Raw genomic sequence first — 288,358 nt, 5'->3', positions numbered from 1 at the left:
ACAGCATTTGCTCCCTTTCATTTTATTTATTTATTTATTTATTTTTGAGACTAGGTTTCTCTGTGTAGCCCTGGCTGTCCTGGAACTTGATCTATAAACCAGTCTGGCCTCAAACTCAAAGGTCCACCTGACTCTGCCTCCCAAGTGCTGGGATTAAAGGCGTGTGCCACCACCACCATGGCCAGCTCAAGTCCATTAATTTTGTCTCTTTAGGAAGCAAACACATACCTGGTTGGGCGTTCTCATTAAAAACAATGATAAAACCTTGACAGTTCTGAGGACAGAGATGTTTTCAAGAAGTTACTAAAGGTAAAATGAAAACTGTGAAGATTTGTCAGGCCATTCTTAGTGAAGAGAAAATATCTGAGATGAAACTACTTTCACCGAACTGCAGAGATATTTGCCAAACTGCCAAACCCAGGTAAACAAAGTTCCAAGTCAGCCAGGAGTACACAGAGAAACCCCATCTTGAAAAAAACAAACAACCAAACAAACAAAGGTTCTGTAAAGAGCATGGAGGTGTAATGCTTTATAGACGGCGCTGACGCGCTGACTAGATAATGTAAAAGCACTCATAGGAACAGAAAATCATTTTCCTTCAACACATAGACCACAGTCACCAATGAGTGGGGGGGGGGGGGGGACTGGGGAAGATGGCACTTACACCCTTACCACAGAGCTCTTATTAATGCAGAGGAGAGTAAGACAATGACAAGTCCCAATGCATACTCAGCCGTAGGGTCAGACGCACCACCAGTAACTGCCCACTGAGCATCGTGTGTTCTTGATGGTAAAAAACGGGAAGGACACAACAGCCTATATGAATTAATTTGAACTATTTGAAAATTTTGATCTACAGAAATAGCAATTTCATGCGAGCCAGTGTAACACTATTTCTGTTGCTTAATGTGAATGTGAAAGTGAGAGTGTTCTGCTAAACAGCTGACCTGGCATTTCAAACAGAAGTGAAGGGGGCAGGGGACCTAGTGGGGACAAGGGTAGCAGAGTTTATCTAAAGGGCCATAAGAACCAACTACAAACTGGGCAGTGGTGGCGCACACCTTTAATCCCAGCACTCGGGAGGTCTAGGATAGCCAGGGACACACAAAGAAACCCTGCCTCATAAAACCAACCCCCCTCCTCCTAAAGAGAAAGTAAAACAAAAACAAAACACCACAAGTCTCATTTATGAATTTTACCAACATGACAATCTCACTGTGGTTAGCAAAGAACATGTCTTTATTTTAAGGAACTCAAGTATGGAGAGAGGTTGTAATATCTGTAGACATCTCTCTATGGGTTCAAGAGTTTGGCAAAGAATGAGGATGTGTGTGTCACATGCAGTGGATGGAGCTGTGGCAGACTATCACCCTAGTCTATCTCGGTGGAAGGTGTATGGATATTCTTTTCTCTCCTCTTGCAACCTGTCAGCAGATTTGAATAATTTCAAAATATCCACAGGGAGGAAGAATAAATTGTCCTTATTTTGACTCAGGGTCTGAATGCTGGGCTGTGGGGTGTTTCCTGAATAGAATCTTTTACTCTAAGACCAGCTGTGTAATGACTGGGGTGATTAAACAAAACAAAACAAAACAAAACAAAAAAAAACAAAACAAAAAAACCCTCCAGATGAAACAGAGATTCTGTCCCCTACCACAGAGACACAAACGGGCTCTACTCTATAGCTAATGGAACTACCCAGCGACGTGCCCAGCATCAGTGCCCGTGAAGAGGACCCTGCTCTATGCCAGGCAGCTCTCCAGAGGCACCTGAGAAGCATCTTCATCTTTGCATTAGGATACAGCTCCCCCAGGATTGGCAGAAATTTTTAAAATATTGAATTTTAGTAGGATCCTAGAGCGATTGAGAAATTAAGATTCTGTAGAACAACTGCACTTACTAAAAATAGAGATGAGTTTAGTCTTCCATAGCGCAAGTATCGAGTTGGGTTTACTTGGTGACTGGAGGCTCCGGGTAAGCAAAGGTGCTGACGAGCCTTTGTGTTTCTCTGTTTCTGTGTCTCTGTGTGTCTGTCTCTTTGTGTCTCTCTTCTCTGTGTCTCTCTCTTTTCAGTGTCTCTCTTCTCTGTGTCTCTCTCTTCTCTGTGTCTCTCTCTTTTCAGTGTCTCTCTTTTCTGTGTCTCTCTCTTCTCTGTGTTTCTCTCTTCTCTGTGTCTCTGTCTTCTCTGTGTCTCTTCTCTTTGTCTCTCTCTATGTCTCTGTCTGTCCTTGTCTCTCCCTCTCCCTCTGTCTCTCCTCTCTCACTGCCCCCCTCCCAGCTTCCTTCCCTCAAAACCTTGCCTCTCTCTGAGCATAGTGCTATGGTGGCTCTTGCCACTTCTCAGGCCAGGCTTCCTGCCAAGATCCTCTTTGTTTTTCCCTGGCCCTCACTCAAGTTCCGAGCTCTTTGTGAGAGCCCTTTCCTGTCTGTGCTCCCATCCCTCACTCTTTTCCTTCTGTCCTGTCAGCCTTGCCTTTGTCCTCTGGCTTTCCTGTGAGCTCTTCCAGCCAGCCAGTCTCTACAGTCCCCCTCCCGCCCCCCAGCTTGCTCTCATTTTCCCCGGGAGGTAGGAAGAGATGAAAGTGAGTCACCCTGACCACACACAGATGAACAGGACAGACGGGAGCCTTGTCAGCGCGAGGAAAGGGCTCTCTGGAGTTATAATTTCCCTGAAAGACTTCAACAGTCCATTTCTAAACAAACAAGTTAACCTTCACTACAGGCTGTAATGCGGAGCGAATAGATCTGGGTTTTGAACCCAGCCTCATCACTCCCAGTGTAGACGGGGATAAGTGTAACATCCGATCAGGGGAGCCCGGGCTCACGTGTGGATGCGGATGAGTGTTGGGCATCAGATCAGGGGAGCCCTGGGCTCACGCACCCTTTGAGCTCTGCGCAGCAGTGCACGCAGGGCTTTTGGGAAGTGAGTGGATCCTGAAGGCTGTGACGTCATCAGTGGATCAGTTCATTCATGAGCTCATAATTTAATGGGATATTGAGTTCTTAATTGGGTGGGAAACATATCACTTAGCGGGTGAGGCCTACTTGGAGGGAATTGTACTTGGGAGTGTGCCCTGAGGACTAAATCTTGTTCCTTGGCTCCTCCTGCCACTGCCTCTGCCTCCCGGCCTCTGTGAGGCGAGCTGCTTCGCTTCATCGTACCCTCTTGCCGGCCGTTACTCTTTTCTTGTTGTTGGCCCTTATTCTACGCTTTGCTTTTTTGGAGGGGCCTTACTCTTTCTTCTTTGTTTCTGTTGTGGGGCGCTCAACACCTAACTCCCAAATAAACACATGGAGGCTTGTTCTTTCTCATGGATGCTCAGCCTTATCTTGGCTTGTTTCTTGTCAGCTCTTTTTAACCTAGATTTTCCCATCCACCTTTTTCTAGACTTTCACCTTTTTCTAGACTTTCACCTTTTTCTATTCCTGTCTATCTTTTCTTTCCTCCTTATTCTGTGTCTGTCTGTGTGGTTGGGTGGCTGGCCCCTTCTTTTCTTCCTCCTCCATCTCCTCTTCTCAGATTTCTTCTTCCATCTAATCTCTCTGCCTGCCAGCCCCGCCCATCCTTGCTCCTGCCTTGCTATTGGCCGTTCAGTTTTCTATTAGAGCAATCAGGTATTTTAGACAGGCAAAATAACAAAGCTTCACTGAGTTAAACAAATGAAATATAAAAGGGTGCAACACATCTTTTCATCATTAAACAAATATTCCACAGCATAAACAAATGTAGCACATCGTCAATGAATATTCTATAACATTTCCCCCATTTCTGTCTAAACAAAAAGGAAGGTTTTAACTTTAACATAGTAAAACTATATACAACAGAAACAAATATATATATATATATATATATATATATATATATATATGTGTGTGTGTATATATATAAATATATATGTATATATATATACATAGGATTTCTGGCAGACTTTTCAGTGAAGCAGGAAATTTGAAGGACTTTCCTACCTCATATTGGCAAAGTTGGCCAGTCATTTCCCTCTGTGTCCTGCAGAATATCTGGCAGATTCTTCTGTGAAGCACGAGCTGAAAGAGCTGTCCTGCCTTGTTTTGGTGAAGTTCAGCAGTTTTTGTTCCTGTGTCCATGCTTGTCCAGTCTGTACAGCATATTGTCAGCAGTCAAAAGAAAGAGAAGTTTCTCTGACCAGTGGATAATAACCTTGTCACAATGAAAGCAGACTCTATAAGGAGTTTCTTCAATGCCCATTATCTTCCCTGAAGTAAACTGGTGTTGCTAGGAGCAGATGTGTCTCATTGTCATGAAAAACCCTATATTAACAAAACATTTTAAATGCCATGTTCTATAGGTCTTTGAAGTGTTTGGAGACCATCTATCTATCTAAAATATGATCTTGAAAACATACCTATCACATCTATAAATTTGATTGTTATAAATGACTAACTACTTGCCTGTGTTTCTTGATTATCCTAAATAGTTCATAATAATTGCTTTCAAAAACTAGAACTTTACCTTACATTTTTTAAATGAACCATATAGGTGCAATACCATAAACAAGGGGGTAGAAACATATACAGAGTTTAACAAAAATAACTTTAAATTTGCATTGGTATGTTATATTCCCCTAAATGATAGCAAACTCATAACCCACCAAATAACCAAAACTACTCACCCCATCTTTTGGGAATGTGAACACCATCTTATCTTCATTGCTTTCTGTTGTCTGTGGGTGAAGGCATCTTTAGGGGTCCCTGAGAAAAACTGGTAATGGCCAAGTCCTGGGAAGACCAGCTATAATCTTTGTTGATAGGTATCACCTGCCAGGTTTCAGGAGGCCTCCCTTAGTCAATCCTGATCTCTATTAACCAAGAGGAAATACACAGCCTGTTGTTTCCTGTGGAAACAAAAGCAAAACCCCTTCTGCAAAGCATTTTTGACTTCCATATGACAAAGACATTTCTATTTCTTTTTTAAAGTTAAATAAGTAGCCCCGAAACTCCTAGGTGAGTTAAATATTTCAGTCCTACGCATAACCCCATGTCTCTCAGCAGCTATCTTTTGTTTATCAGCAATCAAAAAATTCAAGGTCAATACAGCCACATATAGGATCCAGATTCCCTGTGTATTTTCCATTTATTATTATCATTATTTTATTTAAAGGAAACCAAAGGCAGAGCCTAGAACATTTTTTAAAAATATAATTTATTTAACCTTTATTTTATATGCATTGGAGTGAATGTATCAGATCCCCTGGAACTAGAGTTACAGACAGTTATAATCTGCCATGTGAGTGGGGGGTATTGAACCCTGGTCCTCCGGAAGAACAGTCAGTGTGCTCTTAACTGCTGAGCCATCTCTCCAGCCCTCATTGTTTTTAAAATATTCATTTTTTTTCTATGACTATATCCCCTTTCTTTCCTAGGCACATCGTTAGACATACTCTAACCCATTTAGAGATTTTTCCATTTGGATCTGTCTTTATTGCCTATCTCTTAGATTGTTTTGACTGTATGAGCCAACTTTAAACTGCTAAGCTACAACTGGGTTCTCTGCTTGGCTCCATCAACTGGCTCTGCCTCTCTCTCCAGGGCTGAAAGCCAATCCTAAAGCTTGCATCCTGGTGGGAGGTGTGTGACCAGGAACTACATTCAACCCCCACCATGATCTAGAACACCCACCATGGTGCTCTGTCATATCACAGGCCAAAAACAACAAAAAGGTGACCATGGAATGAAACCCATAGCCCAAGAAACCTATCCGACTGAAGGTTGATATTCTTAGGTACTTTGTAGCAATGACAGAGAGCTGACTAACCAGATACTACATTTATCGGTGTTTCTGTTTTTCTGTTTCTCATCTGAGAAATGAAAATGTTGATGGTTCCTTCCTCAAAGTGTTAACTATTAAGAACAAGTGAAACCAACTTTTAAAAACATAGAAGAGCACTCTTGTTTTCTAACACTTTCCCCCCAACTTGGAAGCATTGCATCCTGCAGGGAAGCTCTTTAAACTGAAGGCAAGCAACTCAAGATAGTTTCAGGAAGTCCCTGAAACTGATTTAATTCTCTAGGCCCCTCCCTGCCATGGTAATCAGAGCCACTCTGCAAAGAAGACTCTCACTCAGGTCAGCAAAGTTGCACCCAAGAGTTTGAGACCACACCAGCGGAGCAGAAGAGGGTTAGACCAACTGAAGCACCTGGGAAGGACACTTTCCAACCTGTGGAGATGCCTGAAGGCTGTGCAGTGTGCCCCAGGTCCCCAGCTTTGTGAGCTGCCACCATGATGGGGTGGGCTTATAGCTGTCTTTGAGTTATTTCTGCTCCTGCAAATAACCCCTCGTCTATATTCCTTTAAGTAAGACCAATAAAACTCATTGCTTCATCAAGTTGGACCCAGTTGGTATCCATGCTTTGGTCTGTTGTGGGCTCCCTGTCTGGGGTGAGTAGATGTGTATAGGTCTCCCTAGTTAAAGGTTTGTCAGACAGCAACCCTCCCACACACATACCACATATACATGTGGGCAATGTGAAAGGCCTCATTATTATTTGGGGCCTCTTTAACTCTTCACTGGCTGGCCAAGTCAGACACAAAGTGATCAGTCCTTCCCCAACATGTTCTGTAGCTCAGGATTTTGTAGCCTGTTTTTAGGCTGTTCCTTATTGTATGTTTACATGACCCCTCTTTTATTTCCTTCCACATCCTTCTATTTCTTCTTCCTTGTTATACTTCATGTATTATTTAATTTTTCTTGTTGCTATAACCAAATACTTGGCAGGATGAAACTTAGGGAGGAGGGGTTTATTTTGGCTGCATGCACACACACACACACACACACACACACACACACACACACACACACACTCACATCTGACTTGGAAAGTTAAAGTTTTATAGTTAAGGAGAGATTGAAGGTAGCGCTACCATATTGCAGGCTTAGGGAGAAATTACAAATGCATACTATGGTCAGGTATAGTCAATACTACAACTTTACTGAGTTTCCTAGCAGCCAAAGGAGAGATGCAAACAAATAATTAAGAGTAGTGCAGTCCTTGTGATTAAGGACATATGTAAAGATTGTAATTTGTTCCTTGACCATTTTTGTGGATTTTCACAAGTAGCAAGGGATGTCTAGCACAATTATGCATATTCACAAATATGCAGATACATTTATAATAGACATGACAGGCAGCTTCAGGGAGCTGCCCTTACGATGCCCTTTATATAGGCTGGTGATCTGCAGCCGCTGTGAAATCTTGGTTAAGCATCTTCATGAGAAGCTAACGTAGCACAACATCTGTATACGGTTCTTCTAAGTCTTACATTCTGCATAGATTTTAGAGCTCGGTACACACAGACTCATGCCCTGCAGGCAGTGTGATACTCTACAGATCTTATCCCGAAGGTCTCTTTGGAGAACTGCAATAAAGTATATGCTCTGCTGCGGGTGAAGGGCAAAGAGCTAGGACTGGAAGTCGGCTACAAGGAGAACTAAAGTCCTTTTAACTAAGTAAACACACCTTGTTGAACAAAGCCATCCCATCTCTGAATGAGGAGTGTTGCTGGAGATTTGTTTGTATTGTAGCTCTGAGACTGCCAATGGAGTTAAACCTTGATTCATAGGGTGGGGTTGGCATTTGGTTGGCCAGAATGAACCATAGAAATTTCTGGAGGACTCAGATGAAGACAGAGAGACACAAAGAGGAAGACGGGTGTGGGGAGGCTTGAAAAGATTCTCTGGCCTTTTCCATCTGAGAAGGGGGGGAGGGTAGCTGATCTTTTTCTCCGTTGCTCTGTGGATCTATTGGGTTTATACCCTAATATCTGACTCCCAACCTTTATTTATTAATAAAACAATAAAAGAAGCTGCTATTCTGGGGGGGGGGTAGCTGAGAGACTACAGCAACAGCCAAAATGATTGACAATTCTGATACTAGACGACTCTTTTTTTTCCTGATGTTTATTATTGATTTAAAAATTGGCTTCCATCTTGGGGGCGATGAAAAGAACACAAACAGGAGCCTCAGGAAGGAAACACCAACACATTGGCAGGGCATCGCTGAGAAGTGGGATTTGGAGCGATGCTTCCTTCTTTCTTGTATTTACAATGTTCTTTGTGGTGAACAGATGTCACTTTGGTGGTAAGGAAAGAGTAAAGCAACAAAGTGCTTCCACAGAGTCAGAACGGAACGGTGGCCACACCTGACCTGCTGCACTTTAGAAAATTTAAGGGAACTTTCAATTTCAGGATGCTCTGGCTCCATCCCCAGTTAAATAAGGTAGGATGTCTGAGACAAGGTTTTGGCACTTAAATAACCTCCCATGTGGTGCTAGTGTGCAGCTGGTTGCAAACTACCCCAGACATGGCTGGGATCATTTGGCCATAGTGTTGGTCTAAGCAGGCACTCTTTTTAAGGGTTTTGTATCTCTTTGTGTTCTGGTCTTTGCTACATTGTTCAACATGAGCTTTTTTGTGCTGTGGGTCCTGTGGACTTACGTGTAGGTGTGCTATGGTGTGGTGTGATGTGAGTGAGTGTGTGTGTGTGTGTGTGTGTGTGTGTGTGTGATTATGTTCTTACAAGCTTGTTCCTAGATATACCACAGAATGACGTGGCTAGATTGTCAAAGGAATACATCCATCAATAGAGCTGTCTCCTGGGTTCCCCTCCAAATGCCTGTGTGCTCAAGGGAAAGAATTACAGCTTATTCACAAATTGTGTTATCTTTCCACAAGATTTTCATTGTTTTGAAAACAGGAGAAAACCTCAACAGCTCTGCAGCATATAATTATGCTTTCTCATTACCCAACAGGAATGTTCCCTAGTGCTGTGATGATCTCAGGGGGAGAACCGAGAACCGGAGGTCTGGAGCAGAGCAGCTGGCCCCTCCCACCCCTTGCCACATTCCATCTTTTTTTTGCCTAAGGATTCTCACAGATTGGTGAGAGCGTAGGTAGAACTTTGGTTGTGCGTTCCCAGGCTTCCTCTCTCACCCCCTCCCCAACTATCAGTGATTTCAGAGTATTAAAGCAAATTCCGCCACTGCTGAATCATACACAGACCCAAGGCCAAACGGTGACATCAGGAACATATGTGTTAGTCTGAAGGCAAAACTTGGCTTTAGAAATGAGAACAAGATCTCCAGTGGGAAGCCAGGAATGCAAAGCCTAGGAAAAACTCCAAGAGGAAGACTCTATGCTTTATCTCCATTCAAGAAGTTACTGGAAAAGACCCCCCTGAGACGTTTGTGCAGTTCTTAGGCAGGCCTAGGAAGCTAGGATGTGTGTGTTGGACAAACAAGGCAGACTGTGTGCAGGGATGAATTCTGCTGGCTGCAACTCTTGCAGAGATGATTTTACAAGCCTGGAATTTCCCAAGCAAGCTTTATTTTCATTCAGAATGGTATCTGTGAGATGTTAATTCATTAATCACACATGCCTGTCCCCATATCCACCCTTGCCAAAGAAGACACATTTGTGATATGTGTTTATCTCAGCACATTGCAACATCGGGATGTGGTCATTTCTCCTTGTGTTCTTCTGAAGCTATGGGACAAAGTCAAATTACTTCACACTTTATGCATATCCTTTTGTTTCCATAGTAACAAAATCACTTAGCAGTATAAGGGACACGGGGAACAATATAGGAACAAGAGGGAATCTGAATGGAACGAGAGAGGAATGAAGGTCAAAATTTCTTGGGCTCTATAAATGTTTTATTACTATTTTATTTATCTCCAAAGATTAAGCCAAACCTCTTTGATGCCACTAGATATAAAATGTGTTAGTTTTCTCATCCCCTTCCAGGGTTTGAGGGTCATTTTACTCCAAGCTTCCATTCTGCCGGTGCCTACATGTCTCACGTGGACATGAGTATGTGTGTCCATGCTGAAGTGTGTGCACACACATGCTGAAGATCCGTGGTCTCCTGAAGTCTATTTTCCTCGTCTTAGATCGTCAGATGACATTCCAAAAGGTCATCTTCTCAGATGCACACGCACTAGGACAAGCTGGATTCTCATCGAAGTAGACAGTACCTGTGACCCGACAACATACTCACCTATGCATCTAGGAAGCAAAGAGTGTGTCAAGGTCTGGGGTCTCACTGTCCCCTTCTTGGGTACACCCCTACTGACACAGTTCCTTCTACTGGGCCCACCTCGTAAAGGTTCCTTTGCCATCGGGTTGCACCATAGCCTGGGGACCAAGCCTTTAACACATCCTTGAATGACATTTAAGACCCAAACCATAACAGTAGTTGACAAATAAGTAAGCCTCCCCTCCCCCCCCTGCATGTTACTGCCCTTGACACAGGGTTTCAATGTAAACGTGAAGCATGGAAGGATGCTCATCTGAGGATGTGACACCGTTTCTCCTTAGAGTACCAGCTGTCAGCAACCGATGCTCTAGGGAGGGAAGAGGGGGCTGTAGAGAGTCCAGGAGAAACCGAATGGACCAAACACCAGGCTTGTGTGTGCATGGCAGATCTGCCCGGATTGCCTGCCTCTGCCCAGCACACCGTCTACCACTCCCCGGCCTGTTTGGACGGTGCCTAATTATTTGTACTTCCCTGCGTACAATACGTTCTTCTTTGTCTGTTCCCTTTTGATCATGCTGTTCCCCTTGCCTAGAATCCTCCTTCAGATTCTCATGTGCATTTGGATGGGTGACTCCCTGCTTAGGCTCAGTTGAGACATTCTCCCCTTTAAGGAAAGGAGACCCCACCTTTAGCCTCCCGACTCGTGGTAGATGCTATAACCCCCCCATGCTGTTGTGTAAGGTTGTACAGGTTTGTCGTGTCCGTTCTGTTATGATTTTTGGCAGCACTTGGCATTGGGCTAGGGCCTCGTGAGTGCTAGACAAGGGCTCTACCCCCGAGACCCAGCTCCATCCCTTGTGCAGTCCACGTTTTATTGTATAAAATCAGCTTGACAAGAGAATGAATTCCTGTCCAGGCTCTACTCCTTGCCGAGTGCCCCAGACTGGAATTCTTGGTATCTTAGCTCCTCAGATGGTCTCCAATTCAAGTGTTCAAACCGACCCTTTAGCGTCTTCTCCTTCTGCTAGACTATGATAGCCTTGATAGCCATAGCACAGACATGAAACCATAGAGAAGGCACTGAGCTGGAGTCGCCACTTTCAAATAAGAAACTCTCCTGCAGTGGTATGAGGGCAAGGCATTCAGTAGTCAGGAGCTCAGACTGGCTCTCACACTGACTCAGCCTGTGGCCGGTGGGTGACTCTTAAACCTTAATGCAGGCATAATGACACTGGCCGCTTTGTGAGGGGCTATTAAAGTTAGCAACTGCGTGCCAATGCAGGGATGAAAGGGTTAAAAACTGTAATTTGTGAGGCCTGCTGAGTTGTGTGTTGGGCTTAGAAGTGAAGCAGATAATTCTTGGCCTTAATGCCACCTTCCTAGAAAATGTTGAGTGCCAAGAGGAAAAAGAAGCATCGTGCCCCTGCCGTGCAGAGGGGGAGAGGTTGGCAGGGGTCCCGAGCAGCCGGCTTCCCAGTGCCTCCTGAAGGCAAATGTAGAGAAATGAGAGCTCTGGGAGACTTGCTGGGCTACACACTGCAGTCTAGAATTTTATCGCTTCACTCCTGGCCAGCTGCTGGGACCACCCCGTGGGGGGCCCACTTTGAGCAGACACAACTGCTGACCTGTGTTGGCTGTTTGTCCTGTGACATTCAGGGCTAGTTCTGTCCTCGGTTGTGACTGAATACTAGTACTGGTTCTGTAAACCTGCTGTCTTACATGTGGGAGGTGTGTTTTGTTTTGTTTTGTTTAAGAATTGAAGCAGAAAGAATTCATCGTAGGAACTGGGCTCTGAGGCAAAGGGTGCTCCCTTTAAAACCTACGCTGGAAGCCACACTCCTCCTGTCCCTACATTCATTGCTTTGGCCTTTCTGTGACAAGACAGTGGACAGAGGTGATTTAGGAAGGAAAGGTTTGTGTGGCTCACAGTTGGGAGGGTAACAGTCCATTTTGGCAAGGAAGGGATCCCGGGTTAACACAGAGCCCTTGTGTAGCTTAGGGCAGCAAGGGAGACCTCAGGAGTTAGAGCTGACGGCTGGCCCGCCGTTCCTTCCTTCTTCCTCCAGCCAGCTCCCATCTCCTGTGGACTTCACAGCCTCCAAACCAGGACCACAAGGTGGGAAGCAACTTCTGAAAACGTGAGCCTGGGTGAGACATTTCAGATTGAAGCCATAACAACCCCCAACTAAAGTCCCCTGGGACCTGGTCACAGGCTGGTGCTTCCTGGAGAGAAAGGTGATTTTCAGATGTCACCAATTGCAAGTCGTCCTTTGGAGACTTCATGTCTCTTTACTATCTCTCCATAGTGACGGGAAGCAATGCCTCTTGAACGAATGAAGCATAGTAGAGGGACACACATGCCCCCCCTTGGCCTTTCTGCTCACTCTGATCCTTAAAGGCCTGCGGCCAGGGCCTCTCCCTGGTCCCTGACCAAGTCTGTGACCCTGGAACATCTCCAAAGTGTTGCCACATGCACTGGGGCTGATGGTGCCACAGCTTCAGAGTGTCACTGTGATGGAGCTGAGTCTTCAGATTGTCACAGTTGCCAAAAGTGACAGAGTTGTGACGTCAGGCCCAGCTGAAATCCTCAAGAGAATTCTGAATTAGTCAAAATGATATGATGGGTGACCCAGGAATGAAAATCACAGGTCCCTGGGGTTGGCTACAAGGGTCACTTATGGCCCCTGTTGGGGACTTGAGCAGCACTGGGCATGGTGGATAGGGATTAGTGTGTCAGGAAACTCCAGTCTTCCTGTTTTGTCATCTCGGTTGACACCTGGGTTTCGAGCACTTCCCATACTCTGCTGGAGCACTTTGCTGGGAGCTGGAGCACTTTGCTGGGAGCTGGAGCATTTTGCTGGGAGCTGATACAGCTGTAGAGGAAGCACATAGCAGCCCTATCCTTGCCTATCTTTCTGGGGGAGAGATGTCCGAAGTAGGAGAAAACATAGCATCACTGACAGAACAATCTACGATGCATGCTCTTTCCAGCCACCCTACACCCACGTGGCGTTGGGATCTTGGCCCTATTCCCACCTCAATAAATCTTTCTCCACATCAGGGGAAGCCAACAGGGCTAACATAAGGAGCAGCTGTGGTTGGTTTTAACATAGGTGCAGGAGGGACATTTACAACACTTAGCAGCACCCAGTATAGCCCAGGTGCTGGAGAGTCAGGTGGACATCTGTGACTGTGGTGTCAGAGTCAAACCCTTCCTTTCAGGGATCTCAGGAGAAAGCCTGGAGTAGCTGAGGTGATCTGCCTTCCCAGAGAAGATGTCTGTGGCGTTGACTATGAGAGAGTACAGAAGTAGCCATGGAATGACTAGATCAGGTGAAAAACAGACAAAGTATCAATTCTGCCCCCCAAAAAATTCTAGAAAAACGGTATGCTCTTGTGAGGTCTCAGTTGGTGCTAACTGTTCAAAAGTCCCAGTGTTAACTTCTTTTTTTTTTTTTTAACTTTGACATTTATTTATGAATGTATGAGAGTTTTTCCTGAATGCATGTGTGTGCCCCTCGTGTTCGGGTCCACAGAAGCCAGAAAATGGTGTCGGTTCCTCTCCAACTGGAGTTATAGATGGTTGTGAACCTTCCTGTGGGAACTGGGAATCGAACCCAGGTCCTGGGCAAGAATAAATGCTCTCTCTTAACTGCTGAGCCATCTCTCCAGGCCCCTACTGTTAACTTTAAAGTTGAGATCTGGATTAGCACTCATAGCTACTGAGTACTTATAAGCTCAAAATCTCATAAGAGGATGTTGAAATGAACCTTAAAGATCATCACACGTGGCATCCAGGTGGGACACCAGCTGTCGGGCCCTGGCCTCTTGGAAATGAAGCCTTCGCTGGGAAGAGCGGCAACCCTGCTTTGATGTGGTGGCCTTTTCCTTTGGATCTGCTTTTGCCCAGCTGTGACCTGCTTTACACAAGAATGCTAGGACCCAGAGCCTCTCCTCTTTGACAGGGAGATGCGTCACACTGTTTGGAGGGAGTGGCAGTTGCCCAGCAGTCCTAGCTGTGGTTGTTGGGGAGCAAGCTAGCACATTACTGGTCCTGCAGGTTCCTAGCTTGTCATGGTGGCAGGCAACATCCCTGGCTTTTATTGAAGACTTAATTGAAGAGTATCCGATGCCCGTATGCTTTTGCTGCCTGACAACTTTGAAAATGGAGGAAGAAAGAAATAACAGGGTGCCCTGTGAGTTCTTTCCTTCCTCAGGGGGAACCTGGCATGAGCTATCTTTTCTATGGTGTGCATGCTAACTCGAGGATGGCTAGCCTGATCAGAGGCTGCCTGGAGAGTCACCCGCCCATTTAAAAGGACGAGGTGTCAATCATCTATATTCCTTAATAAGGGAACTGCTCCGTGCATGGCCCTGGCGGTTGCCCACTTCTGTATCATGTGATCAGTGATGGTCAGAAGACTCCGGGTGAGTTCATTCACGGTCTTGCCAGGGTTCTGTGACACGGCACACAAAGAGGATGGGACCCATTTAGTTCAGCCTCTTGGGATTATGACCCAGGAACTTGGGAGTCTGGGAGAGGTGCAGTGACTTGACAGCCGTTGAGTGGAGTCGGGGGGGGGGGGTGTCAGGTGGAGTCAGAGGGGGTGCTTAGGTGCATTCATGGCAGTCCAGGTCAGGCGGTGAGGAAGGATGTAGGAAGGAAATTGGTGCCATGGTGATAGGATTGCTTCACCCAACTCTTATTAATGGGCATCTATGATGTGTCAGTCACTCATCTGGGTAGAAGGGTTTCATCAGTGGACAAAGCTGACAAAACCTAACTCTCATAGAGCTGATGTTCTAGTAGGGAGACAAAACAATCGGGAAGTCAAATGAAATGATCAAGAGTAGGACTTCTGATTGATTGGTAATGGATAAATACGATTCCTTATACTACTTTTAGTATGTTTAAACTTTTTTCATAATAAAAAATGTTTTAAAGGGACCAGGAGGCCCTGGAGGAAGGGCGAGGTCACACGGGGCCGTGGGCGATAAGAACTTTGCATCTTGCTGTGAGTGAGATGGGGCCTTCAGAGCATTTTGAGCAGAGGAGGGAGATTGATTAGACAGGGCGTTTGCACATCTGAGAGCTGTGGGCATGAGGACCACTGCCTGCCTGGACATCTATGACCGTCCTGGGAATATGTCCACTACAGTGTCTCTTTTTTTGATAGAGCTAAAATGCTATTTTGTTGTTCTTGTTCTCCTGTGTATTTCCACAACAAATTGCCTTTCAGCTATCTTCAGGAGTCTCTGTCCACCCGATAGGAGCAACCTGTGACAACAGTTGCCCTTTCTCGTGTTTGGCTGGCACTCTTGGGCATCGGGCAAGGTGCACAGCATGAATACCCAGACTGCTCGCCCCCTCAGCTCAGGAGGTCAGAGAGAACCTCACAAAGTGTGCAAGTGGTACTTCATAGAGCCCTTAGGTGGCCTAAGACTTTTCATTCGATTTGGAAAGCTTAGGACAAAAAGTACATTTGGATCAAGAGCAAATGGAGGTCTGGTAATTTATTTTAAAAATCTCATATTATCGGAAATGAAATTATGGGAGCAGGAGCTGGGGAGGTGGCTCGGTACTTAAGAGTGCTTACTGGTCTTATAGAAGACACTGGCTTGGTTCCTGGTGGCCCAATGGGTGGCTCACGGTCACCTGTAGCTCCCTCTTCTGGCTTCCACAGGCACCTGCACTCATGTGTACATACAAACAGACACATAATTACAAATTTATAAAAAGGAAAAAAAAAAAAAAAGGCATTCCCTGTGTTCCTCAAGCATGGGGAGGTGGACTGCTCCTAAAAGTTACCAGGTACACCTGACAGAGGATGGCAGCCACTGAGGTGACACACCCCCTCCCCCTTAGCTGTTATCTGCTGCTGTATTCCACGGACCAGCCAGGCCTCTTCCATTGGGGTCCTGTATAACTTGGCATTTGTCATGTCAATGAGATTGAAGTAATATTGCCTAAAAACAGAGCCGAATCTGTCCCTGAAGCCAACTTTACTCCTATTTCAACCTCAAAAATCGCCATTCTTTCTTCAGGCTTTGCCCACAAATAACACCCGGGAAGCCAGGATTCACGCTTGTGGATGAGCGGCTGGTGCCCCTGTCTGTGACTTCCTCATTATAGAATGTCACAGAACCAGTTTGCCAGTGAGCACTCAAGCTCTCACTAATGAATGAGCAAGTACGAACTGGATAGCACCTAATAACATTATTTTGCTGGTAGATTCCTTTTGTAATACTTGAGCCAAATGCTACATCTAATTTTTCCCAAGGAAGGGAAATTTTGAGAAGATATGTTGGTTTAAATCCTTTGGATTTCTTAAACCTCGTGGGAAGAAATATCGTAACATCAAGGCTAATTAGCGTGCACACGGTGTTTATCTATAGTGCTCTGGTCTTTCTGTTTATAGCTCATTATCATCCAACACCTGTAAGCTACACCTCCCCCATGACCTTGGCCAGTGCCATCAGTCCTGTCTTACAGAAAATGGTGGAGGAGGCAGAGAAGTTGGTTTTTGATGCTGTGATGCAGATAAGATTGTTGAGTGATACCTGAAGCCGGCACACACGCTGGTCAGGACTGATGTCTTAGAGAAGCCTCACTCGAAAGCAGCATGACCAAGCCTTCGCAGAGCTGTGCAGAATGCAGACTGACCCCTGAAGTCAGGCCTCCTGGTTAGTTCCAGTATTCATTCTCCCAGGCCTGTGGGGATGTCTCTAGAAAAGCTCTGGAAGAGAACTTTCATCTGCTGCTGCTGGGAACCCAGCTGTGGCTTAAATGACCTGTTTATGGAGGCAATTCTAGCTGGAATGTGGTTTGGGCCCTGTCTTTCTTTCCACCGGAGGCATGTAAAGCAGGATCATCCCAGTGGTCAACCGTGAGCACAGGAACTATGAAAGCCTACCTGCCTCTCAACAGCTGCCAAAACCTCTCCTAAGATGCAAGCTGCTTCACAAAGAGATACCAGCTAACAGTAGCCTAAAATGCCTGGTTCTTTATTGACGTGCTTCCCATCAAGATCACCCACAGTCACCCAAAGCCGGAGCCTGGTGTTTCTCTGGGGCCTGGCTCTTCAGATTGACGGCAGCATTTTCTTAGGATTTCACTTTTCACTTCTTTGGGTAGCAGCTGAAACACACAGAGCAAATGTTTTTCATGGTTAACGTAATAGAGGCATGTGCTTTCCCCTGCTTGGTGTCCTTCAGTGTTCTGGCTAGTTTTGTGTCAGCTCGACACAGATAGAGTCATCTGAGAGGGGAGAACCTCCACTGAGAAAATGCATCCATAAAATAGATGGATGCGGGAGTGTCCAGCCCGCTGTGGGTGGAGCTATGGCCAGGCTGAGCAGGGCAGGGAGCAGCATTCTTCTAAAGCTCCTGCCTCCAAGTTCCTGCCCTGACTTCCTCAATGATAGACTATGAGATGAAATACAACCCTTTCCTCCCCAAGTTGCTTTGGTCATGGTGTTTTAGCACAATAGCACCCCCAAGACACTGATAATCAGACTCGCTTTTATCTCCCCTGCTGTCCGCTGAGTCTTTCATGCATGGAGCTGGCAGAATGAAGAAGAGAACACCACGCTGACCTATTAAGGCCAGATGTCACGTCTGTTTGTTACTCCCTAGTGAGACCCAGCCACACAGGAGTAAGCGAAGCTGGGAAACTCGGTCCCCTGGCTGGCCAGCCCACTTTAGCAAGAATGTTACGTTGCAAAAGAGGGCATGAAAATGTTGGGTATCTCTCATCTCTGCTGCTTCCTGTAATAATGAGAGTAATGGAGGAGGGATACTTCCCAAGGTGCTCTGACATGTGGCACCACTTTAGAAAGTACCAGAATTACTCAATTCTCTTTCTTGTCAAATTACCAGCAACAGCTCCAGCGCTAGCAAGGACCATATCACATAGTTTCTGTGTGTGGGTTCTGGCATGCCTGACCTGTCTGGAGGGCTGGAAGGGATTCTGTTCGAATAAAATCCCGATGAGCTTCAAGGAGAGGCTTGGGAATGGGAACTTTCTAGGTGGTGGCAGAAGTGGGGACAGAGTAGCCGTGGGAGGTCTACAGCGCGTCAGCAGGGCAGGTGGCTCCCTGGGATCAGAATGGAGAGATACAATCGAGGACAGTAAAGCTGGCATTATTGGATTGATACTATGGAGAACCAAACCTCTCCATTGCAATGTGTACATATAACTTTTCTATTCTACCATTTTTGTTTATATAACTTTGTTACCCAGAAAACTCCTCAGGAGATAATGATATAATACATCATTATGGACACCTCCTGAAACAACCGTCCCTTAAGAAAATCCATCAAACAATAGTTTGCATCTTACAATTCTTAGAAAACTTGACTTCAAACCGTGCTTTCTTTTGTCCTCCAATCCTGAACTATGATGGTATTTCCCTCCATCAGCCCTGACCACGCTCCCACACTGACAGACTACAACACCTCCACATGTCTGCAACTGGATCTTGCCATCCCCACATCTGCAGGGCATGCTACTGAAGCAGGGAATTGTCTTGTTTACTGCTCTGAGTAAACAAACTGGACTCTTTCCAATCAACAGTGTGTGTGTGCACATGCGCGCACGTGTGAAGCCAGCATTCCTCTGCATCTCTTAGTGCAGAGGATGTGTGCCAACTTCCATTATTGCAGGGAGACTGCAATAATGTTATAAATAATCTAATCAAAATGTTACTCAGAGTGACAGAGTGGCTCTTCTGGCTACTGAGATAAGCCCACTCATTCTTTAGTTAAGTCAGTGGTTCTCAACCTTCCTAATGCTGTGACCCTTTAATACAGTTCCTCGTGTTGTGGTGACCCCCAAACATACAATTATGTCATTGCTGCTACTTCATAGTAATTTTGCTACTGTTATGAGTCATAATATAAGTGTCTTATATGCTATCCTGGAACTCCCTTTGTAGACCAGTCTGGCCTCGAACTCACAAGATCCCCTTGCCTCTGCCCTCGAGTGCTGGGATTAAAAGCAAGCGCCACCACTGCCTGGCTAATGAAGAGACTGCTAGCACTCCAGTCGCGAGCAGCCTTGTGCAGGCAGCAGTGGCGGCTTCTTGAACTCTTAGCCTGACTCCCAGGTGCTTATCTTTGTAACCTGCGAGCATGCTCATACATGCTTTTGCCTAGAGGACTGGCATCAGAGATCCTACGACCTTGAGAAGCAAGTATCTCAGTCTTCATTCCAGACCACTGAGCAGCGGCTGTCTGCCAAGCAGAAAGCCTGCGCAGTGGGGTGGAATAGAAGCTTCAGTCTTCCCGGTACGCCCACACCCTCGGGCCTCCAGGCTCTGCCCATGGTAGGTAGGTCAGTGGGTCACAGGTTAACATCTAATCTGGGTTCGGGGAGGGAGGAAAGAGAAAGGAGACACAGAGAACTCGGAGTCCCAGCGGTAACAAATGTGCACAGCTCACTTCTGCTCACCATCACTTTCCCTGAGAAATCCCCAAGGCTATGCAGTCATTATAAACTCTGTAAGCGAGGCCGCTTACCTTGCTTTTTTTTAACAGTTTCTAGGGGCAGGGGAAGTCTGGATTGTGTGAGGGACCTCTGAGAGATGCTGGGGTGTTGGAGGAAGGGAGGGAGTTCTGTGGCGTTTGGCACACTTCAGAAGAAATCAGGTGTGGCAGGATGTCATATGGGGCCCTGCAGATGGAGGAAGTAACATGACATTTGATGTGTGCATGTGTGGGCTGCTCACAGGTAAGGAGCGGGAAGACAGTCCTGCTTACAAATTCCTTTCCTACCCCACAAATCTGGCACATTTGGATTATTAACATTGGCTCGACGTTCTGGAGAATTTAATCTGTGTAATGAACACATCTGGTTGGTATCTGTCTAAAGGATAAGTATTTCATAGTAAAAATATCGAGGGCAAGCAATATTAAGAAGAAAAGAGAAACACATCAGTGATTTGAGTTTTCTCTGTAAGGAGAGCAGCACCCTCTGTAACGGAGGGTGAACCTGAGCGATGTGCGGTGAGGACTGGAGAGGCGTCATTCTCTGCTGCCAGGTGGAGAAGGGAGGCAAGCATCAGAGGGCTGTCTCCACTGATCATCTAGAAGGCTCAGCTGATTCAGGCGGAATGAGTGCAGAGTGGGCAAGAGGCAATCCCGGGAAGAGCGGGGGGAGGGCTTCCTGTGGAGAGCTGCCCAGGATGCCAGAAGGGTTTCCCGCCTTCATCTGCCTTGCCACAATCAATACACGTGTGTTTAACAATAAATACACAGAGTAGGAAATACTCTTGACAGGCACTGAAGCACATGCCTGTAATCCCGGCACTCGGGAGGCAGAAGCAGGAGTTCAAGGCCTTCTGGGTCTACCTAGAGTCCAGGCTAGTCTGTGCTACATAGCGAGCTGCTAGACACCTAGGCTAGGATGAGACCTTGTCTGAAAACAAAACAAAACAAAAAAACAAATACAATGAGAGTACTTATTGAACTTACTGACGGGACCAGACCCTCACCCAGGCCCCTTTGGCAGCCATGACAGATTGCAGAAAAGACCCAGAAGGTATAGGCCTCTGACTCAGCAACATGTGCTGGGCTTCCAACCTTTCCTGACCTGACCTTGCTCTAGTCACTAGGAAGCCAGATACCCATCATGTGTCAAGTAAGCAGCCAGAAGTTAGGTGGCGGGTTCTGGATGTGCTTTATTGTAACAGCGGCAAGCAGAGCATAGCAACCGCCTTTGGAGGGCCTCTGAGCATAGCAACCATTCCTGCAGCTACGGCTGACCAATCAACACAGGACAGGTTGCCCAAGCCCGAAAGTGCACCAATCCCGAGTTTGTTGCGGACTCCAGACACACCCCTTGCTCTGTCCCAATAAATTCCCTGCCCTACAGTTCTTCCAGGTCCTTCTTGCTCCACCCACTGCATCAGATGGGTGGAGGAACGGAGTTAATACAGTTAACTCGTTAAAATGAAAGACTCTTTGCTTTTGCATGGGATTTTGGGGTTCAGAATTTCGGCGCAACACTTACCATTATTAAAAAGAACTATAAAGCGGCACACTCACTTTTGTTAAACTGATCAGCACACGCATCCATATTTAAAGAATGCAAATGCACAGAGGAGTATAAGCCATACTTTGTTCAGTTCTGGGTTGATGGACACCCCTGTCCTCTCTTAGTGTCGCAGGCCTTGCTGCAGCCAATACCCCCGTAGGAGGAACATGCTGCTGAACCTTTGCTCATATATCCACCCACAAGCTAGGTCGGAGCAGTGGGCTGGCTGAGCTAATAGGTGTATACATAAAAATTATGGTAGTTATAACTGCCCGTTGAGGAACAGCTACTTGGGGCCATGGAACAATTTATTCATTATTTCAGTCCTTACAATATGCGTGCAAGGGTATTCATATTATCAGTGATCACAGATGAGGGCAGAAGAGAAATGTGCCCAGATATACAGCTGAGTGGTCGAGCTGGGATTCATCAATGCAGGGTTACATTCACCGGACAAGGGTTACAAGAGAAGGTGCTAGAAGTGGGCAGGCCTTGGCTGTGCCCCGTGTGAGGCAGGGAGACCCTGGGAAGCTCCATTTCTTGCCAACAGCTGTGGAGCTAGGCTTGGGATGCAGCTGCTACCCTGGGAGGCAAACTTTGTGTACTCTTGTGGGTTTGCATGTATAGGCCACAGAAGCCTTTCTTCCCAAGAAACACTGCTCCGCCTCAATCATGGGAGGTGGCTCTGAAGCCCTGACCTAGCCTGTTCTTCACAAGGCTCATGTGAGGGTCAAAGAGGGGAGATTATCTTTTACACTGCCATCCTTTCCTGTTGTGATGGGCAGCGCTGGTACCCGGAGCTGTTGAGCTTTCACGTTCATTAATTACACTGTCAGGAAAGGCTTCAGGAGCCCACGATAACCAGTCTCAGAAGGCTCGGGGAACGCATACAGAAGAGACATCATCAGCTCCTCAGATGATGTGAAGCTTGAGAGATGATGCCTTCTGCTTGAGGCGGCTTTAGTAGACAACCATGAGCAGCCAGCTTGAGCCGGATCTGCACGAGTGGCTGCTGCCTGAGGGGTGGGTTCAAGCATCAGGAAACCAAACAGGAAACTCAGTATGACTCATCAGACGGCAGAGCAGACAGTGTAGAGAAGGACCACACGGCTTAGTCAGATGAAGTGCCCCTGCATTATGTAGGATGGAGGGCAGAAGTCGTATGAGCAAAACCTAAGATTCAGATGCAGTACTAAGGTTGTATAAGGCTCACAGGATAGGAATCTGCTGCTCCAGAAAGGACAGCGTAAGACACTGGACATGAACCTCAGCTCCAGGCTCCATGAGAAGAGGTGTTATTGACCCGTCAGCCAGCTAAGCCGGGTGTTCTGGTTCTGAGGGGCTGTAGAAAACCTTATGTGTTCCTGTGGAGTATCTTCTGCTCCTTTGTCTACTTCTTCCTGTGACACCCATACTGTGGAGACTGGGAGACACCGTTAGTATGTATACTGGAGACAGACAGTATAGACACTGGAAACAGACAGCAGCAGAGTGTGTACCAGAGTCAGCATCAGGGTGTGTACTGGAGACAGCATCAGGGTGTGTACTGGAGACAGCAGCAGAGTGTGTACCAGAGACAGCAGCAGAGTGTGTACTGGAGACAGCATCAGGGTGTGTATTGGAGACAGCATCAGGGTGTGTACTGGAGACAGCATCAGGGTGTGTACTGGAGACAGCAGCAGAGTGTGTACTGGAGACAGCATCAGGGTGTGTACTGGAGACAGCATCAGGGTGTGTACTGGAGACAGCATCAGGGTGTGTACCGGAGACAGCAGCAGAGTGTGTACCGGACACAGCAGCAGAGTGTGTACCAGAGTCAGCATCAGGGTGTGCACTAGAGACAGCAGCAGAGTGTGTACCAGAGTCAGCATCAGGGTGTGTACCGGAGACAGCAGCAGGGTGTGTACCGGAGACAGCAGCAGGGTGTGTACCGGAGACAGCATCAGGGTGTGCACTAGAGACAGCATCAGGGTGTGTACTGGAGACAGCATCAGGGTGTGTACTGGAGACAGCAGCAGGGTGTGTACCGGAGACAGCAGCAGAGTGTGTACCAGAGACAGCATCAGGGTATGTACTGGAGACAGCAGCAGAGTGTGTACCGGAGACAGCAGCAGAGTGTGTACCAGAGACAGCATCAGGGTGTGTATTGGAGATAGCATCAGGGTGTGTATTGGAGACAGCATCAGGGTGTGTATTGGAGACAGCATCAGGGTGTGTATTGGAGACAGCATCAGGGTGTGTATTGGAGACAGCATCAGGGTGTGTACTGGAGACAGAATCAAGGTGTGTACTGGAGACAGCAGCAGGGTGTGTACTAGCAGGCACATAATAAGCTGAGCTGCACAGAGGTAAGTTCTATTCAGGAAGAATGTTGTCTGGAGTGAATGAGGCTGCCTGCACTCTGAAGGACTTTGTACAGGTGTCAAGCGACGTCTCTGTGAGACAAGGCTTGGAGTCATAAGTTTCTGCAAGAATTGGTTTCTTCCACATGTGTGGGACCTAAGGGGGGGGGGAGATGCAAACAGGCCACGCGAGCTTAAAAACAGGAGAGTGACAGGCTGAGTAAAGCCTGGGCCTTCTTTGTCTTAGGGTAGTCTTAAAGTGGCCTTGCCCCCCTTCACCACCTCCCAGCTTTCAGAACTGACTTTCCCGGGCCATCGTCACAGGCTTGTGATTCTATACAGGCCGTCTCACTTCTACTCTGTGAGGGCATTAACACAGCACTGAAGTCTTACATGGAGAGAAAGATGTAGTGTGGCCCAGATAGCTCTGGGCTCAGACTGGAGACGTGGTTTCTAAAAACTGCACACTTGGGCGGGCCTTTCTCCTGCCTCCCTTCCTTGTGTGTGATGGGCAGGTTCTTTCCCAGGTTGAGGGACAGCAGGAAATAGTACCCTGACTGTTTCCTTCATCCAGTCTCTCCCATGTCCAGGCCAACTTGAGCAGAAATAAAATTAAAAGTTATAGAAGGTCTATTGAAATGCAATGCAAAGTGCTTTGCATACATACCCTTACTTAATTCTTATGTAATTCCTTAAAGATAGGTAATTGGTTTTTAAAATGTTCATTAGTTCTCTGAGAATTTTGTGCATGTTTTAAGCACATACATCCCACTTGTCTGACTCTCCTCCCTTCCAACCCCATGCACCAATTTTTTTTTCTTTTTAAAACTATATATCAAGATATATTTGTGCTGCCCAAATATGTTTGGAGATGTAGGCATGACCACTAGAGAGTGGTCAAATTGCCAGGGGCTACACTCATAGAAACTGTCTCTCCCTCTCCCAGCAGCTAAAAGTTGCCAATAACTCCATGCCTAGGGATGAGCTCTGTGCCCAACCTTGCTCATACTGGGGTTTGGTCTGGCTTGGGCTTGTACAGGTCTTGTGCATGGTGTCACCACCACTGTGAGGTCATATGTGTGTCTCCCCTGCTGTGTCCCAACGGTTCTGTTTCCTAGGTCATTACCTGCCTCTGGCTTTTGCAATTGTTCCCACCCATCCCCTCTTCCATGATGATCCCCGAGTCTTGTGAGGATAGTGTGTAGTATGTATGTTCCATTTAAGTTTGAACATTCCTTGTTTTCTGCACCTTCGCCAGTTGTGAGTCTCTGTGTTAATCACTATCTGCTGTAGATAGAAGCTTCTCTTATGCAGTCATCTATATAGATGAACAATAAGACACTAGGAACCAGCTTAATACCAAGCCCATCTAGGAAATAATAGTAAGGTTCTCTCCTTGGGCCTTTGCCCTGTCTAGCCATAGATAGGTTTCTGGCCAGATAATGGCACCAGGCATGAGTTTCATCTTGTGGGGTGGGGCTTAAATTCAGTGGGAAAGTGGTTGGTGTCTCTCACTGTATGATAGCCACTATTGCATCAATGGGCACAAGCCAGTCATTACTATAACCCACATGGGTTCATAGCTGGGTAAGATTGATGCTTACTTTCTCCTTCAGTGGTATTTATAGAACTTCCAGCACAGTGAAAGCCAGCCAAGATGGATGAAGCTCCTAGGTCAATACCAGCTTGATTTCTCCATATGCTATGACTCAAATGTGTGGTGTCTTTAGCAATAAGGTCTTGCTGTTAAGTGCTAGCAAGTTTGGCAACAGCCTGCATTGTTTGGAGGACCTCATTAACCAACAACTCTAAAAGAACCCATTCCGGGCACTGAGATTTTCTTCCTTGTTAGTTGCTGGTATCTAACAGGGGCATTGTCTCCGTTACCTTTATATTGCTGTGATAGAACTCCATGAGCAGGGCAGCTTGTAAAAGAAGGTGTTTCATTATCTTATGGTTGCAGAAGGTTAGTGTCCTTGTGTCAGAACAAAGTTATGGCCACAGCAACAGAGGAGAGCTCACATCTTAATCCACAAGCATGAGACAGAAAATGCTACCTGGATAAGGAATGGACTTTTGAAATCAAGTATTGAGAGCTTGTATGGAGGTTCTAGCAGGGGAGCACAGCTACTCTTGACCAAAGACCTGTCCTCCTCTAGTCGGGGAAAGTCTTCCTGGAGGGACACTCATGGAGTGGTAAGGGAGGAAAGGGACACCCACCTAGCCAGCCAGATCAGCTGAATGGACCCTGGTGATCAATGGGGTGACAGATGTTGCAGCCAGATGGTCCTCACATCCAGGGAGGCCATTCTTATTCAAGCCACGACAGTTATTTAGTTATTGTTGCCCTGTTGTGGTCAACCCTGTTTTAATCTCTCTCTCTCTCTCTCTCTCTCTCTCTCTCTCTCTCTCTCTCTCTCTCTCTCTCTGTGTGTGTGTGTGTGTGTGTGTGTGTGAATTTCTACAGTAGCATGAACATTTTTCCAAAGAAGATATATAAATGTCCAATGAACACAAAAGAGGTTTCAGTATCACTAATTTTTAGGGAAAAACAAATTAAATCACATGAGAAGCTATATCATACCCATTGGAAAGGTCATTCTCTCTCTCTCTCTCTCTCTCTCTCTCATGAAAATAGCAAGTGTTGTCAAGAAGTGAAGAAATTAGAGTTCTTTTACATTGCTGTGGGAAACAGCTGGGTAGCCCCTCAACAAATTCATCATTTCCCACAGCAATGCTGACTCTTGTGTATGATTCCATTTATGTGGGACAACTGGAATGGGTTTCCGAGGGTTCTCCAAAGGAACAGAGGCAATAGAGTGAGTATATATTCCACAGGATTTATTAGGCTGGCCTGTATGGTTTGAGTGGGGTGATCCAGCAATTGCCATGTACACACTGGAGAGGCTGCTCAGGCCAGGATACCTCAACAGTCCCAGTATGGCTCTGGAAGCTGAGGATTCTTAGAACCACAGTCTTCAGTCTATGGTGGAAAGCCAAAGCAGCTGTGTGGTGACATGACCGAAGGACGCATCAACAGTAACAGCAAAGTAGATGTACTCACAAGCCAGCAGTGAGGACAGACAGACAGACAGACAGACAAAAGCAGTGGCTGTACCCTTGGACCTCTTCATATCAGGGCTGTTTCTGGAAGGAAGGTGCAGCCCACTCTTGGGGAGGGCTCTCCCTCAGTTAATCCTTCCAGTAAAATACCTTCCCAGAACCACCTGCCCATTAGTTGATTCCAGATCCGGTCAAGCTGACGATGGAGATTAACATCAAATGCAAGATACCTAGCATGGGCAAATTCACAGAGGGAAGGTGATGGGGTTAGCAGAGAAGGGAGACCAAAGAGTTACTATGTAATGTCTGTGGAGCTTCAGGTAGGGATGCAAATGAGAATGCACTTTACATCACTGAACAGTCTATTTAGAGGTAATCAAATTGTAAACTTTGTATTTTGTGTCTGTCAGTTTGAGTTGCTGTAAGAACATACTTCAGGCTGGATTCCGCTTTAAAAACAGTAAAATACGTTGCTCATGGCTCTGAAAGCTGGGTGTTTCAGGGCTCCTTCTGTGTGACCCTGGGTGTCCTCTATTTTATTCTGAGGCAGAGTCTCACTTTGTAGCTCTGGCTGGCCTGGAACTCACTACATAGAGTTCTCTGGCCTTTAACTCACGGAGACCCACCTGCTTCTGCCTCTGGGCGCTTCCAGACTTGTGTCACTAGGCCCAGTCTCCTGGGTCTCCTTAAAGGAGAGTTAATCCTGCTCATGGGAGCCTGATTTAGTCACCTCCCCAGGGATCCCGTCTCTTAGCAGTATGGCATTGGAGATTAGGCCCCAGTGTATGATGGGAGTAGGAAGGGGCAGGACACACACACAGACAGTGGATTTTCTGCCATGGTTTTTAAAAAGCGTTCCTTGAGGCCCCTCCTCCCTGGGCCTCCTGCACCTTAGTTACCCCTTCTTCTCCAGCGCAGCAATGAATGGGACCACGGAGTAGACAACCCCGCGTCTTTGTTCGCTCTTGTGCCTTTCCCCTGCCTGTTCAGTTCCTGGTTGCTGCTACAAAGTCCCTGATGTGAACCAGAAATCTTAACCCAGTGAACATCACTGCACCCTGCTCTGCTAGCTGAGACCATGGAACACTGGAGTCGTGAACTGTCCGCATGTGCTGCCTCACCCATCATCCTCGCCACCTTCCTCGGATCTAAAGGACAGTAGTATAGTCAGCAAACTCAGCAAACGAGCCTGGCTCTTGCTCTGCTGCCTGCTGCGTGCGCCATGGCTTGTATGCCACCTCTCAGAATGGTCTGTGCTGAAGTCAGCCTGCAGAGTTGGGACCAAAGAAAGGGCAGGGGACAGTTAGGAGGCAGCTGGGCAGCCCTCTGCTTCACTGATGATAGCTTCGGTTACAGCCGCGTTCTTCCAGTAGCATCCTTAGCGCTCTCACCGTGGAGAGAAGCTGCAGCTGCTCGGTGTCTTTAGGTCTGCCTCCTCCTCAGGCTTCTTAGCTATTTTATATTCTGGGCATGGCGGGAGCTGAAAAGGAAACGGTTGTGGCTAGCTACAGGTATATAGTCTGTATTTCAGCTTGGCTCTTCTGAAAGTCTGATTGCTTCACAGTCGGGGGGGGGGGATGAAACAGTGGGGTGGGGCTGGGGGCTGCAAGGGACCAGCTGAAAAGTCAAGTTGTGCAGTTTTTGAAGAAAATTCTTTGATGATTTGCTGTATCTTCTTTTGACTTCTGCAGTGATTAGCAGTGGCCTTGCAGGCAGCACGTACACACCCTGAGTGTGACAGAGCTGATTTGTCTTCCCTGAAGCCTGCTGGTCGCTCTGCAGTGAAGACAAGAGGCTCGGGCTTCCCCGCCCAACAAGGGAGCCGGGTTTGATTGTAACAAACAGCGGCCTCTAGTGGGTAACTCAGAATTTGCATTTGGCAAAGACTACACCAGGAAATGGGAATCCTCATCAAACTCCAAAGGAACAAAGGCAAGGCACTTTCCCATTGTTTACTCTGAAGCCCAGGACCCAGGTCTGAAGAATTCATCTCATTTGCATCACTCGCTCCTGGAGATGATATTTAAAGCATCGTCTTTTTTCGTTTTCCTTCAAGCCTCATTTTTGGAGGCTCTCCTGCTTGACTCACATTTAACCCTGAGGATTCCCATAGATATCCACTGCTATTACTGTTCTTGTGTGTTCATGCTATGTGCAATGTGTGTGCACGTGTGTGTGTGCGCGCGCGCAGTGTGTACGCGCGTGCACCACCTTGAGGCTGGAAGATAATAAATCAGAAAACTACACAGGGAGCTGTAGAGAAGGCCGTGTGCCTGCTCACCCTTACCGTTTCTTCCTGGGCTTCCAGACCTTTGTTCCCACGCGCGTGCCTGTGTGTTGCCTCTGTAAACAACCCCCCCCCTTTCTCCTTGACCCTGCTCCTCCACCAAGCAGCATTTGGCTGGCATATGCTCCTCCCTGTTCTCTGGCTCTGGTCTTGGTCTCACCCACACCTCAGATTCCAATGCCTGGTCTCCAGGGTGATGTCCAGGCAGAGTTAGCGCCGTCGATGGTGTTCATGCCCAAGAAAAAATGGGGTCAGACATCAGTGATCTCTGACTCTGTCAGGAGCCAGGAGACTTCTGCTGGAGAAAGGCCAAAATCACAGCTCTGACCTGTGACCTTGAAGATTTGTGATGGGAAGAGGAGTCTGGGGAATGCGAGACTACATTTTCTTTTAATTTCAGAAAATATAAAACCGGTATAGTCTTGGTCTGTGTATGCTGTGATATCTGGGCTGGGCCTTTTAACCAAGTTTCAAAATGGGAGTTCTGCGTGCCTTGTTGTGGCCTTAAGCTGTGAGTGACACTCGTAGAGTGTCACCTGCACTTCCCCCATAATTTGACCAAGGGTTAAGCATCAGCTCAAAGATATCACTCCCGGGGCCAACCTGCCCACACCACCACTGTACGTATAGTCGCAAAGTGTGGCCACCACTTAGCCTGCTAGGAATAGAAATTCAAATGGTGTGGACGATGCGTCCACTCTCTTCTCAGCAGCAACTGTGTTCTGACAAGGATTCTTGGCTATCCTCCAGGCAGGCCCTCTGAGCCCTCAACCTTGACCTACAAAGACTTGGACAAACAGGAATGTAGTTTCTAAAGTTTAAGTCACACCCCCTGCCTGGCTGGCCCCAGGCTCCCCAAACACACTGACTTTAGAAAACTCAAAGCTGTCAAAAGAATTTGTTGCTTATCCCAGTCTGTACCTGAAGACTGCCCCCCCCCCAATCTCAGTGTCTGTGGATAGGAAGAGCCGAGTGTCAGTAAATGCCACTTACCGAATTCAAGTGGATTTTAGATAGACCCGCCTCCTCCTGCCAGAACTATTTAAAAATGCATATAGGCCTGAGCTCAGTTCATGGCACGTACATACAACTCCAAAGCTAGGCAAGGCGGTACACACCTGCAATCCCAGCACAGGGCAGGCAGGAAAGACCAGAGGGTGAAAGGGTTAGAACAGGGTGGTGGATTCCTAGGTCCAATGAGAGACCTTGCCTCAAAAAATAAGGTGGTGAGAGATTGAGGAGGATCCCCCAAATGTCCATCTTTGGCCAACACACACACACACACACACACACACACACAGTTAAGAATGCAATTTTATAGGTTTTTTTTTTTTTCCAGGGGAGGGAGGGACTGGTTTGAGGCAGGGTTTCTTTGTGTAGTCTTGGCTGTCTTGGAAGTCACTCTGTAGACCAGGCTGGCCTTGAACTCACAGAGATCCACCCGCCTCTACCTCCCAAGTGCTGGGATTAAAGGTGTGCACCGCCACAACTCCTTGGCAATTTTATAGTCTTGAAGTAACTTTGTAGTGACTATGGCTTTCATTTCTCTTAAATCTACTTTGTCCGCATTCACTTTCCCATTGATATTCTTCCATTCTCTCTTTAAAATTCCCATTAAAGTGTCTATGCAGTCAACATTGTTCTTACCGCTCTAACGCCAAGCTTTGTTTACCTCTGACAGTCCATTCAATGAACGATGCCACTGTGGGCCCTGATTGTACACATTTACCACAAACATAACACTGAATATACAAAGAAAAAGACGATAACCACAAAGTGGTCATGAAAACAAAGATTTAAGCCCGGACGTGGGTCTTCCCTAAGCCCTTGTGCATAGAGAATTACAAGACACAACTGAAGTCCAGCTGGGGAAACCAATAAGGCACAGAGAACTTTGGAAGATTTGATCACTCCATACTTAGCCTGGAGTGCACAGTCACTGGTGGAAATGTATACACGAACACCACAGCAAAACAGCAGTGCAAGCTGGGAAATGCGTGACAGGAAGGTCTCCGGTTCTAATGGGCATATTCATCAAAATTGCTCACATCATGGCTGACGGTGTGACGTAGCTCAGGAATAGGTTGTGGCCAGGTGTGGGGCAAATTCAGAAAGCCAAAGGAGAGGGACTCAGGAGAGATTAAGACAGACAGAACTCCACAGTCGTTGGTTTTTCTACTATTAATGTAAGCCATAAATCCAAGTATTTTTCACTGTTTCCTTTTTAAAACTGTCACCAAATCAGCACCAAGTCTTAAGGGTTCTTCTTCATAATTTTATTTATTTTTCTGTTGTGTGTGTGGAAAGGGGTAGCCAGTGTGTGCGTGCGCAGATATGTTCACCTGTGCACGCGTATGCGGAGGCCGGAGGTCAGCTTCCGGTGTCTGCCTCTCCTGCTTCCGGAATCTTACTTTTCCTGAGGCAGGGTCTCTTAGGGAACCAGGGCTTGCCTCTTTGGACGCACTGCCGGGGCAGCTAGCCGCCAAGGATCTGCTCTGTCTCTGAGCACTGTTATGGATCAGCCACCATTGCCATGTCTTACTTGAGTGTTGGGGATCCAAACTCAGGGTCTCAAGCCTGTACAGCAAAATGAGCCAAGTCCCCACCCCCATTTGTTTACTTAAACATCTAAGTTTCTGTCATTTATGGGGCGGGGTGCATATGTAAGATGGTTCACAGGGGTCAGCTCTCGACTTCTGCCGTGTCAGTTCTGGGGGTGTGGACGAGGGCCATCAGGCTGGTGGCAAGCACCATGACCCACCGAGCCATTTTGCTGATCCTTACTTTTTAAGACAGGGTCATGGGTCAGCCTGGGCTGACTGTGCAGCTGATAACCCTCTTTGCCTCCACCTGCTGGAGCTGGCATGACACATGTCTGTGCCACGGTGCCCACTTGTCCACGGGATGGAGATTAGGCTCAGCTCAGGGCTCCGTGCATCCCAGGAGAGCACTGTACCAGCTGAGCCGAATGCCCAACCCCCTCGAAACTGTTAATTAAAGAACTATTTGCTTATTGCCTAATACATGCAAAACACTCTGCTAAGAGCTCTGCAGGGGGGAGTGGCATAAATAATTCTATTGTTTTTTGTGACGAGTTTTGTAATTTTGGCTGAGGAATAAAATTTGAAGGAACTATAATTTAAGGTAAAAAATATTGAGTCACATGTTATGAGTCACATGTTTATGAGAATCCAGATGAAGGGGGCGGGGAAATCCTTTCTGTTTGCATTAGGAAAGATCAGAAAGGTGGGCCATTTGGAATGGGCCTTAAAACTCGGGTAGTATTTGAACATACAGATCTCAGGGGAGGGAATATTATGGGCAAAGTACCAGAGGCAAAACGACTGTGAGTCTGCATGAGAAGACTCAGCGGAGGGCAGGGGGAAGAAGCCTGGGAAGTTCAGTCGGATGAGGAAGAGCAGCGGGGGGGGGGGGGGGCTCTTAAGTTCATTTGAAAGGCACTAGGAGGAGAATCCTGAGCTGATAAATGATGCCTCTGAGCTGCAGGTCAGGAATGCTAATCAAGTTGCAGCCTCTAAAATGCATTATAGATGAGAAATGCAAAGCAGGGGTAATTATCTAGGGTAGAGGACATCGCATAAAGGGGCAGTAGAAATGCAGTCTCAGGAAGATGGAAGAGAGGACAGGGTGGGGTGAGCAGAGCTGCATGCCCTTGGATGTGGAGGGCCACAAGGAATCAGTAGCAGAGGGATGCTGAGATGCTGGATCCCTGCAGAGACGGGGGACAGCCGAGGATCCTGAAACTCACAGTTGGGTAGTTTAGTAGCTGTTTGGGGGCCATTCTCCCCTCAGTCACCATGAGCACTAAGGCTAAGGAACCACTGGCCATTACCAGGTATGGCTGCGAGGAGAAGGTGGCCACACGTCTGTCTAAAGGAGGAGGCATTGAGAGGAGAGGCATGGACAGGTGAAGAGGAAACAGTGTGAGAGGAGATGCCGAGTATGGTCCCAGAAGGAGTCCCTGCACTGCCAAATGTGCTAAGACCAGGAAAGGTGGAGAGGATGCTGGGTTCATATGGCCGCGTCTCCTCTCTTCAGCATACCCTTCTTTTCATTTCCTCCTAACATGTGTGTCTTCTCTGTGCAGAGAGAGTGCTGTTCCCGGAACACCATTAGATCATGTTTCCCTGGCTTGCCGCTAATTTACCAAGGGTGCCTGGGCAACTCCGACATTCTTTTAGACCACTTCTCTCTGAAGTCCAGGCCTCTCCTTACCACACTGAGCCTATGCACCCATTCTAGAATTCTTGTTGCTCTGAACTCGAACCTCGGCCTCCAACCTTGATTCCCAAGTGATCCAGATCTACTCAGGCTTAGTCAGACTGTCGCCCTCTGGTCCTGTGGCCAGATCATTTGCTTTTGACGGTCTGGTTAATGCCTTGTGAGTCCACTGTGCCTGACAAACCTCAGCTCCCCCAGGGACAGTTCAGCACTCAGTCTTCCAATGGAATGTCCATTGACCTCTCCAGCTCTTGCTGATGCTTTCTTTTGCCCAACCTCTGGGCAAACCTATAGGGAACACTTATAGGGAACATCTAAGTTCTGCTTTTCACTGTTCTTATTTTTAAGAACTTGTTGTTTCAGGCACAGTTCATTTCAGTTCTCCTGGGAGCAGCCAGCTCTTTGTGGGAACCCAAGCACGTGGTATGTGGCCTTCCTGTTGCACATGAGATAGTGCCTAATGTGCTACTGAGCGCTGTGCTCCCCATGTACTAGCCAAGGTTCTTCTAACACACACGCATTCACACACACATGCACGCAGACACACCACACACACACACATGACACACACACAGTCACACACACCACACATGCATGCATGCACACACACATACACCACACACACACAGACACACACGCACGCGCACGCACACAAATAAGCTCTCACACATATATGTTTATAGGGGAGAGGCAGAAAGGAAGGAAATTATTTTAGTGAACTCTTTGTTGTTATTCTAATGATGGAGGCCTAGAAAGTGCAAAGCTGTAGGGCAGTAGCAAACTGAAGACTGAGGTAGGGTTGGTAGTGTTTCCATGTTAAACACAACTGCTTTGAGGAGCCTGGGTTTCCATTCTGATTGCATGAGGTCTGCCCAGTGTTATTGTTGCAAGCCTTTGCCCTTAATGTCCTTTCTGCCTTTCCATGTTAAACACATGTACAACTCAACATTCACAGGAACACTTAGATTAGCGTCCAACTAAATAGCAGTAGTATAGGCTACCCAAGTTGACAGAGCCGTCCATCACAGTACAATTTCCAGTGGGATAACAGAGGGTATAACTCAGTGTACAGATTTACCAAGATAAAATTCTCAGAAGAGCAAAGGACCACTTGGGAGACCCCGGCAGAAGCAGCAAGTTCCCTGGTATACAAAGGTGAAGTCGATGGGTGCTACTGGGTGAGTGAGGTTCAAAGGACCCAGAAACTTAGTGTGGAAATCTAGATGCTAAAAGAAAGAGAAGCAGTTGTCATTGGTGGGAGGCCCAGGAATGTTCGCAGATAAAGGCTGTGGGGATGGTAGAGAGGGAAGGGAGTTTGAACATCCCAAGTCATCATCGTGTGTGGCTGGGTTAGCTGAGGTGAATTTAAGGGCTTCAACATTAGAAAGGAAGTTTGTGGCTGCTCAAGCAATAGACAAGAATTGATACAGTTTGCCAATAGCAACCTAAATAAGGCTAAGTGGATTCTTCTAGTGACAAGAGAGAGAGTTCTTGACAGATTTTTTTTTCACATGACAAAAGACTAATTTTTTTTTATCTGGAAGTTGGTTTATTTCAAAAAGAAAATTTGGAGATAAAGCCTTATCTCTCTCTCTCTCTCTCTCTCTCTCTCTCTCTCTCTCTCACACACACACACACACACACACACACACACACCAAACAAACAACAAAACAGCTTATAGCACAGATGCAGATATTATGTAGAGCAACTGGAATCAGCATCGTTGAGAAATTCCAGAAAGTGATGCCTTTCATGGTTACCTTCTGCACATCCAAGCAAGGAGGCATCATTACACAAACTGCAAGCCTGGAGAGAGGGCTTCTCAGGGGGTGAACTTGGGAGAACAGTTAAAGCAAAAGCAATTTCGCCTGTCTGCAGTTTGCTCTATTCCCCTCGCTATCGTTGGAGATATTTATGCTTGAGCAGAATTCTCACTCCCAATCTGATTTCTCCTTTTTCTCAATCCAGCCATGAAGTCATGAGGTTTTCTGTTTGGGACAATATGATTTGCTGCCATGGAAACAATTAAGATATCATAAATTTATCTTGCCCCATGAGATCAAAGAGGAAAAGCAATACTACTAACATTTTGCAGCTCAATAATGCCATTCGCCAAGCGGTCACTGCCTAGTAAATACCATCGATCTACAGATGGAGAAAAATGAAGCGCAATCTTCCGTGTCTTGGTCTAAAGCTCTTGAATTATAGACTGTGCCAAGAATGCCCAGAGAGTTCTAATCCCCCCCCCCCAGAGCAGCTGCTCAGGAGTCAACTTTGGGTCTCTTTCTGAATGAGGATGAAGAGTTGGGCCCGCCTACACTTCACCAGCTGCTCCTCATTACAAGAGGAGTCAGTGGAACCTGGTTTGATAAAACAGAAAAACAAAAGGCCCCTGGCAACTGTCACAGGGTGAAAATATTTATAGAGCAGGCAGAAAAGAGGCTCTGGTGGTAGCGTGTCAACGCAGGGCTTTCCTGACCAGCTGCCTCCTTTAGTGTCCCCTCCACGTCCATTCTCTGGCTCCCAGCTCTGGGTGAATTGCTCTAGAAGTTAGTGGGCCTTACTTAATGGACCTCTCAGTTGTACAGACCCCCCAGAGGCCAGGAGAGACCTTAGTGATGTGTTCTTTTGAATAGACTAAAAAACATTTTGTTTTTGTTGTTTTTGTACATCCTCTTGTGTTAGAGGATGCAGCCGCTTTTGGGAGATCCTAATGGGGAAGTGAATTAGGGAGGCGTTTGGGTTAGACAGTTTGTATTTCTATTAAACTTAGATTATTGGCAGTTATTTCTGAGTGTTAGTGGCTTTCAGGAATATTCTTAATGGACACTGCCTGCTAACCCCTTACCCCATGAGTAGGGAGAAGTTTGAGTGTGTCTTGGGTACTGGAATATGAACTTCTAAACTTCATGAGTGGAACATGAAAGATGCAGTAATTTATCTCTTATTTTGGAGTGAACGCCTTAGCAGTCTTTGGAACACTGATTCTGATGATGAAGTTGTTGAATCTCCATTGAGTTTGCTCCTTTCTTTCTTAGTACATATGGCCTTGGACTTAGGTATGAGGTATAGTTTAACGGGTTTCTCCATTGTCCATAGCCATTGCCCAAGGAATCAATCTGCATCTGTAGGTATCCAGTTTGCATCTGGAGAACAGAAGTCCATTGACTCAATGGCCCCACTATGAATGAGACCGGTGTAACCCAGGTCACCTTCATGGTTACCTGGGATTCTTGTTCCCTTGCTCTGGTGGGAGGGTCGTGATGATGCTCTGGCGATGCAGTTATCTATTCAAAGACTGACAGATGTGTTCCTGAGGCTCGTAGAGGACAGACTGGAAGCATCTCAAATGTGTGCACTCTCTACAGTGTCTCAGGTGTATTTTCTAAGGACCCGGCCTCCCTGTCAGTTACATTTCCATGTCCACAAACTGGCTCACACATGGGGATTTGGCAAGGGATTAAAACATTTGACTATGGCCATAGCCTTCAGACTTCTGAGTTTTCATCTTTGATTTCTTTTTGTTACTAACTGTGATGGTGATTCTTGTCACCTCAGTTACATCTGAACTAAGTAAAACTGGGCACACCTATGGTGTGGTTTTTTTTTTTTTTTTTTCTTAATTAGAGGAACCACTTCTAATATAGATCTTTGAGGTGGGAAGACCCACCTGTAATCTGGACCATGCCTCCTTCTGGCAGCCTATGTAAGAGACATGGGAGAAGGAAGCTGGCTGTTTTTGCGTACATGCTCTCACTATTGCTGGCAAGTCTATTCCTTCACTGGCATTAGAGCATGTTTCTTCAGAATTCTGGCATATACTGAAGAGCAGCTGAGATTTCCTGCCTCGTGGACTGAACAGCCAGTGGGTACTTGGGCCTTGCATTGTAGATAGTCATTGTTGACTAGCTAGAGCACAGCCTGTAAGTCATTCTAATAAACCCCCTTTATATATGACATGAAAACTATATATGTGTGTGTGTGTGTGTGTGTGTGTGTGTGTGTGTGTGTGTGTGTTCATTCTATAAGCCCTATTCCCCTAGAGAATCCTGACTAATCCACTAAGTAGTATCCTTGCTGGGTGGCCATTTCTATCCTTGGAAGACTATTTGCTAATAGTACAGTTCTTCTCCTTAAAGGGCTCACAGTATCCCAGGAATTCACAGCCCTTACTTAGGACTAGATAACTTCCCAGACAAATTCAGCCACAGGCATCCCTTAGGAGTGACCTTGTAGGGCCAATGCTCACATTCCCCTAAGAGTCAGCAGAATGCAAGCTCCTGGGACAGACCACAGAGGCTCTACACCTTCCTAACTAGGGCCTTCGGCGTTCACACCAATGCGGGCACACTTTGGCACCGTTACCCAATAGCAACTTCATTCAGCCTCACCCACTCGCCTTCACCCATTTCCAGATGCAGCCTGTGGTTTCTGCCACGTCTCTGCTCTTGCAGTAGGCTGTGACGATCTGCACTGCCTGCCATGCTCTTCACACTGTGGAGGTTCATGCCTGCCTGTTCTTCCTGGCTGGCTTTGTGCTTTCTCAGGTCCCAGCTCTTGACACAGTGCAACTGTTTAAAAAAAAAAAAAAAAAAGTAATGGATAAGTGATCTTGAAGCACAGGAACGTGTTCATCTCAGGCTGGATTCTGGAGTGATTTTACAACCAGCCATTTCTTTGCCAGCTGTGAGTAAGTACTGGGTGGACGCATCTGCATCCCTGGGTCTGAGACTCCTTGCTAACCAGGGTCAATAAACCACACTCCCCAACTTATGATCATCTACTATGGTAGTTCTGCTTAGGCTTGTTTGGACTCTGGACCCTTGCCTTGGGTGCCGATGAGTTGGCTCCTTTCTGGTTTCTAGGTTCTTAGCTCCTGAACTCCAGGACATATACTGCTCCATTCTGCTTGGACCTCCAGGTTCCTATGCTGGTATTCTCTTGTAGGAAAGTTGCACCAGATCACTTGCTTCTGATGCTTCTTCCTAGCTCTAAGATTTTAACATCCCCAGAACTCCCAAGACCCCTGTTATCTCCTAATCTCATGCAGAGTGTGAGTCAGAGCAAGGGCTCCCCCCCCCCCCCCCGGTTTAGGAATAGTTGGGATTAAGCCACTTCCCCTTTCGGCTCCATGCAGCCTCATGCAGGAGAAGTTTAGCTGAGGAGGAGGCCAGGGTCTGGAGAGCTAACTCGAGATCATAGAGAAAAGCCCCCAGGAAGTCTGTAGAGTGCTGATGGCGTTGTCTGCATTGTGAGCACTGAAGGCGCAGGGTCCATAAGAAGGCCATGCGTCCTAGCTTAGGTGATGAAATACCATGAGCAAAAGCAACTTGGCGAGAAAAGGGTGTATTTGGCTCACACTTCCACATCACTGTTTATCATCAAAGGAAGTCAGGACAGGCATTCAAACGGGGCAGGAACCTGGAGGCAGGAGCTGATGCAGAGGCCATGGAGGGTGCTGCTTACTGGCTTGCTCCTCATGGCTTGTCCCGCCTGCTCTCTTATAGATCAACAGACCAGGGTAGGATCACCTGGGCTGGGCCCTCCCCCGTCAATCACTAATTAAGGAAGTATTCTACAAGCTTGCCTACAACTCAATCTTACAAGAGGCATCTTCTCAATCGAGGCTAATCCTCTAAGATGACTATGGGTTATATCAAAATGACATAAAACCAGCCAGTACACCATATTATCTTGCATAATATAAAAGATCCCAAGATCCTGGAACCATGCAAAAGATTCCAGGCCTACACTGGGATGTATTAACCAAGTAAAAGTATGCACAGGAGATAGACACCTCTGCTTATAACACCCCACCCCTACCCCCCCCCCCCCGCCCCACCAATCCAGCCACACATGAATAGCCAGGAACCAAGATGGTAGTAATAGCACATACCTCCCCAATCCTATTCTTTCTTTCTAAGACATCATCTTTGTGAGAGGACATGGCATTTCCCTCTCCTTTCATGGTTTCTGTGGGTAGTTCTCATTTATGTTGGTGGTGGGGTAGACAGGGCCTTTAAGTAATGCATTGAATCAAGGCCAGACTCAGCACAAGGTGGAACTGTCTGTCTGTGCCAATGACTGCCCCAATTGCCCGGAACACAGATTTATCAGTACTCATGAAACAAGGCCACTGCCATGCCGCTGTTATTTTAACTCTTCTGGGTATGCGGGGCGTAAGTCATTTTTGTCCTCTTTGTAACATAACTTTGTATAATCAAAGGCTTATTGCTCTTCATGGTCTCCTTCTTACAAACAGACTATCTTCAGTGTATTTTTTTCTCTTGACTGATTTTTTCAAATTTTTAATAGTTCTCTCTCTCTCTCTCTCTCTCTCTCTCTCTCTCTCTCTCTCTCTCTCTCTGTCTGTCTCAAGCTCTGAAACTTCTTTGATTAGTTTGCATTGATTTTGAAATCTGGAACTTGAAGAGGAATATGCTTAGTATCCCCCCTAGGTTTGAACTTGGCAAAGGCCAGGTCAAGAGGAATAAACACATTCCTCTTGGCTGAAGAGTAAGATCTCTACATGCCCAGCCCAGCATGCCATGCTTTGCTATTGCGGTGGAACCCTCTGTGGACTTCCAAACCATTGCTTATTCTGTGCTCAGCCAGCCTCCAAACCCCAATTCTCGGCTCGATACATATGGAAACCATTTGTTTTCCTGTGCTGAGTCTTATTTTATCGATTGGAGCACAGCCTCTAATTCTGGCACACACATATTTTATCATCCCCCCCCACTCTCTGTGGTACTTTCTCAGCATCCTAGCACGCCAGCATGCACTTTCTGTCCAATAAGGCTCACATCTTTTGAGCACATACTAAGTGAGCTAAAGAGAACACTTGCTAACTTACTTTTCAATAATGGCTGTGATTCTGGGATATGGAAGGATGTGGAGAATGTCTGTGATAAATCTGTATTTGTTCTTTCTTGGACATAGTTCTGATTCAGAGTTTATGCTCACTAAAGGGATTTTCTTTGTGACTAAGTATAGTCTAACTTCTTGTGGCTGCCTCCTTACCCTCTCTTCAATACACACACACACACACACACACACACACACACACTGACTATGTTGGCTTCTAGTTGAACTCATGGAAGTTTTAATTCTGTAGCCTGAAGCAAGTAGAGAAAACAAAGGAATTACACAGGAGACTGTAATGCAACATCTCGTCCACCTGGCCATGAGAAACAGTCTCCTGGAGGGGCTATGAAGTGCATGCCAAGAGCTGATGGAGCTGTTTACACTGTGAGAATAAACCCAGGTTACAAAGTCAAGAGGTAAGAGTGAGAGTCATTATCCCTGCCACATCTAGAGGCCTATTGTTCGGGGACTCTGATTGCCAGACATGTTGAGCCTGTTGCAAATAGTCCTCTTGACAGGAGTCTTCCAATAAGTGGGTATCTACAGTGTATGTAGGAGAGGTCCATGATGCTAAACTGGCTCCTCTCATGGGAATTGCTAAGAAACATAGGAATTGGGAGTGTGACAACTAGCTTGGAAAGTAATGTGTAGTATGTAAGATCATAAATCAAACACTTGACCATGGCAGGCAATGTAGGGGAAAGGAAAAGTTAATATTGTCTTGTGTTTTTATTATGTGTCATATTATATTGTATACTGGTATAGTTGGGCTTGCATTTCCATGCGTTTACCTTCTCAGACAGACAGCATCATCCCTTTTTTTTCTCCAGATAATTAAAATAATAGTAATAGGGCTAAGTAACTCAGCCAAATCAGGATTTGGCTATAATTCTGCTTGGCTCAGAGACTACGTTTTACATGACATCATGTTACTGTTTATCATGAATGAGACTCATTTCATATTGTCAATTGCCTTGTCATGTATGCTAGTTGTGTAAACTCAGTGTCCCGTGGGACAGAGACTTCACTCTCACTATTTTAGGGTGATAATATGACTCATCATAGAATCCCTCAGGGGACAATAGGAAGGAGGATAAGGCACCTCCTTCCTCTAATAAAACTCACAGATTGGTCTGGTGTAAACTTTTCTTCTGTAGCATAAACATTTATCACTTTCTTTTGGAAGAAAGGATACACATGCTAAAGTTTGTGTTGAATTTTAATGATCTTGCTGTTATCATCGGGTGTGGGAATCAGAGACTCGCCCTGCTGACTCAGATGGCTGTCAGGGAAGTTCAGAGACTTTGAGCCAGTAGTTCACAGTTTTCAATCTGCTCTTAGGACGATGTCCAGTATTCTCGCTTCCTTTGACTCTGCATATGTGAAAAGTTTGATGAGAATGTCCCACATAGGCTCAGATATTTGAATACTTGGCCCCTCGTTGGTAGTTTTATTTGGGGGAGGCTTAGGAGGTGTGGCTTTGCTGAAGGAGTGCTTTCAGATTCCAAACCATCTGCCATGCCCAGTTAGCACTCTGTTTTGTGCTGGGGTTCAGGATATGAGCTCCAGCTATCAGGTCCACCACTTGCTACTATGCTATTATGGACCCTAATCCTTGGGGACTATAACCCCTCCCCCATAGAAGCTCTTTCTTTTATAAGCTGCCTTGGTCACTGTGCTGTATGCAGCCATAGAAAAGTAACTAAGGCAGCTCAGTACAAGCCTTTCCCCTTGCATTGTGTTAGTGAGAGTAATGTGTTGACAATTGCTCCAACTAGATTATCTTAACACTTTTCCTTTATCAACCATGAATGATAACCAAATCCTTGAAATTCACTGAACTCCCACCATGCAGGATGCAGCTGTGCTTATGGATCCAGCCTGGTTCCAGGGTCGTCCCCCTGCCGCCATACTGGACGCCCCCTCCGTCGTGTCCCAAGGCTGCTCTCTTCTGTTTCCAAAGTCTTGACGGCTTTCTCGTTCACAATGACTTGAATATCAAGGTAGTTGTATCCCTGTTGTATTTTTTAATTTAGTCTAGAAAGAGAGAGCCTAAACAGTCACCCCCTGTGTGTGTGGTGTGTGTGTGTGTAAGAGAGAGAGAGAGAGAGAGAGAGAGAGAGAGAGAGAGAGAGAGAGTGTGTCCAGTTTGAAATGTGCTGTAGGATCTGACCGAAGCAAATGTGGCTGACTTTAAGACAAGACTTTATGAAACGCTTCAGTAACAAAGTCTGAGAAACAGCTCAACACCAAGGCCTGCTATATTTGAGAGAGTGAGTTTATAGCCAATTTAAAAAGAAAGTAGGGCGATACAATCTGTCTGTTATCAATACCCATACAGTAGTGTTTCACAAAGCAAATTCAGCCATGTGTTGACTCTATTATACTTTCACGTTTTGTTTCTATTCGTGGGTCAGCCACCAATCCTGGGTGCACAATGGTGTTGATAGAATATTTTATAAGACCCTGACTACCCTCTGACTCTCAAGGGAAATGACTTTAATTAGCAAGGACACAGGTGTTTTGTCAGCTTGTGAAAACTGAAGAATAATCCTCAGAACTGAAGGTGTGCTTGTGTGCAAGTGTAAGGACCCACGTTCAGATCTCCAGCACCCATGGGAGAGCCAGGTGTGCTGGCAGACAGGTATCTGTACTTCCAGTGCTGGAGGGACACAGACAGTTGAATTCTGGGAGCTCACTAGATAGCCAGTCTAGCTGAAGCAGGAACTCCAGGTTCACTGAGAGACCCTGTCTAAAACAACTGAAGCTGAGAGAGATAGGGAGGATCCAGCATCAACACTGGCCTATGTACACACCTGCCCTTTGCCATGTGTGCACGTGTACAGACACACACACACACACACACACACACACACACACACACACACGAATGTAATTGTTATGAGTAGTGTATTCCCCACCAGCCTGGTCCCTCTGCCACACCAGCCCCAAATAACACACAGAAACGCTGTGTTAGATATAATTCTGTTAGCCTGCTACTAGCATTTCTGACTGGCTAACTCTGTCTTAAATATTAACCCATTTCTATTAATCTCAGTATTTCTATGTAAGCTTATCTTACAGGAGAGAGGGGTGAGGGGCAGGTATTCTGCTCTCTTGGTCCTACATGTTGAATCTCCTCCCTACTATTTCCTGAATCCTCCTTGTCTCCTAGTCCCGCCTATCTTGCTTTCCTATGGGCCAACAGAGCTTTATTCATTAACCATTAAGAGAAACATATTTACAGAATGACACCTCCCATCATATAATGATGTGGGGGGGGGAGTTACAAATGTGTTACCCTTTGGAACATGAACTGCCCTTGTACCTAATTTATAATCTTATATCCTTCCTCCCGCCATGGACCAACTACATATAAACCTGTATTTTGATGTTCTTTGAATCAGCTCTATCTTCCTCACTAAATAAGTGGCCTGAAAAAATTATCCCATGATCAGAATACATTTTGAGAACATGATGAGTACAATGGGGGAAGTTAAGCAGGAAGAAGATGGCGATCTAGTGAGTGGGCAGAGCTTATGACATCTAGTAGATTGGTCTTAGGAGGCTTTGTGACATTGGAGCTCAGCCCTCAGAGGTGACAGATGTGGCCTGCAGGCACCCTGGGGAAGACTGTTGTAATAAGGAATGATGGGGACCCAAGGTGGTTCTGGGGCCAGAACACCCCCACATCTGCTCGGGACCCCTACGCCCACCCTCCCTCCACCCTTCCCCCTCTTTCTCCTTCTCCCCTGGATCTCTCCCCCTCTCCCTTCCTCTCCCCCTCCCTCTCCCTCTCCTTCCCCTCTCCCCTCTCCCTCCTCCCTCTTCCCCTCCTTCTCCCTCTCTCCCCCGTCCCTCTTTGTGGGACTGGGGAGCCAACCCAAGCCCATGCGCATGCTCAGCAGGTTCTCCACTGCCGGCTACAGTCCAATTTTCTTTTTGCTTTTGCTTTTGAGACACGGTGTCACTAAGTTACCCAAGCTGTCCTTGAACTCACCTGTGCCTCAAACATGACTTACAAGTTGTGATCTTCCTGCCTCCGCCTCTTGAGTAGCTGCGATTAAAGGCCTTAGCTATCAGCCCAGAGGAGCATGGCATTTCCAAGGTACAGTAACGAGTTCCAGAACATGTGGGAAGTCCAGGAAGGCTGACAGTGAGGGGGTGGGTATGGGCAGCTGAGCTCGGAGACACAGATCGTGGAGCCGAGACCCAAGGAGCCAAAGGTTCCTGTGGCCTTGGTAAGACCACCTTTTCCTTAGATTTTGATCTGAGGAGTAACACGATCTGACAGATCTTCAAAGATTCACTCTGATCTACAGAAGAGCGGGGGGGGGGGGGGGGGTGGCGGGCAACCGGGAGAGATCACAAGCCGCATGAGAGCTGATGCTGCCCTAGACCCAAACCTGAGAACTGCTCTGTCTGTGTATACATGCTGAAGGCAAAAGGTCTAGGTTGGCCGTGGAATAAGGACAGAAGCAGGCTGACCGGCGCCTCACGTAGCTCCCTCCAGTGGGAAGGAGGTGGGCAGCAGAACTTCCGGAAGCACTGAGGGACCCTACCCTTCCTCCCAGTCGTGGCGCAGAATTTCCTTGGTCCTGTGGGGCTTTTCTAACCGCTGATCCAGAAGACACATGTTCATGATTCAAGCTAGCCAGGGTTCATATCTCCCCTAACGAGCAGTTTGTAGGCGCGCCCTTCTCATTACCCACTTTCCAAGCTGTAGTTCTTATAATGTCGTTTTTTATTTGATTATCACTTTTATTTTAACTTTCATATCTAAAATTGCCTTTGCCAGAGCTGGCGAGATGGCTCAATTGGTAAAGTACCTGGCATGAACGTGAACGTGAAGACGTCTGTTCAGATCCCCAGTAAGCAAATAGATAAATAAATAAGCAGGGCTAAGTGGCAGGAATCAGTAACCCCAGTGCTGCTGCTGCTGGTGCCGTTGGGGCGGGGGTGAGGGGAAGAGGTAGCTCAGGTCTCTGAAGCCCATGGACCAGCCAGTTTAGCTGAACTTGTGAGCTTGTCTCAAAAGTTAAAGATGGACAGGGAGAAAGAGATGCCTGGCACTGACTCCCGATTTCCACATGCGTGGGCACAGACCTCTACAACATACACACACATATACAGCATTCCTCTCGTGCACACACAATTGCATTTTCCATGTTGTGGCAAATTCCTTTTGAGGTGTTTGGCAGCCTGTAATTCTCACTTTTGGAGTGAATCATTTCCCTACATCTCATGTCTGTTAGGTAATTCTTGATAGATGCCTGTGTGATCCTTAACAAATAAATGGCCATTCTGTAACTTATCAGTGTAAACGGAGTTCTTAATTGGTCTAGATAAGAAAAACCTGGAGTCAGATATAGAGGAAAATGCTGAGAGATCAGAGAGAAGAAGAAGCCACAGCCACACCTTACCGCCTTAGCATTTCAGTAGACAAGAGTTCCTGTTTCTCTCTGCTTATATCCTGTTTCTGCCCAGCTGTTTTCCTGTCTGGCTGTACAGACCTCCAGACCTCTATGGTTAGCTAGTGGCAAGCTCCATTCTCTGACCTACAGATATCAATCACCACGTAAAAACCTTCTTTTCCTTTGGGAAGCTTTGGCTGTCAGTAAGATACATCTCACAGACATCCACAGAAAATGTCATTCAAATGGCTAAAGCACACACATGTATCCATGTATGGTCATAGATTGTACTTGTTTGTTCACGTGTATCCATGTATGGTCATAGATTGTACTTGTTTGTTATGGTTTGAATGTAAAATATTCCCCACAGGTTCACGTTTTGGACAACTGGCCCTCAGCTTTTCGTGCTGCTTTGAGATGTTCTGGAACTTTTTTAGGTGGGACATAGCTGGAGGACCCGGCCTTGAGGGTTATAGTCCCCCTCTGCAGTGCAGTCTGCACTTGCTGGGCCACAGAAGTAAGGAGTCCTGATGGTGCGCTTCCAACACGGTGCATGCAGCTCTGCCTTCCTCGACACAGTGGACCAAACCCTCTCAAAGTGTGAGTCAAAATAACTCCTTCTTCCCGTAAGTTGCTTCTCTCAAGCGTTTTTGTTTGCTTGTGGTTGTTTTTTTGTTTGTTTGTTTTTGCCAGTGATGGAAACAGTATCTAGTCCGTATTCACACATATCGGTGTCCTAAGGCTGTCAGCATCTAAAGGGTGGGCTCCCTAGACACCCTTTAGAGTTTGTCAAGCTCTTACTGTAGAATCAGAGAAAGATGGGGCCCAGGTACCCAGCAGCCTGGGCTCTGACTACCCCCCCCCCCAGCGGTAAGGTGGTTATGTCTTCATTCCATTTCCCTGTGAATTCAAATTCAGGTATGAAGTGATGCCGCCCAAGCTGTTTTAGTGGCAGCCACAGGTGCTCCTTGCCGACTGCTTGGGTGCAAGTGACAGAAACCCAGATGGAACTGGCTTTATGCACAACATGAGTTTGCTGGGTAGCTGTGGTGGTTTGCATGAGAATGTCCCCCTTAGGCTTGGATGTTTGAACACTTGTCCTCAGTTGGCAATGCTGTTTGAGGTGTGGCCTTGTTGGAGGAAGTGTGTCACTTGGGGTGGGCTTTGAAAATGAAAAGACTTAACCCATTTCTAGTCTTTTCTCTGTTTCCTGCTTGTTCAAGATGTGAGCCCTCATTTTCTGAGCCTTGATGCTTTACACTGCCATTGTGGATTCTAACTGTCTGGAGCGGCAAGCCCAAGTAAACCCTTTGATGCGTAAGTTACCATGACGATGATGCTTTTCTCGGGCAGTAGACAAATAACTAAGACAGTAATGAAGATAAGGGCGGGTCCAGGGCAGTCTAGCTTCAGGAATGGATGGATCCAGGCGCTCATAGGACCAGGTCAGGAATCTGTAGCTCTTCATTTCCTGATTTGCTTGGGTCCTCAGCAGGTGAGCCATGAGTCCCTACCCACTGGCAGGCAGCCCCAGCTTAATTCTCACAGGCTTGTGACCGATGAAAGGGGAACGAAGTCTAACAGCTCCATCTCATGATTTAGTTCATGCCCCAAAGACGGCCCCACCACCAGAGATGATGCTCCGTGTGGAATAATGGGTTAGACTCTGGAGTGAGAGTAGGGGATGATAGAAAACTGAAAACTGCCAGAGGAAGAGATACTAAGCTGACCTGCCATCCGGGGACCTCCCTTCCAGACCTGAGTCACTTTTCTGGCCCCTCCCCCCTTGAACTCTGTTTAGTGACCTAGCATCCTCCACTGGGGCCAGAGTGCTGCCCCTGAATTCCAAGCTCAAGACAGAAATTGTCCTTTTAAAGTGAAACAATGGAGTTTTAAGAAAAAAAAAATCCTCTCCCACTCCTTGCTTGAATTTAATCTCTTATATTTCCATCAGACACAATTTCTACTGTTCTTTCATTTGCAAATAAATGCTGTTGTTTTTGTCACATGTTTTATTTATCATCCAACTCATGGTGAGCCTCCCTCCCCTCCTGGATCGCCTGTGGGTGTGTGTGCTTGAATTTAGATGGGGGGGGGGAGTTGGGATGGTCAGAAAGCCATTTAGGATATCATCTCTGGGAGGAGGCTGGGAGAGCAGCGACTTGTGCTGGTGGCTGAGGCAGGGAGCCTGCTAAGCGCACAGAGCTCTGGGGTCGAAGATTGCCCAGGAAATGGATCTGCATGCACTAGAACACGTCCCAGATGGACCCCAGCCCTTTTCAGACACAGTTGTGTGCAGCTGAGTGCCAATCACACAGAATGGAGGTCAGCTGTATCACACCCCATTCTTCTTTGTAACTTACAATTCTCCCCAAAGAGAAAAACGCCACACTACAGAGCCAAAGTATGCTTCTTCTGTTCCTTTCTACTCTTAGTTGGGAATAGGTGTTCTGGGTTGTTGGCTGAAACTGTAGCTGCTGTTTGAAAAACAACAACAAAAGCAATGCTTCTCTACTTGCAGCCAGGAATGGGTTTAACAGTTCTCTCTGCCAGAGGGCTTCTGGCCCCTTAGCAACAGGAATACTCTCAGAAGCTGGGAGACAAACACCCTCGGGCCCTTTGCTCACTCTGTGAACCCTGGGCTTGGTTTTGTCCATCCTGGCTCAGAGGTTTTGTTGGCTGAGTCAGCGGCTGGTGTCGCTGGCCTTTTGGAGCCAGCTCCAAGCCCCAGAGTATAGATCCCAAGGTCCTCTGGTTGTTTGATGGGATTTTAATGAAACTGGATGCTTTTTCAAAGAATTGTAAAGTTGGAATTTTTTTCTTTAGAGTTCCTAACACTCACACACACACACACACACACACACACACACACACCTCCTTAAAGGTTTCCCTCTTTCCTTCCTCAAATGCTAGTGAAACACGAGTCAGACTGGAGAGACAAGACTGAGACACACACGCTCACTGCCCATCACTGCCCATCACGCAGTGACCACGCCCGTCATCGCAGTCTCATAAACACAAAGCAATGTCAGACAACAGTCGTTTCTTTTGTGACTCTTACTCAAGAAAACATTTCAACATCAAACAAGTCCTCAGAGCATCGTGCATCATTCCTGAGAGTAGACAAGCTCTCCCTGCTGCTGCCAACACCGAGACTGCATTTGTTAGGACTCTGGGAATGTGATGGCGGCCGCTGCCTCCCTTTGTTTCTTTCTCGATCTGGCTCACCTTCCTCCACCTGCACCGTTTTGCACAGCATCTCTTCTGCATCGAGTTCAAGACGGCATTCAGTCATACTTGGTGGAGGAACATCTTCCCCTCAAAGCTTCCCTTTGAGACAGTCCACAGCCATAAAGCTAAGCGCACAGATGTCAGATCCATTCGCCACCAGCTGCCCATGCCTGGCTCCATTCTCCTAAAGGCAGCCCTCTCCAGCACCCTAAGTCTGCACATATCGTGTAAAACAGTGATTTCTCAGCCTGTGCCTCGCCCTGAGGGATTCCAGTTTACAATGGTTCCATTTTGACTCTGCATCTCAGGAGCAGTGTAAACAGAAACTTCAGTCTCTCACTACCCACAAGGTACAGCAGAATGATAAATAACTTATTTCTAAAAAGTAGAAAGGTCCCCCTACAAATTTATCTAGGTAAGTGGGGACTGTAGGAAGACATGAGCGTATTAAGGTTATACGAGGAAAACCAGGCCCAAACACAGTCCCTGTTACTGACACAGACTACTCAGATTGCCATCTGTTCATTTTTCCAGTGGTCCACAGGGACCTGCTATCCATCTGTCCCTCCATTTGTCCATGAGGATCCTATCCTGACCTTTACCGCTACTGCCTCCTCTCATTCCGAACCTTCAGTTTAACTCTGGCCCTGCATCCCAGCTACAGAGGAGCAGCAGCAGCAGCAGCAATGTGTGCACTGGGTCTTTCTGCATCCATCAGTTTCCCCGTTTCAGTAGCTCAGAACTGATGGAAATTCCCTTGAACTCAACTGCAGCCCCTTTAGCCCTTTGTAGCCATCCTCTAACCTACATTGCATGCATACACCCATACAGGGAAAGGGCAGAAGGGGAACAGGAAGAGGGAAATACGTGTGATGTGTAATGCTTGACCAGAGAGTTAATGATTAAAACCGAAATTAGCCAGGTGGTGGTGGCACACAAAATAAATAAGTAGATTGGTGGGGGAAGTCTTTTGTACGTATGTTTCTCTTTTATTGGTTGACGAATAAAACACCTTTAATTCCAGCACTCGGGAGGCAGAGGCAGGAGGACCTCTGTGAGTTCGAGGCCAGCCTGAACAATTTCACAGAGAAACGCTGTCTCAAAAAACAAACCAATCAAAAAAGAAGAACCAGTATTGGCTCTCAAGAAAAGTGAGACCAGTTGACAAGTTACTGCACCTTGTGAATTGTTGGTTAGTCAATAAATGCTGACTGTGGAAAGACACAAGTGTGTTCATCTGTGCTTCTGACATAGCCGGCTCATAACATTTATTATCCTTATTCTTCTAGGGACAGAGCCCAGGCATGGCATCTTCTTTGCCCCAACCAATGGGACTTTTCTTGTTCTAAGTCAGGGCCCAGCCTGCCGTGAATCACAGAACCTCCATAAAAGTCACTGACTGAACGTGATGGTTATGGTGAGAGGTGCAGCAATCGCTGCTCCTCTCCTCAAGTCTGTGCGGTGGTCACTTTCTATATGACCTTAGCAAGACATTTGGCCCTCCTGTGCTTTCATTGGCCTGGAAGGGACACCCAGTGCCCCCGTCTGGAGGTCCTGGGTGCTGTTCTGAGAAATCCAGTAAGCACTACTGTCCCTGCCACCAAGCCCCTGCTCTGAGTTCCTGTCACGATTTCCTTCAATGATGAACGATGAACGGGAAGTGTAACCGAAATAAACACTTTCCTCCCCAAGTTGCTTTTGTGGGTTGGGTTTCATCACAGCGATAGCAACCCTAACTAAGATAGTATTTTAGCTGACACAAGCCCTCGGAACAGTGCTCGGCCCTGCGTCAGCGACCGTTCATATTTTTTAGGATGAGTCACTGTGTGGGCTGCCTTCCAAGGGCCTCCAGGATGGTGTAATCAGCACACCAACACGGAAGACTCTGGGTGCTCTTTGCCAGATTTCTTCAGCTCTGGTTTGCCAGGTCTCCGTTTATGAATGCCAGGCATTGTTGTGGAAATCAATTATGTAAAGACGTGCTACATTTGTTTATGCTGTGGAATATTACCTTAAGTGTGTAAAGGTGTGTTACATTTGTTTATGCTGTGGAATATCACCTTAACTGTGTAAAGGTGTGTTACATTTGTTTATGCTGTGGAATATCATTTTAACTGTGTAAAGGTGTGTTACATTTGTTTACGCTGTGGAATATCATTTTAACTGTGTAAAGGTGTGTTTCATTTGTTTATGCTGTGGAATATTACCTTAACTGTGTAAAGGTGTGTTACATTTGTTTATGCTGTGGAATATCATTTTAACTGTGTAAAGGTGTTACATTTGTTTATGCTGTGGAATATCATTTTAACCGTGTAAAGGTGTGTTACATTTGTGTGTGTTGCATTATGAAAGATGTGTTGCATTTATTTGACCTTGCCTGCCTAAGGCACCTGCTTGGTTTAATAAAGAGCAGGATGTCCAATAGCTAGTCTAGGAGGGGTGGGGCTGGCAGAGAGAATAAGTAGGAGGAGAAATACAGGCTTGAGAGAGAAGGAAGAGGAGGAGAGAATGAGGGAGACTGTGCCAGCCAGCAGACACAGAGTAGGGCACACAGAAAGGAAGGTAAAAAGCCCTGAGGAAAAGGGCAGATAAAGAGAAACAGGTTAACTTAAGTCAAAAGAGCTAGCCAGAAACAAGCCTCAGCTAGGCTGAGCATTCAAAACTAATAACTCTCCAAGTCATAATTTGGGAGCTGGTTGGTGGCCCAAAAGAAAAAGCATGCTACAATGCATCCTTTGGAGGGATTAAACCTTGGCAACGTTAAATTCAGCTTGTTAAAAGCATCACCATTATGTGTTTTTTAAGAAGACCTCTTCTGATGGGGTAGTTTGAAAAGGAATAACCTCCACAGGCCGGTAGAGTTAATGCCTGGTCATCAGAATGGTGCTACTACTAGTCAGTGGCCTTGTGGGAGGGAGTGTCTCCCTGGGGTGGGCGTTGGGGTCTCTCCTGCTGCCTACAGATCCAGACGCTAAAATCCCAGCCACCTCTCCAGAGCCAGGTCTGCCTGTGCAGCATTCAGCATGTTAGCCTGATTCGTTGCCCTACTTCTAGAAGTGTCAGTGCCTTCAAAACTCTCTCTTAAAGGTGATAAAGAGATGACGTATGAGTTAAGAGTACTTGCTGTTCTTGCAGAGGATTGTGAGTTCGATTCCCAGCACCCACCTTGGGCTGTTCACAACTGCTTGTAACTCCTGCTCCAAGAGATTGACAGGTGTGTGGTCCACATATAGGCAACTGAACACACACAGATACACATAAAAATAAGTAAAAATATTTTTAAACATACTTCAAAATCATGTTTATTAAAAAAATCTCCATTTATTAAGATGAAATATAGCCAAGCAGTGGTGGTATGTGCCTTTAATCCCAGCATTCAGGAGGCAGAGGCAAGCAGATCTCTGGTCTAGAGAGAGTTCCAGGACAGCTAGGGCCACCCTGTCTTAGAAAACAAACAAGCAAAATAAATAAATAGATGGATGGGGGAAGTATTCTGTACATATGTTTCTCTTTTATTGGTTAATGAATAAAACACTGATTGGCCAGGCAGGAAGTAAGGTAGCATGGCGGATACTGCCACTAGCTAACCATAGAGGTCTGGGGGTCTGTACAGACTGGCAGGAAATGAGATAGCTGTGCAGAATCAGAATATAAGCAGGGACAAACAGGAAATTGCTCTCTTGTCTGTGGAGACGCTTAGGCTTTCTTTAGCAGACTTCTTACTAGCTATTTCTAATTCTATGCCTCTTCCCATTAGCACTGAAGGAATGCCTCACAATTTCTCAAACCTGGAATTAGAACAGTCATTGCCCTGAGTTGTGCTAGTCATAAAAACTTCCCTGGGAGAGTTGGAAACTTGCCTAGTTTGAAGATAATTAGCTCTAATTCTCTGGAGTCGGTATATAAACTTGCATCGGCTCCCACCAACTCAGTCTCATAGTGTTTGGGAGCTGGCTGTGCAGCGCCTACCTAAGGGCCAAGGCATCCCTGTTTGTGTTTGGGACTTGCATTGGGGTGTGGTCAGCTTCTGTCATGAAGGAGGGGTTCACTTTAAAGGACACATTTTTTACTTTTTGTTAGAAGTTGATTATAAGGACTCACAAATAAAGAGCAAAATGTTGTTGCGCTGCTTTTCAAGAGAGGGTTTCTTTGTGTAGCCCTGGCTGTTCCAGAACTCTGTGGACTAGGCTGGCCTCAAATTCACAAAGATCCACCTGCCTCTGACTGCAGTGATGGAATTAAAGGTGTGCACCACCACCCGGGGTAGCTCCTAGAATTTGAGCTAGATCAGCTACAGCTGGTCTTTCGAGTTGAGGCAGGAAAAGGAATTCTGCCCAGCAGTGTCCTTCTGGACAATACACCTTGAAAAGCTCTTGGAAGTTCAGAGAAATGACTCCATTTTTACTTTCAACCTGGTCTGGTAAAGCCCAGTACAGAGCATGTCTTGTCTGTTGTGAACAACATAGCAATGGACATGGAAATGACATTTCTTTGTGATCTTTGGGTATATATCCGTAAGAGGAATAGTGGATCTACCGATACGCCTGTTTTTAACCATTTGAAGGGGTTTCCATATTGGAAATCTTGTTTGCCCTCACTCCCAGGCTGCTCCAGGCCTGAGAACACTACTGACCACCCAAGTCCTTAGGGTGTGCAGAGTCACATGTCTGTCTTCTTTGCTCCCCTGAAGGCAACATTTTTATCTGGATGTCTGCAGTGAGCTGAGGAACAGCACCCTGAACACACCCCCAGTTGAGCTGCTCCTTGTGTGGACCTTAAACAGCAATGACTTGGCGTGCGTGCTGCGTTAAGGGTCTCGAGGCAGAGAGAATCCTGTCTTGTCTAAGTGGATCATAAAAGCAATCGCATGTGTCCTTATAAGAGGGGAAGGTCCGGAGATGGGACACTTAGGAGAAGATGTGGCAGTTTGAAGATGGAGAGGCAGTTTGAGATGAAGTAGTTCCAAGTCTAGAGGCTAGAGACAGCAGAGAGTCGATTTTACCAGGCTTTTTCTTTTGAGCCACCAACCAGCTCCCAAATCACAACAGTGACTTATTACTAGTTTTGAATGCTTGGCCTTATCTTAGCTCTTATTTTAATCTGTTTCTCTTTATATTTTGCCTCGGGGCTTTTTTCTTTCCTTCAGTATATCTGACTTTCACTGCTTCTTGTGTGTGACTAGCTGGCTGCTTTGGCTTCTGGTCCTGGGCGTGTCCCTCTATCTCTCCCTTGTTTTCTTTTGTTTCTGAGCCTAGATTCCTCCTCCTATTTATTCCCTCTGCCTGCCAGCTCTGCCTGTCCCTTCTGCCTAGCTATTGGCCAATCAGAATGTTATTAGATCAATCAGCTCCCTCAGGCAGGCAAGGCGAAACAGCAACACATCTTTACATAGTTAAACAAAATGCAGCATAAACAAATCTAACACACCTTTACATAGTTAAACAAAATGCAGCATGAACAAATCTAACACACCTTTACATAGTTATCATAATTTCCACAACATGAATTTCTCCCTCCAAAGTTCATGACAGTACATCCCTTCTAATACCTTAATTTCTGTTCAGAGAGACTGATTTTGGACTTCCGGCTTTTAGAATTGCTTGGGAAGTTGATGTTATTTTAAGCCGCGGTGTTCCTGTAATGTGTCAGTTGTGAAAATGAACAGTACATGCACTCCGCATCTCACCCTTTATCACCCAGTCCTTAGCTATCTGCATGGGCTTCCCATCGGCCTCCCTGTCTCAGACGGTGACAATGCTGCCCTTCTGGTCGCTCCGGTCAAGTTCTCCAGAGTCACCCAGAAGTCCTTGGCTGGCACTTCACACCCCAGAAAATCCCACTTGCTTTACGTTGCGCACAGGTCCAGAGTCACCCCTCTGCCACTGTCCTGGCTGAATCACCTTCTTTCCGTCACCAAACCGGCCTCCCGGCTCACCTCTGTGCACCTCGCTGCTCCGCAGGACCACACTGCACACATGTGCCCATGGCTTCTGGCACACTCGGTGCTGAGCTTGTGCTTTTGTGATGACTTCAGACCCCTCTAAGGCTGGACCCCTGTTACTCCACCGTTCATCTTCATCTCCTCCTCATCCTCTGTCTTTCCTCTCTGGCCACCCTGCCCTCCTCCTCGTTCTTGAGGCCCTAAGCAGACTCTTGCTTGTTATTCCCTCTCCTCTGGGATGTTACACAGTTCACACCTTCAGCGTCTCAGTGAGGTCTGTCTGCCTTATCTCAGACTGTACCTTGGGTCTGTACTCTCTCTCTCCCCCCATAATCTACTCCTGCTTCAGTTTTCTCGCTAGGATTTGTAGCCATGGACTTTACTTCTTTACTGTGTTGGTTCCCTTTCTCTGACACGTCTCCGAAGATGTGGACTTTTACTATTTTGATCTATTACCAGATACCCAACACCTGTAACAGTACCCAGCATGTAGTAACTGCTCAAGACAAACCCTGTTTAATGACTGCTCAGGCAAACCCTGTTTAATGACTGCCAGCATGTACTTCCTAGTGGCATTTTAGGGTAAGAAGGATAATGAAATTCACACCACTTTCCCCAGAAACCTATGTAGCTCACATACACTTTAATTAAGAGTTACAAATGCTGAGTGTGGTGGCTCGTGCCCATAATCCCAAGACTTGAGAGCCTGAACCGGGAGGATTGTGGAGAATGTCAGGTTGGCCTGATGTGGGGCTTTGAGTGAGAATGACCCCCATCAACTCCTATGATGGAACACATGGACCCGTCTGGGAAGGGTTGGGAGGTGAGGTGTGGCCTTGTTGCAGGTGGCATGTCACTGGGGTGGACTTTGGGGGTTTCAAAGCCTCCTGCCATTCCTAGTGTGCCCTCTGCCGCTGCTGGCAGTTTCGAGATATGAGACTGTCCCTGCCAACATGCCTTCACTCTGCTTTAGTTTATAACTTGCCTTGGCCACGGTATTTTATCCCAGCAAGAGAAAAGTAGCTAAGACACCTGAGCTACATAACCAAACCCTGTCTCAAAAATAAAATAAAATCACTGATCATTGATAGTCTGTAGCTTAAGAGGGGATGTTGGATAGTGTTGGTTCAGCAGAAGAGCCTGTGGAGCAAAAGAGAAATTGAAATTTGGCTGAACATGATTCCACATATAGACCCCCCCCCCTTTACTGTATTCCCCATAGCAGATACTAAGTGGCAGAGGAAGGACTTGAACCTGGCTCTGCCCTCTTGGCAGCAGACTGAGCTCTGTCCTAAGCATGCTCAGAGTAGGGTGGGGAGGGTGTTTAATCTTTGGCTGGAATAACTATTATGGTTATGTGATGCCCAGAAGATTTCACCGCTTTTCCTTTCCTACCTCCATGGAAGAGTGTGGAGCAGATGCTTTGCTGTTTTTATAATGAATTTTATGGACTGTTCAGTTGTATTTCTGATGGCTTGAAGGCTTTCCTTTAGGAATTTAGGATTTATATTCAGGTATTATGGGGTAAATTACTGAGGGGTGAGCATGAACGCCCTCATCTTGAGATGAACTGGAAACTTAACGGCTTATTTTTGTGTTTTGTGCAATCAATAAAAGATGGTTGAGCCTCTCAGCTCAGAGACAGCAAAGAGTCGCACCGTGGGCGATGCTGCCCAGCCCCAGCCTCAGAACTCAGCCGTCTTCACACTGGTCTCCAGAGGAGTCTGAGTGACAATGTGGTTGACTCATTTCTCCGAACCCAGGACATCCCGTTCAGATTTGTGTGCTTAGAGACCTCTATGTGAGTTGTTCACCAATGGGCACTTTGTTCTGGTGGAAGCTCCGTCTCAACACCCCTCCCCCACTCCCTCTCCCCTAACCCTGCCCTATCCCAGAAAGCCCGCCAAACAGGGCTCCTTCTCCAGAGATGCTCAAGACCACTTCCACGGGGATTTAAATTGCCCCCTAGAAGACACACATGTGGTTTTTCAGTCTCTCTTTCTGGTCTCCTCTGGGCGGGAGAAGGATCATCTGGGAGAGTTTTCCCATTAAACGGGGGCCTTTTCTAATTCAGTTTGATTTGGAGAGGCTCTCGGGGGTGGGGAGAATGGGGTGGTGGTGCAGAAGCTTTCACGCATAGTTTTTTCTGGGGTACCATTTGGTCCAGTCTTTTCCCAGCACATGCTTGGTTTAAGAACCCTCCGAGGTTACTGCTTTAGGTGGCCAGATGGAAGTGAATGAAGCCTCCCTAATATTTCAAATCCATTCATCTGTCAGAGAGTGAAAAGCACAGTCCTTCCAGTATGGAGCTTAGACGGGGTTTATGTCAGTCTCAGTCCGTAAGGCGACACACCTTCCCAGCAAGCAGCTGCCACCTGGGTGCACCTAGCACAGTATCTCACACGGGGTAGTCAATAACTAAATATGTTTTCAATTAAACTGAATTTCCTAACATTGTCAAGAAACCATTGCCCAACAGGGCTCCCCAGATCTCCAAGTTTCAACTGCCTAACGGCATCCTGTTGTGCTCCGTGGCTCATAGCCAAGGCCCCGCAAAAGCAGGTGACTGTGCTCAAGCCTGTACTACAGTGGTGAAAGGTTACCGTGATAACCTTCTACAGTTGCCTCCTCAGCATGAGAGTTACATTGTTCCTGCTGTTTGCAAGTTAGAATCGAGATGGGGTCTCTTTCAAAGCTGTGGGAGGAAACAGATCCCCTAAATGGCATTTGTTTAAAAAAAAGGTATCAAATTCAAAATGGTCTCTCATTTTGAGGCAAGATATTTGGCATGTAAGAGTGTTTCAATTATGGACCGGGGATAGAGTTTTAGGTGGTACAGTACCTGTCTAGTATGTATGAAGTCCTGGGCACCAAGTAAAACCAGATTACTATTGCAGCATACCTCAAATCCCACTATAGGAAATAGGGACCTGGGGTTCATGAGTTAGAGGTCATCCTCAGCTGTGTAGACAGTTCAAGGCCAGTCTGAGCTATGTGAGACCCTGCCTCATAACAAAGTGTGATAATTAGTTCTATTGTCAACTTGACACAATCTAGAATCCCCTGAGAAGAGACTGAGTGAGGGGTTGTCTACATTGTGTTGACCTGTGACCATGTCTTGGAGATTATCATAATTAATAGAGGCGAGCAGACCCGCCCACTGACGGTGGTCCCACCCTCAACTGTAGGAGTGGGGGAAGGGAGCTGAGCACAAGCGTGCATGCATGAATCCGTTCCTCTCGGCTCCTGACTGTAGATCTTACGTGATTCGCTGCCTTAAGTCCCTGCTGTCTTGAGTTCCCCATAGCGATGAACCTGCAACCTGGAATGGTGGGCAGAAATAAACCATTTTCCCTCAAGTTGCTTTTGTCGGGTTATTTCATCACTTCAATAGAAAACGAAGACACAAACAAACACAGAGCTCACATACGGGAAAGTAAATGAACACAGTCTGGGGTCAAGGGAGGTCACCTTGTGAAATGATGGGCGCTTGCTGTCCTCCAAGAGGCACAGCTAGCTTCAGCTTGCCTTTGCTTTTCCTTCCCTCTTTTCCTTAGTCCTCCTCCAGTCCAGCCAGCCTTCCAGGCTCACTTTAGACTGCGTGGGTTTGTGAGGTCGGTGGCCTCTGGTGAAAGCGGCAGAGTAATGGCTTTGGGTTTGCACTTGGTGAGCTCCTCTGGCAGATCCTTCCTTTGGTTTAGCCTAAGAAAATGCAAAGGAAGTGTGGAGCTCAGAGGGGCAGCAGGCTCCCACCTGAGTTAAATGATAGCTTAGGCAAAGGGCACAGAGAAAGCACAAGGTGTGGTCCCCGAAAAGGCCCGCCTTTCTCCTCCCATCACAGGCAATGGGCAGGGAAGGAATGTCTTCAGCCATGTCCCGATAGGGCTGAGAAATGGCCCAGCAGTTAAGAACACCCAGTGCTCTTGCTGATGGCCTGGCATGAGGTCCTAGCGTGGCAGCTCACAACCATGTAACTCCAGCTCCAGGGGATCGGACACCATCTTCTGGTCTCTCCCGGCACGCTGCCCACATGGTGTACTTACATACATGCAGGCAAAACACTCAGAAACATAAAGTAAAAACAAATTTAAAAATACTCTAGATCTTCTTACCTGCTCTGAGGTCAAGGGCAATGTGGGCCAGTTTAATGGGGAGGAGACTGAAGGGATGGATTGTGAGTGGTATTCTACCTCCTGGGTGAGGCTTGCCTCATTCACCACATTCCTTTTAGACAACGCCCCCTTTTGGTACTTGTCACAAATTGCTTGGTCCTTAAGATGGCACTGACTTTGCCAGCAAGTTCTTTCTTATGCTTAGATGACTGAGGTTGGACACATACAAGTGAAGGTGTGGTTGCCCTAGGCTGGTCTAAGGTGAGCACACGTACACACACACACTGATTTGTGTCTGCAAAGCTTCTGGAGGGATTGCTTCTGCCAAAGCCTTCCGGAGCTTCCTCCACGGAGCAGCAAGTGCTTTACTCTTTAAGATCCAGAAACTGGAGCTGGAGAGATGGCTCAGCGTTTAAGAGCTGCTCTGCCTAGAGGTCCTGAGCTCAATTCCCAGCAACCACAAGGTGGTTCACAACCATCTTTAGTGGGATCTGATGCCCTCTTCTGGCTTGTAGGGGCACATGCAGATAGAACGCTCATACATAAAACAAATAACGAAATTAAAAAAAAAAAAAAGATCCAGAAACTGATTCATTTACTTCCCATACAGGTGTCCTATGGGTTAGCTGTCATGGACATTGTCCAGGTAAACAAAACATGTTAGAAGGAATTTTAGGACTTAAGGTTCAGTATGGGCTGTTCTTGCAGAAGAGGCCTGTGTCCAGGGTCACAGCCTTGTGGGGGCAGCTGTTCCCGTGACCTTTGTCCCAGCGGCAGCATTCCCAGATGGTAGAAGAATCACCCCAGTGACACAGTGACACAGTGACTCACTGTCTCTCTGCTATCCAGAACTCAGGACAGTGCCACGGCTGACTCCCACTCTGTCTGAATGGTCCAACCGATGTGGGCGGGAGTCCAAAGTCATGAAAAGCATGGACTTCTACCGTCAGTCATCTCAGAACAGCGCCACAGAGATGCAAACGTGACCTTGTTGTTTTGGAGCAGCGTGACAACCAGAAGCTGTGACTTAGAGAAGATGGCGTTCTGGGTCTGGAGCAGTTTGCTCATTTTAAATCAAGCATGAGTTCCACAAATCGTGTTTGGACCCTGTGCTCTGAGACTTGAATTAAAAGCTTTAGTGCTAATCTATCTCTCCCTCAGGCGTTTGGTGATAGGCCTCGCCCTGCTGAGTCAATCTGACTTTCCTCTCAGGCACAGCCTGTTTTCCCTGGGCATCTCTCTGGGCAGATGTAAAGCTCAGGATTTACTGGTAGCCGAGCTCAGCCTCCTGCATGTCACCCTCCTTCCTCATACTGCCATTTGAAGAGCAGCTCGGCCATAAACGTTTGGTCTCCTGATGAGATTGTGAGGTTATCGTCTTTAAGCACCCAGGGGGAACAAGGATAAGGAGTGTTTTGAGTCTCTTGATGCAACGGGGCGGGGGGGGGGGGGTCATTTGGAAAAACAGGAATCCAGAACAGTTTCTGCCTTGTGTTGGAACCGAAGCCGGTGTAAAAGGTTGCCAGAAATCTGGAACCATTTTGCTGGCTGCAAGTTTTTATTTAGTGAAAGCAGGAACACACATGTGTCCTTTTCCTTCAGGCCAGTTCATAACACCCTGGAAACTGTCCTTGGCTCTGTGGCCTCCACGCTGCCCTCCCCCGTCCTTTTGGTTGGCTTATCCTTCCCTCTAGAATGAAATAACCCTTATTTTATTTCCTTCCTTCCTCGTGTTTGCCCAGGGGATCTTTGAACCTCTCCTTCCTTTGGGTCCCAGAGCTCATTGTCATCCTTTGCCTTTTTCTCAGAGGCAGTTTGAATGTCACCAATGTCTAAGTGACCTTCTGAAGGGTTTAGTAAGTGACTTTCCACTTTCGGAGCTGAGACGGACAAACACCAGACAGACCATAACACAATCTCAGCAGTTGTTAAGGCTGCTGTCCGCATGCAGACACTTACATGCATGGACATTAAGGACTTGCACCAACTGATAGGAACTTCCTGCCTTCCCCCTTCTCTCCCTTTCCCAGGATCCCTTTCACTGTAACACAGAAAGAAGACAGCCTGCATCGCCAATTAGATAATTTACCCCAACATGTTTTAATAACTCTAAAATCCCCCATAGACATTCTTGGTGTTACTTCTGCCACCCAGCACCATGCCCAACATGCCATGCCTCTTGCTTGGTAATTTTTGTTGTTAGGAAAATGAACAACACAGGAAAGCTTTATGTTTGCACGCATTAGAAACCGGCTGGAAGCATGGACACACAATGCTGACAGCCAGGCACAACTTTACTTTTGCTCTTGGTAATTTGAAAAGAAGATTTATGTATTTTTATTTTATGAGCATGAGTGTTTGCTGGCACATATGTGTGCACCACATGAGTGCAATGTCTGAAGAGGCCAGAACAGGCATAGGTGCTGGGAAATGAAGGGTCCTCTGCAAGAGTAGCAAGTGCTCTTAGCCTCGCAGCCATCTCTCTAGCCCTGGGTATGGCGATCATCCGGACCACAACTGATCATCAGTGTCCCTAGAACAGCCAGGAAAAGTGTCCCTCAATGACTACCTACACTGCATTTGCTTCACTGACACCCTCTGACCCTATGTCTAAATGGGTCTAAATGGCCTGCTGGCATTTCTAAAGCAAGTCTGACCTACTTGCTTGGGCTGCACACAAGTGTGAGCCTGTTTACAAAAGCCTTCTTCCTGGACACAAGGCTACTCACGTGGGAATCCAACATGGAAGGCGGGCCTTCTCTACTGAGGGCCCTACCTTAGGCTCCTTGAAATCTGACAGTTCAGGTCAGCAAATATACATTTAACGTACATTTTTTGAAATGGCAGAGAGGAAATTTGTTTTGAAAGGAGGGAAGGAAAACAAAGCTCGTCTCCCGTGGGTCTGCGGCTGACAGGCTTGGCTTGGGCTCTGTTTTCATTCCAGTGGGTATGCCGTGAGTGAGTTGGCACCGTACTCAGTGTGTGAATGGCGTGGGAGTTGACAAAGTTGCATCGCTCCTTCTCTTTTTAAATTAACAGTAACCCTTATGAGAGCTGTGTAGGCTGGGGAATGCACCACACACCGTTCTCTGGCTGCATAATCAGGGAGGTCTCCATAACAAAGTAGTCCACATTCTTGCCCAAATTGATGCCCCTTCTCCATGCCCTCCTCCCGGGAGGCAGCGGACTGACAGTTGCTTTGCTGGCTTCCCTACATCTTCTAGTTCACTCCCAGCCTAGCAAATGCCCTGGTAATGAGGGTTTTCAAGGCTGAGAGTGCAGTTCTCTGCTCTGAAGCCAGGCACCTTAACCTTCCTGGCTCTTCCCAGCCCACAGTGGGTGACTCACGCTATACTGTGAACAGGGGTGCTCCCTGGGTGCTCCCACGAGGTCAATTCCTAGGATTCTAAGTAGACGTGGCATTTCTTGCATACTTGAGCTTCAGAATGAGTTGCTGCAGTTATGTATGCTAGGGTTGGAGACAAAGCTTTGAGAATCTACGGATGCGTCTGGCACACAAACAACATTTTAGTGGCAGCATCCAGGACTGACTGCAGCATTGCTTTCCACAGGGACTCGTTTGGGGGATCTTTTGTGGGCGGCTCTGTCAACTGACAGCCCAATAGTGTACAGGGACGAGCTCAGTTAAGATCCCCTTCAAAGCCAAGGAAGAAAGTCTGTGCAATGCTTTGGAAGACTCAAGGGAGAGAAGTCATGGGAAGATGGCGAGTTATATTTAAAAGCTGTAAGTGCAGAAACGCTAGGATTTTGTTGAGTTGCTCTGCACTGCATTTAAATGCTTATTTCACTTAAGGAACAGTCCAGACGAGACAACATAAAGACGCCTCCTACGCCTGACCTCAAAGAAAAGAGAACAATGCGGCATTCTAATCTGCAAATCCATAGTCGAAGAAAACACTGACCAGATAAAAGGAATGCTGAAATGTAGAGTGTTTGTATTGTCTGAGATTCCCACTTGATTGATCGCCCTCTACTGGTCAGAAGCCGAGGTACCAATGCGGGGACCACGTGGCCACCCCACCCACGGCTGAAAGTCTGTCTGCCCAATTGTGCAAATTCCCGGAGTCAATGAATGGTGAGCACATGGCGGTGGTTAAAATCGACACAGCGAGACCGCTTTATGTGAGGAGTACTTTCGTCTGTCTGGATAAGCATGTTTTGTGATTGGAAAACCAAAAGGAGCGATGAGCATCCCGCCCCGCCCAAGTCATTGTCTTTCTCTTGCTGGTTTGTATGCATCACTCCTCGGTAGCATATCAAAACCGACGCAGATTTAAAGGGTTTCGGAAGCTACAGCTGCCGTTCAGAGTGAAGTGTGAAATAGAAATGATTCTCACTACGGAGAGATCTGATCTTGCCGTGGAATGAAAAGGCCGAATGTCTGCGATCACTCTGGTAGTAGTGATGGGGAAAGCCTCCTGCAGCCACCATCCTAGCGCTACTGCAGGAGATTTGGAGAGATGGCGGCGGGCTCCTCCCACCTCTGCGGCAGCCGAGATCAATAATGCAAGGCTCTGCGGCAAACACGCGCCTCCTTTCTTCCCTTGCAGCGGCCATCAAAGCCTGCGGCTGGAGCATCGATCCGTCGCGCCATCTAGTGTCCTTTAGGGTCCAGTGCAGCTTTGAGCTGGCAAGTCCGGAAACAGCTTGAATGCTGCATGGGGTGGGGGTGGGGTAGGAGGACGAGAGTGTTCAACAGCTGATCGCATTTAAAAGGACAAAGAGGGGTAGGGATAAGTAGCGCGTCCATTTCCCTGTGAAGCTAAACGTGAAGGCTAGAACTGCTAGTGTCAGTCACCACACGGGATAAAGACCTGTTACATTTTATTCCCTTTGTCTTAGGTCACTGTTGCTGTGATGAAACACCGAGATCAAAGCAACCTGGGGAGGAGAGGGTTTACTTCCATATCACTGTCCATCATCGAAGGAAATCAGGACAAAAAATCGAGCAGAGCAGAAACCTGGGAGGCCGTGGAGGGGCACTGATCGCCGGCTTGCTCCCCATCAGCCTTGCTTTCTTACAGAACCCAGAGCGCCGGCCGAGGGATGGCCCCGCCCACAGTGGGTTGGACCCTCACCTGGTCAATCACTAATTAGGAAAATGCCCTACAGGCTTGTTAACAGCTGGATCCTATAGAGCCAGGCTTTCGATTGAAGCTGCATTTAAATCTTGTGTCTAAATGACTCTAGCTTGCATCATGTTGACTTAAAACTAGCCATTACACCCGTTATTTTTTAAGTAGTCTGTTTCCTACATGATCCATGCTAATGGGAAAACCCTATACAAGCACATCTGGCTAAATCTGAATTTCAGGTTAAAAACCAATAATTATTTAGTATAAGCATGTCATGTGTGCATTAAAACATTTCACGGCATCCTGTCTTGATCATTATCTTTGGTTTTATTGGCCAAGGTTGACAGCCCTCCTATAAACGGATTGTAGTAGTACAGGTTTTACTAGGGCCAGCAGCCAGGCTTGGACTGCTTAAGGCATTTTGCCATGGGCTCCCTCTTCCGGCCTCTAGTGGTACTGCACTCACCTGCTCCCTCCCATCAATAGACTTATTATTAAAACACTAAAAGTTAGAAAGAAAACTAGGAGCCAGGTGGTGGCACACGCCTTTATTCCCAGCACTCAGGAGGCAGAGATAGGTGGATCTCTGTGAGTTCGAGGCCAGTCTTCACTACAGAGTGAATTTCAGGACAGCTACAGTTGTCACACAGTGAAACTCTGTCGAAAAACCAAAAGAAGGAAAGAAAGAAAAGCAGGTACAGCACACCACATTTGCATGCTTTTCTTTCCCAGAGATATTGGCTCCATCCACCGTCAGGAGCACAGATAATACTTGGTCCTGTGTCTAATTAACTCAGCCGCCTTTCCCACTCAGTGTGCCCTCTGCAAACTAGAGGAGCAAGGCATTGCACTTACACGTGGCCTTGTTTTTCTTCTGCCCTTGGAATGGGCCCAGGGTCCACACGGGTGGCAGGGCAGGACATTTTGTAGCTCGAGTGCTGCTAGGGACCTGGTTCACTAAAAGCCTAGAAGAATGTGGTAACCCCTCCACTCCCCATGCGGGGAGGATGACACTGCAGGCCCTGGGCCCTCTCTTCATGCTGTGGTTCATCGGGGCTGCGCACAGGTTAGTGAGGGATGAGAGGAAGAGGGTGCTTCCCTCACTAATGAGTTGCTGCAGTCATGTTGGAATCTTGAAGCTAGAGTGTGGTAGATTTGGGGATAGATTTAACAGAAGGGCTCGATAATCAGTGTCAGCAAATCGGCACAGATGTAAACTATGGGCAGATGTAATCGAAGCACATGCTTCACTTTGGTGGCTAAAACATTATTGTAAAAAGAACTGTTTCCAACTCCCAGAAAGTTTCTACTGTGCACCTGCTATGTGAATGCCCTTCAACACCTTTGGGCCTTGCACGGACCTAGCTGGAAGACTCGCCAGGTTGTGTATGCTGCTGGCTGCATGAGCTCGTTTTCTTGTTGCTGTGATAAAATGAACCGGCAGAAAAAATGTTGCCCTGGCTTGCAGTCCGAGTGTACAGTCCAGTATGTTGTGATGGAGAGCCGTGGCTTGCAGTCCGAGTGTACAGTCCAGTATGTTGTGATGGAGAGCCGTGGGGCACGAGCTGGGCTTCTGTCTACGGTCTCAGAGCGAGGACAGTGGATGCCAGTACTCGATTCATTTTCTCCTTTTCATTTTTTCATTTGTCTAAGGCAGATGCTCCGGCACTGGTTTTAATCGTAAACCCTGAAGATTTTCAAATTAAGGAACATGCTAATATGCGTGTTCTCAGGATTTACAGCAAACATGAATATGTCTCCGCAAGCTCACTTTCTCTGGCTCTAACCCTTGTCCTCACCCCTACCTGAAGATGGACTTTTCCCTAATGGATCTGTGGTGTACCTTTCCTCCTCACCTGTAACCCGATAAATAAAAGACTCAGAGACAGGTATGGGGGTCCAAGCTGCAAGCTGAAGATCAGAAAAGCAAAGCAGTCTGCCACTAGCTCTTACCTCTACCTCAGCTCAGACCAAAGGGGCGATCCTCAGACTTCTCCCAACGTCACTGCTCCTCAGATTCACTCAGACTGACATGCTCTCTTCAGGATGGCTAGAGACTAATCCTCAGACTGAATGCCTCTGCCTTTTATACCTCTCACATCCTGGGGTTAACGCCATGAGCTCTGATTCACTCTCTGGTAGCCCAGGGTGATCTTGGACTCAGGCTCCATCTACCTGTGTCCCGAGTCCTCAGATTAAAGGTGTGTGCCACCACTGCCAGATCTCTTTCTGTTTGGGGCACGGATTGGTGGGAAATCGCGCTTCCCTCACGTCATGAAATCTAGGAGGAAAGCAAGAGAATACTGAAAATGCAAGGCAAATTAACATGCTCCGTGGTGAGGCTGTGTGGGGGACAAGACGAGGTGAGGGACAGCTCGGGGCCCTGGCCCTACCTTTAACTTTCCATGGAACCTCACCTAGCTTCCTGGTAAATGAAACAAAGGAGCCGGAGGTGCTATCCATCTCATGCCATGGCTGTGAGAATCAAGTGATTCATAGCTACCGTTAATGCCCGCTGGAGACCCAGGGAGGCTCATCAGATGTTAGCTGTTATTACTGTTCAGTCTACCTTCCCTGAGGGGAACACCGAGCCCCCTGACAGTGCCTCCTTTCCAGTAGGGTACTACACAGCAATCATTGTCTCTTTCTCAGACCTAGCTATCTGCAACCCTTTCTATAACCAAAGAGATTGGGAAAGAAGGGACGAGGAGAGGAGCTCATGCTGTGCAAAGCTTGCTGACCTAGAGTGTGGGTTCTGACTTTTGTTTGCCCAAGAAGGCAACCAGTCCTGGAGAAGGGATTAGACCCGCTGTAATGACACCCTTAACAACAGCTAGTGTTGTCCTTTGCCAATGGGGCTCTCTCATCATGAGGCATGCAGCCTGGATGAGCACTGGGGCAGAAGTCCTCTCTTCATCTTTTAAAGCCTCTTGCAATGTAAATTAGCTCGGATCTGTCATTCTTCCCGAGTTTCTCTTCTGTTATTAGTCTTTATTCAATTTTTAATGATGGATATTGTGTGTGTTTATTTATTCAAGGTCTACTCTGCCGGTAGATTGCATAGCTCTTGAGGGCAAGGATTAAGAGTGTTTTATTGACCAAGCACAATGACTTAGCTTTAACTTTTTAATCTGTTAAATGAGGATGGTAACACTGCTTTTGTCCACCTCACTGAGCTGTGAAATTAAAAGAGATAATACATGGGAAATGTCCTTGTAAGTCATGAGTGCGCTTTACATATTAGTTATGCTTAGGGCTGTGTCTGTTTGAGGGGCCCTCACAGGCTGAGTACTTGGGATAATAGTGAGAGAGATGAGATGGTAGGAGAAAGTCCTTGCAAGAGAATACCCTGAGGCAGCTTTTACTGCATGAAGCTGAGCACAGCAGTTCCCACCTCTAAAAACATCCAATTCACACAGTTCACTCAGTCATGATTGAAAAAGTTAAATAGCAGTGAAGTGTGGGTGGCAGCCAGTAACCCAGAGCTGACGGTTTTTGCTAGCTGGTTCTTCCAGCTAGCGTGGACAGACAGTATGACGCCTTCTCTGTTCCACAACTGTGAGAGTGCGGAGTGAAGGAAGATGTTTCCAGAAAAATGGCTGCTGCTGCAAGCTTTTCACGGAGAGCACATGGGAGAAGCGTGGATCCCTGCAATCCTGAAGCTGCAGATACATAGAGCTTCGCTTTGACACGGGAGAGTTGGACATTTTTCATAATCAATTCCAGAGCTGGTCAAGTTGATAATCAAGATTGACCGTCACTGGAGTACCCTGCTCCTGGATAATTAAGACAAAATCCAGAAAGGCTCACTGAAAGAAATTATGTCTCCTTTGGATCTAGTCTAATCTTTCTCTTTTTATTGTCCTGGTTTAGTGATCACTTGGTGATCCAACTGGGGAGGGTGTCATACTGTCTGATCCGAGGCCTCAGAGCTGCAACCGCATGGGTGTCATCTGGGAGGTCCAGTGTACACATAGCTGAGGGCTGTCTGTGATTGTGTGCATGCCTATGGCACTGAAGGTCTGTGGGAACTTCAGACTCCCAGTGGCTGCCATGGGAGACCTTAGCAATGTGCTACTTTCATGTTCACAGAGCCTAGCAATGAGTTCAGGATAAGAAAGACGCCAGGACACCGTAGGCTAGGTGACAGTCAAAAGGAGAAAAAAAGGTATGGGAAAGAATTTTTGCCTGCTGGATCCTCAGGAAGACAAGACTCTGATAGAGAGAGAAGAGGGGTAGGTCCTGGTGACAGCACAGGAGAGGACAGGCTGGTGGCCGGCCACACGTGGGGATGGATGGGTGAGGAGAAATGGCACCAACTCATAAAACCTTCTCTTTTTAGAATTTTAAAGATTGCTTTAACTGATACATAAAACATAAAAATATACATATTTGCATCTTGTAATGTTCCATAAGCTTTTTTTTTTTTTTCCCTCCTCAGACAGGGTTTCTCTGTGTAACAGTTCTTGCTGTCCAGTAACTAACTCACTTTGTAGACCAGGGTGACCTTGAACTCACTGAGCTCCACCTGCCTCTGCCTCCCAAGGGCTGGGATTAAAGTCGTGAACCACTACCGATGGACTCCATAAATTTAAATAAGTTTTAAAAATCCTATTATTCCTATGAATGTCCTAGGCTTGGAAAAATCTGGGGCTAACTTTTCTGTCCTCTCCCAAGGTACTGTGACCACACTAAGTCTACCCACACCATCTGGGTTTACTGGTTACGGTTCCCCAGGGGTGAGGCATGTTGGAGTAGAGGACAGGGCTGGGATGGGGGGCAGCTCAGAGACAGTGGGCTGGGAGCTACTAGCTCAGGAAGCGGCCTCTGGAACCCGTTGTTAGTAGAACATAAAACTTGCTAGCACCTAAAGGGGCGAGGCCAGACCAGCACCCAGAGAGAAATTACAGAGGCCAAGGCAGGGAGGGGACGATGTCTAACACCACCAGGCTCTGACCTCAAGAACAGGGTGCCAGCATTCCCTCAAAAAGAAGCCTTCGCGTGATCCTGCAGAATTCCCGTGGGAAGGGGCTGGCCTCCTGTGACACAAACGGTGCACACTGAAGGTGCGTCTAGAAGTCACATGAAATAATCAGGACACTGGAACGGGTCCTCAGACGGAAAGTGCAGCCTGGGAGTCAGAAGCCTGGGAGGTGGAGACGTGGTTCCCTATGCAGGACACAGGGGAGCTTTGTCCTCTAAGCAAGGACTCGCCAGCCAGCGCTCCTCCACCTCTCCATCCTCCCAACATGCATGGGCTCCTCTTTTGCGTTCTGCTCCTTATGGGACAGGTAAGTCTTTCTTTCAACCCAGGCTTCAGCTGTAATCCTTCAGTGAAAAACAGCAAGGTAGAGATGAGGAAAGATGCGGGTAATTATTTCGGGAGAAATGGGAGCCATTTTTCCTTTCCAGAAAGTTCTGTTTTAGTTCGGGAGAGATGCATTTCCCTCTTTGAGGTGTACCCTCTGAAGTTTGCACAAACGTTGCTTTGTATCTATTTAGAGGGTGGCCCCAGCTCTTGGATGGGTAGTGATGGCAGGCAAAGCAGTAAACACCACCCTGTATTCCGGGTACAGGCGCGGGGCTCATCATTCTGTTTGCACACAGCTTGCAGTGTGCAAAGAGCTCCTGGAAAAAAGGGTTTGGGGCAATGAACCCCCCTCCTCCCGCCCCCCAGCTAAGCCTGTCCTTGTTTGAAAGAGCCACTTAGGAAAGGACATTTAGTTAGTTAGTTTGTTTTAGTTGTATTATTACTTTGTCTTTTTTCAAGCTTAGGGTCTCTTACTTTCTGCAGTGACTTTGTCCATGGAAGGTCGAAATGTTTCAGAGGGCAGATCAAAGGAAGCTTAATTCAATAAGAGCAATTCATTGCCTTAGTGTTTTTTAATGAGGTGATTAAGGTAGGGTGACTTATTTATTGATTTATTTACACGGTGAAGACCATTGCTGGCATGGAGGACAGAGCTCTGACCTTTTTCAGGTCACTTAGAAAACACACACAGATGTGGTGTGAAGAGCCGATTCAGGCCGGAGTAGCTGAGGAGTAGCTGAGGTATTTTAGACAAGAAGGGAAATTGTTACTTTGTTTCAAAGCAGTCTGGGGAAATTGTTACTTCGTTTCAAAGCAGTCTGGGGAAATTGCTACTTTGTTTCAAAGCAGTCTGGTCTGGGGAAATTGTTACTTTGTTTCAAAGCGGTCAGGGGAAAGTGTTACTTTGTTTCAAAGCGGTCAGGGGAAAGTGTTACTTTGTTTCAAAGCTGTCCCAGGTGCGGTTCCTCTTGCTCTCACAGTTGGAATACATTTCTTCAGTAGCTGTGCAACCCACTCACTCCTGTTCCGCATTCTGAGAGGAGGCAGGTGGTTATTGTCAACTGAGAGATAGGACATGCTCTTAAACAGTAAATATTCCAAAACAGCGAAATATGTACAGAATAGGAAACAAGTGCAAACATAAAAAGATATTGTGCTTAGAGCAGGAAATACAATTTTGTGCTTATTTTTGCCTGAATGATTTTTTCCCCTTCTGGTCACTGGGATAAAATACCTAAGAAAACATCTGAAGGAAGGGAAGGTTGACTTTGGCTCTCAGTTTCAGAGGTTTGGGTCCATGGTTGATGGGGGCCTCATTTCAGCCTCTGGTGACACACCACCTTGCAGCAGAAGTATGCCATGGAGGAGGCAACTTAGGTCTTAAGCAGAGAGGAAAACCCAAGGAAGAGGCAGGAGAAAAGAAGAAATGACCTCACCCCCATGACACAGTTCAGTAAGGTACCACCCTCTAGTTGTCCATTCACCTGAAAATCCACAAATGTGTGGATCCGTGGACCAGGTCATCATACTCGTGATACAGAACTACTTTCTGAACAATGGTGACCAGGCTTGTGTGTGTACATGTGGCAAACGTGTGTGCACGTGTTCATGTCTATGTGTCCGAGTGTTGATCAAAGTTCAGCATCAAGTGCCTGTCTGTGAATCTCCATCTCACTGTTTTGAGCCAGGGTTTCTCGCTGAAACCTGAGCTTGTAGTTTCTAGACTGGCTGTCAGCAAGTCTGAGGGACTGTTTCTTCCATGTCTACCCCTAGACCAAGCTTTCCTAAGTCGCTTTTCCAAACACAACCAAGGTTTTGATGTCAAACACTGTGGAAGACATTTAGTCAATATCTTAATCACCCTAACCCTCAAAACAATTGTGCCAAGTGTGTATTAGCCCCATTTCACAGAGGATTACTACTCAAAGACCAAATAATAGGAAATTATTCAAGATCACAGATCTATCCCAAAGCTCAGATCTGTTTTTAGAACATTATAGTGCATCATTCTTGTGGTCTCAAGACTTTGCTTTTGAAACAAATGTCTGAAAAGAAAAAAATATTATGTAAAATTCCTTATATTCTCAACATATCTTCTTTTTGTCAATCCTACTTTTTGTACTTTTACATTACAATTTATTATAATTTCCTTGTCTCCCCCCCCTTTGGTGCAGTGAGTCTGCTAACAAAAACAAAACGAACAACAAAAAACTCCACCTCCCTAAAAGAACCCCCCCAAAACACAACAAACTGACAAACAAATCAAACCTCAGTTTTACCTAGAAATTTTTATTCCACCTTCATTTAAAAAAAAAAAAAAGTCTTTGTGCATGTCGTGTGTGTCACTTTGGGTGTCTTCCTCACCCTCCACCTTCGCCAGGACAGTTCCCCTGTTTACTGATGCTGAAGATAGGTCGGGCAGTCCATTGCTTCTGGGGACTGTCCTGTCATCTCCTCCCATCTGGCATGCTGGGAGTACAGATGCCTGCTCTGCATCACCCTGGTTCTATTGGGCTCTGAACCCCTGTCCTCATGTTTGCAATAAAATCAGTCCATTGAGCCATCTCCTCAGCCCCGTTTGCTTTCATCTGGGCCAGTTTCACTGGATACAGAATTCTAGGTTGACAGTTTGGGTTTTCTTTCCTCTTTTAACATCATCTCTGGGCACCTTCACCCTTCCCTCTCGCTTCTTCTGCTAAGTTACTTCTCTTCTGCGCACCGTTTCCTTCTCTCAGGCTACAAGCATGAACTTCTCTTTTATTCATGGATTTCCCCCTGTGTTACCCTTTCATTTCTGAGACGGATTAAAAATATTTCAAGACTGGGAAAACAAACATCTCCATGTGGGCAGTCTGGAGCGTGGACATTACAAAAGGGAGTGTGTTTGCCTCTCCGTTGCTATGATGGCCAACATGCCTGGCAGAAACAGTCTGACTCCAGATTTCAGAGAATCTGCCCTTCGTGGCGGTAAAACAGTTCATATCATGACAGCAGAGGCTGCCCACATTACAGTGGACCAAGAGGCAGGAAGCAGATGGCAAGCAGACTGGGATGAGGGAATAAATATGCCCATACTCCCCAGTGCTATATTTTCCTCAGTAGACCTTCCCACCTCCCAAATTCTTCACAACCTCCCAACATAACGTCACAAGCTGAAGGCCAAGTTTACAAAACAGTCCGGGGTTGACATTTCAAATTCCAAGCCTAACAGGGACTAACAAGAGAAGGCCGTGGCATGGTGTCTCATGCACAGCAGGTCAGAAGGAGACTGCTGGGACATAGGCATGGCAGGGACAGACAAGGCTTGAAAGCCCAGTGCTCAGAAGTTTACACAGTAGGCTGCAGATAGCGGGGACCTTTAAGGGGTAATGCAAGCATACAGAATGGCATTTAGTACCTGTGAAATAAGAAAGTCCTAGGAGCATAAGGACAACACAGTAAGCAGGATTGGCCATGGCATAACTGTGGCGTGACGGAGAGGGGCTTGGCCCGATGAATCCAAATACTGGCTAGGTGAAAGACGAATTTCAAAACCCCGTTTTTCCTAGAGGACATTTGGGTATCCACGCCCACTGGGCAGTCAGCTGTGTGGGCCAATAGGTCAGTGGAGAAGTCTTGCCTGGGGATTCGGTGTTGAAGGTGTGTAGCATAGAGAGACCACTGAAGATGAGGTGAGGGACGAGACTGCCAGGTGGTTGGGTGTAGAGATGAGCAATGGTCAAGGAGACAGCGGTGTGTCTACGGTACAGTCCGGCAGAGGCCAGCAGGCAGGGAGACCTGGGGTTGTCAGGTTGTAAGGAAACCCAGGGAAAGGGTTTCACCCGGAAGCACGAGGCACTGTGTCTGCTGAGGGTGGAGAGACGTGAACCGATCGATGTAAAAAGTCATGTGGGTGCTGAGTAGAGGGGACTGCATAGGAGGCTCTTCTGAGCATCCAAGTGAAAACTGATGGTGGACTGGATCACGGTGGTAGGAGAAAGGACATGGAGGCCAGCCGGTAGTGGTGCTGATGGTGGACTGGATCACGGTGGTAGGAGAAAGGACATGGAGGCCAGCCGGTAGTGGTGCTGATGGTGGACTGGATCACGGTGGTAGGAGAAAGGACATGGAGGCCAGCCGGTAGTGGTGCTGATGTTTTAAGGGAGTAATTGACAAGATTTGTCAATGAGATTAGAGGTTAAAATGTGGAGCCCAGCATGACCCAGTGCCCAGGGTGTTTTGGAACTCTGCAATGGGCGTTTGCTCAAATAGGGAAATGTACGGATGGAAAGATGACTGGAAGAGAATGGAATGCTCTGGCCCTGTACCATCTAAGCCGGGCACTTTTAGCGAGTTCGGAAGTGTGAGCTGGAGTGAGGGGACAGAGAGACCTTATCCAAGCAGAGCTCAGGGGGATGGAAACCAAGCAGCTCAGGAGCTGGAGGAGGGAGGGGGAGGAAGAGAAAGAGACGTCTTGGAAACCCAGCAAGGAGTCAGGGAATGGCCACGTCAAACACGGACATTGTAACTCACCACCTGTTCGGCACACATCTCCTACAGCCCTGGGTGCAGTCTTGGGAACCTTTTCTAACATCACCTTTATCATCAAATGAAGCTCTGCTGCAGGGCGCAGAGCACTGTGCCATCAGACACGACCCCTGAACACGTGCGGAAACAAGTCTGTCACTGGCCCTGCAGATGTCCTCCTCAGAAGCCCACGTGTCCCCCTGGGGTGAGCTTGGTGAGGGATGGCTGTGGATGCTGCAAAGTCTGTGCCAAACAACGAGGAGACACGTGTAATGAAGCCGACCTCTGCGACCCACACAAAGGGCTGTACTGTGACTACTCGGCCGACAAGCCTAGGTACGAGTCGGGAGTGTGTGCATGTAAGTGTCTTCTGGGCTCACTGGAAAAGGCTGAACTGAGACACATTTCCATGCCCAACTGCTAATTTAGAGTGTGGGTTTAGTTTAGCTAAATACTAGAAAGATGCAGTCGTGCACCAGTGGGCTGGCTCAATTGCACTGAAATTCAGAGACACGCTTTGGAAAGCCTCCATAGTTAGCATGCAACTCTTAGGTTGCTGGTTTTGTTGATTTGTTTTTGAGACAGGATCTCTCTACATAGCCCTAGCTGTCCTGGAACTCACTCTGGAGACCAAGCTGGTCAAGAACTCATAGAGACCCACCTGCCTCTGCCTTGAGTGCTGGGATTAAAGGTGTGTACCACTAAGCCTGGCTCAGGTAGATGCTTTTCGAGATAGAATATAGGAAAAATCATGTGACTGGGGTCTGACTTCAAAATGTCAGCTGTTGTTAATACTGTCTAAAATTAATCTGAGCACAGTTCAGTTGTTTGCAGTCTATGCCTGTGCACAGAGAAAACCAGTAGACACCACAGCCTGGAACGACTAAGCCATTCCGTCTTTTATGGATAGAACACCGACTATCAAACTTCTGGTTTAAAGTCTGAGATCTCTTACAGTCCTAGCAATCCTCCAGGACTAAAGCTTCCACGAATGCAGGCTTTTGTCAGCTGGCATTAGTGAATTTGTAATTTTAAAGTTCATGTAAATGAAATGCTAATAGTAATAATACATTTCCTAAAAAAAAAAAAAAAAAAAAAAATGCTGTTACTGCCAGCAAGAAGATTTTAGTAAGGAGAATGCAGTTTTACGTTTTTGTAGACTTCCCTGATGTCTAGCTCCTCACATTTGCCTCCTTTGCCAAGCTGTTAGTTTTTCTGGATGAAATCTGAGGACAGTTTGGCTTCACACAGATACACAATTAGAAGAGGATGGGCCACAGTAATATCTCTACAGACACTCATGCACACACTTAAATGCAAATGTGACAAGTGGTAGCACCTTAGAAATTAGCTGTATTATGGGCTCTGAGACTAAGTCAACAAGCTTTTGTCTCTAACAAAATACCCCACGCTCACTGGGCTGGCTCACACATGCTTCTAGTACTGAGGAGGCTGAGGCAGGGGGTTTGGGAGTCTGAGGCTAGCCCGGGCACTTGGGAAGACTCCCTTCTTTTAATTTTTTTTTCATGTGTTTGGTTGTTCATGTATGTCTGTGTTTCATGTATGTCACATGTGCAGCTGGCCCCTCTCAGAGGTCAGAAGAGGGCCCTGGATCCCTCAGAACCAGAGTTAGAGATGCTGGGTGTTGGGAATGGGACCCAGATCTTAAAAACCCAAAAACAAATACAAAACCCACTTGTACTTGGTCTTTGACTCATGCATGGTTTTGTCATTTTCTGTTCCGGGTATTTAGAAAGCACCAGTTTCCTGACTACCTAAGTAATACTTTGTTTTGAACCATAACTCTCAGCAGAAAGCAATAAATAATAAATATGCGTTTTAAAGAATCACTCTCAGCAGAAAGTTGGTAGGTAGAGAGATCTCAGGGGTGGATGAGAGTTTTCCAAAATTCTTTTATTTGAAAGTGTGACTTACGTCACTGGCAACAAACACTTTGTTTTCTTAGCATTGACAACTAGTGACAAACTTCTGTCCATTTTGAAGAAGACATCTCCACAGTACTCGTCAGAAGACCCAGTTTATTGAACAGCTGTTTAAGGAAAGTTCCACTGAAAACTTAATTCCGTTGTCTTCTGACACTATTTTTTTATGAGCTCTATTGTACCTGGCTCACTGAATTATGTATTTACTTTGTCATACAGAATGTAAGTGAACAGAAGAGGGTAGGGCTTAAATAGGTTAGCATACTTTACTGTGCCACCAAGAGCACGGTTAAGCCAGTTTTATCTTCCTAAGTACCAGTGCACAAGAGGCAGAGAGCAGCCACTGCCTTTACCACCCAAGTCATGATAACGCGTCAGCCCCAGCCACTGCTGACCGTCCGCCCCACTGACGTCACACCCCAGTGACAGAGTCTACTGCATCCCAGCATCTCAGAGAGTCCTGACTTTTCAGATCCTTTGAAAACACGCCAGCTATTGCTAAGGAGTTGGCAGGATGCAGGATGCTGATCCTGAAAGGGAAGAGAGTCCTTGGAGGATGCTGAAGTCTTCTCCAGTTTTCAGTTACCCTGCAGTACTATGGTTAAACTCTGCTTTTCCAGACCGCCAATGGGTACATTGTGGCTTGTGTTTGTGCATCAGGGTAGAAGAGTCTCACCAGGCATCAACCATTTATTTATAACTATCTCACTGCCAAGCTTAGGACTTTTAACAGCTGCCTTTACTCCAAGCAGAGCTTCTGGGTTTTTTTGGAAGTGACCATTTGGGGTTAATTGCCTATACAGAAATACAAACACCCCATTTTAGCCTTTCTATAGATGCTCCATGATGGAGATTACAAAGTTGCTTAAGGAATTATGAACCAACCACATTCCTAAGAGACAGCTATTACTGGAGTAAGTTTATCTAGCCAAGCTATATTTATTTATTTTTGACAATCTGCTGCTTTTTTTTTTTTTTTTCCAGATCTTGTGGCTGTCGGATGTGAGTTCAACAGGGTCCATTATCAGAATGGCCAAGTATTTCAGCCCCACCCACTGTTCAGCTGCCTGTGTGTGGGTGGGGCCATTGGATGCACACCCCTTTTCATCTCCCGGATGGCTGGCAGCAACTGTTCTGCAGCTGATGGTGTGAGATCTGGTACAACCAACTGTGGCCTGAGACCTCTGCAACAGAGGCTCTCAGCAGGCTACAGAGCATCCCCAGGTGATCCTCAAAGCTCTAGCTCAGGGTCCTGCAACAGGGGCTCTCAGCAGGCTACAGAGCATCCCCAGGTGATCCTCAAAGCTCTAGCTCAGGGTCCTGCAACAGAGGCTCTCAGCAGGCTACAGAGCATCCCCAGGTGATCCCTAGCAGGGACGCTGCCATGGATGACTTCCTGTGGCTCTTTCTAGATTCCTTTTATGCACCACAGGCAGTAAGAACTCACTGGCTGCTGCTTTATAGCACTATAAAGTATTTGCCTCAGGCAGGTATATTCCAAGTGTCTGAAAACTTTATGTTTTGGTTTTGAGGATAACATAGTCTGAGTTTTAAATCCTACTAGGTCAAGAAACTTCTAAAATCTTACACCTCTGCTAATCCCCACCCACTTCTTAAGAAAACTGAACAAATATTGTTCATATATACCCTAAAAACCTTTCATTAGTAATCTATTATGGGTGAGTTTGACCACCCAGTTCCTGCATTCAGTTTTGTATATGGTCTAGCAGAAATGGAAAGTTGATTTGAAAACTTTTTTTTTTTTTGAGGACTAACACATTTTGAAGTTCAAAATATTATTTTAAAAACTAGTAAAAATAACATTTTGAACATATCATTTTCAAAAAAAAGTTCCAGTTTTCTTGTTCACTTTAAAGCAGGCCACTGTGTCTTGGTGAGGATGCAAAGCAAGACTCCCACGTGCTCACAGAGAGCAGGAGGTGCTGCAGGCGTAAATATGTCCTACTTACACACTGGAGAGTTTTCCAGACCGGAGTTCCTCTAGGCTCACCTTCATTATGTTGTTATCAGCGAAATGAGTTTTAGATATTCAAAAACACAATAAATACATCCTCAGGGACTCTGTTATGACAATTTACCAAGTTGTGTGTGTGATCACTCAGCTAACAGCATGACATTACTAATGTTCCTAAGAACTCTGAAATGGTAAGTTCAGGGAAGTGAGACTATCTCCCAACTCTGGTATTTGAGATGGAGGCTTCAGTGTTTCAAGGTATGCTAAGTCTACTGCGACCACGTGGGAATTTGGCTTTCACAGCGAATGTCAGTGAAAGCATACGTCTTTGAAATTTATGCGTGATAACTAATGCGGCCTATTGCTGGAATCTAGCTTTTGTTGGGTCAGTGCAAAGCAATCAATGGCTTTTATTAATCCCACACTTTCTTTGCTTTTTAAGGAAGGTTGAACAAATTCCTGAAGTGCAGGCCTGGTTTATTTGTAAGAAGGGGTTATCAGCGATGCAACAATCTAAGCCACCTTTATCTATTGCAGATTTACGCCCGGCTTCTAACCTGCTTCCTGCAGCACTGTCTTTAACTGTTGTCTGCCTCCAGGTATCTTTATGTTTCCACTTCCTGTTGCTCCGCCACTTGCAAGTACAAGCCCTCACTGTCACAGGAAGGCAACGCCCTGATGCCACTTTCTTCAGACAGGGCTTCTCTATTGAGGGGGCTGTTGATGACTTTCTGGCTTTAAGTTGATACTCTCGATGTAGAACTGTGCTGTTAACTCAGGACATGCAGTAACTTTAGAGAAATGCCTTGAAGGAACAAACCTATTCCGTTTACTTTCTACGAACCAAGGGGTCTGTTCCACTGGAGTGCAGTGCCACTATGTTTTTCATGGGATGATCAGGGAAGGGTTACTACCTTTTTCCCTGTTTCTCCTAAGCAGCAGGCAGTGGAATGATTTCTCCACTCATCACTCAGCCACGATTACATTGCTCGCTAAGTATTTCATAGGTGATTTTAAGTGGCTGGCTCACAAAGTACCTGTGGGCCTGACAAGAGCGATCGAGACAAGCTGGGTGAGACAGGCATTTGCAGTGACTTAGTATATAAAACTAATTTAGTGCAGTGCAGTATTAATTCCGTTTGTTACACATTTGCAGGATGGACAGCTGAGACTCGCTGTTCAAGCCTGGTGACCTGAATTTGTCCTGACCTCCACAGGCACGCTGAGCCCGTGAGCCGCACCCTGATTAAAACTTTCTAAGACTAGGTTTTAAAGTGGAAGAGAACTGATTTCATTGTCTCATCCTTAAATGACTTTGTTTTAGACTTTTTTTTTTTTTTTTTTTAACATAGCATGACATTTAAATACTAAGATCATACTAATGCTTGGAAGGTAGAAGGATTGCAAGTTAGTGGGCAGTCTGAGCTACACAGCAAAACCATGTCTCAAGGAAGGAAATAAAAAGACACACCACTCTGCTTAACATCCTGAATTCCCTAACCCTACCAACGTCTCTGCTGTTGCTATCAGGCGAAAGTAAACAAAAGATGGGCCCTGACCGGAAGTAGTATGATACTGGAGAGCAGATGAGGCAGAATGACGGCAGCGGGTGAAGATGAGTCTTCATTCCCTGGGAAACTTGACTGAAAGGAAACTTAGGTACCGGGAAGGGAGGATCACTTAGGATATAATCATTTACCCTTTCATGCAAAAAGCCTTAGAACTTTTAAATACCGACTTTATGTTTCAAAATTAAATCCAGGTTATGTAGGTATGGGCACACATATGCACTCCCCCCCGTTTATGTTAGCTTACAGGAACCTCCCGCTTACGTGGAAAAAAAAATGCCTTGTGCAAGCAACGAAGTGGAGTCCTTGCTCCAGAACGTGTGGCATGGGGATTTCTACCAGGGTAACCAATGGAAACAGCAAGTGTGAGATGAGAAGAGAGAAGAGGCTCTGCTACATTCAGCCCTGCAGCAGGAATGCATCGAAGGCAGTGGAGGTAAACCACAGCCACATTTAACTGAATTATGCTTCCACCTTGAGAAGTTTCTGAAAAGCAAGTACGTGCGTATATTCTGGAGGGAGGGATGGATAGTATTTGGATCTCATCAAACAAAACCACCCCACGGTGACTGACTCTTAAAGTCAAATTATCTCAGAGGACAACGGGGGGGGGGGGGGATTGATCTAGCTCATCTCTGCAGGGAAAATTTCATACAGTAGTGATGTTGGCCTGTTGATTGTAGGTGTTCTGCCAGTTTAATGTGGGTCTTGCTGGGTTGTGGAGGTGCACACCTTTAATCCCGGCACTCGGGAGGCAGAGACAGGCAGATCTCTGAGTTGAGGTCAGACTGGTTTACAGAGTGAGTTCTAGGCCAGCCAGGGACACACAGAATCCAAGAGATATCTAATCTGAAGGAACGATATGCATAGGGGTTACAGGAGACTGGGCTGCTCAAGACCCATATTGTTTGTTTGGCTTTTGGTTTTTTTGGGACAGGGTTTCTCTAACTTTCTTCTTGCTCATACTAACTGCAGAAATGGAACCACACTATGGGACATAAAATTCCAGTTGTTAACTGTAAGTATGAAAACAGAAGCTCTGTTCAGTTAGATATGACTGCTTATCTTGGAGGACACACCAGAACGTTCTGTGCATGTCAGAGTAAACTTGCCAACGACATGTTATCCTACAACCGACTTAAATTTTACAGCCGGTCCTCCTTCATCAAGGCAAGAGAATTATCTTTTATTTATTTATTTAGAGACAAAGGTCTGGAACTCACTATGTAGTCTAGGCTGGCCTTAAGCTCAGAGATCCACATAGCTCCTGAAATGTAACAAACAAGTAAGTTTCCATTTATTGTAGACCTGAATAAAAGATGGAATGAGACGCACCAGACAGAGAGTATGATAGGGCAAGGGTATTTTACAGAGAGGAGGGTCCTAGATGTCACAAACAACTACTGTTAGTGCCCAAAATAACTATAATCTGGTGCCTGTTATACATTCTTAAGTTAGTGTAAACAAATTTAAAGAATGACTTTTTAACTTTACTCATCTTTTCAGATCCCCAGAGAAAAAACATGTCAACCCACTTTCCAACTCTCCAAAGCTGAAAAATTCGTTTTCTCTGGATGCTCAAGTACTCAGAGTTACAGACCCACCTTCTGTGGAATGTGCCTGGATAGGAGGTGCTGTGTCCCCAGCAAGTCTAAAATGATCACCGTTCAGTTTGACTGTCCCAGTGAGGGGTCATTTCAGTGGCGGATGCTCTGGGTCACATCTTGTGTGTGTCAGCGAGACTGCAGAGAGCCAGGAGATATGTTTTCTGAGCTCAGGCTTCTATAGAGCCAAACACACACGAGGGAAGTTTAAGACGAAGTCATTCACATCACAGAATGAAAAAACTAAAGTAGCTGTAAAAGGGTGGAGATTTATTTAATGGGTTTAAAACAGAAAGAACCACTCATCATTCTTTGGTGGCTTTATTTCTGAAATCACAAGTTTCTAAAAAGTATTCTAGTAAAACAAAAAGGAATGCCCGAAAAAATCTAAATATAACTCATTTCTTGAGTACATCCTATAATTACATAATATATACATACATGGTACCATATAAAGATTTTATATATAGTAAAAAATATAATTTATAAGAAAACATTTTATACAGATGTAAAGACATAATTTAAAATGTTATTCTGTAATTGGCAATACAGTCTATCAGATCCTATTACACAATAATCAGGGTGAAAGCAAGGGTTTTAGAAATAAGATACTATAACTGTATCTATAATTTTCATCGCCACGTTCTGAATATCAGTTAAGATTCTTCTAGGAAGGAGAAAACGGAATGTCTGGGACTACTGTTAATAACTGTAATATTGCAGTTTTTATACCAAATACTATAAAAATCCTAAACTATCAATATAAAAACCAAAAAAGAGAACAATTACTTAGCGAAAGAAAGATAAATATTAATAAACAAAGCATAACAGATCATTTTTTTCTCAAAAAGAATTTCCCCCCCAAAAATTATTTACTGGAAGGATAAACCAACCAATGAACCTGAAATATAAATAGTGACTAAAAACAACATTAAAGATTCAAAAGATTATGGTGACTGAAATAATGTCTGTAGATAATAACCACTTACTACAAAATTCAGATGATGACACCAAGCTTAGCAATGTTCTGTTCACTGTGCAAACGCTGACATGATGGACCCTGATGAGTAGCGTGGTTTAAACTATTTATTTTAAAAGTGACTGGGTGTCTACGCTGTGATTGTATTGAGTATAAACATGTTATCACTCAAAGAACAAGTCTATCAGTTTTAATAAAAACTACCTTCCAGAAAGCCCACAGACATCACACACACTGCGTTCGTCCATCCCTAGGAGCTGCTTTTCAGCATTTACAGAGTATGAACATACAGTATAAATATAAAAAAGGTGTGTACAGTCTTTCCTGAGCCGTTCACCAGTGTGAAACGGTCTGCAAAAGGAAGCTACGAATAAAGCAAAGCGCTGAAAAACCACTCCTTCACTCTACATCGACTCTCACTGCATAGCCCGGGCTGGCCCTGAATAGTCAGACACACTGGAATTACATGTATGAACCCCCATGCCAGGCCCTCTCATAATTTTGACAAATCGTTAGAAGTGACCGCACACACTGGTACAGAAAAGGTCCAACAAAATAGAAACCACTGTTTCATAGCATGGAGAATAAATTAGGCTTTCTCAATCACAGGAGATGCTGAAAGACAAAGGGGAAAACCAGTGATCCAGAAAATAACAAAGCATTTTTAGTGTCTTCCCTCACATGGCCACGCTTAGCCTTGGCACGTCCTGCACAGGCATGCTCTTGGTGGCATCAAGTTCATTATACTCCTGTATGAGTACTGACAGAGAGGACACAGCTTCTGCAAAAGCGCCCTCCTCCATCCCGTCAACTTGCAGATAGTGATGGAGGTGAGCCTGTAATTCAAACATTCCAACATTAGCACCTCACGAACTTAAGACACACAACTACCTCATAGAGCAATACTGTTAAAGTACAGGTCGTTCACCCATCCCTGGGAGCTATAAGCAGTTAATGACTGCTGGCGAAGGGGCGAGTAAGTCCTCCGTGGAAGGAGCCTCCCACCCACACTCACTCAAGGAACCCCAGTTTAATGACAGTGAGGAAAACACAGGCAGACACGCGCACACAAGTGCACACACATGCGCACATGCACGCGTGCACACACAGGCGCACATGCACGCGTGCACACACAGGCGCACATGCACGCGTGCACACACGCGCGCACACACACAAGAAGATAGGGAAGACTAAGAAGCAGAAGGGTTCGGCTGGAGGGGGATAGGAGAGAATAATGGGGAAATATGATCAAAGTAGGTACTATGTGTGTAGGAAATAGCGAAAGATTAAATAAAATTTTAAAAAAGCATAAAGCATTAAGCTCTAAATGGGAAACAGGAACTGAGTAAATATGACTGAGGATGCGTCCACTAGTACTAGACTGGCGTGACTGACTTAGTGGATTTGAGGCTCCCTACACTGGAGCTGCAACCCAGGCCAAAAGCCCAAGACTCAGGAGATCACAGGATGTAAGGGACCATCTTTGCCATTGCTTTGCTAACTGAACACGTTCTAAACTGTCCATCTATATCTCTATCCACAGAATATGCTGCTTTCAATACTGGTCACAACGGTTTCTGTTTCTCCTCCCAGTGGACAGTGCAGATACGCATAACTAGTCCAAACAGGAGAATGACTGACTATTGAGTACTCATCTGTAGAATCACCCCAGCACACACCCCCGGCCTCACCAAGGCTCCGGGCACACTGCAAGCCAGAATCTGGGAAAGAGTGAGGCGAGCGTGCATGGCCTCTGTGCTCATGGGCTCACGGCGGGCGCTGTTACGTTACCTGCCTAGGAGGAAGTCTGCCAACAGAGTGAAGCTGGCTGGGAGGGGCTCATGAGGCCCCACCCCCAACGCAGGGCTACAGGGAGTTAACGTTTGCTGGGGGGAGGGGGTCATTCTTGCTCAGTGAGGTAGGCACTGATCCGCTGCCCACGCACCAGCAAAACTCCACACTCGTGTTCCTGCAAGCAACCCTCGTCAAACTCAGTGTCACTAGGAAACGAAAGGAAACCAGGGGACTTGTTGGGAAGCAGCCGTCCGGAGGGAGAGGGCTGGGGAGAGGGCAGTGTGGGGGATATAATCAGAATACATTATACACATTTTAAACAAAGTTAGCATATTGCGTAAATCCCATGGATTCACAGAGTGTCTCATTTAGGTATAAAATAGCACAGGTGAACTTCTCTTTGCTTGCCCCTAGTGAGGCAGATATGCTGCCCACTCCAGCCCCGACTTCCAGCACAGCTCACAAAGCAGGTGCAGTCACAGAGGCCTGCAAGTACCTTTTTCTTGTAGAGCCTCAGGAACCTCTCTCTCAGCTCCACGAAGGTGGGCTTCACACACGTGTTGTTTGCTAACGCTAACAGTGAATGGGGGTGACCCACAGGCGGCACTGAACACAGGCTCGTCTTCCAGCCTTCTTGATTCCAGGAGACAAACTGCAGAGCAGGTTTTAATCTGAGATACAAACACCCTAAGGTAAGAACGAAGGAACTAAACATGCCACGTTACAGCGGCTCAGCCCCCGTAAGGAAAACAAGGACATCAGCAGAAGCATCGGTGGAATCTGCCATCTGTCTTTAACACTGGCAGCATCCCATGACAGTATGATGAAGCCTCTTACATTTCACCTAGTGCTTACAAAAACAAGGCTTTGTGCTGAAGCAGCCACTCACCTACCGTCACATTTTACTATAATTTGAACAAAGGCTTTCTTAACTACCATGCACTATAATGTCCCAGACTGTACATGTGAATTATCTTAAAAAATAAAGGCAAACCTTTCAATATTTCTGCGAAGATCAGAAATCTGCACATCTCCTCTAACAATGAGGGCACAGGCGAGGTAGAGACTGTGTCTGGGGTCTGCTTGAATGAGTTGGTGATCTTTACTGAAGGCATCGGAAAACATCTGGTCCAATCTACAACAGGAAAGGGCCACTGCTTACACAACATGTTCTCTTCTAACATAATTATATAATGAAAATATTCTCAGTGCTCAGGAGGCAGAGGCAGGCGGACTCATGAGTTCGAGGCCAGCCTGGTCTACAGAGCGAGTTCCAAGGCAGCCAGGGCCTCAAAGAGGATCCTGTCTCAAAAGGATGGGGGGAAATGTTTACTACCAGTTTACATTTGGTGAGTTCACATTGGTAAGTGCTGATGGCTCAGTGAACGTCAGGGATGGATCATGACCCATCCATCGCTTCCCTTGAGGTCATTATAGGATCCCTGGGAGATAAAGAGTCCTAGCTACTGGCTGGCACAACTTTATTCGCTCAAATAAGGTTTATTAACATCACTTGTAATATTCCTGAACTATAGAACTGTTACTTTACCAAAACTTTAACTGTAAAAAAGTATTTTTGAGGGCCACTGAGATGGCTCTGTGGTTTGAGCATGTTTGAGTTCAGTTCCCAGTACCCACGTAGAGCAGCTTACACACACCTCCGGGGGGAATCTGTTGCCTCTGCCCTCTGCAGACACCTGTACTCATGCTCATATACACACCCACAACATACACGTAATTAAAACAAAATCTTAAAACAACAACAAAGCCCTTTGGAAACACAAGATGACTCAGCAGATTAAGGTGCTTGCTATCAAGCCTGGCAACCAGGGTGCATTCAATCCCTGGGACCCCATGATGCAGACGAGAATTCCACAGGTGTTCTCTGCTCTTCAAACACTCCACAGCACAAACACACACAATAAACATTTAAAGACGTGATCAGGGTAGTAATATGTGTGTTTGTCTGTGCACCACAACATGCAAACCTGGTGATCCCAGAGGCCAGAAGAGGGCCCCAGAGCCCCTGGAACCAGGGTTACAGTGAGTTGTGAGCCATCATGTGGGTTCTGGGGGTTTCCCAGGGCTTATTGAATGCTAGGCACATTCCACCGACCAGGCAACAACCTAGCCAGCTTTCTTGGTTTCTGTATTTTTGAGACTGTCTCACTGTGCATCCCAGACTGACCTGGAACCCATGAATGTCCTTCCTCTGGTCCCCAAGTGCTGGTATTACAGGTGTGTGACACCATAACCAGCCTAAAAAACATTTTTCCCTCTCTTTTAAAATTTTTTTTTTTTAGGGGGACAGGATCTTACCATGTAGACCGCCAGGGTCTATACAGACCAGGCTGGCCTCAAACTCAGAGTCTGAGAGTCTCTACCTTCCGAGATCTGGTGTTAAAGGCAAGTGTTACCATGTCTGGCCCTAAAAGTATCTTCAAGGTGGTCTGAAATAGCTACCACGTAAGAGCCTTCTATGGTGCTTGGCTGTGGTAAGAACTTCAGAACATCATTTCATGTATCCACCAACAGTAAGAGAATATAAGACATTTACCCAAGATCCTACAGCTGGCAACAGAATCAGGATTCAAGCCTGCCAGATTCTATTAATTTTCAAAAGTCTAGAAATTTAGTTACCAGGTTCAATTTCAGTGTAATACTGACATTTTAAAACTACTTACCGTCTAAATAAGTATTTGCCTGATGAAAAATGGCTTTCGTTAATTAAATTTTACATGATTCTCAGCAATAAAATGATATAAATAACCCGAGTTAATATAAAGTCTTTTCACTGAAATTTCACTTCAAGTTCTCAGGAAAATGGGGCCCAGTTCTATCTTACCTTCGGGGGGGAATATGGACATCTGCCAGAGTGTACAGTGGTGTAAGGCTCGACACAAGATAGTGAAGTTGAGGGAAAGGAACCAGGTTCATGCTGATCTCATTCAAGTCCATATTCAGGGACCCCTCAAACCTCGCAGAGCTAAAAGGTCAACATTCCAACAATGAGAAACCTTTTCATTTAGAACAGTAGTTCAGCAGGCCATTTTCTCAGATTCTTTATACACTAATCAGAGCAGAATGGACCCTTTGTTTCTGAATCACTGAAATTGATTATCATGAATAGAAGGCTAAAATACAACAATGCCTAGCAATTCTTATTTCTAGATTTCTAATGTGCAAGCAACCTCTATTATATTTGTTCATTATACATGTAAAAGTACCCTATTTAAACAGACTTTATATTGAGTTACACACATAGAGGTGAATTGTGGAAATGTTATTAAATTTATCAAGGGTCTGACTAATACACTCAGAATCATAATCTTAAATACTTGGGAGATCTGAGACCCACGCCATGGAATCGTTTTGGATCCGATGACAACGATGTACAGATTAACTGGTTTCCAGCAGTGGCGGTATGAGACTGCTGATCACAGAACCCACACTCGTGTTCTGAGTAGCACACTTGGAGAAAGGCTGGCTTATCACGCCAACACATGAAAACACAACACAGAGTGAGGATTTGGGCAGCACAAATTGGCCTGATGGGAACAAAAACCAGGCACGAAGTTGGGTAGAAGAAGGGGCCGTAAGGGTAAGAGTATGACCAAACTATGTTGTAAGAAATTTTCAAAGAACTAATAGAAAGGTGTCAGACAAATATATGGACAGAGAAACAATAGAAGCTCCTACAACTCAGAACAATGGACTGGGCTGGGTCTGTAGCCCAGTGGTCCAGTGCTTGTTTCAACATCTTCAAGAGCTGGGTCTAGCAGTGCCCCCAAATCAAACAAAGGAACAAAACAACACTAGATGTAAACATCACATGGGCTACCTGGTCAGGCTGAGGAGGAGATTGGCCACAATGTTGTTCATTGCATCAAAAGGCTTCTTGTGGCGCTTTGTAACGGCCCCCATATTCGACGTAACTAGACTCTTAGGCTTCACAGTTGTACCTAACTTTCCGGAATTTACCACAAGATCAATTTTGCTAATGATGTCAAATAAAGACTTGAGGGAAACAAAACAAAACAAAACATTGGGTAAGAAACTATTAGTGAACAACTTAGATGACATTTTGCAAGGCAAGAAAAGAAAAACAATCCGAAGTTATTCTTTCCCTTACATGGAGACGGTTAGGAACGGAAGAGGACACTGAACAAAAGGAAGGCACGTGACCCACAATTACATGTATATAAGATGTGTCTTACTTGATTGTCAACGGGCAGTACGCAGTCTGCATGTTCACTCAGTTCCTTCATGGCCAGCACACTGTTATAAGGGGAGGTGATAACATCGTCCTCGCTGGAAGGGTATACCGCTGTCACAAATCTGTACACTTCTGGGAATTCATCTTCAAGCATCTTTAACAGAAAAGTGCCAAGTCCAGACCCTGTTCCTGAGGATTAAAAATTCAGTGTGACTACAACACAGATAGTTCAGAGTGTAACCCTGAAGAACCCAGAGTGTTTTATGTGTAGGCATAATTTTCAGCTCAGAGCACAGGCTGTCAGGGCTTCAGGTGGAGAATCCCATCTCAGGTTCTGAGCATGAGCCTAGGATGGCTTTCTCTAATCATTTTTTTTTTTTTTTTTTTTTTTTGTATTTAAGTCATTAGATAACAAACTGAATATGAAAAATTCGACTAAGACAGCATCCAGTATTCCTGATAATAAGCAACCTAAAAAAACAAAACAAAAACCCATTTTGACAGTTTTGTTCTCAAGATATGCACTGTGATACAGAAAACTATCATGTCCTCAAGCAACTTCAAACACCCAATAAAATACATTCACTTTGTTTACAAAGTTTCAAACACAACACGCTATCGTTACTTATTTAAAAGCAGAAACTAGGAAATCTCATTAATAACTTTGTTTACACAAATGTAGAAAAATTTGACTTAAAGGAGAAAAGTGGATCCTTTGACTTAGCTTTTCTTCCAAACCTTGTTAATATTACCATTTTAAAATTAGCACATTGTCATGTTTCTGCTTTATAGACAGGAGAGCAAGACACTTCCATTGCAAATTACAGGCTCATCTGGGTAAACAAAGCAATGCAGGCATGCTTCAAGCTCATGATTAAGTACTGTGACATGAGTGGCTGTTAAGGAACTAACTGAAATCAGTTTTCTTACTGGAGGGAGGTGTGGGGAGGTCTGAAGGTGGTTAATAAAAGAGTATCAGCATCCTCATAACGGCAAGCCAAAAAGACGATGCCAGAAGAACTCAATTCCACTTGGGACATAGGAACTAACAAGCATTTCTCAAAAGTGCACACATACTGGAGTGTGTTTGAAATATTACAAGAGAGTCTAGAAGTGAAAACAAAATCCAAAGTTGAAAACAGCAAGACTGGCTAACAGTGAGTCTCAGTTTTTTATGTGTGTGCTTGTGCACTGCACAAGCATGTGAAGACAAAGGCAATGTCAGCTGTTATTCAAATGTGTCCACTGCTTTGTTTGACAGCCCCACTGGCCTGGAGCTGGTCGTCCAGTGAGCCTCATGCCAGCTGTCTCTTATCTATCTGCCTCGTCCTCCCTAGTTCTGGAATTACAAGCAATGTGCCACCACACCCGGCTTTTTTATGTGGCTCAAACTCAGATACTCAGGCTTGTAGCATAAACACTGCACCCAGTAAGCTAGCTTAGCCACGACTTCACACATTTTTAAGGTGAAAAGCTGAAATACACAAACAATGCAGTACACCTATACTCTGTCAGGTATATCCAACCCACGTCATGGTTCGTATGTGCTCTTGGCTAGTCATGAATGTGGCCCAGCACAATACGTAAAGCATCGTGAGCTTGTTTTTCTGTGCGTGGTTCTTTAGCAGGAACCTTTGGTTGACACTGTGTCTCAGTGTGAAGAGGACGGACATGTCTGCTAGGTCGGTGTAGCAGGTATCACGTCTGAAAATAAGCCTTGTGTTTGCAAACCGAATTCCCAATCACATGTAACTCCATTCCAGGCAAATGAGTGAGTGTTACCTCCTCCCATGGAGTGTATGATAAAGAAACTCTGCAGGCAATCACAGTGCTCGGCTGACTTCCGGAGTTTCTCTAAAATCTGTTCCCGGTAAAGACTTCCGAAAACTTTGTGACCCACGGCCCTGAAAGCAAGAACACAGATTAAGTTATTTTCAATTTTTCCATAGATAAATTATAAACAAAATAAGAATTCAGTTATAATTTTTTTGTTTCCATTTAAACGAAACTCTGAACTACAGCGAATTTACATATTAAAAAGCAGAATGAGGTTAACTCAACAGACAATGAAATGCAAAATTTCAAACTAATTTATGTTGTTTAACAATGGGAAAAACTGGCCACATCACGTTACTAGATGAAATGGCAATGGTTGAAAATGATGTGAAAGGTCTAAGTTGTCTTTGCTTATCAAATCTTGGAGGATCACTATGACACAAGATAAAAATGGTGTCCCATTACATGAGCTTAGTGCACGCAAGCATTACACAACAAGTTATATACAACCAGAGGAAGGCTAGGCGGCTGGTCGGGAAGACTGGTAAGTGACTGGCTGTCCCTGGTCTCCTGACACACGGAATTCAAACTACGCTTTAAGACTGTACATCTGAACAAACGGCGTGAAGCAAACTTAATTTTTAAGCAAGAACAACAACAAATCAGTGTGAATTCTTTAACTGTTGGACCAGGTTTTCTCCATTAAAGAGATTATATAGTTAAGACAGCCTGTGTCAGCTCGGATAGGAGAATCCTGGTTTGGCTTATATCCTTCTGTTAATTCTATTGATTTAGACAAACAGGAGAAATTGAAGAATCAAAGAACATCAGAAAATAGTTTTTAAAAGTACTTAAAACTTAAGAATTTAGCATATCGATTTCTCAGGATTAATTTTCTACTAAAAACAAAAGCAGGAGTAAAAGTAGATCCCGGCAGCTTCCGAGCATCATAAAGCAGCAGCATCAGTTAGTTACTAACAGATGAGGCAGAAAGGCCGATACTTCTGTGTGGCAAACCGTGCTTTGATTTCATTACAGCGGGATCTGTGAGGGTGAGGCAATGGACACTCAGCCTTTTAAAGGGCATTCAGTATGCTCTTACCAATTATTTCCTGAGCCAGAGATATCAGTGATGAGCTGCTTGTTATCAAACACATCTCTCAGTGGCCCCTGGAGAATTCCATTCACTACTCCTTCTTCCATGTCAATCAAAACAGCCTGAAAAGAGAATTTATACTGAGCATATTTATTTTCTCTAGTAATGTATAAATTCAAGAATCCATGAGCTATAAGTTATAGTGTTCTTTTTCATAATCTGAGGTTAACTGAATTTTTCCTTTATGTAATCTATTGTAAGAATTAAAAAAATTTTTTTTTTTTTTTAAACCAGCTTAGAAAGATGGAACCCTAGCCGGGTTGGTGGAGTACACCTTTAGTCCCAGCATTCATGAGGCAGAGGCAGGCAGATCTCTGTGAGTTCGAAGCCAGCCTGGTCTACAGAGCTAATTCCAGGACAGGTTCCAAAACAATACAGAGAAACCCTGTCTCGAAAAACAAAAACAAAAAAGCAAAAAGAAGAAAGTGCTCAACATCCTTTAGCCATCAGGGAAATGCAAATCAAAAATAACTCTGAGATACCATCCTACTCCTGTCTGAATGGCTAAAATAAAAAAAAAAAAACACCAAAGACAGTTTATGCTGGAGAGGATATGGAGAGAGGGGAACACTCCTCCACTGCTGGTGGGAGTACAAACCCATACAGAGCCACTTTAGAAGTCAGTATGGTGGTTTCTCAGGAAAATGGGAATCAGTCTACTACAAGATCCAGTAATTCTACTCTTAGGCACATACCCAAAAGATGCACATTCATACAACAAGGACATCTGTTCAACTATGTTCATAGCATTATTTGTAATAGCTAGAACCTGGAAGCAACCTAAATGCCCCTCAACTGAAGAATGGATGGAGAAAATGTGGTACATTTACACAATGGAGTACTACTCAGTGGGGGGGGGGGGAGAACAATGGAATCTTGAAATCTGCAGGCAAATGGATAGAACTAGAAGAAACCATCCTGAGTGAGGTAATATAGTCACAGAAAGACACACATAGTATGTACTCACTCATATATGGATTTTAGACATAGAGCAAAGGCTCACCAGCCTACAATCCACATTGCCAGAGAAGCTAGGAAACAAGGAGGACACTAAGAGAGATATAATGGTCCCCTGGAGAAGGGGAAAGGGACAAGATCTCCCGAGCAAATTGGGAGCATGGAGGGGGGGGAGAGGGAGTTAGGACAATATGTAATTTTTACCTTAAATGCAGACATTGCACCAACAAGAGAGTCTTGACTGAACAAATTACATGTAGGATTATAAATTGTAAAAGATTATGAGACAATTATATTGGTCTTGTTCCACAGCAGACCGGATATGGTGCATGGAAGTTTACAGCTGAGTAAGCCACACCACCTGACTGCCTTGCCGATGGGGGAGACAAGAGGCAGCATTTGCTGTGATTTGGCCCCAGCTGAGGTGGCATTTGCACAATCATTAGTCCTAGTAACTGACTTAGCTCTCCTGATCTTCCCTTAGACACGCCAGGCCCCTGGTTTCCTCTACCTTCGAGAGCTAACTAAACGTTGAGAGTATTTTTGAGTCTTCGCTTAGGCATCCCCAGGCTTCAGTCAACACTGTTCCAGGAATATAGAAGTCTTTATTCGCTTCCAGAGCTATATGGCAGTAAGCAGAATACGGATTCACAGCGTTCTGTGTGCCTGCAGCCTAAGACACCATGTGTAATTAGTGGTCTAGATGTCGCAGTTTCTTTCTGGCTCGACTCTGGGATGCCAGTTCTCCTCACATAACTGAGCTTTCTCACCACCTTATCAGTGAGCAGGGGAAGGCACCGGGCACCACTAGGAAAGGATAAATGAGCACATTCCTGCAGCCTCTGGCTGCCACCGAGAAAGCACTTCCTAGGAAGCTTCCTCCGCGAGAACGCTTGGTGCTGTGCGGCTGTGGTCGCTGCTGAGTCCGCCACAGCCTGGTGCTTGGCTTCCCCAGTGTTCGCTGCGTTCATCAGCCGTGCTGACTGGCACGCACTTTTGCTTTCCATCAGAGATCACGCGGGGTCTTCAGGTGCCACTCTGCTGCTGGCTGGTCTCTCAGCCTCTACTACCAGGTCTGACCCCAGCACCTTGGTTCCTTACAAAGTATTTAAACTTTTCTTTTTTCTTTCTTTCTTTCTTTCTTTTTTTTTTTTTTTTTTTTTTTTTTTTTGGTTTTTCAAGGCAGGGTTTCTCTGTGTAGCCCCAACTGTCCTGGAACTCACAGAGATCTGCCTGCCTCTGCCTCCCAAGTGCTGGGACTAAAGGCTTGCGCCACCAACGCCTGGCTAACCTTTCTTTTTCTTACAGTCAAAGACTACTGACCAACAACTGGAAGGGAAAAGCAAACTTGCAGAGAAACAATGAACTCGAATTGCACAGCCATGTTACGAATTGCACAGCCATGTTACGAGAATCCCAGAATATATCTTACTCGGGCTTTCAAAGAAGATATTCTTCCTTTGGAAATACTGACACCATCACCGGCCACTCTAAAACAAAGGAATTGGAATGGGTCACAGATTTTCCAGGGCTGGTAGTGCTCACTTTCGTTTACACAGTAATCAGCAAAACAATCTGTCACCCCCCACCCCCACTGACACATGACATGGTACCCTTTGGGAAAACTGCAGGTTTCTCTTCCTGAAGCTTCATTTCAAAGTACAGGCTTGCAAACAGAAGTGCAGACAGCAGGGGTTGCTTCCGGGACCCTTTGGGCTGACTCTGAGACCCTTACCTGGTATCCACATTCCTGAAGAAGCTGCTTATTGCGTCGTCATAAATTCCTTTCTAGAAGCAAAGCAAACAGAGCATTTAAGTTCATTTTCCCCAAAGTCCTTCAATTTTAGTAATTCTACAAGAAAAAGCAACCTAGATGAGTTCTTCCAATTGCGTTTAAAGAGTAAAATACCAACAGAACTCCCGATTAAATGTGTGAGGGAACGAAGGAAACGTAAGCTCTATAGCATCACAGAGCCGGCACACCAAGGGAGAATGTCTTGCGATTCCTGATCGTTTGATGTGTTCTCTATTTTCACCTACAGCGCCTGCTGCCTTCCAAAACCAACTTAAAAAGGAAAGAAAGGGAGGCTGCTGAGAATTGGGGAAACTTAAGGCCAAACTCTTCTGCCTGTGTCTTACAGCAAGATGGGTTTAAAAATAAAGCAGCTACAATCCACAAGAGAAGATCCTACGCAACGTACGGTGCAGATAAAAAGTGCAACTTATGGTGCAGATAAAAATGCAAGTACGGTGCAGATAAGCTCGCCCAAGAGGGCTGGGCATGGCAGTGGCACTACTAGGCAAGCAGAGGCAGAGGGGTCACTCCAAGCTGGAGACCAGCACGGTCCACACAGCGAGCTCGGTTCTTGTCTGCGGGCTGGCGGGGGGCCCTGTGACGGGCTCGGGCTCGGGCTCGGGGCGGGCGGGCACCTGGTTGACCGCGGCGTGCTCCCTCAGCGCCAGATCCCAGAAGCAGCAGCCCACCTGGTTTCCGCACTGCCCGACTGCGGGGAAGAGACGGGACGTTAGGAGGCGCCCCGGGGCCGGGGGCGTGGCCGGGGCGACGGGGCGGGGCCGGGATGGGCGTGGCCGGGGCGACGGGGGCGGGGCCGGTGCACGGAGGGGCGGGGCTCACCCTGTACGACCACAGACTGCGTCATCCCGGGAGGACCGGCGGCGGCAGCAGCACTCCCGCCCGCTCTCCTCCTCCTCCCGCCCGCTCGCCCTCCTCCTCCTCCCGCCCGCTCTCCTCCTCCTCCTCCTCCCGCTCTCCTCCTCCCGCCCGCCCTCCTCCTCCTCCCGCCCGCCCTCCTCCTCCCCCCGCTCTCCTCCTCCTCCTCCCGCCCGCTCTCCTCCTCCTCCCGCCCGCTCTCCTCCTCCTCCTCCCGCTCTCCTCCTCCTCCTCCCGCCCGCTCTCCTCCCTCCTCCTCCCGCCCGCTCTCCTCCTCCTCCTCCCGCCCGCTCTCCTCCTCCTCCCCCGCCCGCTCTCCTCCTCCCTCCTCCCGCTCTCCTCCTCCTCCTCCTCCCGCTCTCCTCCTCCTCCCGCCCGCTCTCCCTCCCTCCCTCCTCCCGCTCTCCCTCCTCCTCCCGCCCGCTCTCCTCCTCCTCCTCCCGCCCGCTCTCCTCCCTCCTCCTCCCGCCCGCTCTCCTCCTCCTCCCGCTCTCCTCCTCCTCCTCCCGCCCGCTCTCCTCCTCCTCCCGCTCTCCTCCTCCTCCTCCCGCCCGCTCTCCTCCCTCCTCCCGCCCGCTCTCCCTCCCTCCTCCCGCCCGCTCTCCTCCTCCTCCTCCCGCTCTCCTCCTCCTCCCGCCCGCTCTCCTCCTCCTCCTCCCGCCCGCTCTCCTCCTCCTCCTCCCGCCCGCTCTCCTCCTCCCTCCTCCCGCTCTCCTCCTCCTCCCGCCCGCTCTCCTCCTCCTCCCGCCCGCTCTCCTCCTCCCTCCTCCCGCTCTCCTCCTCCTCCTCCTCCCGCTCTCCTCCTCCTCCTCCTCCCGCTCTCCTCCTCCTCCTCCCGCCCGCTCTCCTCCTCCTCCCGCCCGCTCGCCCTCCTCCTCCTCCTCCTCGCTCTCGCCCTCCTCCCGCGCTGCCGGGAGCGGCCGGAAGTCACCGCCCCTACTTCCGCCAGACGCGGGGTTTGCGCGCAAGCGCCTTTGCGGCTGGCCGTTACCATAGCGACTGGCCAGCGGCAGGTAAATCCTAGCTGCCTTGTCAACACCCCTGGGCGTCCGCAGCCCCGAGGCCCTGGTAACGGCGGGTGACGTGGTTTCCCAGAGGACTTTACACAGGGTCTTCAGTGATCCCGGGCTGGGGCGGGCTCACACGGTCACACAGGGTCACACACGGTCACACAGGGTCACACACGGTCACACACGGTCACACAGGGTCACACACAATCACAGGCTCACACGCTCACACACAATCACAGGCTCACACGCTCACACACAATCACAGGCTCACACGCTCACACACAATCACAGGTTCACATGCTCACAAACAATCACAGGTTCACACGCTCACACACAATAACAGGTTCACACGCTCACACGCTCACACACAATCACAGGCTCACACGCTCACACACAATCACAGGCTCACAGGCTCACACGCTCACACACAATCACAGGCTCACAGGCTCACACGCTCACACACACTCACAGGCTCACACGCTCACACACAATCACAGGCTCACTCACATGCACACACAGTCACACACGCTCACAGGCTCACACGCTCACACACAATCACAGGTTCACACGCTCACACACAATAACAGGTTCACACGCTCACACACAATAACAGGTTCACACGCTCACACACAATCACAGGCTCACACGCTCACACAATCACAGGTTCACATGCTCAAACACAATCACAGGCTCACACGCTCACACACAATCATAGGCTCACACGCTCACACACAATCACAGGCTCACACGCTCACACACAATCACAGGTTCACATGCTCACAAACAATCACAGGTTCACATGCTCAAACACAATCACAGGTTCACACACACAATCACAGGCTCACAGGTTCACACATAATCACACGCTCACAGGCAAATAGGCTTTTCCGGGCACGGCCTGAGCTAGGTATACCTGACCAGACAGATGGCACAGCCTTTAGAGACCAACCGCAGAGTAGCTCCAAGGTTTCTGGAGAATCCAAAAGCAATTAAGACATGGACCCAGCCTCAGACAGCGGGCACTGTAACTGAACACACATTCACGATGTGCTCAAAAAGATAAGACCTAACGTATAATGTGGCACAGAGAAGGAGAGCAGGAATAGTCAGTGAACTAGGGTGTAAGATGAAATGGATGGGGTCGGAGTTGTGGCATTTGATGTATGTACGATGTAGACGGGACTAAAAAAAAAAAAAAAGGGAGGATTGCAAAGTTTGAAAAAAAATCAGTTATTTCCAGAAACTGATTTTTTACTGAGTAAATTAAACAACATTTAAATTAAGAACTAAATTAAGAATTTAGGCTGGAGAGATGGCCCGGTTAATAAAATGCCTGCCACAGAAGCGTGGGGGCCTAAATGCACATCCTCCGCACTTAGAAAGAAACCCAGAGCCTGGGTGTCCCGGCTTGGAAGGGTGGAGTGGGAGGATCCTGGAGTATAGCTGAATCTGTGAACTCCAGGTTCAACTGAAACAATGTCTTTAAAAAACAAGATGAAGAATGATTAAGGAAAACACATCATGTTACTTCATGGTCACATCTTGCTTCCACACACTTAACAGATACACAAATCCTCAGGAACTCTAGTACTGTAGTGAAATGAATATTTTTCCCACAAAATTTCTGAGAAGCTACAAAACCCTTAGTCTCGATTTAACAAGAGTTAAACTATACTTGCCCTTAGTGTGTTGTGATATGAACCATGGCATTGGATTGGTTAGAACACCATATTCTGCCACCAAGATAGATAGTAATTGTTATTAGACATTTTTGAAAAATGTGACATTTGAAGTTATAGTGGGCTGTTGATGTCGCTGAGCCCTTTCCATATTTTTGTTTGGCTGTTTTACACCTTTGTTCAATCTCTTGTAATTAAGGGGAAGATTTTAGTCAAGAAAAATTTGAAATTGCTGGATTCACTGTTGCCTGCTTATTGGGAGTCAGTCACACAGTCAGTAGTGAAGGTACCCTGAGACTCTGGGTCTTACTGTTGAAATCCTCAAATCTGGGGCTCCCAAAAGTCGCAAAGCTTAGACAGATGTGTACGTTTTGCTGTGATTAGGTTGAATCAGTAGATTTGGATGCCAACTAGCTCGGTATTCTGGCCCTTGCAGAGCTCTGCCCACGCTGTAGCTCCCGTCATTCTCCAGAAGTCACACAACAGCAAGTCCTTCCGAATTCTGCCAGTAACTTCAGTCTGGAGTGAATCAGATGTGTCTGCTTAATTGCCAGGTGAGGAAGAACCTTCTACACCAGTCACACCAGGACTTTAGGGCAGGCACATTTAGGTTAGCCAAGATGGAAACAGCTCAATGGCAGGTTGTCTCCAGTCACACAAGCAAGATTTTTTTTTAAATGAAGTCATTGAGATTTTGGGGGTCCAATTGTGTCAATGTAATTAATAACTGATTAATACATAGGAGAAATGCATTCAACAAGATTTTACATGTTAAATGTCAGCAGAAGAGGGCCATGCATAGCCATGTAGACGGGTAATGGAAAAGGAAGGAGGGGGGAAATGGAAAAGGAGGAAGGAAGATGGCATGAGATAAAGTCTAACCCAAGGAAGAGAAAAGAGCCTGCTAAGTGCTGTGGAACAGCGCAAGAGTACAGTAGCCGATACTAAAACAATGTGTTGGGAAAGGAAATACAGGCAGAATTGAGATAAAAGAAACAAGGAAACCAATTAAAGACAAAACTGCTTTTAAGGGTTAATGAACACGTTTTTACATCATGGAAAAAGCAGATTGGAGAATGAAATCAAGTTACTGATACAGAGAAAAGGCTTGACGTAGTCACAGAGAATGCTGAGGGAAAGGCGACATTTTTGAAGCTATTAAAAATAATACTCATGGGGGAGGCAAAACAGCTCTGCAGCATAAGATGAATAAATGCCCCTGAAGCAGATAACACACAATACACCAGGACAGATACACTTAGTAATGTAAAACAATGGAAAATGGATGACTCTTGCCAGCCACTCCCATGAGTGGTTGTAGTAGTACCCAAGTTTGGACCTGAGTCTGTACAAACCAAGATAAACTCTGTAATACTGGATCTGTAATACTGGAGACACAATCAGCCTTAAATGTTCATCTTCTGCATAAGACAGATGTCGCTCAGGGCTGTCGAGGGTGGTACCTAGGTGGATGGGCTGCCATTATTGGGTCCATTGCTGGCTTATTTTAAATAGATGAATAATAATTGTACACATTTACTGGATACAGCTGGTACATGTTTAAACTATGGGATGATAAAATTCACACACTTTACCTCATATACTTACCCTTTTTATAGTGAGAATACTTAAAATTTATTGTCACTTGGAAGTTAGAACATATTAACTATAATCATCATGCTATTCAATAGATTTCTAAAATCTCTTTTTCAACCTACTAAAACTTTGTGCCCTTTGAAGATCTCTTTACTTCCCTTCTGATAACCATCATTTCATTCTCCTCCTTAACCCATTAGCTCTCAAACAGGAGTGATGCCTCACTGTGCCTGGTGTGTTTCATTTAACAGGGTGTCTTTCAGAGGCTCCTTCGTGTGGTGAATGACAGGGTTTTCTTTTTTCCTTCTTGCAGTACTGGAGTTAAGCTCATGGCCTTGTACATGCCAGGCAAATGCTCTACCACCAAGCTACATCCCCAACTCAGGATGCCTTCTGTTTTTAAAATGCCAATTAGTATTCCATGTAGCAGGTTAATTCACATGGTCATGGCCTGTCCAATTCACACCCACAACATCCTGAGCAAAGACTCCTTATAATCCACATATTTAGGTAGCAGAGATAGGTAGCTTAAGGAAACATAAAACTGATTTTCCAGAAACTGTGTTTCCGTGTTCCAGACCCAAATCTAAAAGGACTTAGAAGACTAGTAAAATTCTTCAGCAATGTAAAATTCTCATTGTCTGGTAATACTTTCCAGTATGCAAACATGATGTCTGTAACTAGGAAAATATTCAGATAAAATAGATCAAGGAAGGGCCACAAATAAAAAATTAGTAAACAAGAACATCAGTAAACAAGAGATAAAAAGAATAATATCTGAGTTCCTCCTCCTTTAGAGATGGTCTGATTATACAGCCCTGGCTGTCCTGGAACTCATTATGTAGATCAGACTGGCCCTGAACTCATGAGATCTGCCTTTCCCTCCTAATGTGCTGGGATTAAAGGTACGTGCCAGCACATCTGGTCATATCAGACTTCTTACTGTAAAAATGAAAGCCAGGAAATAGTGGAGCAAAACCTGGAAGAAAATAAAAATTGCCAAATTTGGAGCAAGTCTGTTGTCTGATTTCATTAGTCCACCTGCACAGGAGATGACAAAATCTGTGACAAATAAACCACTAAAATATTACTAAAAGGACTTAAAGAATAGTAGTAGCCTTGAAGATAATTTTACTTTGTAGTTTTAATGCCATTTCACATATAAACTTTTGGTAATCTGCTTAGAATTTCAGTGCTAACATCTTGTCAAAATTCATGGCCATCATCTTTCCACTGTTCCCTTGTCTCAAAAACACCAACTTAAACTTTTTCTTGCCATCTTAACTGGCTAGATGTTAGTCATGTATTAGCTAACAATGGGCAGCAATTATTTCAATGTGTGACTGTGACACAGTAAGTTAAACTTAGTTTTCTCTAAAATGAAATTGTGATCAATATATTTACAGATAACCCTCAAAAGAGAAAGAAGATAGAGGTAAGATTTTTATCCAACATAAACTTCATTCCTAGATAAGATGCCAGTTTTCTTTAACTTAAGGTCTGGAGCACAATGATGGAGACAGAGTATAAGATGTAGTTACCACATGTAGACAGGTAGATTACTGTCTGGCTTGAGGGTTAAACTAAAGCACTCCAAAGTAGGATGTAGAATGGAGTAGCTGTGACCGCCGAAGCCCAGAACTGGGGGTAAGAAGGACAGCATTAGCAGAGAAGGAACTAGAAGAACAGGAGTGTACACATTCCCTCCATTTGGGGGATGAAACAGGAAAAAGAGGTTGGCCAGGCACGATAAGAAATGGCCCAGGATGTGAAGAAGTCAGAATTTAGTGTGACCAAGGGCAGAGGCACAGAGAGCCTGGCTCGGAGTTTCACTATCCTGAGGTGGGAGAATGGTGAAGGCAGACTGAATGAGCTGCTGTTGATCGTCACAGGAAGTCTGGAAGGTAATGGGAAAGAGGAAACGGTGTACAAAGTGGGAAGAAGCAGGGGCATGAGTTTATGCAGAGGTTAGTTACATGTCTTCGTAGATAAGATACGTAACATTGAGACTCTAAAGCGATTCGTTTTTATTGAACATTCATCTTGTCAGCAAAGCCGTGAGCCAGTCAATATGTCGCATTCATCAGCAGGCAGGAAGTAATGTGAAAGAATCTTCTGACGTCATAATTCCTGCTGTCACTGGAGCACTGATCAACATTCCTTTGGCAAGTCAGGCCTTCTATGGAAAGTCAGCAGAAGCAATTGATTTATTCACCTCTACAGGAATCAGACTTGGCCTATTTTGGTAAGTCTATGTTTCCTTGAGCATGGTAGCCAAAGATTAATGTTATCTAAATTACACAGTTATATTAAACCACAGGTGACTGTGTTTATTCAAGATCATCAGTGAATAAAATCCCCTTTCTTGATAATGGCCTCAGTCTACCAATCAAATTCTTAGAACTTAATAGTTTAGTCTTATTATTAATTCTAGTAAATATTTATTATTAATAGAATACTGGCACAAGAAATACTTTAAAGACATTTCTTGGTTCCTATTCCTTGTATATAATAGTTGAAGATATGTAAACTTATTCAAGATAGAGTTATTAAATGTCCATTGTGTGCCCAAACTCTTCTAACTATAAAGGATTAAATAGTGACAAAGATGGACAAAGAATGGTTGAAGACATTTAGACCATTTATTAAAACAATTAGGGAAGTGCTTCTCAATAGGGAGAATTTTTGCTTCTCTCTCCACCAAGAGATACTTGGCAATGTCTCTCTCTTTCTCTCCCCTTGGTAATATATGTAAGTGTTTTCACTAAGATCATGATGTTGGGATGACTCATTGTAATGTTAACTCATTAACCCAGCTCTCCCAAGGCCAGTTGCTTAGCTAACACACTGTAACACGGGATGGGTGGACTAAATGACTACAGGAACAAAAGGGTTATCTAAGGTGCCTTGACGGCATGAAAGTCTACCCAGAGAGCGCCTACAAAGCGGAGAGGCATGGAAGGGCAGAGAATGAGGACTCAAGCTCGCTGATTTCAGTAAGCATGGGGAGGGGATTTGATCTTTTCTTGCCCCCCAGTAAAGATACCACTATCAACACAGGCTAACCACAACTTGGCATATTTGCTTATTATACTACTTGGAGTTATTTTGATTTGTCACAAGACTTTAAATTGTTTATAAGGGCTATTTGTATAATAAAGTATCTCATAGATTTTTTTTTCGGGTATCACCTTATGAATGGTTTTGTACACATATAACAAAATTATAGCATTAAAATGTCAACTTGTCTTTGAAGATAAGTGCCATCTTTATTTTAACTTTGTACCCTAGGATTTCAGTGAATTATGCCTTTTCGGTTTGGGACCCAGCCAAGGAGGTTTCCAGTGGAAGGAGGAGATTCTTCGATTGGGCTAGAATCAGGCCTGAGCTCCAGTGCTGCCTGTAATGGGAAAGAGGCGTCACCCAATAGGTGAGGTTTACTTGCCTTGACAGTCGAGGTTATGGGTATTGGCTATCATCAATATGAGCAAGAAAAATTAAACCTGGGGATCAAACCCTGCTATAATTAAATTAGTACTAAGAGAACCCAGATTCAGCAGTCTATATTTTATAACTTTGTAAGTCTAGACCCATCCTTCCCTATACCTATACATTTTTATCTACATTGTGTCTGTATTCTCAAGAGCAACATCAAATTGCCAGGATAACTATGTGAAGGGTATTGTTCTAGGTATAAGACTACAAATGTAAAAAAGAGATAGTGTCACTCGGATTAGACCATTAGCTGAAAGTACAGTAGAGTGTGAAAGTACTATGAGAGAAATCACTTTTACAAAATTGTAGCAAACGATTCTAAATAGGGTTTGTCTCACTCTTCTACTATTTAACATAGCAAAACTACAAAGAATTCACTGCTAATTCTCTTAGTGGATTAGAGTTTGGGGGACATCACAGAGTCAAGCTTAGTAAGGTAAATTCATTAAGAAAGAGCTAGAGTTACTTATGGATGAAATTGCCTAAAATATACAAGGTTGATTATTTGGTGGGAGTGTCAGAAAAGTTACTCGGTTACTAGATGCATTTTGAACTCATGTCATTTAAGGGTTATTTTAACTGTGAGATTCTATCAACATTTGAACATTAGTCTGCTAACTTTCACCCTACAAATGTCCTAGTTTTGAAATTATTCAGCCAAAGTGATTGAAGGTTCATGTCTGAATTAATTTCTATACTATAATCATTTATGTATTCTTGCTATTTAGTAATTACTGCACACCCTTGAAAATGAATTACTAGAGCATTAATTTTGTTTTTATGAATTTCCTATAATTAAATATATGGCAACAGGCATGTTTTCTTTGCTATGTAAGCATAGGATCTCTTCAGGACTTCTGTGTTAACAACTTTTATGACATCCAGAGGGCTCAGAGAGATTTGAAGCAGTTGAAAAGATATTAATTTTTTTTGCTTGGAAAATAACTCCCCATTTAGTATCTTAACTGCATATCACTTGCCCTTTCATTCAGGCAACTGCGAAGATGCCCTGGAAGTCATTGCCTGACAATAACGGATGTTCCCATCACTGTCTACGCAACAATGAGAAAGCCACCTGTGCCAAGCAGCAAGGAAATGCATCCCAAATAGCATCATTAAGTCTTCTGTCGAGGGTTGGCTAGGTCAAGGGTAATGGGCCAGTATCATCTTATGGTCTGTCTCGTAAACAAATAAAGGTGGTGGCACAACTTGAGTGATGCCAATAGGCGAGTATTTGATTTCAATAGAAACAAGAAATGGTCAGCAGAACACACACAGTGGTGAGCCACTGGTTACATCTGAAAAGGCGGACTACTTCACACTTAGAAAGCACCGTAGAGATGCTTACTAGTTACTAGTTCAAGATAAAGCTGATCCATGCTGGCCATAAGGCCAGATGCTCAGAGCTTATACAGAGCTGAGACATTTGAATTTTCATTAGTTAAAGAGAAGAGGCCATGCATACGTTGGGCTCTGAGTCTTGCCTCTGTAGGTCTAAACTCTCTCTACAAAGAGATGCAGTGTAACTCTACCAAAGCTTGAAAATAAGTTGAGACTAAAGGTGAACCCTAATGAACATAGTTGTCTATCAAGTAAAAATGCAATACTCCATAAAGAAGAAAACTAAATCTAGACTGACAATTGCCTAACAACAGGATGGATCTGAATAAGCCAACTCCTAATTTGAAAACATGTATCATCAGGTAAGCCGTTTAAAGAGAAAACAGCAATGGTAAGGAGTAAAAGAACAACATATGGAGAGAAGAGCAGAAAAGGCAGCAGATGCTCAGGGAGAAAGTTGCTTCTCCCACAAGGCTGACCTGAGTTTGACCCCAGAACCTCGTGCAAGGATGGGAGGAGGGGCCAACTCCATGACAAGGTCTCTGACCTCTGACCTCCACACGTGCACCATGGCATGCATGTGCCTCTAGCCATGCGACACACACACACACAATTTCCTTTTAAAGGCAATGGAGGGGGAGAAAGAGTTTGAGTTGGTAAATAACCTTAAAACTGTATGACTGGGGGACAGGCGCGAGTCTGAGCGCCGGGGAGCCTTGATCTCTGGGCCCCTTGTCCCGGCTCCTCACCCGCCCGTGGCATCCCCAGCGACCAGGCAGCAGCGCCACTCGGCCAACCATCCCCACATGCCCCGCCCTCCTCCCCACCAGCCACCTGGAAGGGCAGGTGAGTGACTGAGATCCGGGCTGGAGAGCACTGTTCTCTAGAGCCAATCCCCACCCCCTTTCCCCACTCATGGCGCCCAGCGACCAGGCAGCAGTACCCCCTCCCACCAACCATCCTCCACCCCACACCGTCAGCCACCGGAGCTACAGGCCCCACCTGTCCTGATTGGAGGGAGGGATGGGCAGACACAGAGTAAGGACACACTCAACAACACAAAGAGCAATCCGGCCCCACAGGAAAGCAGTGGTGTTACAACAGCAAGACCTGAACATTCCAACACAGATGAGCAGGGGAAAGCCATCTTAAAAATACCTTTACAAACATGATAGAGGGCCTTAAAGAGGAAATGAAAATTCCCTTAAGAAATAGAAAAAAAGACAGGTACCACAAACCATAATTCAATCAGGGAACACAGGGGGAGACTCTGATAAGAGTGAGCTATTATGGGTTAGGAAGAAACTTGGTGTAGAGAAGTGCTCAGGAATCCACAAGGATGACACCTGCTAAGACTCCTAGCAATAGAAGAGAGGGAGGTGTCTGAATGGGCTGTTCCCTCTAATCAGATCAGTGACTACCCTAATTGTTATCATAGAACCTACATCCAGTAACTGATGGAAACAGATGCAGTGACCCACAGCCAAGCACTGGGCTGAGCTCCTGGAGTTTGTCTGAAGAAAGGTGGCCTCCTTTCAGTCCAGAAAATATTAAATTATACGTAATTTCCTTTAAAAAATATGTGTGAATGTATGTGTGCATACTTACACGTGCCCTGTGAATGCTGATGCACACATGGCATTTGTTGGGAAGCTATAGGTAACTCTCCTGAAACTGTGTGTGTGTGTGTGTGTGGAGGATCTAACTCAATTAGGCTTGAGCTCAAGCACCTCTATGTACACTCGGAGTCATCTCCCCGGCCCCATAAAAGCATACTCCATTAGAGCTGTTACTAAACCAGGTACCCCTGCTGCAGACTGAAAACACTCCTCTAAAGGTGAAAACCGTCATCTAATTTTAGGTTGTGAACAAGTCAGGAAATCTAAGAGAAAGCAGTAGGGAATAAGTTGAACGATCTCCCCTGAGAGATGGCTCACCGGGAACACAGTGACACCTGGCTTGCGTACCAGGGCTGGTTTGGAAGCCCTTCTACTTTATTAGAGACAGGAGCAGTAACTTTGCCAGCTGAAGAACATGCTCTCTCATTAGAAGGAATTCTGCCGCCTTTTCATCATTTGCTGTCCACCGCAGATATTTTTGGCTTGCCATGTAAATTCAAATAAGAAATAGGAAGTGGCCTGTCTCTGATTTATTGAAATCCCCTTCAACCAGGTAAGAGCTGCGATGGGGAGGTAGTCCCGCCCCCTCCCCCAATGGCTCTGTGTTTATTTCAGTGCTAGAAGAGCTCTTGTAGGCAGGCAGTCCGTCGGGCCAGGTCAGGCTGTGGGGCACGAGTTGATGCTCACAGCTCCGCTGACCAGGGCTGCTTTACTGAAGTTCACTGGGCGCCCATCAATCACAAAGTGGCGGATGCAGCCTGTGAAGGGTTTGCTGGGAGCCAAACGCGGTGTCAGTAGAGACTCTGAAAAAGAGAAACACAAAAAGGAAGAATGTCAGCGGGAGGCTTCCAAGCTCCAGTATTACCTCCTGGTAAAAACCGGAAAATTGTGCAGGCTGTCAAAATGATTTCCACATCACTGAGAGCACGGGATCTCTAGCGGCCTCCCGGGACCAGCCCTTGCTCTTGAAGAATGAGAACACAGGGGGATTTTAATGTTTGCCACGCATTCTCTGATCACATTTCTGTGCATGCTGTGGCTGTCTTCCAGGCATGAAGCTTGCTGCTGCCTCGTGAAGCCTCAGCAGTGAGTTTTCATGATCTACCTGTGCTGTCCAGAGTTCATTTCCACGAGACCTCATTTGCTTGCTGTGTTTTGCCGAGAAGGGGAGAGGAATGTGAGCTCTCAAGTTACTTTTTGGACAGAGTTAATGTTTCTGCTTAATTCCTATCTCCATTACCCTTTGCCCTTAAGCCTCTACATGTTTGCCAATCGTATAGAAATAGCGGGAAAATGATTAATTCAAATGAGGTGAAATGTAATTGTCCCTAGCTCAGTGCTTAAGAACTATAAATAGGGAAGTTGAAGACAGCATGGATTTGGTGTGGACACAGGTGTCTTGTGGTATGTCAGGGAATCTTCTCATCACTGTAATAAGGCATCTAGAAGAACTGGTGCTTATTAATGATACAGATACAATTAGGCGTGTTGGGAAGAGAGAAGCAATATAATTTAGAGCAACTTAGAGAGCTCATAAATATTGTAAAATTAAAAACCATTTAGTCAAAGCTCATTCTTATAAACACACAGCTATGTGAGTAGTGGCAGACAAAAGAAAAAAAAAACCAAAAAATAAAAAACATACTTGGGGATCTGACTCAGGAAGGGACATAAAATGAAATAGGACACCAGGCAAACAGCACCAAGCAGCTATCATTAAGCATCCTGTGTGCAGTGTAGGACCAGTATGATTAAGCATCTTGTGTGCAGTGTAGGGCCAGTATGATTAAGCATCCTGTGTGCAGTGTAGGGCCAGTATGATTAAGCATCTTGTGTGCAGTGTAGGGCCAGTATGATTAAGCATCCTGTGTGCAGTGTAGGACCAGTATGATTAAGCATCTTGTGTGCAGTGTAGGGCCAGTATGATTAAGCATCCTGTGTGCAGTGTAGGGCCAGTATGATTAAGCATCCTGTGTGCAGTGTAGGGCCAGTATGCAGGGAAGCTGTGCACTGAAAATAAAGTGTGGAAAGAGCACCTGTCTTTAGAATGGCAATCATAAAGCCTTAGATGTGAAAGCGGCACCAGAGAGCCCTTCCTTTTATCTGTATCTAATTCCCAGTGGCTGCATGTTTGCAGGCTGCTCCGTGTACGTCATCCTCAGAGTACAAACTGACTGAAAGCGTGAGAGGAACCTTCTAAGGCCTCCACCACCCTGTGCACAGCGGAACACGGCTTCCATTCTGCCTGAGCTGTCTACTCTTGGTTCGTGCAGACAATCATCTGAGGGAAATAATTAATATAGCAATTCTAGTCTGCATGATTTGCCATAAAGTCTTTTGAATCACAAGGTGAACAGTTCAGGTACAGGGAAGAACAAGTGTTGTAACGCACACATGGGACAGACAGCTGTCGCTGTCACACGGGACAGACACGCTGTCACACGGGACAGACAGCCGTCACTTTCACACAGGAGAGATATGCTAGCTTAGACAGGTGATTCACAGCGAGTGCTGGATGGGATGAGGCCTTTTCCCTGCCAGCAGGCAGTGTACCATCCAGCATCAACAGTGTTCTATGGTAACTGGTGACTGTTCGAATGAGAAATGTCTCCCAGGCTCGGGTATTTCAGGATGTGGTTCCCAGCTGGCGCTGTTTGGGGGCTTGGTTGGAGGAAGTGTGGCTCTGAAGGCAGGCATTGGGACTTTAAAGACACTATTTTGAATTTGCTCTCTCTGCCCTGTGCTTTGTTAATGAGATGTGATCATCATGGATTGTAGCCCTCTGCCTTGGCCATTGTGTTTTTTCATGGTATTAGGATAGTAACTGACACAGTTTCACAACAGTGGTACTGTGTGTACAGTGTGGTACTGTGTGTACAGTGGTACTGTGTGTACAGTGTGGTACTGTGTGTACAGTGTGGTACTGTGTGTACAGTGGTACTGTGTGTACTGTGGTACTGTGTGTACAGTGTGGTACTGTGTGTACTGTGGTACTGTGTGTACAGTGTGGTACTGTGTGTACAGTGTGGTACTGTGTGTACAGTGTGGTACTGTGTGTACAGTGTGTACTGTGTGTACAGTGTGGTACTGTGTGTACAGTGTGGTACTGTGTGTACAGTGGTACTGTGTGTACAGTGTGTACTGTGTGTACAGTGGTACTGTGTGTACAGTGGTACTGTGTGTACAGCGGTACTGTGTGTACAGTGTGGTACTGTGTGTACAGTGTGGTACTGTGTGTACAGTGTGTACTGTGTGTACAGTGTGTACTGTGTGTACAGTGGTACTGTGTGTACAGTGTGTACTGTGTGTACAGTGGTACTGTGTGTACAGTGTGGTACTGTGTGTACAGTGTGGTACTGTGTGTACAGTGTGGTACTGTGTGTACAGTGTGGTACTGTGTGTACAGTGTGGTACTGTGTGTACAGTGTGGTACTGTGTGTACTGTGGTACTGTGTGTACTGTGGTACTGTGTGTACAGTGTGGTACTGTGTGTACAGTGGTGCTGTGTGTACAGTGTGGTACTGTGTGTACAGTGTGGTACTGTGTGTACAGTGTGGTACTGTGTGTACAGTGTGTACTGTGTGTACAGTGTGGTACTGTGTGTACAGTGTGTACTGTGTGTACAGTGGTGCTGTGTGTACAGTGTGTACTGTGTGTACACTGTGGTACTGTGTGTACAGTGGTACTGTGTGTACTGTGGTACTGTGTGTACAGTGGTACTGTGTGTACAGTGTGGTACTGTGTGTACAGTGTGTACTGTGTGTACAGTGGTACTGTGTGTACAGTGTGTACTGTGTGTACAGTGTGGTACTGTGTGTACAGTGTGGTACTGTGTGTACAGTGGTACTGTGTGTACTGTGGTACTGTGTGTACAGTGTGGTACTGTGTGTACAGTGTGGTACTGTGTGTACAGTGTGGTACTGTGTGTACAGTGTGTACTGTGTGTACAGTGTGGTACTGTGTGTACTGTGGTACTGTGTGTACAGTGTGGTACTGTGTGTACAGTGTGGTACTGTGTGTACAGTGTGGTACTGTGTGTACAGTGTGTACTGTGTGTACAGTGTGGTACTGTGTGTACAGTGTGTACTGTGTGTACAGTGGTACTGTGTGTACAGTGTGTACTGTGTGTACAGTGTGTACTGTGTGTACAGTGGTACTGTGTGTACAGTGTGGTACTGTGTGTACAGTGGTACTGTGTGTACAGTGTGTACTGTGTGTACAGTGTGGTACTGTGTGTACAGTGTGTACTGTGTGTACAGTGGTACTGTGTGTACAGTGTGGTACTGTGTGTACAGTGGTACTGTGTGTACAGTGTGTACTGTGTGTACAGTGGTACTGTGTGTACAGTGTGGTACTGTGTGTACAGTGGTACTGTGTGTACAGTGGTACTGTGTGTACAGTGTGGTACTGTGTGTACAGTGTGGTACTGTGTGTACAGTGGTACTGTGTGTACAGTGTGGTACTGTGTGTACAGTGGTACTGTGTGTACAGTGGTACTGTGTGTACAGTGTGGTACTGTGTGTACAGTGGTACTGTGTGTACAGTGTGGTACTGTGTGTACAGTGGTACTGTGTGTACAGTGGTACTGTGTGTACAGTGTGGTACTGTGTGTACAGTGGTACTGTGTGTACAGTGTGTACTGTGTGTACAGTGTGGTACTGTGTGTACAGTGGTACTGTGTGTACAGTGGTACTGTGTGTACAGTGTGGTACTGTGTGTACAGTGTGGTACTGTGTGTACAGTGGTACTGTGTGTACAGTGTGGTACTGTGTGTACAGTGGTACTGTGTGTACAGTGGTACTGTGTGTACAGTGTGGTACTGTGTGTACAGTGGTACTGTGTGTACAGTGTGGTACTGTGTGTACAGTGTGGTACTGTGTGTACAGTGTGGTACTGTGTGTACAGTGGTACTGTGTGTACAGTGGTACTGTGTGTACAGTGTGGTACTGTGTGTACAGTGGTACTGTGTGTACAGTGTGTACTGTGTGTACAGTGTGTACTGTGTGTACAGTGGTACTGTGTGTACAGTGTGGTACTGTGTGTACAGTGTGGTACTGTGTGTACAGTGTGGTACTGTGTGTACAGTGTGTACTGTGTGTACAGTGTGTACTGTGTGTACAGTGTGGTACTGTGTGTACAGTGTGTACTGTGTGTACAGTGTGGTACTGTGTGTACAGTGGTACTGTGTGTACAGTGTGGTACTGTGTGTACAGTGTGGTACTGTGTGTACAGTGTGGTACTGTGTGTACAGTGTGTACTGTGTGTACAGTGTGGTACTGTGTGTACAGTGTGTACTGTGTGTACAGTGGTACTGTGTGTACTGTGGTACTGTGTGTACAGTGTGGTACTGTGTGTACTGTGGTACTGTGTGTACAGTGTGTACTGTGTGTACAGTGGTACTGTGTATACAGTGGTACTGTGTGTACAGTGTGGTACTGTGTGTACTGTGGTACTGTGTGTACTGTGGTACTGTGTGTACAGTGGTACTGTGTGTACAGTGGTACTGTGTGTACAGTGTGTACTGTGTGTACAGTGTGGTACTGTGTGTACAGTGTGTACTGTGTGTACAGTGGTACTGTGTGTACAGTGGTACTGTGTGTACAGTGGTACTGTGTGTACAGTGTGGTACTGTGTGTACAGTGGTACTGTGTGTACAGTGGTACTGTGTGTACAGTGTGTACTGTGTGTACAGTGTGGTACTGTGTGTACTGTGGTACTGTGTGTACAGTGGTACTGTGTGTACTGTGGTACTGTGTGTACAGTGTGGTACTGTGTGTACAGTGGTACTGTGTGTACAGTGTGTACTGTGTGTACAGTGGTACTGTGTGTACAGTGTGGTACTGTGTGTACAGTGTGGTACTGTGTGTACAGTGTGGTACTGTGTGTACAGTGGTACTGTGTGTACAGTGTGGTACTGTGTATACAGTGGTACTGTGTGTACAGTGTGGTACTGTGTGTACTGTGGTACTGTGTGTACAGTGGTACTGTGTGTACAGTGGTACTGTGTGTACAGTGGTACTGTGTGTACAGTGTGGTACTGTGTGTACAGTGGTACTGTGTGTACAGTGGTACTGTGTGTACAGTGTGGTACTGTGTGTACAGTGTGGTACTGTGTGTACAGTGGTACTGTGTGTACAGTGTGTACTGTGTGTACAGTGTGGTACTGTGTGTACAGTGTGGTACTGTGTGTACAGTGTGGTACTGTGTGTACAGCGGTACTGTGTGTACAGTGTGTACTGTGTGTACAGTGGTACTGTGTGTACAGTGGTACTGTGTGTACAGTGGTACTGTGTGTACAGTGTGGTACTGTGTGTACAGTGTGGTACTGTGTGTACAGTGGTACTGTGTGTACAGTGGTGCTGTGTGTACAGTGTGTACTGTGTGTACAGTGTGGTACTGTGTGTACAGTGTGTACTGTGTGTACAGTGGTACTGTGTGTACAGTGTGGTACTGTGTGTACAGTGGTACTGTGTGTACAGTGGTACTGTGTGTACAGTGTGGTACTGTGTGTACAGTGTGGTACTGTGTGTACAGTGTGGTACTGTGTGTACAGTGTGGTACTGTGTGTACAGTGGTACTGTGTGTACAGTGTGGTACTGTGTGTACAGTGTGTACTGTGTGTACAGTGTGGTACTGTGTGTACAGTGTGTACTGTGTGTACAGTGGTACTGTGTGTACAGTGTGGTACTGTGTGTACAGTGTGGTACTGTGTGTACAGTGTGGTACTGTGTGTACAGTGGTACTGTGTGTACAGTGTGGTACTGTGTGTACAGTGTGTACTGTGTGTACAGTGTGGTACTGTGTGTACAGTGTGTACTGTGTGTACAGTGGTACTGTGTGTACAGTGTGGTACTGTGTGTACAGTGTGGTACTGTGTGTACAGTGTGGTACTGTGTGTACAGTGTGTACTGTGTGTACAGTGTGTACTGTGTGTACAGTGTGGTACTGTGTGTACAGTGGTACTGTGTGTACAGTGTGGTACTGTGTGTACAGTGTGGTACTGTGTGTACAGTGTGTACTGTGTGTACAGTGTGGTACTGTGTGTACAGTGGTACTGTGTGTACAGTGTGTACTGTGTGTACAGTGTGGTACTGTGTGTACAGTGTGTACTGTGTGTACAGTGTGGTACTGTGTGTACAGTGGTACTGTGTGTACAGTGTGTACTGTGTGTACAGTGTGTACTGTGTGTACAGTGGTACTGTGTGTACAGCGGTACTGTGTGTACAGTGTGTACTGTGTGTACAGTGTGGTACTGTGTGTACAGTGTGGTACTGTGTGTACAGTGTGGTACTGTGTGTACAGTGTGTACTGTGTGTACAGTGTGGTACTGTGTGTACAGTGGTACTGTGTGTACAGTGTGTACTGTGTGTACAGTGTGTACTGTGTGTACAGTGGTACTGTGTGTACAGCGGTACTGTGTGTACAGTGTGTACTGTGTGTACAGTGTGTACTGTGTGTACAGTGTGTACTGTGTGTACAGTGGTACTGTGTGTACTGTGGTACTGTGTGTACAGTGTGGTACTGTGTGTACAGTGGTACTGTGTGTACAGTGTGGTACTGTGTGTACAGTGTGGTACTGTGTGTACAGTGGTACTGTGTGTACAGTGGTACTGTGTGTACAGTGGTACTGTGTGTACAGTGTGGTACTGTGTGTACAGTGTGTACTGTGTGTACAGTGGTACTGTGTGTACAGTGGTACTGTGTGTACAGTGGTACTGTGTATACAGTGGTACTGTGTGTACAGTGGTGCTGTGTGTACAGTGTGGTACTGTGTGTACAGTGTGGTACTGTGTGTACAGTGTGGTACTGTGTGTACAGTGTGTACTGTGTGTACAGTGTGTACTGTGTGTACAGTGTGGTACTGTGTGTACTGTGGTACTGTGTGTACAGTGGTACTGTGTGTACAGTGGTACTGTGTGTACAGTGGTACTGTGTGTACAGTGTGGTACTGTGTGTACAGTGTGTACTGTGTGTACAGTGTGGTACTGTGTGTACAGTGTGTACTGTGTGTACTGTGGTACTGTGTGTACAGTGTGTACTGTGTGTACAGTGTGTACTGTGTGTACAGTGGTACTGTGTGTACAGTGTGGTACTGTGTGTACAGTGTGTACTGTGTGTACAGTGTGTACTGTGTGTACAGTGTGGTACTGTGTGTACAGTGTGTACTGTGTGTACTGTGGTACTGTGTGTACAGTGTGGTACTGTGTGTACAGTGTGTACTGTGTGTACAGTGTGTACTGTGTGTACAGTGTGTACTGTGTATACAGTGGTACTGTGTGTACAGTGTGGTACTGTGTGTACAGTGTGGTACTGTGTGTACAGTGGTACTGTGTGTACAGTGTGGTACTGTGTGTACAGTGTGGTACTGTGTGTACAGCGGTACTGTGTGTACAGTGTGGTACTGTGTGTACAGTGTGGTACTGTGTGTACAGTGGTACTGTGTGTACAGTGGTACTGTGTGTACAGTGTGGTACTGTGTGTACAGTGTGGTACTGTGTGTACAGTGTGGTACTGTGTGTACAGTGGTACTGTGTGTACAGTGTGGTACTGTGTGTACAGTGTGGTACTGTGTGTACAGTGTGGTACTGTGTGTACAGTGTGTACTGTGTGTACAGTGTGTACTGTGTGTACAGTGTGGTACTGTGTGTACAGTGGTACTGTGTGTACAGTGTGTACTGTGTGTACAGTGTGGTACTGTGTGTACAGTGGTACTGTGTGTACAGTGTGGTACTGTGTGTACAGTGTGGTACTGTGTGTACAGTGGTACTGTGTGTACAGTGTGGTACTGTGTGTACAGTGTGTACTGTGTGTACAGTGGTACTGTGTGTACAGTGTGGTACTGTGTGTACAGTGTGGTACAGTGTGTACAGTGGTACTGTGTGTACAGTGTGGTACTGTGTGTACAGTGGTACTGTGTGTACAGTGGTACTGTGTGTACAGTGTGGTACTGTGTGTACAGTGTGTACTGTGTGTACAGTGTGGTACTGTGTGTACAGTGGTACTGTGTGTACAGTGGTACTGTGTGTACAGTGTGGTACTGTGTGTACAGTGTGGTACTGTGTGTACAGTGTGGTACTGTGTGTACTGTGGTACTGTGTGTACAGTGTGGTACTGTGTGTACAGTGGTACTGTGTGTACAGTGTGGTACTGTGTGTACAGTGTGGTACTGTGTGTACTGTGGTACTGTGTGTACTGTGGTACTGTGTGTACAGTGTGGTACTGTGTGTACAGTGGTACTGTGTGTACAGTGGTACTGTGTGTACAGTGTGTACTGTGTGTACAGTGTGTACTGTGTGTACAGTGTGGTACTGTGTATACAGTGGTACTGTGTGTACAGTGTGGTACTGTGTATACAGTGGTACTGTGTGTACAGTGTGGTACTGTGTGTACAGTGTGTACTGTGTGTACAGTGTGGTACTGTGTGTACAGTGGTACTGTGTGTACAGTGTGGTACTGTGTGTACAGTGGTACTGTGTGTACAGTGGTACTGTGTGTACAGTGTGTACTGTGTGTACAGTGTGGTACTGTGTGTACAGTGGTGCTGTGTGTACAGTGTGGTACTGTGTGTACAGCGGTACTGTGTGTACAGTGTGGTACTGTGTACAGTGTGGTACTGTGTGTACAGTGGTACTGTGTGTACAGTGGTATTGTATGTAGGGATGAAAGATGGAAGGAAAAGCCAAGTCCAGATGATCAATAAGGAACTAGGGTGGACGGGCAGGAGAAATTGTTACTTGGAAAGGTACTAGAGGAAAAAGGAAGGGCAACCTTCACTAGAAATTCATTTCCTGGGGGCTTGTGGGAAAGCCTGGGGCAAAGACAGCATCCCTGAATGTTAAAGAACGTCAGTCTCAGATGGCACAGGGAGACCAGGGGCAAGGGCACAGAGGGGACAGGCACATGCTTTGTTAATTTAATCCTGTGTGCTGGAAACCTGCACACTCGTTAAAGTTATACCGATTTCTAGGAAGGAAGCGATGAGGAGAAATAGAACTGACATGAGACACCACCTTTCAGAATCAAGGCCAGGACAGAGAACGGAGGAATAGTGGGCTTTCCTCGTTGGAAGCCTGTCCCTTCTGGGAAATGCTTACCTGGAACACCTCCAACAAACACAGGCTCCCTGTGATCAGCTGCCTTTGGATTCAATGGTCCGACCACGTGGTTCACTTCGGAATCCACGTCCAACTGAACCACGTTTGAATCTCTAATAACTGAGAGACAGGAGAAAGACTGGTCATCTTGGTCCTGGGGTATTCTCACAACACCAGTACATTCCAGAATAAAAAAAGAAAATCCTGTACTTCTCCATCATTGGAAACAGCAACAATGTCTAAGCATATCTAATCGAGTCACTGTGGTGACATTTCCTTAGCAAGGGGGAGTATTAGAATACACCTCTACTTGGCTTTTGCTCCAAAATTTCCATGTCTTGTATTCTAGCAGCATTCATATTCATGCACTAGTCTGGTGACACCACTCTCCTTTCTTGCCATCTTTTAGGTGTCGTAGAAGGCCGCATCCACCCCCATGTGCTGTGTGGTCTCAGGCTTGCACTCACCTGTGACTCGGTGCCATCTGCCGTCACAGAGATTCTGCTTGGGAGTCACTGAGGTAGAGAAGTCTCTGACGCCGCTGTTGACTTTCACTATGACCTGTGCAGAGGGGGCACGTGATAGATAGCTAAGTTTCTCGTTATCCTGGTAAAGCTGAACTTCATAACTAACTCCACAGAGAAGCAGTACTCTGAGAAAATACCCATGCACGATTACATTTGCAATGTGAACACAAGGGGTCACTCTTTTACAGGTGATAGAAAGAGTCCGAGTTAAAATAGTTCAAATCTTTGGAGAGAGAACAAAATTATCCTACTGGGGATAACATAGAGGAATGGAAAAAACTGTAATAGAACAATTTTACCGAGTTAATAGAGCATGCTCTGTGTGTACAAAGCAGGAGTGCAAAACAAACTCAGTGTACTTTGTGGATAATCTCTCTCAATTTTTTTTTTGTCTCTGTGATCTTTTGTTTGCTTGTTTTTTTTTTTCTTCATGTTTTAATAGGGAGAACAACACAAAATTGGGTGTAGGAAGAATCTGGGAGAAGCTGAGGGAAAACATCATGATCAAAACACAGTGAATGAATTTTTTTCAATCAGAGATGGAAAAATAAAAGATACTGTCGAAAAGAATGGACTTTCAAGCCAAATGGCATAGCTTCTGTTTATCTAATCCCTGCCACTTTTTTCTCAAACATAAAATAAGAGTGATAATAACTATATACAACCTTGATATGATAGGAGGCCTGAGTCAATTCACTCAGAAATCTTTTAGAGTAACTAAAATGTACAACATATGTGGTATATATAATATACTAATATATAACACTAATATATAATGCATATAATACAACATGCACATGTAATATATGATATATAACTATAACAACACACAACACACATAACACATAATACATTACATATGCATACAATATATCATTACATATACATATTACATACACATATTGTATTATATACACATATATTATATATATATATATATGTATATATACACACACACAAATATGTTGGGGATTCATTTCAGGACCCTATGAAAATTTTTTTACTTTTTATGCCTTAATTGAATACATTAGCACCCAAAGAAAACTTAGTTATTTTAAATTTGAGGCATAGTGGTAAACATTCTTTTCCTTTAAACTTATTTGAACATCTTCCTGAATTCTTTAGTAATATCTTAGGGTGGAATGTGGTGTTTAACTATAATTAATACAAACTTCTAGTAACTGAGAACAATATGTATGTATGTATGTATGTATACACACATCTGTGATAAATATTTAAGTATTTAAAAAGATGCTTTCACATCTGTGGATGCTAGAAAGTGGATGTACTTTGACCTATTTCCTGAAAAGTCTTCTTGTAATTTTTTTATTAAAATGTCAAGCTGTTACTGGTAATGTTTTGATAGCTTTGACATGTTTTCATGTGTCTGTTCTAATCAGCTCCCAGTGCATGAGTGTGAACACATGCATCACACACACTTAAATCTCATGTTGAATTTCCTCTTTCTCCCATTAGAAAGGTTGATGGAACAAATCTGTGAATTTGCTGATTTACATCAGCGCTCAAGGCTAGACGGGATAGACCGGCGATTCTCGGGACACTACCTGCCCATTTTTAATGTGCACATTCAGGTATTCTCCATTGACACTGTGGCCGTGGACAAGGGTTCCAGAACTGCTCCGGGGACGGATTTCAAATGCTATTTCAAACTTTAATCCAATATTGAAAGACTCATCTGCAGAGAGGAATAGAAATTACCAAGAAGAGAAAAAAAAAAAATAAATGTTCTAGCTATGGCGTGATTCTGTGAGGACAACACACTAAACGTTCAGCACAGTGGCATTCCAGCTAGCAGAACCATTTATTGTTTTAAGATAGCGCAGAAGCTGGTAGGATGGCTAGTAGGTAGAGTACTTGCTGTACAAGCCAGCCAATCTGACACATGTAAAGGTGTGAGGGAAGGACCAAGTGCAATCTCACACATGTCACGTGCCCCCCACACATAGTAGTACATCTAACACACACACACACACACACACACACACACAGACACACACACACACAGTGATAAATAAAAGTGAGAAGGGCAGGACAATGTGGGCAAAGGATGGAATCTGAAGACACATATCACACATACAAAATTAAAAAAAACGGGAGGGCAGGAAAGTCTGGGCAGAGACTATAATTTGAAGCCTTGCACAGAGGCTGAAAAACTTGGAGAGCCCAATGAAGTGTCTCTGGATGGTGCTATGGGTATGCCTAACTGGTTCCACATGGAAAGCAGGGAGCCCTGCCTAGAAGGGCCCCAGGATGCAAATATGGAGGATAGATGTTATATTGCAGCCATTGAAGAGGTCTGATGAACTGTATTTTAAAAACAATTTTAGCCCCCAAATTAACTGGTGCTAGTGTTCATAAACTGTTACTGTGGTGACCTAAGGCATTGCTTATTAAGAATAGTCGGGTAGGGCTGGAGGAGAGAGGTTTCAGTGATTAAGAGCAATGGCTGCTCTTTCAGAAGATCTGGGTTCAATTCCCAGCATGCACTTAGCACTCACAATCATCTAATCCCAAGGGACCCAGCACCTTTTCTGGAATCTGCGGACACCAGGCATGCATCTGGTGCACACTCAGACACATAAAATAAATCTTGAAAAAAGAAAAAGGGAAAAGAATAGCTGTGGGGAGGGAGAGATGCGCTACCCTTCAGAGGGTCTGAGTTCAGCTCTGGCACCAGCACTGGGCAGCTCGGACCATCTGTAACTCTTCTGCACTCATGTGCACCCCCAAGACCCCCATACATATACAGGAATTAAAGGCTCATTGCAAACCTAGGCATTTTAATAGCGTCGACCTGATGTATTTCTTCATAAAAATCTCAAAATTTTATTTTCCCAATACATTTTTTTCTTTCTTCTTGTTTTTAGTCAGGGTCTCTCTGTGTAGCCCTAGCTGGCCCGGAACTTGCTGCAGACCAGGCTGGCCTCTAACTCATGGAGATCCTGAGAAGGCTGGCGTTAAAGGTGTGCACCATCATGCCCAGCCCTCCAAGGAACAGGGCATAAACTATACATTTCAAATTGTCCAACCTTCAGAATTCTTTAAAGACCAAGAAACTCAAGTCTGTGTTTTAGTAGGAGTAAATGGGAATGGGCAGGGAGGGAAAGCAAATCCTGAGGCAGACAGGGGCAACTGCCTCTAGTCACATCCCACAAAACTCGAGTGGTTGTTTAAGAAAGTGTTTCTTTATCAGAGGTTGTGCAAAATCCCTAGTGGTTGTTTTCTCAAATCCATTAAGGGATCAGATCATTAAGAAGGGTTAATCCCTTATATGTGGAGCATGCTTATTGCTGTGGGTTAGACGGAGGCTGGGTATAGTCTCCTTTTGTTTTTGGAACTGTTACAATCCATCACCCACACCTAGACTGCCCTACAGGTGCTGTGTAGTAAAAGCTGCTGAGTGCATGAGAAAATCTTCAGAATAAGATCTCTGAAGGACAGTGTTGTACCAGGGTTTCAGAGCAGGGGGAGGCAGAGTAATTTCTCTCAGTGGGGGACAATAGTTCACACTGACAAACAAGAAAACTAAGAGGAAGAAGGTGGCCAAGAGCTGATGTAGACCAGGTCACAGGACAGTGCAGAAAGTTCTGTGTCAAGATGGGCTGCACTCAGAAGTTTGGCTGATGAAAGCAACAAGGGTTGGTTTGAAACAGTAAATGGGATAACACTGGTCCCTGAGAAAGAGGGACCATGCAGGGATGAGGGACATTACAGGGATAAGGTTGGCATTATTAAATTTTAACTTTGGCTTAAAATTCCCTGTCAAGATCTCTGGGAAGAAAGCATTTCAGGATTCATGCTGTCTGCAGACATCGTTGTCTTCATCTGTTACGTGGCTCTAATAGGGTACCTGCCATTGGTTGGCTTATAAAGAAAGGAGGTTTGTTTAGCTCACAGTCCCAGAGGCTGGGAAGTAAAGGAGTATGGCGGCAGCATCTGTCGAGGCTTTTGCTGCAGAAGTGAAAGTGTGTGTGGATGTGCGCACAGGGAAAGGGAGGAGAGGGACCAGGCTTTCTTTATAACAGCTCAGTCAGAAGGTGAACAATGCAGTCTTCAGAGAGTGAGAACTCCCACACGGAAGAGCACGCACCTCTCTAATGACTGAATTACCTCTCACGCGCCCCCATTCTGGATGTGTTGCACTGTGGAGCTAGCTTTAGCTCGGGTTTAGGCGGGGCCAACTGTAATCACACCAGAGCAGTCACATTACCTAGAACCACATAGCCTCCTTCTGTTGAAAAGTAGGTTCCTGTTTCCATCGGCCCTTCAAAGCACGGGGTCACACTAAATGTTTGGGAGGCAGAGGTGATAGAGGCGCCATTGAGCTGCAGATTGCCAAGGCAGCCGCTGAAACTGTACACCGAGTTAATCTGAAAGAAGACGAGGTCATTTAAAATCCCCTCAGCCAGCACTAGATGCCCCATGGGAAAGCAAACCCCTGAGTCTTGAGAGGGAGAGACACCCCTTGTTCATTTTACCTTCCCCAGTGATCGATATTGCTCCAGGTAATTAACTTTTAGCTAATTCACCGAAGCTAGAATTTTGTATGTTGTGTGTAGCAATTAAGCAATGGAAATGTTTCCATAGGCTTCGATAAAATAATCAAATCTAACTCTTTTGATACATCCCTTTCACTGAAAATCATTTTTAAAACGTGTAATGGTTACAATTCAGTTCACAAAAAATATTTCTTGTAGCCTCAATTCTTCCACTTATGCCCACATTCTTTGTATATTTAAAAATTGTATGAGAAAGAAAAAAAAAAAAAAAAAAGGAAATGGATTTAGATGAGCTGAAGGTTTTTGTTTTGTTTTGTTTTTCCCACTCTGTAATCTAATGGGATCATTTTTTCTCTGGTCTTGGCGTAGCTTTACATTAAAACTATAGGTACTTGCAGAACTAACGAGACGCCCTAGAGACTAAGTTTCATGTCCTGCCAGGACTCTTTCATCTCACTTATAGTTTAAAATCAAAAGGTGACAGCTGACTTTGTGATGCCCAGGGCAGACAGGAAGCCCGTGGGACAGCCTAGGATGCTTCTGCAAAACCCCCTTCATTTTTGCTAGCTTCCTGCTCTCTGAAATGAGGACTCCGGTTCAAGGGTCAGCCACTCAGTCTCGCCTCAGCTGGCTTACCTGGATGTTTTTCACAGCCCTTCCAGGAGCCACTCCTCCCAAATAAATGGGACCCTTGATTTTCCAAGCAGCCCCACTTGGAGGAAGGCTTTCTTCTAGGACTCGTAGACCATCAATGACCAGTCGGCCGCTGCTCCTTTCCCGAATAAATATCACCTGGATAGAGAGGAGAATAGCCCGGCTTAGCGATGAGGGAAGGTTGTTTTGTCTACTCTCCTAACCCTGGTATTGCAGTGCTGCTGGAAGGTACAGAAAGTTCTTAAAAAAGTGAACACATCTCTGAAGGTCTCAGCCTTCTTAATTCTTCTTGGTAGGCTTTTGGATATCTTGTTTGTGGAGTGTCAGAAACTTTATTCCTTGATTCTTTGTCACAGAGCAGGCACCTTTATTATCAACTGTCTCTAGGTCTCCTTATGTATTCTGGTATTTTTTTCCCCCTGGCTCTCCTTGGGTTTAACACTTCAAGAATTAGAGTAAGTGTTCACCTGTTTTCTTATCTCTAGATTGAATGACTTCAAGCTGTAGGTTTCATCTCTGAGTACAGGCTTTATTTTTGGCAGGGTTCTTTAGGAAGCTCCGCCTAACTAACCAGCTGCTGTGGGATACTTGTACGCTGTGTAAAGGTGTATTGCTGTGATCCGTGTGATGAAATGCCTAACAGCCAATAGCTAGGCAGGAGAGATAGGCGGGACTTCCGGGCAGAGAGAGATCTTGGGAGGAAGAAAGAGGAGACTCCGGCCAGCTCATAGGAAGCAGGATGGGCCGTATTGAGAGATGAGGTGACGAGCCACCCAACAGAGCATAGATTTAAAAAAGATGAGTTAATTTAAGTTATAAAAACTAGTTAGGGGCAAGCCTAAGCTAAGGCCAGACTTTTATAATTAATAGTAAGTCTCCTTGTCGTTATTTGTGAGTTGGTGGTCCAAAGAAAAAATCCTTCTTCAGCCAGCCACATTCTACAGTTAACGCTACAGTGTACTCTTGTGGGTTTACAAGAGTAAATACCTCCAGTATTTAGTACTCCCCCACTGGAAGAACCTGTCCTCCAAGTGGTTTACTCACTTCATATCTCCCGTAGATTACTTTTTGAAAGAAATACAGTGGTATTTGCTAAAATTATGAACCTAGTCTACTGGTGAGAGGTGAAAAAGGAAAAAAATCATTAGAAACCGAACTTTAGCCCATGCTGATTACTGGGACTCTGGTTAAAATAGTCACAGTTAGCTTGCGATTATTTAAATATATGCTTCAAGACTTTTTAAAATAAGCAACCAATAAATTCTTAAAATTGAACTCTGCACAGCCTGAGAATTTGAACAGGGTTATTTCTATCAGGCCAGTCATGTGGAATCAGCCCTAATTTCCCAGCAGTGACTGACATTTGCTGATGGTGCTGTTCTCTGCACTCAACTTACATCATGCCATAGTCCATCATTGTATTTCTCCTGGCTCCTAATCTTCAGTTTCTTGTGGCCAACATTAAACATGAAGACCAAGCGGCCATGAGCCAAGAATAGAGTCATGAAATTATTCTCTTCCTGGTCCGAGACGTAGAATATCATCCCGTGTGAGGAACGGGTTTTCAGACGAATGGCAAACTGAGCTCTGTAAAGGAAAAGAGAAGCCGCCATGTGTAAAAAGTGAGACTCAGAACAATATTTCAAATGAAATTTCAAGGCAGGATGGGCATTCTGTCCAGTCCCAAACAGCTTCACTCTAATGAAATCATCCCTGACTGACTACAAGTTGATGAATTTTATCAGGTAGGCATGGTTACTTCAAAAATGCAAACTCTTCTCTAGATCTATTTTAGAAGCTTCAGGCCCAGGGGACTCCATGCATGTGCATCTTTACCTTTCTCTAGAGGTCTGTTACACATCTAACAAAGTCTTGTTTTGTTTATGGACATTATGGTGTCTTGGCTAGCCTTGGTTGTCAATTTGACTATGTCTGGAATGAACTAAAACCCAAGCAGCTGGGCACACCTGTGAGGGATTTTTCTTATTTGTATTATTTGAGATGGGAAGACCCACCCTAAGTCTGGATCTTTTGAGGTCAGAAAAACCATAAATCTGGGTCACACCTTCTGGAGCCGGCTGCTACAATGGAAGAAGGAAGCTTCTGTTTGTTCGCTTGCCCTCAGTCTGGCTGGCAAGTGCATCTACCCTGCTGCTGAGGTATTCCTTTGTTGATATTGGAACCTGCTTCTTTGGGACTGTGGCATAAATCAAAGACCAGCGGAGACAACTAGCCTCATGGGCGGAAGGATTAATTACTGGGTTCTATGCCTTTCTGTTGGGAGACCGCCATTGTTTCACTAGCCAGACCACAACCTGTAAGTCACTCTAACAAATTCTCTTTTTATCTATATATATTTATTCTATCAATTCTGTTCCTTTAAATCAGTGGTTCTCAACCATCCTAATGCTGTGACCCTAATGCTGTGACCCCAATACAGGTCTTCATTGTGATGGATAACCTCCAACCATAAAATTATTTTTGCTGCTCCTTCATAACTGTAATTTTGCTACCATTATGAATCATAACATAAACATCTGCTTTTTGGTGGTGTTAGGTGACCCCTGTGAAAGGGTCTTTTGACCCTTAAGGGGATCTTGACCCCATGGGTTGAGAACCACTGCTCTAGAGAATCCTATCTAATAAAATTAGTAAACACCAAAAAAGAACATGTTAATTTATCTCTGTGAATAAATAGCAATGAGTAATAAACATGCATAGAGAAAATTTCACAGAAATATTGTTTATATATTGCATAACTCACAGACTAAGGTCCCTCCCAGTGGCAGGGTATAGAGTCTATATTATAGACAAATATCACACATATCAAGAACAGCCACAGGGGGGTGTTGTAGAAATGTGTGTTTGTGAAGAAACCTGCTTAGAACTTCAGCTCCAAGTGTGGCTAAGACATGCTTATTAACTGTCCTTGGTGAAGAATAAGAAACACTAGTTCTTTGTGCTGGGTGCATAAACACTATGAAAATGAATCCCGAATAACATGGAGTCATTAGAGATTTGTGAAGAAGTAACGGGGTGTAAGGCAACTGGAGGACCGAAGATGTACAAGAACAGTGTATTTCCTGTGTCTCCTCAGCTCTAGAAGTTTGGGCGCATTCTCATTCATAATCTGAATGCAATTTATGTGGGGGAGGGCAGGTGGTATCAAGTCAGCTGGTGGGCGATTCAGAGCTGTCCCTGATTAAGATGCCCCTTCTTCGGGCATCCTTGGTAAATTCCAGAGTGCTGTTTTATGAAGAGAAAGTGTGAGTACAGTTTCTTGGAAGGCAGGAATCATGTGTTGTTTAGTACATACTTACACTCTCTCTCTCTCTCTCTCTCTCTCTCTCTCTCTCTCTCTCTCACACACACACACACACACACACACACATTAAGAAGACAGAAAGGAAAGGTAGGAGAAAGGTGCCCTGTGACAAACAAGGATGGAGCATGGCATGAAGCTTCTAGAAGGACAGTGCACTCCTTTACTTTTCCCCAAAATCTCCTTGCACGTGTTCAAACTCTTGGCGGCTGTTGGCCGTGCCCCCGTATTGATAGGCATGTTCTATCGCTCTGGGGCTGCTGGAGAGGTGGCAGTGAGAATCTCTTTGAGCCTTCCGTTCTAGAAACTTCAAACCAACAGGATCCCATGAAGAAGGTTCATCCTTATTTTTCTCTCCCTGTAGGGAACAAATGAAATGGAGAGATGAAAGTTGCGACTGGTAACAAAATTAAAGTGCAATGTCTTTATCCTGAATAGGAATACAAAAATCAGCCAAGCGGCTATTACTTGTGAGTTTTCTCTTCGGAAATAGCCGCTACTTTCCCTTCTAGCACCATACACAATTGACAGCAGCAGTAACCACACAGCAAGTCAGCAGACCCAGCGTTCTAGTCTGCGTTTGTAAAACAGCAAGCACAGCACAGCTTTAGCGACAACTGCCCTATCACTCAAACTAAACATATCACATCTTAAATAACAGTGACCAATGGGAAAGTTGGCAATAAAATGACCTTGAGAGAATCAATCAATAAAATCTTCACATAGCCGCAACATCACATTAATACAGTATTACTTATATATGCTGTGTAAAAAGTTAAGGCGTTGGGGCTGGAGATATGGCTTGGTGGGTAAAGAGCACTGGCTTCACTTCCAGAGGCCCTGGGTTTGAGTCCCAGCTCATAGCCATCATCAGGTCCACCTCCAAGAGATCCGATGACCTCTTCTGATCTCCTTGGGTATGTACATGGAGCTGATGGGAGATGCCAAGTCTGTAAATATGTTTCTCATACTGGTTAATGAATAAAGCACTGTTGACCAATAGGAGGATTCGAGGAAGTAGTAGGGAGGAGTCAGCATGGAGAGACTGGAGAACAAAGGTCCGGGCCCACTCTCTGGTAAGATGAGACCACGTGGAAATACTTAGATTAACAGAAATGGGTTAATAATTAAGACAGAGCTAGCAGATGAGAAACTAGTACCTGGCCAACAGCATTATATCAAATACAGAGTCTCTGTGTATTAATTGGGGCTGGCGCCATAGTGGGCCCAGGCCAGTGGGGAAAAGCTACACCTTACATGGAGCACAGACATGCGGGTGAGTCAGAACACTCGTCCATATAAAATGAATGAATCTTTTAAAAGCTTGAAATTTTAATATATAGTCCTTTACTTTGGTGATTTGTTGTGTCATTCAAATTGCACCACTGGTGCTACAATGCAGTGTTGTGAAACTACTGGCTAATACTTAATGATTATTTAGTGTTTATTTCTGAGGCAAAACAAAAGTATAAAGCCAAGTATGTAATAATTTATTCACTACTCAAGCAAATATTTATTGGATAGGTAGAGGTAGAGATGAAAGAAATCAATGTGGGTACCGTGTAGTGGGTATTCTGTGGGTGCCGTGTGGTGGGTATTCTGTAGGTGCCGTGTGGTGGGTGCTCTGTGGGTGCCGTGTGGTGAGTATTCTGTGGGTGCCGTGTGGTGGATATTCTGTGGGTGCCGTGTGGTGGGTATTCTGTGGGTGCTGTGTGGTGGGTATTCTGTGGGTGCCGTGTGGTGGATATTCTGTGGGTGCCGTGTGGTGCTCATTCTGTGGGTGCTGTGTGGTGGGTATTCTGTGGGTGCTGTGTGGTGGGCATTCTGTGGGTGCTGTGTGGTGGGTGCTCTGTGGTGGGTATTCTGTGGGTGCCGTGTGGTGGGTATTCTATGGGTGCCGTGTGGTGGGTATTCTATGGGTACCGTGTAGTGGGTATTCTGTGGGTACTGTGTGGTGGTCATTCTGTGGGTGCTGTGTGGTGGTCATTCTGTGGGTGCCGTGTGGTGGGTATTCTGTGGGTGCCGTGTGGTGGGTATTCTGTGGGTGCCATGTGGTGGGTATTTTGTGGGTGCCGTGTGGTGGGTATTCTGTGGGTGCCGTGTGGTGGGTATTTTGTGGGTGCCGTGTGGTGGGTATTCTATGGGTACCGTGTAGTGGGTATTCTGTGGGTACTGTGTGGTGGTCATTCTGTGGGTGCTGTGTGGTGGTCATTCTGTGGGTGCCGTGTGGTGGGTATTCTGTGGGTGCCGTGTGGTGGGTATTCTGTGGGTGCCATGTGGTGGGTATTTTGTGGGTGCCGTGTGGTGGGTATTCTGTGGGTGCCGTGTGGTGGGTATTTTGTGGGTGCCGTGTGGTGGGTATTCTGTGGGTGCCGTGTGGTGAGCATTCTATGAGTCCTATGTAATGAACACTAGAAAAGCGAGAGATGACTGTTGGGTTTTAAGAACTGATAGTTTGGAGAAACAGGTCTATAAGAAGAAACTAGGCATCGGCTTGGTGACAGAGAGAAAGGTCTTTAAAATGAGCTGGAGGTAGAGTTTTGCTTTTAGACAGTGAGGAGCCACACAGGGAGTGGCTGGGTCTGATCCACTCAGGAAGCTGATAGGAGAAATGTTTGGCTGCAGGCAGGGCTGGAGAGCCTGGCAAGATGTTCAGTATTATTGAGTGTGCTCGTTTCCCCTCTCCAGAACTTCTGCTGCTGAAGTGTAAGACCTACACACATTTATACAAACAAACAAACAAACAAACATACAAAACTTCTACCGTTGTTCTGGGAATCTAAAGAGGTTTCCTACCAGCAGAACAAAGTGGTGCAGGGTTTCTGGAAACTCCACGCCGATTAGAAAGAATGGCATACAACTCTTAATCTCATATGAGCAAAGAAACTTCTAAGAAACTCAGTGCTGTTTCTGCAACTACCCTTGGAATCCAGATGTGGTGCGTGGCTAATTGAGGGCAGATGTGCTGTGCCAGGGCTGGTCCCAGGGCAGCCGCTCTTCCAAGGAGTCTGGCAGTGGGGAGTCTCCCAGTGGGGGCTGAGTTGGAGCAAGGGAGAAGGGGGCTCAAAGACAAACAGTGTCCTAAAGGGAAGCCTACCCTCCCCTCCCTCACAAAGAGTTCACAGGATGCAGAGACTCACACTAGAGGATAGGCTTCCCTTCTGATGGAGGAAATGCACATAAGTATCTTCAGCTTGGGGTCCACACTCGGACCTACAGATAATTACCTAGAATGACCAGAAGTGGGGCTGTTGAGAGTCTCTGATGCTGATAAAGAGGTTCTCCCAAGTCCTCACTATATTCTAGTCTTGTCTGGACCTTAGCATGCTTGTTTCATGGAGGGCGCCCCCAAGAGACACACTTCACATTGGAAAATGAGGGGTTAGGAGATAGGGATTTCCCCCAATTCTGGCTCCTCCACCCTCCTGTTTTAGTGGACGGGATCTCACTCCTTCTCTGTCAGTTAAAGAACTAAACTGGAAGTATAGGGCTGCATGGACCATGACTGCATCAACTGGACCAGCCTTTCTCTGTGCCAGGGTGGGGCTTTGTAGAATGGGTAGAAGAGCTTGCTGTTTCTTCTCTGCTGCAAAATTGAATGCCCTCTGATATCTTTCTGTCTGACACCCAAATACCCTGAATTTTCTGGGCTATATGTTCTTGATAATGATGAAGTGACCAGTTAAAACCGAATTACTTACTGCTGCTATACAATGAAGACATTCAGCTCTCTGTCTCAATCGGCACATGTGTGGGAATTCTCAGGGAACCCCACGAGACTTTGTCTTTGCCAGGGTGATTTCTGTCTTTGAGAGCATGAGTCACAACCCTACTAGTGGTATCAACTTTAATTCATCACCATTTTATGTGAGTTAGGTAATAGCAAAGAAAAAGGAGGCAATTGTGATAAGAACAAGGGAATTTCTCATGCTGTCCAAGAGAGGGCATAGCAGAGTGGGGCCCAAACAGGAAGTTGGGGACTGGACAGAATCTAGGTGCTTCCTTTGCTGGGGCTTCTGGTATCTTTCTCTCTCTCTCTCTCTCTCTCTCTCTCTCTCTCTCTCTCTCTCCCTCTCTCCCTCTCTCCTTGGCAGAGGCTTTAATTCTTTCTAGAAAGCTCCTTCCTGTGGACACAACTGACGCTGTGCTCAAAGAGTGGTAGACCAGATACCCACAGGGACCCTATCAGTGAACAAACTATCAAACTGATTACTATTATGTTATAATCGAGAATGTCCCAGTTCATCTCAAAGCATATCTTAAAACTCTGAGAAGACTTTAAGTCAGAAACATAGTTTTTTTTTTAAGACACGTATTCTCAAGGACCTATGGAGAAATACAAAATCAGTTCTGCCTCTTTAGGAACATGATTTGCCTTGATCCAGTTATTGTATCTCTAGAATCTGTTCTAAAAATTTATCCAACTATGCATTCAGAGGAAGTGACTGTGGAAATAAATTATTATAATCCAAACCCTTTAATGCAGCCTTGATAAAAATTCAGACCAGGGCTGGGTGTGGTGGCACACGCCTTTAATCTCAGAGCGTTTGGTAGGAAGAGGCAGGTAGATCTCTGAGAGTTAAAGGTTACCCAGGGCTACATGGAGAAACCCTGCCTCAAACAAACAAACAAACATACATTCATTCATTTAAAACAGAGGTGGCAAGTTTTTCTTGGTAGCTATTGAAGATACATCTTCATAAGCTACATGAAGCTTGGTAGTCACACTTTATCCCTATGGGAAAAGAACAACCAGAAAATGGCAAAAATAGGAATAGTATTTAGTACTGAGTAGGCAGCCAAGGTGGGTCTCACTGGGTAGATGACAGGTTTCTACGGGAACTGCAAGTATCTGACAGATGAGTGAAAGTGAAGACAGGACAGACTGAATGGAAATTCTGAGGCGGGGCTGACGCCGCCAGTGTTGGTAGTGGGTTGTGGGGGAGAAGAGTCAGTGAGGCAAGCACGTGAAAGATATGAGCAAAAGGGGTGTTGGTCAGGCAGGACCTGTCTGGGATGGGGGGACTCGGGCTTCTGAGTGCGCTGGGGGTCGGGGTACTGGTTAGAGGAGTGCCTAGTATGGTTTTACATGCATGAGAGTCTGGATGCCATGTGGAGAACAGATGTTAAGGGGACAAAGCAGAAGCAAGGAGTCCTGTTTGGGAGCCCATGCAGTAGCAGGAGCATTGATGGATTACTGCTCAAACTGCACCAAGAAGGAGCCGGGGGTATTGGACTGAGAGAATGGGGAGGGCCTGGGGCTTGCATTTGTCACAGAACCAAATACCATGCAGAAGTAAATAAGGAAGAGCAGTGGTCAGAGATGAAATTTTACAGCTCAGTGTTTATCAAAGAAGCAGTTCATATCCACCTGTGCACGGGATTCCTGAGTCTAATACACTGATGCTGTAGGTAGCTACCCCAGTAGAGAAGGGGCAAGAGGGAAAACTCACACAATTGAAGCCACCTCCACAAGAGCAGGCCTTGGGCTAAAGAGGCTGAGAGAGCCTCACATTCTGAGAGATGAGTGCAGTCCTGATGTGGGCATTGAATGTCTAGGGTTCTCCTCTGTTCCGGGAACAAACTTTAATGATTTTCATGACTGTGACAAAGGCTTAAAATTATTCCTGAAAGTAGATTATAGTAGATAACTGTAGTGCTACACACACACACACACACACACACACACACACACACACACACACACAAACACCTGCCTCAGCTCCTCTGAGAGCAACCCTGTGCAGGAGCTGTTAAGCAGAGCGACTGATGCAAGCAAGAACCCTCTTCCACCAGGTCTCACTGGTCAGCAAGGGCGGGTTCTTCAAAGCAACAATGTCTCAGTTGCAAATGCAGAGCACAGGACAACTGTGAATTCCGCCGGGTATTAGCCATTACCTGTTTATTTGTTTTAGGCTTGGGGGAATTTTTCCCTTTCTTGTGATGGAGGAACAATGGCCCCGACTCAATGGGGCACTCATAAAGTGACGTGTGGACCTTTTCGGAATACCGCTGGAAATCTTCTACGTCCACATCTCTGTCCAACCTGTGTGTAAGAGGGAAAGTCACTCTAAACATGCTTGTCCATACTTATACAATGAAAATTATGGCGAAAATCTGTGGCAGTGAAAGTGTGTGTGTGTGTGTGTGTGTGTACATCATCTTGACTTTGTGTGCTAGATCCTTGCCTATCTTAACACAAATCCTACAGTTATCGTTGGGTCAGCTCACACAGCTTTCTGGCATTCTACATTCTGACCGACACATCTTTTCCTCTATTCTCTGGGTGACTAGGGCCATGCCTGTGTTTCTTGGCCTGTGTTTAGCTTCTCCCTTGCTTGTTCATGTGTCCCCAGAGCCTCCCTGAAGGACCTAGATCAGAGGCTTTGCTTAAAGTCAGGCATTGAATTAAGAAGGCCTTACCCTTTGAACAAGGATTTTGGTATGATTGTATCATATTTATATAGCTTGTTATATACCAGGTATCTTACAGGTATATACAAAGTATCTTAATAAGTATTGTCTCTTAAGTTTCTGTGACAAACCTACCTGGCAGGCACCCTTGCTATCTGGGTTTTGCAGATGAAGAAGTGAAGGCTTGCTTAGCACAGGAATACAGGAATTAAAGGGCAAGAGACTTACAATCCCAAGTCTGTCAGTTGCTCAAGCACACGAATTTTAATTACCATCTGCTAAGGACTGTAAATTTAATCGTTATCAACTTTACTAATGTAAACATTTCCCTACTGTATTGATCGTTATCCATCAGGCACATTCGCCAATGAAAAACACGATACCTGGTGAAGTAGGCATTGCTTATGCATCCGGTGAAATTAGCATACTGGGGACTGATGGGTGAGCCACCAAAATAGAACTTCTTCTCACTCGTTTGAGCCGGTTCTGCTTTTGCTTTTGTAGGATTCTTACTCCCAAGTCGGCTTTTGTCTACCACCAGTTCATATCTGCAAGGGAAAGAGTCTTTACACACAGCACTGCTTTTCACCAGACAGGCAGGGTTTCTCACAGGGCAGAAATGGAGCCTCTCCTTAATGAAAAGACGATTCCTCAGAAGGCCCGGGAGGAAATGGCTAAATACACTTGTGTGCAAGACGGGCTCTCCAAACAGAGGTTGGAATTTAAATCTCCATGCTGAGAGTTTTAGGGAGAACCAGAGCACACCACTGGCAGCCATCAGATTTATTCAAGGCCAGTTTCATTGTACAGCACACTGGGGCTAATGGTTAGAAACAGAGTCTGCCAAAAACACACTTCTGTTTATTTTTGGTGGGGATGATCTACACAGGGAGACAGGGCAGCAGTAGTCTTCAACGGAGGTTTATGTCTTATTTCAAACATTTGGTTTTACGGAAAAGAAATTCAGTGTGTGTGTGTGTGTGTGTGTGTGTGTGTGTGTGTGTGTGTATATATATATACACATAAAAGATGAAGTTAGAGCTTTTAAAATGCAGTCATAAATGTAATATCCGTTACTGTTTAGATTCAAAATCTAAACACAACTAGAATTTGCTGAACCCCTTCCTTGTGCAACGAACCACACTCTGTTCACCAAGTGGCATAAGTACATGCCGCCAGTGTGTACTGCTGGTACAGAGATCCAAAAACTGATATTTTTATTGACCCCCCCCACCACCAAAGAGTCTGCATTTGTTAAGCAAGTTTCTGATGGTTTCTTTGGCATTTCTTGAAAATGAATAGCATCTTTTTGGGAAGAAGGCAAGCTGTTCCTTCCTTCACCTTTTGGAACACTTCCTTCACCTAGAAGCCACAGCGGTTTTGACAGAAGCACACCCTGCAAATGAAGATCCTGAAGGGACGCACAGGAAGCCACGAGCTATACCTTGCGGGTGAGATGGAGGTAATGACAAAGTGGGAAAGACCATCATGGTACTGCTTGTCTGCCGACTTAATCTTGATGCCCTTTACATCCATGACGACAGTCCCATTATCCAGTGAAATGGAAAACACATCAGCCTGAAATACAAGCACATGTATCGAAGTAGGAATCTCAGGATAAAAACCAGACATGTTTTCAAAATGTACTTGATGGTATTCCTTAAAGGACCTCAGGGCATGCAGAAAATTTGCCAGTAGGATAATTTCTGTGAAAAGCAACGCCTAAACACGTTTTCCTATTTAATGCAGCTCATGAAAGTAGACATGGTTCCACAAACCAGTCTGCAGATTCTTTCAGTTCTATCCATAAACTCTTTAGGGGCAGGGCTGAGTTCCAGGCTAAGATATGTGTATGTTGCAATAGTGGCATGGATGTTATGGAGGTAATCAACTGCTTTCTGGTGGAATTAATGCCTGCTCTATAGAAGGAAACACATGCCCAGTACTGTCAACCTGACCAAGAACCTCTGGTTGTGTAGCTCGCAGGTCCCGGGGTGAACGTACTGCTAAACAGACACAGTATTTAACTGCCCTCTGAGTTCTTATCTCACTATCCATCAATTAGTATGGTTCTCAGACATCATCAGAGAAGTTTCTTTGTGCAGTGGATGGCAGTCAACTCAAACTCACAACTGGTCATAGTGTTCAGAGTCTAAGTTCATGGCACATTTGTGTCATTCCCCTCCCCATGAGGCTCATGGGCCATCAAGGGAGAGTATAAAAACTGTCTGGAGCCAAAGTGTCATCTACACGCATGAGCTCATGGCACCTGTGATTGTACAACAGGACCTGTAAAACATCAAGCCCGTCAACATTCTAGTATGAGAGGAAGAGGTCTGTGAACCCTACCCCAACTGAGGAGGGGTGGTCTGCTGATGGCTTCTCCAGGAGGAAGTCAGTTTTCTTCAAGGGTATGGCCCCTGGTAAGTCAACAATGCTTCAGTGATGGCCTCATACCCTGGAGTCCATGGGCAGCACGAAATGGCCTTGGACTTGAAGGGTCGGGGGTGGGGAGGGAGTTGGGATGAAGCAGGAAGGGACGTGTGTGTGTGTGTGTGTGTGTGTGTGTGTCTATGACCAAATACTTTGTAGAACATTCTCAGAGAATTAATAAGACATTATAATTAAAATATATGCATTGCATATTTAGCATCTGATAGTCTCTGTGTATTTGTGAGTCAAAATCTGAATCAAAATTCCCTTTTAACATAAACAAAACTTGTTTCTGATAGACAAAACAGCCACACAAAGTATCCTCAGAGGAAAACAAGTACTTACCCCTGAAGCATAGTAGAACAGTAACCCATTTGGCTGTAACGTTCGGAAATTGAAACCTCCTTCAAAGCCATCAAAGAAGGATATTTTCTGAGTTGAAGCAATAAAACTCTGCCCACTGAAGTATGCTCTGCGAGATATCTACATGACAAATGATAAGCATAGTGGTTTTGATAATCATGGAACATTTATGCCAGCTTTCATATGCAAAGTGTCTTGCCTGCTGTGTAAGCAGTTTGTGTTTCAGTTTTGTGTTTTGCTGGAATTCAGGCACTCCAGCTTTCTTTCTGTGTTCCTATAGCAGCTGGGTTTCAGCTTTCCCCATTTCTTACACCCGAGTGACCAATACCATTTGAGCAGCCTCTCCGGGCTTTGGATGCCCCATCCACTGGAAACTGGAGCAGCTGCACAGGTGACTGGAGAGTCCCACAAGCCTGTCTAGCTTAATGAGTTTTCTTTCTCCTGGCAGCAGAGAGGAGCCTGGAGAAGCAGCAAAGGATCGATCTAGCTGCAGAAAGCCCTATGTTTACCCATGAAAAAGCTCTCCACTGAATGGTACTCACCAGGGAGTCCTCTGGGCATCCATAACCAATGCCTAGGGTTTCTGTCTGCTCCAGTAAATTAAAATCTTTCTTTTGGAACTGGAAGCCCTTCATGCATCCCCTGAAGTTGATATCTAGGGGAAGATGTGCTCTTAGGGTCCTGGAAAAGGAAAACAGTCTTCACTGGCTGCACACACACACACACACACACACACACACACACACACACACACACACACACCCCTCTCAGAGCTCTGCTTACTTACAAGCATAGTTGCTTTAAAAACCATTCATTGTCTCCTCATGCTTTTTCTGATAAGCACACAGCTGTGTCAACCTTTGAGTATAGTAGACTTTGCTCCCAGTCAAGACAACTCTCTTACTTCTCTATAGTTTTTAAAGATTTTTAACTTAGATTATCAATTACTATCTGTATAACAATCAAGTGATATAGACAGAAATGCTAGTATTTTTTAAGAGTCTTCAGATTGAATTGATGTGTTATAGATAAAAAGTACCCCGCTATAGGAAATTTTATAGAAATTAGAAAAGCAAGTTATTTTCGTACATTGTAAATGCCAAGTTAGGATTTGAACTTGGGGGTTTCAGACATCAACTAATTTGTGGCATGTTTTAATGGAGGAAAGCCAGATGTGGGTCTTAGAGAATGTCAGACTGCTCTCATTTGATTTGGGGATTAGTTTCCCCTTTTAACACTGGGGTCTGACTTCAGAGCAGTCAGAACTTTAGGAAAGCAAGTGGCTTTGGGTATGAGGCTCCCAGGTTACACTAACAAGAGCCACTATACAGGGTCATCCCAAAGTTGCTTTTAAGCGTCAAGGATCTCTGTTTCTATGAATTTATTTGAGATTTATTTATTTTAGTTTTATATGTATGGGTATTTTGCCTGTGTGTATGACTATGCACCATGTATGTGGCCCATGGAGGCCCGAAGAGGGAGTTGGATCCCCTTGGAACTGGAGTTATGGATGGCTGTGAGCAGCCATGTGTGTGTGGGGGAATCCAATCCAGGCCTTCTGAAGAGCAGCCAGTGCTCTTAGCCACCGAGCCACCTCTCCAGCTTCTGTTTCTATGAATTTAATGCACAGTAAGAGTTGACTTTTCGAATACACCAGGACAATGTGAAGTGTCAGTTCACACAAACCACGACCTCTTGTATACCCTCAAGAATGTACATACGTTCAGATCCTATTGAAGAGTCAAGGTAAGTTCAAAGATTAAATGAAAAGTAAACATGTACATGCTGTTTAATTTTCACATGATATGTTACTCTCTTCCTGAAAAACACTGCAGAAGACAGTGTTCTAAAAGTAATGTTATATTAATGAAACATGTAAACTACACAATGCGATGCTGATTTAAGGAGGTCAAAGGGCTGGCTGTAAGGGTCTGCAGGTCCATGGATATGTTCGTCTATACCTGTGCAGGTGTGTAAAAGTGGTGTGCAAGGATGCTTAAGCCTGTCATCAGACCCCTCCTGGGTATTGAGTCCTCGTTAGTATTGGTTAGCAGTGGAAAGCTATGTAACAAAGGACTTTCACCTGGAGTGCAACACTTCCTGGGGAGCTCCTCCAATGTAGATGTCTGTGAAAGGTATTTTCTTCTTTTCATTGTCCATGCTCTTGACATGTCGCCTGTCAACCACCAAAATCATTTTCTTGTCATTGTGGTAAATGATTGAGATCTGGAAGAAAGAATGTATTGTAAGCCTGTTTAACAATGAGGTTTTTTGAAGACAATTTTTATGTATTTTAACTATCCTGGTTGTAACCATTTGTGTTCTTGTTTGTTTATAAAATAGAGAACACATCTGCCCTCTTACTCACAGATATAAGACTATGGCTTTTATGTAATATAAATGAGCTGTTTATATTTCCTGGGGGAAGATCTCCTTTTTGGGAAAGGAACTGGCCCAGGCTAAATTTTTCTATGAGTTTTGTTATTTTTTTTTTTTTAAATTTGCTTTCTGCTGCTTCTCCTGAAGGATAAAGAATTTATAAGCATCTATCTTTAAAAAAAAAAAAAAAAAAAAAACAACTAAAAAAAGCTTGGTTAAGGCATCATTGATTACAAAACTGTACATATTTAAAAAGATTTTACAATTTGTTAAGTTTGGACATATGTGGGCCTGGGAACAGAACCCGGGTCTCATGTGGGTGTATGAATGTGTATGATTATGCCTGCACAAGCGTTTACAATAGCAAGCTTGTCACTGCTAGGACAGTGCTCCGCCACTGAACTACGTGTCCAGTAACAGATTCTAATAATTGGTATTTATAATAGCATCATGTCATTTAGCAGATTGTTAAAATTTATTCATCTACCATAATAAAAACTTCCTGCACATTGGGCAACTCCTCAATTTCCATTCCCTCTAGCCCTGGGCAGCATCATTAGATGTTTAAGCAGCTGTTTTCTGAATTGCTACAAAGGTGTCAGTTTGGGTACCATCTCTGTATTATTTTGAATTACTAGATTTGCATAAATAAATATGGAATTATTGTTTAAAAGACAGTGCAGTTCTAGTGAATCTACAAAAATGCCAGTTAGACAAACAGTTGAGTTCTTCTGTTGAAACCCATCCTTCGGCAGCTTCTGGACATTGAATTGGAAAGGAAAATTAGGTAGCCAGCAACTGTATTTGGGTTCAACTTAAAAGACATTACATCTTTTATATGACTTATTAAATTACATAATTAAAGCAGCTGAAGATGTAGATGAAGAGTATTTTCAACAGATTATAAATGTAGTTTAAGACTAATGAACATACTTTTGGGATCTTCATGAGAAAAATCACTACTATTTCTAATTCTAGAGCACAAATTCATGAGAAAATTCTTTACTTATTTATATAACGTCCTTACCATAAATTTAATGAGGCTCGATAAGTAATAAGGGCTCTCTATCTGTAGTCTAACATGTTCAACACACAAGTGCACACACACAGAATTTTGTTGGTCACTATTGTAATCGAGACATTTAAGGTTAACAAGAGGCTTTTGGTCATTGAACCCCTTTTAATGAAAAGGGAACTTCCAGTGACTCTTTTTAGAAATTTCAATGTGTGTTTTCCTGTGGTGGAGTAGATGAGGGCACATCAATTGCTCTTCAGATATGAATGTATTAATTTACTGTCTCTCCTACTGCATTTGGCCGCGTGGTCTACGTGTCAAAACCGAAACCCACCCAAAGTACAATGACTGTACCTCATGGTATTTTGCATCATTAATCTTGGCTCTTTTCAATGTGTCTTCAAGATGCACAGGGCCATTGCTGAATCCAAAGTCATAGAACACATGTAGGTAGCCATTGCGCATTTCTAGGCTGAAAAACATGCTCTGTAGGGAGAAAGAAACTGTAAGATAGGGTCATCCACTGCTATGCAAGCAGAGTCAGATATTAGCTGAATTTGAGAAATGATATTTACATTCTTTATCAATGGAGTTCCTTGGAGATTAGTCTCATGAAATTCTTTCAATAAGTAAAATGACAATTATGTTCCCATCAGTACTTATTTCTTACATATTACTAAAAGCACTAATACTTAATATTTTTATGAAACGTAAAATACCTATCTCCTTTTGTTTTTATGTTACCTACAAAGCACTGCATGGAAAAATAAGTCACATTATTGACCTTAAATTAGCCAAGACAAATACCACATTTTTTTAACTGCCTTGCTGTTAAGCAACTCTTGAAGACAAAGGTGCAATTGTATTCATTTAAGGATAAAAATTGGTAATACTGGAAAATCATTAGAAGGTAGGCTAAAGGGTCCCTCTAAAGTGCCGACACTTATGGATATAAGACAAAGAAGGTCATCTCTGTATTGTTTTGAGCCACTGGATTTGCATATGTGAAGAGGGTTGTGGAGCATACTTGGGTCAGATGATGTTAGAGAATAGAAATAATTTAGCAGTTGTCAGATAACTTGCTGGCTGGGTTTTCTCATTTCAGAAGATGGTTCGTAGGTACAAGAATCGAATGAATTTGAAGAATGAAGTATCATGGCAAACTCTTCTTTCTACACAAGGTGATCTCTTGACTGGAGTTAGTATATTTCTTGACATGGGAAATGCTGGGGTTGGTAAATAAGTTTTTAACTTTTGTTTATGTTCATTAAAAAATCTGAAATAGCAGTGTTGGCTCATGTCTTCATTCTCAGCACTTGGAGGGCAGAGACAGGTGGATTTTTGAGTTTGAGCCAACCTGTTCTACAAAGTGAGTTCCAGGAAAGCCAGGGCTATAGAAAGAAACCCTGCCTTGAAAAACAAAAATCAAACTAAACCAAACCTACCAGAAAAAAGCCAAACTCAAAATTTAACTGAAATATAGAAAGTGATCTTAAATATAGACAATTTACCCTGGGACTTCATTCCATGGCTGTACCAGATTTTCATAGGTTTCACATAGCTGGTGAGGCATCCTGAATTGAAGGACTCAAAGTGTCCTCTTTGGACCTATTTTTGGGGTTTTTGGTGATATGACTTAAAAAATAAATTTGTGACAATCATTTTGTACTGAGATGTGGAGTGATATGAAAATATTTTGGGACAGGTGGGTGTCTACTGGTTGCATCCTATGAAGTTTTGACAATACTGTAAACTTAAAAGGCATTTTCTTTGTTATGAAATGTATTGTTTTAAATTGTTGAACTTTATGTGTGATGACAAATATCTAAGTAGCATAAACCTGGCTGTGTCAAGAAACACAATTGATATTTCAACTCAAGATGAAGGGAACTGTAGCAGTGGATGAGAAAGTAGCATGCTCTCCCTCCCTCCCTCCCTCCCTCCCTCCCTCCCTCCCTCCCTTCCTCCCTTTTCCCCTTTCATTTCTTTCAGAAAGTACGGCTGTTTTAAAACATTGGGGGGGGGGGACATTTTTCAGTTGTTAAATCATTTTGGTGCTGAGTTTTTTCAAAGATATTTTTTATTAGGAAAGTGTATATTTAATATATATTAAAATCGAAGCTGGGCGTTGGTGACAAACACCTTTGATCCCAGCACTCGGGAGGCAGAGGCATGGTGATCTCTGTGAGTACGAGGCCAGCCTGGTCTACAGAGCTAGATACACACACACACACACACACACACACACACACACACACACACTGAAATCGAAGTGTGGGGAAGAGCATCTCAGGACTGTTTTTATTTAATGCTGTCATAACTTTCCTGGAAAAAAATAAATCCGATTTCCTTTCTAAACTAGATACTCATTTTGATGGCATGGCACATCCAACCTGGGAGGGGGCGGTTCCTAGAAAGTGAATAGCAGAGAGCAAAGGAAATAAAGGGGAATAAGTAGGACTTCCGCTTTTACTCACCCCGTTGACCATTAGAAGCACAAGGCCATTGTCAGCTGGTGTTCGGACTTCTATGTCGAAGCGAGTCACCTGACCAAATTTCCCTCTCCTTGTGATGTCCCTCACCACAGCATAACTGGAGCCGTCGAAGAAGTAGCTGGCAGCCCGACTCTGAGTGAAGGCCAGCTTATCCCTAAAGTGGAACAGACACACACGCATGTTACAGGTTCGATTACACGTCTCAGTCTCAAGTGAGACCCTTTAACCCGTTTTCAGAACACCTTCCATTGTCCTGATGGTGTGGAAGTGAAGGCCTGTTGCCCACAGAAAGAGATAAAGTATTTATAAATGAATGAGATGAACTGCTTTAAATGAGTTTCTTCTCCAGCCTTCACACTAGGACAATTGAAGTTTTCAGGGAAACTTCTGACCTTAGAATCCTAAATCAAACACACACACACACACACACACACACACACACACACACACACACACACACATTTTATATATATATATATATATATATATATATATATATATATATATCTGTGACAGAGGAAAACGGAAGCATGTTTTGCAAGCCTGGCACTTACACAGCTTCACACATACTTTTCCCAAAGAAAAGTTTAAGAAGCTGTGCCTCGACTCACGCTTGTGCCTCCATCAAAGGCATTTGGGCTCTTAGCGGTCTCTTACCTGGCACAGGGCACCGACTTGGACGGATCCATATTATAGATGTTCCTGAAGTTGTACAGACTGATCACATCGTTATTCAGAGTGGCCAGCTCCAGGCAGCCTGAGTAGCTGGGCAGGTTTAAGCTGGCGGGGAGCTGTGTGACAGAGAAATAAATCAGTTACTGTGGTGATACATTATTTATGATTTATTAAAGCTTGCCTGAGGATTCAGAAAGCAAAGTCAGCCACAGGCCTAGAAGCCAGGCACACATCTTCAATCCCAGGACTCAGGATTAAGAGGTAGATGGATCTCTGTTAGTTCTAGGCCACACTGGCTACATGAATTTGATCCAGTGCTAAGAGAAACAGCTCACTCGAAGGTGATTTTAGCACTTGGTGTCACAGGCCTTTAATCCCAGCACCACAGAGGTATAAAAGATAAGAAACAGGGTCTTTAGTAGTCAGTCTCAGGATGTTCTCCAGCCACGCTGAGCGGAGGCAGCAGCCTGGGACTGGGTAAAGCTGGTGAACCAGCCCTTCCAGCCTGGGCTACAGGTGAGGGCTAGTGGCTTGATGCTTTTTCTGATCATAGGTTTGAAGCTTGTACCCCAACATCTGTCTCTGCGTCTTTTATTTTTCATGCTGCAAGTTGCCATCGTCATGTTTCATGTAGACACCATGGAAGAGGGAATCAGAGGACCCACCCATTGGCACGAGCATCTCTCTGGACCAGAGTTCACATCAGTATGCCAGATACACAGTGACTTGTCAGCTTCACATATCCTAGTGGAGAACTGGAGTGTGTTGGGTATGGACATACCCTTAACAACGAATTCACAATGAAAACCAACTGCCACACCAATTCTGTGAGGTGGGTGTTCCTGGTCTCATACAATGATGGGAGAATTCTCAAGAGAGGGTCGACAATGTGCAACAGCCCTTGAATGGAAGACCCGATATCGATTCTCATCTTTACTGGGCTTTCCTTCATCTGCTCTTCATCAGGTCTCACATTCTCCCTTAGGTCTTACTTTTTCTCATATATGTTTTATGTTGTGCTTGCATATTTCAGGTTGCATAATTTGAAAATGCCATGTGCAATGCTGAAACCTAGACCTGAGCTAGTGGCATTCTAAGGAACAAACATTCCAGTAGCAGATAATACTAATTTTTACCTGGGAGTAATATTTGTTACCTTTACAAAATGACATCACAAAATGTATTTTTTGGTAATGGCATCAGTTACAAAATGGCACTAGTTAATCTTCCAGTGTTAGCTATAACTTGAAAGTATCAGACATTGAAAATGGGTAGTAGAGACCAGATTGAGACACCAGACTTATAGGTTCTGGCCTAGAATTCTATCACCTATTGAATCCAGCTCTTAAAGTGGTATCCAACCCCCCCTATCATTTAGATTTATAGATTTATAAAAGAAACACAGCAGATTTGCACTGAGCCAGCTGCACAGCTTACCTTGAAGTTGGGAGGCACTCCACCAACATAAAACACAGTGTCCTCGGGGACCAGATCCAGCAAGGAGTCGTCACCTGCAAACTCCCCCTTCTTAATAAACTTCTCTTCAGCTGTGCTGCTGAGACTGGGTACTGTCAAGAACACCTTTCCGTGTTTCCCTACCCTGGTGAGAGAAAGGGTTGTCACTCACTTCAGCTGGCAATTTGTAGAAAATACTGTCATTATGTCAAAATGTTAATGTCACTTCATTAAAAAAACAGAACAAAACAGGTGTTTGATTGTATAATATTGCTGTACAGAATATCTACTACTGAAGTAGGAAAACAGACATCTTAATTTTAAAATTTAACTTACAGCAAGGTAGATAATCAGGTTGCTATTCAGAAGTAACTTTTTTTTCTAGTATTTACATTTCACTCAGGTGTTTGGGAAGGAATGTAGGACTAGTAGAAGAAAAGGAGTAAGATGAAAAAGAAAAAATAAACATGACATCTACAAGAAGACTCGTGTGTGTGTGTTTGTGTGTGTGTGTTCAATAGATTTCTTAGGAAATGTGCATGCAAGCCACTTGTCACAGAGTCACCTGCTGTGTGATATTTTGATCACATTCTGACCATAAAGCTCGCTTGGAGTCAGTGGGTGGAGTTAGCCACTAGCTGCCCAAAATTACCCACAAAGGTTTTGGAGGACTAAGGACAGATAGGAGACTGGGCTGAGGGAGGATCTTAGCCCTTTTGGATAGAGGGACAGAAGAGAGCAGAGGTGACTGGAGGCTTCTCCGATGCTTTGCTGGTCATTCAGTACCAATATCGTTATCCCAATCACTGACTACCGGTTTGATAAAAGAATAGTTGATAAAGAATAAATCTGGTAATTTGATAAAGAGTTGATAGTTTGACAAAGAATAATTAGATAAATGCATCATCCGCCTTACCTCTCAATCTTAACAATGCTAAAGTAAGCAGGCCAGGAGCTGACAGGCTTGGAATCCAGGGGAATTTCCACGTCTTTGGTCCCCAGATTATAAACATATACCAGGTTATCATTTTTGATTGCGAGACCCATGTACTCTTTTTTGGCCTGAAATATCAAGATCTCACTTAATAAAATTGATAACTATAATCCACACAAATGACGTCATGTGCTTCGTTTCTGCAAAACACAGTCAACTTCTGACCCGAATTACCTCTCCAAGTTGCTGCTAGACCGGCGTGTGCTCTTATTTTCTACACTCCCAGGGCCTACATCAGAGCAGGCTATCTCTAGGTGCTTGCTACATTGGCGGAGGGTGAGGAGAGCAGAGAACTATGGAAGGCTCATGGGAATGTGATGGCAGCCAGAAGTATTCCAGCACCGTCAGGTTAGCGTAGGGATCATGCACCTTGACAGTCCTTATGCACCTTCAAACAGGATTCAGCATTGACAAAAGCTATAGTTACTCAAAGGCCTTTCAAATGCTTTGTTCAGATTCACTCAAGTTAGTGATGGGATCCTGCCAAGAAGCAATCCCCCAAAATGTGGCTCCTGCCCCTGGGATCTACTGCCTGTCAATCACAGCTTGAATCCTGCCATTAACATTATTTCCACTCCTTACTCTGGCAAGGGAAATGTGTTTGCTTTTTTTCAACAGCTTTGTTCAAAGCAGAGGACCACACCATCCATCTCCTTCAAGCCCTCTGCAGTGCCCTTACATTTTTGCTTCCGAGGTAGAGGACGAACTGATCTGCCGTCCAGCCCCCAGCCTGATCTGGCTGCTTTGCAGGAGGCCGCATGTACAAGCTGATGGATGTGAAGGCCTTCAGATCGTCCACGCTGACTTTGGGGTGCACTTCAACAGCCGATTGGCCATCAAACATCATGGAAACCTGGATCTGGGATGATAAAGGTGTTCCATTGAAAGTGTTCTGAAGAAAGGGGCAGAACGTTCTCCCACAGTCTCTGGAGGGATCTCTACTTGCCTCCATCCCTTTATCTTACTTAGTTACAGAAAGAATTTGGGGCCAATTACAACAAATAGTTTTAGACTACAATGGGAAGAGAGCGCGAGAGCAAACAGTGACCAAGTAGATCCAAGGATGAGGATAGACATGACGCCCACAGTGAACTGTACACTCGTGTTGGTGACCTAAACAAGATGAAGGGACACTTGGCTGGTCTTACACTTCACAGTGACTCTACAATACACCGGGGTAGTGTAACTCATCTTGGGTAATAAAGCTGCGGAAACCCCTTCCCCAAGGTCACCAGAGCAGCATGGAATAGAGCTGTGCTCAACATCCTGAACTACACCCACACAGTCAGGGTCTAGACACAGCCTGACTGCCACAGCTGCCATTTCACTTAATAACGCGGCCACTCAGTATTCGCGGGTACTGGGACACAATAAACAGGCTGTGAGAAATAAGGTGGTAGCTGTAAAACACTTTCCGGCCCCTGGCTCTCTCCCTGCAATAGCGGTAATGAGAACTTCCTTGAGCCATTTCCTGTGATGTTTATCAGAAAGGTGAAGCATGATTTCAGCATATTTCTTAGAGGACCACGATAACACTAAGAGCTGACTGGATTTTCGAGAGCCCTTTGAGGCATTTGACAATGTGTATATCCACACTGTCTGTACAAACCTCTCTGAATAATAAGATGTAATTATACCAGTTAGTATTGATTGGGCTGATGCTGATAGGCAGCTAGCTTGAGAGTCTATTCCCCAGCGCCTGGAGCACAGCTGTCTCCCGTTGTTGACTAAGTAGAGATCAATACATCTCAACAGACAAGTAGTGTGTGGGCCTGAAGTCTCCCCAGGAGTCTGAGAAAGCTGCACAAGATGTGTAGTGTGCATGAAAAGCATCTCACTTTGGAGCTGGGTACCCAGCTGCCAGGCAGGCACAGTCTTTCTTTAGAACACTACCGTTTTATTTTTGTGTGTGTGTGTGTTTGTTTGTTTCTGGTGATCAGGACCTCAGGACTATATTCCATATAAGTAATGTTGGATAATATCATCAAGAAAACACCAACACAAACTGTTTTGAAAATGATCCCCTCTTTTTTGGTCTTTGAGACACTTCACTGAGACTGTCTTGTCCTGGAAACTTCTTATGAGTTCAGGATGGCTTTAAACCCACAATCGTGTCTTACTTAGCCTCCCAAATTCTGGGCTTACAGGCATGCGCCACCACACCCAGTTTAAAATTCCGTGTCTTGATATATGCTTAAGGTGAGCTATCATGAAATATTCATGAAGGTATCCACATATGATACTTTGTAGGGCAGGGCCCTCTCTGATGGGAGATATCATTCTGTAAATATGTTTCTCATACTGGTTAAAGAATAAAGCACTGATGGCCAATAGGAAAGGAAGATAGGAGGGACTAGGAGACAAGGAGGAAAGAGGAAGGAGTAAGGAGGAGTCAGCATGGAGAGACTGGAGAGGACAGAGGTCCGGGCCCACTCTCTGGTAAGATGCGACCATGTGGAAATACTTAGATTAATAGAAATGGGTTAATACTTAAGACAGAGCTAGCCAATAAGAAACTAGTACCTGGCCAACAGCATTATATTTAATACAGAGTCTCTGTGTATTATTTGGGGCTGGCGCCGGCAGGAGAAAACCTTACTCGTAACACCTCTCTTACAGGGTAGTTGGCAGTTGTATGTATTTACCAAGAATGATCCACAGCACTATAAAATAATGAATTTCTTAGTCTTGTTTCTACTAGTCCTTGGGTGAATATTCTTTGGATGCAATTTTTAATTGAGAAAATAAAATCACATAATTTGGTTGTAAAAAATGAGGCTAATCTACAAATCAATTAAATTTTAGAGAGGCCCAAGCCCAAGTCCTCTTCTGGCACGGACAAATGTTAGTTGTGTGGGCATCCACGCTGACAGTGTTGGCTCTAGGTTTCCCGTGGCTCGGTTGCCTCTGTAACAGAACCTCAGATGTGTGCCTTCCTTCAGTTTCTTTCACTCATTCCCCAGTTAAGCCTGCGGGATGGCCAACGAAACCGTCACATAACAGGTGTTGAACCAGAGAAGTTCTGCAGAGGTGGGACAGATGGGCAAGACTATTCCACTAACATAGCTGTTAAAAATGAATAATTGGAACATTGATTTGAGTCTTTTTACTGAAGTTTAACTCGATTTCTTTTGCTTATGAGTTTTGCTGTTAATTCTGGCTTCACATTAGGAGAGTCAGGTATCTAGAAAGGTAACAAGTGCTGAGCCTTCCTTGCCCTGAGGTTGGAACTAGGAATTGATTTACTTGAAGAAGTGATTTCTTTATTTGTATGTTTCCTGAGATGTGAACTTGCTCTGGAGTTCCAGAGGCAGGGGATTTTCTCTGTATACACGGCTGGCCTGGAACTTGCTGTGACCCTCTTCCCTCTGCCTCCACGAGCTTGAACTATAGTCGTTTGCTACCATACCCCGCAGGCTACTTTCCGAAGCTTCTCATGTGACTCTAATGAATGACACAGTAGGAAGGTGCTAGGCCTCAGGAGCTGCCGAGGAGTTGGAGCGCAATGTCATGTCCCCCCATCATTCCCAGTTAACTGATGGCACCACTCAGATGTCACACACCTTGCTGGCGACACTCCTAGTCTGAGCAATGAGCTCTCGGATCCTCTGGATGCTGGCAGAAACATTGCTTGCTGGCCGCTTCTGCTCAACGGTACGAAGCTGATCCAGGAGCTGGGGGACGACCTCTGTGAGGTTTCTTACTGCAGTAAGGAACATGAGTCTTTTGAATTAATTTTATTTTAAGAATCGAGTGAGAGACAGAGACATATTGCCTCTGGTAGATCTATTGGGCCCAGTCTTCAACTTTACAAAATTAACAGTGGAGCTCAAAGCATAATCCATCCTGTTTTTGTGACATTTAGAGCGCATATTGATTTATAAATGGAATGTGGTGCGTGCTGACTTCCAATGTACATCCTAAAGGGCAGGCCCCACGGCCAACATACAGATCCCTTTTAACAGAGAGCAAAGGCTGCACACGTCTGCGGTACAGACCGACAGACAACAGGTGAAAAGGCTTTTACTGATGAAAGGCAAGAAGGCCGTTTTCCCGGAGGGCTGTGTGTGTTTCACACGCTGCAGCTGCTGTTACAGCAGAGGCGGAGTTAGAGGGAGGAAAGTTGGAGCATGCAGGCATGCAAGCTGTCTTCACCACTGCGACAGAGGGCAGCTTTGCAGCCTGACACAAGGGGCCAGACAAGGGGACTGCAAGCAGACTGCATGGACTTTTCTCTCTACCCATTCCTCGTCCTTTCCCTCCTCCCCTCCTCCCTGTCTCCCTGTCTTTTCCTCTCTCCTTTTTTTTTGGTTCTAGACTGCCTTCTATGAACACAACTCCTGGTCGTTAGGGGACAACTAAGGGGGCATTAAAGGAAGAAGTGGCTAGGGTGGGCACACACTCCCTTCATGTAGCCTGGTATAGCGCTGACTCCAGTATCCACTTTATACTAGAGTGATCTACAAAGTGGGAAAACACTATGTAAACGGTTACATTAAATTTTTCCTTATGAAAAGGCATATAAGGGACAGACTTCTGACCCTCTTCTTACAGACTCTTTCTAAAGTCTCTTGCATTATGGTATATTATTCAGTTTACTTTGTTTCAAACTGCAAAGCACTATTTGAGGAAAAACAAAGTAGCTTGAGACAATTTCAGCTGGTGCTAGCTTTGTACTATGATAGGACAAATGAAAAAGGTGATGATAAATTTAATACAGATACAGAAGACACTCCCAAGGCGATGTTTTGATAAATGAAAATATTGAATAACACATAGACACCCCTAACCTCATGCTGGAGATCAAACTAGGGCTTTAGGAATTCTAGTAAAGTCTCCACTATTGAACTAGACAAATCTTTTAAAGGTTAAAAATTAAAACGTGATTAGATAAATGATTACATGGGCGAGTTTATGAATACATATGGGACAATAATATAAAAGGATTACATTCCTGTTATGGTAACGGGCCTTTGTAAGTTGTGGTAGAATTGCTAGTGACCCACAGATCAGGTTGGACTCATGACTTTTTCATTCTGATGTAGTCTGTAAAGCTATTCTGGAGATTGGTTTATAGGGAAGACTACCATTGACTACTAGTCATGATTTGTTATGACACTCATAAATCTAAGGGATTTATGAAGAAAGTGAATAAAAAGTGAGAATGGAAACAAGTGCTTTCTGTTATTGTGTGATTTTTAACTATGTATGCAGTTACATTAGGTAGACATTAGTATAGTTCCTGTTCATTGCTATGAAATTGTGTATGTGAATTGGCCAACACACAGTGTTGGCATTTGTTGGTAATAATCAGAGCCACTCTGGTAGAACACAGATGGTAGTTAGTAAAATCAACACCACCACCTATTTTTCCCTCTAAAGTAAGAAAGACAGTACTTTTCTGAAATGATTTCGCTAAACTTTTATGCTAAAGGATTAGTCTTACATTGATAGAGATAATTGCTATCATTATAATTGCTGCCACATAATATAAACTACTTCATTAACTACTCTATTACTTTTACCAATGTATCTGTCTATAGGTACTTTATATAGGTCCACACCTGTCTAGAATCTAGATAAATCTAGACTCTAGATAAATACATAGATGAACCGAGTAAAATGTTTCTCTTATTCTAAATTAATTTCTTTAAGTTAATTTAGGCTGCATTCCAACCTAAAATGCAAATGGGACGCACTGCCCCTTATCAAAAGTTGTGTAGAGTTTAATGGCGGATTCTTCAGGTCGGCAAGCCTGTGATGCTTGTAAGAGATACCTACCTGCATCCCGAGCAGAGGCCACTGCAGTGTTGTACGCAGAAGAGTCAAATGTCTGAAGGTTCTGGGACCAGCTGCTGAGGTTGTTGGCCATTGGCGTGGTGACCTGCTGGACAGCTGTCGTCGTCTTGTTAACTTCCTCGATGACCAGCTTGGACTGGCCCAGGCGTTGTTGGGCATCCCCTGCACACAGAGCAGACAGACATTCCCTTCACTGGGGAGCAGTGACATCATTTCAAACACTGGAGTGAAAGGGAACTCAAATTTGTGGCTGTGAAAGATGACTCTGACTTTTAAATCCATGACAACTGTGTTGCAAGTTAAATGAACTAAGATGATAAGCAGCATCGATACATGAATCTGTAAGACTCTGCAGTCTCGATAGTACAAGATGTTTACTCAAAATGTTTCTAAATTAAGAGGTAAGTTACAAAAAAACCAAAAAAAAAAAAAAAAAAAAAAAAAAAAAACAAAACAACAACAACAATGAAAAACCAAACCAAACCAAAACTAAAACTGAGTATGCCCTTAGGTTAGCAGGCTGGTTAGGAAGTGACAGGAAATAAACTTGAATCATCACTTTCTGTGATGTTCACATCTGAACACCATCATAAAAACCTCTTCCTTTTATGGAAAAAAAATTCTTGTGGAGGAGTCCTGCATACAAAGGTTGCTACATTTAGTTCAGGAGTAAAATTAATGAGAAAAAGCCTTTTTTTTTTTTTTTGGTACTTTATTTATTTATTTATTTTTCCAAAAGAAAAACACGTTTTCATAAAAGCTTTGATGTTAAAATCCAATTTTCATTAAAAAATGATTACATATCTGGTCTGGGATTCCCCAGAACCCACAAGAAGTCAGATGGAATAGCACACAGATGTAATCCCAGTTCTGCTAAGGCAAGATGGCGAGCCGAGAGGGGAATCCCTAGAAGCTTGAGGACCAGCTGGCAGCAAGGACTGCCACAAGTTTAAAGCCAGTCTGGCTAGGTATATATGAAGTTCTAGGCCACCCATGGCTACATAATGAGACCCTACCTCACAGAAACTGCAACAGGCAGGTATAGTGAGACACGTCTGTAATCTCAGCCATCTGGAGGTAGAGGCAGGAGGATGAAGTCAAGTTCAAGGCCAACCCCATTCACAGGGTGAGTTCCAGGGGCTAGGGACCTTGTTTCAAACCAGGTAGATGATGAAGTTTTCCTTTGACTTTCACAGTGCACATGTGCTCGTGTTACCTCTCTCTCTCTCTCACACACACACACACACACCACACACACATCACACACACTCATGCACACACATACATTACACACACACAATCACACCACACACACATCACACCCCCCCACACCCCCACACCACACCACACACACTCATGCACACACATACATTACACACACACACACACACACAGATAACATAAATTTACAAATTTTGTTTAGGTGACGGGATTATAGGCATTTTTTCCCTCTTTCCCATCTAATTTGTGTTTTCACATTTTTTTCATAAAGGTAACATGTCACTTTTGCAATAAAAATCCTTAGAAATCACTTTGCTGTTGTAACTTCAAGTCTTTAAAGTGAAGAAACATTTTGTTTAACCTTTTATGCTCTGGATCCTGCTGTGCATTGGTTTGAGTCCTGGCTCTCCCTCCTAGTGGCTGTACCCACGCCCTGACAAACCTCAAGATTCTCTCAGCTGGAAGGTAAATTAGTAGCTCTCATCTCCACAGCACAGAGCCCGGGAAGCATCAGTCAGCAGCAGCTCTACTAAGGCTTCCCCTGTGACAGCACGCACTCTCTTGGCCAGAGCTCCTGGGCTCCAAGGCCAGCTCGTTTTAGCAAAACACCCATGTCCAACAACAGTAACTTTTGCTCTCCTAGGAAGGCATGTCTGCTCCCAATCACAGCTTTTCAAGACGCCACTAGAGTCCCAGATTACTGGAGGGAAGCACCCATTTCTCTTTTTGGAGTGTCGATCTCCCTGCTTGTTTGGTAAGAATAACTTGACACATAACAGAAGGATGCTGTCTCTGTACAGCGGAGGCCAGAGAAATTCAATAGCCAAATTAGGGCATACTGTTAGCAAGGGTGGATGTTCACAGCAGAGGGAGCAAGCAGGAGAGACAGCACAATCCTATTTAAGTACAAGTGGACCTGTGCATGTAGGCAGAGTAAGCCTGGAAGAAGACACTTTTGAGTTAATGCTCATCTCTGGGCAATATGGTTACAGCTTTATTTTTAAGGATAGTTTTTGTTGTTGTTAAAAAGAAAACAAAAACCCTACTGTACGAAAGGATTGATGAATAAGGAGTCACCTCAAGTTTCCTTGCAAGGTTGTTTTACACCAGTGGACAAACACATGTGACTTTGGAGCTCTGGATCCTTACCTCTCTCTGCTGCCTGCAGTCGCTTAACAGCATCACTCAGTCTGTCTCTGAGGGTTCCCTTCCTCCACAGGGCTCCCCCCACCCGCCTGCTGGTGTCCGCCACTGCTTCACTGTTGCCTGTGGAGAAGAAGCAGAGGGAAGGATCAGGAGGCCCACGATGCCTGGAACAAGTCTCCCTCTCAATGGCCTAAGTTCTGACTGTGTCACGGATGTGTGTGCGATAACCCAGTGTTCTAGAAACAGCCAGTCAGTTCCGGAAAATGGCATTTAGAATCAGGGGTACAAGACAGCAGAAAACTGTGACACTAGTTGGGAGTGACTTAGGATGCCACACAGCTCATGTTTTGGAGAGCAAGGCCATGGCTGATAAAATCCGGCAGCGGAAATGATGAAGTCAAGAGGAAATTTATCTTTCTGTTTGATGGTGTCTGGTTATGAGAGAATCCATGGCCCCCCCTCCCCCAGTTCTCTCAATAAAAATCTTTACAAATATGTGTCCTGGACCTGAGAAACGTTATATGTGCACAGCTTGATGAACTTTCACACAGTGAGCACAAACATAGCTGCAGGGAGATCATCAAGGTGGAATGTTATGAGCACTCACCAAGCTTTTCTTATTATCTAATTTCAAAGATTTACTTTATTTTCATTTATGTGCATACGTTTGTGTCTGTGTGGGATGCATGTATGTGCGTGTATGTGCCCACAGAGGCCAGAAGAGGGCGTTGGCTACCCTGGTTGTGGGCCACCAGAGGTTAAGTACTGGGAGCCAAGTTTGGGTCCTCTGCAAGACAGTTATGTCGTCTTACCTGCTCACCTGTCTTCCTCGTCCCTATGCTTTGTAAAGATTTACTTTTAATTGTGTGTGTGTGTGTGTGTGTGTGTGTTTGTGGAGGGGTATTTGAGTGTGGCTGAAGATATCATCTGGTTGTAAATCCCCCCAAATATGGGAAAGTACTATAGTCTTTTATATGTTTGTTTTGGTATCTATAACGTTGTAAGTCTTGATATGTTTCCCCATGTTCGTTAGCATTTACCAACTGCATGAAACAATGGGTTTCATTATGACATTTCACACCTGTACATAATTCAGTGCCTTATTATTATGTCCTGGGTCTCCTCACTGCTCCCCTTCCTCGAAACTCTTCTTCTTTCACGCATTATCTCTGTCGCTTTCTTTTTCCTTTGATTTTGTTGTTACGTGTTTATACACATATAAATATATACATGCAACCATTTAGTGTAGCTATTGTTTAGCTATCTTCTTCTTACTTGTAAGATCGGCTACTGGCATTTTCTCTCTCTTCTCAAGGAAATTCCAGAATTAGTCTTTCTGTATATCTAGTGTCTCAACCATCATTGTTTTGCATGTGGTAGAATTGTCCATTTTTACAAAGTTGAGTCTTTCCCTTAGTGAATATGGTATCTATTAATTTTTAAACTTTTTCTTAAATATTTTATCTAGAATTGGTAGTGTGGATATTCTCACTTTGTTTGCAGTCTCATTGGAAAGGTCTTTTAATAATTTATAATGAATATGTTTGCTGAATATTATTTTATTATTCTTTATTAGATTATGGAAATTTCCTTCTGTTCTTTGTTTGCTAAGAGTTTAAAACACATTGGATGGGTGCTGCTTTATTAATGAAGTGAAATGGGTAGGTGGGATGATCTGGGGGGACTTGGAGGAGGGGGAGAATATGACTAAGATATATATGAAAAATTAAAAAAAATTAAAATTAAAGATTTCCTGAGAATCACTGTGAGATGATCATTTGAATTTTCTCCTAGTCTGTAAATGTGATAAGCTATACTAATCTAAATGTTATACTACTTTTGAGATCCTATAATAAATTTATGTTGCTTACCATATGCTACTATTTCTATACATGGTAGATTTGTCATGCTAATATCTTTTATTGCTTTTTGAATTAGGGTCTTATTGTCTAGCCTAAACCGGCCTTGACCTTGTAGCCAGCCTCCTGCCTTAGCAGCCTCTGGAATGCTGGGATTACAGGCATGAGCCACCACACCTGGCTGATTAGGAGTTTTGTATCCATAAGAGAATCTGGCTTGCATCTCTCCCTTTCTATGTCCTCCTGAGGTTTGGTATTTACATTTTGCCGGCTTTTATAGAAATATTCTTTTGCTGTTATTTGGAAGTGTTTGTATGAAAGTGCTGCTGTTCTTCTCGAAAACTTGGAAAGAATTCACTGGAAGCCTGGAGACTTCATGGGAGAATTTAATTTCTGAGTTAACGGATAGCGTTAACTGTATTCATGTATAGTTCTACTGAGTCGTCTACTGTCTGCAATTCATTTGTGATACTTTTCTTTTTTTCCCTTGAAAATATGCCCTGGCCATGGTTCCCAAAGAGGGGTTACTCTTGGGCAAATCCCAGCAGGTCATGAAGTTGTGTATCTTTATCTGATCGGAAGACCGGCTTTCCCTGTATCTACTGGTTTGTGTTTGTGTTTGGCTTACTGTGCAGCAGCAGGAAATTTATACTTCTTGACAAATAGCAAACCAGTTACCTTGTTTCTTCTTTGCTTCTGTTTCTCCTTCACTGAGCTTCTAAAACAGGCACACCCCTGCAGGGCTTTTGCTTCTAGCTTGATCTTTGAGTATTCTGTTACTACATAGTGGATATTTACAAGGCGGGGCTTCAGTGGCTCACTGCCGCCAAGCGTAACCAGGAACAAACACTTATTTCCTCTAGGTTTCTGATAATTTCCCAGCATCCCAAGAGTGGCTTAACACATTTTTTGATGACAGGGAACCGCCCTTTCCATTTTTTTTTTTTTAATTTCTGGTTTCAAATATGGAGATACAAAAGCCCTTTCAGCTTTTGGTTTTGGGCCTGTGATTGTGTTAAATGCTGCTTTATTCAACTCTATATTTGGGGCTTGATAAAAATAAGAGGAGAATCTACTTGGGGCTGGATATCTATAAAAAGAAATGTTTTGCTGAAAGTGTTTCCTGATGGAAGAGGCTTTTGTCCTTTCAGAAGATTTGGGCAATGGCATTTTTTAAATGTTTATTACGTATTGTTAGATCTTTGTTACAGACAACAAATAAGAAAGAAAGCCGAGGAGCAGACTACTCATCACAGAAAGATATTTGAAAATGGAGAAACACCAACCTGGAATTAGAATGTAACTGAGTAGATGAAACCTGAATTTATATTACAAACATGCTTATTGCCCAAAGGGAGAGTTCTATCAACGTTAGGATCACATGTTCCTAACTCCTTTATGTTGTCCCTTGTACAAGGGAAAGAATTTAACCAAAACAAACAGATCATGAAATATATGACAAGATCTGCCAAACAGTCAAAGAAGCTGATGCAAGAGATTTATTGGATATAAAATGCGGGCCTCTGAGGATATGTTATTTGCAGACAGGAAGGGTGTTTTCAGGGGGCTCAGTGGCTCTATGATGGTGGGATTCATTGAGAGCACTGTGCAGATTGCCAAGCAGAATACAATGCTTAAGAGACTGGATCACAAGGATCGCTATATGCTGGTCTTCCCCACGCAAGAAACAGAGCAGTTCACAGATTTGGCAACACTTAGTTTTTAAAATTGCTGATACCATCCTGATTCTTGTCAGGTGGTGGTGGCCCACACTTTAGTCTCAGCACTCAGAAAGCAGAGGCAGGTAGGTCTCTGTGAGTTCAAGGCCAGCCTAGTCTACAGAATGAGTTCCAGGACAGTCAGAACTGATATACAAAGAAACCCTGTCTCAAAAGACCAAATAACTAAATAAATAAATAGAAAATCCTAATTCTTTACTGCCTGTGTTCTTACTAATTTCCAAAAAGCATTTCAGAATTAGTTTTATAAGACATTAATATGAATTACCTGATAAATTAGGACAGAGAAAATTAATAGTGTTCTTGTTACCTTTGTTTACCTAGAAAGCACAAAACAGCCATTGCCTTGTGGTACTCAGCATTCAGAATACAAAAATCAAAGTGTGCTCAGTTTTTTTTTTTTTTTTCCCAGAACAGGACACAAAGATAGCACATGGTTGACTTGAGATTAATTGCTTTGATAAAATTTCATGATAAAATTTCTGTTTCAAAGTTGGCTTATTTTCAGTGAGAGTTATATGTCATATATATATATGTCAGATACATAATGGCTTTGCAGCTCAAATATCCTTGGGAGTGGGGACCTTTAACAACACTCTCGGTCCATTCAGGAATGGCTTAGGAGGTTTGAAGGACTATGTGTTCTCGGTCCCAGTCTCAGCTTTCACAGCGGTGGGGAAAGCTTCTATCCTGGGTCTTTTAGGGCTGACCACACCCACTGGCTGCGGCAAACAAGCTGTAGCCGAGCCGACCAACCTGATGGCTTGTGGAATCCCATCATCCCAATCGATACTCATGAGATTGATATTTCCCATCATCCCAATCGACTCTTACTGGGATGACGTATTATGTCTCTCAAGAAGATGATGCCTCCCTTCCCTGTAAAAATATGAAGGTTCTTCTGGATGTGTAACTAGGTTTAGTGTTAAGTCTATTTTATGGTTTTATCTCCTTGAATATTAGCAATATGATGTTTCTATCAGCCAGCCCATTTGGTTAGTATGAATTTCCATTATATGTTGGGTACATATATGTTTCCTCACAGTTTTCCTACGTGGAAGAGGTTTTTTTATTCATAATTTTCTTTGAAATATCAAGTCTGCTGTTTTGTGATTCGATTCTAAAGCACTGATACATTATTTAGTGAAATATTACTTACTCCATAAGCCTGGGTTTTAGAAATTGGTCTACATTTGTAAAAGGTGGCTATCAATCAGAGGGAGGAGAAAATGAGGTATTTACTAGAATCTGCCTTTGCTTGCAGCTCTCTGGCTTGATTGAGAAGATTGTCACTTTCATCCTTATGGTAAATGATCTGAGTGCCAATTCCACTCACAGCCTACAAAACAAGCAGTCAGAGACAGTCAGAACAGCTGGAGAAATGACAACTTTTCATGGTTTTTGGATTTATATGATGTCATTTATCTGCTAAATGCCAAGCAAAATTCATACAGCTCAGAATCAAAATCGAACAGAGAGGAGAAACCAATATCTTGGCATTTCCAAAGTAAATCCTCGCCGCCACCCAAGGAGGACTCAGCAAACCAGGAGAACGCGTTGGCCGAGGCTTGAGCTAAGTACTCTCATAAAGAAACCACTGGATAAATGATTTTGAATTGAGAAAGAAAATAAAAAAGGAGGAATCCATCCTAAGACATCTTCTCTATTAGGAGATACTAGCCTAAGAAAAAGACACGCTGAACAAAATTGCACGAGCAAAGGAACCCTCATTTGCTAACAGCACCCATCCTGATGAACTTGCAAACCCAAATCCTTGTGGTAAAGCCTTCCTGACATTTTCATTTTTCATTAAAAGGCCAAGGGTTAAGGGATGGAAACAAAGATATCACACACACACACGCGCGCACACACGCGCGCGCACACACACACAGTTTATCTATATCACACTATTTACAATGTACTGTGTGTGTAAGTCCTAACACTCACAAAAGCAGAAGGGAACCAGGGAAAAGAAAACTAGTGAGTGGGGGAGGAAGCGCAGCAGCAAGTAAGAGCAAGACATAATGAGGCTTTCGTGTTAAAACAACAACAACAAGGGCTGGAGAGATGGCTCAGAGGTTAAGAGCCCTGGCTGCTCTTCCACAGATCCTGAGTTCAATGCCCGGCACCCACGTGGGGACTCACAACCATCCATAATGAGATCTGGTGCCCTCCTCTGGCCTTCATACATACATGCAGGCAGAATAGTGTGTACATAATAAATGATTAAATCTTAAAAATAAAAGAAAACAAGACACTAGGACCTGATGATGGTGATGATAATAATAACAACAACAAAATATTACTAATAATACGGGAGACGAGAGTGAGATGAAATATACCAGCAATCCCTGAGGTATAGGAATACTTACATCGTAAATCCGGTCAGTGATATTCAGAGCAAATTCTGCTGTTTCATTGGCTTCGCTGACATAATTGGCAATATTTTCATAGACATTCGATGCATCCAAAGCTTTCTGCACCAGCCCGTTCATGTCTGAGCTGTGCAAATTTCTGTTAATAAACGAATTTGTCAGTTTTCCTTCTTCCTTCCATAGGAAATGGGGTCACGCTTGGGTCCTTTTTTTTTTTTTTTTTGAGACAGGCTCTCTTTACATACTCCTGGCTATTCTGGGACTTACAATGTAGATAAGGCTGGTCTTGAACTCAGCTAGGATTAAAGGCCTGCACCGTCAGCTCTTTCCTGGCCTCCTCCATCTGGCCCAGGCCCAGGTTGCTCTCAGGCTGAGCAACTTCTCCTGTGCTTTCTCAGCCACTTCTCCCTGTTTGTCCCCATCATCCTTGTAGGAGGGCATCTCCCTACCTCCACGGGGACAGTAGGGACACACAAAAATGTTTCATCTGAATATTTTTCAAATCAGCAAGAAAAAAATGAAGAAAATAAAAAGATTTTGTCTTCATTCTATTGTGATCACGACACAGAGTTTAATTTTGATGGGGACAATGATCAGCCACGGTAAAGAGTCATGTTACATGGAGGTGATTCCCTCCCAAATGCTCTCCACTGTTCCTCCCCGGGGTCCTTAGAAATGGCTCCAAGAGTAAAATATGAAGAAAGCAGGAAAATTTCCAAGAGGTTATAAGCCAGTCTAGGCTCCAGAGTGAGACTTGTCTGCTGTTATGGAGTATTTGTTTAACTATGTAAAGATGTGTTACATTTGTTTATGCTGCATTTGCTTAGCAATGTAAGGATGTGTGCTTAGTTGTGTAAAGATGTGTTGCATTTGCTCCCCCTTGACTGCCTAAGGCACCTGATTGGACTAATGAAAAGCTGAATGGCCAATAGCTAGGCAGAGAGAGGGCTAGATGGGGCTGGCAGGCAGAGAGAATAAATAGGAGAAATTTAGGCTGAAGAAAAAAGGAAAAAGAAAAAGGAAGAAGGGAGGAGAGAGTGAGAAAGAAGAACATGCCTGGGGCCAGCCGACAGCCGGCAGACGGAGAAGCAGTGAAAGTTGAGACCCACAGAAGGAAAGAAACAAAACTCCCTGAGACAAAGGTAGATAAAGAGAAACAGGTTCATATAAGTTAAAAAACGCTAGCCAGAAATGAGCCCAAGCTAGGCCGAGCATTCAAATCTACTAATAAGTCTCTGTGTCATGGTTGGTGGTCCAAAACAAACAAACAAAAAATCCAGGGACACTTGTCCAAGAAATCAAAGCAAACAAATAGCACCTAGAATGCACAAAACCCTGGATTTGATCCCCAGCAGTGCATAAAAGACCAGACGGCACACACCTGTAACCCCAGCCCTTGGGAGGGAGAGACAGGAGGATCAGAAGTCTAAGGTCATCTTGGAAGCCAGTCTGGGTTACAAGATACTTTGTAACAAAACAACACAAGCTCAGTAACAGGCAACAAGAGATAAAGGAAAACAGCTGATTCGCCATACAGATGTTGAGGAATTTTTCAGTCTTTACATTTTGAGGGGGAAAGGTCTATACATTTTGAATGTGTCTGTGAATAGATTGGGTCAGAACAAGACTGTCAGGGTGGTGGATATTTGTGACCACCATGCAAGTGAAACAAACGTACGGTAGCTTCCATGGAACCCTGCTGGAACGCCACTGCAGAGTGACATTTAGAGAAGGGTGCTGTGTGCACCTGCCAGAGGGACACGGCCACTGTGAAGATGACATGATGAGTGAGCCAGAGGATGGCTCAAAACTGATAATCACCTGATATGCGACCATCTAAACTGGCGTTTTATCTAAGTCCCCTTTATTGCTTTCACAGAAAGCACATTTCCCGAGGACACGGCACCAGACTAAGTGCCTGTGCCAATTCTCAAGTTTCCTGTTACGCCTCCTCTCTCCATTCTGCCTTCTCTTTTCCTTTCTTCCCCCTCTCTCCTCTTCCCTTTACCTTCCCCACCCTCTCTTTCTCCCTTCCTCTCTCTTCTCCCTTAAGTTCCCTCACTCAGTCAGGAAGGACCCTTGAAAACTTTGGTGTAGAGGAGTAAAAGGAGTAGATGTTAATCTCCGCTGTTCTTTACCCCTGACCTTTCCAGACACTTGTTCTCTATACGGGTCTCATTATTTACCTATTCCAGGGCCATGAATCCAATTCCAATCTTTCAGTCCATATCAATTAGCATTAATTGAGTGCCCAAAGGGTGTGTGACTCTTTTCTAGGTGCTGTGAGGGAAACCATCATCAGTTGATTTTTCTCTTAACTGGCATTAGGTCATACATTTCCTGCTGGGCACTGCAGAAAGTTGAATATTTACTAGATGTATTGCTAACTTCCAACCAGTGTGGCTTATGATGTTTGGATATGGAAGGGGAAGCTGTCAATGATGGTAGAATTAGACATTCTTGCTGTAAGTCATATACTGATTGGGAAACAGACCTCACTTGCACCCTTGCCTAGAGTACACATTTCTAGTCTCAAAGACTTAAACAAAACATGTGTCCCAGCCCCCCCACCCCACCCCAAAATGGCTCTGAGGGAACAATTAACAAATAAATCCGCAATCAACTGATCTACCCCATCCTACATGCTTTATCCTAGGGACTTCGGTGTAGACCTGAATACAAGGGTCTCATTCAGCCTATGTAAGTATTTGCATGTCTAAAACTGTGATGTTACCTGCTCAGCTCATCAGCTTCTTGTTGAAGGTTGGATGCATGGTCCGCAGCTTCTTGGACTAAATCATGACTGAGGTTACTTAGGTTGGATAGTTTTCCTTGCAGCTCATTTTTGGCTCCATCTATTTCTGCATAAATTCCAGATGCGTTCTAAAGAAAAACAAATTAAGTGATGAGTTTAGAGAAACATAGAACAGTTTCTCCAGATAATGATGGAATCGATCATTTTCCTTCTTGTCAATTTCAGAGCTAAATTACTGTAAGGGGGGTTTGTGTACCCCTGCATGCTCACCCCCTTCTCTATGGAGTGTTTCCTCGTCATTCAGACATGTTTGACTTCCTTCCTAAAACAAAAACTGCACACAGCTTTCATCACCCATACATCCCATGAGTGCTCCACCTTTCAATTCCCTTCATAGTAAATCTTTATGGGGAAATCTACCAGTAGGGAACCTTGCTTTCCAGTGCCCAATTTTATACAAATTTGGAAATAAATGCATACAGAGACCAAGCATGTTGCCTTATTTCTGTGCAGCCGATGTGAAACATGTCCTCAGATCTCAGACAGCTGGTAACTGGTACTCAAAGAGCACAGTTAGTCTCCCTGGTCAGGCAGTGTTGCCTTCAGGGGCCCTTATGCATGAAGAGCTTCCTTACAGAACACAGGAAAATGGGCCTTCTGCCCGAAGCTTCCATCCAAGGAGTAGGGGAGTTGAGCAGGGCCTGTACAGTTCTTCTTCCTAAATTTATCAGTAAAGCAAATCTTCCCCTCTGACAGGGTACAGTGAGGAGAGGGGCTGGCAAGGTTTGTGGGGTGGCCAGTATTCCCGTGAGCTGAGTCTGGCTTTTTATCAGCCTCCTCTACCTTGATTTCCCGTTGCTTTTTCCCTTGTAGCTGCCTTCTTGTCTGGGTCGTCTTTCTCTGCTTATTTCATCATTCTCCCCGACTAGATCTCATAGATCAACTGTGCAATGTGTTGTCTTAATGCTCTCTCTCTCTCTCTCTCTCTCTCTCTCTCTCTCTCTCTCTGTGTGTGTGTGTGTGTGTGTGTGTGTGTATATATATATATATACGTATATATGTGTATATATATATAATTAATTAATTTTTCTCTGGCCACTGTTCATGCTGTTTCTCTCTCTCTCTCTCTCTCTCTCTCTCTCTCTCTCTCTCTCTCTCTCTTTCTCAGAGACTGGAAAACAAAAACCCTACACCCATGTTTCCAGGATATGGGAGGACGGGATTCTGGCTGCAGGGGGAGCATCACTCGGGAGGAAGGAGGAGTGTAGATGTAGAAGCAGGTGGGCTGAAGGAGGAGAGGGGAGGGGAGTTCTGTTTGTTTTCAGTTTTCCCGTGATTTACAAAGCAAAGCCACTAGCCAGAGCCCATGGGGGAGAGGCAGTGAAAGGTCCCAGCTGCCCGAGCATGGCAAACTTGGCGCCTACAGGTTTTGCCTTTTTCTCTTCTCTCCCTTGCTAAAAGCAGTTCGATTACATTCCTAATGCCAACCCCCAATGTCCACGCCACTGACTCATTCCTGAAACAAAACACCAAGTTCTAAGGATCAAAATTCATCATTTGGTTAGTATGTCCAATCAGGTATTACCAGCTCACCCTAGCACAGATTCCCTGTTTTTCTCCTTAAAAACCCAGTCCTACAAAAATTGCTTGGAGCTTGCTCCTTGCTACTGTTGCTCCTTGCTGTCTGCCTTTGCAGTTGCAGACCTTCCCTCCCCCCCCACCGGGGAGGGGGGCCTAATAAATCTCCTTTGTGCTGAGAATTTGGTGTCTGGGTTTGTTCTGTATCAACTCCTAGGGAGCAACTTCCCTTACAGACAGGTTTCTTATCAGTCACATTCAGCTGCTTGGGTGCTGGGGACCCAGGGTTAGAATCTGTATGCAAATAAACAGGAACAGGTGTACTTGGAAGTTCAAGGTATTTTCCAGGAATAATTAGACTCATAGTTTCAGCTGGTAAAGAAGAAAAGAAAGGAGGTAGGGTATGGGATAAATGAGGACAGTGGATGACGTGGTTGGACAATTGTTGGCCTGGGGGTTCTAGATTAAGGGAGGTAGAGTACTTAGCAAGGGAGGGTTTGAGATAGATTCAGGAGAAGGCGGGATCGGGGATGGCAAAGATCTGGGTGTGGCCCTACTCTAAAAGGGACAATAGAGGTGTGCTGGAGGAAAAGGTTGGAGAGAAGTTAAACATTTCGGGGACAGAGTGGGCGGGCTCATCCTCATGGATTTTGGCATCACAAGGAATAGTGACAGGAGCTAGGTTGGAGAAGGCAGGGACTTAGGGACGTAAGTAGCTGGAGAAGAACGACATGGTGGGCAGATTGCTGTAGTCTGATGTTCTTCAAAGGTAAACAAGCAACAAGTGGAGTGATTTATTTCAAGGTCGTTTCATTCATTGCATTTCATTGGAATTTTCTATTTAAAAAATACATGCCTTTCTATATAGGCTTTTGAATGATGGCTTAAAAAAATCAATCTTCAGGTTGGCAAACAAAGTAATTGGCTCAGCGATGGCATTTTCACACATATATGCTGTCAGATTCTCTTCTTATTTATTGCCCTCCCCTACTTTGTGACCTTGTCTGTCTGTGGCTGGTTCCTTCCTCCCCTTCTTACCGCCACAGCTCTCATCCCTCCTTCCTTTCAGAGCTCCTCCTCTCATAATCCCCTTTCCAGTTCCACAACCTATATACACATGTACACACACACACACACACACACACACACACACACACACACACACAGAATTTTAAATCTAGGTCCCACAAATAAAACATCTGGCATTTGTCTCTTGAGTCTAGATTATTCCATTTAACACAATAGTCTCCAGTTCTAGACATTCTCTTGCAAACATCATGATCTCATTTTTCCTTATTTCTTTACCTAGTCATCTATTGATGGACATCTAGGTTGGTTTCATTTCCTACCTATTACAAATAATTTGGGATGCAAGGATCTCTGGGTTACATTGACTTAGGATATAAGTGACTATGCCGGAGAATGGCACAGCTGGGTCATACGGTAGTTCTGTTCCATAGTGGCTGCACAAGCTAACATTCCCAATCGGCAGTGCATAAAGGTTCCTCTTTCCTTATGTCTGGCCAGCATTTGTTTTCTTGGTGATAGACATTTTGATTGGCATGAGATGGATTCTCAAAGTGGCTTCAATTTGCATTCCCTGATAGTTAAGAATATTGGACACCCTTTTCCAAGTATTTATTGGCTGTGTGTATTTCTTCTTTTGGGGATTGTTTATTTAGTTCATTTATTGGTTGGATCGGTTTGTTAAATAACTTTCTAGGTAGAGTGAATAAGATAGAACTACATCGGTACTTTTAATAGGTTTTACTGTGACCATATCTATACTATCAGAGCTGCCACATGTGGATCTTGAGAGTGTGAAATGCAGCAGATTCAAATGGAGTTGAATTTCTGAACTGAAATTTAAGTAGCTGTGTGTGTTAGTAGCTGCTGTTGTAATACGAGAAACTAGAGGGCTGCTGTTCAAAATTGTTATAAAGGCCAGTCTGAGCAATCCAATATCCTCACCTTTATTATCTCATCAAGTTCCTCAAGAGTCAGCCGGGGTATCATGAGAGAGCCTGCAGACATGCTCAGAGAGGTGCTTACAACTTCCATCTGCTCCTTTACTCTCTCGCGTTGTTTCTGAGGGAAGGAAAGACAAAAGAGAGAGGATGTGATTGTACACCACACAAACAAACTGAAGGACAAAAACTACACAGTCCTATCACTGGATGTAGAAAAGGCCTTTGACAAAATCCAACACCCATTCATGATAAAAGTCCTGGAGAGATTAGGACTACAGGGGACATATCTCAACATAATGGAGGCAGTTTACAGCAAGCCAGGAGCCAACATTAACTTAAATGGAAGCTCAAATTCCATTAAAATCAGGAATACAATAAGGTTGTCCAATATCTCCACACACACAGTCAATATGGTACTTGAAATCTTAGCTAGAGCAATAAGAACTGAAGGAGATTAAGGGGATAAAATTGGAAAGGAAGAAGTCAAAGTATCTTTATTTGCAGATGGTCTGATAGTATACACAAGTGACCCTAAACATTCAATTGGGGAACTCCCACAGCTGATAAGCACTTTTAGCAAAGTAGCTGTGTAAAAATTTAGCTCATAAAAATCAATAGCCCTCCTGTACATAAATGATAATAGGCTGAGAATGGGGTCAGAGAAACAACTTTCACAATAACCTCAGATAATATAAAATATCTTGCAGTAACTCTAACCAGTGAGTGGCTTGTATAACAAAAAACTTTAAGAAACTGAAGAAAGAAATTGAAGAAGATATCAGCAGATGGATGAAAATTCACGCTCACAAATCAGTAAAATTAATAAAGTAAAAATGACTATCCTACCAAAAGCAATTTGCAGATTCAATGCAATCCCCATCAAATTCCAACACAATTCTTCACAGATCTTGAAGGAACAATTTTCAGTTTCATATGGGAACACACACGCACACAAACACATACACGTGCACGCGCACGCGCGCGCACGCGCGCGCGCGCGCACACACACACACACACACACACGAAGGTGATCTAAATGAAATTGTTAAGTAACAAGGGGGCAGAGGGACAAATGGACATCTCTTGTCACCAAGTATGAACAAGTGGGTCTCTGCATCTCTATCAGTTTATTGGGCTTTTTCTTCTCTTTGTTTTTTGTCCTATTCTGACGTATTAGTTTTTGTTTTATTATATCTTCTTTTATTTTATCATTATCTCTGAGAAGCCTGTTTGATTTCTAATGAGAGACAGAAAGGGAGAAGCTGTGAGGGAGAGAGGGAAGAAAAATTGTAATCAGGATATATTATGTGAGAAAAAAATCTATTTTCAACAAAAGGACTAAAGAAAAACAAAAAATAGTTTGGTAAAGAAAAATATTATCCTTAATTTTGGGGCTGGGGATATTGTTTAGTAGTAGAACACGTACCTACTATGCACAAGGTCACAGGTCTTTATCCCAGCACTAAAATTAATTAGTTAATTGAATAAAATTGGATGGTATAATTTACTTTTGTTAGTGAAATTTTTAAAATCATGTTCTAAAGTACAGACTACTACTGTATAGCTGAAACACTAGGTTTTAAATTCTGTTGGAAGAAGTTAAAATTTCATATCATGTAAGCATGCGAAAGTAGGGAAAAGAATGTTAATAGCAGGGTTTAGTAATTTGAGGGTCTGGTATATGGGAAGGAATCTTTATAATCAAGAGAAATCACTATACACGAATGGCCTCTGGAGTATATGGTGGAAAGGGGTGCTTTATGTCCTTAGTTGTTGTTTTTGTTTGTTTGGTTTTCTAGACAGGGTTTCTCTATGTAGCCCTGGCTGTCCTAACAAGCTCTGTAGACCAGGCTGGCTTTGAACTTGGAGATCTGCCTGCTTCTGACTCTAGAGTGCTGGGATTGAAAGTGTGTGCCACTATTGCTGACTACATGTTCTTTTTTGTCCATTGCTGACAAACAAAGCTGATGTATGCAAGACATCTTGTTAGGTTCTGGAAAGATACAAGTAACACAAACCACAGCACTGTACTTTGGATGCTTACAGTCTTAGTGGGGACAGTCAAAATTTGTACCACAGGTGTGTGCACACAGCCACAGACACGCGCGTGCACACACACACACACACACGCACGTACGCACGCACACACACAGACACACACACACACACACTCGGGATAAACAGCTACAACTCAGTAATTCACGATGCCTTTGAAAGTGGAATATGGAATATGTTAGAATATATGCTAACTGTATTAAAGATGATTCCGTAGCTACACTTTACGGCTGTATCAGCGCAGAAGAAGGAGTAACTCCTTCTGATAGTCATTCTCTTTAAGGCTAGGAGGACTTTTCTTAGCTTTTAGAAGGCTTTAGAAGGACTGCCTGAATTTGTCTGCCAACCCGGTGTGTATAAATAACTGACCGTGATTTTCTTGCCAGGACTGCACCTGCGTGTACATGCGTGTGTCGGTGCATGGGAGTGGCGTGTGAGACAGAGTGGTTTCCCTAGTTTTCACAGAATTCTCGGTGGATGTAAGGTGTGAAGGATGTAAGGACTTTAGTAAATGAGGCGTGTTATGTAGTGAGTCACTCAGCCCAGATCGAAGGCCAGGCAGGGTTAGACAAGGGATGGGGGAACCACACGAGCAAAGGAAACGGGAGAAGCTACATGGTCTCCACATCTGGGAGGCAGCTTTTGTATGGGAGTCAAGAAAGAAAGATGGAACTGTACAACTGCGCAATTTGCCTTTCTTACTAGGTTGGCTCTTAAAATAATTTTTTGGTTAAAACTGCTTAATTAATTAATTGATTGATTAATTAATTTCTGTCTCTCATCCACTCCCCCATCTCTGCAGATCAGAGGTTAGAGGACAGCTTGCAGTAATTGGACCTCTTCCTCTACTATGAGGGTCCCACTAGTTTATCCACCAGGCAGTCAGGTGGGTGGCAAGGAGCTTTTATGCACAGAGCCATTCCTTTTGAGAGAAGGGCTCACTATGTAGTTCAGGTTGGTCTGGAACTTTCTCAGCCTCCCCTGGTATGTACAGCCATACTTGACTTCACTGAAGTCTCCCCGAGAAGACTAATGAGCAAAGTCTTGACATTGGATCTAGTTGTACTCTGAAGGAGACAGAGGCCAGTAGCCCAGGTGTAGATGAGCAATGTGCAACTGACATACAGGAGCAGGGGGTGAGTTAGAGACTTAGGAAGGAAAACGAGTTGCTTGAAGGGTCCAGAAAGTTAGTGGGGAAGGAGTTATTTTCAGAAGGCAATGGCATGGCTTCAGACAGACACCCATGTGAAAGGTATTCTGTGGGCTCAGCTAAGGACAAGTCTAGAGCCCCCACATGCATTTCCAGGGCAGAGGCAGTGGAATGGCCTGCCAGTCACTGGGGAGGGGTCCAGGGCAGCAGGGATGGAGGCCTGGCTAATGCTGACTGCCTGATTAGGAAGAGAAAGAATCGGGCTGCCCTATGTATGCTGTGTGCTATGCTGTTCTCTTTCTAAATTTTTGCTCACATTGTTCATTTGTGCTTAGTAGGAGGATTTGTTTAACCAAGCTAAATGAGGCCTACCATCTGTCTGAAATTACTGAAATGCCAAATTCCTGGTGCCCACATCCAGGAGAGTTTTTTTTTTTTAAATGTACATAAGAAATGTTTAATTAAGAGCTAGATTGACACGTATTTACTTTTAGAACTGAAGTCACTTCATGTAGGCGACACTGTTCATTTACTGCTCATGACAAGGTCCTGACACATATCATCATTTACCAAACTCCAGCAAAGCAGCTGGTCATGCCTGTGTATATACATTGGTTTCCAGTCTTGTTGGCTATGGTGATTACAGAGCCCTAAAAACGAAGTCAGTGGAGAACTGAGCATGTTAACTCACGTTATACTGGAATGTGTCCTCTAGTAAAGGTCTATGCAGAAGATACAGCACAGACCCACAGCTCACAGCTGGAAAAGAGGATCTTTGCAATTTGCTGTTAATATGTATTAACGTGGATCTAAACCTTATTCACATTGCTTCTTGGCACATGCACCCAGTTCAGGCAGTCGCCGCCTACCCAGAAGGCAGACTTAGCTTGCCCTTCTCCTGGCTACACTACAATCATTTCTTCTTCCTGCAGAGGCTGACCATCTAATTCAGTTCCATATTGCCAGGTACATGGCTGTGCTTCTCTGTTGCGGCCACCTGCGAATGGATCAATCTACCCTCTAAATGAGAAGCTCCATGCTATCATGGAATCATGTATACTTCATCTTTGAGCCCTAAGCCACCTGTCATAATTCCTGGCACAGTTTAATAAATCAGTAAAAATTTGTTGATTTGATGGAAACATTTTCGACTTTCCCAGGTTTATTGAAGATGTATTGTAGATGTGTTATAAGTAATAAGTGCATCTTTTGTCTGTGGATTTAAATGCACACCTATATCCTGTGTGATAATACTGCTCTATAACCAAGAAAGGGTAATTCCAAGCCACTCATGTAAGACAGGAATATAAACATCCTTTTATTCAGTTTTCTTTTGAAAATGGTTGTCATAAACCTTCAAACTTATTTTATAACCCACTGGGTGAATCACAGGGACTATCCTCCAACAATATATGCTTATTGTACATGCTTATTGTACAGTATAAGCATACATTCACTCAACAAAGAAATGCCACCCTAGCCATTATTATTCTAAAAAAAGAAAAGAAAACAATAACAACAAAACTCTATTGAATAGTTTGGTCCTATTAGAAAAATGGTGGTGAGTGTAATTAATTTTGATTTAGGGGTAAATGATGACTGCAAATTACATCAGTGCACAGTGCACTATTGAGTTGATTTTATCTCCCATAAAATAAGTAACTGAATTGATGGATTTGGTCCTGGCTATTTCTGTTTGTCTACGTTGTTTTTGTTTTGTTTTCTTTTGCTTTGCTTGCCTAAGTTTTAGAAACATGTCCAGGTTTACTTGTGCCCTCCCTTTGGAGAATGGCTCTTCACTGGTGGCGGCTGGGAGTACAGTGTGGCTTAGAGTGAACGCAAGGCCAGTAGGTCCCAGCCCTGAGAGAGTGGGCACCAGAGGAGGAGAGGCTGAGAAGTTATGGTGTTGCTCTGAACTTCCCTCACCTTTTTGTGTTTGTGCGGTTTAACTTGAGTCCAACTCCCTCACCCTATAGACGCTGCCAGTGGCCTGTGGAATTCACTCACGGTGTTTTTCCAAAAACTACCCCTTTCTAGACCCTGCACGTGTCCATAACACATGGTTCTGGGCAGCTGGATGTTTAATGGATAATCCTTTCCCCTCTTGAGAAAGCCGTGTAGCCATATGTAGGAATGCAAGCAATGCCACGACCTCATTCTTAACGCAAGCGCAAGCCAAGACTAAACATTTATCACCATTCAACTTAATGTTAGGCACAGATACGGCAGTAACTTACAATAGCGAAAAAGCAATACATCAATATTTAAATTGGCTTAAATGCCGACTGCTTTTTCTTGGCGTAAGTTCAGATGGCTCGTGCCTGACATGCATTTACAGTTGCTGCCCACTGTACCTCGTGGTCCCGCTGCTTGGAGGTGATGGCTCTGTTCATGTCTTCTGCATCCCTGACGCGGTCCAGGGCCTGGTTAAGTGATTCCTGGATGTCTGACAGCTTAGCATTGTAGTCATCCAGCTGCTCCAATACCACGGGGAACAAAGAGCGGGTGTTATTGTGAAGCCGCTGCCAGTTGTCAGCCTGGGTCAGCACTGAGGAGAAATGGAGATGCATTTAGTCTGGGCTTCTCCTGCATTTAGCAAAGTAGGGGGAAAATATCCAGGCCTGTCTCCTTCAGTGATCGAGGCTGGACACAGGTTCACACAAGCACCCCCATAGCTTACGTGGGGTATGAAATGCTTTTCTGTTGGATTTAGGAGCTTTGGACACATCCGTTGAATGAAGGGTTTGGTTTGTTTTCCCATGAGTGTTATGCTTCATGCAGACATTAGGCTGCTATACTTTCCTGCTTGTTACACAGAGTGTCCATAGTTTTACTGTATAAAGGGAAACTATGAAAAACAACCACCGTTTCCCAGTGGGTGACTGAACAAACAGTTCTGTTGTTTATAACCATTCACTTTTACCAAGTTTCCCTGCAGTTAGGTCAAACTCAGGTGGAGATTTTGGGGTGAGATAAAGATGAAATGGCAACGACACGTTATTCTCAATCTCTTTTCATGCACGCTTTACTCTTGGCTCAGAAGCACGTTGGCTGATGAGGTACCACGATTCTTGTGTCCCCCTCATCCCAGGGAAGGCCAGTCTGTCCTTTCCCTTTCATCAGTAAGAGGATTCTCAGTTCCTGGCTCAGTAAAGGAAGTGCTTGAAATACGTTCAGTTATTTTGAGAGACAAAGAGAGAGAAGTAATCGGTTTCCTTTCCACGGGGCAGTATGGCTACAAGTTAAACAGAGTTCCACCTGGCCTGGCTGGCCTGGAAGTCTCCGGTCAGTCTCCCTGAGGCTATTTATCTGTCACCACATAAGCCTTAATGCCAATAACCTTCTCCTCTGGCACCCACAGCAATTGCCGGTAAAGTGACATCTGTGGGACAATGACTTATGCCTTTTTACTTTGCCTGTCTCACTGATTCCCCTGCAAACCAGTGAAACCCGGGCCCCATCCTCAAATGGATTTTTGAGTGTGTAGAATTTATAAAATTTAAGTGACTATAATAAAAGTAAAAAAAATAGCTAATATATAAAACCAAACCAATAATTTTATAATCTGTATTTTTGTTAATTTACCAATCAATCAACCTTTATTAATGTATTGAGATAGGATCTAGTGATGGATTATTAACTACAATTCTGAGGTATGGATGAAAGTATTAAGAAGCATCAGCAACGGCTGAAATCTGATCTTAAAAATCTATAACTTCCTTTATCAAATGCATAGACCCTTTGCAACCCTTCTCATCAACCCTACCATTTGAATCCAGGTTGGCCTTGACTGAGAGAACAGATATGATGTAACTGAGTTGCAAGCCTAGGCTTGATGAGTCCTTGGATTTTCTATTCTTTCCCTCTCAGAAGGCTACCATGTCTGGGATAGTCTCCACGAGATGACCACTCTACATGGAGGGAGAGGTCTAACTTGCCTAGCTAGTCCCATGAGTGAATTTCACCTGTGCCACATAGAACAGAGCTAAGTGTGCAGGTTGGGTTTAGTCTGAATAACCTACCACCCTATGAAATTAGGATAAAAACAAATAGTTATGTTTTAAAATAAATACAGTTGGGGTATATGGGTAGACAACTGATGAGCTATATGGTGGCCCAGTTAGAGGTCCAATAATAATACTTCATGTGTTTTAGTGTTTACATTTATTATTAAGGCCATGTCAAGTTTATGTTGGAAGTTAAAGTCTATGACAAATCAGGGCTATCAGAACATCAACACTGTTGACATTTTCTATAAAATTTCTATCACTGTCAACTTGGGAATTTAATCTTTCTTATTTTTATTTTTCCTCCACCAACTTTTAAATCCCGTTCTTTCCCCATGGTAGTAAAAATTATGTATATTCTGGGCACAATCTCTGCAATTTAACAAATTGTCTAAGTTGGGCCTGGACCTAAAACTCTTGATCAAAAGGTCAAGTTTCCCTGAAAGATTCCCCGGGGCTGTGCATAAACTCTAATAACCCTGAATATTGACAATGAAGTGTTTGACTAAATATTGCCCTGTGGCTTACTGTCCTTTTTTTTTTTTTTTTTTTCATGGTCCCACAGAGAAAGAAGACATGCTGTGTTGGCCAGGAATGGAAGACACATACATTCCTGGGCCTCATCTGCCTCCTCGTCCACGAGCTCCCGCTGGGTGAGGAATGGTTGCCGGCTTCGGATCTCCTCCAGCATTTTCTGGGCAAGCACCAACTTCTGAGCAATTTCCTCTGGACCGAGTTCCTGATTCTCTCCGTAGTAGAGCATCTTGCTGTTGATCTCTGAGAAGGAGAGCATGGTGAGATGAGAGCATGGGAGGGCTGTGCAGGGCTGCACACACAGTCTGGAGGCAAAGCTTAGGACTGACCTTACAATGGAGAGAGAGCCCCATCCCCAGGCTGTGCCGAGAGTATTGGTGTCGGCATGGGAGCTCATGGCGAGGGGAGAGAGGCAAGCCTGAGGGAACCATATGAGCTCCAGAGCCTGCCTGCCTTCTGTGCTCATCAGGTATGCTGACCTGAAAACACTAATGCTTAAGGCACAATAATCGGAGGGCTTTGTTTAATATTTCATTGAAATACTTGACTTGGAAAAAAATGTTTGTCAGTGTCTTCTGTCACTTGTAGCATGCAATGGAGAGATTAATTGCATTTTAGTCATCAATGAAAGCCAAAATGAGAGTGTATTTGTAATTGTCCAAATGAGACTTTCAGAGTGTTTTTACAGACAAGCTAGTAACAGGATTTAAAAAGAAATAATGTGTGATAGCTTTGTTCGTGTGTGTGTGTGTGTGTATGAATTCTCTTTCTCTCTCTCTCTCTCTCTCTCTCTTTATATATATATATATGTATATGTATATTTATATATCATGATTTTCTATTTGCCTTCTGTGGTGTGTCTAGATCATTTGACATTGAGTTTTTTCACCCTACATCTAATACAGGCGGAAGGATTTTAGAGCCAAGGGGACCACTGAAGCACAGGTGGGAGGGATTAGGTAACTTGCCCAAACACTGGCATGATGCCCTCATTTCTACCCCATACGGTCAGAGGAAGGTTGTATGGTTCCCTTGTTCTCTGGCAGCTTTGGGAGGAAGTGCTTTATCTTCCTGGCATAATGAAATTGTGTGTCTGTGGCTCACTGTGATCTATGTGGTTGGCCAGATAAGATGGGTAAACAAACAGCAGTGCCACATAAATCACACCGGGATGAGGAACTGTATTTCATGTGGGTAATAGCTTGAAGGTCACCAGCAGCTATTTTAGAGCTGATTGGGGATGAGAAATGACATGCTATTGGTGCTGTGTGGCATTCTTGAATTCTGAAAGAAGGGAGACAAATGGGAATAGATGGTTTCAATGCTCCAAACATTACTGTGAGTGTTACAGGAAGATCAATATATGCTAACTCCCTCCAAACCCCATGGATCAAAGCAGTACACATTCACTTTTCAAAGTGAATGCTGTTTTCACATTTTCAAAGTTAAAAATAATGGAGTCCTTGAAATAAACAAAATGTAAACTTTAAATAAATCCAACACATCGTTCTCCCTCAAGTTCTGATAGTGGCAAAGCTGAATTATTTGGCACTGTGATGTCAATTCTGTTCAGTTTGGGGATGTTTTGTTTTAGCTGTGTCTGGGGTAGATTAGCAAGAAAGAAATGCAGACAATAACACTTGTGCCTTTGATCTCTGGAGACTATTCATACATTATTTTTAAGAGATGAAAATCGGATACAAGTTACTGTTTCCAACTTCCTTTCCTTTTGTATTTTTTTCTCATCCTTTCCCATGACCAAAGGTCAAGCAGGACGGTTTGGATTCTTCTCGAATAAAACATACTATGACCAAAGCCTGGTTATTAAATAGTAAAGGAGAATTACTTCCTCTGACTAGCTTAGAGGGGTCTTTATCTGCTGCCCAATAGGACATTAATTTCTTAATTGGATGAATACGAGGGTATTGAATCTTCTAGGGACATTCCCACTGTTAGAACACATCAACAGAGCAGTGCTTTAGGAAAAGCATATTTTATCAATAAATTCTAGGGAGCTAGTGAGGATGGCAGTGGTAAGTCTGAAACATGTCATTTGTTTTTACTGGCTTTGCAGGCATTGATCTGGGCTTCGTACGTCCCTTAGCCTAGAATGCGCTCCCACTGCCTCAGTATAAAGGTACAGATGTCTTCGGTGTGCCTCCTGATACTGTCACTGTGCACCGAGACGCATTTGGTGTTGCCATCCAGTTCTTGATATATATAGCATAATAAAGAACCACGGAGACAACCAGTAGACCCGAGCTGACTCTAATGAAAGGAGCGTCTCCTTACCCTAGAACAAAGGCAGCCTCTACCAGTTGGGCAATTTAAGGCAGCTTTCACGGCACTGTTAAATAGTTAAATAGTTAAATAGCCTGCACTTAGTAGAAACCAGAGCACAGATGAACGACTCTCCAGCAGGGCAGGTAGACTCTGCCACAGCTCTCTAGGGCAATGGATCACTCACAGCCCCTTTACTTTTGGGTTACCAATCTGCCTGGTCCTCGAGGAAGAGACCCACAGAAACAGTTAGTGGCTATCCGGACTGGCTTCCCACCACCCCCATTCCACTCCACTCAACCCCCATTTTTTTTTTTTGAGGCAAGGTTTTATTGTGTAGCCCAGGCTAGCCTGGAACTCTCTCTGTAAACTAGGCTGATCTTCAACTCACAGAGATCCACCTGCCTCTGCCTCCCAAGTCCTAGAACTAAAGGCAAGCACCTTCCCACCTGACATGATGGAATATTAATATTCTAAAGACATATTTGGGGGCTGTAAAGGAAAGTGTGACTCCTACTAAAACTCTTCCATCTTAAAGACACCGCATCCCCTCCATAGGCATGTATCGTGGCATTAAGCTTAAATGATGTTACATATTTATTCTTGAACATTAACAGATAATAAATAGGAATGGGCGTTCAGAAATCTCAGTTAACAAAATTTCCATGACGGAGTGTATGGACGTTGAAACCTGCCACTCTTTGAACAACATGCTCTTACACATGGCAGTCACGGGCAGTTAGCATTCTTTCTTTGTCAGTCACACATTGTGTGCTCCTTGACATGAAGTTGAACTGAAGAGGAGATACTTTACCTTGGATTTTGTCCCTCATGGTGTGGGCTTGCTCTACAAGCTGCGTTGCTTGGTCAATTGTGTCCATGCTCTCCTTCTGAAGCACCTTCCCCTTCCTTGAGGCTTGACTTCCCTACAAAGTATGTAAAGGGCATTAGATTCGTGTCATATATGCACACCCGAGGGTGGGTGGGCACAATGTATTCATTTACAAACACAAACTTCCCCAGTGTGTGAAAGTTCTGTGACATATTAAATGATCCTAGGAGTCATCCATGAAGACCACTTTTAGGACCCTGGAATGCTATGAAAATCAGATGATGGGAGAAGTCATTCTGTAAATACGTTTCTCTTATTGGTTAATGAATAAAGCACTGTTGGCCAATGGTGAAGCAAGATAGGTGATTCTAGGAGACTAGGAGGAGAGAGGAAGTAGTAGATGGAAATTCAAGGTGGAGGACAGAGAGGGAATGCCAGCCCCTCTCTCCAGTAAGATGAGACCATGTGGAATACTTAGATTAATAGAAATTGGTTAATAATTAAGACAGAGCTAGCTGATAAGAAACTAGTAACTGGTCTACAGCTTTATATCAAATACAGAGTCTCTGTGTATTATTTGGGGCTGTCACAGTGGCTGGGTCCAGGCTGGTGGAAAAAAACCTGCTCATAACAATCAGACATGATACTAAGGCTATAAATCATGGTTTAGTCCAAACCAACAACCTATTACACGTGTCTTATCCTTGTAGCTCAAGATACCAGACTAGGAAATGACCAGTGTTTGTGGATCACTTTGACATTGTTCTGGCTGAAGGGTTTAAACTTCAAAGAGGAAATCATCTAGAAGGAGGACAGATCTTGAAATGCTCCTGCCGGGTGGTTCAACCATTACTGAAATGGAACCACCACAGGGATTTACAGGATTATACTCACTGGGCAAACTGCTGTGTTCAGAGCTTCATCCAATTTCCCCCTCCACACTGATGGCCCTTGTGTGCAAATTATTGCTCAGGCAGATGTGGCACAGAGAAAATGGAATGTTCCCCCCATCCCCTTAGGGACTGACTCCACTCTGTGGTGCCTCTACTTCAGAGCTCCCAAGGTATCTGGCTTTTCTGGTGCTTTCTTGGTTCATCTCTGTGCTAAAGGGCAATAATGATCCCATGAATGGCCAGCTGAAGCCACATGAATGGAGCGCTGAGAGACTTCTGAGCAGGTTCTCCAGACTAGGGAAGGGCTTGTCCCAAACCTCCCTCCTGTCATGAACTTCTACCCAGGTGACAGCGGCATGATATCAGCAGGGTGTCCACCCTGTGCAGGGTGAACCAAGTAAACGTCTCTCTATGGTGGCTAAGAAAGAAGATGTGAAAATATTTGTGCGTGTGTTTTGGGTGCTTCTGTTTGGTTTTGTTTATTTGGTTGCTTGCTGCTATAGAGAAAGAGGGCAAAAGAACATAAAGTTGGGTGGGTTTAGAAGTGGGGAGGATTTGGGGTAGAGAAAAAACACGACCAATTATAGTGTATGATTTATCATCACCATCATCATCATCATCATCATCATCATCATCATCATTATTATTATTATTAAGAATAAAGGAAATGAAGAGAAAGAACTTTTACTTGATGAGCACCAGAGGGCGCTGTGCGATGTAAGGATGAAAAGGGACCTGTAGTTCTCTCCATCTGTATTTGTATAGATATACATACAGATAGGAACGACATATAGCAGTCAAGGTGACCATTTATTACTTGAAATTGAAAATTTACCAAACATAATGCAATATATACAGATTTTTTTAAGGTTTAACTTTTTTTCTGGAACTTTGCTCATGGAAGGAAAATAATGGTATGTACACAACTGGAAACAGGTGTGCCTCACAGTTAAAACATTACCATTACGTGGATTTTCAAGAAACCCTATTAAATCAGGAAAACAGCCTGTGTAAACTTTTCCTGTGGATCTAGAATTGCTTTTTTTTTTTTTGGGAGGGGATACTCATGGGTCATTGCTTGTGACTTGCTAGGCTCATACAGGCTACCTGGACTCTACAAAGTGGACCCTGCTGTTTTAACCATTTCCTCCAAGGTGGAAATAATCTATCCTACAGAGATGCTCCTTAAACAGGAAGGTAAACAACTCAAAATAACTTCAGGGAGTCCCTGAGACTGACCAGGTTCACCAGGCCCCTCCCTGCCACAGTGAGCGTGAGCGAGAAAAGCTGAGAATCCCTCTCAGATGACCTGAGCTAAGGTGCAAATAAGACTCAGACAAACCAGTTCAAAGAAGATTCTGAGACCAGAAGCAGAAGCCAGCTGAGCTGCCTGGAAGAGGTTAGGACCAATCAAGTCACCCAGAAAGCACACTCCTTCAGGCTGAGCAGTGAGCTCCAGCTTCCCAGCTTTGTAAGCTGTCCCCATGCTGGGGTGGAACTTGGTATTGCATTTGTCTTTGAGTCATTTCTGCTCTTAATGTAAGCAACCCCCTCACCCACATTCCTATAAGTAACCCCAATAAAACTCACTGGTTCAGCAAGGAGGACTTTGGTGGTGTATGAGGTGAGTAGACAAGCGTGTCTCCCCAGGAGGAGTTTTGTCACACAACAGGCTAGACCCAGAGCACATACCTTCTGGTCCAAGTCTTCCACATCAGACAGAAGGCTTCTTATTGTGTTCTCGGCATTGCTGATCTGAATCTTTCTTAGGGTGTATTGGTTTTCTCTCTCTGTCAATCTTGTCTGTGGGGGAAAATGTTTTCAAAATTATTAGTAAATTGTGTTCCAAGATTTCATTTTTATTTATTTTTAAATGAAATATTTGTGTGTATCTGTGAATGAGTGTAGTGTCCGCAGAGGTTGGAAGAGGGTCTTGGATTCCCTGGAGCTGGAGTTACTGGTGGTTATAAGACATTCAGCATGAATGCTGGGAACTGAACTCTGGTCATGGGCAAGGACACTACTCAATCTAAAGTGCCGAGCCGTCTCTCCAGCCTTGGACACCAGGTTCTGTAGAATATGCATGACTTTCAGCATTGGAAGATTTAGAAAGATTGTGACACCTGTTCTTTTCTTTTTAAATATATTTTATTATTTATATGTATGTGGTTGCTTTGCCTGCATACATTTCTGTACACAATGTGTGTGCAGTGCCCAAGAGGCCAGAAGATGGCATTAGATACTCCGAACTTGAGTGACAGCAGTTGTGAACCTCCATGTGGGTAATGGGGACTGAAACCAGGTCCTCTGTGAGGTCAGCTGGTGCTCTTAACCACTGAGCCAACTCTCCAGCCCCTGACCTCTGTTTTTAATATAGGCTCCTCAGATAGCAATAGAATTCTGTAAAAAGTGGGTCTACAGGAGGGACCTGAGTTTCTGGGGCTGACGTCCCACTTCAGGAAACTCTGGCCAGCCTTGGGCTGGCTGCAAAGAAAGGACACCTTTTCTGTTGTCACAATACTGCAATTAGGTTGTAGGTGGCCTTGGGAATCTGGCAGATTTCAATCTAGTCAGGCCTCAGAGAAACACATCAAATGATGAGGATCAGTGAAAATGGATTTAGAAATGCATTCTCCTCCTTTGGATGTTGGAGATGGATGCTTGTCCTCCCTTTGCATTTTTGAAAAGCTTGGTGGAAATAGAGTTGTCCTGGGGCTGCTTTGGGTTCAGCCCTTTGGTCCTGCTGGAGCCTTGGGGCCAGCTTCAGTAACACCCATGTGAGGTGTGCGTTATGGAAGGGCTGAGTGCATTCACTGCCCTGGGTCTGGGAGATTACTGAGAATTAACGCTCTTACGTGTCTGGACAGGGGAGTTTGACAAAGCAGTTCCAAATGTTCACTAAGATTCCATCCAGTGCTATCAACTGGGACATTTATTTTGGTCTGTGCTGCACATTTTTAGCCAATTGTAGATATTAGTTGAACCCCCCCCACCAAAGTAATGAATACTTAGGCTAGGCCCTGTTCTGATTGCTCTAAGTATCCCATCTCATTGGCTCTCTTCTTTATTTCTACACGAGGACACTGAAAAACAGAGAGGTTTATTAACTTGTCTGAGCTCACACAGCAATGGCTAGAGCTGGGTATGGACAAAGCAGTTGAAAGTGTATGCTCTTAGCCATTATGTAAGCTTGACTAAGAAAATAGAACATTTCTGACTTTAAGGCTGAAGGCTTTTCATCCAACTCTGTTGTTGATAAAAGCATCTGTTAACTGTGATCGAAGATCCATTACAAGAAGAGAGGCCTCTTAAAGCTTAGATATGTGAGATATTTTTATTTTGCCTATTTTATTTTATTTATTTATTCCCATTGACTTCTCCTAACTTGTTTCTTCTGTAGAGGTAGGAGAACAAACGTGCATGTGTTTCAGAGACAAAGAGGTTGAGCAAAAGACACACACAAAGAGAGAGAGAGAGAGAGAGAGAGAGAGAGAGAGAGAGAGGGAGAGAGAGGGGGGAAGAAGAGAGAGCAAGCATCACTGAGAAGGAAAAGTTGGAAGGGGATGGGGATGTTCTAGATAAACTCCTCAAAACCCTGCGGACTGAAACTAAGCTGTACTGGTTAGGCTTATGTTTGAAAAAAAAAATGAATGCAGAGCCTCACAAACAAAAGTTTCCCTTGTAGATGCCAGTCTCCTAGTGATTTCATTGTCTGTGTGCTCTCTTACATAAATGGCGGCCTCTGGTTGGGGCATCAAGCTCATGGTGATGGTGAACTTTTCCTAACGTCTCTCGTACCCGGGTATTGTCGATGTTGAACCTACACGGTCTGAGAGACAGCCATGGAGCTCAGTCGCCAACAAGACACAGCAATTGCTACAGGGAGCCAGGGGGGCTACAGGGAAAGCGTGGACAAAAAGCACAACAGTTAGCGTACTTTGAGGAGGTGGATGGTGGAGTTCATCTCGCTGATGTGCCTGTGCGCCGCAGCGCCGGAGGACACGCTCAGCAGCCCGGATTTGCTCTCTTGGATGGAGAGTGCTGCTAACCGCAGGTCATCAGTCAGGTCCCAGATGCACTTGTCGCAGCCTGGAGATGAAACAGGGGTGTCATTCCTGCAGGACCAAAGGTGGCTGGAAGCGTGTGGTTTTAATGTGGACCCCCTTAGCTAATACCATGTCTGTTTTTGTTTCTTGAGGAGTTGCGCTGGCCGCGTAGAGCCAGTCTTTACCAAGCCAAACTGTACACCAGGCAGGATTTCCATTTAAAATATAACGAACAACAGGCAGCAGGGACAGTAAGTTAATAGCATTACTCATGGCTGCCAGGAAGGAAGGGTATCATGGGATGAGTTGTCAAGAAGTCCCGCCCATGTTTCCTTAGGAGTGGGGCCCCGCCCCTCCTGAAGGAGTCCATTCTTGTCAGCCTCTAATATTTGCTTGGTGGCAGCTGGTAGCGCAGGCCAGGGACCAGGCATCTTTCCTTCCCCTTTAGCTTTCCTCAGTCAGTGTAGGGATGCTGCACCTGCCTTGGCGTCCCCCAGGGAGGGCCTGGCCCCCTCCATGCCCCACCTCCTGTTCAGAAGAACAAGTCCTCAGAGAAGGTCTGTAGGGTACAATTTCTGGCTAACGTCAAGACTTGGTCTCCAAGGAAGGTGCCAAAGCTCTGACCAAACCTGGGCATGGTCTCATCACTTTCACACTGATCCCGCCCGGGACCCAGCATCCCAACCCCCCATGGATGCAACCAAAAGGAACACACACCAAGCTCTGACCCCTGTCTTGACCTCTCCTTCTACCTTAGACCTATGCTCCTTCCCATGTGTGCTGCTGTCTTCTCGGGAGCTGAGAGACGGTGACTAAAGAGTTAATGCGTGTTAATGTGTTAATTTGTTATTGGAAGGCCAGCATAGTACTCCCTATAAGCTCCCTCCGAAAATGAGATCCCAGTCTACACATCAGGCTGCTGGAGATGTTTAGGGCGCTGTAACATCTGGGGCTGGTCAAGGGACGATCTAGTTGATAATTGCCCTGCTGTGTCTCACATCTGGGGCATCCTGTAAGATGTGTACCGGTAGTATTTACTCTCTTCTGCCCAAAAGGACTTTAGAAGTGATATACGTTTGTTTTGAGGAAGGAATGCATGATGTTCAAATATTCTTTAAGACAAAAGCTTTGTTGCTATGAGTGACAAAGCAACCTAGGAAAGCAAGCAAGCAACTCCACTTTGTAATGCCTTACTTACATCTGGGGAACGGAGCCTAAGTCTCCTAGTGCTTCCATGTCTACAGGTGTTGCAAGGCCCTGTCTGTCCCATTATCTGAGGCCTGGTCAGCGAATGCGGAAAGAGCTCTGTCCTGGGAGCATGACTCTGAGTGTGAAGGCCAGCTAAGTGAGATGTCGGAAGTGAGGTGATGTCGGCAACCACCTCGCTGCTGAGTGAGAGCGAGACCTCCGGGACCTTTACACAGGTTCCGGGGAAAGTGGTATCACATCTACCTTTACATTTCTTTTTACTTCATTTATTACATATTTTGTGTGTGTGTGTGTGGTGTGTGGTGTGTGGTGTATTCATGTGGTGTGTGTGTGTCTGGAGTGTTATGTGGGGTGTATGTGGTATACACATGTGTGGTATGTGTGTGGTATGGTGTGCATGTGGCATGTGTTTATGTGTGTGTGGTGTATATGTGGTGTGTGTGTGTGTGTCTGGTGTATGTATGTATGTGTTGTGTATGTCTGAGAGCCTCAGGGTGCATGTGGCATGTGTGTGTGTGTGTGTGTGTGTGTGGTGTGTCTGAGAGCCTCAGTGTGCATGTGGAGGTCAGAGGATAATCTCTGGGGGTCAATTCTTTCTTCCCCATGTTTGAGTTTTTAACTGCCAATGGTTCTTCCTCAGCAAGCACCTGTAGTACACTAGGGAAGGCAGGTTAGTCACTCATGCACTGTTGTTACTTATGGTTGGGCAGTCCATGCCTGTAGGGAGTTCAAGTCCTTCTTCCAGGCACTGTCCGGTTACGCTGTCACATGGGCCGCCCCCACAGTCACACACTGTGGGAAACAAAAACAAGAGCAGGGAGTCACCACATAATGCTTAAAACAGGGTGGTCTTCCAATTGTTTCCAGAAATCCTGCTATGGCTGCTAAATCCTTCAATGAGGATTAATTATATTCACCTTTCTGGGTACGTCTATGAAGTGAAGATAGTCATCTCTCATCACCTCAATGAAGGCAAGTGAGACGTTCAAAACTGACCCCAGAGCAAAACTAATCTCATTTCCTAGGATTCTTCTCCCATCTCTTTAGGATCTTATCAAAGCTCAACAGATGCTTTAGTCCAGACAGGCCCAGGACTTTTTCACCAGGGAACAATGGACACGGAGCTCAGCACTCAACTTGAAATCGAAAGCCATCCGGTCACACAGAGAGTGTCCAGTCAATCCAACAGCAGGGTTAGGCCCTGCCAGGTGTGAGGGAATCACTCCAGAGCAGAGAGTGAGTAAGCCAGGAGCAATTCTTGGCTCCCAAGCAGTTGACCCTTGGCAAGACTGGTTGCAGACTCCGAACGGGAGGTGTCATGGGGTTGCTAGGAGTGATGCCAGGGAAGGAACTGGGAACATATTTACATGAATTTAAAAGGCCGAGAGCCCATCATTCATCTCCTGATGATTTTCAGTAATGTCTTTTGAAAAACAAAATCCGACCTTATCAGACTTTTGATTTTCCACTAGCTCCCCCTCCCCCCTGCCCAGGGTTGTGGAGCAGGCAATGACAGGGATTGAACCAGCCATGTGTTTTACCACCAAGTTATATCCTGGATCCCCCCCCTCCCCCTTGGAGTTTCTGCGTGGGAGTGAAATCCTGGGCCATCTCTGCTAGCTGGCCAGCCATAAGCTGGAATAGAATTGGGAGTTTCCCCTCACAGAATAACCCCAGAAGGTTCACTCCAAGGGGCACATCACTTATTGTATGTACATTCAGTGGTGTAATGACCCGCAAAATGCAGACTTATTAAACCCTGCTTGAGGTCATGCCCCTGCGCTTCATAGCCTCGTCATCTCGGGGGCAGCTGCTCCTTCACTTTTAAATGCAGGTTTCAGTCGTGCTTTGAGAATAACGGTGCCATTTTCTAAGGTTTTGTTTTCCGCCACAGTTCTAGCGCCTCACCCATCTGACTGTGCAGTCTTCCTTCTGCCCGCCATTGATTTTTTGTACTGTGGCCCTGGAAGCGTTTCTTTTTCTGTAGGTGTGTTTCCTTTCATTGTGGCCACAGCACAGCTGTACGCTTCTCGCTACTACACTCTTCCTTTTGCAGTCCTTCAGGTGATGCTTTCCACTGGGGGGGGGGGTCCAGAATGCACGCTGTCCGCACACAATCCCCCATTCTCTTCCGTCTTCCTAAACGCCTCTTAGGGAGAAGAGGCACCTAGTCTCAGCCCTCCTTCCTCCTGGGGGAAAGCAGTTCGCTTCACACCTGAAGAGCTTACTCTGCGCAGCGAATGCGCTGGAGAAATTACGGACGGGAAGTGCACACTTCTGTTGACCTGAAGTCTAACCATTAGATTTCTTATCCTCCCTCTCAAGTATTGACTCTGACTATCCGAGAAAATGTGGAGGACCCTGTGTGACTAAACTACACATGTGCTTAGCGAGTTTACCTATCTGGAACATTAATTTTATTAAACGTAACTGAAAGAGGACTCGGTTTCCAGAAAAAAATAGCTCGAGTCAAACCAGATTTCATTCAGTCAATATAGGTAATGTAGGTCAATATAGTAATTCACTATGGTAGATATAACTTATTTCTTCAATCAAAATCACAAATATGGACACAATAAGACATAAGTCACTCTTTTTGATGTGTCTTGCTTCACTCCACCCACAAGCTAAGCTTCACTGGTTGCCTTAATGAAAATGTCTAACTTTGGAAAACCTTGATGCATATTCTGTATAGTGCTCTAGACCGGCACTTCTCAGCCTGTGGGTCACCTCGCACATCAGATCGCCTGCATATCATATGCTACATTATGACTCAGACCAGTAGCAAAATTACGGTTATGAAATAGCAACGAAACGATTTTACGGTCGAGGGTCGCCACAACCTGAGGACGTATATTAAACGGTTGTGTCATCAGAAGGTTGCGAGCCACTGCTCTAGATCAATGTCAGGGGGGCACTGGTAGCATTCCCTCAGTATGAATTCTTCAGTTCTGTCGGAGAGCAATGCTGGCCACACAGCTGGCTGAGGGCTTTGGGACCTGTACCTGCACAGTTCTTGGCGGTCCTGGCATCTCCGTAATAGCCTGGAGCACAGCGCTCACACTTGGGCCCGGTGGTATTTCGTAAGCAGTTCCTACACTGGCCAGTGATCTCGTCACAGTCTTCAAAGATGAGGTTAGGATCCGAATTTCCGCTGCAGTCACATTTCTTACAGGTGCTTCCAATGAGCAAGGGGTTTCCATAGTAACCAGGAGCACATCTGAAAGGTGTTAAACATGCCAACCATTTTAGCATCCAGATTTGTTAACCCATAGTTTAGAAAATCTTTCCTACATAGAAGAAATACATAGTGAATGTGGGTAGAGGCCCACCGCAGAATTCATTCCAATTCTCCCATATTATTAATATGACCAGACCTCTAAAAAGTATTATGTATTTGCATATTTATTTTGATTCTACGTCTCCCCATATATCCCAGGCTGGTCTATTCGCTCTCTCTCACCCTGCAAATGCTAAGACTATGGATATTATGTCTCATCTCTCCCTTTTAGAGTTGTTTCTCCCCACACTCCTCAATGTGTTTCAGATTATTCAGGCTCCAGATCAGAAGTGTCTTTATTACATTAATGTGATGGCATTGTTGGTTATCTTGGGGATTGGAGTGCATAGCTGGTATGTGATTCGTGGGGTCACATTTGCTAAATGTCTGTAATGAGGTGCATCAATAGGATACCAGCTGAGTAATATCCTGGCCAAAATGCTAGTGGCACCTCTATTGAGAGCCAAATTACAACTTGTCCTGCCGTAATGAATTGTTCAAGGAACTTAGCCTAAGCCAATCAGTGCTGAGTATTCTCCTGGCCCAAAGTGACTGCTTTGGGAGTCAGGGTTATCATTGCTGTGTTGAAACACCATGACCAGACTCAAGTTGTGGAGAAGATGGTTTATTTGGCTTATATTTCCACATACAGTGCATCACTGAAGGAAGTCACGATAGGAACTTGAGCAAGGCTGGAATCTCGAGGCACGAGCTGATGCAGAGGTCATGAGGAGTGTTTCATACAACTGGCTCAGTCTTTCTTATAGAACCCAGGACCGCCCACCTAGCGATGGCCCCACCCACAATGGGCTGGGCCCTCCCCCTAATTGATCGCAAATTAAGAAAACACCGCACATCTGGATCTTCTGGGTGCATTTTGTCCATTGAGGTTCCCTTTTTTCAGATGACTCTAGGTTGTGTCAGATTGACATAAAACTAGCCAGCATACCCTAGACCCTTGATTGAGTGTCACAGAAGCACAGCAGGCCAGTCCTTTAGCTGCCGGCTGCCATCTTGTGATTGAGCAAAGGCAGTCTGGACAGAAAGTGGACAGCAGAACTCAGAACACCAGAAGTAAACAGAGTGGACTGTTCTTCTGGGTACTTTAGTGCGTGAACTAACAGTTAGAGGGGGCACTTGCCCAAAGGCGCCAGTCATTTGTTACTAGGTGGTTAGCCTGCAGGGAACAGAGGACTTGGGCTGGCAGCTCTTAGTTTTGAAGGAAAAGATAGGAATTTGGATTTTGATGCAGCATTGCATTTCTGGACATGAGCAGAATATGCCAAGGTTAAACTACACGTGTCTGCTGGGTGACTGTGGACTGGCCTTTGCTGCAGGGCCTTCAGCTAGAGTGTGGAAGATGGGCTAAGCTGCAGGCAGCATGGGAGGGGCTGGGAGCTGAAGGTCAGACCAAGGAATCAGTTCTCGTGGGAAAAAGGAAAAATAAAGAGAAACCTAGGGGAGGATTCTGAGCGTGATGAAGGGCAGAGTGGTGTTGGCCACTCTCAGAGTGGAACAGAGACGGAAGAGGGATGTGGCGGCATAGAGCTGGGGAAATGGTCTTGGGAGTGGACAGTAGGAGGACTTTCCAAAGAGTCCCACTATCGGGCCAATGATAATAGGATCCTACATTTTAAAAAGCTCTCCCTTTGGGGCTGTCGGGGCCCATAAAGATGGCTCCACTCCATGTCGTCTGAAGGTCAGAGAGTTCAAAACTGTCCTTATACCTATAAGTCTATAGCTTGGCTGATGTAGGATATTTTGGTCTTAGTAGTGGATGTCTTTATCTAAATAACAGCCTTGGGCTCAGAGGTGTTCACTCTTGACCCTGAAGGCCTGATGGCAGGATTAAGGGAAGGATGTCTGCTTGCCCTTATACATGATAATAGAAGGCGTCTGCCATTGCCCCCACTTTTGGTTGGGTGCGTAAGTATGTTGAAGAATGAACTCCAGGCATTCAGCATTCAGTATGGACTGAATGGCAACCCTGACATCTATCCTGTGTCTCTGTCTTTTCCTTTAATGTCTTCAGCTAGCCTTTCTGTAGTCCACACTCCCCCTCAGGTACGAACCACGGACAAGTCAGCTGGCCTCAAGGGCAGCCCCGGAGCAACAGCTTCCCACAGAGGCAAGAGAATGTGACTCAGAACACTTGGAAAACAGACCAATGAGTGCCAAGAAATCCCATGCAAACCCTGGCCCCTCTAACTACTGTTGAACACATGGTGCACGGCTGTCAATCTTTTTCAGATGTCTGTCTTTCTATGTCAGTCTGTCAGTGGAACTGTAATGTTGGTGTCTGTCCGCCTTTATGTCCTTTGCTTGCACTGTGTCTCAGAGCTGCTGTGTTACTCTTTCAGTTACCACTGACAGCCGGAAGGAAGACCATTCGCACTGGGCACTCTGAGGCTGTGAGACAAGCCACTTCAGTTTTTCCAGGGCCACATAGAAGGTCACAGTTCAACCCTGATGTTCTTTCCTTTGCTGTGCCCTGCACGGCACAGCTGCTGCTATGAATGAATAAATAAATTCATCCAACAGAGGGACAGTTCATGTCCGCTTTATGTAAGGCATGGTGGGAGATAGTGATAGGAAAAACACAGAACAGGAAATGAATTAAATATACTATAATGCCCTCGGCAAGTCTATGAAAAAGACAAATGTACGTTCTACACACTCCGCAGAGAAGCATCCCAAGAGGAAATGTCCAACGAGTTTTGTTATTCATATTTCCTTAGGTCTTTGTGCCTCAGATTTCCAGGACCTTTGGTCTTCCAGCCAGCATAAATTATTCATCCATGGAACATGTAGCTGGATTGAATTTCTATTCTTTACTGCAGTTCACCAAGCCGAAAATATTAGACTTGTTGGTTCATTGAAATTGGATTCAGATCTACTTCAGTGTGCAGCTGGGAATCTTGAGGTCTTGGGTAGAAGAACCAGCTTGCCTCATGGAGGCCAGATGCCAGTTCCTTTGTTTTCTCCATTGATTTCATCCCATCACTATAGGTTACTTCCTGGTCTTCCATTAAAGGAAGTCCAATGGGAGCTGGAGATGGCTCAGATGATAAGTGCCCGCTGTGCAAACAAGAGACCTGACTTTAACTTTCAGAATACACATAAATTAAAGGACATGCATGGAATCCCAGCACTGGGGATGGAGATAGGTAGATTCTTGGAGTTCATTGCAGCTAGGGTAGCTGAACTAACAAAAGCCAACGTCAGTGAGAGACTGTCTCAAAAAGCATAAGGTAGAGAATGATGGAGGAAGACATACATACATGTGGCACGCATGTGTGCACAAACACACACACATACACACATACACACACACACACAGAGAGAAACAAAATTTTGTATCCTATAAATTAGAGTCTTGATCACATGGAAACCTCTGAGCTTCAAGACCATCTTTTGGTGGTAGGTTTGGAGTCAACTCTGAAGTTACAACCTAAACTTTGGGCCTTATGGACTTCACAGATCTAGCACACAAATATTTCCTTATTTATTGTCTCCTTAGAAATCCCACATTTATAGATATGGGAGCCAACATGGATAAATTGATAGTTCATTCAATGCTGGTTTAACCATCTTTCATTTAACAAAACAATTTTTTTGCTGTGTGTTTGTTTGTTTTTTGAGACAGGGTCATATGTATCCTAGCCTTGCTACATAGCCAAGGATGACCTTGAACTTGCTATGTAATCAAAGATGACCTTGACCTTCTGATTCTCCTTCCCCTCCCAGATGTGAGGATTGTAGACAAGTGTCACTGTGCCAGGCCTTAAAACACACAACCACAAAAACAAAAACAACAACGACCACAACAAAAAAACCCGAAAAACCAGTTCTGATCTATATCTGCTGCTCTCCCTTTTCTTCAACTTCTCCTCCAAGGCCCACACAGCTCTCACTTAAAGCCTTTTTCTGAGGAAGCCAAAACTGCATCCTTGAGTGGGTCAGAAACTTTTCTGGAAGGGTCGGTCACACTCTGGTCATCGTGCCTTTTAGAGGGACTTAGGCCACGCTTCTGCATCATTAAGAACCACAGTAGCTGTTAGTGCTCCCGTCTTCTTACTGTTCCCTCAGGTTTCCATGTCCGCCGTCGTCAATCTCGTCACCATTGTCAGCACCGACATCACATCCACGCCTCTGATGACGCTGTGCACGCGGCCTGGCCCTCGGCCGGAGCCTCTCTTTGCCCAATTCACACTTTAGGGAGTTCAAGTCACGTTTGCAGTTGTGTTTGGTTTCCCCTTATCCTCTGGTCCTCTAGCAACAGCACCCACATGGTAAAAGTTAAGGTCTTAGCATGCTCCGTATCCTGACAGAAGACTAAAAGGATGGAAGTAGGTGATTAAATGCAGTGTGGGCCCACTGAGGCAGAAACCCCGAGGCCAGGTAAGTTTGCAGCCTGAAAAACTGCACTGGATTTTGACGTTGGATCTGTCACTAACCACCTTCATGAGTTTAGATTAAGTCTCCTCATGGCTCTGAGTGTCAGCTCTACATCTTTCAAGTGCACCTCTTATGGACCAAAGGTCATACTAGATAGGAACCAGAAAAGCAGACCTTCCCCATGTTGTGGAATATTAGCTAAAGGTGTGTGGCATTCTTTTATGCTGCATTTGTTTAGCTCTGTGAGGCTGTGTTGCTGTGACTGCTCAACACACCTGATTGGTCTAATAAAGAGCTGAACGGCAGGAGAGATGGGTAGATGGAGAAGCCAGGCAAAGAGAATAGATAGAAGGAGAAAAGAAAACAAGAGCAATAAAAGGAGGAGAGGAGTGTGCCTGGGTCCTACTACCCAGCCAGACAGAGAACAAGAAGGAAAGAAAAGATACACAGAAATAGAAAAAGGTAAAAGCCCACAGGCAAAATTTAGATAAGCTAATTTAAGAAAAGCTGTCTAGAAACAAGCCAAGCTAAGGCCAGGCATTCATAAATAAGAATAAATCTCTGTGTGTTTATTGGGGGAGCTGGGTGGTAGACCCCCCCCCCAAAGAGTAAAATGAGTAATAAATAAATAAATAAATAAATAAATAAACAAGGAAACTACATCCCCAGAAGGTTATGAGTTTTCTAATCATACATATTAGCAGCCAATTTGCATTTGCAGCCTCAGTTTAGCCAGAAAGCCGTGATCTGAACTTTGCTCATTCTGGCTCACCCCTTTCCATTTTCCCGGGATTGGGATGGGAGGTGTAGGGTATAATGAAGCAACAAAGGATTGACTTTTCATGGCATTGTCCCTGTCTTCGAAGGGACATTAGAGTACTGATGGGAGATGTCAGTCTGTAAATATGTTTCTCCTATTGGCTAATGAATAAAGCACTGTTGGCCAATAGGAAAGCAAGATAGGCAGGACTAGGAGACAGGGAGGAGAGAGGAAGAAGTAGGGAGGAGTTCCAAGATGGAGGACCTACAGGGTAGTATGCCGGGCTCTCTCTCTGGTAAGATAAGACCAGTTGGAAATACTTAGAAATGGGTTAACATTTAAGGCAGAGGTAGCCATAAGTAATGCTAGTAACAGGCCAACAGCATTATATCTAATACTGCGTCTCTGTGTGTTATTTGGGGCTCCTGCGGCTCTGGGACCAGGCGGGAGGGAAAACATACTCTTACTGAGTACTGCTTTTGTTGTTGTTGCTATAAGGGTATTACTTAAAAATATATAGCCAGGTACCAAGAGTATGTCAGATACTGCGATTTGAGAAGAGTGGAAGATACTATTTCTGTAGGTGAGCTCACACGGTCTCTGCTTCTTCCGCTGGTAAATAAGGCTAAAATGATAGCCACAGTATTGTTTTGACACTTAAATCCATTGCTGTATGTAAAGCATTTATAACATGCCCGATAACCAGAAAATGCTCAGTAAGTGTTAGTTATTATTGTTAGCATCATAGCAGCCATCTTAGAACAGACATGTCTAAAGTTCTCCGGGTGATCTGGGAGACCTGAAGATTAGCTTGTCCTACTCGTGGGTGGGGTACTTTAGAAAAAACAGGCAGCCAGTGCCCAGGCAGACTAAGAGTTATGGACATAATTGTGATGACAAGGTCAATGTCTGTATTTGATCTACATTACTTAGTAGAGTAAGAGACAGAGTAAACAAAATATATTTTATGTTTTAGACCTTTCAACTCATTTATACTGTGTCTCCTTTTAAAGAATAAATATTGCCATAGACTGTACCCTCCAGTGTTCATTTAAATGGTCATAGAATTTCAAATGTAAAATTAGGTGGAAACTCATCATACCTATGACTTTTATATATCTGAAAAGAAAATCAAATTGGTATTTTCAAACAGAATTCACTCAAAACTGAAAGAAGTCAGAAGGCTGGAGCTGGAGGGATGCTCAGTGGTTAAGAGCTCTGGCTCTTCGTGCAGAGGACTTGGGTTTTGTTCCCAGCACCCACATGGTAGCTCAAAACCAGTCTTTCAGAGTCTGGCTTATTTTGCCAGTTCCATCCACCCCTGCAAAATCACGATGTAGTTCTTCTTAAGAGCTGAACAAAATCCCATTGCACATCTGCCCATCTTCTTATCTGCTTATCCCTTGGCAGAGCTCTTGGCTGGCTCTGTATCCTGGCTACTGTGAGCAATGCAGCAGTAAGCATGGCTGTGCCCGTTTCTCTGCGGTGTGATGACTTAGGGTCCCCTTTCTGTACAGTCTCCTGGAGTTCTTTCTAAAGCATGTATCCAGGGGCAGTGCAAACAGACCAATGCCAGGCTTACTGGGTAATGGCAGATCCTCTGAGCCTCTGATATGTGCAGGGTGATTTTCTTTATTTACCTGCAATCATACATCTGTAGTGGACATGCTGCCTGTGTCAGGGTGGGAACCCCTGTTTCCCCACAGAGGTGTTACGTGTTCCAGCCTGGCGCTTGATCAGCAGGGCCACTAAATCCTCATAACATGCTCTGTCCCAATCAGACTACACAGAATTTAACTCCAGACACAGGAGAAAACCTCCATCCTTGCCTGATAAACAATTATCTCAGACCTCCCCACAAAGCCTGAAAATGAGTAAACTGTGAGCCTCATATTTCTGTGTCTCCAAATACGGAGACACATAGTGATTGTGTCACAGATGTTAATTAGTCACCCTCAGGTGGGTTCTCCGATCTCACCCCCCCCCCCCCAAATGCTGATGGAAACTTCCATTCACCAGGTGTAAGAATTACCTACAACTTGCCCTTTTAAAAGTCAATACAACAACGTAGAGATCTTTATTTACCACAAGCTGTGGCTGCTTTTGGGTTTCAGAACTACTCTCTGGGAGATGCAGGGGCATTTCTTAGGAGACAGGTGTCTTGTAATTAAGGGTTTCTATCTTGAGCCACAAGCTGAGTTTGTGAATCCTGCTGAGCAGTTGGCCTGCATATGCTGTCCATGAGGTGAGGAGCCTGTGGATATATTGCTAAACTGAATGTTTGGCCAGTACCTCTGTTCCTTCCCTCCCTATCCTTATAAACCACAGCATCCTGGAGTTGCCAAAGTCCATTGCCAATGGTGAGCTCAGCCAGTGACTCTGTTGGGAAGACTTCTCTGTGAGATTGTTTTGGTTAAAGGCATTTCATCCTAGAGAACTATGGGCAGTGAAGAGCTGGACTGAATGCCAGTATCTTACTAGGAAGTCACTCAGTGGGAGCCCTCGAGTGCTTAGCTGCCAAGGTCTTTCTTGAGCAACCACAGGGTGACTGGAAAGGACATTTGTGTAAGCACCAAACGCAGATTCTGAACACCCAGGTTTGTGGATTTTATCTTGTAAGAGGTAGAAGGAGGGTGAACTAAATCACTGGTTAGTGCTTTGTACTAGTGTCATTCTATGAGCAACAGAGGAGTCAACACTGGAGGTCTCACTTCCTATTTACCTGGGAGTTTTACTCTTTGTGGGAGAGATACGAGTTATACAAGCCATAGTAGTGGCTTGTTATGCTGGAGAGTGGGAAGGCTTACTAAAATCATCTAGAGAATATCCCCATTTGTTCCAAGATACCACACTTGCCTGAACCCCAAGGGAACATACTATTCTAGCTGTCCTGGCCCAGGGACATCACCCCACTTGGGGTTTTAAAATTTTCTCCACCCCCGATTTATATATCAACCTTGAAGAGAAACACGGCAGAGCTGATGCTCCTAACATAGAAACATAAAGAATTTTATTTGCCTACCTTTCACAGTTAGGCCCAGCATAGTTTTCTTTGCAAATACACCGTACAGCTCCATTTTTCCTGTAGCAGGACTCTGCAAAGCTAGAAGCATGAGAAATGTCAGAAGTCATTCCATTACCACTGTTTTGTAATGCTGGTGAGATGGTTGTCTTAGCTTCAGATTGGGTCATTTCTTCCTGGTTCCTCTCTAACAAATGTGATTCAATTCTTACTCTTCAGGACAGACTGGACACCGAGCAGAGACAGAAATCCCCACATTAAAAGCTTCTTCACAGTCTTTCTGCACTCAACCTCCATTTTTTAAGATCATGAGCCAGTCCTAAACGATACAACCCACAAAGCCTTAACTTTTTCCTCTGTGTACTTTAAGTATTGGGATTAAGGGTGAAGGGACTGGCTAAAGTAGATCAAAGAGCCAAACACAAGTTCTCAAGAAAAAAAAAAATAAGGTTCTTAGTGTACACACGCGCACGCACGCGCACATACGCGCACACACACATACACACACACACACACACACACACCTATCCCATAGGAATTCCTCTTTTCTTCTTCCTCCCCTCCCCCTTCTTTATTCTTAGTAAAAATTAGGACACAAAACAGAAATGTAATAAAAATATTGCTCCAGCAGAATAACTATCTTTCCTAACTTATTGAGGCAGAAGAAATGGGGTACTACTCCTTCAGGTATGGAAAAGTTCATAAAAGACACACCGGTTGTGTGAAGGGTAGGTGTAATGTGTATGACTTTTACATTACTTTTGGCTTCCGTAGAGTTTGACCTCTGCCCTCCACTTCCTGCTTGTGTCAGCAATTTCACCCTAATGGCGACTGAAGAAAAGCAAAGGGATATGCCTGCCTGCTTTATTCAACAGTGGTCATAAAATTGGCACAAAAACGTCGTGTGTCCCTCACTGAAAGGCGATTATTTTCTCAGCAGTTTGGTAGAAACATCCCAATGACATTGCATTTCCTTGGGATTTCACCCTTTATTTTGCCTGTTCTTATTCCTTAGCTGACCTAAAGAAAATCTTGCACGTTGCATTCAGAAATGAACAAACTCCCATGCCTCTTTCTTTGAAGGCGTTCCACCCAGCCTGCCCTCAGCTCGAGGAGGAAATGTCTGCCTGGGGTGTCTGGAGTCCAGGGCATTTATCTGAAGTCCTACTGTTTCAAACAGATGCTGTTTTCCTTAATTGGAAAGATTAGCATAGATTCTGGTAGACACAGAGGATGTCTGGCCAGCCCCAGAATAAACAAGCGGACTCTATGCAATTGCCCTTGGGAACAATGGCTGACTAGCTTCCATGGCTCAGAGGCAGTGTGCACCCGCCATGGAAGGCATTCAGCTCTGTCTTCACTAGCATTAGAGTTTATGCTTTAAAAACAGGGGGATCTCCATTAGTGGATGTGGAAATGTAAACTCCATGCCGTTCCCAGTCCACTCTAACTCCTGTGGTGCCCTCTGCAAGTGGCGAGATGGAGTTGCTCTGGGAGAACCCGCAGGTTTAAGGAGACATTAAACAAACAAACCTGTTTTTATTGCTTAGATGTCTCAAGCATTATCTCCTTGCTTAAAAATAATATTTACTTGTCCATTAGTCACGTGCCTTGTGTATGCCTGTGAGCCTGCTTGAGGGTGCCTGACCAGGCTTGGAGCTGGAGTTACAGTTACAGGCAGCTGTGGGTTTCTGGGTGTTGGGAACTGAGTCCCAGGCCTCTGCAAGAGTAGCAAGCACTCACTTACACTCAGTTACCTCTACTGCTCCTCTCCCTCCTCCTTCATTTCCCAATGTGCTGCCATTAACCTGAAAACCCAGTCCTAGTTGGTTGATTCAACCCACGGAGCTTCCCAATATAATTCAGATTCCAAATTAGGTGCTTGTTGGAGAACTTGTCTGATGTTTATTTTAAACACATATAACATATATATAACATATATATATATAAAATCAATATAGTATGTACATATATGTGTGTATATATATATAATCAATATAGTTTTTGGAAGTTGAAAATATCAGTGGGGCATTTGACTTTTTGTGATATATTAATGCTTGTGATAGTTCCTTAACCAAATTAGTAATAAAACCCGGTCAAAGATTAGACCTGTTGGGGATCCAGGCAAACCTTGTCAGGCCTGTGACCACAAACTAACCCATCCCTGCCCCTTTGACGCCACTGCCACTGCAGAGAAAACTGTGACATCTCAGAGAAGGCCTTCCAGAGCCTCTTCCCACCCCAGCAGAACCTACTTTACTCACGGGTGGCACGCTTTTGCTTCAGTTTTCTGCAGGTTTTATTATACTGTGCTTGTATCGCAGAGACCATGGTGAGTTTTTGTCCCTGTGAGTATGATTCTAGCTTGGGAATGCGTTCCCGAGGTTCCACAGCTGCTACCTTGGACCTTGGGCGTGTCCTCGAGCACACACACAGCATGGGCTGGAGTCACGCATCTGGATGCCTTTGGAAACGGCTTGTGAGCTGAGGGCAGGAGACTCATTACCCAGTTCGTCTATTTCTGCCTCTTTTCTTGGGAGGGGCCAACAGCCCAAAGCAGTGCTTCTTGTTCAAGTAGGATACTGGATAGTCTGTCTCAAAAGAGAGAGGGCCATTTGCTGTAGGAGCATAAAAATCACTCTACTGTGACCCGGGGAAATATGGCGTCCAGCTGTTGGATAGATAAACTGCTGGCAAGAAACACTAGTGTTATAGCGGCACATGGTAAGGGCTCAAGAGCTGTTTGGCCTGATTTCATGTAGACAAAGGTCCTCAGTTTGTAGGGAACGGTATTTTAAAGGTCTGATGTTAGATAACAGATGAAGGCCGCTATGTATGTGGGACAATTGTGCTGCAATCAGAAAGAGCCTTTTGAGACGGCTTTCCTAATTCATGCTCCTGTCTAAAGAAACCGTCTCATCTCAAAGTTTCTAAATCACTTTCTGAGCAGATGATGGTATCAACGTCTTTATATGAGTGGAACTTCAAATGAGTGAAACTTGCTTTTAGGAAGTCAGGGGTAAATATATTTAAGTGTGGTTAATGTCTCATTAGAGGTGGTTAGGATTAATGTTTGAGAACAGAATTTTCTTTAGCATTTAAAGACTACACCTTGATGAGGCTGACATTTCATAAATCAGGATATTCTTGAGTGGAAATAACAGACCTTTCAATGTTTGTGTTCTTCACTCTCTCAGGACCATCCATCTTGCACACATTACAAATATTATCCAGCCATGAAAAATCACTAAGAAAGGTCCAAAGCAGCTTAATTTTTTTTTTTTTTTTTTTTTTTTTGAAGAAGTTTTGCGTTTGCTGGCTGGCTGGTGCATTGTAAGATTTGAAACCAAGGGAGACAAATAGGGGGATATCTTGTCACCTTACTCCCTTTTCATGTTATCAGTGTGTAGGGGGCACATATTTGGGCCCTCTTCGGTGTCTGCATATGTGTATGTGTGTGTTTGGGTGTGCATAGGGAAGAGGTTGACGAGAGATGTATTTCTGGGTTGTTGCTCACTTGAAGCCAGAACTCACCTATTCAGCAGGCTGACCTAACTGGATCGCTCTGGTTATCTGAGCACTGGGCTTAGGGGCAAGCCCCCACACCTGCCCACCAGGTATTTTTACACTGCTGCTGTGAATCCAAAGCCTGGTCGTCTTAAGTGCAGGGCAAGTATCTCATCTCTGAGGCACCTACTCAGGCCAGTAGGTGGACTCTAAGTTACACATGTGATTTACTCTTTACAATTACTATCAATTGCACACATGTCTGTAAATACAACAGTTCCTGACATAGAGTAAATAAAACACAAGTTTTAGGATAAAAGTTACCATGCTCTGCGTGTATTAAAGCCAATGTCTACTTCAGCTTTCTCCTGTGTTCAAGGCATCTACCCACATGGCCCACACGTGTTGCCAGTCTCACAGCCCTTCTGTGGGTCTTTACACCTTGCTTTAATTTACTTACTAAGGAAAATGCTGAGTAAAAGCAGGTGAAAGAACCAAGGGATGGAACCAACATTTGGACCTAGTCTCACAGAGAGGACAAGGTACCTCTGAGACCAAGCAAGTATTATGTGTCAGTATGTGCCAAAACGAAAATAGAAGGGTAGGTACTTATGCTGTTGGTGACTCTGTTTAAAAACTCATTTAATCTCTGGTCTCCCATTTTTAGCAAAGAGCTTCTATAACCCTTGAACCCGTCAAGTGAAAAGTCTTCTTTTTCTTGGTTTATAAAAAGCCTCCTCACCACACCTGACTATGCTAACGAGGAGGCTCAATGAGCCTTTATTGGATTCAGTGTGGGAGTGGTCACTGCGGGAAACATTTCTGTGGCTGGGGATAAAGGGCTAGCACATTCAACGCCCCCTCCCCGCCTCGCACAAGCAGTGTGCATCGACACATCATGCCTCTGAAAGGAAACCGGGACGAGTCTGGGATAGTGGGACTCAGGAGCTTCAGGGTCTTTGCATATGGACTCTGAGAGTCGGGGTTGTGCTCTAGGAGACGGTGTGGGGTTTCTGATCCTTCTCCTTTCGGTACCCCTGTATTTCCCTCCTACTTTACACATGTCTTGTTTACATTATTTATTTACACATACTTCCTTATAGGTTCCTTCATTTGGCTCTCCCTGAAGTGTATCATTTGCATAAACTGATAGTCATAAGTAGAATGTTGTTTTGAGTTTTGTGAATAATTCTAGCAAAGGATTAAACATGAGAGTGTTCGAGGGAACCCAAAACTTGTGAGTAGCCTGGGGATTCTACTTCTTTTTTCTTTTCTTTCTTTTGCTGGTATCTGGAATGGAGCCAGTCTTATGGGACTGAACCATTACCCCGGAGACCATGCTATCTCCCGGCCCTCTCATTCAGAAACGGAGTTGACCGTGGGACACCTGGTTGGTGTTAGAGAATTGGAGAGCTGGTTGCTATTGGGAAAACCGAACCCACTATGTTATTTTAATTCTACATTTTTAATGTTCAGTGCTATGGATGAAATCTGGGGCCTTGGATGTGTCAGGTGCCTGTTCTACCCCATGCTAAGTTCCCAAACCTTGCACACTACCGTTTTTTGTTTAATGGATTTTCCCCTTCCTATGTGCTTAAACATTGCATTGTTTCCATTTATGCCCAATGGACACATGTTTATTCTGGGTGGTTCCACACTCCAGCCACAATATAGCTCTCAGCACTCTTTCTGTGTGTCTGTGGTTGGGAAGCATTTTAGATCACAGCCTGGAGGGAAACGGCTATTCCGTAAGAGTCAGAAGGGGCAACACGTTTGAAAACAGTGTGCATGTTTGTACAGCTAGTGGCCTGTGTAGGTGGAGGGAGAAGGAGAAAAGGGTGAGTTGGCTTTGCTTGTCGTGCTGAGATGATTTTGTTGACTTCATGATCTGGTCTAAAACTTTGGCAACAGTTGTGCCTACAAGTGTTTAAGCTCCCCGGCAGTGTGTCTGGGGGACAGAGAGCTTTCTTACACTTTTCTCAGCATGAAGCATCCAGTTTTGACTGTGGACAAAAATTGAAACTCTGTGTAGAACCAAAAGAATAATTGTAAGGACAGTCATTGTTCTAAGCAGAGGCCTTCTGCCTTCAGGACTTACTTGGCCAGGTGGGGCAAGGGACAGGGGCATGGCTGGCAGAATCGGGGTGCACCTCTGATGGAGTCGCCGATGTAGCCATCCAGACAATTCTCACAGTGTTCCCCTGTTGTGTTCCGCTGGCAGTGCTGTGGGACAGGATACAGGAATATTGAGAAGAACGAAGACATTTATTTCACAGGCAGCAAAGGTAACACCCTGGTTTACTTCAAACAGAAGGGCATCAGCCCTGCCCGAATGCACGGTGTGTGGCAACGTAAAGCATCCGCGTTAGTCCTAGTCAGAGCTAGAAATGTAGATGAAGGTGGATGGATGCATCCCGTGTGTGTGCAGAGGAGACTCATCAGTTGCCCACCTTGATTCAGAAGGATAATTAGGACTACCACACTCTAGCTTAAGCTTACTGAATGTGGAATGAATAGTGAATGAAAACAATATTCCCATAGTGCTTAACCACGATAGTGGAAACAGTAAGGATGTATGTCAGGGAAGGGCAAATATGTTGGGTCCTGGCACATATGCAGTAGTGGGAAGATAAAGGTCTTCTAATGGTCTGACTCTCTTGGTTAAGGACACATAAGAAATAGAAGGCAGGTGGATTGCATCCTTTTCCATTTCTGATAAAGGTAACAAATATAAAGACTGACATAAACTAGGCTGTTCCTTCTGCATTGACTGAATGCAGGCTTCAACATCTCCAGAATGTTCTTTCAGAGCCTCCCACCCAGAGTCCTGCCTGTTTTCCACTGTCCACATGGAGCTATCTGTTCCCAGCCTTCACCCCTCTTCTCTAACAGTGGGTCATTTAGCACTGTATGACAATTATCCTGGGAGAAGTAGGTCCTCGGTGCAATGCAGTAGTCCAATGGGAGGCGTCAACAAGCTATCCTGACTGCATCTTCCTCAAGCATTTGGCCCACTGTTAGGTATGTATGTGAAATATAATTGTGCAGCAGAAAAGGAATTAGAATCTGGCTTAGACTGTTGATCAGTGAGAATTTTTAAAAGTAAAGTTTGCTATGGAGGCAAGACTATGTTGACATACACAGTCTTTAAAACTGTGTCATGTGCTCAGGCACCCTCGGGAAATATATAGGGAAATTAATTGAAGAAAGTGGGAAAACATGGAATGATGAACATGCAAAACTTGAACTTGAAGACAATGTCCTTCTCAGGAAAGACAACGAGCTATAAACAACAACCATAAGTAATTGCAAAAGTGCGTATAAACTAGAGGCAAATGTGCTTGAGTCCTTGTTACACAGATGAAACAGGTCAGTATAGAAGAAAACATTCTAAGATCGTAGGCCACCTCTAATGGCTGAAGTGACTATTAGGGCACAAAAATAAGCTATTTCCTAGTTTTGTCCATTTGGTACACTTGATGGACGCTTTGGATTCCCCTTCAAGGCTTTAGTTCAATTTGTAGTAGCTGTGGGTAGCAAGGGCAAAACAATGCAGTCTCAGCCGCTAAAATATCAGAGTGCAAACACCAACTTTTCTCAACTGCCCCTTTAAACAATGTATTGTGAATTTCCCTAGAAGGTGTTAGAAGGAAGAGGAGCTGTAGAGATAGTGCCAGAGGCACAGAGAAAGGACCCTAACTCTTCATTTTCCAACCAGTGTACTCTGAACAGTGCCTTGATCTTCTTGGCTCTCTATGCCTTTCTCTGTACAATGAAGCTTTAGCCTAGATGGCCTTCGGGGTTCTTGCTCTGAAAGACCTTGAGATTGCAAACTGCTTCTTCACCTTCAATACTCTGCTGTTTTCCAAGCAGAAAACAAACCTGACAACAATAAATGTTTTGGGGGTGGGGTGAGAGCCACGGTTTAAGAAGCAGGGATCTACACAAAATATTGGTATCTCCATTAATTTATACAAGTATAAAGGGTTCATGATGTTCAAGAATGGGATATGTCCATCAGCACCCCTTGAACTTTTAGTGCACACATGTCTCTTAGTGCACCGAGGAAAGAGTAGATTCTGATTCAGGACATCTGGGCTGTACCCTGAGAATCCACATATCAGTCAAGCTCTATGTCATTGTTAGTACTGCTGGCTTGGGCTCCACTTAGAGAAGCAAGTGTCTGGAGAGTATTAGCTGCTAATTAGTTACTCTGAATTAGGTCCCAGTGGTAGTCTCCAGCAAATGGGCAGTGTATGTCACTGCAACAAAGGAATGACATTAGTAGCTCATAAATCAGAAAATTAAAAGATATTTTTGCATGGAAGTCATCGTCTTAAGATTTCAGTAACCAATGCATTTATTCAGTTAGTAAACCTGGGTTAAGCTGATACATGGCGGATAAGGCGCTGCTGCAATGGACGGTAAGATGAGGAAGACCCAGTGTCTGTATTTGAGGAACTCACAGGCTGGAGAAATAAACAAAGAACAGCCTTGTGTGCTCCGGGATATAACTGAGGAATGGGAAGGCTTAGTGAAGGTGTTGCTACCTGAACCAGACATAGTATCAAAATAAATGTTGGGGAAGAAATAGAAGTTGATGAAGGCCGTGGGGCTTCGGACAGAATGATGCTGTCACTAAGTGACGTGCAGAATGAAGGGGAGGAACAAGTTGTTGTAATGGCAAGGATGGAAACTGCACAGAGAATCTTGTATCTGCATTTACTTCCTGCTGTGTTCTGTACTGATGTGCAAAGCTTAAGGGAACTTCATCAAGCTATCCATGCTTAGCATTCTTTAAACCTTGGCATTCTTTGACTTTGTGTCAAACTTTGGCTGTCATGGAACCAAACTGATGGCCATTTTGCAAAATATCATATATATATGTATATATATATTCCCCAATAGACTGAAAAATCATCAAGACTTGGCTATAACAATATGTCATCAATAGTCATTTTATTGCTGTGTTTCTTTACCAGAATAAAAGTAGAAGGTTCCCCATGGTCCATGACTACTTACTTAGTCTAGGGTTCTTGGCCACTTTAGTAGGTGGCAGGTATGAGTTTGATGTCGTGGAATGGTCTTTAAAGCCAATCAGAGAGTCTGGCTACTCCCATAACATGTATGCCACTATTGCGCTGGCGTATCTTACAAGGAGGTTGCTGTTGTAAGTCTCCTAGTTTGTAGCTGGGTGATGGTGATGATGACTTTTCTCCTCCAATGGTGAGAAAACTACCTGCCAGCACCCTGAAAAGCTAGTGTGTGGGAATGGCGCTTCTAGTTGGGTACCAGTCCCATTGATTCACATTGATTCACATGACATAAATTACCAGTTCTTCAGCAATAGGGCCTTCCCATCAGGGTGTGGAGAGTAACCAGTAGCCTTAGAAATCAGGTTTAGGGTGTCTGTGTGTGTCTGTCTTTGACTAATGATCCTTTAGTTTAATTAAATACAATTTGTGCCCCCTTTAAAAAAAAATAAACTTATAAGAATATAAATATGATAAACAGGAGAATTTGTTGTGGGTGATTTTGGTCCTTGAATTTCAAATACATTTATTATACACATAGTCTATATGTATGTACATATATTACATTTAGTATATATTTATTAATTTTTCCCATTGACCACACTCTACTTAAATTAGAGAGGAAAACATTTCTCTCCTAATAGATGTAATAGGGCCACTGCCATGAATACGAGGGGCATGGTTATTTCCCTCGTTATTTCTGTGTACATTTTCTGTCTTGGACCAAAGCAATTGCAGGAAGCATGATGGTTGAGGCACATATGAGTGTCTAATGTCCTGGTGCACTTCCAGAATTGGAGAAGGACCCTGTCATGATGAATCATCTCAGAAGTCCGTGTCTAAATCAGAAACTACAACTGTTCCTGTTTTGAAAGCACCGTCACAGCTGTGGCTTCGCCGTCGCTCGTGATGGACATGAGCAGAGCTAGCGAGCTTTCCCCCCTTTAATGCCAGATTTCACCCATTCCTTTTGCCAGTTGCCTAGTGGCAGGTGGCGGCCTACTGAACCCTTCTGTCTTACTTACAGTTTAACAAACCAGGTAACAAAGAGCCTTTAATTGGTCACATTATCAGCAATGTACATTGTTATTTCAAGTGTATGCATGGGATTTCCCCCCCCCCCACCACCCCAGTGTCACTGGGATTAAAATAACAGGAAACCGGAGATGAAGGCATTAAAAAGGGGTAGATTCTGGCAGCTGTGTGTGCCTCCAGGGCTGTAGAGGACATCCTGGATGTGATGGTTATTAAAGACTATGGTGTAGGGGGAGGGGAAACCAAATACCACGAATTAAAAAAATCCCCCAAAACTACAAAGTAACAAAGTAACAAACTACAAAGTAACAAAATTTAATGACAACCTCTAGGTTCATGACTTAAACTGTACTTTCAACGTACAATTCCCCAGAGGTCGCTACAATACAAACGGTGTGTTCAGTAGAGGTAATTACGTAATTTTGAGTGTATCTAGATGAGCATTGTTGTAGTTTTAAGAAAACTACTCTTGCAGTTTGGGAGGGCTCCGTTTCCATGTAGGAGTCTGTCTGAAGCTCGCCACCGTGTCTGAAGCTCGCCACCGTCAATGCCTTACAGTTGTTGAGGGAGAACGTGATGAGAGCATACAAATTTCAAATGACTTCACGGCATCTATGGGAGCCACTCTGCTCAGTATTTCAGCAGTAACTTTTACTAAGTGCTCAATCCAATCTTGAAAACATGAAGTATTCAGCAAGGTCTTTTACACTAGCAGCCTTCTCCATGTCCATCAGTATCTGGTTATCTGAAAAGATGTCTGCTGGGAAATTCATCTTTGGGAAGAGAATTTTCTGGATTTTTTTGTTTTGTTTTTTCCCAGCCTTGAATGCAGACTTATAAAGAACAGAAGACAAAGACTTCAACTTTACTGGCTATCTGGTTTAGACAACTCTTCAGAACAATCATTGTGATCCATAAACCTGATTGTCTTACATGCTGCAGCAGGCTGTGGGCCAATTGCTATATTCTGGTTTATGTGAGATGATGCCTAACACCTGGCAAACTATACAAAGGAATCTGGAGGGGGGGGCTTGGCTGTGTATTATTTTCAACCCATCACCACTGGTCTACAGCAGGAAGCCAGCTGCCAGGGGAGGAAAGGCAGAGCCCTCCTGGAGCACATATGCACATTCACGGAAAGCCTCAGGGGCCACTGGAAATCAGAAGGTGTCGACACGATGTATTTCTATAGGAAACACTGAAATGTAGAAAAGAGCTTGTTTGGCCATTTTCCCCTGCAATTCCCTGACTTACCAGACATATGCCAGAACCATCCAAGCACTCCTGGGAATTGCCATTGCAGTCACAGGGCAAACATTCTCCTGACCATGTTCGAAAGAATCCAGCATAGCATCTCTGAAAGAGACAGCGACATGCATTTTCACTATGGAAAGACATACTGTGGTCAGCATTTTCTGAGGAAAGCAATAAGAGGTGATTATTAAATAAATTATTATTTAAAAAAACATGAACATGGTGCTATTTGTACAGCCATTCAGCAACAGAGGTAGTTGCACAATCTTTGTTGTGCAGTTTTTCATCTTTCACTCTGCACAAGGGGAAACACTCAGCAAGGTTCCATCATTGTAAGGAAGAAGGGGGAGGGGATCTTAGGTAGGAGAGAGACAGAGAGACAGAGATGATGGGGAGAGAGAGAGAAAGAGAGAGAGAATTTCCTATTTTTCCAATCCAAGCAACACAATGAGACCGTGGCGGGGTATTTCTCCAGGTAAGAAGCTGTGTGATGCCCACTACAATGCGGACCTGTAGTTCTGAGTGACTGACTCTGACATAGTAACTTAAAATTGTGCCTTTAGTGCATGTGAACTTTTAAAGAGCTGTGTTGGGGGCTGGAGGGAAGGCTCAGTGGGTAAAAGGCTTTCCATGAAAGCCTGGTGTCCTGCTTTGGATCCCCAGGGCTCACAGCAGTGAGCTCATAACAGTGGAAGAAAAAGACAGACTCCGCAAAGTTGTCCTCTGTCCTCCAAACACGTGCCATGTCAGGTCCAGACCACAGCGTTGCAGAGGGCCTGGGAAGGAGGTTGATGTGGTCTTATTCTAGGCCAAGCCTGTGTGGTCCTGGTCACATATTTCAATGATTTTCATAATTTCTGAGAATATATTGTTTGCCTTCATTTGGGTGTGAACCTTGGAGAAGCTAAGTGGCGTGTAGGATTGTATACCCATTGACCTGCACAATAACGAGTCACCCTCCCCAGTGTGACCCCCCCCCCCCAGTGCCACCAGTGTCTCCTATGGAGAAATATTATGAGATTGCTCTCTTCCTTTGTGGCTAGGCTTGTGGATATGTGGTTCATAATTTTCTGGAATGTCTCAATGCTGCTGGGGGAAAAAATGGCACCACAGGCCTGGAAGCAGGCTTCCAGATAGATAAGAATCTAGACTGTTTCCACGGCTTACAGGGAGCACTTCATATCACACCCCACGGTGGCCCTGGCACCCAGGACAGTTCACACCGTATGTGGCTTGAGTCCCTCTGATTGTTATGTGAACCCATTTCCTCCTCTTTCTTTTCTGTGCGAAGAAACAGTAATTTACAGTATAAAAGCACCAGTCTGGACCCTAAAGCTACGGAGAAACAAGCATTTTACAGTATAAAACCCACCAATCTGGACCCTAAAGCTACGGAGAAACGCGTATTTTATTGCATTAAAACCCACCAATTTGGATCCTAAACTAAAATTTAACCTGCTCACTTGAAGAAAGTACAAAAGATAGTAGTGACATTTGTTCATTTTGTAAAGTCCAAGAAATTTGACCCAAATGAGAAAATGGCAGGCTGAGAGGGACTGCTGGATTCATCCCGTGAGTCTGCAGTAGGAGAATTCATCCCGTGAGTCTGCAGTAGGAGGTAAGCCTTTTCCTTGCTCGGCTTCTCCAAACCAAGAGGGAAGAGAAAGATACTAAAACTGCCACTGGAAGGGCGTCATGTAGAACATTTGACTTCACGTGCTTCTTGCTTGTTTTGTTTTTACCTCCAGTTAAGACATACATGTTTTTACCATGGTGCAGCACATAGGCAGAAAATCTAACTGCAGTGTTCATAATTCATCTCGTTTGCTATTGGTAGAGATCAAGCCATAGATTCAGCTCTACATATTTCCCTCAGCAGAGAATAACATAGCAGTAAAATCCCAGCTTTGTTTAAGATGAGTCCTGCTCGTGACTAATAAAAATGCATTTGATGACCCACACATTTGCTGCATCTTGCAATGTCAAGGGTCTTAGTTATACTAGGAGCAGGCTGACATTAGTGAACATCTGAATATAAACTAGCCTGGTAGTTTCCAAACAGAGGCTCCTGGGTCTGTAGCTGAACATGTTACAGTCATTTGGGGAGCTTCAGCTCTTCTGACGTCAAGGCCAAAGAATTCATGTTTTATTAATAAAGACATTTGCATTTTAAAATAATTACAGATTCACAGAAAAATAGTAGAGCTGCAGTTAAAGGAATCTTACTCAGAGATTCCAACTTTGGGCCTGGAGGTGGTGGCGCAGGCCTTTAATGCCAGCACTTGGCAGGCAGATCTCTGTGAATTTGAGGGCAGCCTGAACTACGGAGCAAGTTCCAGTACAGCCAGGGCTACACAGAGAAACCCTGTCTCAAAAAAGAGGGGGTGGAGAAGCAGGGAGGGAGGAACAGAGGGATTTCAACTTTGGACCTGGTGGAAAGATCTTGAATGGGGCCTTGTGTATATTAATGGCTCCGTCAACACAGGTGATTTGAATGGTATAGAGCCCGATGACAAGGTTGAGGCATATGGACTCGGGATACAGAGTGGCATACATCCCTAATCCACCCCTCACGCTCTCCTAGCACTGAACTGGTCTTTTTCAGTAGTCTAGCAGTCACTGTCCAGAGAGGACAGTGTAATGGTTAGGGGGAGAGTTAAGTCTGAGAGTTTATCTACTCCCCAGGCTGAGCTGTGACCTGGGACAGGGGATGATTACACCAAGAGAGATAGGAAGATAGGGACAGGGCTGTACTGAGCAGGTGTCTGGCCTCTGGCCAACAGGAGACGGGAAACCTGGTGAATTCCTTTCCTGTTGGCTGTGTGCATCTAAAAGAATTATGTGCTGCAATTCCTGTATCCAGACAGAAGGCATCTTTTAAAAAAACCAAGTGCAATGGACAGGTGATGGAAGCCCCTGGCATGTGGGGCTTCTGAGGCCGTTGCTTTGGTATCTTGTACCTTGTGTCACAGAGCTTCAGAGATGACCTCGAACCAAGTTAAGAGTTTTGAGAGACGTTAAATTATTCCAAAGGAAGTCAAGTTAGTTTAACACCATTTCTTTACATGGAAATCCAAGATCTCTTTATTAAGTGTCTTCTTGAAAGTGTGTAGGGACTGGCAAAGCACACCATTTAACATTAAAACGCAAGCACTTTTCAAGGACGAACTCAGCATTGCATTTCTCAGTTTTGTTCCTGAGTAGCAACTGTCATCCACTGTGCCATGGAGAGGTCTGTGGAAGGGTAATGGCCTTCCAAATTAAATTCATGTCTGTCTGTTTTCTTTCTAGAAGATGGTGTTTTGTATGCTTTTAATTTCTTAACAATTAAAAAAATAAGTATTGAATGTCTTGCCTGCATGCATGTATGTGCACCACATGTGTCTGATGCCCTCGGAGGTAAAAACTATGGTGTCAGATCCCGGGACTAGAGTTACAGATAGTTGTGAGTCACCACGTGGGTGCTTGGTACTGCAGTGGGGTCCCTTGTGAGAGCAACAAGTGCTTTAAGTCCAGAGCCATCCCTCCATCCCCTGTGAATGGTTGTAGATGCCACATTCAACCCCTATTCCCATGTGTGAAGACTTTCTTACAGAAGACAATGATAACAATCCACGGGGGGAGCAAATGTTAAGATAATCCAGAGGGGCTGCCACCAAAACGGGAGGAGTAGAAGTTTTGGGTCCTTCTTGACTGCACTGTGAGTTTGAGGTCAGCCTGTCTTACAGAAAAAAAAGAAAAGAACATAAGAAAATCACATGCAGAGGAACGTGACCCTCGGCTGTGAAACATTACTAGTAGGATTAAGTGTTGAGGACGTTTGCTAAGTGTGGTTCATACATTGTCATTCCACTTTGTAAGGGTTCAGACCAAATCTTTCTTCATTTTTATGTGCTGACCCCAATAACGAATTAAAATAGTATGTTTAACTAACTGAACTTGGTGTCCACAGAATCCAAGTGCAGGTCATGTACAATTTTCTCATTTAGCCCACAGTAAACCTAGATAGGGGCTTTGTGGTCTTTCCAAGTTAGCTAAATGAAGGAACACAGGTAAGAAATGCCAGACTTGGGATTTGTAATCTTTGGGCTTTTTTTTTTTCTTATTAAATTTGAACTCTTATTACATCTTTGACATACGGAAGCAAGCCTTCCTTTCTGGATAGTTTTATTTGCAAACTTTTATTATTACAATCATTACAAAGTGGCTGGAATGAACAAAAAGTATAAAATTTTTCCTTTATATCACAAAAGAATATTCTTTAAAAGAACCTAATGTCTAAAAATATTTAGTTATTAGTGTATGAAGAAACTGAGTGGTAACATCCCCTTTAAAACCGTCTTTACAGTCACATTATTTTTAGTCACATTATTTTGGTCAGCTGCTCTCCACTCAATCATTTGTGTGTGTTATTGTTTTGAGACAATGCAGTCCTGGCTGTCCTGGAATCTTCCATGTAGACCCACCCATCTGACTACCTCTGCCTCCCAGGTGCTGGGATTAAAGGCATGCATCACCACACCCGACCATTTTGTATTTCATGATTATTAAGTGATCTCATTATTATACCTTTCTTTTGAGATTGGATTATATATTCTTTTGAGATTGGATTAATCAATGCCATTCACTCATGCCCGTGAATAAAGAAGAAATAGTTTTGGGAGTCGGGGGTGGGGGGCAAGGGAGGGAAGGAGGAGGAAGAGGGAACTGGGATAGATATGTTAAAATAAGAAACACCATGACCACGGCAACTCTTATGAGGAAAACATTTAATTGGAGGGGATCATTTAACAGTTTCAGAGGTTCAGTCCATTATCATCACGAGGGGAGGGGCATGGAAACATGCAGGCAGATGTGGTGCTGGAGGAGCAGCTGAGAGCCCTGCATCTTGCACGCAGCACGAAGTCAACTGAGACACCAAGTTTCTGTACATAGGAAACCTCAAAGCCCGCCCTCACAGTGACACACTTCCTCTAACAAGGCCACGCCTCCTCATAGTGCCACTCCTTATGAGATTATACAGGCCAGTTGTATTCAAACTGCCACACAATGCATGTAAAACACTTACCTAATTTTTTCATTTATAGAAAGTAGAATTAGGAGGAAATCGGTATGATTTCTACACGTGGCTCTTATCCTTGGAGGAAATGAAGGTGACAATGTATGTTGCAATTATCAATGTCATTATTTCCAGAAGTAATCATCATGCTATGGTATAAATTATCTAATACTGGAATTATAAGGACTTAAGATTAATTTTTTACAAGCAATGCCATTTGTATAACTGTCTTGCTATTTTGCCCTCATTTGAGTAAGTCTCCTTGAGGACAACAACACTCATTGCGACAATAATGTCATCACAGGAACACTTTTGAGTTTCCTTTAAAAATGTCATCATCAGAGCTGGGGAGTTGGCTTGGTGATTAAGAGCACTTGTTTCTATTGCAGAGGAACCAGGTTTGATTCCCAGCATCCACATGGTGGTTTATAACCATCCATAACCTACACCCAAGAATCCAATGCCCTCTTAAGACCTATAAGGTTATATGTCACACACATGGTGCACATCCGTACATGAAGGCAAGACATACACACAAAATAAAACAAACGTAAACGTTCTAAAAAACAATTTTCTTTTGAAGACTTCATCCTTTGGGTGTGGCAAACTTGTAAGTATTTGGAGTATCTAGCTAAATAATAAGATTTTATTAGAAACATTCATAGAAACCCTGCTGTGCTTCCCAGGTGTGGTCACGGGAGAGCAAATTAATGGACCGGAAGCATCACTTCTGCATAGACCTTAATATCTGGAATCTTGGAATTTCTATTGAAAGGTCCGGTGAGTAAATGGTTTAAGTGCTTTAATGCGTCCTCCTGAGACCTAAGGCTCCTGACTGCTCATTAAAACAAACGAGGTGCCAAACTGGTGGGATTCAGGAAGAACCCAAAGGGGCCAGCTGAAGGCAAGAGGCACATCCTGAGGTCTCTAAATAGATGAACAAAACCTGCAGGGGATCAGATAGGAATCTCCAACTGCAGCAAATGACAGTGAGTGAACTATAACAAAATCCCATGACAAACTGCATGGTCTTCGTCCCTGTGCTGTGCTCAAAGGAACTAACCAATAATTGCAAATGACACCTGCGTTGTGTCTGTAACCAAGGATCTATAAGCATTTTATAAATATCAGCATGACTTCATCTTCCTTCCTGAATTGGACTTGGAATTTTGATGCACCAATTTTCGCTTTAATTAAGAGACTTGAAGTAGAAGTCCAAATTTACTCACTAGCATGCAGAGTTTTTTCGACTTCCCGCATTGGTATTTCTCAAATATAAGAATGCCCATTATGTTATGTTTTTGCTTAAGTCTTTGTATATACATAACAAATTTATTTTTCCTCTTGTTTCCAGGCAACAGTGTTTTGGGTCTGATTTCAGTGTTAAAAGGCATTATTTTTGTTGTTGTTTAGATAAGTTATAAAATCACCTAAAAAGATATTAGCAGCAGCAGCACAAATGTAAATGAAGGAAACAAACAACAATCATAAAGCCGAATGAATAATAACTAAGTATTCTTTCTCACTTAAGGGGATGGAGCTCTAACCCAGTGTCTCTGTGGTCCTTCACAATCCTGGTTTGCCTCTGCTTAAGACGTGGACAGACTTAAGAATTGGATAGCTCTGTTCTCAAAGAACTAGCAGCATTCAATTCGACTGTGTGCATTCAACACATCATTTAGGTGTTGCTGCAGAGGACCTGACTCTAGGAACAAACTTATAAGCAAAGAGGAATTGCATGGGGTTCTTTGTTGTCATTTATAAAAACAGAAATGTAGAAAATATCGTCAATGGGAAACAGCCCCAAATTAACCCAAATTAAGCTACTGACAACTTTACTGACAACTTTTGGTTGTCTCCCTGTCTTTTTTTTTTTTTTTTTTTTTTTTTTTTTTTTTATGATGGGGTTTAATGTGTCCTTATTTTTCACATATGAAACCATTGGCAAAGTATTGGACTGAGTTAACTGAGTTTGCTGCCTTATATAATCTGCTCTGTGAGAAGGTGGGGGATTGATTGATTTTACTTGAACCTGGAGCAAATTACCCACATACCCTCCCCTGGGTATTTCTAAGCACTTGTTGTGTAATTGAAATTCCCTGCATTTTAATAGGTGAAGTTAATTTTTAGATTTTGACAGTGATTTCACCATAGCTTGATTAGGAGAGTAGTTTCAACATTCCTTAGAGTTATTATTTTTTTTTTTCAGCTCAAAGGCATTTCTTCTCATTGCCACAGCAACAGATAAAAGCTGACCATGGACAGTAGTGTGCTTTCTGCTAAGTGTGGCTTTTAGAGCTATGTGCTTGACGTTTAGGGCCCATGACCACCATGCCCTGTCCACTTCATAAAGCATTCTCACTCTCTCAGTCACGAACAGTAAGATGCCCAGGAACTCAGTGGAGCACAGTGTTCTGAGCGATCTTAAACCACGCCTTTTGGTTAGTTAAGACTGGATACACAGTTACTGTGCCATTCTTGCTGCATCTATGTGTCTGTTGCTCAGCATTCTTGATTTGCTGTTGGGTAGACTCACAGGTGGAGGCCACTGTCTCACTCACTCACCCACTGTCCCCATACCCTGCACATCAAACATCACTGGGGCTACAGATAACAGGAGACCCAGACTCTGTTGAAGCAGTCCCCTTTATTTTTAAAGTTGAAAGGATCGAACCAGAGGCTCAGGGCCACTACAGCTAGACAGTTTCCATCGGAAGTACTGGATTCGGATTGGTTGTGCTCACTAACTGATGAGCATTTCCTAAACTTTTCTCCTTAGAACATTATAATACTTTATAGGCTGCTCATCTACAGTATTGACTGCCACTTCTATAAGGGAGTGTGGCTTCGGGGGTTCCCCTCCCTCTTTTGAAATTAGCCTCTGCTAACATCTGGCCTCTGCTCTGGACTCTGCGCATATGGCCTTGTGTAACTGGCTTGTTCTTTTCACTCCTCGCCTTCTGGGTCTTGATTACACAACCTAGACTCTGCCAACTTTTTTTAAAAAAATCTTAAGACTGACTCAGTCTTATTTAACTTACTAGGGACAACTGCTGTGGACACATTTCCAAGAAAGGAAGAGATTCAGCCCTCAGGGACAGCTATAAGATCATGTAGAGAGAATGACCCCAAGCGTGGCCATTTGGGGGATGTTGATGACTCCTTAGCCATTTCCAAGGAACCGTGTTGCCAGATGAGGAACACTACCACCATCTGCACCCAGAACTTTTAAAAGGAGAGCAATAACTAATGTTTATGGACAGATACCAGCACTGAGTTGCCTGCATTTTATGGGTCATTCATTTTAATCGTTACCATGCGATGCTCTGCAGCCCTGTCTATGTCTGCCTACATCACCTTTTCTTTTCACAAGAAGTTTGGAGGTGGCATTGTTATGGGTGGCTAGAGCTTCTCTTCAGTGGTCTCAGGGAGCTACTTTGCATGGGTTTGGGGTCAAGCAGCAGCCATCGCTTCTCGTGACACTACTTCTGTGTTCTGTTCCGGGGTTCTCTGGACTTCAGCGTCCCTCACTCGGGCTCGGTAGGAAGGGATGCTCTCGTGCAGAGAGTGGCTAGGAAAGCCTCTTTCCCTCTGGTTCGTAAACCACTGAAAAAATGTGGATTTGTAGAACAGAGAAATTCACCCCATTATCTCTTTAGATAAGCTTGCTTCTTTCAATAGGACGTAGAGGCCACTGGCCAGGGATCTCAGTCTTCTTATTAAAATTCTCCATTTGTTTTGGCTTATCTTTGTGCCTTCTACCCATCTCAGGAGATTTTTTTTTTTTCCTCTAATTACTAGAAAGACGAACCTCTGCTCTGGAACCCACACAGTGACTTTTAGACTCTGACCAATTTATCCTCCTCCCCCTCTACCCCCTCCCTTCTTCCCTTCTTCCCTTCCTTCTCCCTCCTACACTAGCTCTGTTAGTCAGCTTTCCGTTACTCTAATAAAACATCCAACTTAGGTAACTTTTAAGGACGGAGGCCTCACAGTTTTAGAGCTTTCAGTTTAGGGTTGCTTGGCCTCATAATCTTGGTTCTGTGGCATCACAGGACATTTCAATAGGAGTGAGAGGTAGAAGACGGCCTGTTCATAGCAAACAGGAAGCAGAGGAGAGGAGGGGAGGGGAGAGGAGGGGAGAGGAGAGGAGGGGAGAGGAGAGGAGAAGGAAGCACTTTTGGGAGAAAGTAGAAACAGTCAAAGGTCATCCTGAGCCACACAGGGTCTTTGAGATCAGCCCAGGGCACGTTGACTCCATAGAAATGAAATAAGTCATCTGACTAAGGTAGGTGAACGTAGATAGGGTTTTTGTAAAAGAAAAGAAATGAAAAAAAAAAAAAAAAGAATTTCTCAAGAGGGATGTCATGGACATGATCTGTCAACCAGTTAGATTTCTCAAGAGGGATGTCATGGACATGATCTGTCAACCAGTTAGATTTCTCAAGAGGGATGTCATGGACATGCTCTATCAACCAGTTAGGGGTAGCAAGAGAAATGATAGTCTTTGCAGTTACACCCTCCTCCTGTGTCCATCCATTGGTAGAACACTGACTGCTTCGTGGGCAAAAGCTGGAGCTTCCAAAACACAAGCTTCTCCAGGCAGCAGGAGCTTTTCAATGTGGAATTTTGCTGGGCTCGGGAATGAGCTGCCTTTGGCTCTCGGCACTAAAGTCGGAGATGTTAGCAGAGTCCAGGTCCCAAGCTTCCTGTGGTCCTTCCATCCCTTACCGGGTAACTTCTCACACTTCCCTACTAAGGAAGCCATACTTCTTCCTGTTTTCTGGCTTCTTACTTAGCCTTGTTCCTCAGCCTTTCGTGGGTATAAGTTACCCAAAACACCCAACCACAGCAAACCTATGATCTTCTCCAAAATTCCTGAGTTCAGCTTTGCAGTCAATAAAAATTAAGTTGTTCTATGTTGACATAGAACGTAGTTCTCTTTCAGAGTAAGCATTATAAACATCAACAGAATTTGAAGTGGTTTCATTAGGGGTCACAACTAGGATTCAGTGTGTGTATAAAGGCTTCCTCTAAGGTGTATTTCTGGGGTAACTAATAAAGGACTGAAAGTAGTTTCAAATTTTAATTGCTTTATCATAAGATGGCTTACACTTCATATAATCCTCTTTCATAACTTACAGGAATCTAACAAAAGTGGCATCCCCACCCCACCCCCATTTAGTTTGTAGAACCTGAATAAATAAGCATTTGTGTTTAAACAAGACCCTGTTTCAACTAATCAATTCTGATAGATCTTTCAACATAGCCACTTCAAACTAGATATTAAAGGGAATGAATTGAGGAAATTTCATAGGTGATGGATTTTTTTTCTTTCTAGCACATTGTCCCTTCCTTTTTATTCTCCCGGCCCCTGCAGGACTATGCATACTTAGACACCACTTCTGCAGAGCTCACCTCCTTGGTATCTCAACAAACGTCCACTTGCGTCCACAATCTCAAGTCCCCACGCGTCTGCCATTCACGGAGCAGTTTAGTGCATCCCTGCTTAGTGTGCAAATGGGTTTCTCTCATAAACATGCTTGCCTTCAGGGCACCCCTGGCTTTCAGGGGAACGGATGTGGCGTCCTGAGATCTACTTCTTACAGTTACCACACTTCTCTGCACTTATGTCCTCTGTGAGAAAACCAGGAACAGTGTGGTGCTCTAGCTCATCTGGATTTCAGCTTCAACTCTACCAGCTTCCCTTCTGAAGAACAGAAGTGATGGCCACATTATCGTCTACAGTGGTTGTGAGGATCGACTAACGTCTTGCATTTAGGTCCAGTGTGAGGACAGAGGGCCAATAGCCCCTAGTACCCTCTCCTCCTTCTGTGTTTGCTGCCTGTCTGGGCTGCTGTGACTGTGGCTTATTGGTGAGCTCTAAGCTTTCCTTGTCAGAAGTGGCATTGGGAGGTACAGGTTCTCCACCCTCCTTCCTCAGAGCACATATTCCCTCTAGAGCAGAAACACCAGTTATTTGATTTGTCACCGAAGTCTCAGCACCCTCCCAGAACAGGTGCTTAAAGAATGTGGCCGTCTTGACTGTGTCTGTCATTACAGAATCACTGAGTACCAAAGCTAGCAAGGACCAAAGACTATTTACATAGAGCTAAGCAATATCTTCTTTAGTGCTTGTTGACCTAGGCTAATCTACCAGATAATGATGATGAAGGAAAAGAAAATGATGATACCAGGAGAGGGGTGTATACCTTTAACCCTTGTGCTTGGGAGACAGAGGTGGGCATAGCTCTTTGAGTTTCGAGTTGAAGCCAGCATGATCTACTTTAGAGGGTTCCAGGATGGACAATGTTAGATAGTAGAACCTGAGGGGGGGGGGGTGAAGAGAGGGAGGGAAGGAGGGAGGGAGGGAAGGAAAGAGAGAAAGAGGAGGGAGGGGGGATGGCTGATGGCGGAAACTGAAGATTCGCCTAAAGACTGCACCTTTTCTGGACAGTGAACCATCCCATGCTGTCCAACTCGTTCTCTCCAGGGGATACCTGGGAGGAGAGTTAACTTTACCCATGTCTATCAGACTTTTATAGAATCTCACTGAAGAGCTGTCAGTACCATGAATTCCTTATTTTACAGTAGAGGGTCACCATCACACGCGCGCGCGCGCGCACACACACACACACACACACACACACACACACACACGAGACAAGGTCTCACTCTTTAGTCCTGATGATTTGGAATTCATTATGTAGACCTGGCTGACCTTGAACTTACAGATATCTTCCTGTCTCTGCCTCCTGAACCACACATTTGAATATCACTCTCTAGGCATCTTTGAGGGGGATTAGAGTGGTGGACAGAGAAAACCCTGTTAACAGATTCACATTTTCTCCATGAGTATATGGCTGACTCCAGAGAGGAAACATGGCCCGTCAGCATTTGGTCTAGCTTGTAGCAACTATTCTTAATTTAAATATAATCATTTAAACCTGATGTTTTAGTTTAAACTGGTTTTCAGTGTGCGGCTAGAAAGTGGCTGTTAAGTCAATAATGCTGATTCCTCGTTAGAGAACACATCTCTTAGGGGAAGTTGATTGCATGGCATCCAGCTGTGTACCCGACGCCTCCCTTGTTCCATTTGAAAGATCCGACAATAGGTCCTGGGAAAGGATGCCCTTTGTGTAACGGACACCAGAGTATGTGCAGGTGTTTCCTCTCATGAACCAGAAGCAGATGTCTGGTCAGGAAGACTAGATGGCAGCTTGACATATAGCTGGATGCAGCCATGGGAAAATATGGTCCATAAATTATACTAATAGAATAGTCACATTGAAAATGAGCAAGCCCTGAAATTCGCGCCTTTGTCCTTCAACACCAAGAAAAGCAAAACCTCACAGAAAGCTTGTGATTGGTTCCAAGTGCAGGATTGTAAGCTACCTTTGGTTCATTTTTATAAGACTTGTAACCAGATGAAACATGTAACTGAGATTCTATCTCACTTTCTCATTTGTAAAACGTTAGCTTTAGTGAATATTTTACAGAACTGCTACGAGTCAAACACAAACCAAGTCTCAGAAGATTGGAATGGGTCTTCAGAGCAGGATCCAATGATTGCAGGTTGACGACAGACCATTTTCAAACAGCTCATAAGGAAGAAAACACGTCACGAGCCAACTGCTCCAAGGATGGATGAGAAGTGCATTACCACCCCAAACATTACTTCTTTAATTCGGGGAGCAAATGAAAAACAAAGCAAGAACTCTCTTAACATATGCTAAATATTTAGTCATAAAATTTGAACTACATCCTGAACTGTTCACAAATTATTGCTGTTATTTTTAGAATATGAGTACTATTAAGAATTAGTACAAACTGGGCAGCGGCGGTGGTTCACGCCTTTAATCCCAGCACTCAGAAGGCAGAGGCAGCTGGGTCTCTGTGAGCTGGAGGTCAGGCTGGTCTGTAGAGTGAGTTCCACGACGGCAGGGACGACACAGAGAAACCCTGTCTCGACAAACCAAACAAACAAAGGAACCAAAACCCAAACCAAAACAAAACCAATTAGTACAGTGTTTCTATTTTCTCATGATATCTAGTATGTCCCCCTCCCTTTTTTGATTTCTCTGAAGAGTTCATTTTGAGACTTTTGTAGGATGACATTTAGTGAAAATTTTTATTCCTTTCAAGCTCATACGATTGAGAGGCATAGTCTGGAATGGTGGTTTAGAATCGACTGTGGGGGTTGGTTTCAGAACCGTTTTATAAACTGTCATCTGTAGCTTTGAAATAACCAGGTAGTCTTTGGTAGGATGTTCGTCAAGGTGGGGGTCAGGGTTACAAAGTGAACTGAAAAGAAAGACCCTGCGAGGGCATGGCTGTGCCAAGGTGCTGGAATTTCACACTCACACTGCTTTTCAGTGACAATGAAATAGCACACAGCCCAGAGGGGAAGCGAATGGTGACGGCCGAGTGTGTGCCCAAAGCAATCCTGTTATCTGTTCTTTGAAGGAAAAAAAATCATGCTGATTTTAAAACAATACTTTAGTTACAGATGTTTCCAGACCCCTTCCCTGATCCAAGGAAACAAAATACCATTCAGTAACAAGCCCAGATTTAGAGATGGGGCTTGTTCCAATATAAACATTTCATGGTTGGGCCTTCTCCGTGAAAGTGCACAGTCAATTTTTCCATATACAGTGGGAAAGACAAAGCTATTTTAGCTTAAAAGGCATTCTCTCTCGCCAGCAGTGTGGAGCCCCTGGGATGGGCAGTTCAGCCAAGCCGCTTCTTGGTTCACTATTGGTGTTGGGCTGAAGGTTGATGTCTCTGTCAGAATTACATAGGAGCACGCATGCACCCTCAACAGAGACTCGGTTCCGTTTAGGCTTCTGGTGTTTGGTGTGGCCATTTATCCACACGTGAAGTGTTCCTACTTCACGTGCCACTGTTTACTTAAGGCTTTGCTTGGGCTTGTCACAAAGCAGACATTCAACAAATAATCCAGGAATGCATAAACAAGTGAGCTACACTGGAGGCACTTGCCGGGGCCATTTGGCAAGCCAGAAGATGACCCGTGCACTGCCCCACCCTGTACAGGTTCAAGAGGGGCGTCCAAGGCATGCCACCCACTACAAAACACTAGTGTGCTAAGAGCCATAAGATGCTTACCATTGAGAGGTACAGAGAAATCCTGCCACAAGGGGGAAGAGGAGGGGGCTAATTTTAACAGGGAACTGAGGGAGTCCAGAATAACTCTAAGGGATCGTGTTTGTACAGGCTTTTCTGGAAGGAGAGAACGGAAGTCCAAGGACTGGAAATGTCAGAATAGCCTGTTCCTCGTCCCTGTAAGGGAGATAGGCTTCAGGTTAAGATTTTGTCTGTTGTTCACTGCTGGGTATCCACATCTTTCATTTCTGGTACTCTACCTCAATAAAGATACTGCATGGATTTGCTCCTTTTACTTGTTGGAATTTTCTGGAAAGGTTAAGTGAATGCCAGCGATTAAACTTGTGTGAACTCCTCAGCAATTTTCTGGCTTACAATATGCTCACACGGCTTTCTTAATATGTTGTGAAAAATGCTGAAGATCCCTCTTGTCCCCAGAATAAGTGTTGGGAGGATCTGGAAGCTTTCTTAATGCTTTGTGGCCACTAGGATCCCACAAGTCACTGTTAATGTGATTCAAGAGGAATTTTGAGAGTGATAATAAATTTCAAGTAATAACTTATAAATAGGGAAAATATTTAACTATAAAAGAGACTTTTTTTTTTAATTTCTACCTTCTTTAATTCTATCCAAACTGGGTTTGAGGAAGAAATGGAGAAGATACTTGGTTTTGTGGCTGAGTACTACTACAAGACTGGGTCAGCTCACTGAGAGCTTGGGAAGAAATGAAGACCGCGATGTCCTTGGTTCTCAGTCCTCTGCTGTGGGTAATACAGTTTCCCAGGAGCTCACACATCCAGTGTCCAAGGAGCTCACACAGCCAGTCTCCAAGGAGCTCACACAGCCAGTCTCCCAGGAGCTCACACAGCCAGTCTCCCAGGAGCTCACACAGCCAGTCTCTAAAGAACTCAAACATCCAGTGTCCAAGGAGCTCACACAGCCAATCTCTAAAGAACTCAAACATCCAGTGTCCAAGGAGCTCACACAGCCAGTCTCCCAGGAGCTCACACATCCAGTGTCCAAGGAGCTCACGCAGCCAGTCTCCCAGGAGCTCACACATCCAGTGTCCAAGGAGCTCACACAGCCAATCTCTAAAGAACTCAAACATCCAGTGTCCAAGGAGCTCACGCAGCCAGTCTCTAAAGAACTCAAACATCCAGTTTCCCAGGAGCTCACACATCCAATCTCCAAGGAGCTCACACCTTCATCCAATCTCCAAAGAGCTCACACATTCAATCTCCTGCCCCTCTAATGTCTTAATATTTTGCTGAGCACACAGGGCTGCCTTAACCTTCTGTGATCCCCTTCATTCTGCCTTCTATTATGTTCAAGACACCTCTGAGAAGATGCTTGTAAGTCAAATATGTATTGTACCATAAAGTCCAATAGTTCTGTTGTTAAATTCCCCTTGGAAAAATGGATATTTAATGTCCTAGCTGTTAGAATATGAAGAAGACATAGTTTTAAAGCCAACTGTGGAAACGCTCTACAGATAAAAGAGGAGATGGTGGAATTGTTATGAAGCAGGCTGGGAGGTTCATAGTGGGGTCTAAACAGGAGCAGACCACTTTGGAGCTATCACACATTGTCTTCATTAGTTTCTTACGTTTCCATTATTGTGCAACACGACAGGATAGTTCCTACAATCATGTAGAAACCTGTGGAAGGGAAATACCAGAGGTGATATGCTCGGGGAATATGAACATCTTTCTTCAGTCGTTTGGCAACAAAAGGATTATTGTTCATGTCTGCACTACATCTGTCTTCCTTCTTTTTAAGATCAAGGATTTTTCTCTTTTTTTCTTTTTATGTGATCTTGAGAAGACGGCCATGGAGAGTGAAGTTTAGAGGATCGACAGCTCTATGAAACCTTGGCTAAAACAAAAGAAAGGGGATGAATGGCGCTACTGTAAATTAAATTCAAAGTTAAGATCAATATAATTACTCAAAGCCAAGAGAACTCCTGATGCGTGTGAGTGTGATCTGTGCATGTGTGACATGTACACACATGTGCACCTGTGCATGTGTGTACATGGGTGAGAGGAGAACATTGGATGTCTTACTCTGTCATTCCTTAGCCCATTCCCTGAAATGGGCTCTCACAGGACCTGGATCTGTCAGCCAGCAAGCCTCCACGACCCCCTATCTCAACCCCCACAGTGCTAGGTTTACAGTTGTGAGGCATGCAACTAGCTTGGCTTTCTATGGGAGCGCTAGAGATTCACCCTCCTAATGCTTGTGTAGCAAGCGCTCTTACAGGGGGAGGGGGCACCCAAACTTCTAATGCTTTAGCAATTAAATGAGTTCTAAGCCATAAATAGCTACAGCAGACTTTTCAAGAAGGTAACCATGGATTTGCTTTAATATGACACAACTCATTTGATGATCCAACACAGCCATCTCCAGGTACTCCTGGACCCTTGTCCTTGTTTGCTCCATGTTGTGGGATACAGTAGGAGGCCAGAGGGGCAGCTCAGTGGCAGAGCACTTGCTTAGCAAAGGCAAGGTTCTGGGTGCAATGCCCAGCACCTCAAAACAAACAAGCCCATGACGCAGGAGGGTGGACGGCTGCCTCTAAACAAGGAACTTGGCTGTAGTTCCAATTCCAAAAAGTGTCTGGGGGACCTTGGAAAAGTGACTCAGATTCCGCCACCAACATCTTCCTCTGCAACAACATGAGCAGAACAATGGTTCCTCACTGTCTGGACTGCTGTGGAACTTCCTGCTATCGGGTTACCGGTAGATATCCTCATGTTTCATAACTAGATTAGCAACAAGTGGCCTGGCATGTAAAATGGTTATGAAGATTAAAACTGGAAATATGTAGGAAAACACATTGTGAACAATGATGTTTTGTAAGTATCGACACTGTTCAACAGAGTTAGTTGTCATTGGAGATTCTTTCACTTGGAAGCAGTGAATAACATTTTTCCAACATCAATAACTTTTAAAAAAATGTCTCATACAAAAATACATCCCAACTATAGTTTCCCCTCCCTCTACTCCTGCCAGACCCACCCTCCCATCTCCCCTCTCTTCCAGATCCAGCCCCCCCCCATTTCCCTTCAGAAAAGAGCAGGCCTCCGAGGGATAGCAACTGAACATAGCATAGCAAGACACAATAAGACGAGGCCCAAACTTTCATATCAAGGCTGAGAAAGGCAACCCAGCAGGAAGAAAAGGGTCCCAAGGGCAGGCGAAAGAGTCAGAGAAACCTTTACTGCCACTGGTAAGAGTCCCACAAAACAATGCCGGTAGCTTTTATAAAGCTGAACTCTGCAAGAGACCCAAGAAGCTTCCCTAATTCATTAGACGATTAGTAACCCTAGGTGCTCTGAATATATGTCATGAATCAAAGTTTCAAAATGACCGTAACAAACCTTGATGACACTGAAACACACAAAGATCTTTTTTTTTTTTTTTACAAGTGACAAACCAAAGACAAAGTGTTGGATGTTTATTTTCATTGTTCTGAGTGGAAACATATGGCTTTTAGAGATTGGCCTTTGTACAGCGCAGGAAGGCAGTTCACATTTTCAGGTAAAATGCTGACTCTTGTGATGGGGTAATAGTTTAGAAAAAGGGGAACTTAGGAAACATCCAGGGCTTGCTAGGATGATCAAAAGATAATGGCTAACGTGTCTGCCCGTTGCTACCCTGCCCTCTCTCCGAAATTCCTCTGTTGTTTTCCTCAGCACTCCCAGGTAATGACTGAGACAAAAATGGAATTTCCTAGGAAGGGCCAAAAATACCACCCGGCAAGGAAGAGGAAGCATGAAAATATCTCCCTGGAGGGCGCCAATTGTTAAAGACTTCAGCCCATGTGTGGAGGTGCTCAGCACATCGGAAATTGAGCACAGCCAGCCAGACAGTCGCAAGTGCTGGCTGGAGACAGGCAAGTGTCCTGCTGGGGTCTGCCAGGAAGACGGATTTCAATGACACTTTGGAGATTTGTCATGATTTACAATGTCAACCTCCCAGGCCCCTGTACAATAGTTTGCAAGCATAACAGAGGAGCCTTATTAGAACAGCAACCATAAACAATGAAGTTCTGTGAGGAATTCGTGTACAACTCAAGTGAACCAAAGGTGTTCCCGTGATGACTCAACCTAGAGCCGTTCACTTAGTGAGGCTAATGCTAAAAGGTCCCTGTATACACGCTCCCCCATGATTAAATACATCTCCGCAAACACCAGCCTCTTCTCTCTCATCCTTGCTCTCCAAACATGGGACAAGCCATCTTGATAAAACCGTGGTGGTAACCCAGTCTGTTTTCTCCTTTTTAGACAATGGCCACCACACAATGTAGAACCTTTATTCTTTCCTGGGCAGTCATCTGTGCACGCCATGTCACTGGGCTGTCTGCTACTCAATGTCCAGTCCATCCCTTTTCTCCAGATGAAGGTTTAGAGAGCACAAACTTGACTGCATCTCTCTTTCTTCTGTGCTGAAGCCCTCAGTGACTCCCTGGTGTATAGTCTAACCAACTGGGACTATGACTCCTGTTAGATTGTCTTTGTTTCCATTCAACTTGTCTTACCGTGATCTGGATTTTCCTAACTCTTAAAGGTCCAATTCAAAAATCACATGGTTCATACATTGACCTGGTCACTTCCCATCAGAAACATCCTTTCTAAACTCTCCAAGCTTTTATAACATAACAATTTTACTGTTTACAATAATTATGTGCACATGTTTTATCTCTCTGATAGTGTTTTATTTGTAGGATACATATCATGTAGTGGGCGTTATAGTAGGTTAAGTGAAAGTAGCCAGATTTCTTGCTGTGAGCTAAATAAATTACTGTATGTTGAATGAGAGAGAGAATCTACCAAAGCTGTTGAAAACAAGTGTCCCTAAATGCCTAAGGAATACTAGATAACGCAGGACTGGAATACTATTTCTTATATTTCAAATAATAGAATTAAAGTTAATTGTGTCGCTATCTATAAAAACATCCAACCAATATGAAATAGTACACTTTCATGATGCTATTTTATCAGCAGCTGTCTTTCGCAACTATGAATTATCTCATTAAATGTTGCTTAATACTTTTCTTAGCAGATGCTGTGGGTTGAATCATAACCCTCAAAATTCAGATGTTGACACTCCAATTCACGGTCTGACTGCACTAGGAGACAAGGCCCATAGGGAGATGGTAAAGCAAAATGAGGTCACATGGGCAGGACCTTCATGTGACATGACTGGCATATTCCTCTATAGACAGAGAAGGAAGGTTTCAGGAAATGTGTGAATGGTCGATTTCTACCAGCCAGAAAGATAGCCTTCATCACCCTACAACCCTTACAGCTATTTGATCTTGGACTTCAGCCTCTATAACATTGGAAAAAGTCACTTGTGTTGTTTAAGCCACTCCACCTGGGGTATCTTGTTATGGCAATCTTAGCAGACTAACATAAGAGGTGATCTCTGGTAAAGAGATCCCTAGGCATGAAAGGTCTGAGGCTCTCCAGGCTCAAAGATGTCCCCCTCTAAGTTACAATGGACGTCACTGATGACTTCTCCAGTCACTGTGCTGGTTGGTCCCAGAGGGACAGTCTGGATCTGTGCCAGACGGAACCATGAGTGTTGCGGGTAACATCTTTCCACATTTTGCTCTTGGTCCTTGCCCACCTCTCTCGGATAACTTGTTTCCTACAGTACTTGGTGGTCGAGGAAAGGAGCGAGGCTGTTTCTCTTTGCTCTGAGTTGAATTGTTTTTGTTGTAAACTGCTTTTCTTTTTCCATAGGCATTTGCAGGGAAAATTGTGAGAAGATAGATAGGTTTGAGGCTGCAGCTCAGTTTCCCTTTGATTGACCTGTCAATCACTTTCTCTGAGGCAGCTCAGGTTGTTTCCTAGTCCTTCTGAAGTGGGCTTGAGTCAGGAGTCCACTCAAGACTCCACTGGAAAAAATGGATGCCCAGCCAAGCTTAGGGCATGTGAGTATGTACATGTTTGAAATTATGTCGCAAGCTATTCCTCTCACAGCCAAGAGAAGACTTTTCCATTATTACTGATCAAGATAGTTTGTTCCCTAACTGCATAACTTTAGAAAGGTCAAAGTCTAAACATCCTACTAGTTTAAATGCTCTTTATAGACTGATCACTCTTACTTCTGGATGGTACTGGGGACCTTTGTTAGCTGAGTTTAAGATTTAGAGGCAGCTATTAGAAGACATTATAATGAGGAAATGAAGAGCTTGGAAGTGGAGTACTCAGCCATGACCTTGAGCAATTTACTCAGCCGCTGTGTGATTCCATTTCCTGTCTGATAGATGGGGCTAATAGGAAAGCCTTCCCCAGCGTTGTCTGGAGAAATAAGGAATAAATCAAGGAGATACATAAAGTGATCAGAACAGAGACAAGACCCAGAGTGCTAATCAAGCATTTGCAATTAAAGCTAAAAAGATCTTAGAACTAAGAGAATGAGCCACCCTGCACCCCCACCCCCAGGGTGAGACACAGCTGTCCCTTAAGGTCCCCATGTTCTCTCAGGGCTGAAGTGGTGTCCAGGAGACCTGGAGGCTGTAGGGAGAATGGGGCTGTCTGATACAGGAGACATCTGGGAACTCAAATGGTTGCTTCCTTGCTGTTCTTAAACCTGTTGGAAAACCACTGCTGGAAGACAATTTTCATTGTAGGCAATTAGTTCTTATCCATCTTGTGACATTATCTTTCCAGTTCAGGATGTAAAGTACACACTCCATAGAGATGTCTCCTGAATCAGGATGATGTCCTTGCTATGAAGACAAATAAATGTCACAGCTATATCATTTCTTCAAGAGTCAAAGTGGCACTGTATTCCAGCAGACTTCACAAGTGAATTCCTACCTGACCTGTGAGTGTCACTCAGTGATGATTTGAGTTAATATTTCTGGCCTCTTCCTCCTCGTTATATAAAATGTTTTCCCTTTCTAGAGTCATAGGCCTCCCCTCCCCCTGCTCATGCCAAATTCAGACCTGGCTGCATTTTAGACTTTCAGTGTCTCCTGTATTTCAGAGTACTAAGGAGGATGATGGGTGGCTGAAAAGGCGGTTTCTGGTTCCCAGGCTCTGCATCGCTAACCTGTGCTTATGTGACAATGATAACCACCCCTTTGCACACACTTGAGGGTCAGTCTTTTAGACCCTGCTTCCCCACAGCCAGCAATAACCAGTCTTTTATCAAGGCAAGCTTCCTCACCTAATTCTGACTTCCAGAAAGTTCCTAATGCATATCTGTTCCCAAATGTGTCCTGCTGAATGGAAAGCAAGCTTTAAAATTTCCTTCCAGTAACTTTAGAACCCAGCAGGCAACTATTCAGTGGATAATACAACGTGGGGCTTCTGTCTGCTGTTTATAATGCATGGAGGTGTTGCGGGTTTGCTCTCCACTGAGTGAAAACACGCTCTCTCTGGACCCTCTGCCATTTGATTCTTGACTGGCTCTTAAGTGTGGATTCGTGTTCTACTTCTGTGGCCTCGGCATAGTTCATTTCATCCTAAAGGGTCTGAGTAGGGGAGGGGGGAGTATCTAGGAACCCTGGCTTTGTTGAGCTCAGGAGGACACACCTTGTATGCATGGGGGTGTCTGTGGCTCACACTGTCTGAGACACTTCCTTGGTGTGTCACTGTAGAAGGCTCATGTCTGTGCTTGGCCTGTGTCCTGACTTGTTACCCCCCCCCCCACTCACAGAAGGTGCTGGGAAGCTGGGAAAGTATTCCAATAAAGTGTTTCTTGTTCCTTCTTCCAAGTCAAGGCCCTATGTTTCCCACACTCTCTGGACTCTTAAGAATTTGGGGTTTTAAGGGTGTTCCTTCTGCTGGGTACTTTTTAATCTGTTAGGGCTTGCTTTTTGCTTTTAGAAGGCACATTATCACATCACCAACAACCACTTCATTTTCTTCCTTCTCTGTCTTCCTTCCTTCCTTTCTGGTTTTTTTTTTTTTTTTTTTTTGGATAAAGAGACTGTGGTCATGGGAGATAAAGGGACTTGCCCACATTCCTTAATCTACCAAGAGTGATGTGTTTATTAGTGACAGAGTGAAGTACCATCCAAGTTAGTCTAGGCTCATACTTCACCTTTACTTGGTGCCTTGGGACTCTCGTCCTGGCAGTTCAAGTCAAGGATGAAGAGAAGCAATACAGACTAAAATGAGTAATAGTATAGAGAAGGAAATGGTTTCCTACACAACGATGTCAAGGTATGTCTGTGAGGTGATCTGATGCTTAGGGCAGCTGTGTCCACTGGGGCAATGAACCTGAGGTAGAGCTGGGAAACACAGTTCCTCGAGCTGTTGCTTATGGGTTTCCCTGCCCCCTCTGCCCAAATTCTTCCCGGGCTACAAAGTCCCTTCTAGATGGAACATCAGATCATCTCTTAGGCTTTATGGTTCAGGGCACAGCAGAGTTTATATCCAAGGGCAACCTCTGTCTGCCCATCAAACACGGTTCACTCTTAAGTGGGTCTCTATGCTGCAATAGAGGCTTCAGGGCTTATTTCTTTATGAGTGAAAATTTGAGTGTTAGCAGACAACACTATCCAGGGAAGACAATAGAATAAAGTGATTATTTATGCACTATAATGAAACATTCATGTCCAAGCAATTGCACTCCATTCAGGAATTTAGCATCTCACCCATGGGACAGAAAATAGACTGCTGCTAGGATTTGTGGCAGATCCGCAGGAAAAGAGGAACACTTAGGGGGTGTGCTTGACTGTCAAACTATGTCACCCTTCTCAAAAGCCAACACACACATCACCAAGCCAGAGAATAGGCTTGCCACATTTTAAGACTAGGATTTGGGGGAGGAGGCCAGAGAGAGGGCTCAGAGGTGAAGAGAACCAGGGAACCCAGGTTCGATTCCCAGCACCCACACGGCAGCTCACAACTGTCTGTAATCCCAGTTGCAGGGGATCGGATGCTCTCTTCTGCTCCATAGGATTCTGCATACATGTGGGGCACACAAGCTCTCACACACCTCACAATAAATAAACAAATAATAAAGAAACAGTTCTCACACACCTCACATTAAATAAACAAATAATAAAGAAACAGTTCTCACACACCTCACAGTAAATAAACAAATAATAAAGAAACAGTTCTCACACACCTCACATTAAATAAACAAATAATAAAGAAACAGTTCTCACACACCTCACATTAAATAAACAAATAATAAAGAAACAGTTCTCACACACCTCACATTAAATAAATATATTCATAAATAAACAGTTCTCACACACCTCATATTAAATAAACAAATAATAAATAAACAGTTCTCACACACCTCACAGTAAATAAACAAATAATAAAGAAACAGTTCTCACACACCTTACATTAAATAAATACATTCATAAATGAATAGCCAAAAAACAAAAAGACTGAGCTGTGGGATTTGTGCTGTGGTGGTCTCACATTTTAGAAAAAGAGAATGTTTCTCTCTTCTAGCCATTGTGCAGCCATTTTGATGTTTTTTATTGGCAGCTTCTATAGTCAGTCTAGATCCTGGTAACTCAGGGTCTGAGGATCACCCGCCACCTCGCTTGCTTCTGCTACTATGTTATGCAGTCCTTTGGGCTGACATGGTTTTATAGAAGTTTTGAGTTCTGTTATCTGCATTGCAGTGTACTTGGTACACACAACAATACTCGGTAGTTGTCGTGTCCTCAAGGCAAGCCCTACTGAATGCATTTTGGATCCCCAGAGTCTCCAATTTTCTTTAAGGCGATGATATTACTGCATAACTTCAAAATAAATCTAAACACACAAGGTGTGCACCATGCTCAGGATGTCTTTTAGCTGTAGGGTACAGCACAGACCTCCATTCTTGTTTGCGTGAAATTCGTACTAATGCGTGTTCTAGAGCTGCTTTGCATACTGTTATTATTTTTAAAGCACATCACTTCCTTTTCTCTTGGGTTTTCAAAGAGGCTTCTTATGTGTTTTCCTTTATGCAGAGTATTTGGGTTTGAATATGGAAAACTTCCCACTGCATTCAGCCTCGGAATGTTGTTCCCCCCAAGTTTCTCATGACACAAAGGCAGAGTCAGAGGCAGGCTGCTGGCAGCTGAATTTCATTAGGACTTTGATGGGAAACTCAAGTTGGAATTACAAACATCTGTGGTTAAACTTCCCTTTAGTAAGCCGTTTCCCAGAATTTAACTTTACCACACACACCACCAGGAGCAAAAGAGAGACACAACGGAAGGGAAAAGTCTGCTCTTGTGAAACCCAGGAGGGCATTTAACTGTCTGCCATGGTCGCTCTCTCTTAGTGAACTCACAGACCTCCTCCTTTTAGAAAATGAATAATTATCTAGAGATACTAATTTAGGACTTGAAGCATGTGCCACAAATCTGATATGAGTGGTTTCTAACTCAAATGTCTCAAAGTTATATCTGGCCACCCTCGTATTTATATGATTGTTAGAAGCAAGCAAAACCCTTCAAGACTCTTTCTGTATTTCACATTATGTATGAACGTGTAAAATTATGAACCAGATTTGGACATTTATGAATCTGCCATTTCAGGGCTTTCTTTCCTTTTTTTTTTTTTTTTTTCTTTCTTTAGAGAAACCCATCATTTCCCTCAACTATTCAGATAGTGTATTGTCAGAGTAAAACCGTTTCAAAACTATTGAAGACAATGATTAGAAGACACACACCATAACCCCTCTACTCTTGGGTTGCACAACTAGGAAATTTGCAGACCAAAGTTGAAAGTAATCAAACATACAAAATTATTAACTATTTAGATGACGATATGTTTATGGAGACATTAATCTCATGCTTCACCTGGAAGGAAGGAGGAGGAAGAGGGCAGGGTGAGAGACTGGAGCTGACTGTCTTGTGTGGCCTGCACACGTACCCATCTATGCGTCATTTCACAACAGTCTTGTCGGGCAAAATATGTTCCCACTAATTTTATAGGAAAAAAGACAATCCTTCTAAGATGAGCTAATTTGCCCAAAGTCATGCTTCGGAAAGCCTGGACACTGGTTCACACGTCTGTCTGGCTACAGGCCCACATTTTGCCTCTGATGCAAGGTGAAATTCAAGTATGGTCTACCCAGTATGGAAATTGTCCCTGGCCTTCACGTACACTTGCCTAGAAGAAATTTAAAAATCGAGCCATCAATTTCAGCTAAGCACCCAGGCTCTGTCGTCTCTTAAAGGAACAGGCAAGCAAGCTTGTAGGGCTCATTGCCATGGCTGTTGGTTGAAGACCTCCTTGGCTGGCCCCACTCAGTTTTCTGATGGCTTCTGTTGCAATCTGAATGTTAGAAATGCCTTTGAGCCTTACAATCCAGCCGTGCTCTGGCTGTGTCCTCAAAAGAACTGAGAACTCGTACGTCTGCCTATTGCGTGAAAGAAATGGACGGTCCAAAGACCTAATCTAGGGCGGCAACAGCAGTCCAGCAGGGCTGCCTAGGCTAGTGGTTGGAAGATTTATCGTCTCAGTAATCTTTTTCAAAGCAAGGGGTTGAGATAAGGAGAAAGAAAGCAGATTGGGAAAGAGATACATCGACTTTCTGTAAACATTCCGTAACCCTTTACTGGCAAGGAGCCTAACGGTGTGTGTGTGTCAGGGCATGGGACTACATGTCAACACAGAAAAGTATAGAGGGAAAGCCCCTCAGAATTGGGCTCCTACGGAGCTTCTTTAAGCAAGTCAGTCTGTCCAGAGTGGAGAGTCCGTGAGCCCATGAAGCAATGGTGTTTTTGGAGGGAAGTTGGCATGATAATGAGGTGACAGACAATATGCCCCCGTGTTAGGCCATGGAGTCTTATTTTCTCCTCTCAAGGAATTTTCCTCCCCTTTATCAGTGATTTTTCTTATTTTTCTCACTTAGGTATCAAAACCAGTCACAATGATGAAACTGGTCCCCACCCACTCCACTTGGCCTTTCCAGCCTTCCTCCTCTGCCCCGTATTTCTCAATGTCTGTGCACGGCCTCCATCTAGTTCCTACCTCTAGCCCAGTGTTCTTGACCTTGGTTGACTCCTGGCCTGTGTTCCAATAGACAAGAATCTCACTTTCCCCAAGGACGCTGATGTTGGTCCCCGGGGGCATTTTCTCTCCATTCCTGCTTTTTCTCTGGTTCTCTCTGCACTTCAGTGTTAGTCAAGAAGACTTTAGCTAGTTTCTGATCACTTAATCTCACAGCAAAATCCACACATGCGGATTCCCTGCCTTGTTTCGTCATTTCTATAAATGCAACCACCCTACAGGCAAGAGTAGAAGGAAAGGACAGTTCTCCCCCAAGCTGTGTGCAAGCTAACCACACACACACACACACACACACACACACACACACACACACACACACAACTTTCAGACTTTCACTTAAGTTTTACATGCTACAGTACACCGACAAAGTGAATAGGTTCTGTTCTTTTTTAAAAATGTTGTCAGAATATTGAATGATCCTTTGAAATTACAAGTCCCCCTCTCACCCACCCCTACCTACTGAAAAATCACCGCTGCCACCATGTACTCGGCAGTAATGGACTCAGTGAACTGCTTGTCAAGAAGCAGGAGGTGGGAAAATCCGAGTGGGCGTGTCTATTTCACATTCTTTCCATCCTATGGGGAAGCTTCCCAAAGAAAGGTGGGACCCTCCCTCTTGACCTGCCAGCCTTTTTTGTCCTTTCAATCTGCTAATTTTAAATCATATTTGCTGCCAGCTCGCACTGAGTGCCACTGTGGGTCAGAGACACTGCTTTGGGACAAGCATCCAACCATGGAGGAAACTTGGGGAGAGATTTAGGGGGACTTCTGCCAAGCTCCTCCCACTGACCCATGCTTGCCTTACTTTTTTTTTTTTTTTTTCTTCCTTCTTTTGGAGAGTTGGTTGAAAAACAACCATTCATATAAATCCAATTCAAATAAAGTGGAAATATTTTTAGATCACCCTCCTACCCACATTTTGAACCCCTCCTATGAATAATGTGACCGTATTCTGTTTTATGTAAATACAGTTCCCTGACCCAACCCAGTAAAGTAGTTGTGCCGTGTTATTAAGTCTCTGGGATGTATTTGGTTTAAGATCTGCTTACTAGCTATGAAGAGCATGGGAGAGCTGCTGGTAGGGCATGGAGATCATCTTAAGACCACAGGCAAACTGGAGCCTTTATGTGAAACTACCCTTCGGAAACATAATTGGCTACCCTATCTACTGTGCTCTCCCCTTGGTTGACTAATATGGCCTTTCTCTCCCCTAAATTCCTCAATTAGTATTTTACCCTGGTAGACCCTGACAATATTGCACACTCTTTCTGATTGGAATAATATAGACAAACACACATACAATATTAACAAATATTAAGTAAGTTAGTAACACAAAAATCTCTGAGAAATAGCATCAGATAAGGGATTACAAAAACAACAACCCTAACCCATCTATGGTAATAACTCAGAATGTGCAAATATACCTATGTCAGACGCTATATTGCCTTCACCACGGTAACCATAGAAAGTATAAAATAGGTGTCAATGATTTCTCTAAGTTTCAAGTTTCTCTTCCTGCAATCTGGGCAAACTATTACTTAGGTAGAGCCAGGAAGCTTGTAGTTTAAACATGGCCAGAAAATCTGACACCTTTACTGTCATTGCATTGGAAATGTGTGTATATGAGAAATTGCTTGCAGCCTCATCATCAACTTGAAGGTCCCCTAACATTCAAATAATTATTATGAGATGGAAATACAAAAAAAAAATAGCTGTGTATAATATGATCTTCTCTTTAGATTTAACATATCCAAATACAGAATGCCTGGACAGTTGAATTAAAGAAGAGTAATGAAAAAGAAAAAAAAAACGGGCATACATGTATCCTGTACAGTTAGGACAGGATAAAGATTTGGTTACTGTTTAACTGTAATTCAAGTTTAATTGAGTGTCTTATACTTTATATCAAGTCTGTCCTTAGTTGAGCATTTCATTCAGGGACTTTCCATGCTGGAAGCAACAGGTGTGGAGATAATGTTGCCTGGGGTTAGTTCCAACAGTGCAGAGAAGCAACATCTTCCTTTTCGTTGATGGAGTTTGGCTGGCCTGCCCTGTCCCCAGTGTCTGGGTGTGATCAGAAGCCAAGCCCCTTCATTCTCATGGAGCTTTTATTTTGAACAGAAATGAGAGGCTGGTCTTACCTACCTGCCCCCTTTTGAGGGAGGATGAGTAGAGCTATCATTTAAGACGGTCTATCATGCATTTAATTTTTAACCAACAATTAGTAACTAGAGTTGTATTACCAATGTGTAGAAGTCAGAGCAACAGTTGAGACTTCACTGATTTTATCACTGTTATCAATCTGCATCACTATTTTAGTTGTAAGATTGTTGTAGCCATGGGTACAGTCGGTGTGTGTGTGTGTGTGTGGCGCGCGCGTGCGTTTGTGTGCACGCTTACTTTCCCATGAACTGAGGCGACTGTTTTCCTCCTTCTTAGCATATCCCTCGGCTTGTACATGCTGCTCTCTCTCTAGGCTCAGGGGCTCTTAAATCACTTACTCCAGACTCACCCTCTTCCAAATGTCTACACTGCCTATTTCTCAACTTAAAAGTCTATTAATGCATAAAAAACAGTGGCTGTTTCTATAAGCGTTTGATCAATAGCATAACCTGATCAGCTTTCTTTGGGAACCGAGCTTGACTTAGTCTTGCTTCTGGATTAGAATGGCCCGTTTCTGTTTAAGGTATCTGCCCTAAACTTTCCTAACAGTTTCCTTCACAGCCGGTGACCCCACCTCCACACCCAGCACCCATCCCCCAGCCTTGAAGAAGACCTTTTGTTTAGTTAGGTCTATCTCCTAGCAGGGAGACAGTGAGGGGCACGCACATTAAGCGACAAGGCTTGACAATTGGGAAACACCAAATGACCACCACCTGCATGCATACTGCTGCGGTCACCTTGAGTCTAACAGATTCATGTGGACGCTGGAGGATGCTAACACTTCCATCAGCTGGAAGAGACGTCAACTTCCAACTCAGATCCAAATCCAACTTACAAAACACAACTCCTTATTTCAACGAAGGGGACCGACCCAGTCCAGGGGAAATTCTAGGCTGTCAAAAACAGACATGGAGAGGGGCCCAGCCGGCAAGCACAGGTGCAGAGCAGGGTGGCAAGGACAGGGGACACTGTACCTCAGCAGCAGACGGCAGATGTCCCAGCGTCACGCGGGGGTCGCTGGTCTCGGGTGGGTCTTGCCTGCCGACCACTGAGCTTCCCTCTATGTCAAAAGGAAAAGCATTGCCGTCCCCGGACGTAGCGCTGGAGCAGGCAGCACCCCAGAGGAGCCAGAGAGGCAGGGCTGAGCACCAGGCTGTGCTCCAAGCCATCTCTCCGCGGATATCCAACAGGCCCTTCCTGGAGCGAAGGATCTGGGGGTCTTGGTGGGCACCTCCGATGCCTAGTGTTTTATCTTCTTTGGGCGGACAGTTTTTAGATTCAGAAACCGAAGTTGCAACTTTGTTGTTTTTAAAAATAGGGAGTGAGAGTCAGCGTGGTCTCTCTCTTGCTCGCCTTTCGCTCCCACCCACCCTCTCTCTCGTGGTCCCTGGTCTCGGGCGGCTCCTGAGGCTTGGGCTCTGGGACCTTCAGACCGGTGGAGCGGAGCGGATTGCTCTGCGAGCATCAAAAGGCAGCAGAGCGGGACTGGCAGGAGCCGGGCGAGCGCGCCTGGCCACCTCCTCTCCCTGGCGGCCGGGACCAAGGACGGCGCGGCTCTGGCTTCCTTCCCACACTCATTCTCACCACTCCCTTTCCACCTTCCCCTTCCAGGCCCTCCCACTCCAAGTTGGCTCTCAGACCCTGAGGTCAGGCCTCTCCTTGTGGCCCGCTTCGCTTCCCCTCCCCCTCGCCGTTTGGAGCCCCTCCAAGGACTTCAGATGAATATTCAGCGTTCCTGATTGCTTCCCCTTATTTACGTAGCCAAGGCGCCGGATGTCTGATCTATATTTATATAGATTTGTATGTGGCCCTTACTAGTGTACAGGAAAGTGGGCGGAAAAGGGATTCCAGGGGCGGGAGGGAGCCTGAGGTAGGTGACCTCCCTCAGGAACCAGCAGCATTTCTGGACGAGTTCTCTTCTTTTTTCTAGAGATAGTCTGTGGCTCTCTTCTATCAAGGTTCACTGGCCACTCCTCTTCCTCTGCCCGTCCTCACCCAGAGGGCTGGAGAGAGTATCAGTCACTACAGTGATAGAAAATGACTTCATTATTGCAATGCATGAACTTTTATTTACAAAGAACATCTTGTTTTACCCTAAAGAGGTGCTTTGTGAGAGACCCAGAACAAGGCTTGCTGTGTTATGTGCCCGTCAAATATGCAGCCCACAGCCCGTAGCCCTGACTGCTTCCTCTTGGCTATAATCTCATGCCTACCACATCTGTCTGAATATGTAACCTTTCCAAGACTGCCATAGGACTTGGGCTACAGCTGTGCAGGGCTGCCTTTGATTGGTACCTAATGCAGCTGATAGGTGCCTTTGTTTCTGAGGGCTTCAGGTCAGAGCTTTCAGTGTCTCTGGAAGGCCCCCAAAGTGCATTAAAATAACCATACAATGGTAACCAGGCCAATTTCTAGGAGTTGGGAATCACAGTCATGTAGGAAGGCAACTCAACATTATTATGAGTCCCATTTCACAGAGTGGGTTGTTGTATCTAAGGATACACAAAACAGCCATTTCTCCTGTTCCTAGGCCAAGTCCTTTCCATATGCTATTTGTAAACACCATAGCATTCCTGCATAGTAGGGCTCTTACTTCCTTGTTGTGTAAGAGGAATGGGAGATTTCCCAGGGCCACCCAGCTGGTAGGAAGCTGACTTGAAATCTGAGTGTTAGCCTTCTTGGCCCACAGCTCTGGTTCAGGTCTGCAACACACTGAAACTGATAAGATAAAGACAGAGTTGGGGCACAGAGGACGTGGGCTCTGTCGCTAAGGCTTTCTATATACAAACAGTTCACAGGAGCTATTTAATTTCACGCTGATGATTGTCTAGGTAAGTGGAAGTTCTCACGTGTATTTGGCAATGACGGCGTAGTCTGGCACTATAGCTTAGTTTAGGTAAACCCACCAGTAATGAAGCCCCACCATTGAATATTAGTTTCTGTGTTCCCCAAACTTTGCAGACCGGTTTTCTAAGAAAGAGTAAGTTGGATCCTTCGGAAAGCAAATGTTTGCGACATCGGAAGCCAGAATGGCATATGTATGTGTGCATGCGTGACGATATTATTTAAAGTTATAAAGTTGGTGGGTAGAACAGGATAACTGAGCTCCGTTGCCCCTCCTCAGAGCCTGACCACTTCCTGCCCCCACAGAAATCTCTGCAAGAATCACCCAGACCAAACACAAACTTAATTTAGTAGGTTAGCCAATTTCTATGGGGGGAAAATAACGATTTAGTTTAATGGTTCCTTGTATTATTTTTAAATCTGTAAACAGAAACATGACAGATATCGTGGGATCTCTGAGAACTCTGTTTCTTCTGACATTGACCCTTTCATATCATACATTTTATTATTGAAAATCAAGAGCCTTACGGTGAGGAAGCACATGCTTGGTGCCAAGCACACACAGAAGCCATACTACTGCACTGGAGGTATTTATTTTGGTATTTGTTTTTTATTACACACACACACACACACACACACACACACACACACACACACACCAAACAACTTTATTGAATAGTTTAATGAGGAGATAGGAGATAGGAGACAGACCTGAGGGTCTGTCTCACATATTGGCAGGTGGCACCAGGATTTAAGAGGCCTAAGCAGTCGATATAGAAGGAGTGTTGGGCTAGTCCACACCTCTCACACAGGTCCAGGTAGGAGTTGGAAGTCACTCTAGTTTGAGACGCTACTGCTGGAGGACCCTTCTCATCTGTGTCCAGGGGTCAGCAGGCCCCACCCTTCTTCCTTGGAGAACATTGTTCCTATCAGCTCCCAAAGTCATGTTAGGCCAGGGCACACCACAGGACTCTGCATCTGCACCCTGAAAACAGTCTGCAAGGTTTGGGGAACACGGAAATTACAAAAGAAATACCTCCAGTGCAGTAATTATTGGCTGCTGTGTGTGCTCGGCACCGAGCACACCGTAAGGCTCACCGTAAGGCTCAGTTATCCTGTTCTACATTATAACTTTAAATAACAACGCCATCGTCACACACCACACGCACACATACGTATGCCATTGTGGCTTCGGATGTTGAGTGCTTTATCAAGTACAAACCGCTCACATTTGCTTTCAGAAGGACTCATCCTTAGCTGTCAGCTAGTTACACACTTGTTAGTTAACCTGGAACCTCTTCTCCCTGCCCTGTGCAGTCAGTATATATGATCTGTAAGGCTTAGCAGTGGGAACTGGGGTGCATTTATCTGGGACCTATGAACGTCTTGTTTTTCATTAACTGTATGCTTCTAATTTTCTCTTGTCTATTATTGTTCCTTTGGTAAATAATAAGATATATACATGCATGTACGCATATACATACACACACATCCATAGGTTTTTTATGAAATTTAAGAGTTCTTAGGTCTGTTTATAAGAGTTCTAAAGGCTTGACATAAGCTTAGTCTTTCCTAATGTCAGTTTTATCACCTGTAAAATGGGGAAAATGATGATTCTTTCACTGAAGTATTAGTGGCAGTAAATAATGTAAATAAAGCATCAGTATGCACTGACACATATAAAGTCCATGCTTAGCAAAGACAATTTAATTATGCAATAAATGTGTTGAAGTTTCAGAAAGAATAGAAAGATGCTTCCTAAAGAAGAAAAGCAGCTGTGCTTATTTGCCCTGTGGCTCGGGTGACCTGTTGGCTGTGGTCAGCCATTTCCCTTTCGGGCCACTCTTAGCCCCTCCCTTGTCCCAGCTGTTAACTGGGGACATCAGGGACCTTAGGTAGCACAGTAGGGAGTGAGGGAACACAGAGCAGTATTTTACAGGACGCTAAAGGCATTAAAGGACACGCCCATCTCACCACAGGGCCACTCAGACCTCGGAAAGCCTGGGTACAGGTGGCTCTTTTTCTTTTTTTTTCTACTAAAAATTAGGGATCATTCCCAGTATGTGGCTACTTTCCCTTCCCCGTTTTCTATGATGTGGAGGGAAATTCACTTCACTGAGTATCTTCAGGATCCTGTCCTTGTTATCTGGGGTGTGAGGGATAAGCTCCCACCTTCCCCAAGATCAGCATGGACATTAGGAAAGGCTCAGGGGCTCAATGGCTTGTCCAGGGACACAGAATCAGTTAGTGTTAAACGAGAGCCCTGTGCTTTCCAACTTCCAGACCAACTGCCTTTCCAGGAGTAATGGAATAGACTAAGCTATTTTTAGTTTCGGCAGCAGCAGAACCGGTGGTTTTGAGGCTTTATCAAAAGAAAGTTCTGGAATTCCCTTATAAGAACCTGTGGAGTTATCTGCAGATAAAGATCAAGGCTGCCTGCCTCTGCAGAGCTTTGCTGTGGGGGCCTGTCCTCAGCATCCAGCGAGCACACCAGCGTGTTGTTAACGCCTTCCCTCCCATGTGCCCTTCTGCAAATAGAAAGTTGTGTCAGCTGCTATTTTGGATTTGTAGGTGCTAATCTTGGCATAACTAGATGGAGGACTGTTGTGGGGACTGTGTACTAGTGACAATAACCATGATGATATTGGTCAGAGAAAGGAGTGTGAGCCGACTGCTCCCCACTGTGAAGTCTCCAACTGATAATTCCTGGTAGGAGTGCGAGCATAATAACCTCTCTCTCTCTCTCTCTCTCTCTCTCTCTCTCTCTCTCTCTCTCTAAGAAACACTCCCATTTTCCCACACATGAAGATCTTCCTTCATGGATAACTGTGATGAAAGTCCAGACCATATGAGGAGGACCAACAGCAAGAGAGCCAGAAGAAAGAGGGGGCTTTTTAAGGTTGCCCCTCCTCGCATTGGGTTGGGGGACTTTTGTGCAGGATGTGGACACTATGCCACACTGAATGCAATCCTTCTGCTCTGACCTCTTTTGGATTTGAGTGTATGGAACCTCCATTCTTCACTACTATTCCTTTTTCCATTTATTTGATCATCATTTATTGAGTACCTCCAAGTTTAGATAATCAGGGTAAATGGTCAAAACTTAATCTTAACTGCCAAGGAGCCAAACACCAGCTGAAGCAGATGTAAAGTGATTAACGGGTGTAGAAATGAAGATGGGCTGCCCATAAAATTAATTGAGCATGCTCTGTCTTAGTTAGGGTTTCTCTTGCTGTGAAGAGATACCATAACCACAGCAGCTCTTATGAAGAAAACCATTTACTTGGGGCTGGCTCACAGTTCAGAGGTTTGGTTCATTGTCACCATGCTGAGAAGCATGGCAGCTTGCAGGCAGACATGATGCTGAACAGGTAGCTGAGAGTCTAAATCTTTATTGGCAGGCATCAGGAAAGGAGAATGACACCGGCTAGGACTTCTGAAATCTCAAAACCCACTGCAGTGGCACATTTCCTCCAACAAGTTCATACCTCCTAATGCCTCTCCCTGAGCATTCAAGTGTGTGAGTGTATGGGTGCCATTCTTTTTCAGACTACCATGGGCTCTTACCCAGGTGCAGTTAGAAGTTATGGAGAATGTTCTAGAAAAAGGCAACTGTGCTAAGTCTTAACGGATGGGGAGAGACAGCAATGGTCCAGGAGTGGAGAACTGTGGGAGAACAGAGACACTGATATCACAGAAGGAATGAGGACGCCACGTGATTGTGTAAATCAGGGATTCTCAACCTCCCTAACGCCGTAACCCTTCAAAGTAAGAGATAGTCCTTCTGTAGCACTGACCACGCCCATCGCTCACTTCAATACAGGTTTCAATACAGGTATTTTTTTTTTTTTAATGGTGACCCCCAACCATAAATGATTTAATTGCTACTTCACTACTGTAATTTTGCTACTGGTGTGATATGATATGTTGTGATATCAGGTATGTGACTGCTGTGGGGGTCGTTGACTCACAGGTTGAGAACAGCTGGATTTAACAGCCTCTGAGCCTCTGTAAGTCAACGACTCATGTGCAACAGTTCCTCCCAGATGCAAAGATGGGAAATGGAGAGCTGTTGGTAAATCTTGCACGCTGAACAAAACCTCCAGAAAACTAGAGGAAGGAAGAACAGCATTTACAGGGTTTTCTCCTTCGTCCAGTCAGAGCATTCAGGTAAGAAGAATTGAAAGCATTTTGTGGACTCTACCTTCAAGCGTCTGTTGTATCTACACTGATGCATATGTTTATGTTTCATAGATTCCACTATATATTTAATGCATGATCTTTTCGTGTACTGCATTTGTAGATTTTTACAAAATTGTTGTTACGAGAACTTTCCCACCAGCCTGATCCCACAGCCGCGTCAGCCCCAAAATAAAACACAGAGACTCGATTAGTTATAAAGCTGTTGGGCAATGGCTAGAGCTTCTTATTGGTTAGCTCTGTCTTAAATATTAATCCATAATCACTAATATATGTATTTCTACATGGTCTTATCTTACCCAAAACACTGGACTCTCGTCCTTTCATCCCGAGATCACATTGCGACCCTACTAAGTTTCCCAGAATCCTCCACCTCTCCTAGTCCCACCTATCTTGCTATCTTATAGGCCAACAGTGCTTTATTCATTAACCAATGAGAAAAACATATTTACAGAATGACATCTCCCATCAGTCTACTAACTTAAGGTCTTTAAGACACGCACACAGTGTCAGTGTGATTCCAGTATTACTGTGAAGAGTCTGCAGGGTTCAAATGTGCCTTTTGGGAGGAGAGCCTTGTGAGGATGGGGGTCTTCCCTTGGGGACAGATTGAAAGACGGTTAGTAGGCTGAGGAGCCCTTTATATTCATGCATCTATCAAAGCCTTGACGGTAGGGACTGTACCTACAAACGGGGGGGGGGGGGCATCCAGCTGTAAGATGCACTTAACTTAATAGATGAAGAATACATCACCGGGAATGGTTCTAAGAGGAATTATTGTTTTTGCTTGTTCTGTGGTCACCCTTTTTGGCCTAGCAAGATAACTACTTCATCAGTGATAATGGAAAATGATTGATGTTCCTGCTAATTTGACAAACAGAGACTGACTGGCATTGAAGCTAGTTAGCCAGGTGAAAAGATCAGGACAAACTGGGAACTCCTGGGATGATGTAATTAAGAATTAGATAACTTTGAGACAGGTGGGAGGGAGGAAGGGAGGGGAGAAGGAGGGGAGATGATAGAGACAGAGACACACAGAGAACAACTAAATAACAAAAATTCATGACGTGCCTAATGTATTTTGGAGAAGAATAAAAGAATTAAGGAAAAAGAGCAGAGCAGACGAGCTGGAGAAGGAGGGGCAAAGCTATTATAAAGCAGGCAGAGAGGCTTCATCAACATAGGTTAGGAGAAAACCAGGCATCTGTCAATGTAGAGGAACAGGCCAGAAGGAAAGGATGGAAGCTAGGTACCGCAAAGAAGTGTGCTTGCTTTCTGTGAAAGAGGCTAAAATGAAGTACAGAGATAAAGGACAGTGGGAGACTAATTCAGAAAGGTTGTCATGGGGCCACTGATGGGTTTGAGGCAATTGTAAGAGCTTTGGCTTTCTGTCCTGAGTGCGCTGGTATTTGGAGGGCTTTGTGCAGAGAAGTCTCATGGTTCGATTTACTGTGTGCTATTTGGAGAGGAGATTGCAGGGAAAGAGGCAAGGAAGGATGCAGGGAAAACTTGTAGATGATGTTGCCATAGTACAGGTTAGAAACCATGGAGGCTGGGCCTCAAGATGTTAGCATTAGAGGTGATGTAAAGTCTAATTTGTTCTGAATATAGAGTAAGTGGGTTGTGATGGATGGAGGGACCAAGAGTAATAAGAGATTGAGGATGATCAATGTACATGCTTGTGACATGAGCAGGCTTGATTGACATGAGCAGGCTTGATTGACATGAGCAGGCTTGATACAGCTGTCATTACTAAAACAGGAAGGACTATAAGAAGGACAGGTTGGGGTAATAGAGATGGGAAAGAATTTAGGTTTGAACAATTATTTTTCCCCTGAGAAAAGTTCTCACTCTGTAGGCTGACCTTGAACTCAGGATTCTCCAGTCTCTACCTCTCATGGCCTAGGATTATAGGTGTGCGCTGCCACATTTAGCGTGGGTAGCTTTGCTTTTGCTTCTGTGGTGCTTGTTAGCCGATTCCTTAAATTTAGCACATATTAATTTTACAAAGTAAGGGGTTTCATTACGACTAAATACATGTGTCTATAATGTACTTTGCTCATATAATAACAATGTCCCTTACATTTAAAAGAATTGTTTAGAAAAGAACATATATCCATCATGAATGATGTACAATTTTCTTTTAATTTGGATCTTACCTTAGTTGATAGTCCAAAGGCGAAGCAACTTTGTGAGGAGAAGAGGGGAAGGGAGGGAAGGAAATGAGCTCTAGAAGATACAATTTATCTTTAGAATCTGAACTTTCCAGTTTTATACAGCCCAATAAATATACTTTATCACCACTTAAGTTAGTTTTTCTTTGTTTTATTTTATTTTTTTTTTTTTGAGACAGGGTTTCTCTCTGTAGCTTTGGAGTCTGTCCTGGAACTACTCTGTAGACCAGGCTGGCCTTGAACTCACAGAGATCCACTTGCCTCTGCCTGCCAAATGCTGGGATCAAAGGCATGCACCGGCAATGCCTGGCGTAGTTATTCGATTCTTAACAACCATAGAGATCTTAATTTATATAAAGAGCAATAGGAATTCGAAAGTTGTGATTTAGAAAACCACTGTGCTGAGTGAATAAGAACTGGGAGGAGGTGGTTTGCTGGGCAGGGATGTTCGCTGTTTGCAAGAAGAATTAAGGAAACAAAACCAAAGCATAGACAATACCGATTTCTTTTCCCTAAGTTCAATAGACTGTAGAAATTAGATATTGATGTTAAAATCCAGTCTGGTGGCAGAATCCCTGTTTCCTGTCCTTATCTCTCCTACTCAGTGTCAGAATGACCCTGAGAAGTTGTTATCGGCCACATCTATTGTTAAGACTTCAGTCTCTGAAAGGCTTACATAGATGACTATCCAAAAAGTAGATTCATAATTTCTGTGAGAGTCAAACAAGATCATATGTTTTAATGTCCAGAATAAGGCCTGGCAGAGAGTGGACATTTGGTCCAATATTAGCACTGTTGTGGATGTCTAATATGTTTTGGAGGAATTAGACAGGTAGATTGATGATGATTATATAATTAAGGGAATTAGCAGCTATTTATAGCATAATGTAGTATTCTTCAGTCTTTTAGTCATTTTACTATTCAGATGTTATACCTTAGCAATGATATTGTTAGTATGGTTAGCATGGTTAGTATTCATTAATATTTCATATGACGGCCTCTAATTAGGGTATCACATGGCTATGCTCTGTTTAGGAACCCAAGACAATATCGAGCCCTTGCTTATAGGTCCCATCTGTTGTTTTTTCCTCTACTCTTTTTCTCTTAAAAGATTGTACACAAAATATTCTGATCATGTTTTCTCCTCCCCTAAGTCCTGCCTGACTGATTCTTTCCACCTCTTTGTCCACTGTACTCAATAGGTCCCACCTTAATTCTTAACCCTATCTAAATAATTTAAACTCCAACTACCCTTCCTTAACTACGTAGTTCTTCCCACCCAAAGTGGTTTTAGTATGAATTTATCCCTACCCAACTTCTTTCTCTACTTTAATTTTCATGTATAGACGCGGACATATTAAAGTTCCAGAAACAAGTGCCTAGATGTGAATGGAATTTTCTAGGGGAGTAGACCACATTTGGGGGGAAATGTCTTACCAGGAATTCCCAGCACACACATTCCAACTCTAACTCATTAGAGGTCTTAGAACTTCAGAACTGTACAGTGGCTTTACCCTTTCATTATTCTGAGCACTTGGGATGCTGCCACCTGCGTGGTCCCACGTGATTCTCCTGACAAGTTTCTCAGGTGGGCATCATCATTCAACCTGATTACAGAGTGAGGAAGGAGAGAGAGAGAGACAGAGAGAGACAGAGGGACAGAGAATGACAGTGACAAGGAGAGATGGAGAGAGAGACAGAGGGGGAGAGAGAAGAGAGAGACAGAAAGAGAGGGAGAGAGTCAGAGAGAGACATAGAGAGAGAGAGAGAGAGAGAGAAGGATGGGGAGAGAACAAGAGAGAGCAAGTTGTTGTTTCTATCACACTTTTTCTGATATCATCAACCTTTGGAATTTTTAACTTTTCAACATCAATGAGGAGAGAGAAATATTCCAGATTCCATTCTATTTGTTAAAGAACCTGTCTATTATCATTAGGAAATTAATCTCTCAGAAAACAAAAAATACCAATGCCAGGAGGCCAGTGATGACATGGGGGAGAAATGCTTCACCTCTAAGTGACCTAGAGGAAAGGGACAGCTTGCCCGTCTTCTCTACTTGTGAATGGAGAGTTTCAGGACTAAGTTTGCCAAGGCTCATTCTTAAAGGGAAGAGACACTTTGAGTGACTATGCCATGCACCAAGAACCTTTAAGAAATCATGTCTTCTAGACAACCACTAGAAACAGATCTGGGACACTTCTGTGCTCAATCCAATTGGCTAGCCTCTTGAAAAGATTCAAAGTGATTTCCTGTGTTGGCTTAATATGTTCCATGAAGGGCCTTCAGTGCACGGCTGGGACCAGGAACTCAAGGCCTGGTGTTCACATCTCAAGGCTCTTCTTCACTGGCACAGCCCTGAGCTAGTCTCTTAAATAACCTGATCTTCACGCTCGTCTTTTACGAAATGAAAAGTGGGACAAGATGAACCTGGGCCCCATTCAGCATCCCAGCTCCAATGTTATAGGAAAGAGCCGGTCCCCAGATACACTGTTATGGCCATGCCAGGAGCAGATGTTGTTCAGCAAACAACATATGACGGTACCCCACCGCCTTCCCCACTGGAGTGATTAAACTGAGGGTCTGGTTGTTTTGCCTGCAGACATATTTTAGGTGGCCAAGGAAAGCCTGTGGACAGTTTGTCCAACAAATCAAATTTGGAATTATGAATTATAACTTCAAAGTCTGCCAGAGTCAGAGCTGCGGGCCAGAAAAGAAGTAATGCTGTGTGAGACCACAAAAGGAAAAGAATTTGCAAATGTCCTGTCCCCAGTTCACCACTCTGTTTTACAGCCTTTCCCCGGCTCTGTGGTGCCTGCCTCCTAGGAGAACAGGCCATCAAGTCTCGTCATGCCAGAGATGGAGAACGAGCAGAGAAAACACACGGACACTGTTGCAGGAGGTCACGACTGCTGCCAGGGCAGGGTGGCTGCTCTCAGCAAAAGGTCACCCGTGGGACTGACTCTTCAGGCGACATCTAGTTACATTATGTCAGTGCAGCTGAAGTTCATGCCCATCATTCAGTTCCCTCTATCAGCTGTGAGGGGCAACTTATTCTTGCTATTTGTGAAGATCCCGGACAACTGATCAGGAATGGTAAGAAGCTAAAAGGTGCACTTGAATAAAATGTATACGAAGTCCCCCCCCCCACCCCCATGGCCATGGCCAAGAGTAGTCACAGGTGTGGCAGTGGTGTATAGGAGGGCCTGCTTGTTTGTAGCACCCTGAAGTACAGGAAGGACCAGTATTTCTGCAGTTTAAGCTGCGAGCTCTTGGCAGCTCAGATTTCATGTTAATCTACTGCTCCGATGAAGTCTTTCACAGAATTTGCTTTTTCCTGTAACGAGTTATGAAACCCTGACTGTTTGAGTGCCACATATGGCTGGCCAAAGTAGGACACAAGTCAACTCGGATCTACATGGGACATAATCATGAGGGTACATCATCAAAAGAAAAGAATTTTAAAAAAGCCAGGAACACTGACACACAGAGCAGTCACACTGAAATCATGACTGGTTTTCCTTCCATCTCACCACCCTCACCATTTAAGATAACTCAAACGGTTGCTTCTGATCTTTTCTTGGAATAGTGGACAGCACAACACGCCATGGTTCAACCTTCCATGTGGTCCATCCCATTACATCGTGGCTGGATGTCAGCAACACCCTTGGGGAAGCCAGCTGGCTCAAAGAAGAAGGCAGGATACCATGCACATGCCCAGAAAGCTGGAATGAGCCGGGTGCAGTGGTCAAACTTCTGTTCCAGACATGGCTTCCAGGACATTAGCCATAATCATTAACTGCCTTCATGTAAGGCGGATCTCCTAGTCAAATGTATTCAAAGTGGTAGGTCAGAGTCAAACCAAGGGACTCTGAAAACCAGCAGAAATGCTCTATAGACAAGTTTCTTTATGATGTTTTTGTAGATGTATCTCCCTGTATTTTGCTCATGTTCATCCCCTTTGCTCTCTCTGTCGCTTACTTCTCCGTCACGGTTCTCTCTGCTTTCACATGTGTCTATGATGTATTCATTCGTGTGTGTCCACTTATGTATGCATATTTGCATCTGAATATGAAACAGAGCGTGCGGAATCTGTCTTCTTATTCCTCCCCGCACACAGTTTTCTGCAATACTTCCATAGACGTAGACTCTCCATCCAAGAGAAGATGTGACACAGTGATATTTGCCTCCTGGACTCTGACTCATTTTGATTAACATGGTGTCTTAGTTACTATTCTGTTGTGAAGGGACACACCATGTCCAAGACAACTTATAAATGAAGACATTTATTTAAGGGCTTGTGTTATTGTGCTTCTGATCCCTGGGAAAAGACTGTAGATTTAATACAATTGTAATTAACATTTAATAATTATTTAAAACATTTAATAATTAACTGCTGGCAGGATGAACAATCACCAAGCTAAATTCGAGATGTCATGAGAAGGGGGTTGAGAGGAGAATTTTTAAAGGGAAAACCACAAGAAGACCTTCAGTATCTATGTAAGCAAATGGAAAGTGTCCTGTTCTGCCATGTGTAGTGGTTAAGGCAATCCAATCATTGGGCATCTGTGCAAATGAATTACAGAAGCAGGAAAGCCATTTGTCACATCATAATAAGCAGATGGTCATGGCTGAACGCTATTGAGTGGAGCCACTGAGTCAGAGTAACTTGGAACTTATCTTTCAGGGACTGGAATCAGAGACAAATGGCTGGGGGTACTGAGATGGATGCCTGGCATAAAATGGAGTTTCTTCAGCCATCACATTCCCCACTGGCTCAAGATTATATCAATCACAAGTCACATTTCATTCACATTTATGTAGAGCTAAAGGGCCATATCTTAATTGTGTTGAACACATGCAGTTTTATGATACAAGGCCTATGGTAACATCCAGGAGTAACAGAAAGAGGAGATTTTAGTGCATTGTATTCCCCACTGGCTCTAGAAGAATGAGCTGGGGAATTAATTTTAGGGATCCCGGTACCTATAGTGTTTGACATTGACATTTACAAGCAAGCATTAGGCTAAATCTGCAAGGCAGAGAAAATAAACACTTGCTTACCCAGGTAAAATTTGGTAACTATGAGTAATCCGTTCAATCTGATCCCAGCCCCCATCTTGAGTAACCCTCTTTGTAACTCTCTGATTTGAAGGAGTTCTAGAGGTCAGCATGAGCTTTGTATGTCAGCAGGCACCAAAAAGAGTCATTTGTCCCCTTTGGCAGTAATAGGGAAATGGTTTCTTGGGTAGAGAAGAACTAGTCTCCTTGGGCCTAACTTACAGGCCTTTTGTCAGTGGTAAGGGGTGATGTAGTCTTGTCTGTAACTGATTCTCAGATGATAGAGGACATTGTTGTCAGGTCCAGTGAGGCTGAACAAAGGCCTGGAGGGGGCAGGGTACATCTGGTTTGCTGTTGTGTTCAGTTGGACCACCTCAGGTTAGCGAAGCTCAGGTAACTTTGGAGCCTTCTGAATGCTGGCCTGGAGCCAAGGCTCAAACTGGTGGGACATTTTGTCAGAAGTATCTGGTTACATCAGCTTTTAGCAAGTCCAGGACTTGCCAGTTTTGAAGCAGCGTCTGAGGCTGGTGTGTTTGGAGCAGTTTGCAGTCTTTAGTTGACTGTAAATCATCTGGGTAAGTTTAGACTAGAAACAGAAGGTAAAGTTAAGGAGTTACAGGAAAACCTTAACTCCATAGATTAATGCCAAAACTCTGACAATGGCATAGCAAGACGGAAAGAAATCTGAAACATTTTAAATTGTTTTATATGTCCTGAATCATTCTTTCAGATTTTTATAATGTGCATTTATATATCTTAAATCATTTTTCAGACCCTCAAAACTTATTTAAGTTTCCATATCCCCAGACCTTTATGTATTTTAAATTACTTCTTTAGATATTTTTTAGACCTTAAAACTTGCATCCCAAATCATTTTCCCCAGACCTTCATATTTATTACAAATTTTCTTCAATCTAATTATTTACAATGAGACATATGTGGTTGATTACTGAGACCAATTATTGCCACAGTTAGCTATCAATCTTCAGAGACCCGAGAAGGCTAAATCTGAGCAGAAAGTATAAGCCAAGTGACTTCTATGTCAATTAAAATGCTACAGATGTATTTAGACAGTTACCCTAGGCTCCCTTTTGGGGCAGAGGCCATCAGTCTTCCACAGGCAATGACACAGGGTAGTATAAAATCTTTCATTGCCACACAGGGCAGCTTAGCTTTCACCTTCCAGACCCAGAAGATTTGATACGTGTGTGTGTGTGTGTGTGTGTGTGTGTGTGTGTGTGTGTGTGCGCGCGTGCGTGCGCATGCGTGCGTATGTGTGTGTATAACTTGAGAGACTGGTCTACCTTGGGTGGCAAAGAGGGATAGTCATTTCTCTAGTGACTTTGTCCACACTTTGAGCGGGGTCCAGGAAGCAGGCAAGACATGAGGCAGTTTTTGCCCAGTGGTTAGTTTCTGTTACCCAAAGAGCAAAAGCTGAACAAAGTCAGCATAGACAACATGTGGAGTCTTCACCTGCATTTATAACAGCTTTTACATTGTTACATAGGTAGACTCTAACCTTTTCTTCTTTTCTTGTTATACCCTAGTTTTTCAGCTTTTACATTGTTACATAGGTAGACTCTAACCTTTTCTTCTTTTCTTGTTATACCCTAGTTTTTCCAGAAAACCTTAGGGTCTCATGAACTAGTGCCTACTTGCATACACCTGGCTGGGGGTAGTGAGTTGATGCTTAGGTGAAGATCCCAATGGCCTTGTCCATCTCTCTCTCTCTCTCTCTCTTTTTTTTTTTTTTTTTTTTTGAAGAAATATTGTTTGTTTTTTTTTTAACAAGTCCAGCTCAGATTATTTTTAAACTGTTTTATTAATTTAGTTTTTTAATTCCAGTCCCAGTTCCCCCTTCCCCCTCTCCTTCTGCTCCCCCCCACCTCCCATCTGCTCCTCAGAGAGGGTAAGGCCTCCCCTAGGAAGTCTATTATGTCTGTGCCATCATCTCATTGAGGCAGGACCAAGGCACTTGTCCACTCCCACACACCCCTGTGTCCAGGCTGGGCAAGCTATCTCTCCATATAGAATGGGCTCCACTAAGTCAGTTTGTGCATTAGAGTTAGATCTTGGACCCATTGCCAGTGGCCTCATATATTGTCCCGGTCACACCACTGTCTCCTGTACTAAGGGAGTCTAGTTTGGTCTTATGCAGATCCCCATCTGTCAGACCTGAATCACTGATCTCTCACTAGCTCGGGGCAGCTGATTCTGGGGGTTTCCCCATCATGGTCTTGACTCCTTTGTTCATATTATCACTCCTCCCTCACTTTGCTCCAGGAGCTTGGCCCTTTGGTTAGTTATGGATTTCTGCATCTGCTTCCATTTGTTTCTGGAAGTACATACTATATTTGTCTTTCTGGATTACCTCACTGAGGATTTTTTTTTTTTCTAGTTCTGTCCATTTGCTTTCGAATTTTAGGATGTCTTTTTTTTTTTTTTTCTGATGCAGCTGAGATTATTTTAAGCAGGCATATTTGGAGTTGTTACTGAGAGGTTTTAGACAAATGGCTGGTGGGTACCCACATAAAATGGAGCTTCTTTAGTTATCATGCTTGCTTGCAGTTTTAGAGTTAGACCATTATCATTATGGCAGGGAGTGTGGTGGCAATTGTGTAGGCATAGTATTGGTGAAGTATCTAAGAGTTTTACAAAATACTGCTGCACATTAGCAGGAGGAGGGAGGGAGAGGAGGAGGAAGAGAGAGAGAGAGAGAGAGTGAGAGAGAGAGAGAGAGAGAGAGAGAGACTGTGCTTTTTACCCCAGTCCCAGCAAGATGCCTCCTCCAACAAGTACCCACCAGGGCCTCCTAATCATTCCCAAACAAGGCACATATATGAGCCTATAGAGGACATTCTCATTCACCCCCCCCAGACATGAGGATGTTCCCCATTGTTCTTTACAGCTAACCCAATCTCCTGTGTGTGTGTGTGTGTGTGTGCGTGTGTGTGTGTGTTTGTGCGAGTTTATCACATTTCCTTTATTTCTCCATCTGTTCATACTGACTCTTGCTTTCTTTAGACGTAAGCTTGTTTTTCTCTTTGTCTGTGGCATCCAGGAGAGGGGGCATGGCCCTTTCCATGACTAACACATGTGACTTAATTCCTCTTTTGTCTACGGTGATTTTGTATCTTTTCCTGACATAATGGAATTGTAGAACTAACTAAATAAAAGCAAGTGTACTTCTCTTATTCACTTCCCATTCAATTCTACTATCTTAAATTACGTACTTTAATATGCTGAGTATTCTTTCAGAATAAACAATAAATATATCATAAATACATAAATGTTTGTTTCTATTCATGTGTGTATATAATAAACACAAGTCAAGTACTACCATTGCTTTTAAAGGTTTCTTCTTCTTGGAGACAGAGTCTCTCTATGTCGTCCTGGATGTTCAGGACCTCATTCTGTAGACCAGACTGGCCCGAGACTCACAGAGATCTGTCTGCCTCTGCCTACTGAGTGCTGGAGTTAAAGTTGTCTCCCATCATGCCCGGTCTTGATTTTAAATGTCAACATGATATTTCATCTGCCAAGCATTTGTTGAGCACTTAATATCTATTGCTCAGCCCTTACGCTTGAGGTGGGGATAAGAAAATAAGGTAAATATGCATACTCCCTTCCCCACTAGGACTGACTGTGTTGACCAGCTTTCTGTCACTGTTCAGATGCAGAAGGCCTGACTGTTTTGTCTCTTGGTTTCAGAGGTTTCAGCCCATGGTTGGCTGGCCCATCGTTTGCAGTGAGGCATTGCTTGTGGCAAGGGAGAACACCGAGGGCGCATGGCACATGACCTAAGTTACTCTCATTGGCTCATACCTCATAAGAGTGCCACAGGCTGGGGATGAAACCTTAGAGCACCTTCTCTTACTTCCTCTGAACTCTCTCAGGCTCTGAACCCATCCCTGGGGTTCTTATCTTAAGAGCACCCAGTTTACTAGAAGGTGTCAGGCTTTGCAATGGCTACGCTCAACGACCTTATCTAAAGGCTTTGTTTAGTTAACCCGTGTGTCATCCCCCCGCCCCCCAGTCTTCCTTCTGCTCGTTCTAAGTGTACTTCTCTTGTCCCCTACCAATGTTCTGAGGGCTCCCTAAACACAGGAAGAAATTCTGAGCTTGTTAGGTTTTCCTCTCCTCACCGTTTCCTTCCTGAGCCAGCCCACGGCCTTGGCTTTTGTGATCTGTTTAAGGCTGAAACGAGCCTCTCTAGTCAGGACTACTAAAACAAACCCCATACCTGAATTTCCGATCGCTAGGCATCCATGCTTGCAAAATCACCTTTATATGGCCAGGACAGAGCACACCATATCCCTGCCTTGATGTCTTCTTTTGGCAACAGAATCACACTCTTCCGATTGTCCTTGTTCAAAATGTCAGCACATACCTTACTCCTTCCCAACCCCCCCCCCCCTTTGGACCACGTTTTCTGTTCCTTGCCAAGTTAATGGTGTCTGTTAAAGCCACGTGTCCTAAATGGGTATCTTGATGAACAGCGGGTTAAACAACTAAAGTTTAAAAGGAAACTTCGGTACTTCTCAGAGATTTGCATTGTGGGTCTTGAAACCGGAATGTTCTTAAGCAGTTCTCCACTTATTAGGCTAAAGAATGCTTTTCTTTATACAAGAAACCAACTCCTAGGAAGCAGTAGAATATATTTTGGCAAATGCATGCTGAGGAAAGACACTCCATAATAAAAGCATTTTGATGTAACATTTTTTATTGACTTCCCTCAGAAGTGAGTAATAAGAGAACCATGCTTGGCGAGCAGAATGGACATCTTGCTTGGCATGTCCCTTCCTAACCATAAAGTAAGCACCTGCATAGTTTATTGCAGGCAGATCATATAACCAGTGTGAGAAGAGCCACAGCCGTCTAAGATTTAAAATGTGTGTGTAAACAATTTTCTGCTTATTCCAAATGACCCTGACTCAAGACTCTTTTACGTGATGCTTGGCCTTCTCACTTGGCCTGAGTCTTGGCCCGCGTGGGTTTGGGAAAGCTGTCTTTTCAGTGCTAGGTGCTAAAGAATAGTATTCTTCCCTCTATTAGTGAGAAGAAAAATCACGTCTCAATATTACTGGAGCATACCAACACATTTGGCTTCCTAAAAGGAAACATAGATAAGTGCAGACATTATACTCCCCGCCTCCGAGTTTTAGCCAGCATGTAGCTCTAAAATTACAGCCTTTTCTACTTTCACAGCAATTACATCCTTATTTTATATTTCTTTCACTTTGAAGAATATTCTCAGACTGTAATAAGATCAAATGTATGAAAACCAGAACAATTCCATTTTTTCTTTTCTATAAAAATAAAAAAGAGGCAAATTTTATGTAACTACCAACAGATGTTTATTGTCAGTGACACATTTTTAGTAGTGACTTTGTATGCCTTGTTTATAAGAAATAACTACCTAAGAAAAACAAAAATGTCAGTAAGGGGCTGGAGAGATGGTTCATTAGTTAAGTGCACTTGGCTGCTCTTGCAGAGGACCTGGATTCTTCTATTCCCAGCACTCAGTGGCAGCTCCCCACCATTTATAACTCCAGTTCCAGGCATCTGATGCCCCCTCCTGACCTCTACCAGCACCCAGCATGCACACAGTACACAGGCATACATTCAGGCAAAGCACTTCTACATGTAAATAAATCTAAAAACAAAACAATTTAAAATGTGCCCACTAGCCAAGGAGCTGGAACCTCTCACACTGGTATGGAGAATAGAAATTGAGGTTTCCCCACAAACAGGCCCAGAGAATTACATGCAAGACCAGGTGTGAGACAGCTCAGGGTTTCATTCTGGGCTAAGAAACAAATGGCCACACCCTTATTGGGTATTACAGGCAGATCGATACCATCTAATATCAGAGGAGGATCCTGTCCTCCAGCAAACCAGCCATAAGAACTTATGGGTGACGCTGTTTGTTTCTTGTTGTTTTTGTGAACTCGATACAAACTAGAGTCATGTGGGGAAGAAGGAGCCTTAATTGAAGAATTGTCTCAATCAAATTGGCTTGTAGGCAAGTCTATGGGGGTGTTTTCCAGACTAATGATTGAAGCAGGAGGGTCCAGCCCACTGTGGGTGGTGACACACCCCTGGACAGATGGTCCTGGATGGTATAAGAACAAGCTGAAGAAGCCATGTTTAGCGAGCTGGTAAGGAGCATCTATCTCTTCATGGTCTCCGTTTCAGACCCTACCTCCAGGTTCTTGCCTTGAGTTCCCAATATGATAGACTGTGTTTGAGAAGTGTAAGCCAAATAAACCCTTTTTGCCTCGAGGTGGTGTTGGTAAATGTTTTATCACAGCATCAGAGAAACAAACTATGACACTGGGCAAATAGGATCACATAGTTCTTTCTTACCAATTATTAGCAACAGGTCAGTTACAATTTACACACAGTGATGGCTTACATAGTACGGATTAATTAAAGTTTAGAGGTGGTTAGGTTGTTGTCCTCTGAATCCATTGAACTAATTTGTACTCTGTCATTCATGAAGGATAGAAAATGAATGTGCCAGTTGTCTGTGATGGAAAAATGAACCACCCAAATTGTGGTGCTGAGCAACTGCTGTTTATGTAGCTCATACTTCTGGAGTCAGCAATTTAATTTGGGCTAGATTGTTCTGGGTGGTGATTTGAATCTGTGACTTCACATGTGAAGTCAGCTATGGTTGCTAGTGAGCAGCTTTTGGCAGTAAAGTGGCCATCCACTAGAGCTCTTGGTTCTCCTTCAGAAGCGATGCCATTTTGCAGAAGTTTAGCCAGAACGTCCTCACTTGACATAGCGGGCAGGTACTAGCAAAAGTGTGCGAGCTTCAAGGCACACAGGCAAGCTTGGCGACTGCATTGTGAAGAGTGTTAATGCCCCCCACTGATTGAAGCCAGTCCCAAGATTCAGGACTACCTAGACTCAAAAAAAAAAAAAAAAAAAAAAAAAAGGTACTCCCACCTCTAACCTTTGGAGACAAAGGTCTTGCCATGTAGCTAAAGTTAGACTCAAACTGGTGGCTCCAGAGTTCTGGTATTATAGATAGGTACAGCCACATCCAACTCCATCCTCCACTCCATCTTGAAGGGAGTTGATAGGTTTTTGGCCATGTTTGTCATATATTTGCCATTGTCAGTTTGACAAGTTTTATTTAAAGATTGTTAGGAGAATAAATATGCTTTCTGTTATGAGTACTCCCCTACCAGCTTGGTCCTAGAGCCGCATCAGTCCCAAAATAACACAGAGAGACTATTATAAAAGCTGTTGGCCAATGGTCAGAGCTTCTTATTGGCTTGCTCTGTCTTAGCTATTAACACATTTCTATCAATGTAAGTATTTTTATGTGGTCTTATCAGAGAGAGAGAGAGAGAGAGAGAGTCGGGACCACTTATTCCTCTCACAGCCTACATCTTGACTCCTCTCTACCACATCTCCCAGAATCCTCCTTGTCTCCTAGTCCCACTTATCTTGCTTTCCTATTGGCTAACAAGGCTTTATTCATTAACCAATAAGAGATACATATTTACAGAATGGCATCTCCCATCATCTTTTCTTGTCCTTCCCTTTGTATGACCCACTTCAGTCCTGCTATAGATAATAGTCTAAGCAACAGTTAGATGATTTTTAGGTATCTGATGTTTTGGAATGTTTTTCATCAGCAGTACATAATGCTTATAGGATCTGCCACAATATTTTGCATCATATAAATGTTTGTTAAAGAAGCTCAGAACTTCAGCTCTTTGTCTAATGAAACCTTAGAAACCTGAAACACTTTTTTTTTTGGAGATTTCTGAGCGGAGGCCAACATGCTTAGACTATTGGTTAGGGCATTTATGATGTGTAAAGCCTTCTAGAGTAAGATTAAGGTAATAAGCAAGTCTCCATGTTTAAGAGAGTGACTGTTTCTTTGTAGTTGTATAAACTGAGGGATGCTTAGGGTTACTTAGTTTGCTGTTCAACCATTTAGCAATCTATTATCAGAGCTGGAACAGAACCTGAATTCTGGTCTAAATTCCACTGAACTATTTTATAATTAAAATTTAACTATTGAGTAAACAAACTGTTTTACTCCCCCCCCCCCATCTAAAACCAAGTTAGCAAAGGAAGCCTTTGAGCCCTGACAGTCACGTTATGAATTTCATGATGTTTTCCTGGAAGAATGCCTCTTTGGACCACCTCCCAGAGCTCCCCCCAACCTTGCGTTTCACATGGCTACAATAGTCCAGGAGGAATAACCTAAAAGAAAATGTCCTATGCTTGAGTGCCTTTTACAGATACCAAAATTATGCTGCATATGGTATTTTCTCCCACATCAACCCCCTACTTCAAGGATTTCCCAAACCAATCCTTGGAAAAACTTGTTAATTTGTAGATTCACACAAAAATAAAAAGGGTTTATTGAGGATGGCTGAGCCTGCACTCCATAGGAGCCATTTTATTGAAGAACTAACATAGGCATAAAGTATGTGTCATAAGACACAGAGCTGTTCTGACACAGTTGTGATGACTCCTTCCTTGCCCACAGATCTGGAACGATCTGTAGCACAGGCTCATCCCATGCTTCCTCCACAAGGAGTCTAACAGCTCCGTGCTGGTCTTTGGAGAAGGTAATAGCTCTTCCAGGAATCACTCTTGCCTGAGAACATCTGATATTCCACTGAAGGGTTAATGTTCTCCTAGGTGTATTCCCAGGAGAAACCCTTGCCCCAATCACAACAGGACATATGCACAAGGACATCATACTGCTGTTAAAAACAAGGGAGACAAGGATGCCTTGGTGGGGAGAATGGGAAGGAAGGACATAGTGATACAAAGTATTAGATTCACGCTGGTCCCATTTCTGATCCCCAGAAGGCTGCCTTGCTGAGCTTAGAGGCATTGGGAGGCCCTTCTGCTTAGAGGTGGCAGTCTACCATGGCCTGGTAGCTCTCTCCAAGCTTGGCAGCATGGAGGACACTTCCCCCTCCCCCAGCAGGGCTTCCTGCTCCCTACCTTATCTGGAGGATGGCCCGACTTATCTCAAGGATGAGCCTTGACATAGTTCCTGCGAAAGTTCCTCCCCTGCTGCCCATGTAGTAATTAGGTTAATGCCCTAGCCAGTTTGATAGGGCAAGTGATTCCACTGACCAAGCTATAGAGGAGTGTGGCACTTAAAGCAAATCAGGGTTTGTCCCCAGGCTTTCCAATCCTATGTATTCCCTATACTCCGGAATGGAGTTGAGTTGTCTCACTGAAATCATCTCCCCAGGGCTATCTCCATCATATCACAGCCTTCTGAGCACTGTTCCCCATTTCTGCTCCCTCCCCCATTGTGGATAGACAGGTGGCCAGCGATCCCCCAAGAAGGAGACCCGCGGATTCGCGGAGAGGTTGATTCCATTCCTCCAGCTACATGCTTGACATACGTCCGTGTACATTGTCTGTGTGATCACGACTCTGAATGCAATCCATGTTACTGTGCATTGAAGACCTCATCTGTGCAGCAGGCAGGATATAAAGAATGATGTAATGCGAGTAGTTTTCATCAGCACAGGCCTTGCAACATGTTTTCCCCTCTGAGGATAACTGCCTTTCTGGCTTTGGATAGTGCCTTTAAAAGGGCCTTATTTAAAAAAAAAAAAAAAAAAAAAAAAAAGGCCTTATTTTTAAAAATATAGTTGTAGGTTGGTGTTCAAGATTAGCACAATTGTGCACGAATCTAAGCAGGAGACTTATATATAACCCACGGGAAGGAAGATCAGTTGCCTTTTCATGCTCACCTGTGTGTGAGAGAGAAGTTAGGAGAGCCAGGGCAGCTTTCTCCTTCTCCGAGGAGGAGAAATTCGGTTGCTGAAACAAAAAAAGAACTCCAGGATGGAGGTGATTAGGACATGTGTCCAAGAAGCTGTTCTGACGGCATCTCTCCCCCGCCCCCACCCTGTGTGTTCCCTCCCTGGAGGAGGCTGCTGGAGCGAGAGGCTCAGCCTGGAGAGCCAGCTGCTTTTCTCAGGCAGCACATTTGACTTACAATTGGGGGGGACTAACGTTCCAGCTTTTGCCTTCTCCACCCAGATGAAATCATTTCCTCTCACCATCCTGTGGCTTAGTTCTTGTGTAAGAGAGGAGCTGGTAATGGGAGGCGGCCACAGACGGAGAGGCAGAGGAGGAACTTCGAAAACACTGCCAGGCAGGCTCAGTATGGCTGCTGGTAGGAAAAGCCATGCTCAAGCAGGCAGGATGCTTAAAGAACCATTCACTCTGCTTCTGAGGATTGACTACTTTGCTCACCTTTGCCAAGGCAAACCCCGAAAATGGACCTTGCTGTGCCCTGGAAGGACCCTATTAGTTAGCTGAGATAACTTGTCTGTCTTTTTAGAGGGCTGTAGGGTTTTATACAATATTGAGATTTCGCCTGGAAGTTGGAGCTAATTTTCTAAGTCACATTAAATCGAAGGATGGAGAAAATGCTCTCTAAACCTCAAAAATGTGCAAAAATGGAAAGTGGCAAGCTTTGCCGTCACCCTGGGCATATGGAATTTGGAAAACAGTGTAACGGACCTTATCCAACCCCCTTCTGTACCCTAAAAATGGCATTGCAATCTAGAGAATAAATATATTCGTCCACATATGTTGTCCTCTTTTAATAAATGAAGTGTTTTCACAGCTGGGCATGATGGTGCAGTTTTTAATCCCAGGCATATACAAGTGTATCTCTTTGAGTTCAAGGCCAGGATGGTCTACATACTGAGATCCTAGCTAGCAAAGGCTACATACTGAGACACTCTCCAAAAATGAAACCTACAAATCATAAAATGTTTCTATTTTTTCAATTCACAGTCAGTATCATTTCTGTGGTATAGATGGTAAAGGAGAAAAATCAAACCACTTTTTACGTCTCAGGACAAAGACCAAGGGTCAGGGAGCGAGAGGTAGGAAGGGAAAACGTGGCTGGAAATTTCAGATTTCACTTGCCTATCCAAAGTAAGTTTTGAGGTAATTTGAGGAGAGACACAGTATCTGGGGAAGACCAGTTCCTCTCTGTGTTAGTAGCATTTGGAGGACTTTTTCCTGTGTTCTTACATCCAGGGCCAGTTATACTGACATGAGAGAAGTCACTGGTCCAGGGTCACCCTCTAAATATGGCTGTAAGGAATGGAACACACTGCTGCCTCAGGCACTGAGGATGCATGGGAGTCAAAGCTGATGGTTCCAGCTATGGCCACCTACAGCACACACACACACACACACACACACACACACACACAAACACACTCACATACTCACATACACATATACACACAATCACACACACACTCACACACATACACTCACATACACACATACACACACTCTCACACACACACATACACACACATATACACACTCACATAATTACACACACACTCACACATACACACAATCACATACACACTCACACATATACACAATCACATACACACTCACACACAGACACACTCATACACACATATACACTCACACTCATTCACACACATATACACACTCACACAATCACATACACACTCACACACACAATCACATACACACTCACACATACACACACAATCACATACATACTCACACACAATCACACACACATAGACACACACACATGCACACTCTCATTCACACACATATACACACTCACACAGTCACATACACACTCACATATACATATACACACTCACACATTCACATGTACACTTGCTCACACATATACATACAAACACACACACACACACACACACACACACACACACACACACACCTTCAATTCTGAATATGAGAGTTTTGTTTTGTCTGTGTTCACAAACGGGCAAAGGTGAAGAGGGAGAAGCTAGCCCGGGCCGCCTCCATCCTTCCATCCTTCCATCCTTCTAGTCTATTCAGGAGCACAGAATCTTCAGAGAACTTTCAAACAGCTAGTAGTGGAAAAAACGATAATCAATGGAAACTCCAGCTCTTTTTCTTCTTGCCATTTCTATTTTGCTTTCGGTGATTATTTTTACTTTGGTATTATCTTCATCCCTGTTGGTGTTATTTTACATTGAAAATACACTAAGAACACCGATTACAGATGCTCTTCTCTGTGGTCCCGTGGAATGGCCTTGTGGACCATCACGTTGGCCTGACGGCTACTTGGTTACGTGGTCTCATGCTCAGCCAGGTTCTTGGTTACCACTTGGCCATCCTAGCTCTGAAGCAGCTTGGTGGCAGCTGGTTACTGGGGATATCCCCAGAGTGTTCCTGCTCTGACCTTGCTCCCAGGAGGGGAGGGAGAAAGTCCTCCAGTAACACTCAAGATAATACCTTTCAAAATAATTATGATCCCGAAGAGTTTTGTAAGACTACACACACACACACACACACACACACACACACACACACACACACACACGTATGTATGTATGTATGCGCATTGGCAGGGACCATTCGAATGTCTCTTTTTCAGGATATTAGCTTCAGGTCATAAATTTAGCCAAAGCATGACTATAACTGAAATGTCCCTTAAGTGAACTCCAAATTGTCCTTCAACAGTGAAAGCCCACTGTGAAATGAGGCTTACGTTTTCTTTTCAGTGAATCGTGGAAAATTGAATGTTGACTGGTTTCTCTTGCTTTTTCAGTTTTCTTGCTATTTCAGCAGTTCTACTAAAGATTTCATCTTCTTGTTCCCATGAAATACTGTAGCAGTCACAGTCAGTGTTTCAGTCTGGGCGTTATGCTTTAATTCCTGCCCAGCCTTCTTCTACCCCGCCACACTCTGGGGGGGAGCCTCCCAGGGCTGGACTGAAGCAGCATCCACGGGGGATAAGGTTTGCCAGGGAACTATTTGTCAGTTGGGGAACTGAACAGTTTCTTCCACCAGAGTGCACTTGGATTAACAGAAAGTACTGAGTCCATAAAAGCCAGTCTTAAGTAAGTGCCTGAAGCGCATCTCCTGACCCTGAACGGAGAGTCAGAAACCAGGAGGAAATGATGCTGGTACAGTTTAATGGGTGACAGCTTTTCCTACTGAGTTTTCAGAAGCCTTTAAAGCAGCCGTTAGCACTTCATTCTTGCTTAAGGAAACCGTAATGCATTCACAGTCACTGGCCCTTCTTTATTAATATTATTTTATCAGGGACATGGATGTCATATGGTCAAACATGATATATTCATCCTGCCTTTTTTCTTTTTTTCAGTTCTAGACATAGTAAATTTGGTTTTGTTTGTTTTTGTTTTTGAAACAAGCCATCTGTCATTTTAACATAATTTCTTTACTGATTCTTTGGGAATTTCTCATCATGCACCCCAGTCCTCTCACCTCCCAGTCCCCCACATCCTCCCCTCACTCCTTCAGTGCCCCCCAAATAAAATAATCAAAACAAAACATAACGAGCAAACAAACAAAAACAAGGATAAAACAAAACAAAAACAGATGAACAAAAAACGTCTTTGCTTTTCTTCATCTCTCCGGCCTCTCCAACACCTCTTCATTTGTCCTGGTAGCATTGGGAGTGGTTGCCTCGTGGAATACCTTTTTGTTGAATTAACTTTACTAGCAAACATGTGTTTGCTAGTAAAGGGTTCACGGTCTCTGGGTTCTGGCACATCCTCACCGCTGGTCCTCACTGAAACGTCTCTGGGATATCATTGAGACCCTGTGGGTATTGTCTTACAGGACCAGTCCCTTCATGAGCTCAAGAAGGTCCTAGATGGGGTTGGTGTTAGGGTGGGCCTGGCTGTGGGCCTGGGCGGTAGCTGCAGACTGGTCATTCTGGGCCTCTGGGGGCCACCTGCCTGAGGTGTAACACGAATGATAAAACCCCAGAATCAGATTTTGAGGTCAAGTTGAAGATCAGAGGAGCAAAGCTGCTATTTACGAGCTCTGACCTCTGTCTCAGACTGAAAGGGCAGTCCTGTCTCCACGAATCCTCAGTGTGCCTGGAGAATGAATTCCGGTGGCTGGAGACTAATTTCCAGCTCTGAGACCCTACTCCTGTCTTACACACCTCTCCAGTGCTGGGATTAAAGGTGTGAGCTCTGTTTCTCTTTTAGACTGATTCATTCTCATGTATCTCTGGGTGGCCTTGAACTCACAGAGATCCCTCTGCCTTTGCTTCCCCAGTGCTGGGCTTAAATGTGTATATGACCACTGCCTGGCCTCTATGGCTGTGGCTAGCCTGGCATTCTGAGCTCTAGACAGGCTTTTCTAGATCATAAACAATATATCATCACCAAGAGGGTGGAGCCAGCTCCTCTCTGCCCTGGCCATCAGGGTCAGTTATTCTTTGCCTGTGCTGAGGGGTGGGGCCTCGCCTGTAGTGGTATCTTGTTCCTCCAGTGGATTTGTGGTGGTGGTCGCATCCCAGGGATGTGGCTTCAGATGTGAATCCTTATAAGGAAGAGGAGGGGCTGGCCCTCTCGCTCTTGGGTTGTGGTTGGAGCATTTGGAAGGGCAGAGACTGCATCTTCAGGAGCAGGAAGACCTCGACGATTATTTTCCATAATTGTGTGAGTGATCCTGCTAATCATATCTGGGTTTTGTGGACTCCTTTAAACCTGCCTTCACTCCCTCCCTAGGGCAGGGTCAGCTCTGGCAGGGCCAGCTTTCCCAGGGGCAGGTGGGAAGCCCCCAAAGGACTCTCAGAAAACTCGAATTTCTATTTGATGAGGCTCAGATGGCTAGAATAGAAATGAGTGGCCACATTAAATGCTAGAGAGAACGTAGAGAAAGCTGGGTTCTTTCATACATCGATGGTGAGAATATATGATGATTTTTTTTTTTCTGAAAACCAGTCATGACATAATTGTAGGACACTGAACTCCTGGGCATTTGCCCCCGAAAAATGAAAACTTAAATTGATAAAACAAACAAACAAACACAAAAACTTGTACATGAATGTTTATAACATCTGTAATTCTAAGCCAGAAATTGGGGACAATTTGAGGTCCTTTCATCTTGAAATGATGATCCCCAATTGAGTCAGTATTGCCACAAACAACCATCTGGATGAATCTTGAAAACAATATGGCCAAGTCTCAAAAGGTAACATATTTTGGTTCTATTTTTATAACCTTGGAAAAAATTAAGCCTATGTAGGAAAAACAATAATGATTACCAGAAATGGGGGGGGGGATCTACAAAAGGGTAGTCTTAGGCTTTTCCTTTATCCTGATAGGATAACTCTGCATTTATACTGTGGCAATGATTGCAAAGATCTATACTGATGACTGAAGCACACAGAACCATGGACAGTCACAACCATTCATTTATATCCATCATATATTAACATTCTCCTCACAACCAAATAACGGTAAAAATTCCTGAAAATGGAATAAAGTGTATAATGTATTATCGGTAATTGTGATGGCTGTTCTTGGTTGTCAACTTGACTATATCTGGAATGAACTAAAACTCCCAAATGAGGGACACACCTGTGAGGGATTTCTGTTTAATTGGAAGTGGGAAGATCTACCAATCTGGAGTTTTGAGGTAAGAAGACACACCTTCGATCCAGATCTAATTGGGGCCTCGACTTCTGCTGGAAGCCTATAGAAAGGACACAGAAGAAAGAAGCTTTAGCTCTTTGCCTACTTGACCTCTCCTTGCTAGCAAGTGCATATTCCTTCACTGGCATTAGAGCCTCCTACTGCAGGGTTGCAGAGTGTACTGAAGATGAGCTGAGACATCTGGCCTCATGGACAGAGCAAGTGCTGAATTCTTGGACTTTCCATTGATAGCCAGACATTGTTGGATGAGCTGGACCACAGTCTGTAAGTCATTCTAATAAATCTCTCTCTCTCTCTCTCTCTCTCTCTCTCTCTCTCTCACACACACACACACACATATGAGAGAGAGAGAGGTAGAGATTCATTCTATAAGTTGTTACTCTAGAGAATCCCAACTAACACAGTAATGTACCAGCATCAATTTCCTGGTTTTGATATTTAGTATAAAGTATAAAAATGATAAGATGGACATTTTTGCAACATCTGTATGTTTATAATTATTTCACAATGAAATTTGCAGCTTTATATTGATATTCATGAGTTTCATTGATATTCATAGCTAGATTGGAAATTTTAGTGTAGTGACAATATACCAGTTCAAGTGAGTTTAATTGCTCAACTCATACAAAAACGAACAAAATTAGTTCTCATTCTTATTCTTGTATTGTTCACCCAGCTTAGCACAATGACACACATATATGATGTATAAAATAGTACCATTTAACTAGTCTTAATCATTTTATGGTGATTTGTGGCAGATATCTTAATTACATGAATGCTGTGTTTTTTGTGCTGATTTCTTTCTCTGGAATTATCAAAATTGTTTGCAAAGAAAATAGATTTTCCAAATTCTTGCTATCAATAATTTAAGCCACAGGACTGGGGAAAAGAATAATGGATTTTCTAATTCTCATGTTTTAAGCTTTAGTGTGCTATTTTATAACATGATATATATCTAAGCTTAGGATAAAATACGTTAGGATAAAATACCCGAGTCTATCAAATGATAGTCTCAACTTTTAAAAAGCAACAATCACCAAACATCAATTTGTGCGGAGGAGAGCAATTTCCCTAATGTTTTCTTCTTGGTTCGACATTCCCAGGCAGCAATTACAAGCTAAATATCATTTCCGTGAGTGAGAAATTCTTGTTTTCCTATGCTGAGTGGCTTTATTACACACTCAGGTTAATTGGATGGCTTCTCGGGCTTATCTGGTAACGATGAACAGCTGCTCATCGCCCCCACTCTGCATCATTTCCACAGAGCGGCACCCAAACAAAACCGCTGGCAACGTGAGTGTCATTAAACAGCATGACGAACCCTGGCTTATCTGAGATGGCTTCATAGCAAGCCCGAGAGAAACACAAAGCTTGAACAGAACCTTTCAGACTCGGAGGGTGGCCGCCCACTGCAGCAATGATGATTTGGTTAACGGTTTGTGTGGACCGCTGTTGCCTAGGAAGTTCCTCTCACACCTACGTGGTACCAGCATAGAAAAATGTACTTGCTTCACCAAATGATCTTAGTGGCAGATTTTTGTTTAACACGAGGATGACAGTATTGACTGAGATAGCTATGTGCAGAAGGACAAAAGATGCTTCAGACTGCTTTTGAGAGTTTGAAAAATATTTTACCTGTCTTATGATGTCTTTGGTAGCAATATAGAATCAATCCGGGCACTTTGAATGTTCCAAATTGTGTGTTTCTTATGTATAAATTCCTTCATAAAACTAAGGTAGACCCAGTGTGCATACATTATAAAGGATATCTAGAATGTTTATAAAGCTTATCCAAGGTCACAGAGTCAATGGGATTCAAGTTCAGGCTCTCCTGTCCCCAAACTCTGCTGTGTTGGTGGTTACATTAAGAGGGCATGCTGTCTGGGAACTCACTGCTTGGTAAAGCGTTACTAGGGCAACAGATACTTTTCCTGGGTAGATGACTAACTAGTATCCTCCCCGATCACCTTAGTTAGGATGTCTTGCCTTCTCCGGGGTGGTATCTCCATACTGTGGTGTTGGGGAATGAAAGTGGTTACATCAAAGCAGCTTACTGAGTCATGAAGGCAGAGTTTGTCAACCTTGCTTCTGAGGATGGGGCGTGCTCCATCCGTCTCCTCCAGCTGACATCCCCACATGCTGTGGGCAGTCTCTCCCATCCCCTCCACTAGGTTTCTTCAAGTTTTGGAACTAATGCGGTTTTCCTTTGTAGCTCAAATGGGCTAGATCGGCATTTTTGAATCCCCCAGGCTGTTTCTCAGATGGGCTTTCTTCTTTTATTATATGATGCAGCAAGGGAGTACAGTATTACTGTGGAGGGCAGGCTTAGAGTTGGACCAAACTGGGCTCCAATCTCAGAATAGGTACTTGTTCAGCACTGAGGAAGCATTTTCTAAACTTATATTTCCCTGTATTCTAGTTGCCAGGTGCTGTAAAAAGCCCTGCTCTCTTAACTTTTCTCTCCCTGATGCTTTGTAGCACCTGTGTAAACCTATGCAGCTGTGCACAGCTATGTATAAATGTTTGCTTATGTGCATCTGCCATATTTATTATGTGGCTCTGTGTTCAGCCAATTACTCTACTAAAACATAAGTTCCCCAAGGGCCAAAGATCATACTTTCGACTTTTGCAACGAGTCCCTACTTCCTTTTGAGAGCAGATTTCCAGAAGGCTGAGATGTAAACACACACTGTTGCTTTAACAAGATGGCAATGACGAGTTCTCAAACATTATGTTCTTATGCAGAGCTTTATTCAAAACAATGTTAGTAATAACAATAATTTTATACGAACATTCAAATTGGGGACCTTCAGTTAGTGACTTTTCATAGTCAGAAAGTTATTCTTACTAGAGAAATAAATCAACGATAAAGAAAAGGGATGAGAAGCAGCTGCTAATGTCCAGGGGATATTGGAGCATCCTTCCCTTAATCTGTTAAGTGACTGGTGTGTTGGGCCAAGGGGATATCAGGTGATGCCTCCTGGGAATAATGGCATGCTTGCAGCAGTATAGTTAACTAGGTAGCTCACTGCACACTCAGAATGTGCTAGCAATGTAGTAGGAGACGTATTAGGAACTTGTCTTTACTCTTTTCAGTCTTCCAGAGAGGTGAGTGTTATGTTTCTCCCTATTTTGCACACGGAGAAGTTGGGAAAGGTTTTATTTTAATCAGGATTCACCCAGAAAGGTCTATAGACAGGCTCAGCATCACCCTGTGTTTGCTATGCTGCCTTCCACTAAATGAAGGGTTTTTCCAGATGAGCTACAAATTTAATTTTAACAGCCCCCCCTTCTGCTTGTCTTCAAAGAAAAGGAAATTCTATTAGTGCATGAAATTTGCTTAGTGCAGATAAATTAAGTGAACTGTGTAGGTCTCGGTTGGTTTATAAGAAAAGCTTAAAAAAGAATAAATTAAAAGAAAAGACAAAGAAAGGAAAGAAAGGGTCTCCTTGGTGTTTTGCCTTCGTTGCTCCCATTCTACAAAGACTTGGCTAAGGCTTCGTTCACTTCCTGACGGTGGAGTTCCCAGCCAGTGTTTCCATTTCCGCGGGGCGCCATTAGGATGGTCTCATTGCCCTTCTAGAGGATAGACAACAAACGCCTGCCTCTGCTTTCTTCCCGTGTAGCTCCCTGCTTCCCTCCCTCAGCTCTATCCTTTTGGACTGAGTCACATCACAGGCAAGCATCTTCCAGGCTCTGACTGAGCCCTTGCAGCCTGTCTGAGAAGGCTGGCTCTCAGCAAGCAGGAGCTGCAGGCAGCTGGCTCTTTGGCAGCCTCACAAATCCTCCTGCTCCTTCTGGAGCACACGGCCTCTGGCCTGCACATAACACATGTACAAACAGTAAAAGCCTCGACTTGGTCCTTCCAACTATGAGATCCCGGGAGGCTCTCAGTGCTGAGTTGAAGGGGATCCAAGAGCCATCCCCATGGAGTCAGGATTAGACTATAGTTAATCTCCTAGAGCATTCTTACATTTGTTCTGCCTTACCTTTGGGGTACTGAGAACTTTCAAATCACAGGGATGCACTACCAGCTGTAAAGTGTTGGGAGAGTTTGAAGGGCTCTGGTGACTTCAGTTTCGGGCTTCAGTGTCCCCTGTAGAAAGAGTTCTAGAAAGGGTTGTGTTGCAGACTTAATAGTAATTCTGTGTTCTTAAAAATTGCTTCTCAAATTGGGTAACCTTCAGGAGGTGCAAAACTTGTTTCTGTCCTTGGTCAAGCCATTTTCTGAGCAGTAGCTCCGTCCATAGTATAGATTATATACCATGTTTGACTGGAGCATTCCTGAATGTTACATATTTGAAAGAGTGTAAGCAACGAAGGCTTTTTATTTGAGTGTATATGTAGGAAGTGTTTTTCTTGTAATCTTGAGTATTCAGTGCTCACAATTCTGCAGTAAGACATGCTATTAGGGCATTTTTTAGGAAGGGCCTACTAAGGCTAAATAACTCAAGGCTTCAGCTAGTAAGGGTCAAGGGCTGGATTTGAACTCAGGTAGCTAAGCTCTAGGATTTCTGCCTTCAATGCTGCTGTGAGTGAATCAGGGTTTTACCTCATCTCCTGGAATGGGTATATTCTTTTTATTAACATGCTACTAAATTACTTTCTTTTGTAGAAATTTCATCTCCCTGTTGCCCAAGAATGACACTACTAGATTTGTGTGTATTTAATGTAGGAGATCAGAATGAAAGTGTCTGTGAATTGTACTCTGAACAAAATCCAGAGAGGGAAAGGATGATTTGGCACTTGATAACTCAGCTGGGACACTACTGCTTGTCACAGAGGATCCTCTACTGAATACACATAGGATACAGTGAAAACTCAGTGTAGTGTAATATAGTAGGGTACAGCAGTACAAATCAAATTTCCAACTACAGTCAGCAACCATTCGATTTAAACCCGTGCTCTTAATTATTTAAAAAGGTAAAATTAATCATTTCCTTTTGTATTACTTATGATGGCTGTAAGTTTTGTCTGCGTCAAAAGAAATCCCAGGCTGCATTACTGAAGAGAATAGCAAACTTTCATGAGTCATATTATTATTTTATGAGCTATTCAATAAATAAACAGCCTACATTTCAGCCTAGTGTTGTTTATGTTTTCAGTATATTGTTCTATAAAAATGTAGCTTAAATAAATAAGTCAAAGTTGTTTGTTCAGACATGTCTAAACGTTTGCTCCCATGTGATGAATGAAATGTGAATTGTTCTTTAGGTGTTTACGGTGGAGTTTCATCCACAGGCAGCATCGCCGTATGTCTGAAATGTCAGGAAACACATTGTGCTGTTATTCTCAGACCACCTGAGCATTGTAAATGGTCTGACTTCAACAACTATATCATGGGTAAAAAGCACAAAGCTGGGCTCCTGTGGTTTAAGTAATCTCACCTTTAACCGCGTGTGACAATAGCTGTCCTAAACATTGCAGTGTTTATGAAAACAAAATTCTATGTCATTTCCCCTCGGTCCCTACGTGCACACTGTGAGGGTCTCAACAGTTTCTCAGCTCTACCTTCACCTGGCTCACACGAAGAACTGCTTGCTTCCAGCCATAGCGTCTCCTCTACTGTAGACTGTAGTGTGCAAAGCAAGAGACTTGGCTGGCCCAGCCTTCTTCTGTCTCAGGAAAACAGAAACGTAGAGAAAGAAGAAGAAGTTCCTCTGTTCTACTCTAATATCTCCTTAGGACACCATGCTATGTCTGGGGCGTGCTGACTTCCCCTTCTTCGAGGCACGCGCAGGGGCCCATGTCAGCGAGTGTCCTCATCCCTGCTGGTCCTGGGCATGCCCTCATCTATGACTGCAGCACTGACACGTTGATCATCCCTCTCTACTTTCTAGATGCCACTCACGTCTGCTTTCCTCTTTGTTCTTAGGCTGCCCTCCTCTCCCCTCCGTCCCCTTCACTGGCTTCTCTTCCTCCAGCCCAATCTTACGTCATCTAATGTTCAACTGTACGTTCTGTTCCTTTCCTCAGCTTGCAAATCACTTGGAGTGATTTCGTTTAGCCTCTTGGTGGGAGTGTCAACATTTTCTGCACAATTTGTGCAGCTTGATCTTCTTATCTAAGTGCTGGGAAAAACTTGCAATGGATGGTTAAACAGCTCCAGCTGGAAGGTCTGCAGTGCCTCGAGCCTGATAGGTGCCACAGTTAAATCATCCCCTTGTTTCTAAAGCCCACCCTTTGGCTGGTGTTCTGCAAGGCCACCGTTACCTGTTATCACTGTAGACATCCATTCCATCCGAAACACCAGAGCTCTTCAACCTTTCCCTTCATCTCTTCAATATCCAACCGTCATAGTTAAATAGCAGACAAGTAAAAGCTGAGTGATGAACTACAAAATACTTAATCAGTATCCTTTGAATGGACAAAGCCCCCCAAAAGTGGCAGAATCTACAGTTTTGTCAGCAGTAATGAGCCGATGCTAATGCCATTCTGAGCATGTGTCTCCTAGATTGAGGGTGGTGGAGACTGTTATCTCAGCGACATCCCTATGTATTCAATGTTGTTTCCAAATAAAAACTAAAACCCAAACCTATAGCATGGCTTACCACAGCTTATGTAATGTTTCTGAACCGTTAGGAAGTGTGATGGTTTGGATGAGAATGGCCCCTGTGGGCTCATGTTTGAATGTTTGGTCCTCAGTTAATGGAGCTGTTTGGGAAGGGTTAGGAGGTGTGGCCTTGATGGAGTGGGTGTGACGTTGGAGGAGGAGGTGTGTCCTGAGGGTGGGCTTTGAGGTTTCAAAAGGCCACACCAAGCCCGGTCTCCCCCGCCCCCCAACTCCAGCGTCAGGATGTAAGGCTCTCAGATAGCGCTCCAGCACCATGCCTGCCTGCATGCTGCCAAGCTCCCTCCATGACGACGGTGGATTAAGCACAATTAGATGCTTTATTTTATAAGAGTTGCCTTGGTCATGGTGTCTCTTCAATGCAACGGAACAGTGACCAAGCCAGGAAAGTCCTTGAAATCTATACATCTGGGTAATTATCTGATTGAACAGGTCTGCCCTTGACCCTGGAAGCTGCACCATTGCCATATGCCACAGGTTACCTCCAGGCGTCGGAAAGTCACGTGTTTGTGGGAAAAATAGAGCCTGCCTGTGGCAATTTCCCTGTGTGACTTTATACACCTTTTTTTTTGGGGGGGGGCAGAGTCTCATGTAGCCTAGGCTAGCCTCAAACTCATCATGTAGCTGGGGATGACTTTGGACTTTTGATCTTTCTGCCTTCATCTCTACAGATCTGGGATTATAGGAGTGCAGGACCATGATTCATTTATGCAATGCTGAGGATTCAACCTAGGGCTTGGCAAGCACTCCAGCAAGTAACTGGCAGCCATAGTTCCTATATAGACGTGTAAGCTTTTCACATGAGACAATTACTCAAGGACCATAGACTGGCCGGCCAAGTTGTCTCTTAAAATTATTATTAAGAATCTGCAACACAATAAAACATGAATAAACCTGGGTATAAGGCATCTAAGTGATATTTTTGAATAGCCTTTCATGAAAAGAATTGAATGGTAACTTATATATTTAATTTTGGAAGGAAATTTTATTGTGGCCACTTTGAGTATACAATTTATTGGCACTAGTTACATTCGTAATACTATGTAGCTATCTCCTGTTTCCCCAGCCCCCCCCCCCTTTTTAAAATCACCTCTAATAGAAACTCTGTAATATTACTCCTCATTTGCTATTTTCTCCCTGTCTTAAAGCACCTCTCACCTACTGTCTGTCTCCATAAAATTGCCTGTCTATTTAAAAAAGTAGAGTAATACAATATTTCTTTTGTGTCTTGCTCCAATATGCACAGCTTTGGTCTTTACCTGACCGGGGCCATGAGAGAATGAAGAAAGGACAGATACACAGACACAAGGATGGAAAATCCGGGCTTGTGTGGGATGTGAGCTCTGATGGATACACCAGAACCCTGGAAACTCAGAGCATGTATTTCATGTATCTGAACCAAGACGATGGATGTATTGTATGCGGTTAAAAGGGTATGGGTTTACCTGGTCATGGTGGGAAACCTCTGTGTGGAGCAGTCTCAGGCTTCAGTCGTTTTGGAACCTGTGCCTGATACTACTGTCTGTATACTCTCTCAGCACTCCTACTCAGGTCAGGGAAAAGCCTGCTGTCCCCAGGGTCTGAGGCATTGGGGTCCTCAGGGCACTAATCATGTCAGCAATACACATTCATTCAGGACTTCATCCGCTCCCCAGTGTCTGGCTTATTTACGTTATCTCAGTGGTGTAAAGCTCACCCGTGCTGTATTTCATTGCTAGTTAGGGCTGAATAATATGTCATCCTATCTGGAACATTCTGCCTGTCCATTCATTACCCATGGTTGTTTTTAATCCCTTGAGACTTTAGAGATGAACTTGAGAAAATGGAGTTACAAGGGGGAGTTTCAGAACCAGGGTATGGGCTCACTTAGTAAGGAGAAAGTTGAGTATCTACACATTCACGTTAGAGAAGATGCTTCGAGTCCCTCGCATGGGACGAGCCTGTTGAGGCAACCTAGATGTGGGCAGGGAGGTTCTGGAAAAGTTTGGGACTTCCTAATTTAGGGAGCCACCACCTAAGGGTAGACTGGCGTTTGAGATCCAGAGCACTGTGTTGAACTGCCAGTGCAGTGATATTTTCCTGGTGAGAAAGAGATGAGGAAAGGGTCCAGGTGTGTCTGAACAGCTGATTCGAGAGGTGTCTTTAAAGGCTTCCTGGTGTCTGAGATAAGCTGGGTGAAGCTTTTGACTTTAGGTTTAGGCAGTGACTACTTTGACCTCATGGTCTGGCTTCATTCGATAGAAATAACACGTTAACCATTTCCTTCATCCCAGGTGCTTGTAAGCTTCTGGGGTGACTTTTGAACCTCACTCTTCTATTTCCAATGAGCTGGACAAAATGCCAACCTATTGTGATGCTGTTTGGGCCTCCACACTCAAGTCTGAAGGCCTGCCTGCAGACTTTTCTAGAGAACTTGACATGCTGTAGACAACAACAGCGTCATCAGGAGTGATCCCAACCACTGGCACCCCCTGAGACCTGTACTGACATGTCATAACCTCTGCCAGGTTTTCAATGGCTTCTAAGCAAGCTGCCAAGCAATGCTGGTGGTGAACACCACTGAATAGAAATAGCCCTCCTTCCCTCCCTTACACTCACAGAGAAGCACCTGCAGCTTGCTCCCACTCAGCTGAGGGACAGTCTCCATACTGCTGGACACATGCTTCAAGTCCAGGTGAATCGGGACACCCGTCAACAGGTTTGCAGGATATACTTTCTTTTCTTTGGTGAGATAGTTCCAGAAGTGAGTTGCACAAATGCTCCGAAGACACCATTTAAAGTGGCCCTTATGGACAATGTTCCTCTCTGGTCACATTTGAGCACTCAGCATCAAGGTCCTGGCACCATGGCATCTTGTCGAGCCACATCCATGGTACCCCAAGAAATGTTTATTCTCTAGAATGGACAGGGCCACCCTGAGCCCAGCTGTAGGTGCTAGTAGGGTTGGCTCCTCCTAAGACCTCTTTTCTTGGCAGGCTCCTCTGTTGCCTGACGCTTGGACCAGGGAATTACTCCCACTTCTCCATTTGCCTTCCCTTTGCTTGAAGTGAAAATTTAAATGTGAAACATATCCAGAGGATTAACATATGGTTGTCCTATATTTATTTGTAAGCTTCTTGTGAGGCTAAAACACTCCAAAGTTACTGCCATAAATGGTAAAAACAAGAAAAGGTACCCCAACAGCTTGATCAGATGAAGGGGAGAGGTTTCTGTAAAAGCAAAACGTGCTGTAAGTAGAAGTTCTGAATTAGACCATGAGTGTGTGTGTGTGTGTGTGTGTGTGTGTGTGTGTGTGTGTAAACACCCAGTGATTCACATAGGGTTGCTAGGCCTCCTTGGAGTCCCTGAAATGGAAGAAAAACATATGTATGTGTATATTCTTGGAGGCTCACAATGAGGATGGGGAATTAAAAAGAATTAGAAAAGAATGACAAAGGAAATTTCTGAGACCCGATCGTGTATTTTATATGACTTAATTTCATTTTAAATAAAATAACTAAAGTATGGCTCGCTGTGGCCTGATCTTATAGCTACTGCTAGTGATAGCTTGTTTATGCTTTTCTAGTACAGAACTGGGAAAGTCTTAGAAGGCAGGGAACACTCCCTGAATGGATGACTCAAACTGAAGCCTCCATCCCAGGGAAAGCCACATCCACAAGACGCTCGCTATGGGCCAGGCAGAGGGACTTCTACGATTTTGGATGACACTGGTGGAGAACAGTGACAAGCATTTGTCTCTAGTTGAGTTAACACTAAAGAGAACTGAACATCAGAGTGCGAGCTAAAAATGGAGTCGGAAGCAGGAAGAGGGTAGGGAAAGGAGAGAGAACCTGCCAGCTGTGGTAGGAGGTGGTTGTTGTGAACAGGGCGAGAGTCTTCTTCATTGCAGGGTGAGGAGTGAGCGAAGATGCCAAGGAGGCAAGGAGTTAGCTGAGAGGCAGACATTTCAAGGAAGGGAAACAGAGCAAATGTTTTTCTTAGCAGCAGTGGAAAGGCTTCCATTAGGAAGCAAGCAGGCCCTGAGCTTGGAGACAGGCCGGCGGAGGTGAGCCGTGGGAGAAACCGAGGTCGTGAAGCACTCGTAGATACTTCGAGGACTGCAGCTTTCTGGGCGTGGTCAGGACACTTGCAGGTGTCTTAGTTTGGTTTAATTTGTTCAGATCCACAAGCATACGCTTCCGTATGCCCTTGTCAGCACTGGCAAGTCAGCACAAAATCTGAAAGGCCTAAGGGAATTCGATGAACACAACGAACACATGAAGCAGCTTGAAAACTAGTTTGCTTTCTACGCTCGTGGGAACAGATGCAAATGCTGCTTGTGTATATTCATCCTCAAGTAAAAGCTCAATGTGAAACTGGGCAGGTAGGGAGCTAGAGGCGGGAATCTGGGAGGAGCTGGGGGAGAAGAGGGAGCATGATCAAAATCTATTATGTGAAATTAATTTCTAAATTTCTAAAAACATCTGAAAGTGTTCGAGAAGAAAAAAACTTACACAACATCTCGTCTTTGAAACTTGCAACAAAAGCACCTATCAGCAAGAGCAGAAAAGATTACCATCCATACGCACTTAGACAAATTAAAGTATTTGTTCAAATAACTTTTGGTTTCATTAGGATATCACATTCACACTACGAAAAAAACCAAAGGCAAGAAAACCCTGTGTACTTCCTTCAATGTAAAGAAACAGTATGGCCCCCTGAAGCAGCAAATTGAATTCAAAACTCTTGGGAGTGCTTATGTGGAGGTTATGGTACAGGAAGGAGGTGACCCTGGCACTTGAGATGGGAAGCTAGTTCCCCTCAGCCAGGGGGACTTGCAATGTCTCCCCTGAGGCAACTGCCCTGAAGAATTGTGAACACAAACAATAGACCTGGGTTTCCCATGATTCCTTTCAAGGGTGGATTACAACAAACACTAAGGGAAAACCCTGGATGCCAAAAGACCAAAGGTCATTACTGCAGGCATTCCAGTGACAGAGAGCCAAAGGTGGTGGCACAAATCTTTAATCCCTGCACTCCAGAGGCAGAGGCAGGTGGGTCTCCATGTGTCCAAGGCCACACAATGAGTTACGATCAGCTTTGGCTACATAATGAAAGCCTGTCTCAAGAAGAAGGAGGAGAAGGAGCAGGAGGAGGGAAAGAAAGGAAGAAAGGAAGAAAGAACGGAAGGAAGAAAGAAAGATCAGGGACAGAAGGGAGACAAAAACAAAAACAAAAACAAAAACAAACAAACAAACAAAAAAACAGAGTTCGCTGGACCATATTTTAGGGATGTTGTTGTGAGGATTCATCAGAGTTATGATAGAGTCTAAAAGTGACGTCAGCACATTGTCTCGATTGGTTGTGAAATGGTTGAAAGAGTGAGGTTGACTGAGGTTTTAGCTGGAGCATCCAAGAATGGGCTTATTCCCGGTTGAGAGGGAGAAGGTTGTGGGTAGATCAGCTCCTGGTGAAAGGGCCGATTAGTTTGAGATCTGTTAAGTTTGAGGGGTGCGGCAATTACATGGAGGAGGCAGTTGGCCCTATGAACCTGGAAGTTGGGAGAAGTCTCTCCTGGAGATATACATTCAGAAGTCACCAGCATACAAAGGCAAGGGGCTTGATGAAGTTAAAAAAAAAAGTGGGGGTAATTAAAGAAAGGGAGAATCCAAGGCAAGGTCTGAGTCTTGGGGACCACAAAGACATGGGTAGGAAGGACGAGCCAGTGCAGGGACAGGATGGGACAATATTCGGGAAGAAGCACTGAACAACCTGGCCACATGCAGGGTGGCAGATCAAGGAACACAATCAAGGAGACCTGAATATGGGCTTTGATAACAGGGGCCATTGATTTTTGTCCAGGACAGTTCAGTAGAGTTCTGAGTGCTGGGAGCAAAGGCCTGACTGAGGAACTCAAGACAGAATGGGAGGGAGTGAACACTAGGTAGGTTTGCTGCAAAGGGAAGAAGACAAGGAGATGAGTTGGAAGGAAATACAGCGTCGTCAATGGAGAGTGTGGGCTTTGTTTTTCTAATGTAGAACACGTGAAAGACCTTTGGATTGGGATGGGATCCAACAGACAAATGGAGGGTGTCACAGCCAGAACAGGGGACTAGAGGGGTGTGCTCCACCACACTAAGGATCAGGCTCACTGGGGACTGGAAGCTCACACTTGAAAGGGAATAAGGGCGTGTGTTTTGGAAGAAGCCTGTGGACTTCTGTTCTAATTGCGTCTGTGTTCTCCGTGAAATGAGAATGAAGGTCATCAGCTAAGAGGACAGGATACTCCAGAATTCCTGTGACTCGCAGAAATATTCGAATGTTTCTTTTGAACTCTGCTGGAGCTTCATTTGAGCAGATGTGGTGTGTTTATCAAACCGTGTTTACTTGCCGGTGCTTCCGTTGAGCAGACGTGCTGGAGTCTAGGCTTCAGCCTGAGAATCGCCATCTTAGCGTGGCCTCGGGAACATCATTGCATGATGGGTTGTTGAGCTGACAAGTTTACAACTAGATGACTCCTCAGGACTCAGCATATGTGGAGGGACATTGCAAGGCCTCCATCCCTGGAGGATGGTCTGAGAAGGAGAGAAATCATAGTAAGAGCACAGACTGCCCTCAGAGGTCTCCACAGTGAGAGCCTGCATGGAGATGAGGTGGGCAGACCCATCCTGACACAAGGTTTGAGTTTCTTTCTGCTGTACTCTGTGAGTATTCTGAAGCAAACGTTTATGTTCAGCTCCCTCGTCTCTTCCCATTTAGCTGTCAGGTCCATTTAGGTCAGCGAAGGCACTATGTCACCTCTGCTTTTAAAAATTGATATTTTCCCCCGGCTCTCTCCTGAGAGTCCTCGCATTGGTATATCTTCATGCCTGCTTTCATGAAGAAGCTGCTTAATGTGGGGGCCCTACAGAGACATGTAGGAAAGTGACTTCATCCAGATAATAGGTTGAATGCTCATGCTGTTTTTAGAAGTTTGAATATATGAAGGCCTCCCTTATGAAGGCATAATAATAATAATAATAATAATAATAATAATAATAATAATAATAATAATAATAATACAAGCACATGATAGGAAAGGAATATTAAAAGTAGGTTTTAAAAAATCAGCCACCATGAAGTAATAGCTCTGCAACTTCTACCTGATTCTTAATTGCTGATCCGAGATGATTGATTTGTTACTACCTTATATTTATGCATGCGTGTGAAAACTCTGGGAAGATTTTACATCCTCTAAATCATCCTAGTGTGAAAGTCCTGTCTTTAATTAAAAAGCAGGGATGGTTAGATGGCACTGACTGAAGCCTTGAGTTTGTTCCTCTGCACCCATGGCTCACAGCTACCTATAACTCCATCTCTGGGGGGATCTGGTACCTCTTTAGGCTTCCATGCACACACACACTCACACACACACACACACACGCACATACACACACACAGGCACGCACATACACACACCTGGAAATAAAGTAAATCTTTAAGTAAAAAGAATGGAGGCTCCACTGTCTAACTGTCAAGTCTAATCTATACTCCTAAGGCCGTTTGAAGCCAAGTATACTCCCACTTTCCATCTCTCTGCAGACCTCTTCTCAAAGGGCAGGTTTCTGTTGTCTCTCCCTGGAGGACTGATTGAGTCTTCAGGGCGGAGGAAGTTGGAGGAGGTAGAGGTTACAGTGGTGTGTTGCTTTCTAGCTTCTGGGATTCAGCTGCTAAGCACCACCCTGAGTTGCTTACTAGCTGCTGGTAGTTTGAACTTTCTCAAGGTCGATCCTTTTATAGCACAGATACTGGCCAGCGATGCAGACCAGTGTTCACAATTCCCCCAGAGATGGCTTACCAACATGCCACCCGACTAAGAGACAGGAAGTTCTCCTTGGCTTTGGGTTTTCTCGTTAGATAGGCATTTCTCTCTACTTCCACTTCGAGGTCATTTGGAGCTCTTATGAGGTCATCCCCCATCAGGCACCCCTTCAACTCCTATGCTGTCCCGTGGTTGGCTACTTGCACTCCACAGCTGGGGGCCTGCTTGTAGATGATCAACTCCACAGACTCGTTGCTGGTTTATGTGTAAACCCGATCACGTTAGTAGACTAAAAAGTGGCTTGAATCTTCAATTTCCATGATATAGGAACTATTCCCACTTGTGAACTTTGCCCCAGTCCCCATGATCACTGAAATCAGCGTCATCATGACACACTGGCAAGATGTTCCCAATTCCTGCTGGAAAGCCATAGGTGGCTGTGTAAGCGTCGTAAGCAAAGGAGAGCAGCATGCACATAAGGTGGTGTGAGGGGCTGTGCTTATGAAAGGTAATTGGAAGGATGAATGAGGTTGCTGCTGTCTTGTTTACCCTTTCGGCACTATTTACGCTTACACACACACATCCCACCTATGTATTGTAGATTTTAAAAGGACATGCTAAGTCACTATTTTCAATTTCTTTATCCTTCCATATCTTATACGGATGGGCACAGGAACTGTTGTTCTTTAGTTAACTCATCTGCTAGGGGACACAGCAATGCTTAATTAAGAAGATGAAGAGATGAAATCTTGGTACAATTTGAGGCTCTCAATGCTGCATATTATGTGTGATGAGCAAGTTACCGGAGTCGGACCCAACCTTCCAAAACATCAGCTCAAATACACTTTGTCAAGGTTCTTTGCCTCACAAAGTTATATTGCATTGCTGAAAATGCATCATGACTGAATGGAGAATGTACTGAGAGCCTGTATTAGATGTATCTTGGTGTTGACTTACTGCTTTCAAGTTTATATTCCTGCAAGTCAGTGTCTACTTTAACAAAATGCTCCCCATCCAAAACAAACAAACAAACCAACCAACCATGACTCTTCTTGGTGTCTTGAATGAGAAATGTCCTTCATAATCTTGCTGTATGAACACTTGGGCTCCAGCAGGTGGCACTATATGGCCTTCTAGAATGCTGCTGGGAAAAACTGAAGAACTTTCCCTATTTCCATTTTCTTTGCTTTGTGCTTTTGTTAAAAGGATATGAGCCCTCAGCTTCCTGTTCCAGCCACTATGCCTGCTGCGTGCTGCAAGTTGCTAGGTTGTGGTTTTTTAGCACAGCAACGGAAAAGTAACTGATGTACTCTTCCTCATTACACCGATCTACATGAATGCACGAGACACACTGGTACATGCATTAGCGGGCATATATATTCTGAAGTGGTGTTGAAACCAGCTTTATGTTTGGGAGCCCACTTGCCAGCATTGCATGGTAGCATATTTCAGAGGTCTCAAGAATCAGGCCAAAGTCAACAGTAGGTAGGGACTCCCTTTTGAGATACCCTTTAACCAGTGGGAAAACCAAGCAAAAAGATAGCAGCAATCCTACCCATTCAACCTTTTATTTCTGTGTGGACCCAGGACATTTTGAAAAGGCTATTCTTGTCTTATTTTTGGTAGGTAATGGCACCAGTTTGAGGTGGGTAAAAGTTAGCTTCTCTTTGATATTGTTATAGATCAGCTGCTGGAACCCTCTTGGATCCCAAGGGCAAGCAAGCGGAAGCTTTTCAACACGTGCTTGTCTTTGGCAGATTTTTTTCTTTTTTTAATCTCTGGATGCCTGGCAAGAGTGGCCAGCAGCAGACTATCAGGTATGTGCAGGTGGAACCTTCTAGTGTTACAACTCCCGTGCAGATGTTAGGTTCTGGGACGCTCAGTGTTACAGCTGTCAGCTTGATTGGCAGCATCACAGTCTCCTGTCACCACTTTTCATGGCTATAGCTGCTCAGAAGGCGTTTACCGCCACCACCAAGGCCCGGTCTGTCCCTTGCGCCGGCGGATGTCAGCATGCAGCCAATCTTTTGTTGCTTGGGCAGCTCTGCTTCAGACACTTGTCATGGCTGCTGAGGGTCCTCTTGAGCCCCTCCTGCTTCTCCCCAGGGCTGGGTAGTTCTCTAGGCTCAGGGCTCAGCATCCACTGCGTATGAGGGCTGGATCCCTCTTGGTTTTCCAGCGTCTAGAGCGTCTAGCGGACTGCTTTCCTTCTGGGTCTATCAAAGTGGCCGCCCCAGTGGCTCCTCAGGGCTAGGTGGCAGATTCACAGTCACCACCGCCAAGACTGCCACCATGCCCCTGAGGTTGCTAGCACTTACTTCTCTCTTTTGTCACGATCTCAGCTTATTTTGTTGACCGCCAACAAGAGGGGAGTACTGTCGAGAGACCATTTTGCTGCAGCACCAGAGAAGGCAGCACAGAGGGATGTCTGTCAGTTCATAAAGTGAACTGAACAGTCTGCTGGTTCAGCCCAAGCAGTGTTTGCACCAAACGTAGCAAACCTTTTGTTTGTGTTTGCACTCATTACAGAACTGTCCCTCTGTGAGACGGCCAGGGGCAGTGCTCCCCATCTGACCTGGAAGGACATGGTCGCAGGGTCATCTAGAGTTCACCAGGATTTGCGATAGTGAAAAGTCCAGTGTTGTGGAATATCAATTTAAGATGTGTTACATTTGTTTCTGCTGTGCAACATTTGTTTTAATGGATGCAAAGATGCTTTGTGTTCTTTTATGTTGCGTTTGTTTAACTCCGTGAAGCTGTGTTACTTTGCTGTGTAAAACACCTGATTGGTCTAATAAAGAGCTGAAGGTTTGATAGCTGGGCAGAGAAAGGATAGGCGGGGCTGGCAGGAAGAGAGAATAAATGGGAGGAGAAATTTGGGAAAAGGAGGAACAAGAAGCAAGAAAAGGAGGAGAGAAGGACACCAGAGGCCACCTACCCAGCTATACAGCCAGCCACAGAGTAAAAAATAAAGAAAGGTATGTAGAAATAGAGAAAGATAAAAGCCCAGAGGCAAAAGGTAGATGGGATAATTTAAGTTAAGAAAGGCTGGCTAGAAACAAGCCAAGCTAAGGCTGGGCAATTATAAGAATAAGCCTCCATGTGATTTGTTAGGGAGCTGGGTGATGGGTCCCTAAAAGAGTACAGAGTACAAAAACAACAAAGTCCAGTGTTTTGAGCAGTTTTCCGCCAGTCTGGTCCCAGAGCCGCGTCAGCCTCAAAATAATAAACAGAGACTCTGTATTAGATATAAAGCTGTTGGCCAATGGCCAAGAGCTTCTTATTGGCTAGCTGTCTTAAACATTAACCCATTTCTATTAATCTAAGTGTTTCCATGTGGTCTTATCTTACCGGAGGGAGGGTCTGGACCACTTACTCCTCTTGGTCCTACATTTTGACTCCTCTCTCCTATATCTTTCAGAATCCTCCTTGTCTCCTAGTCCCGCCTATCTTGCTTTCCTATGGGCCAACATTGCTTTATTCATTAACCAATAAGAGAAACATATTTACAGAATGATATTTCCCATCAGTTCAGTGTAACTGTATGAAACAGTTGTAAGTGGGGATTATACCTTCAGAAGCTGGAGCAAGCAGTTTTGTTTGTGGATAGTTTCCTTAACTGCTTTGGATCCAGAGCAGAGCACACACCAGACAAACACCCCTGTCCCCAGCTAGATCTACAGCCTCTAGACCTCTACCTTTGGGTTCTTCAACCCCTGCTGTGCAACAGGTTCCTCCCAGATTGGAACACTGCATCTTGTAGGGAATCTCATTAAGACAGGAATTAAATAACTGAGAATAGCTCCAGGAAGTTCCTGAAACTGACCAGATTCACTAGGCCCCTCCTTTCTGAGAGTAAATACACAGAAAAGACTGTTGAGCCACTCCCAAAGGAGTAAAGCCCAGGGGTCTAGAAGATGTTTAGACCAACCAAGGCCCCTGGAAAGGACTCTCTAACCTGGGAAGCTGCCCGCAGGCTGTGCAGTGAGCTCCAGGTCCCCAGATTTTGTGAGCTCTCATTCACATTGGGGTGGGCTTTGGTGATGCAGCTGTCTTTTTCTGCTCCTGCAGGTAACCCCTCACATATTCCTTAATAAACCCCAACAAAACTTGGCTTACCAAGTTGGACTGTGGTGGTGCCTTTCTTAGTCAGTGTTCTATTGCTGTGAAGAGACACAGTGACTCATTTTGTTTCGTTGTATAGCCTGGCTGTCCTGGAACTCACTCTGTAAACCAGGCTGGCCTCAAACTCAGAGATCTGCCTGCTTTTGCCTCCCAAGCGCTGGGGTTAAAGGCATGTGCCACCACTGCCCAGCAGTGCACAGCAACTCTTACAAAGGGAAACATTTAATTGGGGCTGGCTTACAGTTCAGACGTTTAGTCTATTATCGTCATGGCAGGAAGCATGATGGCAGGCAGGCAGATGTGGTGCTGGAGAAGGAGCTGAGAGTTCCACATCTGGATCCTCAGGCAGCAGCAGGGATACTGGTCCTGGCTTTTAAAGCTCACCCCCAGTGACACATTTTCTCCACACTATTCCAACAAGGCCACACCTCCACTAACGGCGCTCCCTGTGAGTCCGTGGGGGCCATTTTCATCCAAAGCACCCCAGGCAATATCTGTATGGTAGAGATTTCTTCTTATCTCCCCAGGAGTCATATCACACAACCACTCTTGTACAGACATTCTAAGTTTGCTGGGGGAAGGCACACGGATTTCTGCAGAGTTGATATTAAAACCAGAAACTGCCAATCTTTTTCTAGGTTATAGCATAAGGCATAGAACACGGGCCTTCCCGGATTTGTTTTGTGGGACTAAATGTGTTTCCCAAACCATGTTATTAATACACCTGTATACCTACTATCTCATTAATTTAATCAGAGTGACCAGATTCACTCTTCCTTAGCCTAATTTCCCACCTCTTATGTGGATTATAATGGGAGTGTGTGCAGCCTTGGGTGTAGATTTCCTGACCACCTGACCAACCACTTATAATACATGAAATTCCACTTAGGATGATAGACAACAACAAGATCCTGTCAACTTACACTAATATACACCATGCACGCTACAAATATTTATTTTAGTGATAGGCAATAACAAGGTTCTGTCACTTCACACTAATATATACTATATATGCTAAAAATATTTATTTTGGTGTGTGTATTGTATATTCATGCTCCTGTGTGTGTGTGTGTGTGTGTGTGTGTGTGTGTGTGTGTGTGTGTCTGTGCATGAGCAGGCACACTTGGAGGTCAGGGTCAGATGTGTGGTGTCTTTCTTGATCACCCTCCACCTTATTTTGAGGCAGAGTCTCTCCAAACCTGAAGCTCATCAATTTGACTTGGCAGGCTGGCCTGTGTGCTCCTCCTAGGAGCTGCCAGTATCCACCCCCCTCCCCCAAGTGCCGGGGTTGTACGCAGACACTGCCTTCCTGGCTTCTTTATGTGGGTGCTGGGGATCTGCACTCAGTTCTCATGCTTGTGCGGCAGGCACCTTACCCACCAGGTCGTTTCCCACTACTTTAAAGTAAATTGTGAGCACCATAACAGCACACATTGGTTTGGGTTATATTCAGCTACATTTTTTTTTTTAAACTAAATATCAGTTGTCCTGGAGCAGGCAAGCACAGACTGGCAAACAAAACACTTGATTAATCTTTCACACCAGAGCTGGTTTCGGCTGTGTACCAAGGAGGAGGATAAATCTTGCTGTTGCACTTCATTCTTTTCCCATTTCTGAAACAAACTTGGCACAAGTCTGTAAGCTCTTGGTCATCACTAAGCTGCCCGAAGCCAGAGGTTCTCCATCTTTTCTCGGTGGCATTCGCAGAAAATTGATGAGTCCTCCTTAGCACTAGCACTTTCAAGCGGAGGTGTGTGCCTCACTTTATGAGCGTAGTTCAGTTAGCTACAAAGTAAGGGCGAGCTCTCATACTCTCCCCCCTCTCCTCCCCTCCCCTTTCTCTTTGCTGACCTCTCCCCCTTTTTTCTCTCCTCCTTTCCTTGCCTCCTGGTATGTTTCTTCACTCTTTTCTTTCTTATTTCCTGAATTTAAAAAACAAACAAAATCCACAAACGTCTAATATAAGGGAATCTCCTGGTTAGTTCCTTGGAAAACAGCCCCTAGCTTCTCGTCTCCCAAGGCAGCGGGCTAAATTTCTGTTCACCAGTATTATAAAACAAGGATGCTCCAGTCTAGCGCCCTCTGCTGTTTCTCCTGCATGCTGCAGAGGTTCTAGAGCTCCAGGCTCCCCCTTGGACAACAGCTTTGCCTTTGGCTAGGCTGCGCCTTGCTGTGTCTGAGGCCTCTTCTCCTGGCCTTTGTTTCCTTCTACTCAGTCAGGGAGCCTTAGTCCCCACAGGCAGGAGCTAAAACACTCAGGTTGCTTTCTGTTATGTATTTATCTTTTCATTTAGTCCATTAAATATTTACTGATTACCTCTTCTCAAGAGGAAGAGTGTCAACATAAAACCAAGGGAGTGCACCACTGAACCACAACAAGATGGCTCCTTAACGGCTCTCTAACGGTTACACTTGGACATTTCTCTGGGATGCCTTCTACGAACTTGTACATTTGAGGAAGGCCATGTTAATTCCACTTCAAGAAGCCGAGGGCTAAGAACACATGCCCAGGGGCTAACATTGACCTTATTCTTTTCCTTTCCTCCTTCCCTTCCTTGTTTTCTCTTTCCAACACCTGGATTTAGAATTGAACTGATAACTCAGGTGAGGCGAGCAAGGATTTCCCTGGTAGTAACAAGTCAAAATGAATTACATCAGGAAGGAGAGCAGAGTTCTTAACTGTTGTGTGATATATTTTCCTGTGTTAAGGTTAAAACCCTTCTTTTTATTTAGACAGAAAAGAGGAGATGATGGGAGATGCCATTATGTATATATGTTTCTCATACTGGTTAATGAATAAAGCACTGTTGGCCAATAGGAAAGGAAGACAGGAGGGACTAGGAGACAAGGAGGAAAGAGGAAGTAGTAAGGAGGGTAAAGATGGAGAGCCTGGAGAGAACAGAACTGCCATTCTTCCGCTCTCTGTAAAACCACGTGAAAATACATAGAAATGGGTTAATACTTAAGACAGAGCTAGCCGATAAGAAACAAGTAATGGACCAACAGAATTATACCTAATACAGAGTCTCAGTGTGTTATTTGGGGCTGGCGGGACAAGACCGGGCAGCAGATGGAAAAACCATACTCCTTACAGTTCTTATCTGGAAAGCTCTGGAGACCTTGGACAGAGGCAGCATAGCTCAGGGTAAAACCAGGGAGGGCAAGGTGGAGAAGTTGGGCTTTGTCAATACCCGCCTTCCTTTTCCCTCTTGGCTCACTTAATGAGTAAGGCTGTCCAGCCTCTCAGCAGCACTCGGGAATCATCTACTTATCTGCTAAGGGATGCTTGAGTTGAATTTCTCTGAAGCATCTTTGACCCTGCAGCCTTTATGGACCTCATGGGCTCTGCCCTCCATCAGCTCTCTAAGAAGAGAGCCCTTTTAAAGGCAAAACGTTGAAGGCTCAGTAAAACACGGTGGCATAAGCATCTGGCACTCGGAGGTTTAAGTAAATACTCCGTGCCCTCCCTTTGGCCCATGTCTGTGGATGACCTTGCTTAGTTCCGTGGACGTGAACCAAATACCTCAGCCAATGATGGAATGTTATCTCTCCTTTTGCTTTTTCAGGGCCTTCCCTAACTTAAAAACAAATGTTTAGTTAAGGTGATCTGTAGCTTGGCCCTTCTGAAGGCACAGGAACCTAATCTAACTGTAGGTGCCCACAGGCTCCTGGTGAGCTTCAGATAGAGCCCTGTTTCTAAAGTGAAGTCCTGGGTCATCATACCTGTAGCTGGACTGATTTGGTCACATGTGTCCTGATGTGGCCCTACCCACTTGTGACATAATTTCAACACCCAGAAGGTTCCAGACTCCGAAGAATTTCAGGTCTTGATGCTGAGGTTCACACAGCCTAGCTTGTATTTGGTATTTCACCTGACACTTAAACTTCATAAAACCTTTGGTTTGTGTCAAATTGTATCTCCTCCCAGAAATCTTCAACAAACACTGGGCAACTTGCTACCTTACAGTCACATGTTGGCATTTTCTGGACTCCATGCTGCTTTTCATTCCCATTGGCCGAATCCTAGTTCCAGGGTCTCATCTAATCTTAACTCCTCAATCTTGCGACACAGTGTTCAAGGACAACTGGCTGAGTTCCCTCTGCCTCTGGCAGGCTGCAAGCTCTGAAACTAGGCCATTGTCAGCCGTGTGTGTGTGTGTGTGTGTGTGTGTGTGTGTGTGTGCGTGCGTGCGCGCACGCGCAGGCACACACACACACACAGCAGAAGAGATCTTTTAGTTCACTAGCTGTGTATCTCTAGGTTCATTTCTGTCAGATGGAGGTGGCTTTTCTCAGTTGCATGTCAATGACTCCGTCTTAACTACCTCCAATCCTGCCACAGCGTCCTCTTATTCTATACATAGGAGATAGATTTAAAAAATGTCAGTAAGCCACCGTGCACATAAAAGCCAGCCTCAGGAGAGCCAGGGCATCAAATGTATCAAGGGCAGTGAGAAGATCGAGCTGTCTGCTTACAGTCCAATGCTCACACAAACCACCGCCAGGGGGAGGGCAGTACTATGTAGATGCGCATACTGAGGCCTGGATGGGCTCTGAGAGTCCCAGTACCTAACAAGGGCCCAGGTGATGCTCATCTGAGCATCATGGGTTAAGTTACAGGAAAAGCGCATGTAATCTTTGAAACCTGTAAGAACTAAGTGTTTTAAATACAGACTTCATGATTGAAGGTGCAGATGTGCAGAGATGTTAAAGCCTATCTGTCCCAGGCCACGCCTCTCATTGGAAGAGGACTGGAGACTAAGAAGAAAGCTTGCCAGATTTAAGACTTCTTTTCAATCACTGTGGTGTGGAGAGGAGAAAACTAACAAGAAGGGGATTGCTTCCAAAAAGCAAAAGAGGCAGGCATTGTGATGGGCGGGCTTGGAGTTCCTCAGTTGAATCGAGGAGGGCACTAGCTGTTAGCTGGAGCTGGAGTGACAGGGCTGAAGAACTTGGAAAGAGTTTGGGGCAGTGGGAGGGATCGTTTGGGTCACTTAAAGGAGCAGCAAGGAGCTTCTTGGGCCTGGATAAAGCTGGGGGCAGGCACCTCATTTGTCAAATCACTAACGGAAGAGCCCCCAGACTCCATGTTCAGATCATCTTGGATCTTCAGAAAATAAGGGTTGGTTATACCTCAGGCCAGGAAGCCACGTGCTGGGTCTAGGTAGGATTCCATGATGCTACTCACTCAAGCAATTCCGATTATCTGGGGAACAGAATGTTTGCTTCCAGTGCTAAAGGAGCTACGTGTTTTATTATTAAGATTGCAGAGAGCATTAAAGAGGACATAGTTTGGAATCTGGGAAGCTCTTTCTGCACAGAACAGAGAGTAAATATTTTAAGTTTCATGATGAGACTTAAAGCATAATTTTGGTTATCAGGCAAATGTTTACACAACAAAAAGCAAACAAATTTCCACGGCTTTTTGATGAAATACAAACCTTAATTGTCAATGAACACACAGTTTCATGCAATTTTTATGTCATAAAGCATTACATCTCTTTTGATTTTTTAAAAAACCATTTTAAAAGTAAAACCATTCCCAGCTTGTGGTTTATACAAAAATAGGCAGCATGCTAGATTTTCCTCCCAGGTAAAAGTTTTCTGACGGCCGATATAGTTAGCAATATACTTCCAATCCAAAGACAAGACCAGAAATGTGCATCTAAATAATAGTCTACACTCACACAGCTACCTTAAATGTCTGAAAAATCAGTTTTTTTTTCAAGGACAGTGTACAGATATAATGACAACATTTTTTTAAAAAAAGCTTGCTTGCTGGCTAGGAATGTTATATGAAATCGGTATATTCTGTTTCCAAATGATCCAAAAATGCTCTTACAAATATCTTTTAAAAGTACAAATGAGGTTTTCATTAGATATTTAAGCATCTTGATATTTAGCCAGATGTGTATCAACCCAGGCCTTGAATTGTTAAAAGATTCCTTGTTACAGAATCTAGTTTCTTGTGTTTATAGTTTGTATGTTTCCATCCATGGACCGTGGCACAAAAAACGAAAACAAAACAAAAACAAACAAACAAACAAACAAAAAAACCCAAAAGAACAACAACAACAACAAAAACCCCAGTTTTATAGAATGGCAATTTGCATTATCCATTATCAGGAAAGTAGTCTGGAGTACTGTAGAGAGACTGTGAAGTTCACTTTCTTAACAGCATTCGATACCTACATTACCCTGAATTATGACACGGAGAATGCCACATAAAGATTCTTATTAGCAAAAAGCACAGTGGGGGGTGGGATTAAGGAAAGATTTAAGACCTGAAGGTCTAAATATTGCCTTTGTAACTTGCTTATAAAAACGGACAATTGTGCTTTTTCTGCGCACGGACATTTTTTTATTGTAACCAGAAGTTTCCAGGAAATAAAAGCAAGGCTCTTCCATTTGGAGTTTGTCCACTTTGAGAATTTGCCAGGCGTTGAAGGGCGCCCTCTGCTGTTAGTTGTAGTCGTTGCGCTTGGATTTGATTTATGTTGTTTTTCAACAGGTTCTTTGAACCTGCTCTGGTTTTTAATGCTTTCTGTTATGACTGTACATTTCACATAACAAAGAAAACATAAATTCCATGATGCCAGCTGGCACGGTTAATGATCCTTCAGTTCTGCCCTTTTGGAATTGTATCGCAGCGCTGGAACATCTGGCTGTTTCCAATTTCCACGTTAGAGTGGGGTTTTGACCTCTATTTCACTTTCAAATGGGTCTCCTTGGCAGAATAACTCTGCTTTCTCCATTAATTTTGCCATTCTCACCCTTGACGGTAAGTGGGAGGCTTGGAGCCCGGAGCTTTAGAAGGCAATTGTGCAGTTCTCAGAGCTGCTCTGGATCGATAGCCTTTGTTAGCGCCTCCAGTCCACGGACTGTGAACGCTCCTCCAATCTGAGCCCTCAAACCTCTCTCTGGGGTGTTCAATGTCTGCACTCCTCACAATGAAGGATTCATCTGTTCTCACAATCAGCTTTTAAACCTAGTCACCAGGTTTTAAAATGATGATTTTTAAAAGATGATTCTTCTCTGGGACATTGAGGTGGCACAGGGGACAGTGTTTATTGGGTTTTGTACACAAAGGAGTGTGTGTCTAAGCACGTGGAAACACAGGCATTCCATCTAGCTTCTGCTCTGATCTCCATAGCTGCAGAGCCATTTTCATTCCCAAGTTAACATCTCTGCTTAGCCCCCTTCTCTGGAGTGAGTGCATCCCCACGTTCTGGGGCTCACCCTTGGAGAGTAGACTCTTAGTCATCCCCGACTCTGAATTTACTTCCTTTATTTCCTGCCTTTTCAGCCCATATGACTCCACACAGATTGATGAATGTGTCAGCATTTAACTCTGTTTCTAGCCCTACTAGGTGCTTCATAGGTTCTCATCACTCCAGCCTTCCTGGACATACTTTCTGAGATCATATTCCCATCCCTGTAAGGATTCTCCTGTGGTCCATACATTCATCTAGGCCCTTCAAACTCTGGCTTGAACTCCCCAGCCTAAATGCCAAATCTTAACGAGGCTCATTCCTTCCAGGCCAGCCTCCTCCAAGCTCCTCTCCTTCCCATACCTGAGTCCTACAGCAAAGCCGTCTCAATACGCTCCCTGTCTGATATGTGTTCTTTCTCTTCATACAAATGCGACTCCAATTTAAACACTGATGTCTACCTCCAGTTCCTCTAATAATCTCGCCAACACTGACAGTGGCATATTCCGCATCCACTGTCGGCAGTCACAATTGTGTTCTGCTGTATTTAATTTGACTGATTTGTGTTTAATTGGTATGTATCCCCTGAGTACTCTTGATTCCCCCTTCACTACATCTTGCCTCACCCGCAAGACTGTGTCTCGTACGCCAAGAGAGCAGTATACTTCACACTGCGGTGAACCAGAGGTAATTCGTTTCTGTCTTCTATAACGTGGAGATAATGATGCCTTTCTATCTCAAGAGGAGAGATGCTTTAAAGCTTTCGAAGTGCTCATTACGGTTATGATGACAGTGACGTATAACCTTCCTTCACCTGAACTATCACACAGGGGTCTGGCATTCCTTTCTGAGGACAGAGTGATCACCAAAGGGATCACTGTTATTGTCACCACCTCCGATGCCACCTCAGATCAGCTGCAGTGCAAGGCTGAAGTCAGGACTGCAGGTCAGCTCTTCACTCTTTACAACCAGACTTTGGGGGCTTCCGTTTTATGAAGACCCTAGAGTTAGCCTTTATCTCTTGTTTGTCCTCTTCCAATTTGGAGTTCTGCCTTAGTTAGGTTTTCTTTTGCTGTGAAGAGACACCATGACCATGGCAACTATTACACAGGAAAACATTTAATTGGGGTGGCAGCTTACAGTTCAGAGGTTCAGTCCATTATCGTCGTGGTGGGACATGGTGGCATGCAGGTGGACATGGAGAAAGAGCTGGAGAAAGAGCTGAGGGTCCTACATCTTGCAGGCAACAGGAAGTAGACTGTGTATCACACTGACATAAAATTGAGCAAAGGAGACCTCAATGCCCGCCCCCACAGTGGCACATTCCCCTCAACAAGTTCACACCTGCTTCAGAATGGCCACACCTCTTAATAGTGCCTCTCCCTTTGGAATTAAGGGGACAGTTACATTCAAACTACCGCATGTAAATATACTTGTTTTCAAATGTGAACAAAGGAATCCTAGTGGGTAAATTAAATGTTTTGTCCTAATATTCTTAGAACTCTTTATTGCATTACATGCTAGTAATAGAGTTATAAAGTTTCAAGAGAGGGGTACTTCAATGAAGGGAGTTACAAAGGAAAGGTTCGACTATGTTTTATTTCTGAAAATGCATGTGCCAATCATATCGTTATTCCTAATATTAAAAACATTACCTGGCATTGAGAAGATCACCAAGGAAAAATATAAGCGAACCCCAGAAGGCTCAGAGCAACACAGGCAGCCCATTGCTCCTAGGTGCCCACCATATCTGGATGGTGAGACTCCATTTCAGAAGCAAAGCCATTTTGCAGGACACAGAGAACTCAATGTTGGATGGACTGGAAAGCCTCCTCTCTGCTGGCTAGCCTTCACAGTCCCAGAAGTGCTTTTCATACTGCTAAGGGAGGAAAGTCGCTGGGGGTCTCCCTTGCAGCAGACCCAGCATGCCATAATACTAACCAGCTGGCAAGGTGTGCCCATTGCTGCTACAATATTGATACAACTGTTACAGGGGTAGCCAACCTACTTTCTGATTTATTTGAGGCATCCGCAGAGGGAATTCATGCCCGGGCACTGTAATCCTCAAAAGCCCATGTTTGGGGAGATTAGACCCCCCCATACAAGGCCCTACTGTTTTATCTTTTTAAATTGTTGTTAAATCGTTAAACTATTAAACTTTCTTCTACATATTTATAATGATTTATGTATTATGTCAATGCTGTTCTCAACCTTGGCCAGAGAAACTTCTTTTTGCAGTCAATGCAGAATCTTACATCTGGCCAAAGTGTGGAGAGTAAATGACTATACATCTATGCCAACCCCACCCTGCCCAGCCCGCAAGGCTCAGGGGACACTGGGAAATGGTGTACAAGGGATGTAGGAGTTAGAGGATGTGTGGCGGATGGAGTGCTGTGCAGTGCTGTTTCCTAGGCCTGACACGGCCGCTTTACTCATGAACTCACCACAGCTGTGGTTACCTGCACAAGACCTGTAGAAGATTCACGCAACATCATGGCATGGGTGGAGGAGAGACCCCATTTCCAGCGGAAGGCAGCTGCTGGCTAATGGGGGACAGGGAGTCAATTTCTTCATGCTGTGGCTGCTGGTAGGTTGTACTTGCTGCTGTGGATGGTGCGTGCACACACACATTTCTAGTTAGCCTCAAGGAG

General features: G+C 44.5%; 3 protein-coding genes and 2 long non-coding RNA genes across 5 annotated transcripts; 3 read left to right on the top strand and 2 right to left on the bottom strand.

Annotated features, from left to right (window-relative positions):
• The first annotated feature begins 73,541 nt into the window (after positions 1–73,541).
• On the top strand, positions 73,542–80,733 carry Ccn6 (cellular communication network factor 6). The gene is made up of 4 exons (XM_051175320.1): positions 73,542–73,818; positions 76,387–76,626; positions 79,188–79,381; positions 80,452–80,733. The coding sequence occupies exons 1-4, from the start codon at positions 73,542–73,544 to the stop codon at positions 80,731–80,733; spliced, it is 993 nt and encodes a 330-aa protein (XP_051031277.1).
• Positions 80,734–80,851: 118 nt separating this feature from the next.
• Positions 80,852–94,109, bottom strand: Tube1 (tubulin epsilon 1). Its single transcript, XM_051175546.1, has 12 exons — positions 94,063–94,109; positions 93,858–93,931; positions 93,163–93,215; positions 92,860–92,917; positions 90,417–90,532; positions 89,321–89,442; positions 87,540–87,727; positions 87,164–87,339; positions 86,168–86,308; positions 84,317–84,457; positions 83,819–83,993; positions 80,852–82,364 (listed from the first exon to the last, which is right to left on the bottom strand). The coding sequence occupies exons 1-12, from the start codon at positions 94,085–94,087 to the stop codon at positions 82,206–82,208; spliced, it is 1,428 nt and encodes a 475-aa protein (XP_051031503.1). The 5' UTR covers positions 94,088–94,109; the 3' UTR covers positions 80,852–82,205.
• Positions 94,110–97,221: 3,112 nt separating this feature from the next.
• On the top strand, positions 97,222–100,623 carry LOC127215231 (uncharacterized). The gene is made up of 3 exons (XR_007833925.1): positions 97,222–97,341; positions 99,790–99,818; positions 100,474–100,623. It is a non-coding gene; the product is annotated as an uncharacterized LOC127215231 (long non-coding RNA).
• A 1,051-nt stretch (positions 100,624–101,674) lies between these two features.
• LOC127215230 (uncharacterized) lies at positions 101,675–103,084 on the top strand. The gene is made up of 2 exons (XR_007833924.1): positions 101,675–101,813; positions 102,871–103,084. It is a non-coding gene; the product is annotated as an uncharacterized LOC127215230 (long non-coding RNA).
• Positions 103,085–105,353: 2,269 nt separating this feature from the next.
• Lama4 (laminin subunit alpha 4) lies at positions 105,354–231,501 on the bottom strand. The gene is made up of 38 exons (XM_051175545.1): positions 231,231–231,501; positions 201,916–202,017; positions 196,692–196,816; positions 191,087–191,167; positions 182,632–182,846; positions 180,323–180,418; positions 178,309–178,460; positions 176,064–176,174; positions 173,461–173,572; positions 170,442–170,609; positions 168,180–168,373; positions 162,622–162,738; positions 159,052–159,200; positions 156,315–156,456; positions 155,185–155,281; positions 150,348–150,464; positions 147,960–148,139; positions 145,742–145,881; positions 142,858–143,037; positions 142,101–142,246; positions 141,167–141,329; positions 139,712–139,845; positions 139,037–139,208; positions 136,914–137,045; positions 135,249–135,391; positions 133,708–133,846; positions 133,148–133,285; positions 131,814–131,947; positions 130,753–130,917; positions 129,854–130,001; positions 124,123–124,313; positions 122,031–122,220; positions 120,616–120,771; positions 119,691–119,850; positions 117,025–117,155; positions 115,400–115,493; positions 114,933–115,052; positions 105,354–105,641 (listed from the first exon to the last, which is right to left on the bottom strand). Exons 1-38 carry the CDS (start codon positions 231,423–231,425, stop codon positions 105,496–105,498), a joined length of 5,475 nt encoding a protein of 1,824 aa, XP_051031502.1. The 5' UTR covers positions 231,426–231,501; the 3' UTR covers positions 105,354–105,495.
• Positions 231,502–288,358: the final 56,857 nt, after the last annotated feature.

The sequence above is a fragment of the Phodopus roborovskii genome, unplaced genomic scaffold (genome assembly GCF_943737965.1).
Source record: "Phodopus roborovskii unplaced genomic scaffold, PHOROB, whole genome shotgun sequence".
NCBI lineage: Eukaryota > Metazoa > Chordata > Mammalia > Rodentia > Cricetidae > Phodopus > Phodopus roborovskii.
Note: the sequence above shows the minus strand (reverse complement) of the source record. Positions and strands in the feature narration are given on the sequence as shown.

Excerpts from the sequence above, each read along its gene's own strand:
- Tube1 (XM_051175546.1), bottom strand. The coding sequence starts at position 94,087 with ATGACGCAGTCTGTGGTCGTACAGG. Across the intron at positions 93,932-94,062 it reads GCAGTCTGTGGTCGTACAGG|TCGGGCAGTGCGGAAACCAG; the intron begins GTGAGCCCCGCC and ends TCTTCCCCGCAG. Across the intron at positions 82,365-83,818 it reads TGAGGCTCTACAAGAAAAAG|GCTCACCTCCATCACTATCT; the intron begins GTACTTGCAGGC and ends TTTGAATTACAG.
- Ccn6 (XM_051175320.1), top strand. The coding sequence starts at position 73,542 with ATGAAGCTCTGCTGCAGGGCGCAGAGCACTGTGCCATCAGACACGACC. Across the intron at positions 73,819-76,386 it reads CGAGTCGGGAGTGTGTGCAT|ATCTTGTGGCTGTCGGATGT; the intron begins GTAAGTGTCTTC and ends TTTTTTTTCCAG. Across the intron at positions 76,627-79,187 it reads AGGCTACAGAGCATCCCCAG|CTTACAGGAACCTCCCGCTT; the intron begins GTGATCCTCAAA and ends CGTTTATGTTAG.
- Lama4 (XM_051175545.1), bottom strand. The coding sequence starts at position 231,425 with ATGGCTTGGAGCACAGCCTGGTGCTCAGCCCTGCCTCTCTGGCTCCTC. Across the intron at positions 141,330-142,100 it reads AGCATTGTTAAGATTGAGAG|GGTAGGGAAACACGGAAAGG; the intron begins GTAAGGCGGATG and ends TTCTCTCACCAG. Across the intron at positions 133,286-133,707 it reads GATGCCCAGAGGACTCCCTG|ATATCTCGCAGAGCATACTT; the intron begins GTGAGTACCATT and ends TTTGTCATGTAG.